Source organism: Spea bombifrons, chromosome 12, assembly GCF_027358695.1.
Source record: "Spea bombifrons isolate aSpeBom1 chromosome 12, aSpeBom1.2.pri, whole genome shotgun sequence".
NCBI lineage: Eukaryota > Metazoa > Chordata > Amphibia > Anura > Pelobatidae > Spea > Spea bombifrons.
In genome coordinates this window covers 22,308,315-22,596,672 of record NC_071098.1, presented here as the reverse complement: position 1 = coordinate 22,596,672, position 288,358 = coordinate 22,308,315, and the positions used below count along the sequence as shown (strand labels likewise).

The window sequence follows — 288,358 nt, the reverse complement described above, 5'->3', positions numbered from 1 at the left end:
GGAAGACGTACTTATAACCGAATGTTTTTTAGCTGAAAGGGCTTATTGCTGTGTAATAACAGTAGAATTGGCTCAAAGATGTTAGGGCAATATGCCAGTAAGATTGCCTCTAGGGATTGAAACTGGTTATCAATAAATTATATGTATTTTAGTTTGAAGGTAAGTGGGCGTTTTGCTGTTACTTTAGCTTTAAAAGACTGTTAAAGCCGTGATTGAGCTCTTATGAAAACAATGAGATCACATACTGTGTTAGTTAGTGACCAAAGTCTGTCTTATTACAGAGACATACAGTACATCCATACACATATTATTATTATTTATTGTTTTATATAGCGCCATCAAATTCTGTAGCGCTGTACAATGGGTGTACACAGTAAGTACAAATGTCTGTGTATAAAGTGCCTGTATATAGGTGTAGCATTCCTCTGTATAAGGTCTTATGTGCCTCTATATATGATTATAGCATCTGATGTAGAGCAAGGAGAAGTATAAAGCAGAAGTAACTATCCGGTATAGGGCAGCATGGTTATTATGTGGGAGAGGTGGAGGTCATTCCGGTACTATAGGGCGTGAAGGTGTTTGTATAAGGAGAAAGTAAGGCCACATTGTGAAAGTGTACATTTTTCAATTTAGAATTTTACCATCTGGTCATCCTGCCTCCATGTCTTATTTGGGAAACTTCAAACCATATATTTTTGAAAACTAGGACACCCCAGGGTATTTCAAATTTTAACCATTTCCACATACTAATTCTACCACCAGCCTTTTCTAATTCTAACCAAATTGTACTTCAGGTATATGAAAAAAAAATACCCCAATATGTGTTTATCAACATCTCCTGAAGATGAATAGGTTTTTTGGGTTGTTTGGGGGGATGTTATATGGGGGGCATAAGGCTTTTCTGGAGCTATGAATGAGAAAAATGTTTTTGTTTTTATTTCCTTTTATTTGCCAACCAGCCCCCCCAGTTATGCACATCTGCCCCCAGGCTTGCCATTCTGCCCCCAGAAATGCCTTATAATCCCCCAATATGCCACTCTGCCCCCCTGATATGCCTTATACCCTTCTATATGCCACTCTGCCTCCAGAAATGGATTGTAACCCCCTATATGCTACTCTGTCCCATGATATGCCTTTTAACCCCATATATGCCATATCGAGGATATACGGTATTTGGGTGTCGCTGTGGCAGAGCCTGTCCTGGTGTGTATTTGGGTGTCGGTGTGGCACAGCCTGTCCTGGAGTGCGTTTGGGTGTGTCGGTGTGGTAGAGCCTCTCTTGGTGTGTGTGTTTGGGTGTGTCGGTGTGGTAGAGCCTGTCCTGGTGTGTGTGTGTGTGTTTGGGTGTGTCGGTGTGGTAGAGCCTGGCCTGGTGTGTGTGGGGGTGTATCGGTGTGGCAGAGCCTGTCCTGGTGTGTGTGTCTGGGTGTCGGTGTGGCAGAGCCTGTCCTGGTGTGTGTGTCTGGGTGTCGGTGTGGCAGAGGCTGTCCTGGTGTGTGTGTCTGGGTGTGGGTGTGTGCACTGTACTTACTGTAGTATTAAATTGATTTATTTAATGTTTCCTTATCCAGAGATAAAATGCCCTCCTGAATTTGTAGTCACTACAGAGGACAAAACTTTCTAGGCCCAGAAATCAGTGAGAGGAAAAGTAAAGGTATTGTGTTATTTACTCTTATTTTAATCTGCATATTTTATCACAAAGGATTAATAGAAACTTGAATGGTGGTTGGGATCCTCAGAGTGGAAACCCAATTTAGCTGTAAGAACTGATTTCATTATTCCCGTTGGTTTCACAGGCCTTCCCCCTTAAAAGAGGACCTTTTACATAAATATACTGGCAGACCACTTTGCACCATGAATTTTGTGCATTTAAAAAATATATATAATAATGTATCTGGGATGAGGTTTTTATTGGATGATACAGTTGTGGTGGTATTCTTACAGTTTCTTACAAGAATAGGGAACTTTTTCATCAAAAAATGTTTGCAATAGCAAATGTTTTGATTCCATTATGTCTAATGTATTTCATTTATTAGGGTCTTTTAACACTTTTGCTTTCTGGCATTTTAATACAAATAATGTGATAAAAAGAATGTTTTATAGTTATTTGTATGGCAAATAGTGTGACTCGGGTATGTATAAGGGGTGCGTGTGGGTACAAGAACTCGACCGTGAGATAAACTATGTGGGGATGGTCTCCAAATGTTTCCAGGGCTGCTTTTCATCCCCAGTCCGCCCCTGCTGATGGTGATATCACTGCATAATTATTTTTTAATGTCACCACATTTTTTATATTTTACTAATCCCAGTTACATGGTTGAATGCCGTTGTTGTATTAAACCTGCAGGGGTTCTCTCCAGACCCTCTTGGAAACTTGTTTATTTTTTAAATGGGCGCTGCCGTCTTGGGAAAGGAAAAAAAATTCTCGCAATGACGCTTGTGACTGCTCTCCGGAGGGGTCACAGTGTGCCCTGGGGTGGGTTTTTGGTGGCGCTGAATGACTCGCTATCATTGATGGCCTGCTAAGCTCTTTAAAATCAGACCCCAGCTGCCATATTGTATATGGCTGATGTTGACGCACCAAGGAGGGGCCACATGTCATCGGTTGTTGACTGACCGTTTTTCCGTGACGTGTCTGGCACATCGTTGGCAGTTAGAAGAGCATAATGTATATTTGTTATGTATGTGTTAACTGCCCCATTTAAATTATACAGCACTGCATAATTTGTTGGTGCTTAATACATAAAAGTTAATAATATGTACGGTAAATCTGTGGGCTGAGGTATAGCGCAGCTCGCTGTCTCTCTCTATAGTGCCATTTGTACAATGCCCCCACACAATTGCCGGGCTCAGGCTGCTTTTCACTCGCTTTTCTGTTGTATCTGTGTGCCTTCCAGTCCCCCAGACCACACTCAACTCAGGCCAGTCTCTGTCAGTGGGGACGGAAGCCTCTCTTGCCGTGAGTCTTCTCGTCCCTTTCAGGACGCCTTACATTAGTCCTGCCCCTCACTTGGCTCCGCCTCATGTCACTCACTTAGGCACTTATATATATATATATATATACACACACATACAGGCATACCCTGCATTTTCACTTTAAGGACGCTCACGAGTAAGGACATAGTTGAACCACAACCATTCCCCTGTTTATGTGCGCTCACATTACAAAAACATAACAGCATGACGCCAGCAAGTCAGTTAGTCTTTCGAGTGTCTTTTGTGCGTCTTTTGAGTATTTCACGTTTTGTTGCGGTACATGGGCGCAAGTAGTTAGGTATTTCGTCCTATGCTAACAAGTAAATGTAGGAATGGATTGCCAGAGACATAGCTCACCTAGGGCACTATAAACCCTTGTGCTGTCCATGAACGTCTTTGGAATTATTCCCTATATACTGATGGCCTTCCTCGAGCACTCAGATAATGTTTTTTTTTTTTTTACTTACAGACCTCCGGAAAGGAAGAGGGAGAGAGAGTACATGCATTAGCACTTTCAAGTAATTACTTGGAACTTTTAATAGTGAGAAATTGAAAGCATAAGACTTATTTAACTCCTTCATTGCATCATATTCTAGCAATGAGTAGGTTAAGTTACGCTATGGGATGAAGGCAATTATACTCACCCCTCCCCCACTTTGTCAAACACCGGCAAAGCCAAGAACAACATCTGCTGTTTAAATCAAAGCACATTCCTTCTCATTGGGCCAACCAACCATCTTAACTGTCTCACTTGTCATATAATGCATGTCTGCCTTGCCTGTCTGTGAAGAAGTGCCCACAATAAAAAGGGACAAGCCGTGGTGATGGAACCAGGTTTTGACTTCCTTATAGTATTAAAGCAAAAGAGCTGAATTCAACAAGTGTAAACATGTGGGCTTCCCACTATTCTTAGAAATAACACATATCAACTGTGCAAATTAAATCAAGATCCTCTTGTCTTTACATATTTGGAATTTTTGTACTTTTTCAAGATGTCTCTTTAAACTGATGTTAAGTGATTGAAAAGCCTAACATCTGCAGCAATTTAGTGTTCTAACAAACATTATGTGAAAATCCAAGATGAGGAAAATATTCATATGGCACAAGTGCAGAAAAAAAGAACTGTAGGTCCTTAACGTTTCTTACAGTATAACATTTTATTGTATTTATTAAATCCAGAATGAATTTAGCTTCTTGCTGCTTGTTACTTACATGAAATGAGAATAAACTTGGGATAAATTTAATAAATTATTAGCGATGTTATTAGAATGCAGTATACCATACCTTGCAATTATCCCTGCTTATGACATCACATACCCAGGGTGGGGTACCTTGAGTTCCCCTTTTTGTCCTGGAGCTTCTATCCATTTATGAGTTTGTGTAATGCGTAAACAGGGCAAATCCTATTTCTATGTTCTAAAAGGAGCCAGGAAAGCATACCTTCCAGCATTTCAGGCGTCCAAATTGGGATACCTGTGTTGGCGAGTGTGGCAAGAGGGGAGAAGGGGCACCACAACTGGCCAAAACAAGCCACAGAAGTGGGCAGGATGCATAGCCATCTGGGGACACTAGCATCACAAGGAGGCAATGTGGGAACTGCAATGGAGGTCTGTGGTGCATTAAACATAGATTTCGATGGCAGATAAGAACCATTTGGCCCACTGAGTCTGTACTTTTTCCTGATGTAAAGACTCAGGGTCCATTATTGTTAAAGCTCCTTGGGTCAGTCAGGGGAGATCAGAAAATTTCTCCAACCGCCTATACACCCCAACAAGCAAAAGTGGGGCTGTCCCCTGAAAAAAAGTGACTCTTGGGAGGTTAAGGATAGAAATGCCTTGTGCAAGAACAAAGCCTTTAGATGTGGGGTGGTCTTTTGCTGTCCTGATATGAGGATGGAGGATGTTCCAGATTTGCGCACCTAGTATGGCCTGCAGCATGTAGTGGGCATGGCTAACCCCAGTTAGACTTGAGTGGACAGGGAGTAAGTGGTAGTGGATGGGTAGTGAGTACAATAAAATCCACTCTTCTGCCCAGAGATTGATGAAATGTGGCAAATTCCTAGATATGGCCATCACTGTATTACAGCCCTCTACACAGGGCTATCTTTAAAGTAAGACAACAGAAAGAGTTGACCCTGGTCCACAGCAGCTTTCCTCCAGGTCCTTGAAGTTTTGTTTTTTACAGAACTACACAGTGCACCTGCAAAGAACACTGTCCTCACTGTAAGGGAGGGAACACAGTGGGTCAAAGTGGGCTGCTGGCTACAGGAAGGACTGGGGTTGGGTGCTAGGGGAGGCTTTCCCAGGGCGCCATTGTCATGAAAGACAGCCCTAGTCCCGTAGGCTTATAAGTCACACAAATGTCAATATAAACCTCATAACATGTGTTTAGCAATTAACTTGTGTATTTTTTTTATAAATACCTCACTCAAATCATTAGCTTAACATACAGAATAACAAATGCATATTAAAAAAGTCTTAGCAAAACCTTGCCTTAACCCACTTAACTGTGCTTAACCTACCCCAAGCCGCCTCCCGATTATTTCCCCATAAATTTCAAACCAATTTTTAAAAGACGTAATAGTTTCCAGTAGATGTGTGATTGCACACACAGCCGCTGATGTTCACAGTACACAATATATTCTGTAATTGTGCTAAGGACTAACTTTATGTAGAAAATACATATGCCAACCCCTTCACACCTTTGGCGCACCTGCTTTTGGTCACTAAAACTCGGATAATTCTCATCAGTATGCTGGCTGACAGTGATTGGTGTTGAAGTGAAAAGTGCCACAATCTTTTTCTTTGTTTGAAAACATAAGAAAAACATTTTAAACCAATAAAGGTTTTATTATTATTTTTTTTAAATCTTTTTATTTTACTTTTTTATTGGGGGAATTAGTTTTTTAGGGGGATGCAAACCTCTTGATTATACTTTGGAGAATGTTTCACCCAGAGTATCCATGTGAAGTATGCGTATGAGTTTTTTTTTTTTCGCCCTCAAAGATTTCGGTTTGTTTTGCTGGTGAGATGAGTGATAACCGATCAGCTTGCGCTAGTCTAGTTAGGATTGTTGGGGGACTAACAAGACCCCACCGCCCTGTGATTTCAATGGGAGTGCTCTTCTGCCACTGACTGGCTGCTCCAATCAGCCAATCAGTGGGGTGAAACATCAGATCACGGAGGAAGCATATCAAAGGGTTTGAAAATTGTTTGGTGTGGCTGTCTGGAACATAAGTCTGTACCTGTAAAAAACAAGTGATTGTCCACTTTTTACTCAATAATACCAGAATGTTTTAAGTTTTATGTCCCCTAAGTAAAGCTCGTATGAAACTTTTTTTGTCCACTAGATGGAGCTCTAGGTTTAACTTCTAGACTAACTCACACAAGAGTATGAAAGCAAATACCTCATCTAAAAAGAACACGGTAAAGTAACAGCATGCGGGAAAACCACAAGATGGCCTTCTGCAGTACAACACACTCCTGCATGTTTCCAAATATGATTGTCTAAATGAGTCATTTTCTTCTGTTAACAAACGTATTCCAGTTCCCAAAGCAGGACTGTTTTCTACAAATGTGCCCATGGTTTTAAATCAGGAAAACTGTTTGTGGCAGAGCCTGCTTTAATGTTCTTGGACCCGCACCAATTCTGTGCTTTAAGGCCCTCAGTTATGAGCTTTTTAGAGAAAAACAGATTGCAAATCTTCAGGTGTGCCCCAAAGAGCTTGCTATCTTAAAACATTAATTCTTTTTTTTTTTTTTTTTTTTTTTTTTTTTAGACATGACCTCCCGGTGAACTTCTGCAAAAATGGCAGTTGCTGAAGGTCACAGAAGGTTATCTTTGGGCAAAATGGTGGAGCTTCGGGGCACACCCTCTCCCTGATTCTCCCTCCAATCAAGGGAAAGGATGTCAACAGAAGGTCAACCATTTTTGCAGCGGTTCATCAGGAGGTCATGTTCGCAGGGATGTGGACAAAGAAAAAAGACAGAAGACAGAAGAACAAGGAGGTGTTAGAGAGTAAGAGAAACTGTGAGACATGGAAAGGGGTGTTAGAGTGAATGACAATAAGAGTGTGAGAGAATGTGAATGAGCGTGTGAGAGTGAATGAGGCCACAACATTCAAATGAAAATTCTAAACTTTTTGCTCAGTTTTCATTTGTTTTTTGAGGATTTTGCCTCACTTTTAGAGATTTGTACAAATTGACGAAATATGCCAATTAAGACAAATTTGCAATCCGTACAAATCCAAATGCACACGTCTACTAAAAGGCTAGATTTCCACTTGGTTTTTTTTTGCTAAAAACGCCCATAAAAACGCCAATAGCGCCACCTGGCGTTTTTTTAGTGAAAAACGGCTGCAGCCAGATGTTAGCTGTTCTTCAATAGGAAATCGCAAAATGCGATTTTTCCACTTGGCGTTTTTCTGTTTGGCGTTTTTTCAGTCCTCTTTGGCGTTTTTCTGCTTTTTTGGGCTCTGTGGCAGTTTTTCAAAATTGCAGCATGTTCACACTCTGGCGTTTTTTGCAAGAAATCTTGGCGTTTTTCTCCAATAGAAGTCTATGGGAGAGAAAAAACGCCATGAAAAAGCCATGTGGGTTTATTGCCTTGGCTTTTTTTCCACAGTTACAATGCAGAGGATGGACCCAGTATCTGTGTGTCCTACGAGAAATAGGCTGAAAACAAACAGTTTCACACAAAACAAAGTCCTGGACTGGTTCATATTGAATTTTACACCATTTGGAACAAACATGCCATTACAAACAAACATACCCAACGCATCAACTGGATCCTGCGTGCCAAAAGCAACAGCAAACAATTTGCACCATCATTTGGGGCCAATCTTCCCAGAGGAGCAGACATTTGGAATAAAGCATGCCTTACAAACCACAGAAAAGAGACAAAAGGGTCTACCAAGTAAATGACATCAGGAGAGGGCAGATACTTGCCATTTATCCTAATCCCTTTTAGCTGGGTGAAACTTCTAACGTGTAAAGGCTGGAAAAACTGCCTAAGGTCAAAAAAAGCAATTTCAAAGAAAGGCTAAAACGCCAGAAAAAACTCCAGAAAAAACGCCAAAACGCAGGTAAATGCAGTGGCGGTTTTCTTGGCGTTTTTCCTCAAGAAAAAAAACGCAGGACAAAAACCCAAGTGGAAACCTAGCCTAATGGAGATGGCATTTTATGAAGACTTTCATTTAATACACCTGTTTGCAAAAGGTGTGGCTGAAACACTTAAGTCAGTAGTCTGGAGGAGTGTCCTCTAGACTTGCACCGCAAGCAGAATCAATTTGGACAAAAGTTTTCTGATTTTTCAGTTGGAGGGGTATTTCCAAAGGGGGAGGCCCATGTCACATTTTGGACAAGAGATCCAGATTCAGTTATACTTTGCAGAACCACCAGCAACAGCAATACTAAACCAATGGATACACACATCCAGTAGCTTGCTATGGGACTGAAATTTGGACCACTTTGTCAGGGTTTCGGCCTACCTGTACTGGCTTTCCTCCTCATGGCTCTCTGTTTGTTAGGCCGCACCCCCTTCCTCCTACAACTTTTGTGTCCAAGTTAACTTAAACCCTACTCAGGAACAGTATTTAACTATAACACGCTGTGTGCATACACTAGTAATTTGGCTGTTTCTAGTGTGAGGAAAAAACTATTCCGGCCTCTCTGAGTACTTCCACAAAGGTGCGTCCCTTTGCAGAAGTGCTCCGGAAGGCCTGGTTAAGGCTAGGTTTCCACTTGGGTTTTTGTCCTGCGTTTTTTTCTTGATGAAAAACGCCAGGAAAAACGCCAAGAAAACTGCCACTGCATTTACCTGCGTTTTGGCGTTTTTTCTGGAGTTTTTTCTGGCGTTTTAGCCTCTGTGGAAATTGCTTTTTTTGACCTTAGGCAGTTTTTCCAGCCTTTACAAGTTAGAAGTTTCACCCAGCTAAAAGGGATTAGGATAAATGGCAAGTATCTGCCCTCTCCTGATGTCATTTACTTGGTAGACCCTTTTGTCTCTTTTCTGTGGTTTGTAAGGCATGCTTTATTTCGAATGTCTGCTCCTCTAGGAAGATTGGCCCCAAATGATGGTGCAAATTGTAGGCATGCAGGATCCAGTTGATGCGTCGGTATGTTTGTTTGTAATGGCATGTTTGTTCCAAATGGTGTAAAATTCAATATGAACCAGTCCAGGACTTTGTTTTGTGTGAAACTGTTTGTTTTCAGCCTATTTCTCGTAGGACACACAGATACTGGGTCCATCCTCTGCATTGTAACTGTGGAAAAAACGCCATAAAAAACGCCAAGACAATAAACCCACATGGCTTTTTCATGGCGTTTTTTCTCTCCCATAGACTTCTATTGGAGAAAAACACCAAGATTTCCTTGCAAAAAACGCCAGTGTCAACATGCTGCGATTTTGAAAAACTGCCACAGAGCCCAAAAAAGCAGAAAAACACCAAAGAGGACTGAAAAAACGCCAGACAGAAAAACGCCAAGTGGAAATGGCATTTTGCGATTTCCTATTGAAGAACAGCTAACATCTGGCTGCAGCGTTTTTTCACTAAAAAAAACGCCAGGTGGCGCTATTGGCGTTTTTATGGGCGTTTTTAGCAAAAAAAAAAACAAGTGGAAACCTAGCCTTACAGAGCTGATATTGGTAGAGGTGGACAAAGACAGAAGAACTAGAAGGGGCAAGGGAATATGTGGCGTGACTGAAAAGGAGACAGGGACACGGAAGCGGTTGGGGAGAAGGTAGCAAGTTATAGAGAAAGAGTGTGAGAGAGTGAGGGAGAGAGCATGAGTGAGAGTGTAGTGTGAGAGAAAAAGCATAGAAATGCAAGCAAAAATGCAATTATTTTACATTTGTACACATTAACAAAATTTGCATGGTTCAAGATGCACAAATCTATTACCCTGTATATTCTTCTAGGCTTAAAATAGTCAAGCCCATTAAAGGCATTCTATTGAATTTTATAGCACAAAATCTGCGGGTAGTGAATTACACATTTATTGTTATATATTTTTCACTGCGTTAAGTGAAAATTCCTTTCTTGAAGCCTGAATGGATGGCCTCATTGTACGGTCCTGTTAATGAACAGGTCATCAGAGAGCAGCAGGTATTGTTCCCATATGCATTTGTATAATTATATCATATCCCCTCAAATACATATTTTTCCTTGTATAAATAAACTCTATTTTTTATTTTAGCCAAGATGTTCCATTCCTCTTATTAACTTTGAAGCATGCCCCCACACTTGCCACCCACAGGTGCCAAGACTTGGACTGTATATTCAAGGTGGGGTTCGTTAATTTATACACGAGACAGGGGCGGGTTGGCCTAAGGATGTGGTGAAGGAGTGAGGATGTTTAAGTGTGTGCTAGGGTGAGTGTGTATGTGTAAGCTGGCATCAATGTGAGCGTATATGAAGAGAGGTTCAGCTTGCCAGTATGCAAGTGGAGGTGACAGGTACAGTTGTGGACAATGAACAAATCTCCATATTCAAATAAAGGGAATAGATTTGTGAATTGACTTGTACCATGCCTCATTCAGTAGAAGCAGATACAGGAGTAGCAAATTGATCTAACATCAATTAAAAAAGGCATGCATTGGTTTACATGCAGTGAAATGTACTGGAGTCCATTGAAATATACTATACTATAATGAGTATTTTGCTATAGATCAGGGCTGGAGTGTTCCATTAAAACTAAACTTCCTGGTCGTGTATCTGTATGCCCATATGGCCCCCTGTTTTATCACATAAGCCAATACACATACCTTCCAACAGTCCTGGTTTCACAGGACATTTTTTAACCCCTTAATGACAAAGCCCGTACATGTACGGGATCAATGCATTCTTTTCAATGGGTTTAGGGACCGCCCATTGTCCTTAAGGGGTTAAGATTTGATAGCTGCCCTACTGTCTCACTTTTCCATCTCTGTCTCTTGCCACACAACCAACACAGGGGGTCCTCTGTAACTTAAGTGGTACCAGAAAAATATCATGTCTGCATTTTCATCTACACATCTGCTAATTAATAAATCAGCACAACATAATATATAGATGCACTGCATGATCCCTTCTTAAATATGCATCCTACAATTCTGCAAATGATGTATTTTTGTGTAAACATAAAACTCTCGTAAGGAGCGAAGCTGAATTGAAACTCCCTGTTTAACCGCTAGAGAGTGAATGTGCTCATCGTGTTAATATATACACTTAATAGAGAGCAGTCTGTTTTAAGACCTAGTCCACAGGTAGTGGCAATATATCAGACCCTAACTACCTGACCACAGAACTCTCTTCCACTCTATTTAGAAATATTTTTGATTATTTCATCTGTTTATACACAAAAGCTATCAGTTCTCTAGTGTGTATTTTTTCACCATTAGCGCACTGACAATATCAGTATCTGTATTCATTCTTTTGAAAGCTTTCTGTAACCTTCAAGGGACGGCTCTCTATCATGTGGTTTTGTTTGCATAAATAAGTTCTCCGGATAATACTATTTTATGACAGCATTGTTTGCTGAAGAGGTTTTATTCTTCCTTAATGCTGCAGCTTTAATTAAATATACAATAAACACCAGGTGACTGCGCTTATTTCAAATCCAATCAGTGTAAATAAACGGATACAACCTAAAGAAGTTGTAGAGAGATGTCTCAAGGGAAATATCTGGATCTCATATGAAAAATACAAAAAAAAAAAGCACAAAAATAGTGTAATATGTAAAAACTTAGAAGAAAATGAAAAGGACCGTTGGACTTCCCAAGCCCATATATTGCACATGTGCAACCAGGGCGCTTTCTCTCCTCCAAAATGTAACCCTTTCAGGTCAGCAAATAATAAGGGTTAGGGATCGTAGTACAGATTAGAATAAAAAGTCTCCACAGTCTTTTCGATTCAAACTCATGGAGTCCCGCATCCTGTTGAAATTAAATTTACAGCTGTGTATTTGGAGTGTATTTTTACAATAGATCACGTTTTTATCGATTTATTACCACTTTTTGCGCACCTGAATATACCTTTTTGAACATATAGATGATTAAAAGTTTTCTTATGTTTCTTTTAATGCATGTTTTTTATGAAATGAGTCTGCATGGGGCCTCGTGAATAAGATTTTTTGTCTAAAAATAGATTGTATTGGCATAAATAAAATACCACATTGCATTGGCTACAGGGTGATGCAGAATTCCCCAAATGCCTTTGCTCACCACCGTTCAGCTTGACCATGGATGGTTGGTGCTCCCTTTATTTCAAATGCCACTTTTCGGCCACTGGTTGGCTGCTTAAATTAATTATTGGACCACAGAAAAGATAAGGCAATTTTTTTTTTACAAAAAAACATTTTAAAGAATACATAATAAAGTACTAACAACATACTTCTTCTTTGGACTTTAAACTGAGCTTGATGGGTTTGCAATTCAGTCTGTCCACCTGAATAGACTAGCATGTGTTTATGGGTAGTTATGTCTTCAGTGTTTGTGTGTATGTCACATCAAGTAAAAAAAAAAAGAGTACATTTCACTTTTTTCATGTTTAAAATATTTTTTTTTATATTTTTGGTTTGCAAAGCTCGCATATTGTCCTCTTGTTCAAATTAGTTTATTTTTAGGGAATTGCTTAGCAGCTGCTAACCGGGGCTAATATGCAGCTGCCTCTTACAGGAGCAGATGTTCTTATGATTTTTTTTCCTGGAATTTCTCTTAATTAATTCCTATATAACACCACATACCAAAAGGATTATGGTGGGTTTCCAAGATATGTAGCAGCGCAAAAATCTGTATTTAGGTATAATCTATAAATCTGTCCTTGGAACAACAACTTATCTAGGATAGTCATGAATATTTCATGTACCGGTATGTTTTTTAAATACAAATAATCAGTATTTCACAAAAAAGTGAAGTACATTGACATGAAATAAACCCTATAAAAAAAAGGTTGTGGTCAGCGATGTACTTAAGCTGGGTGCCTCGTGCCTCATGTTCCCTTTTCTCGCACTGTGTGTCCCCTCTGCAAAATGTTGAGAGCATCCTCTTAAGGTTGCACAGCATGGGGAAAAGCACTGATCTAGGTAGTGTAATTGGGCTAGTTACATTATGCCGTGACCCACCAAAGACCCTGATTGCCACTGGTAATAAGGGACATGGGCTGCTGCTCCTTTGGATCTGCTGATTTATCCCATCAAGATAGAAATGAAAATACCCTGGTATTATTTTATGGATACAATTGAACACAGCGCTAGTGATGTTCAGTCCAAGTGATAGAAATAAAAATGAACAAACCAATATAATTTAGACATAAAGTCTAGAGTTCCTCAGTTAACCCAGTGATTTTAAGTGATTGCTCTGATCTATTCCAAACATGGGTCGTCAAAAAAGCATACAGAACACTGTGAGAGCCTTCGCAATCATTAGTCATGGCAGGAATATTTTCATACCAACCAAACCGTAGGGGCAGTCAAATATGGCAAAATCTCCAGCCTATTCTCTTTTATGGGGAGAGAGCCCATCACCTTCAGTCTCTCCGCATGGGATAAATACCTGTACGTGGACACGTGCCCATTGTAGAAGCTTTCAGTACTAGACAGGGATCAGCATGGGTGGCTACGCAGCCCCATATGCAAAAACTGTGATGTACTGTGTGTTCTGACACTTTTTTATCAGAACCAGCATCAACTTTTTCAGCAGTTTGAGCTACAGAAGCTCATCTGTTGGATTTGACTACACGGGCCAGCCTTTGCCCAACCCCCCCAACATGTAGCCTTGGCCGCTCATAACCCTGTCGCCGGTTCACCGCTTTTCCTTCCTTGGACCACTTTTGATAGGTACTGACCACTGTAGACTGGGAACCCCCCCCACAGTGCCCCCAGTGCTATCCCGCCTTGGGATTTTTAATGTTCTAAATTCATCATTTTAGATTTATCAATATGTAAAATACCTATGTATCATCTGCAAAATTACACACCATACAAGACCTTCTGCAACATTATCAACAAAAACATTAAGAAGTACAGGTCCCAACATGAATCCCTGAGGTACCCCACTAGCAGCTAGTCAAATTATAGGAGAAGACTCTTATCTTGGAAAAGGGGGGTAGCACAAAGTACGACTAAATCATTGTACCACTCATATTTTTAATGATTTTCGGCCTTTTTTGCATAAACCTATGTTGTGTTTGCAATTGTTTGATATCCATGACAGCAGAATATTTTTTAAGAAAAGATCAAAAGATTAAACAATACAGTACAGACAAATTTTCACAGCCTCATATTTACCAAGGGTGCCAATATTTGTGGAGGACACTGTACATACACAGACCCTACCATACACACTAACACAAACACTCACAGATGTATAATAACACACACAAAGACACTTGCACATATAGACCCTCACAGTAACACACGCACGCACAGACATTACATTACTATGCAGCATTACATGACCACTGTAAACCCTGCCTTCACTTCTATTTGGAAATATGACCAGCCAGAGGGTTTCCGAGGCATAAAGAGGTAAGTCTGGTACTCTTTATTCTGGGATTATCCTGACCTAACAGGGACATGTGCCAACCCTACTAGCAACTGGCACCCAGACATGCAAACAGATGTAGGTGATGGAACAGACAACATTCTATCCCATCATCTTGGTCACCAGGGACCACTGTTTTCAGGAAGACATAGAATGTGCTTTGCTTAAAGAGGTTAAACATCCCTAGTCTATCCTACAAACATTACTTATTTATCCATTTAAAACAAATGTTAATATAAGAATAGAGTAAAATTAATACAATAATTGATTCATCTTATATCATAAAGGCATGGTCAATCTCAGTTTTACATTTCAGGCACCAGTATGAACATTCCCTTTGAGGTCCAGAGAACATTTTAGTGAATGAACCAGTTTAGTGAGATGTCCCAGGTAGGTTCACATGCACACATAACACAAGTTTCTCACTCATTGATGTAATACCTTCCCCCTGGCAACTCTTCTCAAGACTGACTCAGGTGAAAACCATGTCTATGCTATTAGTCTGTCAGACTTTAACCTAATAATGAAGTGAAAAAACACGCCATTATTTTTCTGTGATAACGATATACCGCTTTACACGTAAACAGAACGTTACTTAATACCTCCCAATTTTACGACACTGTCCTGCTGTCCTAGGGCTTCGCTCTGTCCAGCTTTTGGGGCAGTAGGGGTCATGAACAAGGTAGGTAGATCCTCTGACCTCCCTCGAATGGCCCAGTGTGCTATAAAATCAATGAATTTTCCTCCTTGCGACACTCTGAAGCGAGACACGACAAGGTATCTTGTCAGGTAAGGTGGGCAGGTGGCCCCTCACTACCTTTTGCCACACACCCCAATACAGGTGTCCTAATCATAAACCCCCAGAATGTTGGGGGTATGTTATTTAAAGTATATAATTTTATTATGGAACCAGAAAATTATATTTATTTAGGACTAAAACATATACATTTTTTTTTTTAAAAACAAATAGACCACACATCAGATTTTTGAAAATGAACTGAATATGCATGTCAGTCTTTACAGTACATTATGCAGAGAAACCACTGTGTAAGGCTGTGCCCATTCCCTGGCTTACAATGTGTCAGCTTTTTCCAGGGTTGTTTGTACTTGGTATGGGATAATATTTGTCTTCCATTGTTGTATAAAGCTAACTCCTCAGATAAACAGATTCCTCCCATTGCTCTCTGATTTAGCACCATTTTCTCTTTGCTTCTAGCTAGAGCTAATCTAGGTTGAATAAAAAAAACTTTGCTTCCTTAAAGTAAAGCAACACAGGTAGCTATGTAATATATTCTAAATGGGGTTGCATCAAGATTATTTTTAATATCACTCAGCTGAAGAGTGGATGTGACATGATTCTGTTTTTGACATGATTCTGTTTTTAAAAGACATTGACCTAGAGGTTAAAATTATGACATCCTTTAGTTTTATAAGTGTTTTGTAAATGCTCAGACAGTATTAAAATCTCACAACCATGAAAGATTAACTCTGGTGCTTTGCTGAGGTGCATTATCTGGATCTGTCCAACACTTAGTGGCTGTCCTTAAAGGGACAATCCAGTGCCCCATATAGAATCGACAATGAAGACAATTTAACAAACGTAGGATGTACTATGAAGAAAACCCATCCAGAGGATCCCTTTATAGATGATCTATCCAGACCATGCTGGAACCTCTGATGACCTTCACTGCAGGCTGATCACTGGTATGGTGATCAGCAGTGCAGGGCTATAGAGCACTTCTTGCTCAAAACGTATGAAAATATGTTAAACAAAACTATTTACCGTATGTGCGCGATTATAAGATGACCCTGATTATAAGACGACCCCCCCAAAATCTGAATATTAATTTAGGAAAAAAAGAAAAAGCCTGAATATAAGACGACCCTATAGGAAAAAAAGTTCTACTAGTAAATGTTAATTCACGTAAACTATGTAAACTATTTTTTTTAATAAAAGCTATGATTGAGAAAACATTTTTTTTTGTTTTTATTTCCTTTTATTTTCCAACCTGCCCCCCAGTTATGCACATCTGCCCCCAGGCTTGCCACTCTGCCCCAGAAATGCCTTATACCTCCTATATGCCACTGTGCTCCATGATATGCCTTTTAACCCTCTATATACCACTGTGCCCCATGATATGCCTTTTGACCCCCTATGTGCCAATCTGCCTCCAGAAATGCCTTACACCCCTTCCATCATCCATCCCATTTATTATGGCTTAGCCAGAATACAAGTAAAAAATAAGCAATATGGTTATAAAAGGCCTAATAAAACGGAAATTGCAGAGAAAATATTACATTCTAGGGCATTTGTCTAAATTCACTCCACTCAATGTCATGAAATAGATGACCTGGACCTGACTACTTTGTCTTTAAGGGGCATGAGTTTATTTTCAGATATAATGTCCCAAAATAAATGTCCGCCCTTTTTACATGAAGAATTTAACCTTTAGACCCTTAAAGAGGTTTTCCTACATAAGAATAAAAAAAATTTCTGATCACGAAAAGATTCATTAGCAATCATCTATCAGTAACCTTGTTGATACATAAAAATAAAAGACAAATCTCTAGAATACTTAAAATATTAAATGATTTGGAAATATATCCCACAAAACACTGTTTCTTTCAAAATGGGAAAATACTTTAGGTTACTCGCTATCCCTAGATGAACTTTTAGTCGGTATAATACCATATCATTGAGGTAATAAATACCATAATAATACCATAGCCAGAGGTAATAAATCATATTGAATATCAATATAAAATGGATTTTTTTTTGCTTCTACTAGCCAAATAAAGACTTATTGTATCTGTTGACCCTGGACAAACAATTTAAGCCAAAGTTTCCTCTTACCTTAGTCCCCAAATGGGAAGGTTCTTCTCCGACCTCTGCCTCCATGGTTTTTTGTCACTTTGTATGTGTGCTGGTATGCATGTTTAACTGATTTGCACTTAATAAAAACCTTAGAAAAGAGATAATAGTACCAACTAAAATAAAATTATAAATATAAATAAAAACATATTAGGTATGAATTTTGAAATTTATATAATGTTTTTTGAAGAATGTATTAAGTATTATACTTTTTTTATATAATAAGTTTTTATTGGAGAGTTTTGATGTATATCAAACTCTGTTACAGAATAAAGAAATGTGTTGGTTAATGACAAAGATATTACAAGGTCAAGGGAACACCGAGACCATTTCATTCTATGAGACCTGGATACTCCGTTTACATAATAATGCCAAAAATACAACACAACATAAATATTGAATATTTCAAGATAATCAGTTGCGAAGATAAAAGGAACAAAATTATAAGAAAGCGTAAAAGAAAACCAAAGGAAAAATTAAAGTATAACAAAAACAACCATTATGGTGAAAGTTGTGTATGTTTTCAGATATTTATGGATTGATCCTAAACATGAGTATGGATAAATTATACATTTATATATATATATCTTTATTAAAATATTTTCCTTTTTTAATTCTGAATTTTTTATAATGTTTTGTCGAATGTTCTTTTGTATTATGTAGTATACATTTACTTATATATATTTATATATGTATTGACTTAAACATTTATTTTTTCCCCCATACCTAATAATGACTTTTTCCTTTCTCTCTCTTTTTTTTGTACATTATCCATTGCTTGTATAAATTAAACAAAAAAGAAGGCCCTATTTGTCCTCAAAAACAGAATATAAATTACCGTATTTGCTCGATTATAAGACGACCCTGATTATAAGACGACCCCCCAAAATCTGAATATTAACTTAGGAAAAAAAGAAAAAGCCTGAATATAAGACGACCCCAAAGGAAAAAAGTTTTACCAGTAAATGTTAATTCATGTAAACTATTTTTTTTAATAAAAGCTATGATTGAGAAAAATATTTTTTTTGTTTTTATTTCTTGTATTTTCCAACCTGTCCCCCAGTTACGCACATCTGCCCCCAGGCATGCCACCCCAATATGGCACTGTGGCCCATGATATGCCTTTTAACCCTCTATATGCCACTGTGCCCCATGGTATGCCTTTTGACCCCTATGTGCCACTCTGCCTCCAGAAATGCCTTATACCCCTATATCCCATTCTGACATTTAGGGGGTTAAAATGCATATTATGGGGCAGAGTGGCATATAGGGAGGTAAAAGGCATTTCAGGAGGCAGAGTGGCATTAAGGGAGTTAAAAGGCATTGTATAGAGCACTCTGCCTCCAGAAATGCCTTATACCCCTATATGCCACTCTGGCATTTAGGGGGTTAAAAGGCATATTATGGGGCAGAATGGCATATAGGGCGGTATAAGGCATTTCAGGAGGCAGAGTGCTCTATTAAATGCCCCCTTAACGCCACTCCAGAAATGCCCTATGCCCCCATTTAACACACACACACCCTATACCCCCATTTAACTAACACACACACACACACACACACTCTCTCTCTATACTTTCCCCGGCTGTCAGAGGTCAGAGTTCCCCGCGGGGAACTCTGGTCTCTGACAGTCGGGGAAGGTCTACGCGACGGACGCAGACAACCCCCGCTGCTAGCCACACCTCCTTCTGGCTGCAGCGGACGTTGCAAGGTATAATTAAGATCTTAAATAACTGCTTTCCCATATCCTTCCTTACAGCTAAGGTACTAGCAACCAGGTTGCAGTTAGTCATCATCCACCCTTACAGGAGCCATGGAATTCCAGGTCAAAAAATACAAACAAATGAAGTCCTTGCCAGGGACTCAATCCATTACATCAAAGACTGCAAAGTCCAGGCTCTCACTCTCAGTCTTGGCCAAAAAAAACTTTCATGTTGGCCTTTTGTTGTCTGAAATGTGAAATTTGGTTAGTGAGGACAGAGAAAAGGCAGATATTTTAAATATTTTTTTCTAGTGTTTACACCAAGGGAACCCCTGCTGGCTGATTTTATGGAACCCTTGTAACATATGATTGCATGGCACAGGTACAAATGTGTTTAAGCAATAAAAGACAGTTAAGGTGAACAAGGGTACTTAACGAGTTGAAGGGTTGCTAAAAGCATACTTTAAAAAAATAAATTTTGAAACAGAATATAATTAGTAGAAGTCGGCATGGTTTTGTGAAAGACAGGTCTTGTCAAACCAACTTAATAGCATTCTATAAAGAAATTGGTAAAAAATATAGATTTCAGTGTGGCCGTAGATTTGATCTCTTTGGACTTTGCTAAGGCATTTAATACGGGTCCACATAAAAGGTTACTGTTCAAATTGTCAGAAATCGGCAAATGTATGTACAAAGAACAAGAGGTCATCCTCTGAGACTGGAAGAGCAATGTTTTTGTAGGCAACAAAGGAAAGGATTCTTTATAGTAGGGACAATGAAGGTATGGAATTCACTGTCAATAGAGGTGGTTCTATAAAAAATAATGGATGCCCTCAAAAAGCAGAATATACAGGGCTATAAATGATAGCATAAACATTAATAGTTTAGAGTTTATTGATCAAAGGAAAAATCTGATTGGAGTCAAGAAGGAATTTTTCCTTTTTTTCTGCCTTTGTTTGGATCAAAACCTATGTTACTATGTGTTTTCCCCACCGGTTTATTGATATGGCCCTGCATAGTTTTGGCTTAGGGGAAATTTATTGATCTCACCTTGATCTAATTTACCAAGTCATTTAAAACCTGGTATTGCTCAACTACTGAAAAACTGACTCGTTGTTGGGGGGTCAGACAAGGATGTCCTCTTTCACTTCTTTTCACAAAAATAAGCACATATATACTGTGTTAATCCGACCCTTCATGCCGAGATAGGTGATAATTGAAACCCATATTATTTGTTATTTTCATGTCTGTTTTGCGAATAAATGCCCTGGAACAAGCAACTTTCTTTAGGGAAACTCAATAGTGCCTATATGAATTATGCATTTTGGTCTCTGCAAGCATTACGTTAACATTGTTGTCGTTGATTACATGTTACATTGAAACATATGGGACATTTAATAAGGTAATTAAGGTGTATTGCTTATCTTTCGGTTTTATGGACATTTCTGAACTTTATACTTCTATGACAGCACTTACTGTGCCTCCGCATTAAAACTGCATCTGTTAGCACCATGTAAATAACAATTTGCATATACAAATATACATATGTTCTGAAAGCGACAGAGTTTTATCCTGAAGGATATTTGAGTTAGACTAGCCCACTATGATTGAAATCAAAATGTTCAGCAAACAGCAATGCAAAAAAATAAGTAAAGTACAATGGTTTGTAGGGGGTTAAGTGAATCCAGCCATCTCGTAACAATAATATAAGAATATTCAGTGTTTTTCTATAAATTTGTACTGCACGGCAGCTATGTTTAAATTCTATAAAATATTTAACATTTTTGGTCATGAATTGGAATATTCTGATAATAACATTTTAGTGCCAACAGAGAGACGTATATCCTACAGCAACATTGTGTCATACTTGTTAATGTGTGTAATTTTACTCAGATAAATCGATCCTGTGAGGTAAATTCTTAAATGAGCAATTTTCTAATTCCAACAGAGTTTAGGGAGTGGACAAAAATGGTGTTAAACCTGTTTCGGTTCGCACACTTGTGGTACTGATTAAGCAGGCTTTACCACAACTGATTTACTAGACTGTGAGGAGATTGAGACATATATTCCTTTTTTTAAGTTAAAACAACTGGGGGGGGGTGTTTAAAGAAATTTCTGTTCAGAAGTGTAATATTTTTTCTAAATGCATATTGGACTCCATCTTGTTAGAGGCCCCAATTCAGTTTTTTTAAACTTTATTTGGTAAGACAATCTAATTTTTACATTTATTTTAGCTCAAGAGGATGTAGCTTCCCCAAACTGACTTGCTTTAGCAAACTTGATAATGCTAACAGTATGGTTAGGGGGGGAAATGCAAACATTTCAGAGTAAGTAAAAATTAAAAGAGAAAAGCATGTAAAACATATTGGGTCATATGCAAGATGAACTCAAAAATCTATTAAAAGAAGTGGCCCTTTAAAGCGCCCCGATAACAGATTATCTTGCATATTTTATATGTTCGAATTTTAAATTAATCGTCAAGTCATCAGGACTCTTCAATAGTACATAGAGCTTTGTGGCCCTTTTAACACGTTTCGTTATTCTATATTTTCATTACCAATTCAGGAGGGTAAGGGGGTAATTTTCCGTTAATGGATGGAGTGAAATCTGGGCCTCCAAGACCTGGTTCTTTTGCGGCAGCACCAATGTAAGTATTATGTGATCACCTACATTAATTTCCACTGCTGGTCAGGTAAATATGCCACAGTCCTGTCCTACAAAACTACCGGGATAAGAGAGAGGCTCAAAGCGGAACAACGTATTTAAAGGTTCTGATGTCAAGCTGTGCTTTGTACCTGACCCAGATCACATTGTTATATTTCCGCTTCAAGATATCCTCACACAATTGGCTTTCGCAGAATCACAAACCATCTACATAGCAAACACCTATATGATGTTAAGAGAAAAGCAACACATCATTCTATGGTGAAAAATTCTATAATTCCATAATTTGTAATAGTGCTTTATGGAAAAGAATGAGGGTATCAGCAGAATTGCTGAAGGTCAGAACTTTGGAATGTTCTAATGAAGAGTTAGTTAGCTTTGCTGTTTAGGTATGTGGAACCTGAAAAATGTGGCCAGACCAATTCTTCATGTACCCCTGGGCCATATTGCAATAAACAACCTTGTTCAACACACTTTGTAACCTTACCAATGCTTTCCTTATGCTTACAAAAACTGAGATATACATCAAGCGTAGACATAATGTTATACAACTAATTTATTTCCTTGTGCATTCTAAAAGATCTCCATCTAAAAGAGAGTAAAACTAGACCATGATCTGTGAATTAGCCTGGATATCCGTAATTCATTGACTACTTCTTGTTTTACTGTACTATAAAGCTTTCTGGTAAAACTGCATGCATACACGCATAAGACTGTATCTTCACCCCTGTAATGTCTTCACTTTATATATGTTCACTGCAAAGTTGTTCTTCAGTGAAAGGTTTATTGGAGTATGCATTTATTGTTTGTATCCTACAGGAACCATTTGTTGACTATTTTATTGACGGAGAATTCTACATTGCCCCAACCCTGGGGTTTTAAAGTTTAATGATGGCTCTATGTACAGTTTTGCATATACATATATATAGCTCCACAATTATAGAGGGGATCAAACTGGCAGCCTTTATCTGACTTTGCCAAATAACCTGTATTGTTCTTTGTAACTTGATATGAAACTTGATTCCTACATTATGCCCTGCACTAGTCATCCATGACTGCTATCTGCAACTGTCATAGCAAATAATGCCGTAGCATTGACAACCGGCCATTTATAAAAGCGTTTAATGTGTTTCTTTTTCTATAAACCATTAGCAAACTGTGTGACTTAAGCCAAATATGTGAACATACTTTGTTTCCTGCGTTGCATTCATGTACGTCTTGTATATATATAGTTGTATAGCGGTTTGTGTTTTTATCATACATCTGACATACTCGATGTAATTCATAAGGCACCGTAATTAAATTAATTAAAGCTGGTACCGCTGGCACTTTTAATCGGTGGTTTGTGAAACTAAAAATCCCTTTTTGTTTTCCATGGCAAAGCTTATCCTGTTAAAGTTCCTGGTGGTTTATCATCTCCTGCTTGCAAATAAGTCAACTGATCTGTATAAGTTGAGAGCGTTTCCTGGTTGCCAGAGGTACGCTGCATGACCTGCTCTGGTGTGTCTTGTGTGTCTGGCATTATGACAGGAAGAACAAAGGGAAGGATAATACAGCAGGTGGAGAGAAGCAAGTCGGAGAAAGCCAGCCTCTGGGAACAGCCCAGCAACCTTTCTCACCTGCTTTCTTAGTTAGGGATATACACATTTCATGCTTGCGCGATGAAAATGGGACAGTGGGTCGCAGGGGCTTTGCGACAGTAAGTATTTCCTATTGTAGACTTGACAGCTATTTTTGTTGGAACTGTTTAAAGGAAGACATCAACAGAACAGAGAAAAAGGACACAAAGGGATTGCGATGACATGGAAGGTGATCCTTACTATGCAATTACAAATTTGGGATTTACAAGATCCAAATGTGGACGATCCTGAAAGCTGATTCTGCATTTACCGAGGTCTAATTTTTTACATTTGTACCACCCAGCGCACAAAACACTTTTTATTGTAGATCCTGAAAGCTGCTTAAACAATGAAGAGGACGCTTTAACAGGTATTACCTTGCATTACGAAGCAATTATAATCATGCCTTACTTGCAGCAGGCATCATACACTACTAATGTAATTTCACTTTCATGTAAAGAATGCTCTTCTGCACCTAAAGTTGATAAAAGAACTAAGTCCATACCTAAAACTTTTATTATCTAACATAACATTATTTAACGTATGATTTAGTATATAAAATTGAGTCCTAAATGGGTGTTTAACACCAAAGATAGTGTTGAACAATCATCTAACAGTGTTAAAATTATGTTATAAGCTGTGTACAGAGTGTCTGCTTTAATCCAGATCAGTGTTCATGTTATTCATTTCATAGTTTCTTGTAATTTTTTTTATTCGGCTAGCATTTTATGTTTAATGTGCTTTGACCATTGTTAATTATTCGTGAAAAGCATTACATGGATATTATCTGCCACAAGAAGTCACAGTGAATTGGCATTTTCAAGAAACATAATTATTATAGTGCTCAGACGTTTGGTTGTATGTTACTTCTTTGATAGTTTAGGCTCCCAAAAAAGCCAGCTGTTTTAATGTTATGAATCTCACCCAGGTAAATAAACCAATAAAAAAGCAAGTCTGACGCTTGCTTCTTAAACTGTAAAAGGGAAAAGCATAACATGGAACACCCTGTAAGCAGAGCACACCATGGCTGCATTTGGAGTGTTAACTAATATAGAAATTTCCCTCAAGCAAAATGGGGTAAAATGGGCCGTTGCAGCCATACAGTGCCAGAAAACTTTTTTTCCAAAAGTTTCCAAATGTTTGAGAAAGCATCTCATACTTTGCAAGTTGCACGCTGCTTTTTAAGAACAGCCTAGACTGTCTGCTTGCAGGCAGTAAATAAGCAAATGGCAGTAGTTCACTGCTCCTGCAGTAAGCACTATGATTCTTACTACAGGCACTTGACTGCATGTAATAACTGAGTATCCCCTTTAAATGAAAGTTTCTTCCTTCTTACAAATACATGGATAGATACATTTGTCTCTTTCCCTTCCCTCACGTTCCTTGGCTTGCATGCCATACTCACTGTCATCCCAATTGCATGTGCAGAAAACGCTCCCATTGATTTCAATTGGAGGGCTTTGCTGCCCCTTGTTGGCATTTAACGGTCCCTTTGAGGCATGTTAAGAAATATGACGGACAGGTACATGAGGCGTGTCTCAGTAGATATTGATTGTTTGCTGGAAATTCCAAAAAGGGAATAAAAACATCTGTGGCTTCTATCAAGAAACCAAAAGTTATTTCAAAAGCTTACAATCAGGCACAGCCATCTATATTCAAGGTACGATAGATACCTCGACATGAAGCCCTGAAGAGCAGTTTACTGAGGCCTCAAACATTTGGTGTTAACACCACAAACCCTCATAATGTTACTGCACTCTGGTTAGTCTAGTGGATTATAGGAGTTATCGGTGCCATTGGCGCATGACCAGTAAAGGTACAACATGGATCACACATCTGTACTCTGATTGTTGTATGTTGTAGAGCTTAAAGAGAAAATCCAGACATCATATATATGGACTTATGATGGCTCAGTGTCACCCTCTAATTATCATTCTTTGCAAGATGGCTGAACAAAACGAAATTTTTTGACAACCCAAAGTATTTTGCTAGGGTTATTTTAACACTTTTTATTGAACCACTTTAGCTCCGCATTTGTCAAAAAAATGTAACAAACACATTGCGGTATTTTCTTGAGTAGTACAAGTACTGAAACAACTTATGATTTGTAATCACCTACAGCAAATGATTACAGCAATACTCTGCATGCATGTGTGTGGCATATTTTTCGAACATTTTGGGGCCTCACATGCTGTGGAACATGCAAGATTTTAGTTTTCAAACTTGGAATTTTGACAGATCACTTTACTGGGCCTACAGTAGAGGTCCAATCTTTCAGGTTTCCCTAAAAGCACACCCCCTGAAGATTTCACCCACCTAGGTAGCCTTTTGCAACCACAAATCTAACAAGGAGTGTGACTATTTCGCTCTAACTTTTCAACTTTCAGTCATGCTTTGGGATAAATGCATTGGGTCCCACAAATCATGAGAGTTTTACAGTTAAACAACGAAAGTGCACCTCATGCTTTCAAGGGTAAAACTACCTCTAACCATCAAGATAACACCCAAAAACTATATGTTCCCTGAAAGATACCCCATTAACTTTTCTAGATGGCGCACCACAAGACAGAAATTTGGGATAGGTGAAGAAAAACAGAAAGAAAACAGAAAAACTGTTCTCCTTAGGGGACCACCATAACTACAAATCTAACAGGAACACAGGATCTTGAGGTTTATTCTTCTACATATTCACATTTCTTTCACGTATCACGATGAATATCGGGATTTCCTTTTTTTCTTGAACACATGGCATAGTTTTTGCTGTTCACAAGCAATAACCCCTAAAATGCCCTGATCGTTTCAAAGACTCAATCACGGCATTAAAGGCGTTAATGCTGCACAATCTCTCTCATGGAAGCTGCCTGGGAAGCGATTGCTGGTAAACTGGCGATCACAGTGTTAAGCCTGTATGATCTCTCTTGTAGGACATGGGATTATTTGTTACAAATGATGTACCAAGTATACCACTGGCCCTATACGGATGTTTTCTCATGACATACCTGGTATGCCTTGTGTTAATTGGCATACCTGGGAACTCTCCGGGTTTGCCTGGAGATTGCCGGGTGAAGCACTGCTTCTCCAGTTCTCCTGGTCAAGACCCAAATCCTCCCGGTCGCGGGAGCGGGGTCTTGACACGCCACGCTGCCCACCCATTTTCCCTTTAAACGGGCGACAGGTGGAACTCCCGCTGACATCAGTGGGCAGTCCTGGCCGCGTCCCGCAAAGGAAGGCTCTGGGTAGCCGGAGCCCAGAAGTTCCCAGGTATGTTCATTGGTGAGGCTGTGCAGGACATTAAACTTACTCTTTAACACATATAGTGTATGTATATGGTACATAGCACGCATAAAAGAGCTACATTGCCCAGTACGTGGCATGCTACAAATATTTCCTGAGAAAATACTTCTGTAGTGTAGTGGTGGCTGCTGATCAGCTCCTGAGGCAACCGGCAACCATCTTATATCCTCTAGGCAGAAATCTTGTGAGTTTAACAGTACATGTTAGACCGGAAAGGAGTAATGCTGCACGTTTACTGTAAAAAGCACTGGCTTCCTTGTACTTTCGGTAAATGCAGACCAACCATAGACCAATCAATACATTCTCTAACAATAAAGAAGTAAAATAACAGCCACATCGCTGCCTTTAGGCAATAATATGGCTGCATACTACCATGGTAAGAGCACTGGAAAAAAAAAAATAAAAACGCACTTGGACGCTGATCTTTTGTGAAGTCAGTTTGCCGGCATGGTGAGGAAAAAAGCTTTATCCCTAAAAAATGTAAAATAGTTGTGCGCCAGAGGTGCAAAAAGGTTGGCATAGTTGTGGGTATATGTATTTTTAACCTAGAGTTTGTCTCTTTTTCTATATGCAAACTCTCTGCTATATTGCATACTTGCCATCTTTTGCTCCAGGTGTACCGGGACATAAAGGTGGTGGAGCCTAAAGGAGGCGGTGATATGTGGAGCTGCATGACTCCACCTTCTTTAAGCTCCACCCTCTTCAGGCCCGAGTTTCTGGAGTGTTTAGGCTGTGTGTCTCTCAGACATACACAGCTTAAACACAATGCTGCCTGTGCACAGTGTAACGCGTGGTACATTGGCGGTATTTTTATGACCTGAATTTGACGGAACAGGACCCCAAAAATGACTTTCCTGGCAAATTTGGGACTGTTGGTAGGTATAATCGCATATTCTGTGACATTCATGGGCTGCATGTGTAATCTGCGAGTATGTGCAACCCCACCTATTAAATAAATATAGGGGGTGGGAGCTCTTAAGAAACTGATTAATCTTAAGTACTTTTAATATTTCACTTATGACCTACCTAGCCTTTTAATGTAGTTCTCAAATGTGGTATAGGTCATCATCATGCCTGGGAAATTTATGACTCCGGCTACCAGGAGCTCCCCTTGTGGGATGCAGGCAGGAAGCCGCGCTTAGGTCAGTGAGTGGTCTGACTGACATTGTGGGTGGTCCCACTGACCTCGGTGGGCAGTTGTACTGAGGGAAATGGGTGGGGAGTGGGGCGTGTCATAATGCCACTCTTGTGACCCGGAGTTTTCTGGTGGTGACCCGGAAATCTGGAGTAGGACCTGGAGAGTTCCCAGGTGTGGTCATCATATGGTATAGAAAGTTTACGGAGAGAAAGTATTTTTTATTGTTGTAAAAAAAATGTTTGTTAAAAAGCTAACCTATGTTTTCTCCATTTTAGTGATCAATTTACAACACTCTATACATTAAACGTGAAGAAAACACATGTGAATAAACATACTTTTTCATAATAAATTTTCATTAGTGACAATTGTATAAAATATGGCTAATTCTCAGCTACAATGCTTGGAAGAAGATCAGGAGTTTGTTGACCTGACCGAGGGAAACCCTGATTTTTATTACTCTGAAAAACAAAGGACAGCCTTAGAAACACTGCTATCTTCTGGTGCACAAGCTTTCCAAAACTGTATCAAAGAGGAAGGAATTCGCCATTTTTTGTCTAAAGAAGAAATAATTTCAATTGAGAGTTCTGCTACTGATTCTGAGTTGGGGAAGATAGAACTGGAGGATGATTCGGAACTTGATGATGATGGAAGCATTAGTTATTGGCCAGGAAAATCTGATGTGCCAACACCTATGCTGGATCTTGGTTGGCCTGAAGGAGGCAACTGGAAGGGGATAACACGGGCAGAAGTATACACTCATCCTCCTTCTAATAATGCTCCACATATCAAGGTGATTATGCGGAGGACTATACAGAATGCAACTAAGGTACGTTTTTAGTTTGGTTTTCTTCATAATGTTTGTAAAGTGCAGTGATGTAACACAATGCATGGGCTTTTTGGTATGAAAAGATGTTGGCCTCCTACAATAGATGCATTTTTTTTTGTTTTGTATTGCACAATTGTAGCTTCCATTATTCATACTGTCAGATTGAATGGATTTAAGGCACGGGTTCTGGCTGATTAATAGTGTTATTCAAAACACTATACTACACCTTACAGAATTTTAAAGCAGAAAAGCACTGCTTAAATAAAAACTTCAGTGTTGAACTGGGCTTTCATTACGTAAGAAAGTGTATTGCGCAGATCTACCAGATTGGGTTAGATGTATCAGACCATATGAGTACATGTAGATCGTGTAGGCAATAGGCAGTGGGTAATGTCTTTTTGTGTCAATTGTTATTTTTTAATGTAGCTATTTATTTAAAATGATGTATAAAAATGATAACACTCTGCATTTTAATGATCACTGAATGTCAAAAAAACATTACACAAAGCAACTCATTGTGTAGGGTCGTGTTTGGTATGGAACAGGGTTTCCACACTGCTTTCCTAAAGGTACAAAACAGTCAGTGTTGACATAATTCTTGTTGTAAATTACCACGCCACCTGGTCCAAAATAAGTTACCAATGTAGAATCCTTCATGATCTCATGCTTACATCTACCCGTAAGCTGAGCTTAGCATGTATCGCTCAATAATGTTTGCTGTCGCCCATGACACATTACTCCACTATGCCATGGACCTTAACCAGTAAAAAGAGGTTGCTTAATGGTGATCCACCCAACAATCATCCATACCAGATAGATCCATTGCTAAGTATACACAGCCATGGCAGCCCCTATGCCCATATGCACACAGCCAAGATGGATAAAAGGTCAAAGATGATATATAATACTCAAGATAAACCTTCTCGCAGGCATTTACATTTAAAAAAAAAAACAAGCATTTTTAAATTAATGTCCAAGCCTACACAAGGTACCTTTTCTGGGTTTACAAATAGAAAATGTGTGTTAGGTATATCCACTGACACATATATAATGGTTATATATCACAGGCAGGGCAGGTCCCAGGATCTGCAGGGATCAATATCAAGATAAATTGTGGGGCTATTGATTTTTCATAAAATAAGTATAGAAATAGACAAGTGATTCAAATATTTGTTTTCCTATTAAAGCAAGCAAACAGATATATAAATTATCAAACACACACCAGTGGTATTTAAGAGGGTGGCACTTCCTCAAGCTGCAACTCTACCCAACTAATACCTTAAGCTCAAATAAACATAATTTTTTTTTAAAAATGCATATATTTTTTCAATACATTTAACTTTTGGGCTATTTAGAAAGGAGCACAATTAGTGACTAATTATTTTGAGTACTGGATCACTTATTTGACAACAATTTAGTTATTGTTGTAAATAATATAAATGTTCTGGAAATAAGGGCATAGTCGCCTTTTCCATTGTATAGATGTTTACCAGGACTGAATGTGATACGTGTGGCTGACATGTGATGGATGTATGAGTTGTTATCATTTGACTTGTGTATTGTGTGCATTAGTCTGAAAGTGGTATGTGTGTTTAAAAACATAAACACACATACCATAAATACATGAACACACATCCCACATAATATATAAGGTATATGCTTGCTAGAAACTCATTTACCTATGTAAATGACCTACTGTTTTTTTCTTTTAAACATGCCTATGAACCAATTGTCCAGACATCTCATGTACATTTGTGGTTCTAAAGGTTGTGTGATCAGTACACGCCATAGGTTCCCTTGTATTAGGTGATTCCATAAATCTTAAGAAACCCTTATGGATGTACGGGATGGACGCATCCCTACCGCTACACGGGAGAGCAGGCTGTCTGTAACAGCTGCTGGCACGAGTGCCGGAAAACTGTTGCTGTTCTAAATGCCCGATCCTGCGATCGGCCATTCCCTTCCGGGTCGCATCACTGCTGATGTCACCCAGAAGGTCATCGGAGGACAGGATATCGCCTGCAGGGTCTGTCTAGACCAGGGGCGTCCAACATGCGGCCTGCGGGCCAAATGCGGCCCATGAGACCTCGAGGTGCGGCCGCATTTGTTTTGGTCCAGAATTTTCATTTTGGTGCATCCCTAGAATAAATAGAAGTATTTCATGTTTAATTATCCTGAATTTGCAGTCACAAACCTTTCTAGGCCCAGAAATCAGTGAGAGGAAGAGTAAAGGTTTTGTGTAATTTACTTTATTTTAATCTGCATATTTTATTAAAGGCCATATTTTCTCACAGTGAAAAATGAGTGCGGCCCTCGCACGTATACAATTCTGATGAAGTGGCCCACTGCAGAAAAAACTTGGACACCCCTGGTCTAGACCAATAAAGTGAGCTACGTGATGTCATTGTGACATCACTGGCATTAATAACATGTTCAAGAGGTCCCTAAGAGGACTTCTAACCATACTGCATACATAACAGTGCACATTTGTTTTTAAAAAAAATACAATACAAAATTTTTTTAATAATTAATAAAAAATATAATAATAATAAAAAAAAACATACATCCCATTGCCCTAAAACAACATCTGAAAGTTATAACCATCCTGCCCCCTATAGGGTACTATATGTAAAGGAAGGCTATAGCCCTTTAGAAAGAAAAAAACTAAGGATGTGGGGTATTTCCATAACCAGGAGATGAAGCTAAACAATTTTGGCCGGTGCTCTCTGCCGTAACATATACCATGTGCAAAAAAAATCTAAGCAACACAGAAGTGTTGGTGGAAAAAAAGCACAGGAAATATTTTCTGCGGCCCCTTTTGACAGTGATTGGTGGCCAAATAGCTGCATGAAGAATGGCCAAATACCCCTGATACATTAGTAGTGGGTATTTTTGATTTGGCTAAAATTAATGTTCAAATCCCATCATACCTAATGTAAACATTGTACGGCTTTCTAAATAATGTAGACTTTATAGTATGTTCCCTAGGAAAAGCTGGGAAAGCTTGATAAACTTGGAGGGGATTTTCCATCACTTTACCTAATTTTGTGAGGATTCTGAGGGGAAAATATATAAAAGTTTTTTTTATATTTTATATTTGTTTCTTTTCTATTTTTCGCTAGCTTTTACTAAATTTCTCATCCTACATTTTCAGCTAATTATGTAACTATGGTATCAAAAGAAAGCCCTCTCTCTCCTTGAAAAAGCAATATACAGTTTACATGGTTACACTATTCTCAGGAAAGGGGAAAAGTCGCTAAACCGACATACAGGGCCGGCCCTACAATGGAGCCGACTGGGGCACTTTAGAAGGGGCGGCACTTTGCCACCCCAAGCGTTTTTTTTTTTGTTTGTTTTGAAGCGGAGGAGAGAGAGGGGCGCCGAGTGGTTTTCGCTTACCCGCTCGGCGCCTCTCTCTCTTTCCTCTGCAGCGAGTCTCCCTGCTCGGTCTCGGTGCTGGCTTGTAATGATGAGCACCGGAGGCGGCGTTAAGTCTTCAGCCGGCCCTGCCGACATACCGCAAAAAGAAAAGGTGCCCAGTATCATGTTTACAATATATTCCACCCATTCAAGTGGATAGGTCATGATGATTTCTATATGACTTTATGAATTACTAAAATATAATGTGAACCATTTTAAGTACATAATGAGAAGACACTTATAACTGTCCTGAACCACATTGTGGGAAATCTTGATCTTAGATTGTCGTTTTTTCATGTTACAACCTCTTACTGAACCTGTTCCCGTGCCTTCCAGGTTATTGCTGTTGTCATGGATGTATTTACAGATCCAGATATTTTCCTTGACTTACACGAAGCAGCCACAAGACGTATGATTCCAGTTTACATAGTCCTAAATTTCCATCATCTACCTTCTTTTCTGCAAATGGCAGAAACTCTTGGAATCAATGTTCGATACATGGAGGTGCGTATGCTAAAAACATCAAACTGTACTTAATTATATTTGTTCACTAAGTTAACTTAGATATAATAACAGGAAACTATAATCCTTTATGTCAATTCATGTTTACATTAATAGCTGCATATATGCTAAGACTAATTTACGTAATTAATCAAATAGAATATCATATATAAATAGATGTGTAATTTGAACATCACATTGTAGGAAATACAGTATCTCACAAAAGTGAGTACACTTTTCATGTGACAAGACTGAAGAAATGACACTACAATGTAAAGTAGTGAGGGTAGAGCCTGTAGAACAGGAGTGTACTCACTTTTGTGAGGTACTGTTCATTAAGTATAGATCATGCAACTGGTTTGCCAATGCCTTGATTTTACCTGAACGTTTTTCCTTTCACATAAACTATGACAACTTTTCTAAAAATTCGGAAAAGGGGTTATACTAAAACCATATCTCGCAACACATGGTAAAATGTTTTAGGGGTGCTATGACAAATTAAAAATACGCTGGGTAAGATATTTAGAAAGTTAACATATTTTATTTGCATATTTTCTGTTGTATATAAACACATTTAGGGGATTTAGAACATGGTTTGGTTATATACACATACTTAGCTTTCAGTGCTTCCAAAAAGAGGGGCGTCATTGGAGGGAAGAAGTACATGTGGAATAGGGCTTCAAAGAGTGAGTGTACCTCCTAAAGAAAGATCCTTGGGCTATATGAGTAATGACTGTTAGGGACCACTTGGTACAACCCACATCATCTCAGTTTGAGCTAACCCATGCACCCTGATAGAAATGGAGAGTTCCCCTTTCTACAACTTCTCTATAATATGTGTATTAAAATAAAGTCGCTGTCCATTTAGTTTGATATGAAAAAATGTAATCTGTTACTTTCCCTATTCTTGTATCATTTTGTTATGTGGCAACCCCCATAGCCTCATCAAGCCAGAGAATAATACCTCCAAAATAAATACTGTATATACTTGAAGATAAGCCGATATTCAAAATTTCAAGCAAAATAACATTAACAAGTGCAAGCTGCCACACCACTACTGCGGAGTCACACAACGTTACATGACGTCACTTGACCCTCTTTGATGCAGCCATAGTATGCGTAGATAAGCTGAACACAATTTTAGGTGTATTTTTAACTTAGAATTCTCTTTACGGTGAACTCCAATTCCTCCACCCCAAAAAGGAGGACACCAGGCAAGACAATGTGTGTTGTAGGTATTGTATATGCACGTTCCCTCATAATATAGGGGGACATAGTCACATGTTTCTTCCTTACTGATGTCTCGTATCCTAAGGGTATTTTGCTTCAAATGGGCCAGGCTTAGGACATTGGTGACTTTAATGCCCTAGGAATTTCTCCCACCCTACACTACACATAAGGTTGGGGAAAGAGTGTACTTGTCTGCCCATCAAAATTTTCACTTATAAAAGAAACACTGCTTGTTTACTTACCTCTTGAGAGACTCCTTACACCACTGATTCTGTAAATTATCTTGGTCAATAAGGAGCATTAGGTCATTGTGCTTATGCACACTTAACATCCTATATGAAATGTATCTGATGTATTGGTTCAGAACACAATGCCTCCCATCCATGCTTTTGAACATAGAATGCTGCGTGACATGCTAGGGTGTTGACATAAGTAATGGTGACTGTTAGAATATTCTTTGTCTTGAATATCTAAGCTTCTCCAGTGATCAAACAGCAATCAAGACCACAGCTTCTATGTCTTATTAATCAGGTTTATTCGATAACAAATTATCAATTCATACAATACCAATGCTGGAACAAATGTTGATAAAAGGTACTGTAGGCTAAGTATCTTGGTGAGATGAAGATGAGAGCGTGGAAAGAGACCTTATCCTTGTCGTCATGCCAATTTATACCCCTTTACATTTGGTTAGGGTATACGTAAAGGAATCCTATTGGAACAGTAATATGATACACCGGCATTCCACAGAAGACCCTCTAAACTACGTCGCTTAATTGATACCATATGTTCCTAGCACTCAAGTTGCATTCAGGCCTAAAATGTGCAGAACAAAATAAAAGTATAAAAAATGATTTCTTACAGTGACGTATTATAAACTATCTGCATAGTATTTCTCTTAGAAACACTATGCAGACTAGGCAGAGAGTAACAAATGGTTGTCCCTTTTAGGAAAAAAACTTGTTCATTAGTGGCCTATACATGTACAGCATGCAGGCAGACCTGGACAGGCGTTCTGGCACACAAATGCCCAGTGGGCCAGTGCCCAGTAGGGCCACATTCTTACCAATACAGACTGCATACAGTATGTGTTTCTGCATGAGTATGAAAGCATAATGTGCAGCCACGAATACCCAGCAGGCAGCCATACATACGTCATTTGGAGGCTGCTGGCTTTAAAGTGCCAGGGCAGCCTATTCAACCCCAGTCCAGGCCTGGAGTTAGGTGTAATTTCTCACATTAGTAGGGCAACAGGTGTGGCTGTTTACCACTAAAAAAACTATACTAGGAAGGAAAAACTATTTAAAATCTCTTAATAATTAGTAAACAAAAAAGAGGCAGAATATGTTTAGATGCCAAGTTCACTTTAAGCTACATACCTTGACAATGTCTTTGCTGCTTACAAACACTGCTTTGTATCTAAAACACAATAAAAAGACCTGTTTGACCGGGCTAGACTTTTGTTTCTCAAGCACAACTGAATGCCTTCCAAATATAAAGACCCATTGTTTTAAAATAAATTTGCACACTATAGCCTTGATAATAGTTTTGCCTTGCTGGCCTCCCCTTTCTCTAAGAGTGTCTCACTTACATTTAAGTACTTTAATTTATATAATTTAACGCATACCACAACTAGTTTCTTACATACATTTTGTTTAATTCTACCATTTGAACCCACATTACCCTGTCATTCAGTGAACATATACAAGCATTAATTCTCAGCTTTATTTTGGGTCTCTACCCATGCTCTTATTTTAAAAGTATTTATATAATCATTTCATCACCATTTTCAGTAAACATATTTACAGTTCTTATAGCGTATTTCCATATTGATTTTTATCAACATTATTTTAAAGGTATTGTTACATGACTCAGGTCTGACAAACATATAAAAAATAGATGAAATCCTGAAGGGGTCAAATACTTTTTCACTGCAATGTACAGTCATGTGAAAAATAAAGTACACCTTCTTTGAATGATGTGGTTTTACATGGCAGGACATGGTCCTTAGCAGGTCTACACTGTGCCATGATTTATTTAACAAAAATAAAGCCAAAATGGAGAAGCCATGTGTGAAAAACTAAGTACACTTAGACTCTACAGGCCTTAGTGAGCATGTTAAATGTTAAAGTTCATGACAGTACATAAAAAGACTGAACAAGTAAAGTTTGTTTGAAAGGATTACCAGTAGAAAGCCTCCAATCTTGAAAAAGAACAGGGAAGCACGGCAAAAGTTGAACAAACCACAAGACTTCTGGAACAATGTCCTTTGGACAGACAGACCACAGTGGAGATGTTTGGCCATAATGCACAGCGCCATGTTTGGTGAAAACCAAACACAGCATATTAACAAAAATAGCTCATACCAACTGTCAAGCACAGTGGTGGAGGGGTAATGATGTGGGCTTGTTTTGCAGCCACATGACCTGGGAACCTTGCAGTCATTGAGTTGACCATGAACTCCTCTGTATAAAAAAGTATTCTAGAGTCAAAGAGGAGGCCATCTGTCCGACAGCTAAAGCTTGGGAGAAATTGGGTCATGCAACAAGACAATGATACCAAGCACACCAGCAAATCTACAACAGAATGGCTAAAAATGAAAAGAATCAAGGTGTTGAAATGGCCCAGTTAAAGTACAGAGCTCAACACGATTGACATGCTGTGGTGAGACCTTAAGAGAGCTAAGCATAAAAAATGCCTGCAAACCATAATGAACTGAAGCAACGTTGTAAAGAAGAGTGAGACAAAATTCCTCCACGACGATGTGAGAGACTGATAAAGTCATATAGAAAATAATTATTTCAAGTTATTGGTGTTTAATGTTGGTTCTACAAGCTGTCAAATCACACAAGGCTTCTCTATTTTGGCTTCATTATTGTTGAATAAATCATGACACAGTGTAATATGTCATGTATTGTTGTTCATCTGAGGTTGTATTTTAGACCTGCTTAGGAGCAGATGATTGTTATTATGTCTTGTTATGTAAAACCATAGCATTCAAAGAGGGTGTACTTTCTTTTTCACACAACTGTTTGAAAAACATACAATGTATGTTAAAGTGTATGTGTGTGTGTTAGTATGAATGTGTATTTGTGCGTTAGCATGAGTCTATTAGAGTGTGTAGCATGAGTGTGTGTAACTATGTGTTAGTTTGGGAGTGTGTATAAATACGTGTTCCAATGTGTATGTTAGTTACTAGGGGGTCAAGGCTTTACATTCCCCCCTGGGCCAAAATATGCCAGCCCTCCCCTGAGGGTAGACAGTTAAGTATTCCAAAACATATTTAAGTGTTAATGCTGGAATTAAATGTTAAAAAGTTTACAAATATGTGTTATAAATGTTGCACATCCTTGATGTCAGGATAAAAAAGTAAAGAATACTACAATTATTATTTTTTTTTAAATTTTCCTATAGAACATGCGTGTAAGAGTAATTTCAGGATGCACCTTCAACACCCGACATTTGAGACAAGTAACAGGAAAGCTAAAAGAAAAATTCCTTTTAGTAGATGGTGAATCTGTAATCACAGGAACATACAGGTATGTACATTCTGTTTATTCCGTAAGAGAGTGGTATATAGGTACACAATATAATTATTTATTAAGGCCTGCACTAACTAACATTTAAAAATGTTTCTATAATGACGATTGAATATTTGGATTGTAACACAGAAGATATAGACATTCATGAAAAAGAATATGATTTGAATGGGAGATGTTCAAATTTTAATGCAGTTTATTAATACCAACAACTCTACATAGTTTTTAATTTTACTTTATTTATAAACTTGTGGATAGATGTAAAATAAACTGATACCCTGTGATATTTCTTAATTATTGGCATTTTAAAAGGAAAAATATTTTTCCCTAAGCATAAAAATAGTTTTATGGAAATTTTGTTCCAAAAGACCTCCATTTTCCACAAAATAGAGACTGCCATCATTGTCAGCCATGTGATATTATCATTTACCTCCCATGATCAAACATCAAACTAAAACGATTCTTTATGGGAATGCTAATCTAATTTGTTCCTCTATAGACTTTCATTAGTCACAGTGTCCGATCGAGTGACTAACAATGAGCCATTGCATAAGGTGTCAGGCTGTATGTCTAGTAGATTGGGCTAAGATAAAATAGCGAGAACACATTTAAATCGCTAAAATGCAGCTTCTGGAAAACATTCGGCAAACACTACACCTGTTGTAAAAAAGCACAATATTTTGAGAATTTATTTTTAATCTCATACTAGTAATAAAAGAATGGTGGGAGTTCAACTTTAATTAAAAGAAATGCTGCAGAAATAAAATACTATATGTGAAACCGAATAGAAATTATGTTGACTGTACTAATAGATTGTGTATAGAAATGAGACATTATGTTGTTACTGAAATACACAATAAGAACTTATGAAAGAAAGGTTGTCTCCAACAGGCAAAGCGAAAGAGAAAAGAAAGAAAAAGTACACCCCTGCTAATTAAATTAATACATAAATAAATACGGTAAATAAATAATAAATGATTAGGAATGCAGCCCTGCTTTGTGTCCACCGTGTGAGCGGCCCACAATAAGAAGAGAGAGTAACAAAGTTTTTTTTACTGGTAATAAAAAGAAAAGATTTGTAATCCTTATCTCATTTTTATATCATAGACGCTTAACTTGGAAGCCCACACCATCCGGTAACTTTATTTCTGCATGTATAGTGTAGTACCTTCTAAGTAGGTCATAGCCCTACACTGATAATTAAAAAAGCCACCATTGGCAAAGCATAAAAACAAAGACACTTTCTCACATTTAATCTTTGAGATAGGGTCTAAGCCTTACTTGAAGCATAAACCTGTAGGCTTTAGTACAATCACCTAAAATACCTAAAAATGCTAATTAAATGATTGCCATTTTTTATAGCACTCCCTTCTTTTTTTTTAGTTTCACATGGAGTGACGCACGACTGGAAAGAAACCTTATCACACTGTTAACAGGAGAAATAACTGACACATTTGATAATGAATTCCGAACTCTTTTTGCCGCTTCACGCCCTCTACAAAGATATGATTTTGCCAACAAAGATGTTAACAGCAGATCACCAGTTCCTTCACTGGCAGTAACTGTGCCCAAGGAGCCCGAAATGGTCAACCACAATTGTCAACCCGTATCAGAAATAGCAGAGATTAATGCAAATGGGTTCTCCTCACCTAAAAAGTTTAACACCAGTGGGATGTTACAACCAACAGATATTCTCTCGGCCCCTTACAAGAGCCCATTAGTTGGGGTTCCGTTATCTAAGAGTGTTAATAAGATAACAGAACGGCGCACAGTAGTACCAGTAATCGAGAAGAACGTGGGCACAAACTCAGAGGTTAACAACGTAACAGGTGCTCCTCCGTTTTCTTCAAATATCACCACAAAAACTGTGAATTTGCCTGACTACACTATCAGGCACCGCCTGGCCGCCTGTCGTAACTTTGAAGGAACTTCGGTAAATGTACGAAATGGACAAGAGTCACATAGTGCTTTAAGTGATATTCTAAAGAATGTACAACGTTCCAGATTGTCTGTTGCCAAAACAACCGGGGGGAGGCCGAGCAAGTCCCTATGGGATCTTAGTCAGCTGTCTCAATTGTCTGGCTGCAGCGGAGAGCATAATCCAAGACAAAACCCACTGGAGCTTGGGGAGGAATCAAAGGTGAGTGAAATTCACCAATGTTTCAGAAGAGCCATACTTCTTTACAGCTGAAATAGTTTATACATTTAGTCATTACAAAAGCTCTAGATTCTGTTTAATCAACTGAATTTGTGTTAGAAAAGAATATTTTGTCTAGCTTTTCTTCTATTTCTGTTAGTTTGTATAAGAAAACGTGAGTTTATGTTAATTGTATATTTTACCTTCTCTGGTGTTATAATGAATTGTTGGAGTTTTGAGATGAAAGCTATGATTTCTACTCCATGCACTTTATAAATACATTTTTAGATAGTTATGACTAACTAACATAGCAGCCGTTACTATACACACAGACTCCATACGAGCCTCGCACAAACAAAATATTATATATACACAATAAACACACATTATACATCCCATACATTTACTTTAGGCCTTCCTATTGCCTTCCCCGGAATCTCAAAGAGGGTTCAGCCTACTAGTTGTATAACCCAACAGCCTGCAGCTCTGATGCATTACTCCCAAATCTCCTGACAGTAGACTTTACTTTAGTGAATAGACGAGTTGCTGAGTTTTATCCAACACAGTGGAGTTAACATACTCAAACCTTTATAAATAGACCCCATACCCTATGTTGACTGTTTAAAAATAACTTTTACCATGCATGGAGCATAAAGGAGCTGGCAGTGTTTCAGATGAGCTCCACTGTTGGCTGGGGGGAAAGTTTAACATTTTAAACAAGAGAAGGTGACCAACTTAGTTAAACATAACGTCAACAGTGAGCTTCAAGAAAGCCCAGGGCAAATTGGTGCAGTATTTAGCGCCACAAAACAAAGAAAAAAAGATCAGTTCTAATATGGTATCCCATTCACCACTTAAAGAAAACAAAGACTGTACTCCAAATGTTAAGATCTCAAAAAGGATATCAAATATCTCACTAAGAAATTTAACAGTCAGATAAGAGAGCTGGGAGAGCACTCTGAGAGAGCAGAACAAAAAATAAACAAAGTAATAGAATCCCACAGGAACTTGTTGGAATGAACAAGATGGAGTCCGATTTACTGTTCGACAGGATCCATCGGCTACCGAGGCCACAAAACCTTGTGAGGGAGGCACGTAGGGACATCTTTATGAATATGGACTAGTTCCACATAAAGGATGAACTACTGTGGGCCAGCAGAACCTCAGAACCCTTCCCAATCTGGTCCACAGCGGCTATACCAGCACGCCCACTTAAACAGCAGGGTCTCGAAGGCTGAACAGATGCGTCCCTGGAAGAAATCCCCTGACGAAAATGTAGTGAACACTATATATTTATTTTCTTTTTTTGCTATTAGGCAGTCTTAGAATCTTTTACAGGTGAGGCAGATCAATAGATTAGAGTCCTTCATTTTCTGTCGGCTGCTGGCTAGTCCCGTTGAATTTTTCATTTGGACTAGATGTGATACAGACTTGCAGTCTATAGAGGAGGAGTTTTATCACATTGTGCTTTTTTAATGACAACAATATTAAAAGTTAAGTTTTAATGGCAGGATTCCAGGTCTGGTGTGTGGGTGTAGTTAATATTCGGGTTTGATTACCTTGGAGAATCCTTCAACTATCTGGATTAATTTGGAGCCTTTCCTATACTGTTTTTTTGAGTTCCTGGAAGAAAGATAAACTCGTGGAGAAGCAGGAGGTCTGCAACAACAGCTAGCTTGATCAATTCTCACACAGGGAGTGAGTTTCGTTTGGAAGCCTAGAGCATTTCAGCTAGAGATCACTGACCAAGTCCATAGCCATAAAAAAAAAACCTCTGTGACGTTCTAGCTCCATAAGTATGAACTTGCGCTCTGTTTGAAACTGTTTTGTTTTAGCTAAGGGCTGATTTGGCTTAAAAAGACTGTTAATTAGCAGAACTGTGTTATAACAATTGTCTGGGTTTTTTTTTTCATTTTTAATACGTTAGGTCAATACTAGGTACTCATTGGTCATATCAGGGAAAGCTATACACTGTTGAGGATAAAATCCCCCTGGTGGCAGGAGAGATATTATAGATGAGCAATGGTCCGATTAAACACTTGATTAAACACCACACTGAGCTTTATGGCAATACAAATGAAGCCCTGCATGTTTAATCAAGGCTTTCACTTTATAGGATTTCTTGAGTGAGAGGGTCCCTCAAGTCCGGTGTTCTTTAAACTGTTTGGTTATGAGATAAGAGCGATTCTGTTGTTTACCATAAGGTAGCATGATAAGCAGTCAGGTTGTTTGTCTGGTAGATTAGGCAAAGATAACACATTCACATGACATATGTGCTACTAAAAACATGATCCTATGTGAAAACTAGAAATGTTTTAACCTCTTAATGATCATGGAATTTAACGCTCTAAAGTTTTAGCATTTTTATTTAAAAATGTTCTCAATTTTTTAATTTATTCACTGTTTGTTGACTATTGACGCCTGGTAAGAAGTCACTTATGTAGGAAAATTAGGTATTTTGCAAAAGTAAAGCTTTTTAATTTTGACTTGCCAGCTATGACAATGGAAATATTAAACACACAAGTCACAATATCTTACGGCTGCTTCAGTAATGATAAGAGAATCAAACCTCAAAATATGCATATTATCTAGGTTCATAAGTAAGTTCTCTACTAAAGAAGCAAAATGTTTGTTTTAAATAGTTTAATAGCAGTTTGTTCTATTCAGTACTATCTATCCCCTTAGGTGAAACGGAAATCTTGTGACAAACAATTATTGGCTGTAGAAATTTTATTATTATATACTCAGTATGGCAAGAATGCAGTCTTGTGAGTACTTTAAATGCATTCTTCAAAAATATTCATGAAAGAGAAAAACTAAACCACTTACCTTGGTGGAAGCTGCAGCTCCAGAGCTGCAGAAGAATACCACCTCTGTGGTCTGATGATTCAAACCATTTATTGGCTGCACAAAGCAGACAATCAGTGCCAAGAAAGAGCTTCCATTGAAACCAATGGGAGTCCTTTCTGCTCACGATGGGAACTGTGACGTTCACCGAGCCAGCGTTGGAGCTTACTGGCAGTAAATAAACCATGTGTTAAGAGATGTGTTTACTCAAATGTGTCTCCTACATCCCAAATAGTGGGGAGATAGAAAAGAAGCAAATTCATATGGGTGGATTCTCCACAATCCCTACATTATATGCAAGGGGGGCACCATGTACACTTAAAAGGACTATTTAGCTATCCGTTGTATTAAAGTGCACTCACTTAACTTGTCACAAAATGTACAGAGTTTAATTTGGTAAAAATGAAAAATGAATTATATGGTGACCAGATCTAGCGACGGCAATGCTTAGTCACTCAATCAGTCTATAAGTCTCTATACAGGAATTCTGACCAACAGTCATCTTTTCATGTTGTTTTACAGTGTGTGTCGTTTCCTCCCTTGTATAATATTTTCTCCACCTTATTTCAATATTTACTCTTCAGGCCCAGGTGATTTGTTAGCATTCCTGTGTAACTCACAGATGGGGTTTAATCTGACCCGCAGAGCACCTAGGGTGACAAGCTTGGGTTACAAAGAAGTTTAGGATTCTCACAATTTAACTCTTTGGTGGCCCCAGGTTTTAGGGGTTTTAAAAGGACAAACGATACACATGAAAATACTTACAAAGTAAAAGAAAGTAAAAGAAAGGCCACTGGCTTCCATGTAGAGAGGGAACAGGAGATATCCAGGCCAGCATATTAGGGAAGTTCTCAGGTAAAAGAAAAAATGTCGGTGCGCTAAGCTAGTCACAGGCTCAAATAATACAAATGTGTAATACGAGGCCTACCAAACAGGTGTAAGCATTCTGCAAGAAACAGTGTATTGGCTGTACAATGTATGCAAGAAACAAAAACTGTCTGCGCTTCTTACCCTAATAAAGTTGGCAACAAATATATAAACATAATATAAATGAGAGGTTTTGGTTATATGAATTGGCCAAAGCATAATTAAGCTCACCCGCCACGTCAAGGCACACTCTCAATAGGGTGAGAACCTACTCTCACCTCCTACATAGTGGACACACAAAGCAGTTTATACTGCTACCAAAACCTTATTAATGTGTTGGGGGAGGTGCAATTAAACAAGTTCTCAGGTATGATAATATACTTTACCAGTCAACAATTATAACCATAATGGTCCAATAAGCAGCCAAAATCATGTGTTGGGCTTGGGTTTACTGTGCTTGAACATTATATAGCTATAGTAAGACAATAGCAATGGATCTGTTGGCACCCCTTTAATCATAAAGTTTATTTAAAACAAAGAAGGTTTGCAGAATTGTTATCTCTAGAGTTTACAGGAAAAATACTTGTCTTACCGGTTCATACCGGCCGCCTTGCCCCTGCATTGGGGTAGGCATAAAGCTGTACAGAATCCAAGACAAGACCAAGGTGCGAGTAAGAACGGAGTCCTTAAATCAGGAAAAATGTGCAGACCAGATGGCTCCTATCTTTCAAAAAGATTTCATGATGAAGGGGTGCCAACACATCTATGGCTTTTCTGTTTAATGCCAGTTGAATATGATTTTTGTACATAATATATATAATTTCTTCGGCAGTTTTGAAGGCTGTAGTTGTCATAGCAGTAACAGCAATTGGACCCCTTTTGCCTCATGGGTAATGTGCCCCTCATCACAAAATCTCATTTTTCGAGTGCATATTGCTGGGGCAGCTGTAGTTGTTTTAGGTGGTTTAGACAAAAAAAGGCTATGTGGGGGCATCTAAAATGTAAAGATTGGGTCTAAATAAAGATCAGAATATTGACTAACACAAAAAAACATTATTATGAGGACTGTGCCTAATCTAAGAAGTAAATAGGTTCAACATATGTTTTAGCGAATGCATTTTAAGACTGTTATTGTATCTTGTTAACATATGGTGTATGGTATAAAATACAAAGTCCACTCTTGCACAGATGCGTCATTCTTATCTTCTGCTTTACCTCCTGGAGAGAGGTGGGAGAAAATAAGTTTTGGCCGAGAGAATTGTGAGCCTGCAGTTCTATTTTCTTTAGTTGTTTAGCAAGTTTATATATACGTTTTGCAAGAGGGAGATATATAATACAATTGGTGATATATAAACAGCAGATAGGAACCTTTCGTCCCATCTGGTCTGCCCATTTTGATGTAGAGCCACAGACATCCAGAATTAGTGTTTGGTTTTGTCTTATATTCAGAATAGCCATGTGCTTATCCCATGCATGTTTACATTCCCTCGGTGTATTAGCCTCTACCACTTCTAATGGGAGGCTGTTCCATTTATTTTCCACCCTCTCATAAAGAAAACTTCCTTACATTACAATACATCTTAATCTCTGAGTCCCTACTACATTTTCTATGTTCCTGCACAAAAAAAGTATTGTGTCCAAAAACAAGTGGTATTATTAACCCCTTAACGCCCAATGACGGCCCAGGCACATCAGACACAAAAGGTCAGGTAACAAGGCATTCAGCAACACCGAACACTCACCCCAGGATGCACTGTGAACGCTCCGGAGAGTGCTAACAACTGCCACTGCAAGTGAGTTTGCCACTTGCAAGATGGAGGTGTGTCCTTGAAAAAAATAAAGTTGGGAAAGTTCGCTAGAGGGTCTCCAGACCCTCTTGAGAACTCTGGCTCCACTTGCAGGTTGAATACAGGTACTGCATTCAACCATGCAAGTCAATGGAGCTCAGCTTTCTAATCACAGTGTGATTAGTAAAATATTTAAACAAAAATAATAAAAAAATATTGGGGGGAAAAGCTAAAAAAAAAAAAAAAAAAAAAGTGGTAATATTTAAAAATAATTATGCATCAGAGGAACCATCCAGTTCCAGCAAAATGTAAAAAAAAGTCCAAAAAGAATAATAATTAAAAAAAAACATTATTATGAACAAGTGCTTCAATTAGCACTGTATCTTCCCAAAAATCTTGACATGGAAAGAGTTAAAGTAAAAGCATTTCAAATACCCAAGAAGTGTCTAATTTAAAAAAAAAATGAATGGTTTGACAGACAAGCCCATGCATGGGTGGTATCACTGTACCCGGGAGATGTTGATGAACATATGGGGTTGCTGTTTGATAGTGACGCATACCTGGAGCTATAAATTTATACCTGATATACAATTTGTGTGAAAAAAATACAAATACAATTACTACCACACACTTTGGTAAATGCTGTTGGTAGAATCTCATAAATGGAAAGGGTTAAAACACCAGTATTTGAAATACATTGAGGTGTCTCGATGAATCCTAGTGCCATGTAAGCGACGCACATGGACCCTGCGAATCAAAACGTGATTAATCAGATCAGACCTTTTTTCATTGCTCCGTGGTCCAGTTCTTATGCTCACGTGCCCATCGCAGGCACTTTCGGCAGTGTACAGGGGTCAGCATCGGCACACTGACTGGTCTGGTCCCCATACGCAACAAACTGTGATGCACTATGTGTTCTGACATCTTTCTATCAGAACCAGCATTAACGTTTTCAGCAATTTGAGCTACAGTAGCTCATCTGTTTGACCACACGGGCCAGCCTTTGCTCCCACGTGCATCAATGAGCCTAGACAGCCCATGACCCTGTCACCGGTTCACTGCTTTTCCCTCCACGGAAACCTCACAAGCGCAGGGCCGGACTGGCCTACCGGGGCCGGCCAAGCAGCACTGGGGCCGCACAGATGTCTGTGGAGCTTGCACACTGTTCAAGGAAACGCTTTTTTCCCCACACAGGTTCCTGCTTCTCCTACGCAGGAAACCACAGTGTGTGGCGGCTGTCAAGCTGCATAGACATCAACGAGGCGCCAGTGTTGCTCGGCCGGACCGTAAAATCTACAGGTGAGGTAAGGGAGTGCGGAAGATAGAATGGGTGAATGAATGAGTGAGTAAATAAGTGAATGACTGTGTAAGTGTCTAGGGGCAGAAATGGCACAGGCAGGCAGTTTAAGGGGCAGAGATTGCACCGACAAGCTGCTTGTGATGCAAAGATGGCACAGACAAGCTGTTTGGGTGCAAATGTGACACTGTGGGACATGTTACTTGTGAAGTTGGGGTGCCCCTGTGGTTTCTAGCGTATGGGCAAATGAGCTCAACCACGCAAAATAATATATGGGCCTAACGTTCAAATAGTTACAGGGCTGCTTTTCCTTCCCAATCTGGCCCTGCACAAGAGCTACAGTTTTGGAGATGCTCTGACCCAGTTTTCTAGCCATCACAATTTGGCCCTTGTGAAAGTCACTCAGATCCTTAGGCTTGACCATTTTTCCTGCTTCTAACACATCAACTTTGAGGACAAAATGTTTATCTCCTGCCTAATATATCCCACCCACTAACAGGTGCCATGGTAACACTAGGGTTGGGCTGGCTGTTTATTTATAGTGGTAAATTAGTGAGCTGACTTCCAAGAAACAGTATATTATGTACAGCCAACTTTGTACAGAAAAAGACATTTAGAAAGTTGGTCCCTTCCAACGATGAACCGATCTGTAAACTCACAGTTTACTGAAGAGATGTGAGTGTTTCATATCTGTGTAACTTGTCTTGCAACTGCTTTACACTGGTGAATAGGACAGTAGTAAGTTTTCTTACAAAACGGTTTTAAGATTAACAAACACCAGTCTAAATAATTTACACTATACATTTGTTTTGTGACCAGCAACAAAGTTACTTAGACTATAATACCTACAGGGAAAATACCTCCTTTCTTAATGTATATATACCTATTGTACCCTGATCATAATGTTTGTTTAACTACTATACTATACTACTAAGATTTCCCTCTCTTTACCAACAGAAACCTAGGTGGACTTCTCAAGATACTCCTGCAATGTTATTGATGAGACATAGAGCTTTTCCTACTGATGATGCTAGAATCCGTGAGCCTTCTAACCCCCATCCGTCAGGATTTAAGCCATCAGCTATAATCTCGCCTATAAGACTGCAAGGACAATTGGTACATGGCATGACTTCTACGGCTTTGCCGAGACCTTGGGTCAATCCATCAAGACATATAAGACCACACTACTATTAACCTTTGTCCCCTGGTAACAGACGATACTTTTCTCTGCCTACTAGGGGCCCTTTTTTATCATTGACATATTGCATTTATTGCTGTTGTGTTCAAATGTAATGCAAAGTGTTTAACATGTTTTATTTTGTATGATATTTTCATTTAAGAGCAGATAAGTACATTTACTAAGTTTTAATTTCCTTAAAAAAATGACAAATCAATGTGAAATACTGTATTTTTATGGCAAGTTTCGTGCACTTTTGTTAATGTATCAAAATCCCATTTCAAAGCGCCTTTTCTGTACAGTATTACTGACAGTTGAAATATTGGTCAACATTACGAAAATTTAATAATTGTATACTTTTATCTTTTAAATAAAAATGGCAAAACAGTCTATTGCAATGTTACTGCGAGCTATACAGAAATGCAAGTATTTTAATACTGAAATGTTTGCTAATAATTACGTTTTTTGTATATAAACTGGAAATTATATCACTATATTTCTGTTTTCAATGGACTTATTGCAGTCGTGAAAGATAGGACTACTAGGTATTATGTGACTTCAACTTAATTACCTCCGTTTAAAGATCCTACTACTATAAAAGAATATGTCACAAGGGATTTGTTCAAATTCCAGATCCTTTCCTGGAGTGAAGTGAATTTTAAGCGGTGTATGTGAGAAAAGTTGGGAATAAGTGCCAAGCCAAGGTAGTTAATGCCTAGCTAACATTAAAGTATCCCTCTGATGTCATGATGCCTTCTTGAAAATAGGCTGCCTTGGATATAATATTAGAGAATGTACAGTACAGATTGTTGTTAGTTAAGTAGAAATCAGCAGAGGTGTCAACTACTCTTAAAAATGGCACCCTTAAGGAATTAATTCTCAGGAAGAAGAAATGGGATCTGCATAGTGAAATAGCTTGGCCATCCCATTCGACTTCAATTCAGGGAAGCTACTAAAGAAACCCAGTAAAAAGTGACCATTAGGGTTCTTATATGTGGTCCCCACCTTGAACTATTTTTCTTGCACATGAAAATAGAGGCCCAATAGGCTGAGAAGTCTTCAGGAGCTTTTACTGTTTTTTCCTCTCTTCCTTTCTTCATAATCCCCTGCCTTTACCTACTAACCCCATCCCAGCACCACCCTTGCCTTGTAGGCCTTGAACCTCTTATCCTGTGCCATACCCCCTCCTTTATCTTTTGTATTTTCTTTATATATTGCTGCCTATATGGAGTGGCATGAAGTTAGCCAACCAGAGGAGTCCTCTATATGTCTTCTTCCCAAGTGAAAATGGCCAATGGGCCTATCAAACTAGTGTAGTAGAAAAGTTTACTTAGAAATATGGCCCCAAGCCCGCTCCTCTAAAATGCAGTACAACTTCCTGTGACCAAAGCAATCAAAGACTGGAGCCAACGTGGTGTAAGTCTCCCTCGTCACCACTACTTGGGATGGGTGGAAGAAAACCTCTTGCTACAGAGGCATGGTTAGCAGGTTTCACTGTTTGAGAAGCTTTGCAGAAAGCTATTGCTACCTCCTTTTTAAAATAAAGATGACAACTGGAATGAAGTTGAGGCACTACAAAAGGTAAACAACAAGTGTATTGGGCTGCAAATATGTTGGTTAATTTGTGTGTTCAGACACCAATGCAGGCCACACATCTGTGTGGCTATGGAAAGTATATAAAGTGGACTGTAGGTGCAAGAGATCCAGGCAACATTTTGAACAAGATACATCTCACAGAAAAACCAACAAGGCCATCAATGGTCACCCTATATTAGCTCTTCTTTATGCGCCTGCTTCACCTGCACGTGTTTTTCTTTGAACGCGAGGAAATCTCTAGGCAGTTATCAAAATCTCACCCATTTGTTAATGCCATGGTGAAAGTGTGGACTACTAACGTAGTTGACAATATACTTTCCTCCTACCCTTCACATATGCTAACATTGTTTTCTAATCTGGACTTCTCCATAGTAATGGAGGACTGCACGGTAGACTTCCTCCAGCTCCTATTGTGTGTTAGTATTAGTACAACCCTTAAAAAAAATGTTACTCATGGGCACTCCCACTGGGTTTGTACACTTAACATAATTTTAGATCAGAAATTATAGAACCCCGTTATCAAGGAAACAAAGTAGCATGAGATCATGCATGAGATTTTGAACAGTTATGTTTGCAAGGATCCCATGCTAAGGGAGGAGTCTCACCAATTTACCAACTACTCTTGGTAAATGTCTTTGCAACTACTCTTGGTAAATGTCTTTGCAATGCCTCCCTCCTTCATGGATAAAGGGCACGAGATGATGGGACAGTCTCTCTCGGAGCATCATTAGATGAAGATGTGTCGCTCTCCCATGTGTTCAATAGCTTCTAAAATTCACCTGTAAGATGTTGACTTTATGGCACTAGAACCTCTTGGGGGGGGGGGATGATTTCAATTTTTTGATCTGGACACCTACCTCCAAGCCTGGTATTGTTCCTAAATACAGCCTTTTGGAAACAGGTCTATCAGACACTTTTTTTTGTAGCTTGTTTTTAGTTCTTTTAACTAGAGCGACCCTCTTGATGATGACATCATGTAGGTCCCTTTAAATGTGTGTATGTTGTAATTTTTTTAATATTTAAACTTTGTTTCCCCCTCGTCTGAAATTCTTTCCCTGCTGATCATGGTAAATAAGGATATTTTTCACCTTTTCATGATGAATAAGCGGAACCTAAATCTTTTGCTAAAAAAACACCTTCTGATAAACAAAGAATTTACTGACTCTTCCTTGTTATGCCATGCACTTCCTTGGTGACATTTAGCTTTATTCTCTTTGAAGCACCTCTGATCTGATCAGTGCAGAGGGACCCTTGGGTACAGTTCTACTCACAAGAGTATCATTTATAAACACATGCACATTACATATAGTTTTTCTTATTTTCTAAACACTTTTTACACACAAAGAACCCGTATTTTTATCATATGAAAGGAAATGAAATCACATTGAATGCTGCTTATTTAATAATGTTCTGTTGAATGGACTGCCACCTTGTGGTTTCAAATGCTACATTTACTACGTGTAAAGAAAAGCATCATGTATACGCATCAGGGTGGAAAAGGCATTGTTCGTCACTAAACTGTTCTTGGGTGGTTGGGAGAAGTTGCTGTTGAAGGATGTGTTGGTATCATTCTTTATTCATGGCTGTGTTCTTAGGCAAAATTGTGAGTGAGCCCACTCCCTTGGTTGAGAAGCACCCTACATATGAAGGGTCTCAGGATGCTTTACTGTTGGCATGACACAGGACTGATAGTAGCCCTCACCTTGTCGTCTCCGGAAAAGCTTTTTTCAGGATGCCCCAAACAATCAGAAATGGGATTCATCAGAGAAAATGACTTTACCCCAGTCCTCAGCAGTCCAATCGCTGTACCTTTTGCAGAATATCAGTCCAAAGGTCTTTGCCTCACTGTGAGTGTAGATGCACTCGCATCTGCCTGCTGCCATTCCTGAGCAAAGCTCTGCTCTGGTGGCGCCCAGATCCCGCAGCTAAATCAACTTTAGGAGATGGTCCTGGCACTTGCTGGACTTTCTTGGGCACCCTGACGCATTCTTTACAACAATTGAACCTCTCTCCTTGAAGTTTTTGATGATCCAATAAATGGTTAATTGAGATGTAATCCTACTAGCAGCAATATCCTTGTCTGTGAAGCCCTTTTTTTGTGCAAAGCAATATTGACAGCACGTGTTTCCTTGCAGGCAACCATGGTTAACAGAGGAAGAACAATAATGTCAAGCACCACCCTCCTTTTAAAGCTTCCAGTCTGTTATTCTAACTCAATCAGCATAAAAGAGTGATCTCCTTTTAGCCACGACTGTAGTCTATAGAAACACTTTACGTAATAATTAAAGCCAGGGCCATTGCTTGTGCTGAACCCAAAGCTCTTGTGGTCTAATCCAGTGATGCCGGACACATTAAGGCCTAATGCTTCTTGGGGTACTAATCATTAATACTACAAGCCTAAAGTGAAAATAAAGGGTTAGCTTGGAGAATCAGCATTACGTCAATTAAAGAATGTCCACTTAATAATGTCTTAAATATAAGATCACCACCACAAATGTAAACATGTAACCCAGGAAGGACAGAAAGTGATCTGATCATGCAATTCTTTCAATATACTGCAAACTGGGCTTGTCTCCACATGGTATCACTAGCAATCCTGAGCTATCCTGGATACCACCTATTTTTTTCAAGTAGACAAATAACCTGGCCATTTAAAATCATGATGTACAAGTTTACCAATATAAAGACAGTAGCCAGTCTAGGCCTCCCATATTATTAAAGTTTTAAACAAAATGTCAAATGTAAGGTATCATCATAATACTTTATTAAAGTTTGCACTGCCATATCACTGCTAACTGGCGCTCCTCTGTCTTGGGCTCATCACCTGTCACATACCCAACAACCCTATTCTAGACTCTTGGATGACCTTTTGTCATGCTATCGGTGCCCTGTATGATGACCCCCACAAAGGGTCACTGCAGAGGCCACTATGAGATCACTACGACAAGGGTGTAGTCCTTTGGGGGATTATGTATCAGATTTCCGGAGGGAGACAGAATGGAATGAACCTGCCTTATGTGACCAATTCTGCTTGGGCCTTTCCAATTTATTGAAGGATGAGCTGGCTCAGACCTCCATTCCTGACTCGCTGGATGATCTGATTGTTCTGGTAACCCAGATAGATCGGAGACTCCAGGAGAGATGTATGGAACAAACCACCAACCTTCCTCTTCGTTTAGTCTGTACACGACACCCTTCTATACTTGTTTCATCTACATAGACATACATACACATACCTCCCAATAGTCTCTCCTTATGTGGGACAGCACTGATTTTTGCTTAGTGTCCTGCATAGCTGTCCCACAGTCTTGCTTTTGGTGGCAGTGGGAAGCATGGGGCAGCTGGGGAGATATTTTGATCTCCCCTAACTGGCCTAGTACAGTTGGAAAATCAATAGAGGTCTTTGCTATTGCAGCACCCACGTGCCTCCCTTGTGATAATAACCTTGCAGGTTGCCTATCTGGGTAAACCACTCTGCCCATTTCTATGGCTGGCATCACCCACTTACTGCCTCTTGTCATTCCAAGACAGGTATTCCTGATTTTGCACACCTGAAATGTTGGGGGGCAGAGCTATACTGGAGATAAGGAGTCTTTAAGGCTGTCAGCCACCTAATGACGTATGTGGGATTACTAGCTAGATAAGCCACACATTTTTATGTTTGCGTAGCATGTCACCCAGGTGGCCGCACACTGCAGCACCCAATCTCTCCATTGCATCCAGGCTGAGGTTCTAGCAAGTGGCTACATACTGACGTAAACATCGCTGGTGATCTTCGGATCACTCAGTTTGACTCACAGGATTTACTATTTCCCAGTCCCTCCCTGCAGTCACGCTGATGATTGGCCCCGCCTCTTTCATTAGAGTCAATTAACCCTCCTGCCTGCCTACTCTAGTGATGTCACTGAAGGCAGAGAGTCGTTCAGAGAATCCTTCAGAGATTCGAATCCTTCAGAGATTCGAATCTTACAGAGAATGAATCAGAGAATATCACTGACGCCATACTTTTATAAATAAATACATTAATAATCTTCACTGCCCCCAGGATTTAGATTCCCCTTAGTTTGCCCCCTTTACCTCGAACTGCACCTTAAGTTAACGTTATTAAATTAACCCTCAGTCCTCAGCATTAAATTAACTCTAAAGACCCCATTCATAACTGACCCTAAATTAACCCTAAAGACCCCATTAACCATAACTGCCCCTGGTTTGAATGAATGCTATTGCTAACATAACACTTTTGCTTAGATGCTTTGGTTGTCTAGTACCATTCCCAGTTACACATATATGAAATAAACAGATGATTATAGTATTTCATTTGGATAATAAACATATTTGTGATACTTAGAATATAATACCACAAAGCAATTGGTGTGTGAGTGTCAGGGTCCATTCAGGCTGCGGAGCTGCTTCTCGCTACAGTTCCCCTGTCTCACTACAGTTCCCCCTTTGCTGTAATCCATTCCGGGATTTCCTTATGCTCTGTCCTGTACTTCTGACACTGTGTTCCAGTCCTGCTCTTTGCTTCAGCTCTGTTTCCTTTATAAGGTGTGCCCCACCCGTTTGTCCACAACAAAGCAGAACTTGGAGATATCCCGCAGGCACCCTGAAGCAGGCATGATACATAGCTCTACTGTGATAGGTTCACACCTTTCCTCCCATGTAATGTCTTAAAAAGAGGTTATTCTCCACCCTAAGTGATAAGTTACCAAATTTCAATTTTATACATGTGGATAGGTCTCACATTCAATAGATGAAATCGTGAGCACAATTATAAGAAAGGACTGAGAATTCAAAATAGTAATTATTTATTTAAAAATAATAAAAATTACAGAAATCCAAAATTAAAACAGAGTATAAGATAGAATGCCTGTTAAAGCTTATATGCATAAAAAATTAAAATAAACATACCAGTCAGTCTCGATATGAAGTCTAGCTTCAGTCTCTCGGTCTGCCCCAGAGTATAAACAAAGGTCTACATATATATAAGATTTTGTAACTAGACCTGCGTATCGCTACCTCAAAAAGAGTACTAACGGTCATAAAAAACTCAGGAGTGAATCAGGAGAGGAAAATCACCAAGGCCAAGCTGTTGATCATTTTTACAGAATAGCCAAAACATTCTAATCTTAAAACATTACAAAAATCTTATGTAACAGAAACTACTAGTACTGCGTAGTTAAATCCTTAACCTTAACTTCTACTGAGACCTGTAACAGTCATTAACCTTAACTTCTACTGAGGCCTGTAACACTACAGACGAGTGTGCAGGATGCTGCAGGCTGGGAGTATGGGAGCTAAGCAGAGTAACAGCTGAAACATAGCAAGCAAGGGGAACAGAGCGAGCAAGGGACAGGAAGACCGAGCAAGAAACATAGCCAGACAAGACATACATAATACAGGACACAACAAAAGCCAGGGAACAAGGACCACAAGGGATGGAGGGAGGAGCCGGGATCCTTGGACGCTTCTCGTTTAAGCAAGAACAGGACATCTTAACTGGGACATGGGGAGAGGAACCGAAATCCTCAGATGATTAAGGGAAAATAGGACAAAGGTACATAAGAGATAGACAAACATGAAAACAGGAACTAGCTTAGGACTATGTGATAACAATTGGAGATTCCGTCACATCATATGGCCATAGTATGCTTAACCCACGTCAAAGTACTCCAATATTCGGTGGGTCCAAACACTAAACCCTGCCTACTGAATGACTAATAAACTGAAACTTAACATTGAATCTAAACACAGAACAAAGAAGGACATACCTGTAGACTGCTGACAAACATAACAAATGGGTGGGGCACACCTTATAAAGGAAACAGAGCTGAAGCCAAGAGCAGGACTGGAACACAGTGTCAGAAGTACAGGACAGAGCATAAGGAAATCCAGGAATGGATTACAGCAAGAGGGGAACTGTAGTGAGACAGGGGAACTGTAGTGAGAAGCAGCTCCGCAGCCTGAATGGACCCTGACAGTGAGCTAGGTTTTGTTAGTCACCAATGTTGTTGTAATGTTACAGTAACTATACCATCTAATACTCCATTCCTTCCTACATTCCAGTGAGTGATTTTAATAAAAATGGACTATTGTATCCCCTTGCGTCTTTCATGACTTGACAACATCACATAACTTCCTTGACAGAAAATGCTGATAATGTGCAAGCTTCTTGTTGTTTTTTCACAAGTACTTTTCAGTACTTTTGCTAGGTTCTAAAAACAATTTAGTGTAAAGCACAATAATAATTGTGAAATCCACAGTGTATCAATATTTTTAGATACCCTTTATGAGCTAAAATGTGTCACGGTTGGCTGTGAGCCAGGGAACAGGTTGGTCCCTATTGGCAGGAAACAAACACACACGAAAGTCCAGGCGAGGTAATAACTGGAAGATCCAAAAGGCAATGCAAGGGTCAAGGCAGGCTGCAAGAATCACTGGTTGAAATCACTGAAGAAGGTCTGGTACATGGGTAGTCAAAAGAGCACACAACGCTTGGGTATAGGATGAACTCCAGGTGATACCTGGTCAAAGGTATCTGGGAGATCAGGGCTTTTATACATTTGAATTTGGCACCAAAATGACGTCATCTGCAAGGAGTCGATGCGTCTCCATGGCAACCTCTGTGCTCTTTTCTCTCCCTGCCAGCCTCCATCGGCAGCAGAGGGGGCACGCTGCCATGGAGACCCTGCTCGCTTCTGTGTCAGAGGAGACACTGCGATGCATCCGCTCGTTGCTGGATCCCGGGAGCGGGTAATAGGTTCATAACAAAATGAAAGCATAAGTCCTATAAATGTGTACCCAGCTGCTTTTTTACTTACCTACGTGCTTGCCTACACATCCCAGGGATCCCTGCCTATCTAGCACCGCTGGAAAAGGGGGCACTGAAACATACCGCCTATAGATTGCAGACATTAGTACCTGTCTCACAGTTCTCCCTCTGCTTCTCAGTTTCCCACTTATAGCTGTACCTCTCTCACAGCCCCCATAGCATTTCCTCCCTCTTACCCCATGCAAGCCTTTATCTTCAGTGCAGCACTCTGTGAAATAATATTTCTCCCTCTTCCCACAAGTGGAAAAAAGTTTTCTTTTCAGTTACTTAAATGAAAAACACCAAAAATAAATAAAAAATAAACAATGAAGTGAACTAGGTGATGTCATTGTGACATCACTGGCATACAATATTCAAGAGGTCCTTAGAAGAGTCTCTGTCCTTACTGCACCGATAACAGTACAAAAATTAAACCCATTAAGCCATAACTATTAGAATTACTACCTATAGGGTACTATGTAAGCGATGTGGCTCTCTATAACATTTGACCACTGTCAAAAGTTTTTGTTTTTTTGAAAATTAGATGATATGATCAAAAATAGTATCTGAGGAACCCTTCTTGTCCTGAAAAAAAAACAATATAAAACTTGTGTGGGTACATTTTATAGGAGCTAAACATGTACACCACAAAAGTGTTAACAGCCTTGGTCACGAAGGAACAGCCTGATCCTCTAATGCTGCAGACCTGTTAAAATCTTTGGAGGTGTGATCAGCACAGGGGTGATTAGTAATTCATAAATATTAATACATATGTGTACATATTTGCTCGATTACAAGACAAGGTTTTTTTCAGAGCAAACGCTCTGAAAAATAACCATCGTCTTATATTCAAGGTCGTCTTCTAATCAGAGCTCAAACAGAGGTCTGGCTAAAAGACTAAGATCCAGATCCCCTGCAGAGCTGCAGGGGACCTGAATCCTCCTTTCTGGCAGCCAGGGGAGGTCTGTGCGATGCGCTGCTGCCGGGCTTCTTTGGAGCGCTGTCACATGACCTTCCGGTGCTCATTCATAGAACCCCCGGCATAGAAGTGCCGGCAGCAGCAGCGGAGGTTGTCTCCACCACCACTACACACGAAGCAAGGGGAGAAGTCTAGGGAAGCACTGGCAAGTTGGGGGAGGGGTAAGAGTGGCATATGGGGGTGTATAAGGGCTTTCTGGAGGCAGACTGGCAAATAGGGGGTCAAGAGGCATATCTGGTGGCAGAGTGGCATATAGGGGGTATAAGGCATTTCTGGGGGGCAGAGTTGCATATAAGGGGGTAAAAGGCATATCTGGGGGGCAGATGTGCATAACTGGGGGCAGGTTGGCAAATAAAAGGAAATAAAAACAAAAAATGCATTTTTCTCAATCATAGTTTTTATTCAATATGAATAAATAGTTTACATGTGAATTAATATTTAACAGTAAAACTGTTTTCTCATAGGTTAGTCTTATATTCAGGCTTTTTCTTTTTTTCCTAAATTAATATTAAAATTCATCTTATAATCAGGGTCATCTTATAATCAAACAAATACGATAATAAATATGTGTACAACTAAAGGGACACTTAATGTAATGATACTGATGTGAGTAGGTTTTGGAGTCCAGCAGCCAGAAGTAAAAACTCTTTACCCAGGTGGTTGAGCCCCTGAGCTTTGAGTGGCAATCCGGTCTTTGGTCTTCAGGCTGTCCAGAATCGATAACAGGTAAGTAGAGATCAGTAGCCTGCTTGACTACAATAATCTGGCTTTGATATAGTGACAGGAAAATCGATTTATATTACCTTCATCTTTCCCAAATGTTTTTCTGTGTCACAAAATATGACAATATTCTTTGTGAGTTTGCCAAGATGGCTCCTCGTCCTTTGCAGAGATACCTGTTGTGAAGTCCTCCCTTGTTTGTTGGTGGTTTTTAACTTTTTGACATGGCTTCAAACCTGAAAGCCTTTGTTGCTCGTGACCAATCTGGATTTGAGAGTCATAGTTTTGATGTGTTTTTGAAGATGAGGTTCCTGTTTCTTCGGATGTATTATCAGCGTACGCATTAGCTCCTTTCTGTTGTGACTTTGCCGTTGATATTGCTGATTCTTCAGACTGGTTATGGATGCCACAACTGCCCATTTTCTGGTTTACCTTTGAACATGCAACTTCTGTTTGTTTGTTAACGTTCTGTTGTGAAACTGAAGCTAGAGTCTCTGTTTGCTTAGGTTGTTGTGCCAACACTGTTTGTGGATTTGTCTGTACTTCAGGCATTAAGGCATTTTGATGTTCCAGAGGTAACTGGTACATCAGTAAGTAGCCCTGTGATGTTTGTAGAAAACGTGATAAGGGCCCCTTCTGTAATAATTGCAAAGGATAGGATTGTGTCTGTACAAGAATGGGTTCAGATGCTTTCAGCTGTGATTGTGACAAGTGTTCTGGTTGTCTAGCAGTATCACTGTGATTGGGATTATGTGCTTTTTGTAGTGACTGTGATAGATGTTCAGTTTGACCAGAATCCAGACAGTTTGTGTGAACATCTTGAGACAGTGATGATTGAGGTTCTTGATGTTTTAAAGACTCCTTTTGAGTGGAGTCAAGTACTTTTTCCTCCAGTTGAAACAATAGGTATTCTTCTGCATTTTTATTATTGGAATATATAATTTTCCGGTCTGATTGTGTTGAAAATGCTGTTTTTTCCATAAAAGGTTTTGATGATGAGGCTTTATAAAGATCTAATTCTGTTTGCAGGTCTGTCTTGTTTATGTGTTGTCCTGTTTCAGATACTTTCCGTGGCAGTTTTGAAGAATATTTTTGTGATTCTTGCATCTTCTCAGCTTGAGGTTCAGTTTGGACAGGTCTGATGATTTCCTCAGATTGTTCGACATGCGACATATGGCGAGTATCAGAGACAGTAGGCCATTCCTCCTTGCCTAGTTGGGCAACTCCAGCTTGATAGTTTTCTGGAGACATGGTATTACATTTTAAGAGGTTTTTCTTCATAACCTTTGAAGAAGGATTAGCAAAATTACTGAAACATGATGACTGTGCTGATGCTAGAACAGTAACACTGTTAGTGTTTTCTGCAACAAATTGCTTGTTTTCTGCACCAAACTCTTTCATTACTCTACTGCTTTGTCCATCTGGTGACACCACTTGACTTTTTTTGGATGAAAAAGACAGATTGTCTGGTTGAGAATTAGAGGGTTGAATTGAAGGATTGTCCTCATGTATCAAAAATGGAAAATCTAAAGAATATATAAGAGATTTAATAATTATTATTGGCTCCACTTTGTAAGGATCTCAAAGTAAGCTGCACATTTAATTTAAAATGTAGCTCAGAATTATTAGGTGGGCTACAAAATATGCTAAATAACGATACATAACAAATATTCCACAGTATATACCATCATATACACACACCAAATAACTTTAAAATGAAAGAGTGATTTAACAGCGAATTCTGGTAAAAAAAAACCTGTGTAGCTTCGATATTGCAAATAGCAAAAAAGCTCTGGTATTAAGGGAAGCAAAAAGCCTTGGTCATAAAGAGGGCTAATGCATATGATCACTGAATGTTACCTTATATACAGTGGATATAAAAAGTCTACACACCCCTGTTAAAATGCCAGGTTCTTGTGATGCTAAAGAATGGGACAAAGATAAATAATGTCACCTTTAATGTGACCCATAACGCGGACAATTCAATTACAAAACAAACTGAAATCTTTGAGGGGGAAAAAAAATACTTAAAATAACCTGGTTGCATAAGTGTGCACACCCTCTTATAACTGGGGCTGTGGCGGTGTTCTGAATTAACGAATCGTAATCAAAATCATGTTAAATAGAAGTCATTACATACCTGCCATCATTTAAATTAATCACAAATAAAGTTCAGGATTTGCCTGACATTTGCTTAGTTGCATCTCAGAGCAAAAGCCATGGTCCACAGAGAGCTTCCAAAGCATCAGAGGGATCTCATTGTTGGAAGATACCAGGAGAAGCGTACAAAAGAATTTCCAAAGCATTAGATACACCATGGAAAACAGCAAAGACAGTCATCATCAAGTGGAGACAATATGGCACAACAGAGACATTACCGTATTTGCTCGATTATAAGACGACCCTGATTATAAGACGACCCCCCAAAATAAAAATATTAATTTAGGAAAAAAACAAAAAGCCTGAATATAAGACTACCCTATAGGAAAAAAAAGTTTTACCAGTAAATATTAATTCATGTAAACTAATTTTCATATTTAATAAAAGCTATGATTGAGAAAAATATATTTTTTATTTCCTTTTATTTGCCAACCTGCCCCCCCAGTTATGCACATCTGCCCCCAGACTTGCCACTCTGCCCCCAGAAATGCCTTATACCCCCCTATTTGCCACTCTGCCCCATGATGTGCCTTTTAACCCTCTATATGCCACTCTGCCTCCAGAAATGTCTTATACCCTCCTATATGCCACTGTGCCCCACGATATGCCTTTTAACCTCCTATATGCCCCTCTGCCCCATGATATGCCTTATACCCCTATATGCCACTCTGGCATATAGGGGGTTAAAAGGCATATCATGGGGCTGAGTGGCATATAGGGGGTTAAAATGCATTTCTGGAGATATATATATATATACTGCTAACAGCAGTCACACTCCTATCAAGCCAAGGCAGCCAGTACATGCTGGAACCTGGGGATGATAGAAGTGTGATTACAGCCTCCCTATGCCATGCTACCACCCCCACCCCCCTTACACATCCATGCTATCACACACACACTCATTCACAAACATTTAAATACTCATTCATTCCATTAATCACACATACACACAGACGCTCAAACCCTCCACCCCCCCCCCTTACCTGAACTGCAGATCTCCCACTTGCTGACTTCTGCAGGGGCCCGGCAACTGTGCGAGCAACTTCTCTGGCCCCGCTCCCAGAGGAAGGAGGGGGGAGGTAGATTATGTGAGGACTTTGCTAGCTTCCTGATCTCCTGCTGCTAATAGCACAGACGCTGCTCGCGACCAAAGCCCGGTAAGCAGCAAGGCCCCAGCAGAATGAGGTCTGATTAGAAGACGACCTCGATTATAAGACGAGGGGTATTTTTCAGAGCATTTGCTCTGGAAAAAACCTTGTCTTATAATCGAGCAAATACGGTACTAAGAACTGGGCGTTCCTCCAAAATTGATGAAAAGACGAGAAGAAAACTGGTCAGGGAGGCTTACAATGAATGGGCTGTGGGGTAGCGTGGCAAGATGGAAGCCTTTTTTAAAAAAGAAAAACATCCAAGCCCGGCTGAAGTTTGCAAAAACAAACATCAAGTTCCCCAAAAGCACGTGGGAAAACATTCAGTGAGAGTGGATTCCTTTATGTGGATTAGTAAATGTGTGAGAGTGATGGGTGTTATGCTGTAGCTTGTTCCATTGCCAATGTCTTGTTCATTATATATTTATGGGAGTTATGCTCTAATGTACATCATAACTCCCATCACTATATAATATGCCAGACATTATATAGGCCTACACCACCTCAATGTTTGGCTTAGTATATAGTGATAGGGGTTATGCTGCATTATTGTCAATGTCTGGCTCGATGTATAGTGATAGGGATTACGCTGTATCACCGTCAGTGTTTGCCTCAGTATATAGTGATAGGTGTTATGCTGTACCCCTGTATGTGTGTGTGTGGGGGGGTGCCACATACTCTAGGTACGCCCCTGGTCCTTGCAATCTGACATATTTGGAGCTCTTTTCCAAAGAAGAGTGGGCAAATATTGCCACGTCAAGATGTGCCATGCTAATAGACTCCTACCCAAAAAGAGTGATTGCTGTAATAAAATCAAAAGGTGATTCAACACAGTATTAGTTTAAGGGTGTGCACACTTATGCAACAAGGTTATTGTGAGGTTTTATTTTTGTTTTTTCCCACTCAAAGATTTCAGTTTGTTTTGCAATTGAATTGTTCACGTTATAGGTCACATTAAAGGTGTAAAAAGTTCTGACATGATTTATCTTTGTCTCACTCTTTATCATCACAAGAACCTGGCATTTTAACAGGGGTGTGTAGACTTTTTATATCCACTGTATGCATAAAGGATTCATTAGAATGTATTTGTTCAGGTTTCACACCACCTAGTTTTTTGCCTTTTAGTATTTCTCCTACTTAGATATTCACTGTCAGCCAGCTCCAGCAGTGACTAGCACAAGATTTCCAGAAGGTCTAATACCCCAGCAACATTTTCCACCCAACACATCTCCTGCTTGCCAGAGCACATACACACTATACTCACCACCAGCCACAACATGTGTGCAGAAAGCAGCCAATCAGTGACAAGAAAGCTGGACCATGGAGAAGGTGGTGTGGTGCAGCTTCTCCTGAAGATAAGTATTTTTACCATATGGGTTAAAGAATGCATATTGAAGTACTTACAAGGGTCTTTGCTGGGGCTGTATGGGAAGCTAGAATGTTCCTTTAACGTCTCCTTCCACTTTGTACTCTTCTTTATTTTTTATTTTGGAAATTAGCTACCCCCATTATCCACTTTTTTCTTATCTTCTCCTTTTTCCTTACTCTGCTATTGACATGCAATAAATTATAACACCATTTTTCTCAGATATCGTGCCACAGGTGGCTCTGTACATTCATACCTGGGGCCTAGCAAGAGACAGAACTAGATCTTTGGCTGTGACATAGACCTATATTCCCTCTTCCCCAAGGGCTAAGACTTTGTGTCCCTGATAGAAAAAAAACACCAGTGGCTGCTGCAGACACCCTTTCTTATAACAATCCACACATGCACTAAAACCAGGAATGATACCGCTTTACCCTGGTTCTTATACGGCCAACTTATACGGTTTCTTCTCCATTCTAAATATCTTTGGGCTCCATCTCCTATGACTTTTCATTTCTAAAGTTATATATCTCTATATTGCTAAGTGTGATCATTTATCAAGCATCCAACACAATTTACATTCTTGTTCTAATCTTTGATTTTGAAGCCATGTTCTTAAAACTTAAAATCACCATGGATAAAACTATTTTTAGGTCTGTTACTTAGCCTGTGTTTGACATTTTTGTATAGAAAAAAAATATGTGCCATGTAAATTGAGTTGCATAGGAGGAGATTATGGTGGAATACCAGCCATTTTTATATTTGCTTATTTCACTCCTTGCATTTAAATGTACAAAATCTCATGATGGCACAGTAGAATGTGAAGCCTGTTGTATGTTATATTTTTCAGGATGTGCAAAAATATGATACATACTGTTTGTGGTGGCGGAAATTGGAAATAATAACATTTGTACTCCTAGACCTCGAATTACGACCACATCCTTCATCTCCATCAAGAGCTGTTTCACTGTAGAAAAGCCATTGGAACAAATTGGCTCTCCAAACTTAAAAAGGTAGCATTTTTGCAAATTAAAAATCGATATTCCATTTGCATGAACTTGCAAAATATCCTTTATGTTTTCTTTTACTGCTGGATTTACCAGTCCATCCTGAGGTTCAGTTGTGCGACAGGCAGGATTGGTCCGGTTATGATGTGCCATTGGCAATGTTGGTTTTGTATTGCACACAAGGTTGGTTTCTTGTCTGGTGTTGCACGGGGTTCCTTTTTGTGGTTTTTGTATTCCTACACAGGCTTGTGCATATGATGCGTACTTGTGGAGGTTTGAGTTGCAAATTTGTGCTGCATTTAAACTATCTTGTATACTTTGAGGTTTTTGTTCAATGCCCTTAGAACGGTTCATTGATGCATGCTGCAAATTGCCTGCCATTTTTTCAGGCGTCTTTTCTACTGTGCTACGTTGTATTTGACTTGGTTTTGAGGGGAGTGTGTTGGTTTCAGGGATTGCTGGAGATTCAATTATTGTGGCTTGCCCACTTGTGGAGTTTGTTTTTGATCCTTGTCCCTGGCTTCTTGCAGATATGGTGACTTCTGCAGTCTTAACGCAATTCGTCAAAGAATTAAGCTTGCCATTGGAATTGTTGATTTGGCTCATAGTGATCGTTTTTTTAGTTTGTTTATTTTTATGTGCAAACTTCTTCAAAATGCACACCATACCTCCTTGTGAGCCACCTTTTAATTTAATATCTGGTATTTTCTCCAACATACTCCTCACATTTCCATAACCATGACTCTGGCTACAGGTTTCTAAATCCATTTTATATTCTTTTTTAAAGAGCTTTTTTAAAGTTGTACATTTTAGACCAGTTACATATTTCTCCAGAATCGCAGGAATGATTTTCATAACATTTGGAATATTTGTGACACTGCATGTGTTTCTTGATGGCATTATATCATTTTTATCACAGGATTTTATAGTCTGTAATTTAGATTTTTCAGAATTACTCTTCTTTTGATTTTCTGCAGAACATTTGTTTTCATTCACCTGATCAACAGCCTCGGTATGTGTTGTTCCTTTTTCGTCAAGAACTTCTAAAGGTTTTTTATGGCTACGCTTATCTCCAGTGGTTGGTGAAGAACACACAAGCTTATCTGCCACCGATACTGGTGGAGGAACTTTGTTGTTCTCTGTTTCGCTGGTCACAGGGAGAACTATGAAAATAAAAATAAAACCATAGGTTTTTATTGCTGATATTGCTGTGTATGTTAACCCCTTCAATCCCAAGGGTTTTTGGTACCTCAAAGCCCAGAGCAATTTTGCCATTTTTGGGGTATGTCGGTTTAGCGATGATTCTCTTTTCCTGTGAATAGTGTACCCATATAAACTATATATCGATTTTTCAAGGAGAGATAGAGCTTTCGTTTGATACCATAGTTGGATGATTAGCTGGAAATTTAGAATGAGAAATTTAGTAAAAACTAGCGAAGATTAGAAAATTAAACTATTTTTTTTTTACATTTTCCCTCTGAATCCTCACAAAATTAGGTAAAGTGATGGAAAATCTCCTCCAAGTTTATCAATTCAGGTGTCCTGATTTCAGAAATACCTAATTTATATAGATTTTCCAGACTTTCCCAGCACCAGGGAGCGTTCTATTAGGTGTACAATTTTGTATAATTTTTATGCCTATGGCTTAACGGGTTTGGGGGTTGTGAACGGGGGCAGGAGGGTTATACTGGCTAGATGTTATGCTAGGGCAATGGGAAGTAAGGTTTTTTAATAATTTTTTTATTATCTTTTTTTATATATTTTTTTTGATTTTAATTTTTTTACATTTTTTTTTATTTTTTATATATTATTTTTACACAGTAATGGTTAGAGGTCCTCCTAGGGACCTCCTGAACATGCCAGTGATGTCACAATGACATCACAGCCCACATTATAATTTTTTTTTTATTATTTATATTAATATTTTAATGATTTATTTAATATTATTTTTAAATGACTAACAGTTTTTTTTTTTTCTGCTTTTCTCTTACAGGACGGGAGGGGGAGTGAGAGAGATGGTCTCTCACTCCCCTCCCCGCGATCCCCCTGCACCGATCACACTGTGATCTCTATGCAGGTCCTCACAGACCTGCATAGAAATCGCAGCGTCTCTGTGCCTCATCGGAGGCCTCCGATGACCTTCCGGGTTACGTCAGCAGTGACGTAACCCGGAAGGGAATGCCCGATCGCGCGTTTGCAACTGCGCGATCGGGCACTTTCAACCGTAACAGCTTACCGGCTTTCATGCTGGAAGCTGTTACGGCAGATCGGGCAGCAGAAAGCCGGCAATGCCGGCTTCTGCTGCCAGGGGGGAGTCCAGGCTGTCAAACGACAGCCTGGTCTCCCGTGCAGCGGCAGGGATGTGTCCCTGACGCTGCACGAAAGGCTGGACGTACCGGGATGTCCATAGGGGTTTCTTTGTGGGCGTTTTTTGGACGTCCCGGTACGTCTATAGGGGAACTAAGGGGTTAAAAAAAATAAAATAAAAAAAATTGTCAAAAATGTATATACACATCCCAAATAAGCTGTATACTGTTAATGTACAATGTAGGTCAGTATGGTGCTAGACAAATATCATAAGCCATTATGCACAGTATTATAAAATTTACTTCTGATTGTTTTCAGTGATATCTTGTATGGATTTCTATGGATTGATACCTTTTTATGCGTAAAACATCCTAGGAAGCCACTAAATACTTTCTAAAACTTATACCTTGTCATCAGCACTATTATTGACCACAGGTGCACTTTAATGGGGATTATGTGAAAGAGCTACAAACCACTGCTTGCCACGTGTGTTTTCACACTGTATTGTTGTTGGGTTTTTTTTAGCCCAAAACAATGAAGTTTTAGTAAAATAAACTTTCAAAAATTGGCATTTCAATCAACACTGAGTAGGTTTTGGAATAAAACAGCAAGCTGTATAAATAGCAACTGAAAGTGGGAATCATGTGTAACACACGCTTTTGAGTAGAAATCTCAAATATATAAATATATATAAAATATATACATTTTATCTATAGAAAGGCTGTGGTTTGCTCCTGAAACATTTTCATGATTATTGGCAAAAGCTTAATTAATTACACCATCCCCATGAACATGTTTGCATCCTTGGGGTCATGACTCAGTCTTGGGTCACAAGATGTCCATCACTCGATTGTGGCAGGCCCCTCAGTCTACCCTCGCTATACAAAGCCTGATGTCACATTCTGGTACATCAGGAGAGCTGTTTGAGGGATCTGCTTACAGGTAAGTGAGGGAACTTGACTTGAGCTTTTCTTTCACAAAGTTCTGAGGGTGGTATACTTGGTTTTTAGAGTGGACAGTGGAGGTATACCTCTTACAATAGCATTAAACACTGTACGTTACTGGCTTCCTTGGAAGGGTTTACTCCTTGGACCAAATGTTAAGAGCCCTTCCTTATGAAAAGGGTCATGAGCATATGTGATATTACTGCGGTGGGTCACAGAAAAAAACGTTTAAAGAACACTTTAGCTAGCTTATCCTATCTTACCTGGTGTGTTTGCAGAAGAAAGGTTGGAAGACTTCTGAGATTTATTTTCCTGAGGGGTGCTGTTGCCACTGATGAATATGATCTTGTGTTCAGAAGGTGAGATACATTTTATCAAACACTCACTGGATGCGTCTATCACTTGAAATAAATCCTTTACATCATCCAGCAGAGTTTTTAAGGATTTATAGCCATAGTTAGAAAGTTTAAATTGATACCCATGAATCTGATGGAAAAGTCCAGCAAATTCCCCAGTAGAAACACCTTCGGGCTTTTCTAGTACAACAACAAGGATTTCAGATTTCAAAATGTGATCCATGTCTCACCTGCATATATGAAGAAAAAAATTATTTTATTTAAACATTATATTTTTTGAACCGAAAGTGCTCATTAAACATAGGGTATAGCGGCTGTAAATTAGTGACAAGTAAAATTGAAACTATTATTGAATAATTCACATCAAGATTGATTAACACAAAATTGAGCTTTTAAATGTTAATTTTATTTATAGAAGGTAAAGGGTTAATCAAAACCTGTATCACCTATTTGAAAGGTAACTGCCCCTCAAACTTGATAACCGATTGTGCTACCCTTGCAACAAATGCAATCCAACATTTGCGATAACTGGCCATGAGCCTTTTACATCACTGTGGAGGAATATACCGTATTGGTCCGATTATAATCGGGGTTTAGCGCAGGGACATGCAATTCCGGGTGTCGGGACTTTTTTTTTATTATTTATTTAGCCCTGCTGCGGGCAAGTAGCAGGATTAGGATCCAGACAAGCCAGCAATTCCGCCATGGCTTCTATAATGCAAGGCCGGCGTGGAAGTACCAGCCAGCAGCAGCGGAAGTTGTCTGAGTGCACCCAGGGCCGGCCTTAGGGGTGTGCGACCTGTGCGACCGCCCAGGGCGCCATGGTTGCAGGGGCGCCTGACCGGGACTTAGATTAAAGCATCGTTTTTTTTTTTTAAACTTTATTTAACATCATTGGACTATACCGGCGCTCAACATGAAATGCCGGCAGAGCGAGAAGACGGATGCCTCCCGCTCTTACCGCAGGACTCCGGCAACAAGGTAAGTGGGGGGGGGGTAGTTTGAAGGGGCAGAGGGGAGGGGTAGTCTGAGGGGGGGTAGTTTGAAGGGGCAGAGGGGAGGGGTAGTTTGAGGGGGGGGTAGTTTAAAGGGGCAGAGAGGGCGGGTGGTTTGAAGGGGCAGAGAGGGGGGGTAGTGAGGGGGGGCGCCAGAGGAGTAGTCCGCACAGGGCGCCACAACGCCTAAGGCCGGCTCTGAGTGCACCGCACAGCTGCTCACCGGCTGCCAGAGAAGAGGATCCTCCGCTGCACCGCAGAGGTTATCTATGCAACATTGTGCAGACGTCCACCACCATAACTAATGAATTAAGGGAGGGGGGCTTAAAATGGCTATTGGTTTTCTATATTTCTCTTTGTATATGACCTATGCTGACTAGCTGCATAATAGATACCAAAAATGTTAAAATACATGTATTCTGTTGATTAGGTAAATACTGTTTTACCATTCCACTATTGGTCTCGGTCTGTCTGATATATTCAAACTAACTACCCCTATAGAAAAAAACTAAACTTAAAAAAAAAGAATAGGGACCCTGATTGGTTACAACTTACGTAACCTTTAACGTATAAAGCTAAAAACACCTATAACACGCGTGAAATCATCTCCAACTAAAAACAGTCAGCTTAATAAAAACATAAAATATGCGCACTTGCTAAAGCGCCCACTATTCCCTATTTTAAAGTTCACTCCAAATGTAGCACTTTGTCGCTCAGTTACCCCAAGTTACCTGGATAAATACGTATCCAAATGAAAGCAAAACATCCAAAAATGAAGATTAACAGGATGTCCTTATTATGGAGCGAGTGTTATGTTTAGCATTCACTAAAACAAATAAAAGGAATAAGCAGCTGTACAACATGTAACATGTTTGCAAATAGAATAATTCAAACAAAAACACAACTGTAAAAAAGTGAAATATAAACTTATACCTACCATGTGTCTCACATCACAGCCCATGGAAACAAAGATCTAATTCTGAAGTAGAACTTTAGACTGGCAGACTGCTGCCAGCTTCTCTTCAGGGCGTAGAATAAAACGCTGTTTTGAGTTTCGATTTGCTGATCTGTCGTCATTTTCCCTTTCAGCCAATCAGAGACGTGCTGGTTTAGGGCACGCCGCTTCGTCATACAGCAGTGCGAGTTCCGGGAGTAAACGAAACCACTCCGTTCGGAAACTGTGTGTTTTCTAAGCCAGGAGAAGGCGGGGTCACGGAACGCTACTCCCAGATAACAGTACGAGCTGCACGAAGCAGTGTCTGTCTATTTATGTTTGTTAGTGTCTGTCTATGTTTGTTAGTGTCTCTCTGGATATGTAAGCTTGCCTGGGTACGCTAGTGCCTGCTTTAGTATGCATTTGTGTCTATGTGTCTGCCTGGGTATGTTAGTGTGTGTCTGCCTAGGTATGTTAGTGTGTGTCTGCCTAGGTATGTTAGTGTGTGTCTGCCTAGGTATGTTAGTGTGTGTCTGCCTGGGTATGTTAGTGTGTGTCTGCCTAGGTATGTTAGTGTGTGTCTGCCATGGTATGTTAGTGGGTGTCTGCCATGGTATGTTAGTGGGTGTCTGCCATGGTATGTTAGTGGGTGTCTGCCATGGTATGTTAGTGGGTGTCTGCCATGGTATGTTAGTGGGTGTCTGGGCATGATAGCTTTTAATCGAATTAAGTTGAACCTTACTAAAAACTGCCGAATCAGTTTTTGAATCTAGAAAATGAAAGACAGAACATATTTTATTTTTGTTATCTGATTTATTATTGTCCCATCAGATCAAAAAAAAAATGTATTGCATGTTTTTATATTAGAGTTTGTGCATAGTGCATTCTGCTTTTCATTGCTAGTAGACTGCAATGTACTTTTGAAACAAAGAAATATCAGGTTATATTACTAAAATAGAGCCATCCGCAAGCAAAATCTATAGTACTATTTTTCTAGTAAGCCTTGCAGTCATGTAATTTGTTACAATTACACATAATTATTAATTACATAATAATTACTAATAATAATTAGTTATTACACATGTAGTTTGCATGAAATAGTAAAATAAATGTGAATGTTTATATATATTTAATTTCTATAATACCAACTTTTAATATCACTGTAAATTCATTGTGCATTGATCATGAATGTATAAGCACGTAACGGCATGCCTCTATCTAGAAGAAAAGTTTTGACAAACTGAAACGGCTTAAAAAGTTTTTTTTAAAAGTATTATTTCAATCAGTTGTTATCCCAAGGAAATTTCACGCAAAGGTCTTGCATTTTCTCTTTGTAGACTTGATCAAAATACTCGCTCTGAGCCACAGTGAAATGGTTCTTCCAATCTCCAGTGACTCCTGTAAAGATACAAAAGCAATCATATGGCATTGTAAATGGAGCCAAGGAGCATACAATTGTGCTAGTTTGTTTCCAAAAAGTGGTTAGAAGATTTTTAACCCCTTAAGGACAACGAGCGGTCCCTAAACCCATTGAAAACAATGCATTTTGAGCCCGTACATGTACCGGCTTTGTCATTAAGGGGTTAAAGAAGCTCTCACCTTTTCTCAAAAATGGACTCTTTTCTTGATCCATGTATGTGCTAGATAACATAGTGAAATTAGCCATGTTGTTTTTCTTCATAGTATTGAATGTGACATTTTCGACAATGGAGTCGATAACCGCATCATCAAACGACTTTCCTAGGAATTTAGAGATCCTTATAACGCTGCCCCTCAAATCCTATAGCAACAAGAAGCAGTCTGATTATATGCATACGCCAGTGTAATGTAATTAGCAATATTCGTTAGCCAGGGCTAGCACAGAGACTGGCAAAAAAAAATAATAAAAAAAAATGTATGTGTTCATTGAAGAAATGCATGTGTATTATTTTATTTACCCTCTGAAGATCTTCATAGGTGTTAAAGAAGAAGTTATCTTTCCCTGTCATCTCCATCCATCCCCTAACATGGTCAAACCATGAACCATATGGCACTGTAAAATAGAAAAAAACTGTAAATAAAGAAAATAAATATTATATTCAATGCACTTTATTGAGGATTACTTACATTTGCCTGTTATAAACTGTTTAAAAAGGGCGTCAAAACTTTCTGGATCCTCGTAGAAAACACTCATTTTTGCAAAATAATAAAGTGAGACTAGAACATCTTTCGGGTTCCTGGCTGTATAGATAACCTAAAATATATTCACAATATGAATAAAATATTTCAGTACATGATCTACTAATAATAGAGGACATTGTACACGTGTTTTAAGATATACAGGCTGCATACTGATGGATTAACTAGTGATTTCTGCCCTGTGAGGGAGCACTGAAGCAGAAGTCTGTAGGAACTGACCAATTGCTCCTACAACGGGAATCAAGAAGCCAGAAAAGGTGAGGAGGACAGGTAAGAAATGGGGAGAAAGGCGAGAGAGGATAGTGAGAAAGAAGAGAGATAATGTGAAAGGGGAGAGAGGATAGTGAGAAAGAAGAGAGATAAGGCGAAGGGGGAAATAATGAGAAAGGCGAGAGATGGGGAGAAAGGGAAGAGATGACAATGTGAAGAGGGGGTAGTGAGATGGAAGAAATATAAGGAGAATGGGAGAGTTAATATGAGAGGCTATATGGGAGAAATGGGAGAGGATGAAAAGGAGAGAGATAATGAAAAAAGGGGGACATCATGAGAAAGGTGAATGTGTGTGTTTTGAAAGTTTGTATATCAGGGCAAGTGTGGGTGAGGGCAAGTAAATGTGTGACTGGGAGGGCAAGTGTAAGCCAGGATGTTTGTGGGTAAGGGCAAGCATGAATGTGTGTGTATGTATATTTGTGTGGATGGGGAGGCTTGTGTTTGTGTGTATTTTGACTATCCTTTCCACATTGCTATTTTTGGGCCTAAAGGGAATAGACGGATTCATTCACTGACACCCCCCTTACACATGCTCAGTCTAACACAGTAAATTGACTCCCTAGCAAGATTACCAAGGGACATTTGCATTTGCATATATGGATCAAGGAGTTCTTGAACAGAAGCAGATGGGAAGTGGATACTGAGATACTGAGATTCTGGAGACCAACAATGCAAACTTGCATAAGAGAGAGTCACAAAAGCCATTGCCAATGCTCCGATGTTACTTGCCAATGTGCACAGGAATGATAAATTAAAAAAATCTTTTTTTTGCCTTCAAGTATATCCTGTTGCATTGAATCTTCCGTAATGATGGCTTACCAAATTTTATACCTCCGCTGAACATTTTCCACCCTTTTATGTCTACGCTGTGCACACCTTCCAAGCCTTTAATGTTTTGAAGGTCTGACTGGCCAGCAGTTTAAGGTTACGTGTAATTTTAACTAGGACTTTCGTTATATTTCTGAAGGGCATTTGGATGGTGTTACAACATTTTTAATCTTTTGAGCTGTAGCAGTGGTTTTCTTACCTTAGCTTTTGAACCAAAGAATGATTTGCAAAAAAGGTGTTTTGCCAAATGGCTGGTGATAAGCCGTTGCTGGCTCTGGTTTTCCTGCAATTTTTCAGCCACATCTGGGGATTCTAACCAAGGTATCCTGTCCCAGTTGGGAACAGTATTGCACCATGTTGGGTCTCCATTGGTATGTATGATGCTTAAAATTTCTGTGACCCAGGTGGTACCTAGAAATCCATTTTGTATAATTACTACATGATTATACATACATTTAAAATAATGGAAATGTGTGAAACACTGTCATCCTTCATTGATATATCTTTCAAACCTACTAACTGAACACTCAAGATACTTTAAAATGGCCACTGAAATGCCTTTGACAGTAATTTCAATAAATTATTAACTGCACTGCCTGTCTTGGTAAAAGTAGACAGAACCAGAGGAATATTTCATGATTTCCGCATGTAAAATTGTAATAATCAAGTTTAGTTACCTGATTTAGGATAAGTAATATTGAATATATCGTCGTCCCGAATCAGGAATTCATTTTCCAGAAAGTTGAGGTCCTTCAGGGTAGTGGAGAGTTGTGGGAAAAGTGTTCCTTTGTACTTGATGTATTCAGACATCTCAACGAAAAGATTAAAAAGAAAAAAAATACATCTATATGTATATTAAAAAAAACATTCTGTTATCTTAAAATAACTATGTAATAATATAGTTAGGTGTTCAAATATAAAGAGGATTGTGCTCTCTTGCAGCAACCCAGCAGCCATATTTGTGGTTTGTAAGCTCTAAGAGTTCTCTCTGTGCCATTAGAATGATAAACATACCTGGGAACTTGTGTGCTTGTGTGGCGCTTCTCGCCATAATAAAGTTGGCAACAAATACATAAACATCATATAAATGAGAGGTTTTGGTTATATGAATTGGCCAAAGCATAATTAAGCTCACCCGCCACGTCAAGGCACACTCTCAATAGGGTGAGAACCTACTCTCACCTCCTACATAGTGGGCACACAAAGCAGTTTATACTGCTACCAAAACCTTATTAATGTGTTGGGGGAGGTTTTCATGTTTGAAATTGGTAACGCTCCAGCTTGTTCCGTGTAATGTCCAGAAAACCAAATAAACCTATGCATGTGAGGAATTTCTGTAATCTGAAGATGTGGCTGAACACGTTTGGATTTTTCTTGCCATAACATACCTTGAGCAAAATACCCTAAGCAACAGAGAGAGGAGAAAATTATTTATATGGCCAACCTTGGCAGTGATTGGTGGCCAAGGAGCTGCATAAAAATTACCCAAATGCTCTTGATGAGATATTCTGGGTTGTCTTCTTTACAGAAATATATACTTTTGTGGGTATTTTGTGGTTTCTTTGTTCAACATTAAAGTTGCAATCTCATCATACCAAATGTAAAAATCCATCAGTTTTTAAACCATAATGTACAACATGTGCCTTATAACCAGTGGTGGGATTCAGCCGGTTCGCGCGAACCGTTTCTTAATTACCCTATTATAGGCCGCACTTTCCCGTTGTGCAGCCTATAATTGGGTTTAAGATCCAGATCCCCCATGGCGCTGCAGGGGACTTGGATCCTCCTTTCCGTCACCAGCAGACATCTGTGCGATGCAGACAACCCCGCTGCTGCCGGCGGCTCCGCCCACCCTCCTCACTGAACGGAGCTGTCACTGCCCACGAAGGTCACTGATTCGCCAGCTAACTCAATTCTATTTTGGATCAATGGGGACGGCTTCTTAAAATGCCACCCCTGTCGATTCGAAATAGAAGTGAGTCAGCCGGCGCCGCTCAATAACTTTCGTGGGCGGCACCAGCGCTGCTCAATTACCTTTGTGGGCGGTGCCAGCCCTGTTCAGTGAGGAGGGTGGGTGGAGCCGCCGGCGGCAGCAGTAGGGGATGTCTCTGTGTGTGAGAGAGACTGCCTGAGTCTCTGTGTGTGAGAGAGACTGCCTGAGTCTCTGTGTGTGAGAGAGACTGCCTGAGTCTCTGTGTGTGTGTGAGAGAGAGACTGCCTGAGTCTCTGTGTGTGTGAGAGAGAGACTGCCTGAGTCTCTGTGTGAGAGAGAGAGACTGCCTGAGTCTCTGTGTGTGAGAGAGAGAGACTGCCTGAGTCTCTGTGTGAGAGAGAGAGACTGCCTGAGTCTCTGTGTGAGAGAGAGAGACTGCCTGAGTCTCTGTGTGAGAGAGACTGCCTGAGTCTCTGTGTGAGAGAGAGAGACTGCCTGAGTCTCTGTGTGCGTGTGTGAGAGAGACTGCCTGAGTCTCTGTGTGCATGTGTGAGAGAGAGAGCCTGCCTGAGTCTCTGTGTGTGAGAGAGACTGCCTGAGTCTCTGTGTGTGAGAGAGACTGCCTGAGTCTCTGTGTGTGAGAGAGACTGCCTGAGTCTCTGTGTGAGAGATAGACTGCCTGAGTCTCTGTGTGCGTGTGAGAGAGACTGCCGAGTCTATGTGTGCATGTGTGAGAGAGAGACTACCTGAGTCTGTGTGAGTGTGTGAGAGACCGCCTGAGTGCGTGTGTGAGAGACTGCCTGAGTCTGTGTGTGAGAGAGACTGCCTGAGTGTGTGTGAGAGACTGCCTGATTCTCTGTGTGAGAGAGACTGCCTGATTCTCTGTGTGAGAGAGACTGCCTGATTCTCTGTGTGAGAGAGACTGCCTGATTCTCTGTGTGAGAGAGACTGCCTGAGTCTGTGTGTGAGAGAGACTGCCTGAGTCTGTGTGTGAGAGAGACTGCCTGAGTCTGTGTGTGAGAGAGACTGCCTGAGTCTGTGTGTGAGAGAGACTGCCTGAGTCTGTGTGTGAGAGAGACTGCCTGAGTCTGTGTGTGAGAGAGACTGCCTGAGTCTGTGTGTGAGAGAGACTGCCTGAGTCTGTGTGTGTGAGAGAGACTGCCTGAGTCTGTGTGTTTTTATTTTTTAGTACAAAATCTCGGAAGTGGTACTAAAAAAATTGAATCCCACCACTGCTTATAACTGATGAAAACTGCTGTCTTGATTTCTGAAATCAAGACACCTGAATTGATAAATTTTGAGGGTATTTTCTATCAGTTTGACTAATTTTGAAGGCTTCAGAGGGTAAAATATTTTTTCCTATTTTATATAGTTTTTGGTAAATTTCATCTTTTTTGCTAATCATGTAACAATGGTATTAAAATAAAGCTCTGTCTCTTTCTTCACATGAAAGGAGAATAATGGCTGAATGGACATATGGCAAAATAGCTCTGGGACTGAGGGGGTTGATGTTATAAAAGATATAAACTATAAAGACATGATGCATGAATTTAACTAATATATAAAGGGCTCGATTCTACAATATCATAATATACAGTGAAGAATGCAATTAAGGAATATTTTGGTGAAAAAAGCTAATTCTCACATATAGCCACAAGATGGCAGCAGTACATGTAGAGCAAGGGTGTCCAACTTGCGGCCCTCCAGCTGCAGGACTACATAATGCTCTTTCAGCTAAGGGGCTGGCAGAGAAGTATGGGAGATGTAGTCCTGCAGCAGCTGGAGGGCCGCAGGTTGGACATCCTTGATGTAGAGGAATACCTATCACACACATATAATCATTGGATTATTTTGTATAGAGTACCACTGGGTAAACATTTTTAGGTCACAAGTGTCAATATTTTATGTACCAGCATAAATAGCATACAAAAAATTGGACATATTAATGGTAAAATATGTTGCAACAACATCTGCCATGCTACAGAGACAACTCTGTGTCAGAAATTTTAGGAAATCTTTTAAAGCTCTCTCCCTTAGCTATTCTGTTCCCCACCACCTAGTCACTATTAGTTGAACAAATATTGAAAATTGTGTTTACTGGTGTTTGAATTGTTCGGAAGCCGCCACTTTTTGTCTGCTGACATGATGGCGTACCCAACACATTGCATGTGTTGTGATGTCATAAGAGGTTATGTGGCATATATCCTCAGGCTTTAGACATATATGACATGGGAACAAGGTTAACCCAGGGTAGAACCACTTTTTTAACACTCATTTCCTTGCAGCCATTCCAATCTATCTGACTGGGAGTGCCAAATGTGTCCTGGAAATCTTGCTCGAGCCAGAGGTAGAGCTGGTTGGAGGTCATTGCCTTGTGTCGTTAATCAGGTAAATAATAGTTGGCTAGCTCAGAGAGGTAAAAGCAACAAATTACCCTAATCCCCTCTGAATGACCCTTTATTTTTCCTACTGCGCGTGCTGGCCCAGCACAACATTTTTGGGTTTCATAGCAGTCCCCTACCTGCACCTTCTTACTTATCTCAGGATCCCATAAAGTAAAGTAGGCCTGCCCTCAGATGACAACTCAGAATAAACTGAAGGCAGGAGATTTGAAGGAGACAAGCCAGGTAAGAACCAAAGGACAATATCATGGCCGAATTAGAATCCAGAAACCAGGCAGAACAAGCCGGGTCAACAGTGACAGAAGTCCGGAACGAAGAAGCTTTGTCAAAGGGCAAGCTGGGTCACAACTGGGTTAATCAGCATCAAGCAGGAGCAATAACATGGACTACGCCAACCAAGGTACTGAAAGAATGAAAGTTCTGAGCTAATATAGGCAGCCTGAAGTGAAAACGAGGTAACTGGGGTCATCAGAGGTCATCTATGCATGTCATATATGTGCGTCATTCATTCATGCACAAGTAGTAGGGATCACGTCACTGGTGCATCTGAAAGGCTGCGAGGTAGCGGGTTTGGAGCTGGTGCACTCTACCTCAGAAGATTCGTAGCGGGCAGAGGAGGTTTCTAGAGCAGGTCCCACTGCAGTTATCATCGGAGGGGGGCCGGACTGGCGTGGGACGATTATGCCAGTAAGTCCTGACACTAGGTCCTTTTGCTCATCTGATGATCTTCACCTGTCCTCTGCTCTGATTTCTACCTCTCAAGCACGCATACAAAGTTCAATAACGTATCTATATTTACACAAAAATATACATGTATTGGATATTAAATATTTTTTTTTCTTACATTGGACTTTACCATAAAGATATGTTGACGCTACAAACATTAAAGCTAAAATGGCATACTTAGGTAGAGTAAGGCTCAACGGGGTCCACAGCTGCTTTCCCTCGTTAAATTAGGACGCCAATCTAAAAGAAGAAAAATGGCAAGGTTTTGTGGTAGAAATTTGTAACAACATTACGAATTGCATAGTCAGAGTGTGTGTAAAGAAACCATACAGAGTACAACCAAAACATCATGTATACTATTAAGTTGTACAGAAGTAATGAGGTTTTGATTGATACATCATACTTAAATTATAATGTAATAACTTTAGAAATACCCCTACAATCTCAGATGCCGTATACAATCATGTATAACACACATAGCATACATAGTTTACAACAAATGTTGCAAGAAAATCTGAGATATAGGCGGTTATTTGGAACAGCTTAAAGTCTCACCCATTGTAGAAGTGCATTTAAATAGATTTTTCATTTCAAATAACTATTGTACCTTTAGCAGACCTGAATGGTACTGGCAACTGAGAAGGTTTTTCACATTTTTCACAATACCCTTTCTTTGCAAAAAGCTGCTTCATTTTAGAAATGGTTAAAAAAAATGTCTCCAGCTCCTGGTTTCCCAATGGTCATAATCTTTTACCTTGCATGTACTGTGACGTAAGGGCCAGCCATGTGATTGTATGTCACAGTACTTATGTTAAAGATTTGTAACGCGTTTTATAAAATTATATATATATATATAAAGAGAAAGTTTGTTTAGATAAAGCCCTGAATGCTCTAAACATAGTACATATCACTAAACTTTTTTTTAAAATATTCCTTTACTGTTTTATAAAATTAATATTAAGATATAGACACATTTTGCTCTACTAATAAATATGTCAAGAGTATTCCTTTAAGGAGACCTAATTCAGTAATTCATAAGAATCGTTAGTGTGGTATACGTTGGTGGTGTGGGTTATATTTAATGTTTCTTTTTGTTTATTGGTTCATTGTTATATTTAGTAATCAGCCAATTGGCAGGGTCTACTTTTTCGCTGCCTGAACCAAGGCTTTTTTTATACATGTGGTATATCAATCTGCTACCACTAGTGGTCACCCTCCGCCCTCTGGAGCACTCAGAACTCATTACTAGGATCAGGTGTGCCTTATTACCGGAGTTGAGCCCTAATCATTACATCCAGCTGCGCCTTGTTTCCGGGATTGAATCCTGGCTACTTCATCCAGCTCTGCCCTTCAGCCTGAGCCTTTGTATTGAAGTCTGTGGACCATTCTGCTGTGGCTCTGCACCTGTACCATTCCTGGTTACCTGCTTTGTGTCCTTATCAAGTGGGCTCCCTGCCTTTCGTGCCCTTCCAAGTGGGCTCCCTGCCTTTTGTGCCCTTCCAAGTGGGCTCCCTGCCTTTCGTGCCCTTCCAAGTGGGCTCCCTGCCTTTCTTGCCCTTCCAAGTGGGCTCCCTGCCTTTCGCGCCCTTCCAAGTGGGCTCCCTGCCTTTCGCGCCCTTCCAAGTGGGCTCCCTGCCTTTCGCGCCCTTCCAAGTGGGCTCCCTGCCTTTCGTGCCCTTCCAAGTGGGCTCCCTGCCTTTCGCGCCCTTCCAAGTGGGCTCCCTGCCTTTCGCGCCCTTCCAAGTGGGCTCCCTGCCTTTCGTGCCCTTCCAAGTGGTCTCCTGCCAAAAGACTTATTACCGGTATTTCTTTATCCTGCCATACGTCCGGTTTCTTTCTAACAGACTGTATAACCCTTATTTGCTTGTCCTGTCATAATAAAATACATTGCATTACCTAGATTTCTGCTTGTGGTGTCTTTGTTTGTATAATCATGCACCGTGGGTTGCAGACTGAACCCCATGTATCCCCTGCACATGGGCTCCTATCCGACCTGATTACTCGAGTCCTGACACCAATGTTATTTTTCTAAATTGAATACGAGAATCTAAATAGCCATTCATTTTCATATGTTTTTCTCAAGTGATAAGAGGAAGCAAAGATTATAGATAGAGCTGAGAGACAATTCTCAGGAATAACAAGAACAGTTGGAAAAGGTTTGAAAAATGTGCAAAAATGCAAAGCAAAGCAACTACAGAGCAACTACAGAGCAACTACAGAGATATATAGCAGACATACATTCAAACATGTATAGCGTTATAGTTGGCATACATAAAGTGGGAATAAGATAATTACAGAACAACTCTGTGGAAATGAAAACAAATGGGAAGACAAACATGGAGAAACGTAGAATGGAGGGATAGCTTCTTAAAAAAAGTGCTTGGTGACAAAGAGAAAAGAACTGGAGGAAGAGCAGGATACTTAACAACAGTGAGATATAAGGAATATGTTTTTATTAAAACATGCTTTAGGAAACTTTATACACACTTTTACTGTATACATTTTATGATGATATAAAATCATATAATGAAACAACATGATAGGTGTCATAGTTCATATAAAAGAAGAAGCCATTAACAAAACATTCTATAATTGCAGCACAAACAATGTAGTGGTTACTAGTTCTAGGCAATCTCTTTTCTATAGCCTTACAGAATTCACATTCACAAAATGCTTCCGTAAAACTCTATGAGCTGACAAGCAACACAGCTATTCCTGAAAACTAAAAGTTGATGAATAACTTATGGTTTTATGAGTTACAAAATAATTTCTTTAGCACGTACCAGTTTGATAGATGTCCTTAAATGCCTTTATGTGATCTTTGCTTCCAGCTCACTGCCTGGATCTTGCTTAAATGCCCAGGGAAAGGGAAGTACAGTGGTTTTGTTGTATTGCATATTAAGCCACCGCATAGTAAACAAGAATCTCAGTTAACATTTCAAGCTTTCATTAACTTTTGTGTTTTCCCAAACTTAGGGCATTCCAAAATAGCAGAAGTCTAGCGTTTTTTTTTTCCTGCCTAACATATGTGTCTGTGCTTGAGTATGGAAAATAATATTTTCTGCCTCCCCCAACCAGTGGTTACATACACATATTTTAAAGCTATTGACCTAGTGTACAAAAGAGCCAGAAATTATTTTTTTAAGCAAATCAATAAGTTGTGGTGACATGCAATAGCCACTTTATTGGGTACACCTGTTCAACTACTTGTTAACACAAATAGCTAACATGGCAGCAACTCAATGCGTTTAGGGATGTAGACGTGGTCAAGACAACTTGCTGAAGTTCATACCAAGCATCAGAATGGTGAAGAAACAGGGATTTAAGGGACTTTGAACGTGGTATGGTTGTTGGTGCCAGACGGGCTGGTCTGAGTATTTCAGAAACTGCTGATCTCCTGGGATTTTCATGCACAACCATCTATAGGGTTTACGGAGAATGCCTGTATGAAAATGCCTTGTTGATGTCAGAAGAGAATGGGCAAACTGATTCTAGATGACAGAAAGGCAACAGCAACTCAAATAACCACCAGATATGCAGAATACCATCTCTGAACGTACAACACGTCGAACCTAAAAGCAGATCGGCTACAACAGTAGAATACCACACTGGGTGCCACTCCTGTCAGCTAAGAACAAGAAACTGAGGCTACAATTCACACAGGCTCGCTAAAATTGGACAATGGAAGACTGGAAGAAAGTTGCCTGGTCTGATGAGTCTCGATTCCGGCGGCGTCATTCAGATGGCAGAGTCAGCCTTTGGTGTTAATAACATGAAAGCATGGATCCATCCTGCCTCGCATCAATGGTTCAGGACTGGTGGTGGTGGTGGTGTAATGGTGTGGGGGACATTTTCTTGGCACACTATGGGCCCCTTAGTAGCAATTGAGCATCGTTTAAACGCAACAGCCTACCTGAGTGATGTTGCTGACCATGTCCACAGTGTACCCATCTTCTGATGGCTACTTCCAGGAGGATGTCACCATGTCACAAAGCTCACATCATCTCAAACTAGTTTCTTGAACATGACAATGAGTTCCCTGTACTCCAATGTCCTCCACAGTCACCAGATCTTAATGCAACAGAGCACCTTTGGGATGTGGTGGAATGAGAGATTGGCATCATAGATGTGCAGCAAATCTGTAGCAACTGTTTGATGCCATCATGTCCATATGAGCCAAAATCTCCAGCACCTTTTAGAAAGTATGCCACGAAGGATGAAGGCAGTTCTGAAGACAAAAGGGGGTCTTTCTGGCTCCTGCTACCTGGAGCCCCCATTGTAGGCTGTGGATAGGGGGTTCCCCTGACGTTGGTGGACACACAACATTGTTAGGGGAGAAGGGGCGGGGAGTGGTGTGTGCTGCAACACCACTCCCACGACCCAGAGCTTCCCCGTAGTGACCCGGAAAAGCGGGTATGGTCAATAACAACCACCAACATTTTTTCTCTTTTCATTATGAAAACAATTGCGATAATAGACAGCCGCATGTTTATTTTGGGTATGTGTTCTAGCTTTTTATCCTAGTCAAAACAATAAGAAAACACTGACTCCATTTCACATTGCCTTGTGGTAAACAGTAGAATGTTTTAGTCTTAACTGAGAGGGGGCGAGGACTTTAATGTTTTCATATCTTCTTCCAACAGTTGTTTTCTTCTTTCTCATTTGGAGCACCCACTCAAACTATATATTGGTTTTTTTTTTGCTCTTCAAGATTATTAAAGCTTTCTTTTAACCACTTAAATATTTTGAAAATAAATGAAAAGTTAATATAGGCTATTTCGCTAAGGTCTATCTAGTACTTTTCATACAGCCTTTTCCCTGCTAGCCTAAGCATGTGGCAAAAATAAAACTGCATTTTTCACATTTTTCTGTCACTGATCACATGACTGGTTTTTCTTTTTATTTTATACTGATAGGCATACATTAAGCATGGGGTCTGCTTTAAACAGTAGTTTTTAGATGGCTCCTTTAAATGTAAGCCCAAAGTATTTCCTGCTGTGATAACCATTACAACTACCAAAGAATTACTAGCAATCCAGCCCCACATTACTTGACTACTTGCTTACCGTCACAGGACAAAAACCTCTTTCTAGACACGTTTCCTTCCAGTGATGCTTTAAAAGTAACCCCCCACCCAATGCATTCATTGCAAATCCGTTTTTTTTTGCAAAATGGAACACATGCCAACACGCCTTAGGCTGTATGATCCAATTTAAAGAATCAGGATTTTATTTTGTTAACACTGTGATGCTGTACAGACCCCGGGAGGTGTTTTGTTGTGTTTTTATGCACAGATCTTATGCAAATTACATTTTTGGGTCCATGAGATGGAGCATTTGTGGAGCAGGGTGGGTTGAATGTCCAACTCCAGTATTGTAGCAGACGTAGTATTGTAGGATCCAGTCCAGGATACAGCCTACATCAGGCACAGGTGCTGGGCATTAACCCCCCCGGAGCCCGACAATCAGAAAGACTGTGGAAGGGAGAGTAATTTCCACTGTGTGCCGAGGGCAATGAAAAAGATCCCCCAACCAAGTGTGGCAAACCTGCTGTGTACTGGGAGAGGTTTCCAGAGCCTGGTTTAGCTGGTTCTGGTGGGAAGTCAATGAGTAGCTGGGTCGGCGAGAGAAGCCAGTTTGACCTAGGCTTCATTTTTATGATTTTGCTTTGTGGTTGGTGCACCAGCAAATAAATCACAGGTTGCTACAAATTGGTGTTCTTGAGCTTCGTTGCCCTAGAGGACTGTGTTTTAAGTCCCTAAAACTGGCATTTATGGCCGTCATACTCCAGGGCTTGTCACAATACACAACCTTTACACCTCCCCTACCAATATCATGTTACTTATTGAGAAATTTTAAATCCATGCGATTCATGGAATTAAGGAAAACCGTTTAATTGTGTGTTCCTAATTGTCGGGTAGTATGTACAGTTACTACGTGTGGTTATGCTACTACTGATAACCCTCATGTAGCATATTTGCTTGACCATGGTTACTGAGGTTTGGCTCAGAGACATTATTTCCGAGAAGCAGTAATATTTAATGACATGTTTATTCTGTCTGTGTGTTTTTGCCTATTACGCACATTTTTTAAACAAAGCTAAATATATAACATAATGCTGTACTTTTGTTATTCTGCAATGGGTGTTTTATATATCTAACTGAATACCAGTGGTGTGTGCTTTTTGAGGTTGTGTTAGCTTTTAAGATATAGGTTTTCATTTGCCAAGGAAGATTGATAAACAAATCAGTGGGCTTTTAACCCATTCCTGGCAACACCTCATTTTTAGCTTGCTAGTAGCATCCTGTGGAAAATAAATAGCAGCAGAAAGTATATATTTTTTTTTTTTTACCAGATGCGACTCTGGACAAAGAATATGCAATATTGTAAGACTAAAGAAACAGGTGTGCGTATTGGATTTCCAAACATTATGCTCAATGATTGCCAAAAAATATACTGCTTTAACTGGGAAAGAATACTGGTTTTGGGTGGGCTGTCAACAAAAAAACACAACAAAAGTTATCTGGAAACACGCAAACATTTACCTTGAATCTTGGTGTTTTCTACAAATCACAAGGTTATAGAGGAATGTGGAATGATCTACTGATCAGGAAACAGCAGGAGCCTCTAATTCTGCAATCCCGATTACAGTGAGCGTGATAAGCATGCCTGGGAACTCTCAGGGTTAATGTGCAGATTCTCAGCGCCACCCTGTCTAGAGCTTTCTCCTCCCTATTCTACACTGCTGTAATTCTCAATTAGTACTTTTAATAGATGTATATTATGTGTGCTTTAAAGCAGGTGACCCAATTAAGTGTATCTTTAAATAATGTCACAGCCGTTTGGTTAGTAGTAGTAAAGGGTTAATATTTCAAGTGCCTCATGGTCCGCTCATTTAGAAAGTTTCCAAGTATTGACCAAGTTAGGTAATAAGATTGTTTGGATCAGCTCACAGCTGAAATCTCCCCATTCATACAGAACAAGTGAGGGTGTAATATTTCATCCCTGGGTCATAACAATACGTCCTTGGTCCTAAATGGGTTAAATGCAGTGAATAATAATGGCATTCATGCAATGCCAGACTGGGTAATTTGGAGCTCTAATCTTCCAGCTGAATTTAGAAGCTGGGAAGGGGTGTTGCCACATGGGGGAGGAATAGTTTGCTTTTCATGTAGTTGTAGCTTTTAGATTTTAAAACAGACAGGAAGTATGCCAAATACCCTCCCAAAACAAAACCATACGCCAGGGCCGTCCAACCTGCGGCCCTCCAGCTGCTGCAGGACTACATCTCCCACAATTCTCTTTCAGCTAAGGGGCTGGCTGAGTAGTATGGGAGATGTAGTTCTGCAGCAGCTGGAGGGCCGCAGGTTGGACGCCCCTGCCATACGCTCACACACTCGAACAAAGCTAAACCTATAGTGTTTTACTTGCCTATCTCTATGGGTTAAATATACATTTTTGATAGCGTTACGCTCGCTCCACAAATGTTTAGTATATGTTTTCACCTGTTTACCCTTACTCCAGTGGGAAGGGGGGCATAGATCTCCCTAATGGTTTTTATTCTTCCCACCTCCCCAGCATTGGGTCTGAGGCTTTTTTAAATTTTTGAAATTATATTAACTATAACCTTCTCACATGTCTGAGCAAAGGGTGAGAATGAGAGAGCATTCCATGATTATTTTATTACCACCCCCACCTTCTCCAGCATACTATAAATGGGGTTAGGGAATAGGGAGGCAATGTTTTAATACTTTTATTCAGTATTAGTTAATATGCATGTTGTTTTGTAACATGATGCTGGTCTGTATTGCAAGAGGCATTAGTAGCAGGAAGAGGGAGGTGGAGCTGGTTCTGAAACTTTACAGATCTCTGGTATGACCTCATCTAGAATATTGTGTACAATTCTTGAGACCTTAATCTCGAGAAGGGTTTTGTCGTTTTGGAGAGAATTCAGGGGACGGCTACTAAACTGGTTAATGGTTTGCTGGACGAAAATTATCGGGAAAAAGTCAAGGATCTTATTGTCTATAACTGCTGTTGAGACAAAGAAAAAACTGTAGGGGATTATGTGTTAACAACATTAAATTACCACTTTGGAGGACATCAGTTAGGACTGTTGGGAGGTATCCTTTCACAGAGTAACATTAGGCTCCCTCACAAGTTAAGATCCCAATATCAATGGCCACATGACAAGGAAGGGACAGGCACAAAGGAAGCCACGACTACAGAAGCCAAAGTACAACACACAGAACTACTGGCAAAGCTGATAAAAGAGTAAGGGCTTAGTCATATCTGGTGACCATGATATGTTGAGCTTGCCACCACATCAAGCTAGACCACTGTAGGCAACTCTTAACACCAATCCTGACTAAAAACACCATTCTAACGCTACGTCTGAACTAAAGCAGGTTGACAGACACAACCCAGAGAAGCTGGATGGGGGCAGGTTAAATACCAGAGGGTCATGCAGGGAAACAGAACATGGAAAAAGAGAAGCAAAAAATGCAGGTAAATGCATGCAAGCTACTGCAGCATACAACGTTGCAACAACTCAAGCCTGAAGATACTTAATGGAACAGTCTAATGACCATGACACCACCTCTAAAGAAGAATGCATATTAAGTGCACAGTGAGTGCTAAAGTATGTATTGTTCAAAAATGAAAAGAAAGAAAGGCACTTGCATGAGTTAGAATTTGTAACCCTGTTGCAGCAATTACCCTCTTCTGCCGCTTGGGTTGAAGAAGCCAATCATTGTAATCTTGCCACGCATATGTATGGCAGTCTGAACAGTGCTGGAGCTGATTGGCGGTAAGTATATCACATTCAGAATACCTCTATGCTTTTGAAAAATGGACACCATAAAAATATTAGGGGACCATACAGGTGTAATATGCACTAAAGTTCATATGATGGCTGGTTTGTCCCTTTGAAGGGGTACTACCAGCAAACTAAGCTCTGGTTTAATTCATATGATAGTGGTGGTGCTGCTTCTACAACAAAATCGTTCAAGGCTACCAACTTATTGTGTTGTGAACGCAATACACAGCATGATGTATTCAGATATTTCATAACCTATTATTTCTGAAACACTTCCATTTTATTGTTTATTTACTTGCATTTTTAACTTTTTTCAATTCATAGGTAAAGACTATTTTAAGACTTGTGTATTCTTATTACATGTGTGCCTTAAAAGGACAGTTAAAAAAGTATACATATTACCTGTTGCTGCAGCTACCCTCCACTTCCTCGGTCCAACTCTTCATGCCACTGTTTGGCTGCTGAAAGCCTGATGTCAAGCCTGATGCAGGGCAGAGCACCCGCCGCTCCAACACTTACCTTGACACATGCTGTCCTCTATTCTGAACATTGGGATATGACATCATATCTGGGACTCTGCCTCTTATAGATTTATGGCACTGGTTAAGATTGTCATGGAGGCTGGGCTCAGTCCTCCATGGTGTAACTGGGCAGGTTTCAAGGAAGATCTGTCACTTAAAGTACAAAAAATGGCCTGGACCCCCAGGGGGGAAATGTGCACCAAATCCTGGTCTGTCTTAACTGCCTTGCATAACACACAGCATTAGGCACTTTTAAGAGATGCTATTGTTTATGCTAAAAATGTACAACTGTTTTTTTTCTGCATTATTGCAGCTTTCCCCATTTTTTATTTCAAATTGTAATTTACATTAATACTTACAATAATTTATAAAAAAAAAACAATTAAGGAACATATTGCACGTATTCTACTGCCAGTGCTTGTTTATGTGATTGATTTTATACACTTGTTAGTAATGAATGTGGCTGAAACACCTAAACTAATTAATTAGGAGGGGTGTCCACGTACTATGGTCATATAATGTATTTATGTATGTATGGATCCCCCAAAACAGAGGTTTACCAAATTACCCATTAGCATTAAAGACAAAACTGTTCAATGCTGCTTGTATATCATCAAAAACATTAACTTTCTGTTCTTGAGGGGATAAATGAACATACAAAAATACAGTACAGTATATGCATACAGTAACTTGAGTATAAACTCAACTCTTCTCGCTTGCTGATCTGTTTATTTTCATTTACTGCTTTTCCCAATACTTACTTTTGTTTTTGAATTGAAGAAGGACTTTGCAAACATATGAAAAGGTAGATGTGAGGTGATTATCCTCGGACGCGTTAAGGCATCAGTTTGTTCTTTACTGTTTACTGTTTCATACCATGGTGATCTCATATAAACTGGCACTTGGTTACTCAAAGAAATGTCTCCTTTGAACATAAATTAATATTGTTACTGTATTTTTTTGTCCAATTTTGGTGTGTTAACCACACTTTTATTAAAAGTAAGTAACACACCACAATTGGACAAAAAAAATATGACTTGGCATGATATGAGTGTGATTGCTAACATCAATCACACTCCTTTTATACCCAGGCAACCAGAAAATGCTGGAACCTAGGCATGATGGGACTGTGATTGCTACTAGCAATCACACTCCTAGCATGCCAAGTCAGCCAGTACATGCTGGTACAGGGTGGCTGTATGTGCAGACCCCATACTGCTGGCAGCATCAATACACAAGGGGGGCAGCTAGCCAGGTTTCAGCATGTACTGGCTGACTTGGCATGATAGGAGTGTGATTGCTAACAGCACTTACACATCCATGCTATCACATCACACACACACATTAATTCATTCAGTCATTCATTCATTCCCAAATTCATTCCTTCAATGGAAAAAGGACAACTGGTGTGGCGCTGAGAAGAGGTGATGCAGAGGTTTGTTTGCTTGACAGCGAGGGAAAGCGAAAGATGATAACACTGAAGAATGCGTTGTACATACCTTCATATCCCCGAGACATCTTCTCTGTAGATACAGCAACAAACAGCTTTAAGTCACTGCTAAATAAGAGAGGCATAAGACATGAAACCTCAGCACCTTACTCACCCCACCAAAATGGGACTGCTGAGAGAAATTGGAGAACGCTATTTGAAATGGCAAGATGTCTGTTAGTTGAGAGTGAATTACCAAAAGAATTATGGACATATGCAGTAATGACTGCCGCTCATATCCGAAACAGGTGTTTTAACAACCGTTTAGTACAAACTCTAAATTACCTTTTAACGGGCAGAAAACCTAATCTTTCTAAGATGAGAGTTTTTGGGTCAGAGTGTTTTGCATACAGGTATGACAGAAAGAAACTAGACTCAAAATGTGAGAGAGAAATTTTCATCGGCTATGACAAGAACAGTCCTTCTTACCTAGTGTTTTACCCAGACGCTGGAAAGGTCCTTAAACACAGACTTGTGAAGTTTATCACAAAGAGAGTTTTTGAAAGAGAGACTCAAACTGACCTGTTACATGATGATGAGGAATGCCATAGGGAGAACTATGTGTAGCAGACCCCGTCTGAATGATGGCCAAAACTTTACTGATGATTTTTAAAAGCTTTATTGTAAACTTTCCTTTAACTCCAAAAATTCACCGTAAGAGCTAAACAAAATACAAATAATATGCATTAATGACTTATCCCTAAATTATCTATCTTTTGCATATTACTAGTACAAAGTAAAAAATATACAGACCTTATGCCTTTTCAGGGGTTTGCTAAACAACCTTGTATATGAGGATGGACTCTGATAACTCTTGTTGATATGCTGGCTCTCTTGTATTACAGTTATGACCAGTATGACTGTTATGACCAGTATATCCCAAGACCATTTCCTTCTGAGTAACAGTCCTACCCCAAACACATTCCCCCTGCAACATGGACAGTGTAAACCCTATCCACATTTAAAACTGGCAAAAACTATGAGAATATGAATACAAATTATAACATAAATTACAGAGTTAAGTCTGTTACACTCCCACCAAATTATACATGTTTTCCAAACATGAGTAATTTCCACTTAATAACACATTAATAACTATAATAAATTATAGTGAAGTCCTTTAGAACATTCAGTCATTCAGCTTCCAATAATAAGATCAACTTCTGTGCTGGTCTCTCTACTGCTGAGATCTTGTTTATCCGTTCTCCTTTCTTGCTTAGTGTTTTATCACCAAGTGCTATTGTGGCCGTCCTTACTAGTCCATCTGGGCTGATTATGGTGTCTATAATCCGTCCAAGTCTCCATTCATTTCTTGGCAAATTATCATCTGCATCCATGACCACATCACCAATTTGAAAATTCCTCTTGGAAGCATGCCAACACTGCCTAGTAGCGATGTTGAGAAGATACTCCTTTTTCCATCTGCTCCAAAACTGTTCAGTAAGATACTGTACTCGTCTCCATCTCTTTTTCCCATATAAATCTTCTCTTGTGAATTCTCCTGGTGGTGGAAGGGCTGTGGTGGATTTCATGGTAATCAGATGGTTAGGTGTAAGTGGTTCTAAGCTCTTGGGGTCATTTAGGTTGTCCACTGTAAGGGGGCGACTATTGACTATAGCAATGGCTTCATAAAACAAAGTGCGTAGTAAAGCATCATTGAGTCTGCCCGATGAGAGGGAAACTGTAGCATTAAGAACACTCCGTACAGTTTTGATTTGACGCTCCCATACACCACCTGCATGACTGGAATGAGGGACATTCATAACAAAATCACACTGTTTATCTGCAAGAAAAGCAGTGAGCCTTTTTGAGTCAAGCTCCTGTAATGCTAAGTTAAGTTCATTCTTTGCGCCGATGAAATTGGAACCTTGGTCACATCTGATCTGCCGTACTGTGCCTCGAATTGCAATAAAGCAGCGTAAACTGTTGATAAAAGCATCCGTGGACATATCTTCTAGCATTTCTATATGAATGGCTCTTGAACAAAAGCAAGTTAGAAGCAGACCATACCTTTTGTGCTGTTTCCTTCCTTCTTTAGTCATGAAAGGACCAAAGCAATCCATACCGCAATACACAAACGGTGGAGAAGGCTCCACACGTTCTTTGGGGAGATCACTCATCCTCTGGCCTTCAACAGATTTTCTCCGTCTTCTACAGGTTACACAGTTGCGAATGTAAGATCTGACAGCTCTGTTTATTCCAGGTATCCAATATCCGCTAGATCTGATTTCATTCATTGTGAATCCTTTTCCTTGATGCTTTACACTTTCGTGATAGTGTGCAATTATCAACCTTGTTATATGATGATCTTTAGGAAGAATCAGTGGGTGCTTGAATGAGTGAATGCACAACGAGTGGTTTAATCTCCCTCCCACCTTGATTATACCATCTGTATCTAAGAAGGAGTCCAGGTGATGAAGTTTATTATGACCTGGAAGTTGTTTTCCTTGACTCAGAACATCTATTTCTTTCTGATATATTTGTTTCTGCACACCCTTCAAAATCAAGCGTTTTGCATCATCTTGCTCACTTACGGATGCAGGTGAATGGGTTTTATCTTTCTTAATCCGTCTCTGAAGGCGTGCAATGGCCTTGACAGCCTTAGACCAAGATGAAAATTTGGACAAATGGTCTACAAGATCTTTACTTTCTATGGTCTTTGTTTGTAATGTCTGAATTTTTCTTACTTCTGGGTCTCCTACTGTAAGTTCCAATACAACATTTGAGGTTGGTATTTCCTTTTTCCATAAGAATGTGGGACCAGAGAACCAGTTAGATGAGAGTAACTCATTTGTTATTCTTCCTCTAGAAGCATTGTCTGCTGGGTTTTCATCCTCATTTGCTGTTTCTACATCACCTCTTTCAATTATGTCCTTCATGTAAGCAATATAGTCCGTCTTGTATTTTTCATTTTTACAGAACTTCTTGTGCAACTGATTAAGTCTGACTTTAACAAGTTCTCTGTTGTCAGGTAAGTATGGACATTGTTCAAACGGAAGGGGCATTTCATGTCCTTCAGCATTTTTCTTTATGCTGCCCTTCAGTTTGTCTAGGCACGCAATAACATCTTGCGAGATTGTCTGGTCATCTGCTGTGACGTCCTTAAAGTCGGACTCTAGTATACGGATTGCATTCACAGGTGTCAAAGCTGGTATCTCCTTTGTGGTTAATCTGTGACAAAGACTGACTGCTGATGATACGTTGATGCGTGGTGTGGAGCAGCCCACAATACTCCATCCTAAATCTGTCAGAATAGCATAAGGTTCATCTTCTTTACCTAGTATGACTTGCCTGGGAGCTAGCACTCTAGGGCAGTTGTAGCCGATCAGTAAACCTACTTCGCAATTGAGAAGAGGTGGCATTTCGTTCGTAATTACCTTCAAGTGAGCCCAGTTATTTGCTGTTTCTTGCGTTGGTATGTGATCATGATTAATAGGAATACACTCCTTTGTGTATACTGGAGGAAGATTGATATACACTGAGGAATTGTACCCTCTTACACGAAGATTAGACACTCTTTTACTTTTGATGACCATATTGTCTTCTATCATGGTGGTAAGTTTAAGTTTTATTGGGTGAGTATCTACTTGAAGTACGTTACTTATTTCTTCGTCAATAAAAGTACTGTCACTCTGAGTGTCTAACAAAGCATAGACAAGCTTTTCATCGGATGGATTTTTAACAGACGACACCCATACAGGTACTATCATAGATGTCATGACTGAATGACTTGTGCTTGTGATGGTAAGTGACATGGCATTAGTAGTTTCACCATTCTGTACATGCGCATTGCTTACCATGGACAGTGATTGTTTCCTATCTTCGTTAGCCTCATAGCTGTAATCGTGAAGGCATGTGGGATGACGTAACTTGCATACGTCACATGTGTGGCGACGACGACATTCTTTGGCGCAGTGACCTGGTTTTATACAACCATAACAAAGTTTATTATCTTTGACATATGCTCTTCTGTCTTTCAGAGACTTTTGCATGAATTCTGGGCACTTACAAAGTGGATGATTGTCATCTTGACACAACATGCATGGTGTTTTTAATTGTCCCTTTGCTTTTGTCTGTTTATCATTGTTTAAAGCTGTTTGAGTTTTAAAGACAGTTGCTTTGTTTCTTTTGGTTTCCTTTTGAGACTCACGTAAATGCAGAGCTTGAAAGGAAGTAATAGGATTACACATAATCTCTGCTTCCGTTGACATGAATTTTACAAAGTCTTTAAAGGTTGGAAATTCTTTGCTATCCATAAGGGATATTGTGACCTGGCGGTTCCACCTGGAGGCTGCCCAGTCAGGAAGTTTCTGTACCAGCTTTTGGTTCTCTTCACAGTCATTTAATATTTCCAGGCCTTTAACATGAGGTATGGCTTGCAGACAGGCATTTAAGAAGTCTGAAAATGCTCTCAGACCTTCTGCATCTTTGGACTGTATTCTAGGCCACTTTGATAGCTTCTCCCGGAATGCTCTTTGAATGATAAAGGGCTGCCCGTATCTTTGGTTAAGCTTGTTCCAAGCATCTTTGTAGGATTCCTCATCATTTCTATAAAAGGTGCCTTCAAGACATCTGTGTGCTGAGCCACTCACGTACCTTTTCAAATAATAAAGTTTGTCAGCTGCAGAGATGCCCTTTCTATCTATAAGTGACATAAATGAGGCTTTCCAGTTCACAAACTGAATTGGGTCTCCGTTGAAGACTGTAGGTTCAGGTGTGGGTAACCTGTTGATGGCAATGCTGTCCTGAACTGCTTGAGCAAGGAGAGCCAATTCACTGAGATTTGTTGACTGAACAACATTGTATTGTGGATGTGTTGTAGAAGAGATTTCGTTTCTCTCACTTTCATGTTCATTTTGTATCAAGTTCAATTGACCTTTCGCTTCTTGTTTTATTACTTCATCATATGATTTTACTCTGGCACGTGCAACTTCCAAGTCCTTTTCTAACTGCAGCCGTTCTAATTCAAACTTTTGAATTTCTAGTTCTTTTTTGAGTTGCTCTTCTAGAGTTTTTATTTTCTCCCTTTGCTGTCTTTCTGAATGCATCATCTTGTATGCAGCCTCTTTTGCAGCAAGCTCTGCCACAGCATCTGCTCTTTTGCTTGTTGCACCAGAAGATTTAGAATAGCTGCTGACACTTGCTTGTGAAGCATTAGAATCGTATATAGAGCGAACATAGCTATGAGCTGAAAGTTCACGTAGACGGCTCCTTTCCCTTTCTGCATCAAACTCATCATCTGCCATGGTTAATCTTTCTAACACAATTTTGACAATGTCATTGGTCACAGCTTCACATGCATCAACTTTACGTCTTAAATCAGACACAGGTGTTATATGTTCCCTTATTTCACTAAAGATTTTCATAATACAGTTCATTTTATTTTCCAGAGAATCAGCAATTTCAGTGAGCTGCTTATCAGATATGTTTGATTTTAACTCATGTCTCGCCTTACGAACATCTATTTTCCATTGTTCATACAAAGTATTTAGCCTTTTTTCTTTCTTACAACATTCATCTTTCTGGTAAGCAAGCATTTTTTCTGTAATAATATGTGGACGTTCTGACCGTCTAGGTAGTTCTTCCCTTTCTTGTACATAACACTGTAGTTCAGATATATTTTTATCTTTAAGTTTCACTGCTCCCTTCATATTATTTTCCCTTTTACCTTCTATTTCTGTATGAGACAGGCTTTCATATTCTTGATATTCAGTGTCCATCTCCATAGTGAACTCTTTTACAATGTCCTAGCACCTTAGACCATCATGCTGATTCCAATATGCTGCAGTCCCTTAAGCAACCATGTGCAGCAGGTATTTGAACCAACGAAGGTGAAGCTCTTACTGTAGCAGACCCCGTCTGAATGATGGCCAAAACTTTACTGATGATTTTTAAAAGCTTTATTGTAAACTTTCCTTTAACTCCAAAAATTCACCGTAAGAGCTAAACAAAATACAAATAATATGCATTAATGACTTATCCCTAAATTATCTATCTTTTGCATATTACTAGTACAAAGTAAAAAATATACAGACCTTATGCCTTTTCAGGGGTTTGCTAAACAACCTTGTATATGAGGATGGACTCTGATAACTCTTGTTGATATGCTGGCTCTCTTGTATTACAGTTATGACCAGTATGACTGTTATGACCAGTATATCCCAAGACCATTTCCTTCTGAGTAACAGTCCTACCCCAAACACATTCCCCCTGCAACATGGACAGTGTAAACCCTATCCACATTTAAAACTGGCAAAAACTATGAGAATATGAATACAACAAATTATAACATAAATGACAGAGTTAAGTCTGTTACACTATGTACCCTCTATACCAAAGATTAATCAAACTGAAACTGAGTGTCCAAACTCAATTCAAATTTCTGAAAAATAAGCTTTGAAGAGCAAGGACAATGGTCAAGCAGGGAATGACCATAGTACACGTTATCCTAAAAGAGACAGAAAAACTCCTCAGTATTTGGAGGACTATGTTTCAGAAGTGGAATGTGATGATCAAATACTAACAAACATTGATTATTGCTACAAGGTGTTTGATGTACCACAAAACTTTAAAGAAGCTATAAGCTCACCTCAGTCACAGAATTGGCTTAATGCTATGACAGAGGAAATTGATTCATTGAAAGAAAATGACACCTTCACATTGACAACTTTACCAGTAGGTATATGTTCAGTGGGGGGACGATGGGTGTATGCTGTGAAAAACAATGTTGACGGATTAGAAACATACAAAGCCAGATATGTTGCTAAAGGTTATTGTCAAGTAAAGGGAATTGATTACAAGAAAGAAAGAAAAAAAAAAAGGATTAAACACTTGAGAGCAAGTGAGGGTGTTGAGATATAATCTGAAAGTGCTCTCACAGTGCTATAGCCTATTTGATACAATTGTATGGTTAAGATAAGTATAAATAAAGTTTTTGTTGTTATCTCCTCCTTCCTCCTGAACAGGAAGAGAAGCAGTTAATATGTTTCCAATAAAAGACACAGAAGGAAGAGGCACCTGTGTGTTTTGCCTCCATCTTTATCTATATATATATAAATTTCGTATATACCCGGTTATCCTATCCTAATAATTCAAATGGCAACAGGGCCAGTTAGATTTTGTTTTGTATAAAATGGTTATCTGTCCATGGTCAGTGCAAGTCTGGGCACCTGTTCTTAAAAAAGGACATTATGGAGCTTGCAAAATTGCCAAGACAGACTACAAAATCAGTAAAGTATGTGAAAGGCTAGACAAGCTAAAAAAAGGTGTAATGGGAGGGAGAGAACAACACTGGCTCTCTGATTACCTGTTCTTTATAGGACTATACAAAGAAAGAAGGTCATCCATTCAGACTTGAAGAAAGGAAGTTTTAGCTAAATGGGTTCTTTACAGTAAGAACGATATAGATGTGGATTCACTACCCACAGATTTTAGCAAAAATGAATATAAAGGGTATAATTGGTTATAAAGACAGGATTGGTTACAGCTTGTTGATCCAATTCAAAAACAGATTGCAATGTTGTAGACACAATGGAATGTTTTCAACTTTTTTAAATGGAAATGTCTTCAATGTGGGAGTTTGTGGGGATAAACAGCAAGGTTAAACTTAAATTGTTACATCCACATACAGCATAGCAATGGGTATAGGGCTAGTAAATGAGCATTGTTAAGTGCAAAAAAATCAGCCATGGGAAGGTCTGTGTAAGACCTTAGTAAGACTTTTGAAAAACCAATCATTTGCCTACTAATGTCAGCTAGAAAAGTACAGGTAGCCCCACTGCATAAACATAACCTCAAAGAATAACCAGCACACAGTGAATTAAGTTAAATTGTAAAACAAACAGTGAGCCGCACATGTGTGTGTAAATTATTACATCAACAATGGTCTGTAAAAAAAGAAACAAAAAGCCCCAAACAGGCAACTAGTGCAATATATCCCAATGTTCTGTGTAATCACAATACATAAGTATACCACTCACTTATAGTATAGCTCCTATAAATTAGGTGCAAGGTTTTATAGCCCAAGATAAATCTTCAATTCTTGTAGGGATTGATTGACCGTAAAAACATCTGCCTCCAACCCTCCAGTCTCTCATAAAAATACTTTTAGTCCCCTGCACATTAGATATTGACGTCACAAAGTTGAGTACAGTGGCTGAAAAGTCCAAAAAGGGAGTGTCATTTTATATAGCAATCTTACAGACAACAAATGAGTCCAATCTTGATGACTCAAATCCACCTTAACATCAAGAAAGTAGTTAAGACATAATTGACATTATTGCCTTAAGCTTAAAATTAATATTCAACCCAAGGGGGGGTCACGGTTTTCAAATGATATATCTAGAAAGCCTCCTTTGCTGAAGCCTTCTGGATTTACCCTCCCACCCTCACCCCAAGAGCTTGGGATCGCTTCAATTCCCACATATATAATTTTATTGTCCTCACCAACTGGACAATTCTTACATTTTCAAAAATGAAAAGAAAGAAAAGCACTTGCATGAGCTAGAATTTGTAACCCTGTTGCAGAAATTGCCCTCTTCTGCCGCTTGGGTTTAAGAAGCCAATCAGTGCTGTCATTGTCATCTTGCCACACATATGTATGGCAGTCTGAACAGTGCTGGAGCTGATTGGCGGTAAGTATATCACAGTCATGGCTGGGCTCAGTCCTCCATGGTGTAACTCGCCAGGTTTCAAGGGAGATCTCCCTTTCTCCTCTGTTTCTAACAATATAACTTGGAATATGTTTGCCAAGGTACATAAGAGATAAAATTAAGAAGCACTTTAGATTTGGAAATGGCAATTGGAATTGGGTTTTTATTGACTGTATGTCATTACTGTGGATAAGATATATCAAATAAAAACAGTAGCAAATGTCAGAACATGGAAAGAAAAGATACATTCCTATTCTAGATCATTGTATCAATTTCAAAGATGTGTCCTGGAAAATTATTTCTACAGAATTGGACACAAGCATTGTCAAGTGACAATGTGTAAGTCCCATGATCCTTCTGCTACTAAGACAGTGTTGATTCAAGACCACTGGCCTGTCTATCTAATTTAAGTCTTATGGGTTCTTCTAGTTGGGTTATCCCAATCCCATACCCTGTGTCACTTATAAAAAAATCCCAAGAACACTGCCATCACTGTTGGGAAATGTGACCATTATGACCATTCACTGTAATTATTTGATATTTGCTATTTTAAACTCAATGTAAAATGAGGGGCTTTTAGATAAAATACTAGGATTAGAATGATCTTATGTTGTTGTTAATAGTGCTGAACACAGTGTGGTTGATCATGATTACCTTTATGCTATGTCACCATCATCATGAGAAAACTTGTGATGAGAGGGATTGAAAATTTAGAACACTCTTGAGCTGGGTTATTTTCATCTGTTTTATCAGAAACAAAACACACCCAGAGGGGGATTTGTCACAGTTTTTATATAGTTTATATTAATTTAGGTATCAAGATTACATATGTTTTATTAATATTAATATTGATTTAATTTTACTATACCGTTTAGTCCTATAATACATATATTTTCACATTTCATTTTTCAGTGTATTGATTATGCAGATAAGAATGTATTCAAATGATTAACATACTATGAGGTTTATTTGCTTTTTTTCTATCACTTGTTCAAGGTAACATTACTCAAAATATTATTCTAGAACTTAGAATTCTCTATTTCCAAGGCTAGGCCTGATAATTACCGAGCAACACTTATGTCAGGCATTCCTTGTTCTGCTAAATATGTGGTTATTTATCAAAATAATAATGGTATCATCATGTATGTTAGAGTGTCCCTAAGTGGTCAAGTGTGACTACTTTATTAATATATTGGTACTGGACAAGAAGAATAAGAGGAATAATCAGTTAATCAGATAACTCTTGGAATATCCTATGATGAGTGCTGGTTAATAATATCCCTCCACAACAAGAAGGGAGCCAGGTTGGCCACAAAGCAATTTATGATCAATAACCCGTAGTGATGGGAAGTTCGGATCATTAAAGTGAATCGGATCATTTCGACTCATTCATTGAAATGATCCCATTCATGATTCAGAGTTACTGTTTCCCAGTCCCTCCCTGCAGTCACACTAATGATTGGCCCCGCCCCTTTCATTACAGTCAATTAACCCTCCTGCCTGCCTACTCTAGTGATGTCACTGAAGGCAGAGAATCGTTCAAAGATCCGAATCTAACAGGGATCCGAATCTTACAGGGAATATCACTGATACCATACTTTTATAAATAAATACATTAATAATCTTCACTGCCCCCAGGATTTAGATTCCCCTTAGTTTGCCCCCTTTACCTCTAACTGCACCTTAAGTTAACTTTACTAAATTAATTAACCCTCCGTCATCACCCCATTAACCATAACTGCCCCTAAATTAACCCTAAAGACCCCATTAACCATAACTGCCCCTACATTAACCCTAAAGACCCCATTATCCGATTCATCCAGATCACTGAAAAGAATCGGATCAAATGAACGATTCGTTCATGATCCGGACATCACTAATAACCCGTAGTAGTGTATCAGAGTGATGTCAGAGCAATTCCTATATTTAATTGTACTTTTGTACTGTTCATATAACTATTTTTTGCATTCATTTGACTGTCAATGCTGATGCTAACATTGATTATTTTCTGGTTTTTATATACAGTATCTCACAAAAGTGAGTACACCCCTAACATTTTTGTAAATATTGTATTCATCTTTTCATGAGGAAATTACACTCTGGTACAATGTAAAGTAGTGAGTGTACAGCCTGTATAACAGTGTAAATTTGCTGTTGCCTTAAAAATAACTCAACACGCAGCCATTAATGTCTAAACCTTGGCAACAAAAGTGAGTACAGCCCTAGGTGGAAATGTCAGAATGTGAGTCTGCAGTCGGCCTGGCAAGGTTGCGTATCTTTTTTATTTTTTTTTAGGAAAAAAATATTGCAGTTGGTAAGGTATGTCTCAATACAAGGTCATTGCTATTTGGTGAACAAGTAGGCATCCCTGATTGTTGACCTATACATATTGTGATCCTGCACCCACACAGGGTACCAAACAGCACGGTCCTCTAGGGTATTAACGCCACATCTCAATTAGGTAATCACCCACGATTTATTTGTAGTCCACGTATGAAGATATTTACAGGATTACATAGAACACAAATTCTCTACAAACAAAAGCCTAGCTCGTCTGAGCGCTTACTAACATATAACTCCCCTCACTACACAGGGTCTAAAACTAAACAAAACGTAATCCCACCAACCTTTTTGATAGTCTCTCTTGTGCAAAGCAAGCCCTGCTGCTTCCAAACAAAACTCTCTCTCTTCTGTCCAACAGGTCAGGTTATATTGCAGCCAGTGCTGCTAATTACCTGCAGCTGACCAGTGCATTGGAGTCAGCTTAAACTCCTGGCCTGGATCCTGGGTCAGTCCAGGTGCATGTAAACTGCGGGGCGGAGCACCAGCCTGCCCTATATGTCATAGAAAACCCTGCAAAATCGAGGGGGAATGTATACCCCTTCCACAACAACACCCCGCACCTTGTTACAATAGTCATTCCCTCTTAACTCAAATAAGTCACGCATTAACATTTCACTCTCCGATAAAGTCCTATTTTTTGCTTACAATGACATATTAATCTAGGTGAATGGATATGGTTTATCTTATAAAGTCCCTAAAAGTGCTGGACAAGAAGTCACTTACTATGATTAACATCGTAAAAAAAAAAAACTTCAAAATAAAGGTTCTATGGAACATGATTTGATGGATAAATTAATCCAATCTGGTAAAACACTTAGTAAGGAAAAGGGAAATGTTAAACAAAATGTGAGTGAGGAGGCTGGAGATGGGAAGAAGAAGCCACAGGAGCTTTACAGGTCGAGGCTTTTTAGGATAAAGAGGGAGGTTGCAGCTGCTGAGGTTACAACTTGCAAGAATTGGAGAGAAGTATAGAGGCTCCAGGGAATGGGGAGAAGGAAAGAAGCTGTGGCAAACAAAGTAGGAAGACAAACTAGCTTATTAATTTGTCACTTAAAGTACAAAAATTGGCCTGGACCCCCAGGGGGCGAAATGTGCACCAAATCCTGTCTGTCTTGACTGCCTTGCATAACACACAGCATTAGGTACTTTTAAGAGATGCTATTGTTTATGCTAAAAATGTACAACTGTTATTTCTGCATTACTGCAGTTTTCCCCATTTTTTATTCCAAAATGTAATTTACAATAATATTTTTTAAAAAAAACAATTAAGGAACATATTGCACTTTTTTAATGAACATGAATTGACAACTCCAAATAATGGAACTTGTGTGTTTTTATTTACAAACATTTGCTTTTCCTAAGGTAGACAACATTTCAAATCAAATGATATAAAGGGATATTCTTGGAAATATTGGAAATATTTCAGTTTTCTTCCCAAAAAAACGTAAAATTGAAATCTTTCATATTCTCTTGATAAACACTATCAAAATATTCACTTTGGGCTACAGTAAAATGATTCTTCCAGTCTCCAGAGACTCCTGCAAACAGAAAAAGAAGCAAAGGGTTATCTATGCTAACACTAGCAAAACAATGCATAGATCAAATGACAGCTCTCTTGCTCGTGCCTCAAACTCACAAAATTTAGCAAAAACACACCATGGAATAATTAAAGGTGTTCTAAAAAAACATTTAATTAGTGATAAAAGTGTGCATTGCATCCTCCACTGACTTTAAGTAACCACTTGGGTTCCTGAGGGATTTAAAAGTGGACATAGGGCAGTAAAAAGCCACAGCCCCTCCTAGCCACCACCGATAAGGCTATAGCTCTGGCAGACACAGATACTGATTCAATGGCAGCATCACAAATAGAATCAACTGCAGCACGGATATTAGCTACATTTCTAGTCACCTCCTCCAGCTGGAATTTAGAACCTAAACCAGAGCTTGACAGCATGAATCACAGAGGCTGCCGCCATGGACAGTCTAAAGATAGCATCTTTACAGTCTATGGGATCAGAGCCATACATCCTCAAGAAGGAGAGCTGTCCATCTAATAGCTTTGGCCACAGCTGGGTCAACCTCTCCTGACTCTGGAAAGGTCTTACACAAGGCATAGCTTGTTTGGATTTAAATGAGGCCTTCCTGGGGCAAGGCCACAACCTAAAGGCCGTCTCCTACCAGACCGCTGAAGAGCTCCAGCCTCAGAGGACCGAAAATACCTGATGACGCAGCAAGAGACGACCCAGCTGCACTGTACAACAACCCCTCCTATGGGCTCTGTAGCATGTCAATCCTCAAAAGGAGCTAGAGAGAGCGTCCCACAACCTGCCTCAAGGATTTATATTTTTATTATGAAGCTGTTCATGCCAAACTGGCTCAGGTGGCAGCTCTACTTGTGAATACTTACATTGGTCATGTGAAGTGAAACATGAAGGGAAATCTAGGATAGCCTGAACTAAGCCAGAAAGACAGGGCTCTTTTCACTGTTATATGTATTAAAATATATTAACATTTATGTTTTGAAGCTGTGTTACAGATCTCACAATTTTATCATAGTGTTATAAGATCATAAATACCTTTACGAAGAAAACATCCTTTTGAATGGTCTATTATATCATCAGGCATCATAGTCCAGTTGGACATCTTGTTCTCCTTCATAGATTTGAATGTCGAATGTTTCACAACTAGGTCAATAGCTTCATCATCTAATTCTTGTCCTAAAAACTTAGATATTTTCACCACACAACCTCGGAGGTCCTGATGGTAAAGCAAATATTTTTTGTTATGTTTTCGACTATTTCTATAATTTTCAAATATAGTTCTACGGTAGTTTTGGATGTTGCCAGTGGCAAAGGGGGAAACACATCTTAAGTCAGTCAGTGGGAATTGGCAGTTTTTGTCCACTTCAGCACTCATTGCTGCTTTAATAAGAACTTATCATTATTCATAAATAGTAAACTATAGGTATGCATGATCTAAAGATGAAAATGTTCAGCAGGTATTTAAAAAGCAGACCTGAAATAAAATATATGACTGGCATTGTAAATGTAAACTTTAGTTACATATGAAGGGAGCCAACAAAACAGACAGACGTATAAGGTGTTGATTTACTAAAGTACGTGAGTGGACTTGAACAAACTAGATATTACTAGTTTATGATAACATTACCCAAAATGCTCAGTCTGAAGGAAAGTAAATTCTGTTTTTGTGGTAACCTTATTTTTCAGATTTTACACATGCACATTTCAACAGGACTAGAAATAGAGTTAGAATGTTTGGGTCATTTTTGTTTAATCAAACACCTGTTTTTCTCATACCTGAAGAAGTTCCTCATATGTGATAAAGAAGAAGCGATCATCATCTTTCATTTGCAACCATCCTTTAACATGATCGAACCAAGAGCCATATACAGCTGTCAGGAGAGTAAAAACCAAGCCAAACTGAATGACTGTAGCTCTGTTTTAATATACTGCACACTGACCCAAGTTTTAGAATATTAATCTACCATTGCATACCCTCCAAGTATCACTCGTCAGGGACAGTCCCTCCTTTGGCTATATATACCCCTGCTCCTCTTCCGTATCCTAATGTCCTTATTTTTTATTATCTCAAAATGTTTGGTGGATACGAGCTGGTGTTCTACAGGTCTAAAACTCAACAATAATGTCTTTAGAAATAGAAAATGTGTTTATAAATGAAATTGTGTAGGTAAACTGTGTACTCACTCCCTACTACTACTACTTAGATTCTAAGCTCTAAGGAGTTCTTACCTAATCTATTTATATGTATTGTACCTCAATCTAAATGTCTGTATTACTTTTGTACTTTCTATATGACTGAATCTTGTTGAACCTACCGTTCAATAGGCAGTAAAATGGAAAATGTCTTTTTTAATAGTACATCAGACAAAATAAATCCAATACTCATAATAATCTTGTTTTTTGCAGTGCAAAATTACTTTACAGCGTATCCTACTGTCACATGCGTTTTAGAGAATTAGACGTAGGAGAATGCAACCCAAAATTTCCTTTTGGGCTGGTATTACAATTTAGATATTTTTCTATTTCTATACAGTTAACAATATAACCAGTGATTTAAACTTAGTGTTTAAACTAGTTAATATTCCTGTGTGTGGTTTCAAAGTAGGGGAAATGTTAGAACAAAAGGGTCATAGTCTAAAACTATAGATTGTAAGGAAGTTTTAATTTACTGGGTGGTAGATATATGGAACAGCCTCCCATCAGAAGTGGTAGATGCTAATACAGAAAGAAAATTTAAACATGTATGGTCCAGGCATAAAGCTATCCTGAATCTATGACAAGATCAAGGACCTGACATCTGGAAAAACGGGTGGACTAGATGGACCGAATGGTTCCTATCTACCATCCAATTCTGTGTTTTTCTTTAACCCAGTAAATTTGTAAAGGAGATTATATATAACTGACCATTTCCATGCAAAAAGTCTTCTAAACACTTCTGGAAACTTTCAGGGTCTTTAAAGGCACGAAGTATCTTGGCAAAATGATAATTAGACACGGATATATCCTTAGGGTTTCTCATTGTGTAGATGACCTGAATAAATGTAAACACATACTGTTAGAGCAATAATTATATAGTACTACTATCAATAATATTTTTATTGAATAAAATATTAATATATTCTGGACAAAATGGAGACATACACAAACAGCTGATGTGTGAAATACCATTTGCACTTCTCCTGCACCCTAGTCTATTTGTCAAAAATATACACTATATGGACAAAGTATTGGGACACCTGACCATTACACCAACAGGTACTTTTAGGATATTGCATTCTAATTATATAGAAAGAATTATGAAGTTGGTTCGTCACAGCTTCCACTCTTCTGGGAAGGCTTTCCCCATTCATCCAGTAGATGTTAGACGAGAAGGGCTGGATCGCAATCGCTGCTCCAGTTCATCCCAAAGGTGTTCGATGGGGTTGAGGTCAGGGCTCTGTGCGGCTGGTCAAGTTCTTCCACACCAAACTTATCCAATCATGTCTTTATGGGCCTTGCTTTCTGCACTGGAGCACAGTCATGCTGGAATAGAAAAGGGCCTTCCCTCAAACTGTTCCCGCAAAGTTGGAAGCATTGCATTGTCCAAAATGTCTTGATATGCTGAAGGAGACCTACCGAGACATTTTAGAAAATGCTCTGCCTTCCGTGTTTGAGAAAGCATTGTCACTACTGTAATAAGATGCATACTGTGTATATAGTATTATTATTGCACATATCTATGTAACTTTAATATCTAGTGAACTTTGAGAACAATGCCTATATTATGAGTGCAAGGTATGAAACTTCATGATATGGAGTGAGGTACCTGGAAGAGCATGTGGGCCAGCTCAATTTTTGGGGAGAACTTCTATATAGAGTCCAGGCTAGGTTTTTGTATTTTTCCTGGCTCCTGGGAATGATGGAATTAGGCTTACCTGTGACTATTTACTAGGGAGCTATTTCTAGGGAGACTGTGCTTCAGCCCTTAGCATGTATATGAATGCTGAAGGGAAAGCTGACATTTAGTTTTAATAAGGTGCTTTGAAGAACCTTTGTCATCTGTTACATGCTGGAAGTTACAGCTTGTGCAGCTGGAAAACTCATCTACATTTCTGGTGATTACTGTGTTGCCCTGAATGACTGTGCAGTGCCAGATATCCCAGATAAACATATATCAGCTGGGACAATACTTTTAGGATGAATTAAGACCACAGAAAACAATAACGTTTTGCATGAAGACATAGGCATGTATTATCTGTTGAAATATACAACACTATATGACCAAAAGTATGCGGACACCTGTCCATCATACCAGTGTGAGCTTGTTGGACATCCCAATTAAAAACCATGGGCATCAATATAGAGTTGGTCTTTCAACCAGTCTGCATTCCTATGCATCTCAAAAGTGTTCAGTGGGGTTAAGGACAGGGCTCTGTGCGGACCACTTGAGTTCCTCCACACCAAACTTGTAAAGCCATATATTTATGGACCTTGCTTTGTGCAAAGGTGCACAGCCATTCTGGAACAGGAAAGGTCATTCCCCAAATTAAGTTAGAAACATATGAATGTCACTAAAATGTCTTTATATGCCCAAACCCTGAAAAGCATCCCCAGACCATTATCACTCCAACACCAAACTCCTGTGGACACTAGGCATTACAGGCTGTAGTTGTCAGCCAAACCCAATATCATCATTCTTCAGACTTCTAGATAGTGATTGATCACTCCAAAGAACACATTTTCACTATTCAAGTGTCCGGCGGTGGTGTGCTTTACACGACTCTAGCCGACGCGTGTGCAGTTGCTCAGCCATAGACACCTATTTCATGAAGCTCCCAACGCACAGGGCTTGTGCTGATGTTGCTTTCAGAGGCATAGTGAGTGATGATACAGAGGACAGGTGATTTTTACGTGCTACGGGCATTCTGTGCTTTGCGACTCCTTTCTGTGAATGTCGTTGATATACTGATTCACTTCCGCTGCACAACAATAGCAATTGCAGTGGACCAGGGCACATTTGGCAGGGCAGAAATATTACAAACTGATTTATGGCAATAGTAGCATCCTATGACAATGTCACATTTAAAGTCACTGAGCTCTTCAGTATGACCTATTCTACTGCCAGTGCTTGTCTATGGAGACAGTTGCCTATGTGCTAGATTTTATACACTTGTTATCAATGAATGTGGCTGAAACACCTAAACTAATTAATTAGGAGGGGTGTCCACATACTATGGTCATATAATGTATTTATGTATGTATGGATCCCCCAAAACAGAGGTTTACCAAATTACCCATTAGCATTAAAGACAAAAATGTTCAATGCTGCTTGTATATCATCAAAAATATTAACTTTCTGTTCTTGAGGGGATGAATGAGAGAACATACAAAAATACAGTACAGTATACGCATACAGTAACTTGAGTATAAACTCAATTCTTCTCGCTTGCTGGTCTGTTTATTTTCATTTACAGCTTTTCCCAATACTTACTTTTGCTTTTGAATTGAAGAAGGATTTTGCAAACATATGAAAAGGTAGATGTGAGGAGATTATCCTCGGACGCGTTAAGGCATCAATTTGTTCTTTACTGTTTACTGTTTCATACCATGGTGATCTCATATAAACTGGCACTTGGTTACTCAAAGAAATGTCTCCTTTGTACTTGATCAAATTCAAAATCTCTATCATCCAGTTAGTACCTGTAGGAGAGAGAAAGTTGCATTAGTTACAGGTCTAAATCATCTATAGATTAGAGGCAGGGGTTGCTGGTGAGCTGAAGTTTACTGATTTTATGCATTATAAAAGTTTGTCCCTGGTCCCTACTTCCCCTTGCAGAAGATTCCCACCGAAGCCGTTAGGAAAATTTAACCTTATCCATGTTACACTGTATTACCTATAGATATTTAAGAGTATTACCTGATTTTGGATAGGTTACATTAAAAATATCATCATCAAATACTGTGAATCCATTTTCGGCATAGTCGAGATATTCTTCAGAGTGTATATCTTTCGCGAATTGTATTCCTTTATATGTAAATAGATCTGATGCCATTATCTAAGAGAGAAATTGAAGACATCAATATAAATAGTGATATACAGACTATGCATTGACTTCCATAGAACCTTTCGTGTTTACTACCAAAAAATATCCAAGATTAGAAAAAGCTAAGAAAGAAATTACCTAAACTTTATAATACATAGCCTGTGTGCCATTTTTTTTACCTGCTTTTACACAGTGGACACAAACAGTTTTAAATTACTTTTTCTACCCTCCCAGCATGCCCTACAAAAGCACACATTGTAAGTATTAAGGTAGGGTGGCTAGTAGGGCTACAACAACTAATCGATAATAGATAATGAAAATCGTTGCCAACTAATTTCATTATCGATTAGTTTAATCGATTTTATCAAATATAAGAGCAAAAATTGGACAAAAAAAATCAATAACAACATTATATATTTATGTATAGATACACACATTAATTTACTCATTCACAAACATTCATTCATTCATTCATATACTCATTCATTCACAGATACTCATCCATTCCCTTAATCACGCGTACTTGCTCATACATATATGAATTCTAAGCACTCAGATAAGTAGTACTTCTCTTCTTCCTTTCATGTAATGAAAATAGTTTTGTTTTAAATTTTTAAACACGATGTGCTGCTAGGTTGGACAATAAATATTTTATCAGGCAACAAACAATTCTGTACCCCTTTTTTGTAATTAGTATTACTGGTAATCAACAATGAAAACTGTGTAGTGAAAGACTGTAGAAGTAACCTGTGAAGCTGGAGTTATGGGTGCATACATTGCACCAATACTTCCTTTTTTGTACAAAATTTAGTTTAATGTTATACCTGCATATTATACCGGGGTGCATAATATACCAGAGAGTTTATGGTACTAAGAAAAATTAATACTTTTCATTTATTTTGAGTAACTTACTTCTCTTGCTTGTATTCAACTAATCAAGTCTAGTGACATGTGAGTAAATTAATAAGGTTTGCGATATTAGCTTTATATTTACCTGTCTACTACATGATGCTTATTTGGATGACAATCTATTTCTTATGGTACATTTGAAACACTGTATACCTTAAGGAGCCAGAACATTCAATAGCTTCAAAATCTATTGATTTAATAATACATTATAATATATCATTATATATATATATATATATATATATATATATATATCCATAGAAAAAATAAGAGCACTTGCAGGACTTCATATTAAAGTGCAAACATATTTATTAGTTTAGGTCATATCGGTCATAGACGTTTCGGTCTCCTACACTGAGCCTTCATCAGGACATACCATACAAAAAAATGTTAACATAAAATGCCAATTTATAAAAAAAAAAACACCATCCCAGAAGTGGATAAACACACCCACAATTAAATAAATAGGTACACCTATGTGGATAGGCACACCTATATGCAGGGAACATTAAAAACACATAGGAGCCCATAAGAGTTAGCATTTTGCAAAAAATAATCTCAAAAAAACATAATCGGAAGACAATGACCTCTGTCAAGGCTCACATAAGAGGAAAAAAATATAAATGTTCAATTATTATGCTAACATGGGTTCTAGAAATGATTTAAATGAATTGGACTCATTCAGTCCAAAAGGTTGTTTTGGTATTGAGGGTCTTAATCCAGTACGTTTCACGCTGTAGTAATAATCTTGCCCTGTCATCACCTCTGCGAAGGGGGAAACATGGTCAATTGCAATAAAGTGGAGGGTGTTCAGGGTGGAAACTTTGAAAATGAAGCAACGTATTGCGATCTGTTGGCTTTCTAAATAGTGAACAGTGTAAGCGACCCCCACTTAAAGACAGAGTAAGGTAAAGGAAGCTCACAGCACAGGTGAATGAAGCACATTCAAATATGAAATAGCATCAATAATGCCAGATCATGACAATATGGTCAATATATCTGGCGTACAAACAGAGATTGTTTTCAAATGGTTCAAGGATGTGTCTTTTTTCATAGTCATACGTAAAGCAGTTGGCATATGCTGGCGCCATAGCTGCGCCCATAGACGTTCCGCTCAATTGTTCAAAGAATTTGTTCTCAGATCGAAAATAGTTGAGTTTTAGGCACATCGCCAGCATTTCCAGTATAAATTCCACAAGCTTGTGACGTCGCACGTAATTAGCCAAATATTATCTTGGGGTAAATCCACAGAATTAATCTTATCGATCAGGTGACCGCTGTCCCTTAAATATGTACTTAGGGATTGTACTGAAGATTGAAGATGATGATCAACCCATTTGCCAATTGGTTCTAATATACCTCCACAAGCAGATACAATTGGTCTTGCTGGAGGGTTTTTTAGGCCTTACTCCTCTGACATCCCTTTTGGCCTGACACATTTTCTGTGACCTGGTTTTCTGGTGCCCCCTGGACTGGAGGGTGTCCTAAAAAACTTTGTGTTGCATTAACACTGGTATTATTATATAAGGAGGCATCCGTCTCAGATCCAGAGTCAGCCGAGCTGGCATCAATGGTATGTTGATAGGGCTTCTTAATTTTATTAAGGGAAGACAGACCTGACCTTAAGAGAAAGGATGAGGGGTCATAGATCCGCCATACAAACGGAATTTAGGGACCTTAAGACCGATAAACCGGTCGCAAAACATTTTCTGGAGCTTGGACATCAGTTGTGTATGCTCCGCTTTATTGCAATTGACCATGTTTAAAGGGGGGCTTCACAGAGGTGGTGACTACAGCGTGAAACGTACTTAAAGTCCCTCAGTACTAATCAACCTTTTGGACTGAATGAGTCCAATTGATTTAAATTATTTCTAGAAGCCCGCTAGTTGTATAGGTCCTCCATGTTATAGCTTTCCTCTAGTATTCGGTTACACATCCTTTTCTTTATAGTATTGGGACCCATGAAAGCATAACAATTGAAAATTGATACTTTTTTCCTCTTATGTGAGCCTTGACAGAGGTCATTGTCTTCCGATTAACTAATTTAAAAGTATATATTTTTTTTTTGAGATTATTTTTTGCAAAAAAGCTAACGTTTAAGGCAGGGGCGTAACTAGAAACCTCAAGGCCCCGGTGCGAGAATCTGTTAATGCCCCCCCCGAAACCAATCTATCCCTTTCTCACGATCTACCCTCTCCCTCCCTAGCCCCCGTTCTCACGATCTACCCTCTCCCTCCCTACCCCCCCTTCTCACGATCTACCCTCTCCCCCCTTCTCATGATCTACCCTCTCCCTCCCTACCCCCTTCTCACGATCTACCCACTCCCTCCCTGCCCCCTTCTCACGATCTACCCTCTCCCTCCCTACCCCCCTTCTCACGATCTACCCACTCCCTCCCTACCCCCCCTTCTCACGATCTACCGCCTCCCTCCCTACCCCCCTTCTCGCGATCTACCCACTCCCTCCCCACCCCCCTTCTCACAATCTACCCACTCCCTCCCTACCCCCCCTTCTCACGATCTACCCACTTCCTCCCTACCCCCCCTGACGATCTACCCACTCCCTCCCTACCCCCCCTTCTCACGATCTACCCACTCCCTCCCTACCCCCCTTCTCACGATCTACCCACTCCCTCCCCTTGGGCCCCCCTGACTGGCAGAACTCCAGGGCCCGGTCGCAGTCGCGACCCCTGCAACCCTGGTAGTTCCGCCACTGGTTTAAGGGCTCCTTCTATGTCTTAATATCTATTTACATAGGTGTCCCTATTCGCTTAATTGTGGATGTTTAAAAATAGATGTGTCTTGCGATTATTACTTGCATTATTATTATTTGCAAGCAAGTAAACCTTTATAGGTTCCTTCTGTGTTAATTATTCTTTTTACATAAGTGTACTTATCCACACAGGATAAAAAATAGATTTTTTTTGCAGGAAAATGATTCCTTCATATACAGTAGGTGTGCCTATCAACATAGGTGGACCTACTCATTTAGCTGTGGGTGTATTTATCCACTCTGAAGGCCAGAAGTAGCAAAAAATTTGTGGGGCTAGCAGTAGCAGTGGTCTAGGCTAGTGGGCTAATAGTTGTGTGGATACTTAGAACAATTAAGATAAAGTAGGTATTATGTTTGCAAATCTCATTAAATTATCTAGCGTTGCTGTTAAATCAAATACATTAGAGATTATTCACTAAAGGTAAATTTGGTAGGGGTGATTGCCACAGAGTTGTGTTTACGCTCCCTGGCCTTACTACACATTACGAAGAGCCAACTCCAGTGAGCCTTAATTTTGTCTTTTGGATTCTGTGTATACATTTTGTATGGCAGTAGTTTGAATAGCAAAGGTGCTAGCACTACTAGCCGAGGCATTTATATCAGAAAACGGAACAGAACTACAATACATCCAACTTCCAGAGATATGTTGCAAACTGCTTATAATAGTTACTAAACCTCAGATATATACATACCTGGGGATGCTGCAAGTTTGCCCTCGATTCTCCAGGTGAATAAAAATGTTTGCCTTGCTCTAGCTAAAACTATGCTTGAAGTGTTACAATCCTGTAATTTATTAGCTTGAGAACTGGCTTGAACTATCCTTGTTCGATTTGTGAGCTGGCATTGCCCAGGATTACACAAATCAGCATAGACTATGACCTGTCATCTACTTCTTATCACAGTTACTACAGGTTTAATGATTTAATTAATACTATAGATCTCAATTAACATGAAGCTACTAAGTGTATTTGGGAAAGTACCGTATTTGCTCGATTATAAGACGAGGTTTTTTCCAGAGCAAATGCTCTGAAAAATACCCCTCATCTTATAATCGAGGTCGTCTTCTAATCAGACCTCATTCTGCTGGGGCCAGGCTGCTTACCGGGCTTTGGTCGCGAGCAGCATCTATGCTATTAGCAGCAGGAGAACGGAAAGCTAGCACAGTCCTCACATAACTCTGCCTCCCCCCTCCTTCCTCTGGGGGCGGGGCCAGAGAAGTTGCTCGCACAGCCGGGCCCCTGCAGAAGTCTTCGAGTGAGAGATCTGCAGTTCAGGTAAGGGGGTGGGGGAGGGTTTTTGTGATTAATGTGTGAAGTATGTGTGATTAATGGAATGAATGAGTATTTAAATGTTTGTGAATGAGTGTGTGTGTGATAGCATGGATGTGTAAGGGGGGTGGTGGTGGTAGCATGGCATAGGGAGGCTGTAATCACACTACTATCATCCCCATGTTCCAGCATGTACTGGCTGCCTTGGCTTGATAGGAGTGTGATTGCTGTTCGCAGAGATATATATATATATATATATATATATATATATATACCTCCAGAAATGCATTTTAACCCCCTATATGCCTCTCAGCCCCATGATATGCCTTTTAACCCCCTATATGCCAGAGTGGCATATCATGGGGCAGAGGGGCATATAGGGGCTTAAAAGGCATATCATGGGGCACATTGGCATATAGGAGGGTATAAGACATTTCTGGAGGCAGAGTGGCATATAGAGGGTTAAAAGGCACATCATGGGGCAGAGTGGCAAATAGGGGGGTATAAGGCATTTCTGGGGGCAGAGTGGCAAGCCTGGGGGCAGATGTGCATAACTGGGGGGGGCAGGTTGGCAAATAAAAGGAAATAAAAAATATATTTTTCTCAATCATAGCTCTTATTAAATATGAAAATTAGTTTACATGAATTAATATTTACTAGTAAAACTTTTTTCCTATAGGGTTGTCTTATATTCAGGCTTTTTGTTTTTTTCCTGAATTAATATTTTGATTTTGGGGGGGTCGTCTTATAATCGAGCAAATACGGTAATATATAAAGAAGACTTCTTCTAAAGTAATCCAAGCAGTAAGATGATTTGGATTTATAAATATCTCTTAAACACTACATGAAAAATATAATTCACCTATGTCAACATTATTCAATGTCAGTCAGCAGCTGCAAAGGGCCAGTTAGATTTTGTTTTGTATAAAAGGGTTATCTGTCCATGGTAAGACCCCGACTTGAATATGCAGTGAAAGTCTGGGCACCTGTTCTTAAAAAGGACATTATGGAGCTTGAAAAATTGCCAAAACAGGCTACAAAATCATGTGAAAGGCTAAATTCAGACTTGAAGAAAGGGAGTTTCTGCTAAATGGGCTCTTTACAGTAAGAACGATATAGATGTGGAATTCACTACCCACAGATTTTAGCAAAAATGAATATAAAGGATATAATTGGTTATAAAGACAGGATTGGTTACAGCTTGTTGATCCAATTTAAAAACAAATTGCAATGTTGTAGACACAATGGAATTTTTTCAAGTTTTTTTAAATGGAAATGTCTTCAATGTGGGAGTTTGTGGGGATAAACAGCAAGGTTAAACTTAAATTGCTATGTCACATCCACATACAGCATAGCAATGGAGATAGGGCTAGTAAACAAGCATTAAGTGCAAAAAAATCAGCCGTGGGAAGGTTTGTGTAAGACCTTTGAAAAACAGATAATTTGCCTACTAATTTCATGCCTTAAATCTTCAAAAAAGGAAAACAATAGGGAATGAGCAAAATCAACAGAACCTCAAAATCTATTTAAAATATATGTCCACATTAACTGGCAGCTAGAAAAGTACAGGTAGCCCCACTGCATAAACAAAACCTCAAAGAATAACCAGATGAATAATATCTGTAAAAAAAAAGAAACAAAAAGCCCCAAACAGGCAACTAGTGCAATATATCCAAATGTTCCTTGTTATTACAATACATAAGCGTAAGTATACCACTCAGTTGTATAGCTCCTATAAATTAGGTGCAAGGTTTTATAGGCCAAAGGGAGGCACCGCCACCAAAGATAAATCTTCAATTCTTGTAGGGATTGATTAACCGTAAAAACATCTGCCTCCAGTCTCTCATAAAAATACTTTAATCCCCTGCACATTAGATATTGACGTCACAAAGTTGAGTGCAGTGGCTGAGAAAATCCAAAAAGGGAGTGTCATTTTATATAGCAATCTTACAGACTACGAATGAGTCCAATCTTGATGACTCAAATCCACCTTAACATCAAGAAAGTAGTTAGGGCATAATTTACATTATTGCCTTAAACTCAAAATTTATATTCAACCCAAGGGGGGGGGGTCAAGGTTGTCAAATGATAGCCTTCTGGATTTACCCTCTCACCCTAACCCCAAGAGCTTGGGATCACTTCAATTACTATATATATAATTTTATTGCCTGCACCAACTGGACAATTCTTATACTGTTGGGGAAAGGTACGTTTCTCACATTCTTTATCAATCAGGCCAAAATGCTCTAAAATTCTAATCTTAAAAGGGCTCTTGGTCTGCACCATATATTGTACTGCAGGGCCACATTCAATATGATAAATGAAAAAAGGAGTGTAGCAATTAAGAAACATCTCTGTCTTGTAAGTTTTCCCTATGATAAAATCAAAAACTCTCTTAAATCTCACAGGCTTTACAATATCTATATTTGTAGAAGCCCTTTGCTTTTTCTCGCAGCCAATTTGAGCCATCTGTTTCTCAATAGGTCTATTATTAGTTGGGGCTAGTTGGGTCTTCAAATTCACAGTAGGCTTATTCAGCACTATTTTTCCTAAAATCTCATCCCTGCTATTAGACTTGTGCATTTGGATTCCTAAAAACTTGCTGTTTTTTAACGAAAATTACCTGATTCGTGAATTTGTAACTCCGGTAATGAGTGATCCCTAGTGGAATCGCCGAAAATGAATTTTGTCCATTCGTTGACACATGTAGCCGCCATTACAGTAAACGATAAATTACTTGATCCCCTGCTGATTTTGTATGTTTGCCCAATAACAAAGACATGATCAGTCTATAATACAAAGAACATAAGAACAAAAAAATCCAGGAAAAAGCATTTCAAATAAGTTATAAATTGATTTGCATTTTTACTCAGTGAAATAAGTATTTGACCCCTTTGCAAAACATGACTTAGTACTTGGTGGCAAAACCCTTGCTGGCAATCACAGAGGTCAGATGTTTCTTGTAGTTGGCCACCAGGTTTGCACACATCTCAGGAGGGATTTTGGCTCCCTCCACAGATTTTCTATCGGATTAAGGTCTGGAGACTGGCTAGGCCACTCCAGGACCTTAATGTGCGTCTTTTTAAACCACTCCTTTGTTGCTTTGGTTATTGTCATGCTGGAATACCCATCCAAGACCCATTTCAGTGCCCTGGCTGAGGGAAGGAGGTTCTCACCCAAGATTTGACAGTACATGGCCCCTTTGATGCAGTGAAGTTGTCCTGTCCCCTTAGCAGAAAAACGCCCCCAAAGCATAATGTTTCCACCTCCATGTTTCACGGTGGGGATGGCATTCCTCCTCCAAACACGGCGAGTTGATGTCAAATAGCTCAATTTTGGTCTCATCTGACCACAACACTTTCACCCAGTTCTCCTCTGAATCATTTAGATGTTCGTTGGCAAACTTTAGACGAGCCTGTACACGTGCTTTCTTGAGCAGGGGGACCTTGCGGGTGCAGCAAGATTTCAGTCCTTCCATGGCATAGTGTGTTACCTTTTCTTGGTGACTATGGTCCCAGCTGCATTGAGATCATTGACAAGGTCCTCCAGTGTAGTTCTAAACTGATTCCTTACCGTTCTCATGATCATTGAAACTCCACGAGGTGAGATCTTGCATGGAGCCGCAGACCGAGGGAGATTGACAGTTGTTTTATGTTTCCTCCATTTGCGAATAATCGCACCAACAGTTGTCACCTTCTCACCAAGATGCTTTGCGATGGTCTTGTAGCCCATTCCAGCCTTGTGTAGGTCTACAATCTTGTCCCTGACATCCTTGGACAGCTCTTTGGTCTTTGCCATGGTGGAGAGTTTGGTATCTGATTGGTTCTGTGGACAGGTGTCTCTTATACAGGTAACGAGCTGAGATAAGGAGCACTCCCTTTAAGAATCAGCAGGGGATCAAATTATTTTTTCCTTCACTGTACAAGTTGTTTTGGGGCCATTACATGTTGTTTTGGTGCCATTAGAAGCTGTTTTTGTGCTCCTTGATGAGGTAAAGTGGGAGAGATTGTGTGTACATATCAATAACTGATAGGTAGAAGTAGCCAAAAAACAAGAGGTGGCCTCATTGATGGTTATGCCTGTGATTGATGGGTCCAACAACCTCTGAGAGTTTCCCCCCATATAATTTAGATATACCATTTACAGAGACTCCATCAGACATATTTATTTTAGGGCAAAATCTCTAGTTTTTGGTCAAACACAAAATTAGGAATTTGACTGTGCGTGCAGACAATGGGGTTTAGTGGATTAAGACGATTGCCCATTTAAGATACTAGCAAAACCTGTAATTTATGGACAACAAAAAATATTTTGTATTATCTTTCTATCTTATCATATATTAATCTCTATCTTCATTGATAAATATTGGTGAAAAAACTAGGCATTCTGCTAGGCTTGCGCACAGTGACTGTTTGTAATAAATATAAGTCAACTATTAATCTCCATGGACAACAGCTGGCTCCCAACACAATGGGATTCCTCTTGAGTAAACCAGTTTCAAGGAATTACACTAGTGGCGAAACCCAAATGTCCAGGAACTCACAATACATCAAAGAGCTATCTCTCTACCAGGTGGGAACAATAAACAGGAGATACAATCTACAATCTCCTACAACAAAAGGACTGCAGGAGATAGTATCTGGGCTGGAGACAAGCATGTGTTTGTCCTACAACAAAAGGCCAGAGACCCACCCTGAATTTGCCCTGAGAACCATCAACTTCACTGTGGGGGCAACCTAACTTCTTGGACAAGAGCGGTCTCTACAGGCAGCTGGTGCAGGTACAAGATTGTGCCTTCCTAAGGATGAGTGGACACAAACTAAGAAGATGATTGGCTGGGACTGTTTGGGCATGGTGGCTATAAAGGTGTGAGCAACAAAGACAGAGAGAGAGAACCAGAAAGAAGGAAAAGGAGAGAACCAGAAAGAAAGAAGGAAGGATAACATCAAGGTGACAGGGACACCCCATCCTTACATGCACACATAGTCATTAGCATAGTGTAGTTAGAGTCATAGAGCCTTGTATTTCAGACGCTTCTCTATATACTCATATATATGTATTTGTTATGTTAATAAACCCATTGTTTTAAGCCACTGGTGTAAGTGGAGTTTCATACGACGAGGAATCTGTAGTAGTTAAAGGAAAGCCAGACGGGTGAAGGTTATATATCCCGGGATTCAAAGGGGCTTTTCTACACTGTTAAAAGCAGTTTTTTACAAATATATATTTCTATCATATCATATATTATTCTTCATTGATAGATAAATATTGGTGACAAAACCAGGCATTATAATATATATATATATATATATATATATATATATATATATTTGGGGAAATTCAGTCTTGCTCCATGGGCTGTATGTGCCTATCACCTGCCAATGCCTGCCTGCCCAGATGCAGTGCCCCACTGCTGCTGCTCCAATCACCTTCCTTACTCCATAGGATTAATTCTTAGTTTTTCTAATATGGGGTGTGCCAAACTGTTACAATTTTTGGAGAAATTGAATCACGTAGCATGCTGCTGGATGTGTGTATTCATTGGTGCAGTGCTGCTATTAGTGGGGAATTTCAGGCCAAAATCGTCCCTTCTGGGACGACAGCCATGCCGACCAATTTGATACAGTGTGCGGCGTATGGTCTGAGCACTGACAGTCTGACCTCCCACCTCTTCAACCTCTGCAGCAATGCTGGCAGCACTCATACATCTATTTCCCAAAGACAACCTCTGGATATGATGCTGAGCATGTGCACTCAGCTTCTTTGGTCAACCATGGCGAAGCCTGTTCTGAGTGGAACCTGTCCTGCGAAACCGCTGTATAGTCTTGCCCACCATGCTGCAGCTCAGTTTCAGGGTCCTGGCAATCTTCTTGTGGTCTAGGCCATCTTTATGTAGAGCAACAATTTTTTTTCTTCAGATCCTCAGAGAGTTCTTTGCCATGAGTTGCCATGTTGAACTTCCAGTGACCAGTATGAGAGAGTCTGAGAGCGATAACACCACATTTAACACACCTGCTCCCCATTCACACCTGAGACCTTGTAACATTAACGAGTCACATGACACCGGGGAGGGGAAATGGCTAACTGCGCCCAATTTGGACATATCCACTTAGGGGTGTATTCACTTTTGTTGCCAAGGTTTAGACATTAATGGCTGTGTGTTGAGTTATTTTGATGGGAAAACCAAATGTACACTGTTATACAGGCTGTACACTCACTACTGTACATTGTAGCAGAGTGTCATTTCTTCAGTGTTGTCACATGAAAAGATATAATAAAATATTTACAAAACTGTGAGGGGTGTACTCACTTTTGTGAGATACTGTGTATATATATATATATATATATATATATATATATATATATATATATATATATATATATATATACACACACACAAATGAGCTGAATCAGTGGGGCTGCATTGCATTTTAACTAAAATGAGACTCTCAATTAATAATCAATAAATACACAAAACAAAACCAATCATTTAGCTAACAAAGGCAATGTGTAACCTGCAGGAAGGGAGAGTCAGAATAGGTATCCAAAAAAATCTGTGTGTTCTAAAAAGCAAAGGAAAAATCAGGGAAATCATGCTGCTCTGCTACCTCATAAACAGCAGTACTAACTAGTTGAAAGGAAGATACAAAAAACATTAAAAAAATGTCTAAACAAACTGTACCCCTCCCAAAAAGTACATTGCTGTACTCAAGATAAACCCTTTTTCAGCTGCATTTATCCTACAAAGGAAATCCCAAATTAAAGCACAAAAGGGTACTTTTGAAAGTGCCTAGGTTTTCTGCATTACAGAAATCTATGTATTTGCAGGGCAATTTTCAGTTTTAGGGCAGTAGTCCAGTATACATTTGAAAATTATAGAAACTCTTAGTTCGAAAACAGTGTTCCACATGTTATGTTTGTCTAAAATATAGCAATTACCATTTTTCATCATTTCTCACATCTTGGATATATTCGGGGTTGTTTTTTTTCTTGAAATTGAGCTAGATATTTACCGTTATTACCATTAAAATGTGTTATTTTTTTCCACGCTTAATTATAGCAAAAGTGCTGAAAATTCATCCTCCAAGAAATAAGATATACTATTCATCCGTTTAAAAAAATGAAATGAAAGCTGTATTGATAAAACAAACATTTAGCACTGAAATTATAAACTGATTAAAAAGACTCACCTTGAAGTAAAGTTCTTCAGACAAGTTTATTGTGAGTTTCTGTTGCTAGTTAATAATTATGTATTGGTTTGTGCCGAGTTTTCTTTTCCTTAGCAATAGTTATCAGTTGGTGAATACGTATCTATCCCTTATTGGTACGTTCACAAAAAGTGCAAAGAGCATACAGTTCTGTAAAGAGAATTTGTAAGAAAAGATTACCTCCCTCACACGAATCTCTTACACAAAGCAAACATAAGCTCCCTGGCCCTTTGCCAGGAATGCAGTGAATATTCAAGGGAGTATTTAGATGGCTTAAAAAGGCTCTGTAATCCTATCGAAAATATAAAAATGTTTTATTATTCAAAAAATATGGATTGAATAACAGCATGACAGAGTAGGGGTTTAGAAATAATGTAGGATGGCTGAGAGAGAGGCAGAAAAGGGAAAATTTAAACAAAAGGGAAAGGGAAAACCTTTGCGTATGAAAACAGAGGTACAGTGGCAGGATTGAGAATAAAAGAAAATGAGCGTAATTATAACATTTTTACAGATGAAAAGCAAAAAAAAAAGTTTCTGGTGGTGTTTTTGTCCCAAAGTTAGTTTCTTGAAAGAATGGTCAGGAGTGTAGGAAGGGTATAGAAAGTAGTGGCACATCTAGGACTTTCTCTCATGTATCCTCCACAGGAAGGAGTTGTGAACTGCAGTCCACTCATCTGTAGGTAAAGGAGGTATACCTAAAGGATAACAGGTTCTGAAGGTCTGGAGTGACTTGCACCATAATAGACCAAGTGCTTCTTCTCGTGCAGTAAATTATTGTAAAATGGTGGCAAACCTTAAAGTACAACCTGCCTTACAGTTGTGTGAAAAAGAAAGTACACCCTCTTTGAATTCTATGGTTTTTACATATCAGGACATAATAACAATCATCTGTTCCTTAGAAAGTCTAAACATTAGGTAAATACAAACTCAGAAGGACAACAATATATGACAAAATGGAGAAGCCTTGTCTGAAAAACTAAGTATATAGGAAGATGCTAAGTAGCAGACAGGTGCTGCTAATCCAATGCCCTTGATTAATTGATCATGAGCAAGTGTGCCCATCTCTATAAAATAAAAAAAATGAGGTTTGCAGTTGGCACTCACAAATTGCAATAAATCAACATGAAAAAACTACAAAAAAACTTTGTAGTTAGTCATGGTGCGTGGACTCCTTAAAACATCCATATAAAGCATGACAGAAGAAAACACATGGTCTCCCTCAGCAAGGCTGACGCTGATGTATGAAGCCATCCATTGCCTACTATAATGGGCGCATGGAAAGCTGCCTCAGGCGATGAGTCGTCAGGAAAGTGAAGGCCAACAGCTGTGGTCTTCAACCTTTTTTGAATTGTTGTATAGAGGCATAAATTGTTGAAAATTAAAACACAAATAAAAAAATAACTGAAATAAGATCCTGATGCAATAAGTGTAACGTACTAAAATTAACTGCCTGCACATCTTTTGAAATCCCAAAAAGTAAATGTTCCAAAAATCACAGCTTTTTAAAAACATTTATAAAGAGAAAATATCAGCGGGCTGACGTCAGTGGGCAGTCCTGGCTGCGTCCCGCAAGGGAAGGCTCCGGGGAGCCAGAGCCCAGAAGTTCCCAGGTATGCTTAGTAATGCAAGATTTTTATATCTAGAAGACGTTCAACCCAATTTTCGCATGTTACTGCTTAGCAAAACAAAAAAGGTTTCATCAGTGTTGTAGTGTAGCCCTGGCACTAGAACTCCTCCAGTTGCCATGGTGATGAACTATGCACCACAGAGTTCTAGATATAGCAGACTGACTGTCCTTCATCAGCCAGTATTATGAACATCTGTGTAAGCCAATCACTTGGGATTTTTGGAAAGGAAAGGGCGGGTCAAGGCATCCATCTTAGAGATTGAGGACCTGACGAAAAGGAGCCAGGAGTGATGTTCTGTACAGATACCTGGAGAATCTAAGCCATTCTTACTGCATATCTGTGCCCCAGAGATTAAACATCTGAAGCGCACTGGGGCAGAAAAAGCTAAGTTTAGTCAAGCATGAATTAGCGGTTGTTGGAGTTGAATCCAGCCTCAACACTTGGTAAAAAAAAGTACCTACTCTCTTCAAAAGAACAGACCCTGGGACGTGTGAGTTGTTACCAGCTTCTTCCATAAAGTTTTGGTGTCATCCTAACCTGTTATACCAAGATAATACCATCTACTACATTGAAGGGCCCCACCTAAGTGCATCACCGTTTCCCTGGGGAATCTGGGGCTGGGTTACTGCAAATTGGACACAAGCTACACTTTTGTGAAAAAAAGGTTTCTACTGTGCCTTGTTTTTCTTCTTTTGTTATTGTAAAGTTACTTTCTTAGTGGGTAATATATCTGAAAGCTTTAGATATCCCAGGTAAGTGGAGGCACTGCGTCATTAGATCCCCAATCTCTCAACAATTTGCAGAAGCTCAGGATTACCTGCTATCACTAATATGGAGGTAACCAAGCTGGAGACTAACCCTGCACCCAGGTTAGTCCAAAAAAGTTACATAAGTAATATACAATTCCTTGATTTTACTTCATAAGAAAGACATCAGCTGAAAGTTCAATAGAACATGCATAATTATAGTAAAGGCATTCTATACATTTTGCAGCCTTTTGCAGTAATGAATTGAATCTTTATTGTTTTTAACTTTTGGTGAAAATTCCTTTCCTTGGGTCTCAATAGATGACCTGTTGATCTTTAATCTCCTATTAATGAAGTGTCACTATCTTTTTTATTTCCTGAACTTTCATTTAAGCTACACTGATTTTAGTTTGCTTCTTTTATATTTGTTCAATCGTGCCTACTTACTGTATTTCATACCTCCCAAGAGTATTAATTTAAGGCACTGCCCCAGGTAGCTGCCTCACTGTCCCACTTTTGTGATCAATGGGGAGTACGGGCTGTTAGGAAGATGCTCTGATCTTTTCTGACTGGCCCAAGAAGGTGAAAAATCAATGTTCCAGTACATTTTTGTTTGCTTTTTTGAAAAACTGTTTTGTTACCATTCATAAATTTATATGAACATATCTCACATAATAAAATCTGTTGGCTTTTTTTAATTTACATTTATTGCAATTGACAATTACTTTTTTTCTTATTTATTTATAGCTTTACAGCAAATTCCATAGCAATAGTGCAATAACATAACAGTGGCAATGTACAGTTTGACCATAAGATTAGCACAGTTGATACATAATTGAAAAGTATCTAAGTATCAGAGAACATCATTTTTCTTCCCAAACAAAACTGAAGTCGAAATCTTTTAGTTTTTCTTGATAAATGTTATCAAAATATTCACTTTGGGCTACAGTGAAATGATTCTTCCAGTCTCCAGAGACTCCTGCAAACAGAGAAACAAGTAAAATAATCAGTGAAGTAAGCATGAACTAGACAGTTAAAGAACAATAGTGGCAACAAAATTCACAAAATTGCCTTTTCTAAACTTACGTAGTAACGCAAAGTTTATAGAAATTAGTAAATTAAATATTTGCAAATTCAGAGCCCTTTGATCTTGTTAATGTTCTCATGATTTAGATGGGTTTTTTTTAATACATTACTGCCTAGTTCATTAGAGCAGGATTTATTTTGGAAGCATAAAGAGCCATTAAGTCTGCTTATAAGGTTAAGTTATTGAATGTAGCTGTTTAAAAGTCACCGAGGTTTATGCATTACAAGATAGTTGGTGATTTCAGCTTGCAAGGTCATGCAAGGGGTGGCAAAACTGGGCTCTGCTTCCCTTATATGTTAATACTGTTACATTTTAATCACTCCATACTAGAGCCCTGCGCGGGACTGCTTTTTGAATCCCGCTCCCGCCCGCTCCCACTGTTTTGAATCCTGCTCCCGCAACGTCTCTTCTCTTGCTCCGCCCAGGAACACGGCGGAGTCACAGGAAGTGACATCACATCACGTGACTCCGCCTTGTTCATGGGCGGAGCAAGATAGGAGACACTGTAATGGAGCAGTGAGAAGGCACCCTTGCAGGACTGCGCGGGATTACCGGGACCCGCAGGTACAGTGCCTGACCGCCCGCTCCCGCCCGCAGCCCCAGAAGCCCCGCCTCCCAATGCAGTCCTCTACTCCATACCCCTGGAACCAACTAAGAGTGAGTTTGGAGGGCTCTATACCCCCCAAATTAATTTTTATTACCCTAATTTTTTTACCTTTATGTCACAACACATGTGATGGGGAAAGACAGTGGTACCCTTATTTGTTTCTTTTTATGTATTTGTTTTTAATTTGAAAAAATCAAGCTGCTTGTGTTGATTTCAGTTTATGCCACTTAGCAAATACCAGTTGTTAATGTGGAATATCTGACTTGGATGCACGCACATTTTAGTGCGTAGACCATCCCATGATGTAAACTTAAGTATATAAATATATAAATTAAATGTATTATTATAAGATTACCCTCCGAATTGTATCAAGCTGGCATCAAATTCATGTTCATTAAAATGTATTGCTTTGCTATTCATATAATAATAATAATAATATAATTATTTGTTTCCTGGTGAATCACCATATAAAAAAAACATTTTTTTTAGGAGCTCTAGGTACAAAAGCATTGCAGGATTTCCCACAAGACCAAAGGAAATTCTTTAATTTCTGCATAGTGTTGTAATAGCTGGCATACTGATCTTCCCCATCTAAACCGAAACATGAAAGGAAATCTAACAAAGCCTTGAAGCTCAGGTACAGATCACTACCCACTTTTCCAAAGTGTTTCAGTACTGCTATAAATTTTATAGTATGATAAATACCCTTGCGCAAGAAGGAACCTTTAGAATGGTCAAGTACATCTTTAGGTATCATAGACCAGTTGGACATCTTGTTTTCCTTCATGGATTTGAAGGTAGAATGTTCCACAACTAAGTCGATAGCTTCATCGTCTAATTCCTTTCCTAGAAACTCACAGATTCTCACCACACTACCTCTGAGGTCCTGAAAATGAAGCAAATCCTTGAGAGTCTACTTATATAGAATGAAAAGGAGAGGGAGAATACAAAGACAATATACAATATACTGTAATATATATATATATATATATAAACATTTTTTGGGAAATAGAGCCAGGCAAGAAAATTGCCTATATTCAAAAATAGGCAGAACATGGCCATCTTCTTCTGGCATATCAGTTTCTACAGATATAGCATAAGCTTTGTGGAGTCATAAGATGCCCATGGTGTTTCAGAAAAAGTCATGTATTGTGAGCTGAAATCCACATCAGCACTTGTCTTTGCTTCTACGGGAGCTACAGAGGCAGATCAGAGGTGTTGACGTCTGTGGCCACCAGCTGGATACACCTGGGAGCAGACTATGTGAGCATAAAAACTTATAATATGGCTCATATCTAGCTTTCAGCCCCACTTACATTGTTTGGAGTGCCAGGGCCACTAGGCTTCCATATTCCTGCCCTGGTTACAATGTATCTGTTTTATTGTATCCCATTTGCTGACAGTGAGGAGGGTGTCTGGTATGTGCAATCCCAGGTCTGCATTAACATAATCATTGCAACTGTCACTACAAGACCATGCTATGGTAATGTTGCAGAGGTGCTGGCCTCCCCCTGGCCTAGTCAGTCTAGGCCACTTTCAGGACCTCATAAGTCTCTTCCTCAGATGGAATCTGAAGACGAGAACACTGAAGTTTTGAAAGCTTATCGGACTGATGAGAGGTATGACAAATTACAAATCAATTTTCTTTTTGTCCAACACCCATTTTCCTAATTAACCTGTAAGTGTGAACAGTATATAGTCACCCAAAACAGATTTGACCCTCATCAGAATTACAAATCGTGCTACAAATAAGTAAAAGGTATTGGCTTAGTAAGAAATATACGCAAGATGGGTTATCCTTGGCCCTAAACAAGGTAAATTGCGATCAATAATTGTCATTTTCACTACTTTTACCTGAAGTAGTTCTTCATATGTAATAAAGAAGAAGCGATTATCATCCTTCATTTGCAGCCATCCTTTGACATGATCAAACCAAGAGCCATATAAAGCTATTGAGAGAGTAAAAACAAAGTGAAGTATAAACTGTAGTGTATGACTTAATCATCACAATGGTATAATATCAAATATGTTAATAAAACCTGTAAGTAAGTAAGTGGTATCTACTCTCCCTCCTGGTCTATCATTTTAGTTTATTCTGAATTAAACCCAAGCAGTTTAAGATTTTAACATTTTTAAAAATTAAAATGTCCTTTGTTTAACCTGGTTCTCATTAATCTTCAACCTACCAATAGCATGTTTACTGTCTTTTAGTTACTGAATATTTTCCCATTCATTTCTGTGACATTAAAAAGTATAACCAGGTAGAGTAGAACCAGTGGTGGGGTAACAAACAGCAATTTTGTTACAAACAATAACAACAATATATTAAAATATACTGATGCAAAGCAGAAATAATCACTTAGTTAAAGAAAAATCTGTAATGTGTCCATTCAGTGACATAAAGTACACAGTGATTGAGGTTTACTGATTAAGTTGAGTGGTTAGTTGTGGTTAGTTGAGTTAAGGGTTAACTCAAATTGGTCCACATTCCCTTGTATGCGAACTTTACATTTTGTGAGTTTGAAAAAATAATAAATAAAATACAAGGAAAGAAAGACAAACAAGAGTTCAGAGAACCCCCTATTATCTATGGAGGGGTCAATGAACCCCTTCTCTTTCCTTACCCTGTGCGCAGTGGGGCAGGGGGTTAATTTAATAAACCTGGGGGGGTATATTACCCAAATATATGTCCCCTCACCCCCACTACCTGCTCAGAGGCATAAGGGTTTAAAATGTTTTGGTAGCTGGAAATTAATTTCTGACTCACACTTGTAACTCACGGGCAAATCACAGGATAATAGATCTTTGCTTGCTATTTTTTTACATAAATAATTCTATTTCTATGCACTTAATATAGGCAATGATTTACCAGTTTGGTTACTTGGAATGTTTACAGTGAATAAATGTTCCTCGATATATTTTAACCTTGTATAAATTGTAGAGAACAATACCGATAACTGACCATTTCCTTGCAAGAAGTCTTCTAAGTACTTCTGGAAGCTTTCTGGATCTTCATAGTAATTGACTATCTTGGTATAATGGTAATTAGACACAAATACATCCTTGGGGTTCCTCATTGTGTAGATGATCTGAAATATTATACCATCATAGAGTTAGAGCAATAAGGTGTATATACCGTTTTACTCAATAAAGCATTGAGACATATTTTCTTGTTTTGTAGATGGAGATAATGCATGTATATGGTTATATAGGGAATACTGTTTGCCCAAGCTTAAAATGTTTTACTACCAGTGGATTAGTGTTAAATCAGAAAAGGGTAAGGTCTGAGGAAAGCCGCAAATTATCAATAGTAAGAGAAAATCATCGAGTGATTTCAAATATCTCTCAAATGTTTTCTCACTACTATGATATAATATATTGGAACTAAATTATATATAAAAAAAAATCTGTGGTCAAAATATATTGCATCTGTATTTCTCTAATATCAACACCCAGTGAATTTTGGCCAATAGTATGTGTTGAAGATGAGCGAATATAAGTTGTCCTATAAAACATAAAGGTTTTGCGTGATACCAAGGGTATTTATTATCTGCCCCAACTTTAAAATGCAACTTTGTATGTATGTGGACACAAAAAATCTTAGTGTTCATCAAAATCGAGGGCAGTCTTCCTGCATCCCTATAAAAATTGTACATACAGTAGTTGGGGTATAAATTCCAAAGTGGAGTGACTTAAGTGACCACCAGGGCTTAATACTACTTAATAAGTACTTTTGTCCCAGAATGTTCATTTCCCCACCGTTATATAAAATATAAAATAACAAAAATCTGAAGCTCCAGGAGCTAAAGTCACAAGGGCTGGTTATACTGAAGAACAGTTTGAATGCCTGAATAGATAGCCCTTCTTCCCGACTGCCATGTGATCAGCTGCTCTTGGGGAAAAAAATAACATACCTGAAAACAGTAATGAAAATGAAAATTAAAAAATATAAAAAAATTATACAGAACCCAACGTGATCACCATGATATCATAAAAGGTACTATATGGTTACAAATCAGATTCCTCTATAGAGACCACTCTATAAAGGCCCCTTTATCCAGTGAAAAAAGAAGTGAGGAAAGGAAGATCATTTAAACAGCCAAACACATTGTGCCCCTTTTACTAGATATCTCAAACAATCATTAAAATGCTGTATTATGTAAGGGAAGATTATGTAGGGTATTACTGTGCTTATTTGATGTTGATGAGCACATACATTGCTGTTTTTAAGTTATGGCACCTAAAATGTATAATGTTACTCTATATTTAATATATTATTTATACTATATAGATAAATATATATATATATATACACACACACACACTTACTGTGGCCATTTGGCACCAGAATACTGGGGTCAGTGTGTGGATATGTATACTATAGAGCTGACAACAGGACAGACTCTGCCACACAAACACCCAAACACACACACCAGGACATGCTCTGCCACACCGACACCCAAACACACACACCAGGACATGCTCTGCCACCCACATCCGGACAGGCTAAGCTGCCCCAGCTTCCCCTCGAGTCTACAGGCCAGAGGCTTTAACTTTAGGAGGGCGTCGGAGGTGGTCATGGGGCCGAATCTGCCACGTTGAATCACACAGCTCTGACGTTCAACCAGTCCCCAGTCTGACTGGCCCACCGGGAAGTCTCTTGGTTTCCCGGTGGCCCAGTCCGACCCTGACTGGGTCTATTTTCGGGTAGGGGCCTGGAGCTACATTAATCCACAAGCATGTTTGCTGCCAAAAGGGCACTTTTTACTGCGGGGGGGAGAGGGGCAGAATTTTTCCATCCCTCCCGTGGGCACTGGATTAGAAGAAGTAGCTTCTCTCAAATATCTATATTTAAGTTACTGCTGTGTTTGTTCACAATACTTACTTTTGCTTTTGATTTGAAGAAGGACTTTGCAAACATATGAAAAGGTAGATGTGAGGAGATTATCCTAGGACTTGTTAAGGCATCAATTTGTTCTTTACCGCTTACTGTTTCATACCATGGTGATCTCATATAAATTGGCACTTGGTTACTCAAAGATATGTCTCCTTTGTTCCGGATCAAATTCAAAATCTCTATCATCCAGTTAGTACCTGTAGGAAAGGTTAAACCTTATTTGTTAAAGTATTAAGTTGCAGATCTAAAGGGTTAGCTAGAATCAGAGTTTGGCAGGTATATGTATGCATTTGTTAGTAAATTCTTTACCTGATTTTGGATAAGTTACATTGAAAACATCATCATCAAATACTGTGAACTTGTTTTCTGCATAGTCGAGAGATTCTTCAGAGTGTACATTTTTTGCAAATTGTACTCCTCTATATGTGAATTGATCGGATGCCATTATCTAGCGAACAAATAAAAAAAATATTATAAACAGTTAGAATCTTCTATGTTTAATACAATATGTTATGTTATCTTATACCCCTCCTAAAATTGGATACTGGGGTGTTTTTGCACATAATCAACCTCTGAGTCTACAGAGTCTAAAGAAACAATACTTATATTTTTCGTTTCTGTGTTCTGTCTTTTTTTCTCAATTTCCCAATTGGAAGGAAAATCACAAACAAGTATTGTTTCTTTATTATATATTTTTTATACATATTGTTTGTACCACATTATATTATACATAATCACTTTATATTTTGCCCTCTAAAATTGGCATAAATATATTTGCGCAACACCATCGAATTTTTATCCAGTAAAGAAGCTCTACGTCTTATTTGTATGAGTTCCCCCATCTAACGTTGGATTGCCACATGGAATGACATAGCAACATCTATACACACTGCTGCACCCCAAGCAGAATCCAGTTCTTTGGAGAAGCTATGGGATAGTGTTTAACTTCCCCAACTGTTTCCTTTGTCTGTGTATGGCATTCAGCAAAGGCAACTGCCTGGGGAGACTGAATTGGGAGGGCGCAGGTTAGCGGTGAATTATTGTGGCAGCCTTTGGGAAGTATTACTTCACATAAAAGTCACAATAATAGTTAGAAAAATCAATATGGTAAAGCAGAAAATGTTTCTAAATTACTGTAAACTGTTAAAACATATAGAAATATATTGTGTATAATGCAATTTTAATGGTGAAAAAATGGGTAAGGGGCACCAAAGAGTATTCTTGCCATTTGGTTTAAGACCAGTCCTACTTCTCGGTCAAAGAATCTAATCAAGTGCATGAGACCTCTGAGGTCAAGATTGGTTCAATGGGAGATTGTTCTATAATTATATGCCAAAGAATTAAAAACTCCAATTTATACCGACAGGGTTTTGAATTTTGGCTATATATCTTTAAAACACAGTAAAATCATGCCATACTGACAGTATAAATGTGTATGAGATTTATTGTTTTATATAGCGCCATCAAATTCCGTAGCGCTGTACAATGGGTAGACAGGACATAACAAGTAGTATGTAACATAACAAATTGACTTACAGAGACAACAGGTGAGGAGGGCCCTGCTCAACCAAGCTTACAATCTATATTCTGTGCAAAGGTATCAATGCAATGGGAGATTTGTTCATTACTCTTACTTAATGGAAAGGTAGCACATGCAATAGGACTGACATTTATAGCTCAATTATTTCTCCATACTGAAAATTCAAGTTGTCAGTCGAGTTAAAGGTTAACTGAACTAACCAGTCTGGAGTGAGTTTGCATGCCTTTGCTTGCTAACACTAGCAAAACAACTCTTATGTACAGTGCACAAGATGTTTGCAAGTACTTGAGAGTATCAGGTGAGGACATGAGACTTGAAAAAAAACTATATATATATATATATATTTATATAGAGAGAGAGAGAGAGACTGCATTATAGTTTATAAAAATATGATTCTGTTGTTTAGAGCTGAAACTTGCTAAGCATTGTAATGTTTAACCCACATGCATACAGATAAAGACCCTTAAAAGAGAGAGAGGGGGAGGGAGATATAGAGCGATAGATATTGCATTATAGTTTTAGGGGTCATGACATTCATTTTTTTTATATAATTTTTTAAAATATTACACTATGTACTGCATTGCAACTGCTAAAAAATAAGCACTTATAATAGTCTAATTACTTCCAAATATAACCAATACTGATGTAATTTAGGTATACAATTCATACAATTCATGCTCCTAAAAAATAAAATAATGCATTCAGCGCTGAAAATGAAAATCCAGTTGCCATGGAAATTAAAAAATAAAGAATAATAAAGAAAGGCTCACCTTGAAATGGATGTGTAAGAATATCACTCTCACTGTAAGCTGTGATACTAGGCAGATCTAAGCTTCTTGGCTGTATGTCAGGAATGCAGTGAGTATTCTATTCGGATATTTGGAATTGAATTGCATACAGTACTTATTACGCAAGAGGACACATTAAATAACATACAACAATGTAGTTAGAGACCAGTCAAAGTTAGAAATATTAAAAGACGCCTCAGAGATTCAGGACAAAAAAAAATAAATTAAAAGGCATAAGAATGTGTGAAGTATGGACTGAAAGGTACAAGGGACAAATGTAAAGTTACAGTAGAGAAAATATAAGAAAGTAAGAATAATCAAAATAAGAAAAATGCCACAGGAGAAAATCAAAATAGTATCCGACAGTGCCTTGACTGACAAGCCCTAAAGATACCTATGAGATAAAATAGACAGGTGTGTAAGAAGTGGATAGGAAGGAGCGTCTTCTCTGGCATTTATTCTTCTGCGCCCTCCCCAAGGCTCATAAAGTAAGTTGACCTTTTCAGGAAGGTACTGTGAGCTGTAGTTCACTCACCTGCCCCAGATCCCAGAGGCTGAGCTAGAACGTGTACTTACAGATAAAGAAAGAGCACTGAATGATAACTGAGCATGATTGCTGAGGACCTCCAGTAGCTTGCATCCTGATACACCCAGCGCCTATGGTGGCTCTACTGTGGCTGTAGTACATGGAGACATAGCATGTGACATGTGTTTGATATGTTAACGATGCAGTTCAATAACTTAAGTTACCTGACACCATAGCATATTTTTTTTCTAAACTACACACGTTTTATGCGGCTACTGGCGGAGACTTCACCATTAACGCCTCCTTTACAGTCTGTGTGCCACATGATGCCAGGGTGATGGAATATGATGTCATATCTTAACACTGTCCAACAGCAGATGGTACATAGGACTGAAGAAAGTGTTAGCAGAGGGCTTTGCTAGTGGATGTGAAGACCTCCTCCTCAAGACTGTTGAGGGGCCCCAAGAGACATCTACTGTGGGCCCATGAAGAAGCGGGTGCCGTGAGACACCCAGGAAGATCACGTAATATGCATTAAATGTCCCCCGCTGGGCGCCTCATGGCACCTGCTTCACTGTGCCACCGCAAGAAAGCATAGGGTGCCAGATTCACAATGGCAGAACATAGGCAGAGGGGTGGCAGATTTCCACAAAGTGTTCTACCAGGGTCAGTATGTTTACTGTAGTAGTGCCAGATTCAGTGTGTATGCATGCATAGTGTTAGAGTGTGTATTTTATGTACACTCACTGGCTACTTTATTAGGTACATCGGTTCAATTGCTTGTTAACAGAAATAGCTAATCAGCCAATCATATGGCAGCAACTCAATACATTTAGGCATGTAGACGTGGCCAAGAAGGTCAAACCGAGCATCAATTCTAGCGTTTACAGAAAATGGTCCCAAAAAAAGACAAAATGTCCAATGAGCGGTAGTTGTATGGACAAAAATGCCTTGTTGATGTCAGAGGTCAGAGGAGAATGGGCAGACTGGTTTGAGATGACAGAAAGGCAACAATAACTAAAATAACCACTTTTTACAGCCAAGGTATTCAGAATACCATCTCTGAACGCACAACACCTCGAACCTTGAAACAGATGGCATGCAGCAGCAGAAGACCCCACCGGGTGCCACTCCTGTCAACTAAGAACTGAAAACTGAGGCTACAATTTGCACAGGCTCACCAAAATTGGAAGAACGTTGCCCTGTCTGAGTCTCGATTCCAGCTGCGACATTCAGATGGCAGGGTCAGAATTTGGCATAAACAACATGAAAGCATGGATCCATCCTGCCTTGTATCAATGGTCCAGGCTGGTGGTGGTGGTGTAATGGTGTGGGGGACACTTTCTTGTCACCCTTTTGACTCCTTAGTACCAACTGAGCATTGTTTAAACACGACAGCCCACCTGAGTATTGCTGCTGACCATGTCCATCCCTTTATAACCACAGTGTACCCACCTTCCGATGGCTACTTACAGCAGGAAAATGCACCATGTGATGATGTAATGCTGGCAACAACATTGTAGCCCATTCTCTGGGACAGGCAGTTCCGTATTTAGCCTGGCAGCTACACTTCTTTGGTAAATCTTCTTTAGATTCAGTCTAAACTATTCATATGTAAACATAAACCATAGAAAACATCGAAAAATTTAAAGGACCACCAGAATACCCCAAACTAGAAACTTCTCTGGCAACCGATAAGGAGTCAAATAAACTATGGAAAACATGTTAACTGTTAAATAATGTTAATATAATTTTATTCTGTAGAGATTGACATAGTTTACAGTAGTTTTAATAGAATGCAAGGATCAACAGAGTTCATCAAGATTAGAAATTGTGTTGTTATTTCCAATAATTTAAACCAACTATCAAGGCCTTTCACATACTTTTTCTTACCTTATCAGTGTATCATTTTACATTACTCGACTACACAGCTATCAATGATTACAGTAATCCTGAAAAAGAGTTAAACATAAAAACAACATTGAAGTAATAAACATTTATTTGCAATAAAAGAGTGACAGTAATTGGTATGCAGTTCATTTTTGATCATAGGGAGCTGCCACTTTTAGAGATTATGAAAGGAGAGACCAGGGCTGGACTGGAGATCATGGGATGATCCTGACACGTTAAGGTCAATTGCTGCCTGATGACATTAGCGCAGCCAACGGCTGAATATATGCGTGGCCACTACATTTTTTGTACACGTTTGGCTACACATTGCAGCACCGGATCTGCCGCTGTGGAGTTGTTTGCCAACAGACCAGATGACCAGTACAGACCTGGGAGACACTCAGAAACATGTTATCAGGAATCAGATCCTTAATCTTTTTTGCCGTCATTTATCCATAGGTCATATACTTCACTCTGATTAAACAAGGCTCTTAGGTGGGTTAAAAACCATTTAAAAACAGAAGCAACATTGAACTTACATAATTTGTATGATGGGAAAACAATGTTTTTCTTTACAGATCACAATTAGAAGTTTTGATGAAATGACCTTGACATGGTTGGATGAGTTTGGTGTGGAAAAACTTGGGATGAACTGGATTGGAGAAACATCAGTGCCTGACCTCACGCATGCTCTACTGGATGAATGGTCAAAAGTTCCCACATAAATACTCCAAAGTCTTGTGGAAAGCCTTCCCAGAAGAGTGAAAGCTGTTATTGCTGCAAAGGTTTACCAACTAAATATTAATGTCTATGTATTTTAGCACACTTAGTAATGTAGAAAAAGTGCCATGAGTAGCGGTGTGGTCATGTGGTCGGAATGGAGAGGCTTAAACGCCCTTGGTAAGGTTTATTTTGGCTTGACTGCACGTGTAGTGGGCTTGGCATCTTGTACATTGTCCAAATTTAGTTTAGTCAAGTCTACTGGACGTTAGATGGACAATTTGATGCACTGCACACCTCATTGAATAACTTTAATAAAAGGGTTTTCTATGGCTTCATTGTAGCATTTTGTGTGTATTTTGACCATCAAATTACAGTGATGTTTGAGGTTTAGTCATGCTTACAGTGTTTAGTCAGGTCATGGAATCGATCTCTGTGTAAAAATGAAATATGCCCACACTTATACAAAATGGCAAACCTGCTTTTGAAGATTTCAACTCCCTCCATTCATCAGTATTCTGGCAAAAAAAATAACAACCCTTTTTTGTTTAAAAACTTAAATATATTTTAATAAATGAATGTGTATTTTTTTCAGTTTTAGAGGAGGACACTTGTGACTTCACAATCCCTGATCCCTGCATTGTAGCAAGGATCAGGCTTTTGTGAGATCAGATTAGAGTTAGTTTTTTATGTATAAACAAGCTGCTTGATCTATTGATCTCAATCCTTTTCCTTAAGGGCAGACAGCTGCTTTCCTTGTTAATGGAAGTTTTGTGTGTAAGATAGACCGGAGGGGGTGTGGTGGCTGGTGGTCTGCTTAGGATCTGCGTGTAGAGATTGTGTAGCATGGACCCTATAGTGCCAGCTCTGTACCATGTATGTAACTGGCAATCCAAGGGTTAAGGGGAGGCAAGGGGTCATAAAAAGTTGGCAGAAGAAAAGAAACTGTGGTTAACAGAGGAGAAGAAAATATGGTCCAAATATGATCCAGGGGTGAGAGACGAAGTTTAGGCGCTGCAGGAAGTGAGTAAGAATGGAAAACGCAGCAGGTGATCGAGGAGAAAGAAAGCACCAGGGAATGGGCAGAAGGGAAGAGCCTGCAGGGGAGGTATATGTGCCCACTGATAATGCTAGAAGAAGAAACATATGCACAGCTACAAATGAATATTTATATGTCATTTTCCAAGTTTCGTCCTGGAAAAACAACATAAAACTTTGTTAAAGAACATTAACTTGGATGTAGTACCTGCATCACACACACTTTACCAAATATTAACCCATGTGTCCTTCCACAGATTTGCTCATTGTAACAGATGCTTGACCCCTGTTTTAGGAAAGTATTGGGACTGCAATTTTACATTGACTTGTAGGGGTTAAGTTGTAATATTTTGTGCATTTACCCTTGTTTCCTTTTGTATTTGTTTTAATGTCTCACCGTCTAGTCTGATTTTATGTTACTTCCCTAATCCTTTTACTACTGTTGTATATTGGCCCTTTTTGTTTGTATGATGAGATGTATCTGGTATTGTTGTTTGTATAAACGACTGTCATTATATTTTCATGTTTTAATCTGTTCCTGTTTCCTGTTGTGAGTCAGACCCCCCCCCCTTGGAATGTGGTAATATAAACCATGCCCAGTCCCAATAAAGTGTGTTGTGTCATGACTGGTGGTATGGTTCTGTGGGAGACCTTTTTTTTTCCCTGGAGGAACACAGTTATACTATGTGGGACATGCCACATAGATGGTCCAAACTACCACCTGGGACACTGACAGAGTCAGGATGGTTGCCAAATATGTCCAGTACTACTATAAAAACAACATGCTTCATAGTAATGTTTTTTAACAATACATTTAAAATTAACTGATAACATTTTAAATGATAAAGTGACCTGAAAGGTGCAAAGTACACTCAAGTTTAAACATCAACGATCTTTATTAGTTAGCTATTATAACAGCTTACAGGAACACTGAAACACTGAGTTCTTCCAATAGAGTACTAAATTACCAGATTTTGCTAATTAATGATGTAAGGTCATGATTTATAAAGACACAAAGGCAAACATTATGCATTACTCTTTTCTTTAATTTAACAGCAGCAAAGAACATAAAGAGTTAATACAAATCAGAACAAAGAACCAATAATATGCCTATAACATTCCCCTCCCCTCCATATAAAATAGGCTGAAATCCAAAGCTTCTCCTCTGCTGTCTGTAAAAGGCCTTCAAGCAGAAAATAGCTCCAAAAACATCTCAACAACCGGCATAGCGACCAAACCAACTGAAAGAGCAGGAATGGGTAAGGAACCAACTCTCAATTCGACAACCTGCATCCTCAAACTGCAATAGAGGAGAAACAGATACATGGTAATACAGATATGTAATACGCATGTATACTCCAACTATACTTGAGAAAGGTAATCGCCTAAACAGGGTAGGGTAACATAAAACAGGTATATATGTCGGAAAAGTATATGTTGGGTGGGAATAATGTTCGCCTCTGTGTCTTTATAAATCATGAATTAGCAACATCAGAAGATCTCTCTATTTTAAAGTGTTGGTAACAAACAAAAGCATTTAGAGGTCATAAATGTATTACCAGCCTCACCCCGCTTCCCTTCTTGGGGATGAGGAATAAGTTGCTGAGGAACCCGATGAGTGAAATGGAATGGGAATAATTGCGCCTTTCCTGAATAGAGATTGGACTTCCCGGGAGACCTCCGAGAAGCGTATGCACTGGGGTAAAACTAGCTGATAAGGAGGACAGAGAAAATCTATTCTATACCCAGAGACTGTTTGAACCACCCATGCATCTGATGTTAGTGCTTCCCATACCGTATAAAACTGGCTGAGTCTGCCTCCCACATTTACTAGGCAAGAAGGCGTAAATAGATTCAGACTTACCATAGGGTCTTCTAGGCCGGTAGGAACCTCTGACACCCCTGCATTGCCTGGGACGTCCTCTTTGGGGAAATAAGGTCAAAGGTGGGGATCTGACCTCTTGGAAAGACGTTCTTTATATTTCGGGGTCTTGGGATCCCATGTAAGGGCTTCTGGACAGATGGCCCCTGGTTCTGCCAGCCTCACTGAAAAGGTTTAAGACCTTTCAGATGTCGGTCTGGGCTTTGTTAAGGGCCGTGAAGATAGTAACATAGGTACCGAGTTCTTTGACAAAACCGTCCCCAAAGAGAAGGCCTTTTGCCTGTGGACCAGGATCAGAGCTATATTGACCAATTTGGTATCTAATTTTAGAAGAATGGCTTTACACTATTCTGTGGCATTGCTGATAAGGCATACTGCCCTCCACACCCCCTCAGAGCCATGAGATCGATAGGGGATTCGTCCACTAAGGCAGTTTCCACCATATCAAGGATCTTGGTCGCAGGATGTTCAAGATCATATCCTGACAATTGCGTAGGGAGAAATCAAGGCCCTTCTTGGCCTTCCACCCTGACTTGCCTAAATATTGGGCCAGTTTAGGATCGACCTCTGGAGTCGCACATGCGTCACCGGGTACAGTGGGCCGTGGACATTCTGCCTTCATTTTATTTCTAGTTGCCTTGTCTAGGGGTTTACTCACACGTTGGGTGATGTACTGCGCTACATGCTCCGAGGGGCACCATGCGGAGGATCTCGGCTGTAAGGGTGTAACTGTAGGAGCTGTCAGCTCATGTTCACTAGATTCGGGAACAGACCCTGAGTCAGGATATTCATCCTCTGACTCATCGGACACCTCGTCCTGTGCCGAATCAGAGTCAGCCATTATCTCGAGGGCCTTAGCCCTCTTCCAATTTCTCACACTACATTATACCCTACGGTAGTAGAAACACTGTGGTGCATTATGCATCGCATTAGTCACTTTTATAATTTTCCCCATAAGTATTGATTGGGAACATGCTTTAGAATAGATGCTACCAAAATTCCCACTAAAACAAATGGAAAACCGGAATATGCCAGGCAGCAACCACAACATTCTCATTTGCATTTTTTGTTTTTTATTACTATTCGGAAATTCATGTGAATAAATCACACCCATTTCTATAAATGAATTGCTACAACTCCAAATAACATATTATGTTTGTTTTTATTTTACATACAATTACCTTTTCTAACGTAGACCATTTATTTTTCAAAGTGTTGACAGAAGGTGTAATTCTTACATATAAAGTGGTCATATAACATAATGTACAACTTGAAAACTCATTCTTCATCATCATTTTTCTTCCCAAAAAAACTTAAAGTCTAAATCTTTCATTTTCTCTTGATAAATGTTATCAAAAAGTTCACTCTGGGCCACTGTAAAATGATTCTTCCAGTCTCCCGAGACACCTGCAAATAAAATTAGAAGCAAAATAAACAAGATTTATTTGTGGTAGGCGGAAGGAAAAAATGAAATCAACAAGAACAAAATAGCATTGCCTTTTTGGTTATTTCACAGAAACTAGTGTTGGGGGAATGAAGAAGCTCTCTATTTGTTGAAGATTTTCACTATTGAAAGATGGATTTTTATGTTACCAGAAACTCTGTTAGATAATTTCATTATTCGTATAAACTAACCCACAGGATTTCCCACAAGAGTAATGGAAGCTGTTTAATTTGTATGTATAATCCTGATAGAATGACTAATCTAGGTCACATGAAGTAAAGCATGCAAAGAAATCCAGCAAAACCTGCTCTATAAAAGAAATTTGAGGCTCTTCTACCTAGCTATATGATAGCCATGTGCTTAGTTAGAAAAATAAAGTTTCAAGCAACTCTGCAGATGACTATCCAGTTTTATCATAATTTCAGTTTAATTAAACTTTTATCAGATGATAAATACCCTTGCGCATAATGGAACCTTTAGAATGGTCAAGAATTTCAGTAGGAACCGTAGTCCAGTTGGACATCTTGTTTTCCTTCATGGATTTGAAGGTAGAATGCTCCACAACTAAGTCGATAGCTTCATCTTCTAATTCTTGTCCTAGAAACTTACAGATTCTCACCACACTACCTCTGAGGTCCTGAAAAGAAGCAAATCATTTTTGTTGTGTTATAGACTATTTATATAATGTTGAAATATTGTTCCACCGTATTTTTTTACTCAGGTTTTATTCAACAAGCAAAAAGTGACTGTATGAAAGAGTGGGAATGTAATGAGTTTAATATATTATATAATTTCTTTTTACAGATATACAAATTTTAACATATCTATAAACACGCAGAAAGATTACATGACCTTTGATCAAATTAGAATGCATTTCAGGAAATGTCATGTGCTGTGTGACGTTAGTGGACTTAAAGTAACAGTTTCCACAAACTTTACCAGTCCCTGTGGCTTTCTTGAGAGTTACATTGGAAGCTGGTAAAAAACTTTAAGTGAAAGTTTCTTAGAAAGTAAGCACCCCCAATGTCGGTGGGACCGCCCACCGACGTCAGCAGGACCGCCCGCTGATGTCAGTGTGCAGTCCTGGCCACGTCCCGCAAGGGAAGGCTCCGGGTAGCCGGAGCCTAGGGTCCCGATCACTATTACAGATGGTGCTGAGTTATGAAGGACACACTGCAAATTCTTTTCAGAATTTCACGCAAGCAACTATATTTCACATGTCATTTACATATAAAAAGAAAACATCCAGCTCTTTAAATGTGTAGGTTTTTTTTTGTTTTTTTTTTACCTGAAGTAGTTCTTCATATGTAATAAAGAAGAAGCGATTATCATCCTTCATTTGCAACCATCCTTTGACATGATCAAACCAAGAGCCATAGATTACTGTTGGGAGAACAAAAGCAGAGCCAAACTAATTATATATGTATATATCCAGTTTATATTCAGCTACATCCTGACTTATCCTGGGAGGGATGTGAGATTTTTACATTTTTCATCTTGTTTTTTGCTGCCCTCATTGAAAATATAATAATAATACATATAGATTACTATAGATTCTCTTGGAGACTTTGTAGACTCTAGGGATCACTTCTATAAATGACCCTTAAGTCTGTAATGTTGGATTTGAGCAGCGAGTGTTAGAATAGAGGACATTCTATCCTGTCCTCAATGATGAAGCATCACTGTTTTAGATGACAGCATAGAAGGTTTTTTTAATGTATCAATGAGATTAACATAATTCCCATTAATTTCCCCACTACTGATACTAGATGTTATGGTTTCTATTTCCTGAGCTCTTCCCTGTTGCATTTTCTGAGATGATACCCCAGCTTTAAAAGTATATCCAAGCAGAGTAGGACAGTGGGCTAGTTGACTAGTGATGAACCAGCGGAAGGAGCAAAGGATCACTAATGAATCTCTTGTCACTCTGTAAATAAAAAGTTATGTAATGTAAAAGAAGCTGGGAACCTCATTAGCTTCACAACATTTCCTAGAATTTAAAGGGACACTTTAATACACATGGCAGTTGCGTGGTCCCTTTTAACGTTTGCATTGTCCGTGCAAGTACATTTGCCCCTCCATCTCTAGCTAACTGCACTGCAGGGGATATGTTTGGCCAAACACATCTCAATACACATGATATACAGTACTCATCAGCGCTAGCTCAGCGAACTCTACAGGTGGGTGTCTGTGCTACTATTGATAGTCAGACCATGGAGGATTTTTAAAATACGCATTATTCTATAGTGGATGTTAAACTGTCCCTTTAATGCAAACTGTGCATCTCATAACATGATATAGTGGTAAAATTGTGCCAGTTCAAAATTGTTCAGGCTATGTATGTGAGAATGGATGTCTATGAATAAGTGTGTTTACATATGTGTGCCAGAGTGTATGTTAGAGGGAGGGATGGACAAGAGGCAAAGAATGCACAGACTGTTTAGGGGCAATGATGGCACAGACAAGCTGTTTGAAGGCAATGATGGCACAGATCAGCTGTTTGAAGGCAAAGATGGCACAGATAATCTGTTTGGAGGCAAAGGTGGCACTGTGGAACATGTTGCTTGCTTCTTTCTCCCCAAACAGTGCCTCTCGTTTAACAGTGAATGTGAGGCATTTGTCTATAACAGAAGTCTGCACAATTTCAGCCGGGGAGGTAGAAGAAGGCTGTTTGTCAACCTAGAACCTAGAAGATTGCTTTAGGCAATAGCCCTTAAACTGCCACTGTGTGGTAGATTGACTGAGCTGACATAGAAGATGGCACTCCAGGGACTAAAATTTATTTATGCATAGCATAAGTTAACATAACGGGATGCTAGGACCATCCCATCATCGCCAGCCCGCAACCCATTAATGTCTGGATCAAACAGATTTGTTTTACACAACTTAATCCAATTTTAACAGTTTCCATGCTTTAAATGATATAGTGAGGGATTCGGATGTTAACATTGGATTAATATACTTGTATTTTACCTATTATTGAACTTTATAAAATAAAATACAAATGACTGACCATTTCCTTGCAAAAAGTCTTCTAAGTACATCTGGAAGCTTTCAGGGTCTTTATAGAAGCTGACTATCTTGTTGAAATGGTAATTAGACACTAAGACATCCTTAGGGTTCCTCATGGTGTAGATGACCTGAAATATTATAAAAGTTAGATATGCATTTGATACTTTTATTAATATTTCTATTTAATAAACCTTAACATATTTGCTTGATTTGGACAAAATGGAGTAAAATCAAATGATGACACAGGGAATACTGTTTGTCTGAGCATACAAAGACTTGCTACTAGACTTGGACCCGGCCAACTCTTCGTGTTCGTCTTCGCGGGGAAGAAAATCTTTGTATTACACAAATATTTGCCCATTCCTGTGTTCAGTTCAGGTGAATATTCCTGTACATTCTTCGTGTTTGTTTTTTTCTTCTTTTTGTTTCCGTTTTTTCTTCAGAATTTTAATACAATTTTAAAGGTCCGTACTAGCCTGGGGAGACTCCCTGCTCCAGGAGTTAAAGGCTTGTATGTGGGACCAATAGAGTCACTCGTACAGTCCTTTTACTCCTGATGGTGAATTTTCGCCTGTAGTAAAAGGTCTGTATGAGCGACCAATGATGCCAGAGGAGGCCCTTGCAGGCGACCAATAGACCTCACACGGACCTTTAACTCTTCGCATAAACCTACAGATTTCTGCTCCCGTTAACCCCTGCGATGCTGCGTAGATAAGGTAGGCTAGATGGGGAAGGGGCCAGGGAGATTAGTAGATTACCGAAGATGAACACGAAGATTCTTCATGTTGTGTGTCTTTGTGTACGTTTTGCTGCCACCATGTTCGTTTCTATGGTATTCTGGCTTAACAAGGAAAACGCACCCTTCGGGTTCGTTTTCATGTTCGCACAGCACAAGTCAGACTGGTCTTCTAGTTCCACCAACGTTATAAAGCAAACCAACAGGTGAGAAGAAGAATGAAGGTGAATGCTTTTCAATGAGCTATGTGCAGCAGATAGAAAGGTTATAATGATAAGGTATAACATGTTTTTGTATGCTGATTCTACCATATACCCTACTGTACTTCATTAATATCATTTGGGGTTTCTTTTATGTGCTCTTCTCACTTATGGAGCATACATTCAAAGTCGTTGTTTGACATTATACGTTAGTCTATCCCAAGGCAGATTTTACTACTGAACACAAGATGCATCTGAACAACCTCTTTTCCCCAGTGATTTACTTTAAGACACTGACAGTCTCCTGTATGTCAGGGTGTGATGACGATCGGTCTCATCCCAATACTCACTTTTGCTTTTGATTCAAAGAAGGCTTTTGAAAATATTTGATATGGTAGATGGGAAGATAGTATCCTAGGATGCTCTAGGACTTCAATCTGTTCTTTACTGCTTACTGCTTCATACCATGGTGATCTCATATAAATTGGCACTTGGTTACTCAAAGAAATGTCTCCTTTGTACTTGATCAAATTCAATATCTCTATCATCCAGTTTGTACCTGTAGGAAAGGTAAAACACTATTTATTAAAGTATTAAGTTGCATTGTAGGTGTATGTATTCATTTGCAGTTAGATGTATTTGCTAGAGCATTACATTTGTAGATCTCAGGTGTCAGAAGTTTGCAGCTGAACATTTTAGCTCACTAGTTTCATCTAGCATTATGAAAGGCCACCTTTGGTAATTTTCTCCTGCAATATGGGCAAAACTGGCAGTGATAAATACAATGTTAATATAAGCTGATCTCTTGGATATTGCAACACTAATTATGCATTTTTTGCAGAAACTTCTGAGGACTGGCCCTTAATGATGTGTAGCTGATTAGTTCACAAGTTTAAATCAACTGTACAGTTAATTTAGTGAACAATCCTCTTAAAGAATATTCCAACTGAAACAGATTTAATCAATTAATCAACACTGATATTACATGATATTACCTTAGAATGTATTACCTGATTTTGGATAAGTTACATTGAAAATATCATCATCAAATACCGTGAACTTGTTTTCTGCATTGTCGAGAGATTCTTCAGAGTGTACATGTTTTGCAAACTGTACTCCTTTATAGAAAAAGTGATCTGCCATTTTCTACAGAGGAATAAAAAAAAAATTACCAGTAAATTATTAAATATGCATTTTTTTACTTAGAAGCCTCCATGTTGCATATCATTAAATCAGGCTCTGAATCCCTACGACAGTCTACAGCCGCACTATTTTTCTTTTATTTTGGATTAAATGTACACATGTTGTGTGGTAATAGGGGTAGCAGCAGTACTAGCACTGCTAGCCAAGGCTCTATATTACAGATATGTAACGTAACAAAACTATAATACATTAACCAAGCTGACAGATATATACGGTATGTCTACAGTACAAATTGCTTGTAGTGGTTTCTGAAACTAAGTTATATTTGCTGTGAATGTATTATGAACTCATTGAACTACAACTTTTGCTTTTCTTTTTGGTTACTTATATTTTATATACAGAAATGCACTTTTCTTGTGTTATTTAAAACATTTATTTCTATAGCTCTTAAGAACTGGTATTTATTCTGAATTTTATTAAAGACAGGAGGGAAATATTTGCATAACTTTTTTTTACTACAAAATCTCCAGCAGCAAAGATAAAAAGTTAAAAACAGAACACAAAATAACCAATCAGGAACAGAATAGAGTCCATAAATAACTCATTGGAACCTCCAACTTCCTCTTCTTTGCTGCTAGCCTACAGGTTAGCACCCTCCATACTAGATCACCCACTATTATTAACATTACAGTCCATGTGTGAGCCTGGTTCGTCACACACTTAAGCGCATGTACCTCTTTGCTATGCAGAGGTTAATGCCAGTCATCTCCAGTGCAGGCTCACTGCATGCCACAGGGGGACCTAACGAGACCCCTGTGCGAATGAACCGAAAGCATTTCCTACCACTGATTGCCCTTTTGAAACAGCCAATTGTTTGCCCAAATGGTTGGCCCAATAAGGAGGAAGGAAGCATATAAAAGAATGCATGTTAACCCCTTAAGGATGGAGGACGTAATACTACATCTCCGGAAAACAGGATGTAATACAAAATCCTCTGCCATGTTAACCAAGACTGAGACTGCTGGTGCTAGTGCTCCAAAGTCCAGCAGACCAGCAACAGCCAATGAGAGCCCTTCTCCAGCAATGTGCTTTTTGAACAATCGCATCATGAGTATGACAAGATCAGAAGGGAAAGTACTGCTGCTGGCTGCCTAGAAGTCCAACATCAAGCTCTGTGTCGTGTATGCTGCCACAGTAGTGTGCATCCAGTTCATTGTATGACCGTGCCTTATTTTATGTGTTTACGGTTTCGTTTTTGTATTTAACCTGCTACATCCTGTTCCTCTATTTGTTTTCTATGTGCTTCAGGTAAGCACCTTGGTTCTGTTTTCCCTGTTTTAATTTAAGTGTTTTTTTTTTTGTTATTTTAAAGTTAGTGTTAGAACTTGCTGCATGTGATGATTTGTGAAGCATTGTGCACCCAGAGAGAGAACAGCGATTTAGTATTCTTTTTGTGATTTTGTGATAAATTCATATAAACTTGGCTATTATAGATTGTTCAGCAGCCTTTGCTTAACCCTTAGGGTTTTTTTTTTATGAATTCATTATTTAGGATTACTTAGTTATATTTGAATGGGTGCATAAGTTTAGGGTTTTTTTTATTGTGTTTAGCTTTGGTTATCAAATGGCTAAGATGTACATTTTGGACAAGGCATGCGCCATTTGGGCACCTGAGTCATATGCCACGGACGCATCAGGTGGCACGGGTGAGGAGTGGCTGGCCCTGTCAGGGCAAATCATTGTAATCCCCATGTTTTTTGCCAACCCTGGAATCAGGGCCTATGTGGCAGAATTTACCCTCATTCAGTTAATGCTGGTATTTATGGGGGACTAATCTGTACGCTTTCCAGTTCCAAGAATATAACCCAGGAAAACATTAGCCCTGGAATTAAACTGATACTATTAAGATAAGATAGTTATGGCCACTAACCATGTTTACGAGCATTGTAAAAAAAAGCCCACCATCAAATCTAACTGTGGGTTCAACTTCACTTCTAAAAATGGGTCTCTTCACCAGAATGTTCTAGATTGTATGAAAATTGCTGATGCTGCGGATAGTACAGGCTAACTCTCTGCCTTGTCTAGCAAGAAATAAGGATGTTTATTGAGCCCTCACATTCTTTAGAGTCAACAAAACTGTACAATTAAGACCCGACCCTTTTAAGATAAGGTATAGATTTCCAGAAATGTTTAGAGCTTGCATGTAACCTGCACGTTCTCTTCGTGAATACATTTCTTCCTGTTTAACCCCTTAATGATAAAGCCCGTACATGTACGGGCTCAAAATGCATTGTTTTCAAAGGGTTTAGGAACGGCCCATTGTCCTTAAGGGGTTAGTCAAAGGTTCACTCATCTTCTGTTGCATTTTATTATGGAATAGGGAGTTTTGCAAACAACTGCATGGAGAATGTAGTATTTTCCACTCCATTGTTTGCAAAGATCACAAGCAGGGACAGATACTTAAACCTGTTAAGATGTATGCACTTTCAGAATAACACAAAGCGCTAGCCAGCCCATCATTCCGATTTTAATAAGTTATTTGAAATTCATCCCCTTTGGTGAAATGTATGCATTCTTTCACATATCCACTCAAAAAAGCCCGGTGAAACTGCAAATGTATTTTAAACACCAACTTGGAAAGGTGCTGGTGTGGGATCAGCTGAACGGAAAATGTCCATATGCCTTCAAGGAGTGTTGCTAATAATAATAATTAAGAAATTTACTAAAATACTGCAATGTGTTAAATATTTTAAAATGTACTGCAATATTTGGTACAGATTGGTGGTATAAGATTGGACTAGAAACTGCTATAATGCCTCAAAATCTTTGTGTTGTCAAATTTCTTAAATCTTCAGCAGTTTTGTTTTTCTTTAGTATCCAACTCTCACTATATCATTTTTAGGATATATATATATATATATATATATATATATATATATATATATATATATATATACATATACATACATGCATATATTATTTACACTGGCTACGAAAACATTTTATAGGTAAAATTCGTATAATTTGTGTAAGTTTAATAAGAGGCAAGTAAGTTATAACTGAAAACAAGTAACCCTTAAGTCCTTAAGTGTAAAAATAAAAAAACATCCGTAGTCCTTAAGGGGTTAACGTACTAGCAAAGTACTTTAATATCCATTCTTTGTGAGGTCATCTGGGATATTAAATTGTCTTTTTGATGTTGGTAAAAAAAGACACATTTAATATTACACTTTATGCCATACTGAACATACTTCACAATAGTATGGAATCAGCTGTATAATTTATATTTTTTACATTAAAAATTGCATCTATAATGCTCTTGTATTTCATTCATACTAAATAAGACAATTCATTCATGCTCCTTAAAAATTGATGCTGTATTGATTAAAACATTTAGCACTGACATTAAAAAGCCATGGGGCGCACAAATAAAAAACAGAAGAATACGAAAGATACAGTACTCACCTTGAAGTAAAGTTCCTTTCTGGCCAGAAAACTTTATGCGAGTTTCAATGGATTGTTGATAAATATGTATTACTTTGTGCTAGTTCTTTTTTCTTTGCAATACTTTTCAACTGGTGAGAATGTGAATATGCTTTTTTTGGATTGCTCTCTTAAACAAAATGCAAATCGCGCATAAAGATTCTGTAAAATGGATGTGTACGACTATTACCCTCTCGAAAAACTAGAAGCTCCCTGACTGAATGCCAGGAATGCATTAAGAATTCTATGGGAAATGGGAAATCTAGGGAGCTAATAAGGCCCTGTGATCCAATCACACACTGTAAAATCCCTCTATTATGCAAGAGGGCAGATTAAATGACTTAGCATTGTGAAGTCAAAGGACAGGGGTCAGGGTTAGAAAGATTGTAGAATGAGTGAGAGAAGCAGCACTTAGAAACAGAGATACAGTTGCAAGAGAGAGAATCTAAGAAGCTGAAAATAATCAGAATGTGAAAATGTTCACGTGAAAAACAGAGAAAGTTTTACGTGGCGACAAGCTCGAGTTACATGAGCAGAGAGGAGAGTGGAAGGAATTGAGCATCTGGCACTTCCCTTTGACGTTCCTTTGACGAGGGCTGATGAAATGACATGCAGCTCTGCTCTACGTTTCAGACAGGAAGGTGCTGCTGTGCGCTCCAGTTTACTCCCTGTCCCAAATCCCATAACTAAGTAGTCACACGGTGACAACAATAAATATGTGCAATATGTTCTTGTAAGTGTTTAGGAATGTATTCCTTTATTTTGTCTGTGAGGGTACTGTGCCATTGTGTCCTGTCTTTCTGTCGCTAGAGATCGTGAAATAAAGATCTCATTGAGTTCATGAGAAGAGCCTGATTTCAGTGTATCCTCTTGTGAGTGTGTATATTACACAGATTTATTATTTGTGTTATATGCACAGACTACACTATTGTGTTTTTTTTCTCCAATTGCGCAAGCGCATAACTCATAACTCATAACGTCAGAAGCTGAACCAAAACTGCTCCTTGACTGGTAAGGTGAGATTCCTGGTTTTCCTCCTGATATACACAGGGCCCCATGGTGGCTATTTTGTTGCAGCTTGAAAGGGGCATAACTGTTCAAATGTAAAATGGTGTTTATGCCTAAATAAGAGTCGATAAAAAGGTTTTGTACCGTGTTAGCCGTTGAGAAAACAGGAGAAAAATATAGTTAAAATGATACCATTTATTGGCTGAGAGTTTAATTGCGAGCTTTCAAGACCAAGTTGTTAGGTCCCTTCCTCAGGCATTAATTTGTGTTACAAGGAAGTACAACCTGTCTTTGGTATGATAACAAGTTAATTAAATAACTTTAGTTACCTCATATTGTAACATAAAAACTACTTCTAAACCACCTTGTGTGTAATAGACATGTGGTGATATCTGTGCTAAGGTACGTTACTTAAGAATCATGCAGAAAAAGCAGCCAATTTTCTGGACATCCAGACGTATAGCCCAAGTACATTGCAGGTAACCCTGTCCACTTTTTTGACTGACTATAAACAGTGACACTGGCAGTGTGCTGGTCTACCATGGTAGCTGTCCAGCTCCCCTTCTAATGGGACTTGTGAGCAGCACTTGCGGAGTCAGGTCCCCAATTCAGGTGTTGTTCTCAGTACAATCCTGGCAGCAGCCAGTTTCGACCTTGCAAGGGTGAGCTTTACCGCTCTTGTGTTAGCTGTTCATATGGTTGTCACCTAAATAAAACCAAAAACAAGGTCTCCAGAATACACCAAAATGAAACCCTTGCGCTTAAAGATATAAAATAGCTGCCAATAAGGCATATGGACTGACATAAACAGTAAAAAAATATTACATTCTAGGATCAGCATGTGTTATTTTAAACATGTAAACTGCATACCTGGGAACTGGTTTGACCCTGAGATTGCCTACAGGAGCGGGGTCTTGACACGCCCCGCTCCCCGCCAACTTTTCCTTCAAATGGGGGTGTTTCCCGCTGCTGTCAGTTGGAACACCCCCTACATCACATGTTCGCCCGCTGTTGTCAGTGTGCAGTCCTGGCCATGTCCTGCAAGGGAAGGCTCCAGGTAGCCGGAGCCCAGAAGTTCCCAGGTGTGGTAAACTGTTCTTGAAAATGTGTGCTATAGAGATATAGGTACTTTGTAAATGACAGTTCACATATTTTTTCATGGTATGCAAGGATCAATGTAGTTCATCAAGATAAGAAAATATGCCACGAACTACCTTTACTCATGATGTGGGAACATGTCCTTAACCCCTTAGGAACCAGGCTGTTTTTTTACCTTTTGTACCCTTTGGGACCAAGGCTGTTTTAACACTCTTGCGGTGCTCGTGTTTAGATGTAATTTTCTCCTCATTTAGTGTACCCACCAGGGCCGGCCCAAGACACAATGCCGCCTGGGGCGAACTTTAAAATGCCAACCCCCGCTGACGCCATTATCTACCCTCCCTCCCTATTATCTACCCTATTCCCTCCCCATTGTACTTACCTTTAAACAGTCCTGTGGTGAGTCTCCCTGCTCTGCCACGGTGCCGGCTTGTTATGTTGAGCGCCAGAAATTGACGTCATTACAGCCGGCACCGAGACCGAGCTAGAGGGCTCGCAGAGGAGAGAGAGGGGCGCCGAGCCGGCACTGACAACTTGGTAAGCGAAAACCACTCGGCGCCCCTCTCTGTCCTCCGCTTCGATAAAGAAAAAGCGCCGCACACAAGTTAAATATTGTTTTTTTTCCAGGACAAGAAGGGCTTTCTTCAGATACCGTTTTTTTGATCATATCTAATTTCCTATAAAAAAAAACAATAAAATATGATAACAAATTGAAAAAAAACTACACTTTTCTCACTTTTATTTGAAAAATCTTTTACTCATCCAAAAAAAGCTAATGAAAAAAACTGCTAAATAGATTCTACTATTTGTCCTAAGTTTAGAAATACCTAATGGTTTTATGTTTTTTTGCTTTTTTCTACAAGTTATTGGGCAATAAGTACAAGTAGCGTTTTGCTATTTCAAAACCATTTTTTCCCAAAGCTGGTCATTCAGCCCCATGTGCTATTTTGGTCATCTTTGAAGCTGGTGAATTCAATTTATCCCATCAAACCACACTAAGACACTCCAGGGTATTTCAAATGCTGTTATTTTAACCTTTTCCATGCACTAATTCTACCACCAATCTTTGTCAAACTTTGTGGTAGTAATTTATTTTGTGTTTCAGGTATTGCGCTTCAGGTATGGATTTACAGCTCCTGGTATGTCTCTTTCAAGCAAGACCCCAATATGTGTTCAGCAACATCTCCCGAGTACAGTGATACCCCCCATGTATGGGTTTGTCGGGTTGTTTTGGAGGTAAAACACCACATTTAGGAAATGCGCATTTTTTAACTTGGAACTTTTACATCTGGTCCTACTGCTCCCATATCCTAATAGGGTCATCTTTGAAGCCGGCTAATTCAATTTTCCCCATCAAACCATATATTTTTTAAAACAAGACACCCCAAGATATTTCAAATGCTAGTATTTTAACCCTTTCCATGCATGATATTCTACCACAAGCCTTTGCCAAAGTTTGTGGTAGTAATTTTTTTTGTATTTTTTTTCACACACAAATTGTACTTCAGGTATAAATTTATAGCTCCAGGTATACGTCACTATCAAACAACACCCCAATGTGTGTTCAGCAACATCTCTCAGGAACAGTGATACCGCTGATGGGTTTGTCTGGTGTTTGGGGGATAAAAGGCCACATTTGGGAAGTGCGCTCCCCCCCCCCATTTTGGTCAGGGGGGGTAAGCCTTCCAATGTAGATATTGCAGTGTCACATCAGTGATGAAGTAGCTTAATTAGGGTTTTTTGCCTTCTTTTGGAACAAGAGAAGGAAGGTTAGGTAGAAGGGTTGAATTTGAGAGGAAGAAATGTCAAAGGCAGATAGCCAAGTCAGTTACAGTGAGAAGGTACAGGGAACTAGAGGTTAAATTATTTTGTATTGCTGTTTACTACACACAGAACGGGCATTCCAGACAGCAAAAGTTGAAAGGAGGGCACGAGCGGTGGCAGGGTATGTGCAAAAGGTTGTTATGGTTTCTGGAGGTTTAACCTTCAGAGGGAAAAGAAGGGATTATGACGGGAGGCTCTGGATTTAAGGAGATCTCCCCAGATTCTAGGATCAGAAAAAGAAAGAGCAAATGAAGATAGGAGTGGTTATTGTAGGGGCAGGAAGATTACCATTTGCAAGAAGAGGTGGGGGGAGATGTCCTTGTTATAAGAAAAGGAGAGAAGAAAGAAGTGAGGGAGTGATGGCACCTCAGAACTGATGTGTGAAACGCACCAGGCGATTTTACTTGTTCTATACGTGCCTATATACCATTCATAGAGAATGATGAGGACAGGTGTGAGAAAAATTGAAAGGTCTAGAGGTTCATAAACAGACATAGACAACAGGTTATTAGGAAGGTGTTCAGAGAATTAAGTGTAGGTGTTTTCCCCTTTATAGTCTTCTGGTATGCTGTTTAAGTCCTTCGGAGCAGAGGTATCGGTTCAGCACTATATAGGGGTCTGTCATCTGCAGCATGCATGGTTTCTATTTGTCCGAGGATCTAAATTATTAGAATTAAGCAATCGAGCCGAGCTAAAACATGCAGCAATAATAACAGTTCTCCGGGGGCTGAGCTTCCATACAATTGCAGCAGACTGAGCTGATTTCTGAAAGGTTCCAGAAGGATCTCCAATAGCAAGGTCAGGAAAATTCATGGATTGAAACATAGTACATTTTTAATCAGGTAACAAGTAAAGATCAAACATAATAAAAGAGTGTAGTCCAAACTCGTGTACGTCAATCCAAATCAATATTACACTACAAGCAGGGAAAGCTACAGGCAAACAGACTGAAAGGTTCTGAATGTGGTTTATAAATAGTTAGCATAACAGATAGAAATGTGTCTGACATTGTGGTCATGAATGCAAACTACAATCATCTGTGTGTATGTATCCATTTTATTTGCAAACTATGCATCTGAACATTAGACGTGTGCAAATGGGCCACAATTATTTGTTTTTGGACAACTAATTCCGCTATTAAATATAACCATATTCCACCTTCCCTGGAAACCAACAGTAATCTACAATACCTAAAAAGAAGAATGCAAGCTAACAAATAAATTCTAACGGAACCCTTACGAAAAATTACTGCAGTTTTTTCTGAAGTAATACTGCAGTTTTTTGGACATGAAAAAACTGCAATACTGTACTTTTACTGCAGTATTACTGCACATTTACTGCAGTATTACTGCACATTTACTGCACTTTTTTTTATATTGCAAACCTACAGTTGTACTTCAAAGTACTGTAGCTTTATTGCATTTGCACTTCAGTACAAAAATAACTGCAGTACAACTGCAGTACAGTGAAGTACAAATGCAGTAAAACTGCAGTAAATGTGTAGTAATACTGCAGTAAAAGTGCAGTATTGCAGTTTTTTCATGTCCAAAAAACTGCAGTATTACTTCAGAAAAACTGCAGTATTTTTTTTGTAAGGGAAATACATTCCGTACGGGAAAGACTAGTGTTGGACACAAGCTAATCACTGGTTTTTCTTTTGTATATTTAGCCTTTTATTGAACAATTTCCCCTGTTTTATACACATCATGGAATTCATGCTTCTGTTAGAATCTACTAATTTATTGCGTGGACGACCTAGTCTCACTAAAAAGCATGTATTTGTACAGTATGATATTTAGATATATAGTTATGATATTTAGAATGATTTAAATTGTTAGATCTTTCAGCATTCAGTGGTTTACAACTATGAGCAACAGTTGGATCTATTCACTAAACAGTGAGTGCTAATGAGTTGGAAAAACATGAGTTTGCAGCAGCAAATTTGCACAATATGGGCAAAAAAGTGTAATTCACAAACTGAAAGCCAATGTCACTTACACTTGCCAAAAATAAATAATTTCACATTTTTTTCCTGGAGAATGTATGCAAGCGATTTTAAAAAGCAGACAACAGTAAGCTCGGAGGGGTATGGGTTAAATATGGCCAAATAGCCCGTGATGAGGAAGTAAAGAGAAAAAAATATTGTTTGCCATAATAATTGAAACCCTCATTTGGAGATATGATAGGGACAGCTAAGATGAATATAACAAAAACAGGACCAAGCCAGACTGAAGAAATCTGGAAGGAACTTTATCAACAATGTGTAGGGTCTGGAAGAGAACCTGGGAAGACCAACAACAGCCAATCACTGTTCCATCTGCAGATGTTATATAAGAATTTAAGTGGTCAGTCAAGAGTTAATTTGGTTGAACCAATTCAACTTGTATATTGACTGATATTTTGCGAGGTGCAAGAGGGCAAGTTTTTTTAAATTATAACTCATGTACATATGCCAACAACTCAAAGAAATTAAGTAATTAAAAAAAAAGTAGGCAACAATTGTCCACCATCTTCCCCCACTGCAGTAGGGTAGAGGGTAATTAACTAACCTTTGGGTAAATAGATCCCACCTATACCAATCTTACCCACCATCCTGGGTTAAAACTATACAAATACCCCATGGGAAGCATGGAGATCATCTCAGACATTACTTAAACAACAGGTAGTGGGCTGACACCCCCTATGCATAAGTTGGGCACCAAGAAGGAAGACCAATACAATTCCTTTAAGCTTACTTGACAATGCTTCCATTAAAGAAATTATATTTGTCATGCATATGTAGCAAAAGACATAAAAATATGTAAATGTTGTTATAAATAGAGCATACATCTTTAAGTGTTGGAAGATTTTTACAGTGAAAGGCCAGTCCAATTTTCATAGTAACAACATGTACTATAATTTGTGGTACCAGCGTGGTGTCCATTATTGATGCACAGTGATTGCACCTTCTTGCCACAGTTCTATTTTACTCAGAAAATTCATTACTTGGACTTGGAGTTTCTATTTATGGACTTTATAATGTATTCCTTTAGAATACAGAAAACATTTCACCAGATATATAAAGAGTGTAATATGGCATGAGTTATATGTCAGCCTAAACGAAAATTATGGATCATTCTTTACTGAAAGTACTGATTCACCTACTGGTGTAGAGTTGCGTCCTATGGGCAATATTGGTACAGCACCATGCACCAATGCCTCATGAGTGGGATTAAGTATTTGGTAACATAGTTTTCAAAATTTAAGAAATAATAAAGGGGTTAATGGTGGTGACCTTCCGACAAGGGAAATTATAGCATAAACTCAATACCCTTATGGATATGTTAATGGTTAACAGAGGTACATGGTACAGTTTTAAGTATGTTAATAAACTTGAGTGTCACCATGTAGTATTTATTTAAGAAAGTCACGTGGCATCTCACAATCTAAATAATTATCTGTCTCTTGTCCTTGTTACTGGTGGCTAAACTAGGGTCAAGGATGCAGAGCCTAACCACTTCTGGGTAAATCCAAGTTTAAATTTAGAAAAAAATAGTTTTGGAAAATTACCTGCCAAAAGTGGTCTAGTGAAGTCAATGGCTCGGCGGGTCAGGGCTGTTTCGGAGGCAAAAAGGTGACCAACACAATATTAGGCAGGTGGTCATATTTTTATGGCTAATTAGTATATGTTCTAAGAAAAAAATACTTGCACTACTTAACTATCATCAGTCTAATCTTATTCATGACTTAATAATTTAGCATGTTTACGGTTTCAAAATATAGCACTTTCCATATCCACAAATATAAGACTATACAAGGCCAACCACCCTGCACTGTAAGTAAGCTATATACCCACTAAATGTTTGTGTGTATTGAAACAAAGTCCAAAGTCCAGGAGTGATGTTAAATGGTGGAGCTTCCGGTGACATCTTCTTATTTAACTGGATGTTTTGTTAGGATACACGGTATCATGATCATCTCTGCCAGAAAGCTTGAAACAGGCCGTGGTTGGATTTTCCAGCAGGACAATCATCCAAAACATACATCCAAATCCATGATCAAACAAAGTGTCCAGGCTGGGTTTTCTATTATGCCGTGCCCTGATGCCACAGGCAAACTGTTCACATATCACCATGTGTTTATATTGTCTACACGTTGTACACTCTATGTAAATATCCCCTATAATCCTTCCCTATCCCCCTCTCCTAATATTATGGCCATCCCTATCCCTTGTATATCTCGTTATCTCCTCCATACCATACTTTTCCAAACAGGTATAAAAACCTATGTCTTGTGAGACAGCGGTACAAGTTTTAACTCCAACATATGTGCAAAACATTCAGATCTCATACTCTATTCTCTTAATATTGCAAATCAAGTATGAATGCACAGATCACCCATGAATGTAACGAATAAACAGGTTTCATGACAGCTTTCCAAATGTAACACTATTGGGGGAATTTCATTTGTTTTTCAACTATTGAAGACTTCAAAGAAAAAACGGAACTGAATTGTACAAAGTACATATAGTTTTAAATGTTAACCAATGTTTACCAGTTAACTATTAAAACAGCTAACAAAGACAATGGAAGACTGGGCTCTGCTAATAAAGTGCTGCCAATATGATGCAATTCATGTGGTTTGTCTTGACATATTTATGCACAATAACTAATAACAAACTGTGAATGTTCGTAATGCAAGTGTTCATGCTATGATCCTGATCCTGAAACCTAAGGGAATGCTAGCGCTTTTTAAAGTAGATTTTCTTCCAAGTTTTAAGACATACTGTATAACCACGTAAAGCCACATCAAGATTATGGTCTTGCCACTGTTTGTATTTCTCTGAGTTTTTAGCCAAATTAATTGTTGAATTAGATTGAAGATCTGCATTATTTTCTGTTCCTTTATATCACTAAATATCTATATGCTTCTAGCGCTGTCTTCTTTTTAACACAATCCTTGTCATTATAGTTTTCCCCCAATAGGTGGAACTGTTTTCTCAAGACTAGCGGCTCTAATACTTTCCATTATTGGTAACAGGACACTCCCTCCCTCTATCAGTCCTTTACCATTTTTTCATATTAAGCTGGAAATTACCACTTTCCCCTTCTATTCTACTTCTATATCCACAATTGTCACTATATATAATTTTTTTGGGATTTAATTGTGTTTGTAGTTTAACACTGGGAAAGTTAAAGTCATATTAGCGCCGTATCCTATGTTTATTTCATTGGTAACTTTAATAAGAGTGATCTGAGTAGAATGTTAAAAGAGGAATCCAGATTGAAGAGTGTCAACCTTTAACCCCTTCAACCCCTTTAACTGGGCAGTTTTTAAAAATGTGTTCCCTGTTCAAACATTTTTGCGGTGTTTATGTTTAGCTATAAATTTTCTTCTTACTCATTTACTGTACCCAAGCAAATTTTATATTGTTTGTTTCAGTACAAGAAAGGATTTCTCTAGGTACCATTATTTTAATCATATAACATATTATAGAAAATAATCAAATGTGTTTGAAAATTGAAAAAAAAAAATATTTGAAGGATCTTTAATCTACAAAACGAATGAAGTATGAGTGATTAATATTTTTTTTCAAGTTATACAATAATTACAAGCAAGATATTGCTATTTTAAAATAGATATTTTAAAAAAATTCAAAATTAGCAATAGTGACATTGTAACACTAATCCCTGAATCATCCCCACATGTACATAGTTTTCAAAAGCAGACAACCCAGGGTACTAAACTTGCAGCCATTTTACCACCAATCTTTGCAAAAGTAAAATATTTTTGGTAATATTTTCACACAGATTACAATTCAGGAATACATTTACAGTGAATTTAAAGGGTTACTAAGAAACAACACTCCTAGTGTTACAAATATGTGTTCACCAGCTTTTGAAGATACCACTCATTTTCAATATGGAATTTTGATATCAGATCCTGCGCAGTGAAGACTTGTTTCTATCGACTTGACCATGCAGCTCATTTTTGAGTATTGTCGTATTGTGCTCCTTAAAACAACCACAGTGTCTTTTTCCCGAGCAGCCTGTATATTGCTTTTGAGGTTACCTGAAACAATTCTTTTCTGCTCCCCATGCCTCAGTATCTAGCCTGCTCAGTGCATCCGTGTGAGAGCTAACAAACTCATTGACTATTTATACATAGGCACTAATTGCAATGTAAAAAGCCACAGGTGTGGAAAACTAACCTTGAATTGCCATTTTAACCTGTGTTTGTCACATTGTGTGTCTGTAACAAGACCAAACATTCAAGGTTAGGTCATTCTCTGAGACTGGAAGAGCGAAGATTTCATAGACAACAAAGGAAGGAGTTCTTTATTGTAAGGACATTAAGGGTATGCAAAAGGTTCACTGCAAAGAGAGGTGTATACGATGGATACCCTCAAAAGAGTGGATATTTTTTGTTAGACAAGCAGAACATAGAGATATAAATGAAAGAATAAACATTAATATTTTAATTTGCCTTTTGGAGTCAAGAAGAAATGTGTTTCCCTCTAAGTGGCAACATTCACAAAAAAAATTTCATTGTATAGGTTTTTTTTTTACAAAAAGCAAAAACTGTCTGCGCTTCTTTCCCTAATAAAGTTGGCAACAAATATATAAACATAATATAAATGAGAGGTTTTGGTTATATGAATTGGCCAAAGCATAATTAAGCTCACCCGCCACGTCAAGGCACACTCTCAATAGGGTGAGAACCTACTCTCACCTCCTACATAGTGGGCACACAAAGCAGTTTATACTGCTACCAAAACCTTATTAATGTGTTGGGGGAGGTGCAATTAAACCTCCTCCCTATTAACCCCTGGACAGCAAGCTGCAACCAGACTAATGAGGAGCCAACAACCTCAAATATGTGCAAACAGGGAAAAGAAAAAGAGTCGGTGCGCTAAGCTAGTCACAGGCTCAAATAATATAAATGTGTAACACAAGGCCTACCAAACAGGTGTAAGCATGCTGCAAAAACAGTGTATAGGTTTTTTTTTACCTTCTTTTTGATCCAAGCAGGAAGGCTAGGCAGAAGGGTTGAATTTGATTGACATAGGCCTTTTTTCAGCCCAAAGTACCTTGTTGAAGCGTAATGTTGTGAAACTGCTGGTTAAGTAACAACATCTTGCACCAAACTATTTTCTGCACATTCCATATTCCCAACCGAAACAACACATGCAAATCTAGCCAGGTACCACTGATAGAAAAAAGGTGGAACGTATAGCAGTGGCCATTTTTATTTGAATTTTTACCATTACTATTAATAAACTTTATGTAAAAAATATAAAACAAAATTCTTTAAGAAAATGACCACACCTTTAAATCCTGTAAGATTTTTTTTATTTTACATAAAAGTATGCTTTTTATAAGTAGAGTAATTTAAACCAAAGCAATGTCATATGTATATGTATATATATATATGTATTGTGGCAGGATGACTCGATCAAAACAAGAAACTCCAAAACACCAGCAGAATAAAAGCAAGATGCGGTTTATTGCAGCTTTGTATAGTCCACAGTGTTGCACTTCATAGTGTAAATAAACAAAAACAAATCCTTTTTTACAAAGTCTGAGGGCCTCTGGCTTAACTGCCTCTCTCCCTGTTTCCAGACACCTAATGCCTCTAACGGCCGCCCTTTAAGCACCTGAGTGCAGGTTAATTGGCTCCACCTTGCTGACCTCCAGCAATTAACCCTCCCCATGCTGGGAATAATGAGCGTTCCAATCTGCCACTTATGTAGACAGACTCCATTACTTTGCCACAGTATATATATATATATATATAGATATATATCTATATATATAGATATATATATATATATATATATATATATCTATATATATAGATATATATATCTATATATATAGATATATATCTATATATATATATATATATATATATATGTATATATATATATATATATATAATTATACAACATGTAGCTATGTTAGTCCAGTGGTATAATTGTTTTAAAAAATTACAATATAGAATAATAGCTTTTTGACTTGGAGCAAGGTAGACCAATAAAAATGTATTATTCTATATTCTGATGTTTTTTTTAATTTACACATAAATAAAATATACATATATCTCTTTGGACTGTATAGACACATAACATAAGTAACATAACATAATATAAGTATTATTTTTGAACATTTTTAAAAACAAGAGAAAACATTAGGAAAGTGGAAAATAAAAGAGAATGAAATGAAAAGCATATCTATCAAAGGCATCAGTAGCATCATTTTTTTTTTATTTTTTTTTGATATTTTATTGTTTTCAAAATTTTATGACATTACAACACATATAACAAACATATCAGGCACATAGGATTAAGTCATAATATTCAAGGTGATTACAATCTTATCCTTATTATATTTTGTCAAAATCCTATCATTCATACATTATACATTATACGGCAGATTGAACTAAGGGCAGATGTATTAGCCCTGATGTAACAGGGATTAGGAAAGAAAGAAGGTATATATATTTGTTAAATCTTAATTGTCAAGGATTACAATATCTGAAGTTGAAAGAACGATTTCTCGCCACGGTGTCCAAATTTCGTCATATTTTTGTATGTTCTTATATAAGCTATAGAAATGTTTCTCCATTTTGTGTTGGTATTCAATTTGGTTCATTATTTGCGACCAAGTTGGAGAATCCTCCGACTTCCAATTGCGTGCTAAACAGATTTTTGCAGCCGCAAAAATGTTGATTACTAAATTTAAGTTAGATTTGTTTTTCAAAGGTATATCGATATGGAATAAAAAGGATTGAGAAGATAAACTCCATTGTTGTGAAAACATCCTATTATAGAGATTTGTGATTTCAGATTTTAATAAATTAAATTTTTCACATTGCCACCATATATGGGCTGCTGTGCCTGGCAATTGTTTACACCTCCAGCATATATTGGAGTTAGTGGTTGAGATTTTGTGTAAGGTTGTAGGTACGTAATACCATCTATGTATTAACTTAAAATATTGTTCATGTAAATTAATACAGTGAATTGCCTTCCTTAAACTGTTCCAAGCAGAGTGCCATACTTCTGCCGCATATGAGATATCTAAGTCCATTTCCCATTTTTGAATAGTAGTAGGTTTATCTATAATAGTTGAGTATTGTAGCAAAGTCCCCATTTTAGAAATTATTTTTTGTTTAGGATGTTTCTCTAAAAATGTATCCGGAATGGTTGGTAAGTGCCAGGTCTTAGCTTTAATAAAGTTTACAATTTTTAAATATGAGAGAAACTCTTTATTTGGGAGAAAAAATTTTGTTTAAAGTTCTGAAAAAGATTTTAATCCTGAAGGAGACCAAATGTCTTCAATTTTATTAATTCCCTGTAAATGCCAAGTTGTAAAATCAATATCTTTAATAAAAAATATCAACGAGGCAATAGGTGTGTGAGATGAACTCGAATCATTAGATATAATTTTTTTTTTTTAATCTTAAACATATTATTCAGAACATTTATTATTAATGGGTTAGCAACATCCAAATCTTTTATATTTTCAAAATTAAGCCAATAATATTGGAATAAGTCCTGATTACCACACCTCCAACTTTCATATTTATGCCAAGGAAGGTCAGAATCACGTTTTGAATCCCAAGCTATGAAATGGCCAAACATACAAATTTCATATAAAGATCGTAAATTAGGAAATTTAAGTCCGGACTGTGATAGGTTTCTATTTAAGATGGAACGTGATACTCTTGGTTTTTTATTTAACCACACAAAGGAAAGAAACAATTTTTCAAATTGATTTAAAGTTCTTAAAGGAACTAAAAGTGGAATGGATCTAAACAAATAAATTATTCTGGGTATAACATAAGATTTTAATATATTTAATCTTCCAAACCAGGATATTTCTAATTTTTGGCATATCGATAATTGAATTTTCAATTCCTCTAGGAGATTGTTATAATTATTTTCTATTAGATCTGAAAGATTATTATAAATTTTAATTCCTAGATAATTTATGTATGGGCATACTTCGAAGAATGGAATCTCATTTTTCAGATTTTGTATTTGAGAAGTATTCATATTAAAGTTAATAATTTGTGTCTTATGTATATTGAGACTGTAATTAGAGTATAGACTATATTCTTTTATACATTTTATCAGTTCTGGAATTGAGGTCTCAGGTGACGTGAGACTAAGAAGAATATCATCCGCATATAATGCGGTTTTATGGTCTAATGGGCCGGTTGTTATTCCTCTAATTTTATTTGATTGTCGGATAATTACTGCTAGAGGTTCGATGGATAAAATATAAAGCAAGGGGGCTAACGGGCATCCTTGCCTCGTACCATTCCTAATATAAAAATAGTTAGAGTCCAAATTAGCTCCTGAAATTTTAGCTTGGGGGTTTGTGTATTAGGCTAGTGTGTTGAGAAGAAAGTTTCCATCCAGACCAAAGGCTTTTAATGTTCCTTGTAAAAAGGACCAGTTAACCCGGTCAAAAGCCTTTTCGGCATCAAGGGCTATTAATGTAGCAGTTGATTTAGAATTTTGGAGTTCGTAAATAAGGTTCAAAATTCTTCGCGTGTTGTCTTGCCCATTTCTCCCTTTAAGAAAGCCCGTTTGGTCTGGGTGCACTAAGTCTTGCATTACCTCTTTCAATCTTTCAGCTAAAATTTTAGAAAACATTTTTATGTCTAAATTTATTAATGAGATGGGGCGATAGTTTGTAACTTTGGTTAGATCTTTATCTGGTTTGGGAATATGAGTTATGATGGCTTGTAGCATTTCATCTGGAAACTTTTTATTATTTGGTATCTCTGTAAATACTTTAAGTAGAAGTGGGGAAATGACAAAATCCAAAAGCTGATAAAAAGGGGCAGAGAACCCATCAGGACCAGGAGCTTTAGATTTAGGTAAGTTTCTTATCGTATTTCTTATTTCTGAAAGTTGTATAGGCAAATTTAATTTTGCCAATTTCGTCGTGGAAAGTTTTGGTAAGTTTAACCCCTCCAAAAAAGTATTTATCTGTAAATTGTTTTTAGTTATGTCTGGGAGATTATATAAAGATAAATAATAAGACCGAAATGCTTCTCCAATTTGTTTAGGAGTCAAGTATAATTTATTGTTTAACACAATTTTACTAATTCTATTCCTTTGTGTTCGATTTTTAAGCTTATTAGACAAATTTTTACTAGTTTTATTACTCCTATAATACCATTCTTGTTTGAGTCTAAGTAAAGATCTACTAGTTTTCTCAATTAAGTTTTTTTTAATCTTATCTTGGACTGCACTGATCTCTTCAAAAAGCAAATTCGATGGATTTAATTTGTTTTTAACTTCTAATTTTGCCAAGTCAATATACAAGTCTGAGAGGGTTGATCCCCTAGATTTTTTCACCTGTGCACCTTGTTTTATGAAGAGACCTCTCATGAAGCTTTTAAATGAGCACCATAAAGTTGAATCAGAGGTTTCTCCATTATCATTAATTTCTATATATTCCTTCGCTATAGTAATGCACTTTTCTCTAAAAATTGAAGATAGTAGTAATGATTCATTCAGTCTCCAGTTTGATCTTATTCTTGGTTGTTCTATATTTTTAATTTCTATAATAACTGGAGCATGATCCGACCAGGTTGTGCCCTCTGTGTATTATCGCCCCCAGCCATCCGAGGCCCTCCTCCATCCACCACCCAAATCTCTCTGCATCCATACCCTCCGGAAAGAGAGGGTTGAACAATATTGGCGTTAAGTGGGACACCTGACCCTTGAGAGAAAACTTGTATCTGGATTTCTGCCACAAAGAGTAGGACGCCATAATGGTGGATAAAGCTATCGTGGCAGGTAGCTTGGTTTGTTCTGTCCACAAACATAGTTGAAGCTGGTGGTGGGAAATACAGCTACGTTCGATGTCGACTCAAGGCAAAACTCCATCTGGTAAAGACCAGGCTTCCAATTGCGAAAGCCTAGCAGAGAGGTAGTAAAGGCGTAGACACGGAAGCCATAGGGCCCTCTGTCATTCAATATGAAATGTTTACATCAGATCCTGCGCAGTGAAGACTTGTTTCTATCAACTCGACCATGCAGCTCATTTTTGAGTATTGTCATATTGTGCTCCTTAAAAAAAAACCACTGTCTTTTTCCCAAGCAGCCTGTATTTCATCTGAGGTTACCTGTAGATTTTTCTTCGTATCCCGAACAGTTCTTGTGGCAGTTGTGGCTGAAATCTCTCTGTACACCTGACTTTGGCTTGGGATCAAGAGATCCCCAAATTTACAACTTCTTTATAAGTGATCGAACAGTACTGACTGGCATTTTCAAGGCTTTGGATATCTTTTTATATCCTTTTCCAGCTTCATAAAGCTCCATTACCTTGTTACAAAGATCTTTTGACAGTTCTTTTTTGCTCCCCATGGCTCAGTTGCTCAGTGCATCCGTGTGAGAGCTAACAAACTCATTGACTATTTATACACAGGCACTAATTGCAATGTAAAAAGCCACAGGAATGGGAAACTAACCTGTAACAAGATCAACCATTTGAGGGTATGTAAACAATTGATCAGGGCTGTTTGGGTGATACCTGTTATCACTATGATTTAAAAAGGAGCCAAGCAACTATGTGATAATAAATGGCTTCATATGATCACTAGCCTTTTTTGCATGATCAGTCATATTTTCAAAGTCAATGCCAACGTTTCACAATTTCTGTCAGGGTATGCAGACTTTTGAGCGCAACCGTAAGACCTCACCTTAAATATGTGGTGTAATTTTGGGTATCAGTCCTTAAAAATCGACAATATGGAAATTGAGAAAGTGCAAAGGAGGGCTACAACATTAACAAGGATATGAAAATATCTTAGCTATTCAGAGAGACTAAAGAAGTTGCATCTATATGCGCTAGAAAAACGGCATCTTAGAGGGGATATTATAACACTGTCCAAATATGTGCAAGAACAAGATACAGAGTTCTCCTGTGAACAGAAACTCTCATTAACAGAAATGTACAAAGAACAAGATGTCACCCTCTGAGACTGGAAGAGCGGAGATTTTATAGACGACAAAGGAAGGAGTTCTTTATTGTAAGGACATTAAGGGTATGGGGTTCACAGCAAAGAGAGGTGGTTTTATCAAATACGATGGATACCCTCAAAAGGGGTCTGGATATTTTTGTTAGACAAGCAGAACATAGAGTTATAAATGATGGAATAAACATTAATATTTTAATGCTTTTCGATCCATGGAGAAATGAATTTGCCTTTTGGAGTCAAGAAGGAATGTGGCAACATTCACAAATTAGCTTCATTGTATTGTTTTTTTTTACATTCTTTTTGATCAAAGCAGGAAGGCTAGGCAGAAGGGTTGAATTTGATTGACATAGGCCTTTTTTCAGCCCAAAGTACCTTGTTGAAGCGTAATATTGTGAAACTGCTGGTTAAGTAACAACATCTTGCACCAAACTATTTTCTGCACATTCCATATTCCCAACCGAAACAAAACATGCAAATCTAGCCAGGTACCACTGATAGAAAAAAGGTGGGGGGGCGTGGCTGGCCTGGCGAGGAAGATGGCTGCCTGATTCGTTTTCTCCGCGCCACCCGTCCTAATATTTGCAGACACACCGGTGTAATCCGCAATGGGCCGCACTAAAAAGGGTCCTCCGGAACCGACTACCCCGGCGACTAGCGGCAGACCCCAATCCGCGTCCTTGAAGGACTTTTTCGCTGCTCCTTTGCCCCTGCAGACCCAGCCGGGAGATCCCGACATGGCGCAGACTCCCGCGTGCTTTCGGGCCTCGGAGGACGGTGCTCCCTCGCTGCCCGTGCCAAGTTCCTCGGGACCGCCTTCGCCTGATTGGCGCCGACTTTTTTCCTCCCTACCCACCAAGGACGACTTCAGTCTCCTCATGGCAGAGGTGAAGCAGACGGTCCGGGCCGAAGTAGCGGCATTACGGGCCGAAGTTACCCGCCTCGACGAGAGGGTCTCTGGTGTGGACGCCAGGACCAGTGATGTCGAACGCCAGCTCTCGGCCCACTGCCGCTCCTGTTCCCACCAGCTGGCTGATGTGTTCTACCACCTCGAGGACCTTGATAACCGGGGACGGCGGTCCAATATCAGGGTCCGGGGCCTTCCTGAAGGTGAGCGACCCGAGGACCTTAGGGAGATCCTGGACAGACTTTTCTCCATGATATTGGAGCGACCTGCCGACCCAGAGAGGAAGCCTATAACTTTTGACCGCGCACATAGGGCCCTACGCTCCAACGGCGGCCCGGGAGATCCCCCTAGGGACATAATTTGTTGCCTCCACAGCTACTCCTTGAAGGAGGAGATCATGCTGAAGGCCCGTGCCCGTCGTTTTTGGACCTTTGAGGGCCACGAGGTTTCCCTCTACCAGGACCTTTCCCACTACACGCTGCTGGCCAGGAGGGCCTTACGTCCGGTGACCGCTGCGCTCCAGGAGAGGAAGATCGTCTACCGTTGGGGCTACCCATTCGCCCTGGTCGCCCGTCGGGGCTCGCTCACGGCTACCATCCGCAGGCCTGCGGATGTTCGTCCCTTCCTGTTGGAACTGGGCCTGCCGCCGCTTGAGGTCCCCGACTGGACCGCCCGGGACGTGGATCCTCGACAGCGCCGCGGCAGATCGACGCAACGCGGACCCCCCCGGGTCAGACCCCTTCGACGGGCTGCGGGAGACGGTGATCGCGACCGGCAACCGAGGGAGTGATTGATGCCGGCCCTGCGCCGGTGGCGAACCCGCGGAGACTCGGTTGTATCCTTCCCTGGTTGCGTACACCGCTCCGACGGCGGGGACTATCGCTCTACGCGGACTCTCGTTTGTGCCTAACCGCAGGGTACCCGCGGTTCCTCTGCGCCTTCATGTTGGGTTTTGTTTTATTTTTTGTTACTCTACTTTTGTTTTTTCGCCGTGTTTTTGGGGCTGGTGGGGGGTTCTTGCGCCCTGCCTGTATTTTGTGTTTATGGGGCCCCTACGTCAGTCTGCGGCCATTTGCGGCTTTTGGCGCCTGTTGCTCGGGTCCCACATGTGGACCGTGCGCACTCTCACACATGCTTTCCCATTCACACCTGTTCTTGCTCACATTGCCTGGTACCTCATGTACCACATGCGCGCTCTTGCACACGTGCGCATTGATCGTCGTACGGTTACACTAAAATTTTTTTTTTTTTTTTTTTTGTTTTTTGTTTGGTGAACGGCCACTCAGCAGCGGCTGACACTTTACAGGTATGCTGGCATGATGACACTATGGTGTACTTTTGTGATATTATCAGTTCCACATGAGTAGTGAGGGTGTGGCACATAAAACACATTTGCTATTTCACGATGGCTGCGACAATGGCTGCTGGGTGTGTCTCTCACTGCATGTACGCACGTACCGTATGCATTATTACACTCTGTACCAGTTACTTTTCATTTTTTATTACACTCTGTACCAGTTGCTTTTCATTTTTTTTTTTTTTTTTTTTCCCGGTTTGCGTCACCACACTCCCTGCTAGATGCCATGACTATTGCTATGGGGCGACTCTGGTTTGCTCGGCGGCGGATGATACCCTATGGCCGTGCTGCTATGATGTCATTATGCTGAACACCTCGGGGCCACTAGCATCACTGCTGTTATTCCTCTGTATTTTTATTTTCCGTAGTTTTATTTTTATTTGTGATATTATACGTTGCGCAAGAGTCAACAGGGTGTGACATATAACAACCATATGCTCCTACACGATGGATGTGTCGGTGACTACTGAGTGTACATTGTTCTACTCTATGTCTTAAATGTGTGCTCTCTAATGTATTGCGTTGCCCGATCTTTGTTGTTTTGGTGTTGTCTGTTTTGGGCGGGTGGCGGGGCGTCTTTTGGTTTCGTGACATCTGGTTCCTCACGGAGCCTTTGCTGCTCTTTTCGTCTCCTCGCCCGCTTGGTTCTCTTCCCCACGGGGCTTGGTGTCATATCCCGTTTCCTGGGGACCCCGCTCGCCTCCCTCGGGGGGTTGGAGTCTACCTGGTACTTGACACATTTCCCCACATACTACCTCTCTCCCATACCTTCCCCCTTCCCGTCCTAGTCCTCCTTCTCGCCGCCCACTCCCTCTCCGTCCTTCACCCCCTCCCTCTACCCCCCGCGGTTTTGAGACACTGCTTTATACGGCGGCTCCCATGGCTTTCCGCCCGGCTCCGCTGACCATCTATTCTGTTAACGCACAGGGTCTCAATCTACCCGAAAAACGGTCCAGGGCTCTGAGAGAATTTAAGGCACATGATGCCTCTGTGGTGCTGCTTCAGGAGACGCACTTTCGGGAGGGGCAGGCCCCTAGCCTTAAGAATTCCCACTACCCTTTGAGATATTTTAGTAACAATCCAGAGTCTAAGACTAAGGGGACGGCTATACTATTTTCTAGCAGGGTCCCGTTTGTTGTTAAAGATACTCTCCTTGACCCCTCGGGCCGTTTCACCTTCGTTAAGGGCTATATTTCAGAGGCTCTCTACACTTTTGCCAGTGTGTATCTCCCCAATCGATCTCAACATTTGGCCCTCCGGTCTATCGCGGCCTCGCTCTCCACCTTCGGAGAGGGCCTTGTGATTCTGGGAGGGGATTTAAATGTTCCCCTTCACCCGGAGGCTGATACCTCCTCTGGCTCTAGCTGTGTCCCAGGTAACCAGCTGCGTTCGGTTCGCAAAATCCTAGCTGAGCAGCACCTGATTGACTGTTGGCGTTCTCTGTACCCGACTGCCCGGGACTTCACTTTCTATTCCTCACCTCACGCTTGCTACTCACGACTGGACTACATATTTCTCTCTCAGACTTACCTCGACTTGCTGCAGACGGCCGTGATCCTGCCGATGACCTGGACCGACCATTCTCCTGTTTCTATTACGCTCGACTCTCCGTTGTGTAGGGCTAGGGAGTGGACGTGGCGACTTAATGACTCTTTCTTACTGGACGAGGCTCTTGTTTCTCAGACGGAGACGGAACTGCAGCGGTATTTTCTGGATAATGCTACGCAGGGGGTGTCCCCTCTGGTGGTGTGGGAGGCTCACAAGTGCGTGCTGCGGGGTTTTTTCATACAACAGGGTGCGCGGAGGAAGAGGGCGCGCGCGCTGGAGATTGATCGGCTCACTGCGCGTATTCAGCATCTGGAATCCGTGCATAAAGACACCCTGGACGAGGGGACTCACACGGAACTGACCTCCTTAAGGGGTCAGTTGTCGGATATTCTTAACTCTAGGTTTCGCCGGGCTTCCCTGTATAGCCAGAGGTTTTTCAGCGAACACGGCAACAAATGTGGTAAGCTGTTGGCCAAGATGATTAACCCCCTTAAGCGCAACGCGCACGTTCATCGGGTTCGGACGCCTGCGGGGGATTTGTCCCCCTACCCCTCTAAGATTGTGGACGCGTTTCATGCCTACTATTCCTCCCTTTATGGCTTGTCTCAGGCTTCGGATGATCGTGCCTGTCACGATAAGCGGGTCCGTATTGATCGTTATCTGGCGGCCCACGGTGTGCGCAAGCTTACCCGCGAACAGGCGGATTCCATCGAGGAGCCGTTCTCGGCCGCGGAGCTTTCCGCGGCTCTGAAGGCTACGCAGCGGGGTAAGTGTCCGGGCCCGGACGGTTTGCCCTTGGGGTACTACCATACCTTCTCGAAGCACCTTTTCCCTCACCTGCTTGCTGCCCTCAATGCCATACGTGAGGGACTTCAGTTCCCTTCCCAGTCGTTGGCGGCTACGATCACGGTTATTCCGAAGGAAGGCAAGGATCCTGGTTTGTGTCAGAGCTACCGGCCCATCTCGCTCCTCAATGCCGATTTAAAGCTTTTTGCCAAGATGTTGGCGCTGCGCTTGGCTCGCTTCCTCCCGCTGCTGATCCACCCCGATCAAGCAGGTTTTATCCCTCGACGTGAGGCGCGGGATAACACGATTAGGCTTCTCTCCGTGATCCACAAGGCACGGGTGGAGGCACGCCAAATTTTATTTCTGTCGACCGACGCGGAGAAGGCCTTCGATAGGGTGGACTGGGTGTTTTTGGAGGCTACCTTGGTGCATCTAGGTCTGGGTCCCTCTATGTTGGCTTGGATTAGGGCTCTCTATTCTTCGCCATCTGCTCGCATTCGGGTTAACGGGGCTCTCTCCCCCCCTATAGCGATACGGAACGGAACTAGGCAGGGGTGCCCCCTTTCCCCGATGCTCTTTGCGTTGTCTCTGGAGCCTTTCCTGGAGGCTGTCCGCTCTGACCCGAACATATTGGGGTTGCAGGAGGGTGGTAGGCATCACAAGGTTGCGGCGTACGTGGATGACCTCCTGTTTATCGTTGACCGCCCCGGTGTTACGCTTCCGAATATTCTTGAGGCATTTCGCCTCTACGGCGAGCTGTCTAACCTCAAAATAAATTATTCGAAATCTGAGATTTTGAATATTACCCTGCCCCCTAGTTTGGCGGCTGCGCTCATGCCCAGCTTCCCCTTCAAGTGGTGCCCCGAGAAGCTGCAGTATTTGGGGATCTGGCTGACTGCTGACCCCGCTCGTCTTTACCATGCCAACTTTGCGCCTCTGCTCGCCGTCCTGTCGGGGGATCTGCGGCGGTGGATGCCGCTGTTCCTCTCCTGGATGGGCCGGGTGAATGTTGTTAAGATGAACCTTTTGCCCCGGGTGTTGTACCTGTTCCAAACGCTGCCCATCCGGATACCTCGGGAGTTTTTCCAGGTTCTTCGGTCCCTGGTGTCTAAGTTTGTCTGGGGTAATAAGAGCCCTCGACAGCGGTTCTCCCAGCTTACGAGACCTAAATCTGCGGGTGGTCTTGCCTTACCTGACTTTCAGGGGTACTACCGGGCTGCCCACTTGTTTCGCGTCTTGACGCTGCTAAAAGTCTCATCCCACTTCATTGGAAACAACCTCGCCCTCCCTCTCGCCGCGACTGGGTGGCGAAGGTGGAGGAGATCAGGCGGATTGAGGATCTCTCCGCCTCGACCCCGAAACTTAGGGAGGCTTATACGGCCACATGGTTCTACTGGTTGTCCTCTGTTGTGGGGCGGGATGCGTAGTTGCCCTGCTCTGCCCTTTTGATCTGTGTATTCCATTTTTGCCACTGGTCTTGTTTTTTTTTTTTTTTTTTTTTCGTTTTCATACCGCAAATTGCCGCCTGCTGTTGGTCGGCTTATATACTGGTTTTGTGTATGGATCTGTGTTTCTGTACATCATTGTCTCATGCCGGGGTGCCCTGTTTCCCCCGTCTCCCTTCCCTCCCTCTTTTTCCTTTCTGTATCCCTACCCCCTCCCTAATATATGTTTGGAAAATTGAATAAAGCTTGATTTTGAAAAAAAAAAAAGAAAAAAGGTGGAACGTATAGCAGTGGCCATTTTTATTTGATATTTTACCGTTACTATTAATACATTTTATGTAAAAAAAAATTCTTTAAGAAAATGACCACACCTTTAAATCCTGTAAGATTTTTTTTTATTTTACATAAAGTATGCTCCTTACAAGTAGAGTAATTGAAACCAAAGCAATGTTATTTGTATATATATATATATATATATATATATATATATATATATATATATACAACATGTAGCTATGTTAGTCCAGTGGTATAATTGTTGAGTATTGCAATATAGAAAAATACGTGGAGTGAGGTAGACCAATAAAAATGTATTATTCTATATTCTGATTTTTTTAAGTTTACACATATATAAAATATACGTATATCTCTTTGGACTGTATAGACACATACATATGTGTGTGTAACATAACATAACATAAGTATTGGTTATTTTTTAACTATTTGAAAACATTTTAGAACAAAAACAAGAGAAAACATTAGGAAATTGGAAAATAAAAGAGAATGAAATGAAAAGCATATCTATCAAAGGCATCAGTAGCATCATTTATAAAATACAAACATGCTTGCTGAAATTGAAAATGGGAAATAAATAGCAAATTCTGGAGTTGGTAAATGAGGTATTGAAGATCGGAAGGCAGAAAAGTAAAATCTTTTTTGCCTCTGTCTGTACAAATGAAGATCCAAAGCCTGCAGGATTGGAAATGAGTGCTACAAACCACTTGTAACACACATAAGTTTGTCTGACACTGGAAAAAATAATGAAACTGTTAAATAAAGATAAAATAAAGGCCCAGGACCAAACGGTACACTGTACATGTGTGGTTACTTAGGGAACTTGGCTTAGAAAGACTGTTACTTTTGATCTTTGATGGTTCTTTGTGATATGTCATGCCAAAAATAGTACCAATATTCCAAAAAGTTTTCAAAATCTCAACCAGGCAAGCTTGACATCTGTGGTAGAGAAATTTTCCAAAAGATTGTAAATGGGCAATATTCAAGGATACATTGTGTCCAATCATAATGGTCAAAGTGGTTTTATGAGTAACGTAATTGCATTCTATGAAGATGTGGGCAAAAATATAGAGCTGAGTGTTTTGGCAGATGTTGAAAAATATTTAATCCTCCTTGGTCAACGGTGTAGTTGAAATGTATGTCAATGTTACTATAATTGAAGGATTTACTTCAGTTTTCTTCCCAAAAAAATTTAAAGTTAAAATCTCTCATTTTCTCTTGATAAATCTTATCAAAATATTCACTTTGGGCTACAGTGAAGTGATTCTTCCAGTCTCCGGAGACTCCTGCAAAAAGAAAATTAAGAAAAATACTTTAAAAAGTTGAAAAACACAATTAGAGGAAATGGCAAAAGGTAAACTGCTACAGTTGTGGGTAACGCAAACGTGATGAGGTGCTGATCGACAAATGCACCATTAGTTGAGAAATTCCTATGCTGCATGAGTGCTCATTTATCATAAAATATGCTCGGCCTTGGGCCCTAGCTATTACTTTGACATTAGTGAACACTGTAAATATAAGCAGAACTGTTTTGGAACCAAATAATTCCACTTAGACGCCATTTAGGAGTTAAGTATCGAATATAGCTTTTAACATCTAAAACACGCCTATAATGTCATTTCTACGGAATATTTAACCATCAACATCAGATTCGGATGATTAATTGCTCCAATACATTACATCAAATTGTTTTTATTATACTATAGCATTACCATTGCTAATATGAAAATAAGCTTAATTTAGATGTAATGGCCACTTGCAATAATTATGATGTAATGGCAAAAAATATTATGATGTAATGGCAAAGGTATTAAAATGGTACACAATAAAAAAAAAGAATAAGAATAATAAAAGGTTATAATGTTCAAATGCGCAACAACATATTTTATGTAACTTTTTAAATTATATTAATTATTGTAAGTTCAGTATCCTACATTATTTCAAGCCAACGTAAAATTCAAGTTGATGAAAATCTGTATTAACAGGACATTACCCTTTTTGTCTAAAAGAAATCAAAATATTGTGTATGCATGCTTGGTTAAATACTGGTAGAGCATGTTTTTTTGACATTTTAAATATTTTGACATTTTTAGCTTAGTTTTTTTTAATAATTTTATGTAATAATAGATACCTTTGCGCATAAAAGAACCTTTAGAATGGTCCATGACATCATCAGGCATCGTAGTCCAGTTGGACATCTTGTTCTCCTTCATTGATTTGAATGTCGAATGTTTCACAACTAAGTCGATAGCTTCATCATCTAACTCTTGTCCTAAAAACTTACAGATTCTCACCACACAACCTCGAAGGTCCTGGACATGAGAAAAAAAGTCCCCACATCATGTTAAGTATTACTTATATAATGATGAAATATTGTTAATGTCTCAATATTTTTCTACTGAATTTGGAAATGATCTACCTTGAAAAGGGGCAGGCTGTAGAGGATGTAAATGTAATGCAGATGACCAGGGAATTATTTATATGGTACTTCGCAACAAACAGTCATTGTACATGGGGCATGTTTCTTTGATAACATGAATAATCTTGACATTGTTAATAAATAATCAACTAATTATTTACATGATCTAAATAATAAAATGTTCAACAGGAAGGTATATGTTTAAAGTAATTGAGTAGAGCTTTCTGAAAAGTGGTATATTAAAATATGTTTGTTTACATGGACTAACTTGCCAGCTGAACTGAAACACAGTTAAGGAATTCCAAACTGCATAAGAAATACAAGACTCCCCTCACATGGTATATTCTGTCCAAGAGAAGCTTCTGAACCTCAGCACAATGAAACACAACACCGCCTCTACCCTTCTAGCAGAAAACACTGAGAGTACGAAGCCCAGAAGGAACCAACCAAAGCATAATGTCCTCTCTTTCGTATGCAATTAAGGCTTTCCATTTATGTCCATTTTCTTACTTTAGTCTCACCTTCCATTTCTTAGTTCACTTCCCATTCATCCCATCTCTCATTTTATTATACTGTTTTTTTATATGTTGCTGTCCCCCTCTCTCTTTAGCTAAAACAAGGAGCATTGCTATGCAAATAATAAACATAAGTCTAGGGTGGCACCGAGGCGGGGGAAAGAATTGGAGGGTGGTCACACGGCATTGGCCAGAAGGTTCCAGCCCTCCCCTGTTAGTAGTGTAGTATATGTGTAAACAATGTTTGTATATGAAACAAACCAGATTTCCCATGAGTCCATCAGCATACAGACAGCAATGCATGTAGATTAAGGTATTGACTTGGAATCCCAGTAAACGTATTACACAAAAATTTGCACATACCTGTAATGTAATTTAGAAAGTATTCCTAAAATTACAATAATAACTATAATTATTGTATACAACATTTATATTTCAAGAGAAAGAAGAAAACCCCAAATGCTTTTCATTTGTTTCTTACCTGAAGAAGTTCCTCATATGTGATAAAGAAGAAGCGATCATCATCTTTCATTTGCAACCATCCTTTAACATGATCGAACCAAGAGCCATATATAACTGCAATAAATAAAAGTAAAACCAAACTGAATATTTGGTTTGCCGCTCGGACATTTTGTTATACAGTAAAACATCAAAAGTAAACCCTTTTCTTTCTCTCTTATATTCTGCTTAATATTCATCAAAATGTTCATAAACTGCATTTTATTCATTGTTGCTTTGTGTTCAAGCAATAGAGCAGAATTAGTAAATCTTCAAGTTGTTCTGTAAGTGTTAGCGTGTGAGGGCATGCATCTTAACTTGACTTGCCAGTCATCATCTTAGTGAATCAACCCAAAAAGAATCATTTGATATAGAGAATTTCAAATAGCCAAAGAGAGACTGTTTCAGTTGCTAGGGCGACAGGACCAATATAAGCCATTTTTCTAACTGGCGCAAGTTTATTGCTAACCATGTAAGGCATGGATAACAAGAAGGGGGAATTTTTTTCTTTCAATATTTAAGAAATATTTCGTAACTAATTCGTAACTGGAGAGAAACATTTAATTTTAGACAAAAATTAAATTTTATCAGAACCATTTCTGTTTTAATGCATTTTATAAAAAAAAAGGTAATGATTCATTTTTTTATGACAAAGTGTTAACAATGAATTATTTTCCGGTAATTTTGTGGTGTAACATAGTAAACTTTGTAAGCAGCGATACATATAACTGACCGTTTCCTTGCAGAAATTCTTCTAGGCAGCTTTGGAGACTTTCAGGTTGTTTAAACAAACTGATTATTTTGGCAAAATGGTAATTCGATACAAAGATATCCTTGGGATTCCTCATTGTGTAGATAACCTGAAAGAATAACATTAGAGCACTAAAGCATATATACTATAGCAAAAATACAGAATCTTTCTACTGTCCTAATCTGAAGGCTTGTGTTATCATATCAGCTGGATGCCCACCCTGGTTACTTTGTTGTCTGTTGTTTTGTATCTTATATTTATTACCTGGTATGATCCTGGATATGGATAATGACTTTGTCTCTGACCATCAAGTTCCAGCACCAACTTTGGATACGGCCTTGTAAACCCAGTGTTGAGCCCGATATGTAGGTCCCTGCTTGGCCACCTTTAGTAACAGGGCTCAAGCACTCACTACCACTCAACCCCCAATGCTGACATCTCATTTGCTAGTATTCATCCAACTTTTCACACTGATGTAGCCAGCAAATGGAATGAAGATTATATATTGTTATTAATTAGGTTATATGTCTATTTTAATCAAAATGTAGATCACGGAACATTATTCAATATAAATAATGCAAAGTAATAAAGTTCAGTGGCGTTCCACTCAGCCCAGAGCAGCAAAGTCATAAACATGACATTCACATAGGGCTGTGTGTATAATGCTAAGAAACTCAGTACGTATTCAATACAAATATACCTGCAGTATCCATATTAGTCATAGAAAGGCACTTTCACTTAAATCACAATGGAAAATGTCATACAAAAATGATGGAATCAGCAACATAGCAAGTTCTTTAAATCAGTAAAGTTGTTTTAATGTAAATATAGCATATAACAGTCAGTGGCCACAACGTCACCTATTTCAAAGTCCCTCTCCCGTTACCATGAAGAGTTTATTTTATTTGCTCATTTCACTTATGAATTATAAGTAAATAGCTTGAATTCAGGTAAGTGAATTAGGGATGAAGGGCAAGATAATCTGTTTTTGATTCAGGTTTTGAAACCGAGAAGGTATCACCGCATTTTATGTATGTGCTAGATGCAGTACTGTGTTGGTGTGGTTTGTAATGTACATGTTTTCTCCTGTTTACTGTATAATTAAGATATTAATTATTAGTATTATCAATAAGATATACATCTTAGTGTCTTTTCCCAATACTTACTTTTGCTTTTGAGTTGAAGAACGATTTTGCAAAAATTTGGATTGGTAGATGTGAGGAGATTATCCTAGGACGCGTTAGGGTTTGAATTTGCTCGTTACTGCCTATTGATTCATACCATGGTGATCTCATATAAATTGGCACTTGGTTACTCAAAGTAATGTCTCCTTTGTTCTTGATCAAATTCAATATCTCTATCATCCAGTTAGTACCTGTAAAAAAGGGATAAGCTTATTTATTTAGCACTACCACATTTTCAGTTGTAATGCATTCCCTAATGCATTTGTTTATCAATGAAGACCAGCGTTTGCAGGCGATTTGAACATCCTTGAAAATGACTCCTTACCTGCCTGCCCAGTCCCCTCTTTTGTCTAAGTCACCCGACGACGGACCAAGTCGCTTTTTGGAACATAACATCTTTGGACCCTGAGCTCTCCATTGGTACTGTGATTGATGCTGCTCCCTAGGGATCACCCCGAAATAGTGACTCTTTGTCGGGTGAGCATTGCTGGCCATAGAACTGTATGGAGGTGCCTGGTAGTGATGGAATTTTACTCCTCATCTAAATATGTTTATGAGTATAAATATCTGTCCTCTTCCCAATCAGTTCCTGTTTTCACCTCAGCAATAGTTCTATCTGATGATTGAGGTGGGCTGCTATGGCAACGTATTGTCCTTTTCAGGACAATATTAACATTGTGTAGCTAAGCCCCGGCTAGCCACAGTGCCAGCACGGCTCCATTGTATTTGTGGTCCTGCTTCGTCCAGCGCTGAAGGGGTTATGCACTGGTGTCTCGGTAGAAGAAAGTACGATTTGGTGGGTGTCCCCAGTCGGGGTACAGATCATCCCGCCACAGTGATAAACCTCTTGGAGAAGATTCCCAGTAAAGCTAGTTTTGTCAGGTCATAGGTTAAATAGCATTACCTGATTTAGGATATGTTATATTAAAAATATCATCATCCAATACTGGGAAGACATTTTCTGCAAAATCAATAGACTCTTCAGAGTGTGATTTTTTTGGAAACGGTACTCCTTTATATCTGAAATTATCTGCTGCCAGCATCTAGAGAAAAAGGGGGGAAAAAATTACAAAAAGTGATATGCACTATATGATTATTCTTGATTTGTAATATCATAAAACAGCTGTATTTAAACAATATGCCACATTTGATCAACGTATACATCACAAAAGCTGCACAGCAAATGAGATTAATACCTTAATACTGTTAACTATTAACACTGTGGTATTTACTAATCAGTATCTATTGACTGTGTAAGGCAAGTGTGCAGGGTCAGTAAATGAGCATTAGTAGATATAGTGCAACATTGCCTCTGCATCAACAATGAAACCAGCTGCAGAGATGATTGCTTTCTAAGGTATCTGAAAATATATAACTTATGTATGTACATGATACTGTAACACTTCACCTTTAACCCTTTAATAAAAAAATTACCTTTTTAAATTTAAAAAATGTAAAAAGACAAGGAAAATGAAAACTCTGGGTCCCACCATTCACTTTATTACATATGATAGCTGAGAGGTACTTTTAATTTTGTGTAGCGTCCACCTTAACCCCTTAATGACAAACCCCGTACATGTACGGGCTCAAAATGCATTGTTTTCAATGGGTTTAGGGACCGCCCATTGTCCTTAAGGGGTTAAAAATGCATTGGGTGCTTAAGGGGGTTTGGCTGCTCTCATGGCGCATTTTGTTGTGAAATTAACCCCTTAATGACAAGATTGTTTCTTACTCATAGTATATTGTGGGACAATGGCTCTTTTTTAATTTTTCAGCTTAATTTTTGCTGTTTAGTTGTGATTTTCTTCTTTCTCATTTCATGCTCCCACACATATTATATATTGGTTTTATCAGGACAAACAGGGCTTTCTTTAGATACCATTCATTTTATCATATCTAATTTACTATACAAAATTATAAAATATGGTCATTTTTTGTTAAAAAATTACCTTTTCTCACTTTTTTTTAAAACAAACTTTTACTCATCTGCAAACACTAATGGAAAAACCTGCTAAATAGATTATACTACTTGTCCTGAGTTTAGAAATACCCAATGTTTTTATGGGTTTTTTTTGCTTTTTTCTGCACGTTATGGGGCACTAAGTACAGGTAGCGTTTTGCTATTTCAAAACCAATTTTTCCCCAAGCTGGTAATTCTTCCCCCCATGTGCTATTTCAGGTATCTTTGAAGCCGGCCAATGAAATTGACCCCATCAAACCATATATTTTTGAAAACTAGACACCCCAAGGTATTTCAAATGCTGGTATTTTAACCTTTTCCATGTACTAGTTCTACCATCAGCCTTTGTCAAACTTTATGGTAGTAAAAAAAATTTGTATTTTTTTCACACACATTGTACTCCAGGTATAAACACCCCAATATGTGTTCAGCAACATCTCCTGAGCGCAGTAATACCCCACAGCATGGGTTTGTTAGGTCGTTTGGGGACTAAAATGCCCTTTTTGAGAGGTGTGCATTTTTCAAATTGGAATTTTGACATGTCAAAAAGTCTGCCCACATCTTCTATCTTTGAAGCCGGCCAATACAATTTGCCCCATCAAACCAAATATTTTTGAAAACTAGACACCCCAAGGTATTTGAAATGCTGGTATTTTAACCCTTTCCATGCACTAATTTTACCACCAGCCTTTGTCAAACTATCGGGGTAGGGGGGGTTGTGTTGCCACATGCCTCGATATCGAGGCATGTCAGCAACACCGTTTATGCTTAGGAAGCAATTCCGATCGCTTCCTAAGCTGTTTTTCTTTGATGATCCGTGCGGCGGCGGCCATTTTTCTTGCGGGGAGGGCTTTCCTCCCAGGATCCACTGTCAGCCTCACTTGTGATCGCGGCGATGCAGCTGTATATGTACAGGCTTTGTCATTATCACGTTCCACTGCAAGCCCGTACATGTACGGGCTTTGTCGTTAAGGGGTTAAGTAAAATAGTTGTTTATTGATTATGTGCATTAAGTCATTAGCTTTTAGTCAGTTGCATTGAATTGCTCCAAAAAACTTGTGTACAGAATGACTGTTCTGTACTTTCTGAACACTAATAAATTTAGTTAGGCCCATTGGATTGAGGTCAATGTTGCTTTTATTTACAAAACTGTTATTGGTGTGTAGTCTAATGTAACCTTTCACTCAACCTAACATCGTGACGCTGTTTTGAGAGAATGTACTTCCTTTTTACATTTGCAAAATTTTCCAAAATTCCTGGGATGGTTTCGTAGAATGGACCACATACAATATTGTATCATGGGGCCGATCAACTATTATTGATTGAATAAATGTACGTGTACCCCATTTAGTGCCAGGGACGGGGCATATTTTTCCTGCAAGGGGCTAGGCCAATTTTCAAAGCTTTGCTGTAGTTACAGTTAGGTGACAATCCTATAAACAAAAAACAAAAACTGCGCTTCTTACCCTATATATAAACATAATATAAATGAGAGGTTTTGGTTATATGAATTGGCCAAAGCATAATTAAGCTCACCCGCCACGTCAAGGCCCACTCTCAATAGGGTGAGAACCTACTCTCACCTCCTACATAGTGGGCACACAAAGCAGTTTATACTGCTACCAAAACCTTATTAATGTGTTGGGGGAGGTGCAATTAAACACATTACACATTTGTATTATTTGAGCCTGTGACTAGCTTAGCGCACCCACATTTTTTCTTTTCCCTGTTTGCACATATTTGAGACAATCCTATAAACAACTTTCACTTTAACTAGGGAAAACTATACATTGTTTATTCTGATAAGTTAAAGTATTCATAGACACCTGGTTTAGTGTAAAGCAACTATGCAAAAATGCTATTTTCCCCATATTCCTAAAAATTCCAAACAAAATAGAAAAACTAACTTAAACTAAGTCATTTTCTCAAAAGCCAATAGATGGTGGTAAAATCTGCTGGTTGGTACATGTCAGATTGCTCCCCTTGCTGACTACAGAGCCCTGCTTGCTGATCACATTGCAATCAGCACAAACATATCAGTAGAAGGAGAGGAAGAAAAAAAATATCTTTAAAAAAATACATAAGGCAAATAAAAGAGATAATGGCATTTTAAAAAAAATGTTTGGGAGCCCAGTGTCGCCCCAACATCACAGGTACAGAAAATGTATGAGAGATCCTCAAAGAAATCTTGGGCCTGCACTGGGAACAGTATTAAAAACAAACAAAAAATAATAATAAAAGAAATCAAATTAAAAGCCTAATTGTAAAAAAGCGCCCCTAACCACTTCCACTGGTATGGGAAAGGGCAATCATGCTTTTACAAACAAATAGTAAAAATTACAACACATAACCTGGTCCTTTGGTTATGAAAACCCCCAGGTTAATAGTGAACATGTAGCTTTCCTCTTTAAGAGGAGTCATACTGTTAATGCGCAGACATATGGATTATAGCATAAAAGTAAGGCACAAAGCTACTGCTATGCTGAATATGAATTATATGGATTTATTTATTACCACATTATTGAAACACTTTCATAGGAATGGTTTCTTATGCAAACATATATTTTAACTTTCATCCCAAAGTTTGTTACATAAATGCAAGTATGTTATTGTTGGAAACATATCGGTGTGTCGGTTCATAGATATTAGCTGCAAAAACAAAATAAATGTAATATTTTGTAATATGTAATATAGTGTCATGTAATAATAAAGAGATATCTTTATTATAAAGAGATATCTACATCACATTGGTTCAGCTGTCGGACACACTAACCTCATTTAGATAGTAGTGCATATTTTCAACATACGGTAATTTAACATTTAAAAACTTTATAATTGTCCCCCAGCTTAGTCACACCAATTAAAATATACTATCCTTGCTTTTGAAACATGAAATGAATGCTATATTGAATACATTAGACTGAGCCCTGGAATTATAATTACAAGTGGCCCATAAACAATTAACTGAAGTAGACTTACCTTGAAGCAACGTTTTATTGGTATTCTTTTAAAGAAGAAAGTAAAGGATATATGACTGTTGTACAAACTTGACGTGTAGATCTATCCGTGACTATTTGAATTTATTTGGGAGCTAAGGCTGAGTGATCCAATGACATACAGTAGAAAAATCACTCTATGATGCAAGAGGACAGATTAAGTGAATCCGAGTGATAGCCACTGGGGTAAAGGTTAGAGGGTTATCTTTATCTGTATATTTTTTTGCTTGCTAGGTTCAAATTCAGATTTGTCATTCTATAATTAAGGGAACTTCTGGAGTAAAAATGGAAATAAACTCGAAGTGATTTTAATATACTTATCTGACCCAGTTTGACAAAGTCAAAACAGAAATAATTAAAGTCTGGGTTTATATTATAATATTGCCATAACCATAATTTTTAGATGGTATGAACAAAACGTTTTTTCTTAGGTATAGTATAATATTGTGGAATGAATGCTTTTCTCTGCACAAACCGTCCTTTTTTAATTTTTTTTTGTTTTTTTCTTTATTTTGAAGAAAATTGGTACATAAGCGAACAGCAGAGAGGCAGATATCAGATATTTGTCTCACTTTTATTGACAATCAGATGGATTATATTGGCCGAAGAGATCGCCCAGATCCCCTCTCTCCCTACCCTCACCACTGGAGTGATTAGAAGATCTTTGTTTAAAATTTGTGTCCAGGGAATATGACCTTTCATCGCTAGCAACCAAAAGACAGTTATATGCGTACGATTTGCACATAACGCAGATGCCAGGTAGTCAAAAATTAGCAGGCAAAATTATATTGTCTACTTGCCTAGTGCCATTTGAGCCAAGAAACAAATATAAAATAACAATAAACAAACTTACGCATAACTGTTTCTCTACTTCTCTAGAGATGAGTTTCCTCCTCCTGGGTGTTCCGAATGTCCCTCTAGGGTGCCGCTGGGCGCTCAAACAGAAAAGCCACTGTGAAAAGTCAACAGTCCCACCATAGCCCTCAACTTCGGCTTGCCGTGTTTATTTGCCATTTCATAATATTTGTTGTATTTTATTGTTAAGGACACTGACCATTCTCTTAAAAAAGAACCCTCTTAATAATGTTCAGGTCCATCTTAGAAGACCAAAAAATGGAATTTGCATACTGATATTTCTTGGATTTACTCCACAAAAGAGCAAAAACATGAGATAATGATGGTTTGGCGCAGTAGAGAATGCACTGGTAATTTAAGCATAGAAAATAAAAGTAAGTACAAAAGTAAATATCACATGCACGGGAGTGAAGATTTGCTACCTTAAAATATACATTCATATTCTGGGGTGCTGCTGAAATGACCAATATGTACATACACTATATGATAAAAAGTATGTTTGGTCGTATAGTGTAACTTACCCTAACTCTATGGAGAAAAATTAGGTCACGGCCATTACTGTCATAACCATGTAAGTATCACTCAGAATCTGTTTCTGTCAAATCTATCACAACATGCCACCGTGGTAATTTTACAGTGGAGACAGACAGGAGTAAGCATTATAATGCTACACTTTCTTAAAATGTCAGTCTACCGTAGAAATCATCATGCTTAGGTATTACTGGCAAACATAATATCTTCCAGATACATTTTAATGCACCTTCACTGTTATAAAAAATGCTATATTACTTTAAAACCATAAAAAATAGCAGTAATTCAAGAACAGGGAATACATAAACAATGTAAAATATTCCACTGTAGGACCATCAAATAAGTACCGGTATATTATTAAAAAAAGGTGCTGAACAGTTTTAACACAGCTTTCTAGCTTTCGTGATTATTGTACTTTTAGGTAACAAGTCCACTTCGGTATCAGGTATTTTTTTTCAGAGCACAAAAGGATCAACTAACAAGATAAGAAATTGTGTTTTCAGTTATTTTCAGTGATTGCATTACACAACCTTTGCATTGCTGACAGTATGGCCCTTAACATACATTTTTTTTATCTGTTGATACTGCTTTGTGACCAAAATATCAATGATTTCCTACATGACAGTTTAGTGCAAAAGTGACATTGAAGATACTAAACATTATCTGCTATAAAAATAACTAGTAATCAGCACCTAATGGATTTCTGCTCATACAATAATTAAGTCATCGATTTTAAAGTGGATACGTATTATACTTTTACATATAGTATTGACCGGCATGGGGGGACAGGGACCCATTGGGTTCACGTTACATTACATTTATTGAAGTATTTATTTGCTGTATATTTATATATATTTTGAGTTTCCCTCTGTTTTCTTGGTTATATTTTATATTTATATATATTCGTTATATATTTTGTCTCCTGCTTCATATTTTATTATTGTCTATTCGATGTTTATTCCCTTTGTGCTGCCCTTTCTCTGGGCTTGCCTTCCCCGGCCCCGGTGTCCCCCCCTTTCCCTTTATTCCAAAACCTCCTCGGTTCTCCTTTTTTCCCTTACCTCTTCCTCTGGTGGTGTTCTCTGGTGTTGGCTGCTGGCTTTTAGCTTGCCTTTTCCTTCGTTTTTGTCTCCTGTCGTTGCCGCGAGGCGGCCTTTTGGCAGGGCGGTGAGGTCTTGCATTGCGAGCCCTCGCTACCATCTTGGTTTTCCCTCGTTTTTTCATCGCGGCGGCCATCTTGATGTTTTGTCTGTTAGATTTCTGCAGCTACCGGCGGCCATCTTTGTTGAGGCGCCAGAATCTAGCACTTTCTAGGGGATTTTGCCGTCATAGTATTTAGTGTTCTCGAGCTGTTGGCGGTTTTTCTTCACATTCTCTCATTGGATATCTCTGTTTTTCGTTTTTTTCTAGGTTATCATTACTGGCTTCTGGCAGGCTGAGCCCCTGTTCTTTTTACTGAGGTGAGCCCTCTGTGCTTACCCTCACTTTTTCTGTGCTTGGGAGCTGTTACACAGGCTGAGTCCCTGTTTATACCTGCAGATTCTCAAGCCTTTGCCTAAAGAGGTGCGCAATAAACTCCGGGCGGAATGCCCTCGCCCTTGTATTCCTGATAAGGTGGCGCTCACCCCGGAATTTGACCCCAACGTTCTTGCCCTGTTGTCCGCTAACAAGCGTGACCCCAGGAAAGGCCTGGAGCAAAGCCTTAAGTCTGCCCAGGATAAGCTCCTGGATTTGGTGGGCCCTGTAACCCAGATTCTGTCCCTGGCTGACAGAGCTTTCCTTCAGGCATCTCCCCTGGACCCCAAGCTTATCCGGGACTGGGCCCTCCGGTCGGTTTGCCTCCTGGGCAACGCCAATGTCGCTATAGCCACAGAACGACGCAAGGCGGCCCTTCTTCGCATGGACTCTCATCTGGTAGAATTGGGCTCCAAAGACCTAGGTGCGGCCGCCAATGATCTTCTTTTTGGGGACGCCTTTGTGAAGGAACTCAACCGTCACGTCTACCTCATGACTTTGTGGAATAAAGCCAAGCTCTCCATGCGGAAAGTGTTCCAGGCCGGATCTCGTTTTTCCGCCAGGGCTGGACGACTGCGGGGCAGGGTCGCCAGCCGCTCTGCCTACCAAGGCTCCAGAAACTTCCAACAACTCCAACCATCTTACCGAGGTGCCTTCCACCAGCGATCGTTCCTGCCGAGAGGAGGAAGCAGAGGCAGAGGTTCCACTGGCTTTCCCAGAGGACGCTCCGGTTTCGGTAAGTCCAGTTGTTTCCTGTCTTTCTTTCCCTCCACAGGTTGCTGGCAGGATCTCCCGTTTTTTCCACAACTGGGTGCGGATTACGCCAGACCCCTGGGTCCTCCAAGTGGTACGCTATAAGCTACTCATTGCCAGAAGATATAAGACAAGGGAAATATCTGAACTTGCAGACCTGGTGGGCCAACTGGAGAAAAAATGTTCACCTACCTTTTCAGACAAAAAAAGCCTGTGCTACCTCCTGTCACCCACATGGGCCGATGCTGACAATTTTTATGTATCACTGATCTAAGTGAACACTGATACATTTAAATTAACACAGTAAAGATTTGTTAAAGTTACCCACTTTTGATGTGCTCAGTAAAATAGGCCTGATTCCCAATCAGAATGAAATGACAGAGCTGCAGCTTCTCTGGCACACTCTCACGAAGCAGCAGTAGAGAGAAGAGGGGGTATTATTCTTATATAAGGAGAGAGAGCAGTCAGTGCTCTGTGAGTGTATTGAGCTGGAGATAGGATTATATCTTGACCTGTGTGCATAAATACATAGATAAATAGATAGATAATATTGATTGGCCTATATAGTCTAGCTATTTGAATAATTTTCTACTTAATAATTATTTAATTAGTACTTGTGTACTTCAAATGCCTAGGACAGTTAGGTACTTATCCATCTTTGAGTTTGCTGTAGTGGTGGGGGAAAATGTATTGTAATATTGGAAAAAGCATCATTGTATAATACTGAAGGGAAGACTATGTTTATTTGTTTCGTGTAAAATTCTGAAATATGTGAAATATATTTGTCAAGTTTCTTCTCAGAAAAAAATCATATTGAGATCTTTCATCTTCTTTTCATAAACACTGTCAAAGTATTCACTTTGAGCAACAGTAAAATGGTTCTTCCAGTCTCCAATAACACCTGAAACACAATGCAAATTACATTAATAAAGGCAATAATAGCTTGCATATAGTAATAATGTCACTTAATTCACCATGTACCGGTATTCTAATTTCTCATGTAATAACCATGCTTGTACCATTTCGGGCACATATTAGCAGGCCCGAAGTGACCATTGGGCACACAGGTCAAATGCTCAGTGGGGTTGTGAACAACAGCATTTCAACCTTGCCATTCCACGCACCTGGCTTATCCAGGAAAAAGCCACATGCTCCAGTAGTCATATGTCCAACATTTATTTTTGGGTACTGCTTTCAGGGACAATTTTACTGTGCTAGTCGGGGATTGTATAGCACCATATATTGCTATCCTCAGTGTAAACGTAACATCTCCCCCTTGGTTCTTCTTACAATCTCCCATCCCATGGTTATGGCCATTCGTAACTTCTTTATTTCAGCTTATCATTTTCAGTGCCCATTACCTTCTTATTCTCACTTTTTTTGAAAAACATTCCCAGTAATTGTCCTTAGTATACTCATCCATGCCCAGTTTCTCTGTCTCATTCCTACATATCAGAGCCTCTCTGCCTTTTAAGGTTTACCTTTTGTTCTTCTTATATACAAGTCATAAGAGTTTTAACTTTGCTGCAGCATGTGCTACTTTTTTACTTAGTGCCAGTGCACTGGATATTGTTCCACATATCTACTACACCCTTAGTAAAGTAAATTGTCCTTACATTTAGTAAGACTTTACAACATTAAATAAAAGTACAAATCTCAAGGGTCAAATTTCTTCTGCTGGGAGGCTGTTTCTCATATCCACCACCCCCTTGATAAAGTAAATCTTCCTTACATTAAGTAATACTTTATTACTTTAAATAAAAATATAAATCTTAGAGGTTCTGTGGACCACAAGCTTCTTCTGCTGGGAGGTTGCTCCACATAACTAAAGATTAACTAAGACTACAATAAATTAAGGATTCTGTGGAGGTTAGGCTTCTGCTGCTGGGATGCTGTATCACAACTCCACCATCCCCTCAGTATAATGAACATTCCTTACATTAACTAAGATTTTATTAAATTAAGTAAAAGTAAAAATCTCTGGGGGAGCATAATTAATATGCGAATGACAATTAACCATTTTGGTGCCTGTGGGGAAAGCTGTGCATAAATTTGCCTCTACAAACAATCAAGGATTTTTCCTGTCTTTTTTTCTTTCTGCAGAAGGGCACTTTCCCACATACTAACCCCCACTCTCAGAGATCAGAGGAGACCAGAAAATGGCTGAAGAAGGTGAGAAGATGGGAAGCAGATACATATATATATAACATGCACATTTATTTTGTCTGGCGATAAAGTATATTTAATACCTTTGCGCATAAATGTTCCTTTTGTGTGGTCCATGAAGTTCTGTGGCATGATACTGTAGTTTGACATTTTGTTTTCTTTCATTACTTGAAAAGAAGAATGTTTCACTACTGCGTCAATAAGTGCATCATCATACTCCTTTCCCAGGAACTTACAAATTTTCTCTACGCTGCCTCTGAGATCCTAGGAAAAGTCAATGAAATTATTTTTAGAAATTACATTTCAAGAGTGGTCCTAACACATGGTTACACACAGGGCCAGTCCTAGGGATTCCCACACCCTGTGCTTCAGGTGGCCACTCCTGTGTATGCACTTGCTTCTTAACTTAAGAAATAAGGGCCACGCCAAGGTGGGTGCATGGCGGTGCATAGCACCTAGGCATCAGGGAGTGAAGTAGAGAGAGGGGCTCCCACCTTGTGGCAGCCATGACTGGGGGAGAGTGAGGTCTCACTGATCCGTCACAGGTGCCTGTGCTAGATGTTGAGTATTGGACTACAAAGTCATATCCCGTCACTCAGACGGAACAGTTAGACAGAGCCCTTGTGCTCCCACCATACCACTTTAGCAAGGTAAGTGATTATGAAGAGAGGGGGAAATATAGTAAGGGGTTAGGCCTGCCTACCGAGAATTGATAGGTTAGTTAGCACAAGATGGACCAGAATGCAAGCTGTGTCACTAACTCTCCCAGTTTCCCCAGAGCCTGTCTCCCACCCTGAGGAGGACCAGGGCACAGGTAACACTCCAGAGCCTGTTCATACATGTTTGGGGGCTGGGGGGGTGCAGCAGCAGGTGAAGCCACCTCCCTGAAATGACTTATCGCAGGGGAAGATGTCTGACTAAACCCAATTATTAAAACAGCACTTCCAGCTCCATGCTGTGCTCTGATGCTGTGTCCAAAATATGAGGCATGTAAATGGAAGAGTCCATATAACCATTGGTAAGGAATCAAAAAGTGGCATGTTATGTGACTTTGTATTAGACATTTTCATATTGGCATAACTATAGTTTATTATGTTTGTGAAGAAATCTCAGTGAATCTTTTCTATTTGGTACATTATATGATATAATAATAATGCAGAACAATTTCCAGCGGTTTACAATATGGTGCATGTAGAATGCATATAAAATGAGCATATGGATTATGGGTTATCTTGACCTGTTAAGCGCTAGGTTCATTATAAATTCCATAAGATGATATTGCAAAGTTTTAATTTGTTTTAATGCTAATTTGCACATATAAGTATATGCTCCCAATAAAATATTAAAAATTGTAACTACAATTTAAAGTATAAGCAGAAATAAAATATTCACTGTATATGGACATATTAAAAAAACAAAATTTAATTTTTTTCTCTTTAATGATTTCTTCATGTTACCTGCTGCAGTTCCTCGTATGTGATAGTGAAAAAGTTGCTGTTGTCTTTCATTTGCATCCATCCTTTGATATGATCAAACCAAGAGCCATACAAAACTGGAATAATGCAACAAAATATGTTTCACTATTTTTTATACAAAAAATAAACAAGTAAACTAGGAGATACCTCATGGCTCCCCTGCAGCTTATAACATGATGACCAGGGCCAGACTGGCCCACCGGGATACTGGGAAATTTCCCGGTGGGCCAGCAGACCAACTTTCAAAACAGCCACTCATCGTCTGCGAGCGGGATTGAAAGCGGCAGCCGGGCCGCCTTCTTCGGCCGCCAGCGCCTAATGAAGTTACAGGGGCCAGCGTGCACGCACCGCACTGCACCACCCAACGGCCGTGCTTCAGCGTTTTGTCCCACGTCTTAAAAGAGGTGGGACAAAGAGCTGAGGCATGTCCATTGGGGGGGCGCGGTGCATGCACGCCGGCCCCTTTAACTTCATGAATGCCGGCCTCCACCTGCTGCCCTCACCGGACACCAGGGAGTCAGAAGCAGTGGTAAGTCGGTGGGGGGGTGTTCAATGGGGGGCATAAGGATTTTCTGGAGGCAGAGTGCCCTATGATATTACTTTTAACCCCCGTTATGCCACTCTGCCTCTAGAAATGCCTTTTAACCCCCTATATGCCACTCTGCCTATGAGGGAAGGAGGTATGTTTTAGAAGTGGTAGCATGTTGAAAAATGCACATATTGCCACTCGAGTGTGGTAGATTACTGAGGAGGTGGTAGATAAATGGAACAGCCTCCCAGCAAAAGTGGTAGAGGCTAATACAGTGAGGCAATTGAATTGTGTATGGGATAGGCATAAAGCTATCATGAATCTAAGGCAAGACCAAGGTTAAATGCTATGCTTCTATAAATAGTTAAATAGTTACAGGGATAAAGTAGATTTTAAGCAAGGGAATGGGGGACTGAAGAAAGAAGTAGTAGCTAATGCAGAGTTATATCAGAAAACTCATAAAAGCCAGGCATCTTTACTTCTGGTAAACCACCCACCCCTCAAGATAAATAATCAGTCCTCTGGGAACCAGGGGCCGGATTCAGACCCTCCAACAAAATGTACATATATATATATATATATGCAACAAAGGTAAGTGGTAATTTCATATACTTTGCTGTATTTGTAATAGTCTTACCACAGAACCATACACATGTTTTGCACAAAGGGCTTAGTCATAAGCTTAATTATCAGATCCAAAATCAACATTTAAATACATTTACAATTAGATAACTAATGAGGGCTTTAGAGTATCTGTGTAGATATGTGCAAATCGGATCACGTAAAGATAAGTGGATAAATAAATGAACAAGTGAAATTAAAACTCTCTAAAAGAAAGTTAATAAAAAAAAAGGTAATTTACATCACTGCTAAAACAAAAGATACTTAAGGATTATGTAAATTATTCTATATACCGCTATGTTATCTTTTTTTTGAGAGCATGAGGAGCAGAGCTCAATATATAGGTCGTACCCAGTGCTGTAACGACAGGGGTCGCAGCTGGCGGCAGGCTATTTTATTTATTTTTTTAACTGTTAAAGGAAAGATTCCTGTTTCAATTAGTGGAGATGCCAACTAGAAAGGACAGCTGTCTGGATCTGGCACTAACAGTGTAGAGATTTGTCAAATATTCAAGGAAGCATTCGGGGAATGGTGACCATAGCATTGCACTTGAGATTATTTCACAAAAGCAAACTAGAATCAGGTCCTGACTGGTAATAAAAAGCAGCCCTGGAAATATTTGGACACCAGACCCATATATTTTATTGTGTGGTCAAGCTCGTGTGCCTACATGTCACATAAGGGGTGTACCTACAAACCAGCCCAGTGATAAGAATGGCCCCCAAACAGCTTGTCTGTGCCATCTGTCCCCCCAAACAGCATGCCTGTGTCATCTTTGCCCTCAGGGAGCTTTTCAGTGCCCCAAACAGCTTGTCTGTGCCATGTTCGCCCTCAGTTTGTCTGTGACCCCAAATAGCCTGCCTGTACATCTCTGCACCTAAACAGCCTACCTACCTGTGCCATCTATGCCCCTAAACAGCCTGCCTGTGCCACCTCTGTGCCTATGCAGCTTGCCTGTGCCACCACTATGCCTAAACAACCTGCCTGTGCAATCTCTGCCCCTAAGCAGACTACCTGTTCCTCATCTTCCCCTTAAACAGCCTGCTTGTGCCACCTTGTGCGGCCTTTACAGCTTGTCTGTGCCACTTCTGCCCCTAAACACTTATACATTCATTCATTCACTCACTCATTTACTCACTTACTCATTCACCCTCTAGCACCCGCTTACCTCACCTGCAGACTTCTCTGGCCCAGACGGCTTCCTGGCTTCCCCTGGGCAAGATGAGAGCGTTTCATCGTACAGTGTGTCAACGCTACAGTAGTAAGCTGCGGTCCCTTGTTAAGCTGCATAGATATCAGTGCTGCCCCAGTGCCAACTGGGAAATTCCTAGTTTACCAGTAGGCCTGTCTGACTAGAAAAGGCTCCACCACAATGTTGGATTTTAGGAAGGCCAAAAAGAAAAGTTATTTCCTTCTAAGGGAGAACAGATTTAGAATTGCTAAAATTTGTTTTAAGAACTCACCATTTCCTTGTAAAAAATCTTCAACGAATTCTTGAAAGTTTCTAGGATCCTTGTACAGGCAGAGTATTTTGGCAAAATGGTACAAAGATACAAGAATATCTTTTGGGTTTCTCATTACATAGATGATCTGAAATATTAACACAGTCAGTTTAAATTAGAAGGGTGGTGGTTATACATGCTATTTGATGTCATTATTTGTATTCAACATTATTCAGGAAAAAGTTTATTTAAGCACTCTGATCCTGATGTGTAGCTAGGACTCTTGCCACCTGGGCAGGGTCAGAGGTCCAGTCCAACACTGATGTCACAGCTGTGTGGTAGCTACTGCCTAGTCTTGAACAATGATATTCACTGGATATATATGGCATCTGGATGGTATCCAAACCCAATCTCAAGGAAACATGAATGTAATCTTTGAAAGGATGACTATAATATCTGAAAGTAAAAAAGAGCAGACATTCTAGAAGACTTAACGAAGAATTTGTTGACTCAGGAAAATATTTAAATGGATAGGGATAAACCGAGCAGTTTATGACAATCCTAGCCAAGTCCTGATTAATATAATTGTTTTGTAAATATACTTCCATGAGACAGAAGATAACTCTGGGTGACTATGACTGAAGTAATCTACCACAATAATGCAGCTACGTGAGTTGTACCGTTTACTCATTGTACAAGACTGTGGAATATAATTGTGCATAAACAATAATAATAAAAAAATAATAGCGAAAGTCTATTTTTCTGCAAACTTAGATTATATTAACAGTCTCATGCAGTGGAATAGTTGCTTTACATATAACATTCAACTTATGAATCATATTTATTACATTATTACACAGTCGTAAATACAGGGCAGTGAAAAATGATTTGCCCCTTCTCGATTTCTTCTTTTTTTGCATACTTGCCACACTTAAATGTTTCAGATCATCAAAATAATTTTAATTTAAACCTGAGTAAACACAAAATAATAATGATGATTTCATGTATAGACCTGGGCGACTTGCCATAATCGATGGAACCGTGAATTCTGCTCTCTACCAGAAAATCTTGAAAGAGAGTGTCTGGCCATCAGTTTGTGAAATAAAGCTCATGTGGAGTCGGGTTATGCAGCAGGGCAATAATCCAAAGCACACAAGCAAGTCCACCTCTGAATGGCTCAAAAGAAACGAAATTAAGATTTTGGAGTGGCCTAATCAAATTCCTGACTTGAATCTGATTTGAGATGCTGTGGCATGTCCTTAAAAAGGCAGTTCATGCCCCAGAACCCTCCAGTATGGCTAAATTAGAAGAATTCTGCCAAGAAGAATGGGACAAAGTTCATCCACATCAATGTAGAAGACTCATTGTCAGTTATCGCAAAAATTTGATTGCAGTTATTACCGCCAAGGATGGGACAACCAGCAAATAGGTCTAGGTGGGCAATTACTTTTTGACATGGGTGATATAGTTTTTGATTAACTTTTTACCTTCAATGAATTATTTCACTTGGACTGTAATGTTTTGGAATGTTTCTTATGGAAGTCTGGGCATATACCTCTTTCTTGCATTTAAGGAAATGATGTTGGGCCTAAATATGTCTGCCTTCCTCTTAAGTGCTGCATTGATTTATCAACCATTGATCTAGCTGTTAGGGGTTTGTTTTGGGGAAGTCCTATGAGAAAAAAAATGAAAATAGTTTGTTCCTTTTGCATAAAATACAGTGACAGCTACAATAATGTCAAGTTGGGTGATTAATACCGAGTAATTATATTGTTAATCACGGCTGTAACAGAAAGAGTCAAGAGTTTTCCACGGAAAGAGTTTTCCACAGTTACCATATAGTTACTTACATTTCCATACATGATCACTATTAAAATTAGTTATTTATTAGTTTAGTATTGACCATTTGTGCATTTATCTTACTTTCTTCAGAACATTGAACTACACTGCAACCATAATACTGCATGCAGTCAAATATTTGCCATTTGATGACTGGTAAGTACTTACTTTAGCTTTTGAAGTAAAAAATGACTTTGCAAAAATGTGGAATGGAAGATGGGATGTAAGTACCCTAGGAGAAGTCACATCTTTGATTTGTGATTGGCCTTCTTTAGTTTCATACCATGGAGACCTAAGCCAGATTGGTACATTCCTGCACCATGAGGGGTCTCCTCCTTGCTTGAGAAGACTTAAAATCTCTATCATCCAGTTAGTTCCTATGCAAGACAAAAGCAGGCATATATTTAAATATTTTCTCTTATAGAGGGGACACTTGGGTGATATGAACATGTCAGACAATTTACAAGGAATACCATACCAGATTTAGGATAGGTGACAATGTACACATCGTCATCTAAGACCTGAAATTCATTTTCTGCAAAGTTGAGAACGTCTTCTGAGTATGAGCCTGGAGAAAATCTCACTCCTTTATATAGGAAATAGTCAAATGACATTTTTACCTAGGAAGTAATAAAAATATTTGTGTTGAGTAAAGCTAAGCTCTACAGATCATCCGGACCCTATCAACCCATCCAAACGGTTCTCTTCTATTGTTTCATTTCCTCCTCAACCACGGACTAGATTCTAAGCTCACAAGACCGGGGCCATCTTCTCCTTTTGAACCAGTTATTGTGTGTTTAAATTCAATTTATTTGTCTGATTGTAACAGTGCGATGGAATCTGCTGGCGCTATATAAATAAATGTAATGTGATTGTATACCCTTTAATCATACCTGGGAACTTGTGGGCTCCAGCCACCCAGAGCCTACCCTTGCAGGACACGGCCAGGACTGCCCACTAATGACATTTAAAGGGGAAATGAGTGGAAAGTGGGGAGTGTCAGGACCCCGCTCCCGTGACCTCGAAGATTTGGGTGTTGATCTGGAGAACCTATGCATAGGGCAGCTTAGCGTTCCCTTTAAATTAAATCAGTACCATAGCTATGTAGAGTAGATGTCTGCAGGAAATTTCCAGCTAAAGCACTTTCTACGGTGGATCTTGATACAAGGGTTCCTAGGGTTATAAAATGTTCATGCTGATGACATTATGACATTGGGTGCTGGAATTTCTTGGGCCTGTTTTTATTCCCAGTCTTGACTTGCACATGGGAATGATCGGCCTGCCCTGCATTAGCATGAAGAGAGGACAGAAATATACATATTGTACCTTTATATATTGAAAGAAAAATCTAACCTACTTTAAAAGTATATTTAAATTTTCTTGGAACTGTTACCTTTACAATATCTGTTCTAATTACCAATGACTTTAAAGGAAGGCAGTTTGTTTTATGTATAAAAAAGGGAGAAAAGAAGACACACCTTTACTGAAGTTTCATATTCCTCGAGAGTCAGTAGTGAGCCTACTTTGCAGCTGCCAAAGGTTACTATAATGTGCTGTGTCAGGGGGGCTGGGCTTAGTGAACTTCTTTACAGGGATTTCCGTACTGGGAATTCTCTCCTTCCATTCAAGGTTATTTCGACCCTCCCATAAGTAAACAAAAAGCTTTCTGGAGATGCAAAAGAAGCACCTTTAAAATGACTAACTAATGGTTAGGATGTTTAAAACATTTTTACTTTGATTAAGAAGGCTGGAATGTGCATTAATATTCTCTGTGTTATGTAGTGTATGTGTGTGTGTGTGTGTGTGTGTGTGTGTGTGTGTGTGTGTGTGTGTGTGTGTGTGTGTGTGTGTGTGTATGTGTGTATGTGAGCATCCACTTGTATGTGAAAGAATGGGGAAGAGTAGATCAGCATTTCTACTATACCAGCCCAAAATTGTATAGACCACCACATTTTTTGTTGAGGGAGGTTACTTTAGAGTTCCTTGTCCGGATCTCTGATTTGGTTTGGAGCTGCTACGAGTCTTCACAATAAAACCTTTGCATGAACTGTAATAACTTAAACACTTAACTTGTGTAAACAATTTGCAGGCAAGTGAAGTGCTGGCAACAGTATTTCCCAGGTATTAGTCACATAAGGTGAAAAAGAGATTTACCAACTTTCAGGTTCACTTTCCTTGGAAACCTGACAGCAGCTTATATCATGTGTAGGTCTACCCACCAATAACCTGTTATATTGTCCCTGTATGTATTTGTATAATTTTACCAATCATATTCTCAAAATCAGATGAAAATGTGCACTTCAAGGGGACTTCTAGGAAAGGTGAAAGAAAAGTGAGAGAGCTGCGGGCTTAAGTTTTATAAGCTCTGTAGGTTCCTTTTAGCTTTATGAGGTTGTACAGACTACACGTTGGAATTAGTGGGAAAATTGTATGAGACCTTTTTCATCTTTTGCTAAATGGTAACCACCATCCACTGCTAAACCATTGTAATCACTGTTTTGTATTGACTGCTGAGTGCAAAGCCAGCCTGATCAGCAGGTGGCAGTATAAGGAAACTATGTCTACTATTATGTTATTTTGTCATATTTTATTTATCTTGCGCTAATATCTCTGGTTCGTTGCATCCATTTTGTCTGTGCAGTCAATCTTAATGTTCCAATTTTCTAAAGTAGTGTAACTAGATGTTATATCAGTCATAACAATGCCTCTCATATAAGTATGAATTTTTATAAATTTTTTACTTATTTCATTTCTGATTGTCCTTTGCATGAATTTTTATTGAATGTATTTTTTTTTCCATTTATAATATTTGTGGTCTAAAAAACAATACAAAACAAGGGGGATGGAAAAAAGTGCTAGACAGGACTTTCTAAAGGTAATTCTTTTTAAAACTTTTTAAAATTTCATAAAATAGAGCAGCAGCCCACTTGCCAAGGTTTCCTCTTCTTGGCTTGATTGATAGAAATTTACAAAGAGGGTAGTAGTAGAAAAAAGTAGGACAATGGTGTAGTATGTTTATATTCCAGGTATATATAAAATAAGATAAAAATGTGGTACTCATAATTTTGATTAAAATCATGGCTAAGAGCAGTTTGAAGGTTGCTCTTTCCTACAGGCGTATGTGGTATGATCCCCACCAAGGATATTGGAAGAGCAGGTGTCCTTCTTGATAAAAAAAGAAAATGGTCCCAGGAGCAATGTAAAAAGGTTATTTATACTTTACAGAATAAAAAAGTCTAAAATAGTATAAAACAACACACTACGCGTTTCGCCTTTCGCTTTTTCAAAGCGTTAAAAAACACTTTTTTTAACGCTAACATGGTCAGACTATAATATGGTTATCCTAGAATTAAAAAGACGACAAACAAATTGCACAAGACAATCATGGACATTAAATTGTTTATTGACAGATTCAGGGAGGATGAAATTTCTGGCAGGGAGAATTGCAAATGTCAGGTTTCGGATCCCATACAAGGCTTTGATGAAATTTGGCTCTGGAAACAAAAAGGAAAACAGGTATCGGATTTATATAGATTTCTAGAACTAACAAGCTAGCAAGAAAAGGGAAACAAGATAAAAGAAGTGAAAGAAACAAATAATGATTTATTAACTTGTGAAACTAATAAAAAGTTGGAATGCATTGGAAGTTGGAATTTCATCTGACATAATGCAAGATGGTTTAAGAAGGCCAGGTGCTGTTCCCATTTAAGTCACTCCTAGCTTGGAGCTTCCAAAAAGGATCATTCACTATCCGAGTTATCTTGAAGACTTTGAGTATTGACTAACTTCAAAGCCAGACTGGTCAGCAGCTGGCAGCATATTGATACTGTGTCTGCTACGTTATTTTCTCATTTATCCATCTTGTGTTGGTATCAGGGGTGTAATTGGAAACCACAGGACCCCGTTGGGAAAATTGCCCTGGGGAACCCCAACTTTACCAAACAGCTTATCTGTGCCATTGCCCATTCACTACATTCTGGCACACACATGTAAACACATTTACACAAATTTACACATGCTAACACATACTCCCTCTCAGATCACTTACACACAAACACTTATATACATACATGCTCACACACAAGCACTAACACAGACATTCATGCTCATCCACATTTATGCAGACATCAATGCTCAGACACACATATACATAGACATCCATGCTCTCATACACTAATGTATGTGTATTTACCGCAGGGTCCTGTGATGTAAGGTGGCTGTGCTGCATTCCTGTCTCCCCGTACCAGGTTGGAAGGGCCCTATCTGTACAGTTTTGAACGGACACAAGGAGACCAGAACAAGTGGTCACAAGGGTCGCCCAGGCCCCCTAAAGGGACAAGCCCCATCGCAGTTGCGACCCCTGTAGTTACACCACTGGTTGGTATCTCTGGTTCTTAGGAAAAAAGAAAGAGAATTTCCTGTTTCTGTTTTGCAACTATTTTGTCTGTGTAGTCATTCTCTTATACTAAATATATACTAAAATTACCTTTATCTGGATGAATATTCTACAAGATTTATGGCTTTAATTAAATATTTTCCTGATACCTGTACTTTTTATGTAATACACAAAAAAATGTCCCCTGTGGATCCTGATGGCACTTTGTTGCATCCTTGTTGCACTTTGCTTTCCTGTTTTCTTATTGGTGTTGTAATCTAGAGTATTTAGGTGTGGTGTTATGATAAATGAGGCTCTCTTTCTATATGTTGTAATTTTGATTACAATTTTTTTTTTAGCAAATCTTGTGTACTGCTATATAGATATATAAAACCTACATTACTTGTATACAACTGGTGGTGGCACTATTAACTCGTTTTTCAAGCAGTTCTGGTGGTTATTGTTTCATGTATTAATTGCAAATCAAAAATGGAGTATATAGTTGTCAAAAATGTACTTGAGCTGTGTAGGTGACACTTTTCCTATATTATTATCATTGTTATTATTATTTACAAGGGAAGTCACCAAAGTTAAGGTAATTTCAGATAAAACAGCTACTTGTGAATGCTCATATTAAAATTGCACATACATTGCAAGTTATATTTTCTATCGTTAGTACTTAAGAAAGGAAGGAGACATTGGACCAAAAACAGCAAAATAAAGTACAACACCCAAACCTAATATTTATTAAAATTGTTCTGCTTATAACTTATGAGGGTTTTTCAAAGTGTTTTAAAGCTCGTCCCAGACAAATTTCATATTAAAGCCTTCCATTTTCTCCTTGTAAAGTTTGTCAACATTTTCTTTTTGGGCTTCTGTTAAACATTTTCGCCAGTCTCCACTAATTCCTGAAAAAAAGAAGAAAAATGTGTCTGTATTGTATAGCTATAAACAAATAAGAAAAAACTACTACAATATATAACACTCCCGGCAGAGCTGAGGTGTAATCACAAGGACTTGATAACACCAGACACGTGTTCATGCAATTAAATGCAATGTATTATGTCAGATGTTATCAAAAGAGTTCACTTTGCTTAGTTTAGTGCAACAAGTGTTGGGGAAACCCGTTTTTAACATCAGCCAAGGCCCACAATCAAGAATACAGAATGGCTGGACATGAATACGCATTAGCATTCACTCTTGTTTTTCTTCTAGAACTCCTTCACAGCCGGTACTTACAATATTATATGCAAAGCTAGAGAACATTTCTCAAATATATCACTGCTGATCGTATAATCTTCAACCATATTTAATAATTAGAACTGTATAACTGTACAACAAGTCCTCGCTATTTGCGTGCTCCATTCTAGATGGAATAAAGGGCTCCAAGCTTATTGCACTTGTGTTGGCGAGTATGCAAAGAAGGCTGTGCTGAGTGATAAAGTACATATGTTATATATTGTGTTTGAGTGTGGATGATTGAATGCGTAGTGATAGTTGCAATGTAACCACAAAAAACCCCCCAGAAAACAGTAACAGTAATAAAAATCTATGAATTCAACGATCATTTGTTTTCTGTTTTCTTTGTTTTTTTATGTGAATATTGAGTTACGCTGTTTTTCTTTTACGATCTGCAAATTACCACAGCAAGATCTTCATTGACAGAGCTGTTTAAACATCAGAGCATTGCATTGCTTTTAAAATTGTAAAATTGTAAATAGAGAGCACTATTTGTTAATTTGGTAATACATGCTCCTTTCACTCTTTATATATATATTTTTTTTTAAAGTAGATAGGGGTGTTTCTACTTGGTTAAGTGAGCTGTATTTAATTACCCACACCTAATTTTCTTCTGTAGTGCCTGATCACCCCTTTTCACTTACTTACTCAATGTGTAAAATACATTTATAAAACGTATTGTATAATAAATACTCTGGTTTTACAGAAAGGGTACTTCAAATTTTAAGTTGATAAGTAGCAAGGGTGTAGGTTGAGCCGGGTCCCGCAGAAACATAACCTCCTTTTTTCTGTAGTATCAATGGTTCTATAATAACAAATTCTGTATTCAGTTTTCAAGGAACCTAACCCATGCAAACAGCAATGATTGTGTTACCCAATTACAATGGAATCTAGCAGTCAGAATGAATGCTTATCTACTGTATTTACTGCTGCTCCACATTACCCTTTCTCAGGAAATTACTGTTCTTGTCAATGAAGAATTCTGGAGCTTGGCTGTGATTGGACATGCTGTTGTCTTTCATCATCTTAAAGCTGGAATGTTCCACTACTAAGTCTAGAGCTTCTTCGTCCAACTCCTTCCCAAGGAACTTACAGATTTTCATTACTGTGCCTCTATGATCCTAAAATGTATAGACAGCATTTCACTTCAACACATGGAGATATTATGGAGATATTATGATATTATTATGATACACTATATGACCAAACGTATGTGGACATCCCTCCTAATTATTGATTTTAGGTCTTTCAACCACACCAATTGATAAAATCTATATAAAATCAAGAACATGGACAGCCATCTACATACACAAACAATGGCAGTAGAATGGGTAGTAGACAGAAGAGCTCAGTGACTTTAAATGTGGTGCTGTCATAGGATGCCAGCTTTGCCAAAATTAAGTCAGTTCATGAAATTTCTGCCCTGCAGTTTTCCAATTATGTACAGGGAATGTAGCTAGCATTTAAAAGATTAATGTCTATACATGTGTGCTGCCACAAGTAAAGTCATCAAGTGGCATTTTTAAAATGAAACACCACTCAATTTGCTCAAGGGAAATACTGTTTGCTGATTACCTTTTTCAACTCTTCAAAAGTGATAAACAAAAAATTATTTCTGTCTTTCATCTGCATCCAGCCCTTGATGTGATCAAACCAGGAACCAAATGGCACTGAAAGGAGTACACATAAATAAATTATAGGCAGGTGAGCCCCAGTAAGTTATTGCCTTGACATTTTCTAAGAAAACCACTGTTTTGAAGCTGATGAACTAGCCCTTGGCGCTGTCAGATACCAGACTCGCCTTAAGCTGCATGCATTGAGCTGGACGACTTGAAAGAAAGTCTATGAGTGCTAAAACCAAAATCCTTAAGGAGAAAGTATTATAAGTTGGCTCGCTTCTGGCTCGCACTCATTCACTGTGCCAGGCCAAGCTAGTCATTCTGCTCAAGCCAATACTGGGCCTCTCAGCTATACAGCGTGATAAGTTCAAAAATATCTTGCAATTCAGCTAGTTAGCTTTGAAAAACAGAAGGCATAAACACATTTCGCACACATGCTAGATCAACCAGTAGCATATTAAAAAAAGATTACCAGAACTAAATTCTAGGCATGATTTTAAGTTTGTGGGTGGAAGGATTTAACTTCTGCACTGCCCTAGGCCCGACCTAGCGCAGCATCCCCAGCCACCCCCTCGTCGTCGGAGTCTACATAGGTGATCAGGACCCCCAGTATCTTTCTGCTCAATGAGCCAGTTACAGGGGAGATATATGCTATCTTCAACCGGCCCATTTATACTATAGCACTGTATATACACTATATACCCTTTAAGACACGGATCCCCTGCATAAAACGCGTCCTATTTTGCTTTCATAGTTAAAGGTGGAGTGCAGTGGGGCTACATTCTCTGTCCGCCGATTATGTATTTGATTAATTTTAAATTTGAAGTAGACATTTCAGTGACATGGATTATACCTCTTTTATGTAGATGATTAAAAAAGAAAAATATAGATGTTTGTAATTGAGCACTGGGCACATAAATGAGCTTGATTTTTAGACCAGAACAAAATATTGCCAAGAACATGCTTGTCAAGTAAAAAATGTTAAAAGCTACAAATTACCTAATAAAATAATTAATAATTTCAGCTCCATACATACCTGTGCCATTCAGAAAGTCCTCGATTAGTTCATCAAAGCTATGAGGTGTTTTAATCACTGTGGACATAAGAGCAAAATTGTAGAGGGACACCAGTACATCTTTGGGATTCCGTGCTGTGTATATGATCTGCAGGCAAAAGAGAAATTTACATTTAAATAATATTGGAAATATTTTATATACCCATGTTCCCATTTGTTTTTTGCAAACAACTTTTCCACAGAATTGGCCAAAGGCGGTGCAATTTTAAAACAACCCTTCCAGTTTACCAAACCACAAAGGAGTAGAGATTTGTGCCTCTTTCAGAAGAGATCTCCATCATGTTCTCCTTTGCCATCTTTACTAAAAGTGCAGCAATTCACAAGGGGTCTACATCTTGTCAGTCTAAGCTGGAGTACATCCTTGCATGGTATCACAAAAACAGTGATGGAGAATGGCCATCTTTCTTATAGAGCGAACAACGTTTTATACTACAAAAACAAAGTCTTTTTTTTGTATATTCAAATATGTTGTATCGTCTTATAAAAATAATAATATTTTTTTTTAAAAAAACAGTGATGGAGAGTGCTGTCCTAGGAGTGGTCTGAAAGATCAGATCTGAGCCAGCTTCTGGCTTGGGTACTTCCTATTCTTAGCCCTACCTTGCATAACCTTGTAGAGGGTGGTCTTCAATCGTAATCAGAGGTGTAAGCATTGACATCTGAGCTATTTCTAGCACAGATCTAGAATAGTTATGTCCTCTTGTGATGCAGTGTGCCCCATACATCTGCCTCAGAGGGCACAAAATCAACATCTCTTATATAGGTGGCCCTTGCAGACCCTAGGATTGGGACTAATTACTACTATTACTACTGGTATAAAAATTGATCAAATCTCTTCATATATTTATTGAAATGAACATACATACCACTATCCCATAATAGCAAGTTAAATGTTTTGCCTTCTGCTTCTAAGAATAAATATAAAGGGGTTGTGTCGCCTCCCGTTAAGGTCTGCTTGCACCGTGTCACAATCCAGCAATTCATAAAAGAAGGGTTACATGGTCGGCACTCTCTCAAAGCTTTTGCTCCTTTGTCTAGTGATCATCACAATTAGGATGGAAATGTAAACACATTTTGTGTGCAGCAGATGCTGTGTGCATGCTGGTTATCATTATATACTGAGGCAGACATTGATGGTGGTACAGCATAACACCTACCACTATATACTGAGGCAGACATTGACGGTGGTACAGCATTAAACCTAACACTATATACTGAGGCAGACATTGACGGTGGTACAGCGTAATCCCTATTACTATACATTGAGCCAGACACTGATAATAGTGCAGCATAACTCCTATCACTACTACTATATACTAAGCCAAACATTGATGTGGTGTAGGCCTACCACTTCATTGTCTGGCTTAGGGATGTACCGAAACGAAAATTCTGGACTGAAACCGAAAATGCAGCATTTACCTGTCTGAAACCAAATATGACCCCACACCTTAAAAAAAATATCTTATATAAGTAAGTAACACAGCAAAATAGGACAAAAAAAAAACAATAACAATATTAATATATATATATATATATATATATATAAATAAATGTGTATATAATTGTTAACAGCAATCACACTCCTATCATGCCCAGGCATACCCAGATTCCAGCATGTACTAGCTGACTTGGCATGATAAGAGTGTGATTGCTGTTAGCAATCAATAATAATTGTTATTATTATTGTTCACATGTGAACTCAGCACTGGAGGCATAGAATCAGACATACAAATCCCGTATTTGCAGGTATACAATAATAATGTATGGAAACATAGCAAGAGATAAAACTACAGGCATAGATGATAGGTTGCACAACCCAAAGCCAGCTCTGGCATCCACACTGCCCACATAGAACCTGACCAGCACCCAGATTACACACATAGGATTTACCATCTTTGTCCCCAAACAGCCCAGCTCAAGTCAACTTTGTCCCCAAACAGCCCGGCCTGTGCCATCTTTGTCCCATAAACACCCTGCCTGTGTCATCTTGGTCCCCAAGGCTCAAACATCCTGCTTGTGCCATCTTTGCCTTTCCACAAATCAATTATATATCTATCATACACACAAACACTTTAACAGTCACTCAATAATTCACACTGTCATTCACATAATTAATTCACACAATCATTTATTCTCTCTCATTCACACATATTTACACATTCATTAATGCATTAACTCATTCATTATCCCCCTCATTCAGACAATTCATCCACACATTCATTCATTCTCTCACTATCTACCTTCCCCCTTTTCTACCCCTTCTCACTATCTACCCCCTCTCCCTCCCTTCTCACTATCTACCCCCTCCCTTCTCACTATCTATCCCCCTCCCTTCTCACTATCGATCCCCTCCCTTCTCACTATCTACCCCCTCCCTCTCCTCTATCACCCACCTCTAACTAGCTACCCCCCTCTCCCTCCCTTCTCACTATATACCCCCTCCCTTCTCACTATCTACCCCCCTCCACCTCCCTTCTCACTATCTACACCCTCCACCTCCCTTCTCACTATCTACCCCCTCTCCTCTATCTACCCCCTCCCTCCCTTCTCACTATCTACCCCCCTCTGCCTCCTTTCTCGCTATCTACCCCCTCCCTTCTCACTGTCTACCCCCTCCCTTCTCACTATCTACCCTCCCCCTTTGTAGTTAAAGGTTTTGGAATTACCATCCAGAAGTCCTGCGGTGGGAGCACGGCGCCTCCGTCTTCCTGCTCTGCCGCTGCTTCCTGCTCTGCCGCTGCGCTGCTTCACTGCTGAGCGCCGAAATATGACGTCATATTTCGGCGCTCAGCATGACATGCCGGCACCGCAACGGAGTTAGAGGCCTCGCGAAGGAGACTGAGGGGCGCCGAGCGGCTGCTAGGTGCCCCTCTCTCTCTCCTCCATGTAAAAAAAAAAAAAAGTGACAAGGCTGCCAGGGATCCGGGACATGTGGTCACCCTAGCCCGTGGCACCCCCCTGACGAGCGGCACCCGGGGTGGACCGCCCCCCGCCCCCTGCTAGGTACGCTACTGATTCTACACTCTTACATTATCCACTTAGGGAGAGTTCACTTCAATTTAACTCCAGACAATGACTAAAGTTGCTTTGTGGCAGAGTGCATTCTTCTGCTGAAAGAGGCCAAATGCCATCAGGGAATACCATGTTTATGAAAGGGTGTACATGGTCTGTAACAATGCTTAGGTAGGTGGTACGTATCAAATCAACATCCACATGAATGGCAGGACCCAAGGTTTCCCAGCAGAACATTGCCGAAAGCATCACACTGCCTCCGATGGCTTGCCTTCTTCCCATAGTGCATCCTGGTGCCATGTGTTCTCCAGGAAAGCGGCGCACGTGTACCAGGCCATCCACGTGATGTAAAATAAAACGTGATTCATAAGACCAGACTGCCTTCTTCCATTGCTCAGTGGTCCAGTTCTTATGCTCATGTGCCCATTGTAGGAGCTTTTGGCAGTGGACAGGGGTCAGCATGGGCACCCTGAATGGACTGCGTCAACGCAGCCCCATACTCAACAAACTGCGATGCACTTCATGTTCTGATACCATTCTATCCTGTCAGTGGTCATAATGTTATGGCGTATCGGTGTATATGATTTAAGCTAACATGTATAAAGCAAGTGCAATATATAGTATATTTCCTTATTGCAATAAGGAAGTATGTTTAACATGGATGGTAATATTATCTATATAAAGTTGTAGGTGGATGTTCAAATTATGAAAACCGTTAATATTAAACATAATGTAATGATAGTTCCAATAATACCAAATTGTAAATCCAGAAATATTCTTACCTTTGCTTTGGAAGTAAAAAAAGATTTTGGAAAAAACTGAATGGGTAAATGAGAGGAGAAATAACGAGGGGATGTTTGATGATCAGCAAATTGGCCAGCATAACCACTAATCTCAAGCCAGGGTATTCTTTCCCAGTTAGGTACTTTTTGGCACCAAGATGGGTCGCCATTGGAACGTATAAGGCTCAGGATCTCTACCATCCAATGGGTTCCTTCGAACAAAATGAAAAGAACACAGTAATACAAAGAACTATTGGATGCAAATGGATGCATTACCAGAAGCGTGCAGGTGTCATTCAAATAATTCAATAATCTAATCCAAATCTACAACCTGCATTTCTGGCATACATTTTTTTACCTTGATTCTTATTGGTGTAAAATGAAACAAATGTAGATGTTAAATCAAGGTACAATGTTAAAAACACTGTTACATTTCATACTCAAAGAAGTTAGGCCCATCATATGCACACTTATTTTCAAATAGGACTGTGGCAGAACCGGGGGTGAGAATACCATGTGTAAAAATAAAGAAAGTTTGGGATTATCATAGATTTGTCTGGAATTAAAACTAAAAATGGTGCTTTCTCCCCATCAAGTTTTTAGAAAAACACCAAGCACACAATAATTGTGTAAACGATATTAGATAAAGAGTCCGACATAATGAATCCACTGAACTAGTATATGAACATATGCAACAGTTAAAGGGAATATATGTATAGGTATCTATGTTTTTGTATTTCTAGTGCATGGTATTTGTACGTGCTTATCTCTATGTGTATTTGCCTGTTTCATAATGTATATGAGGTGAGAAGAAATATTATGTTTACGAGAACCCACTCGTCTGCATCCAAGTCTCTCCTTATCTAGATGGAGGGCTACTCACTAGTTTCTATCAGTTTCCAACTTTATAAGCATATGTTTCAAGATGGCAGGTTCCAGCAGCTGCTGTCAGCTACTTAGACTTTCCCTTTCATCAATTACTCGTGAAAAATAAACCCTTACTTCCATGATTTACAAGTAAATGCTATTATAATTATTATTAGTATTAGTATTAACATATGATAGAATATAACATAATATAATATAAAGCCAGGTTAACATTTTTTCTACATGACTCTTGGGTAAACCATAACCAGAGAAAGGACTAAGGCTGTTTTTTCTTAATACTTTTACTTAAGCACTTTTGTTATTTTGCAATTAATCATAATTTTATCCCATTTTATTTTGTTTAAGCACACAAATTACATGTTTTTTCCCCCTCAGGACAATTAGCCTTTATTTGGCAACCATTCATAAATATATAAACCATTATTTAGCATAAAATCTACAAAATGGGGGAAATTATGAAGAAATGCAAAATTTTTCCACAGTTTCACCTATAAAAACTATACATAGCTAATGGGAATGAGAACAAAACAACCCAAAATATGTTTAGGTATTTGTCTTGATTTTGGAAACACCTCCTGAGATACAGGAGCATGCCACAGTTAAATGGGTCAATGCTACACAATTGCTCTTATGCACTGGGGGGGGTCAGGGCTGGTCCCTTCACTTTGTCCCTGGGTGGTCACGGCTTTATTCCTGAAGCTGCTTCTGAAAATGTGCAGGGTTAATTGGGAGGGGTCTGGGGAGGCTCAATTTCCAGACAGCAACTTTATTAAGCAATTAATTCTATACTGTTAGTTTATGCATCACATGTACTGTAGGGTCACTGGCGTAACTACAGGGGTCCCAGTGGTCTCTCTAGGGGGCCTGGTGCGACCCCTCCAACTCCATCATCCTGTCTCCTCATACCATTTAAAATTGTTTAGAAAGGGCCCTTCCGACCTGGACTGCACCAATCCAGGTTGGAAGGGCCCTTTCTAAACTATTTTGGAGAGAAGGGAGGGCCAAGGCTCCACTCCACAGTTTACTTCCAGGAGGTAAGGAATCCAGTCCGGGTGTTCTGGATCTCCCAGGTGGGTCATCACCTGTTGGCAATGAGCAGCAGGAGGCAGCTTCAAAGTTTCCTGTGAGGGATTCAGTAGGGGGGATCCAAGCAGTGTGTAAGACTGCATTTATCTCCACAAGCGTTTACAGGAATATTTCTTGAGAAGAAAAGGTCTGTGCTACATTTTGTTTTTGTTGGCAGAGGGTGAGCCGTCCAACTAGAGTCAGCTTGAATTGTTAGTTCTCAGAGAGCAAGGCTTTTCTTTTGTTTGTTTTGCATTTATGTTGTGTTTGCCAGACCTTTTAATAAAAAGGACTATAACTTCTACAGCAATACAACTTTGTGTGGTATTTCCATCCCTAAAACTGTGTGGTTATATGATCTCAGCTCACAATGTGTAATTGTGTTAGTAAGGATGTGTAATTGTGTTAGTGTGTGTGAGCATGGATGTGTCATTGTGTGTATGTGTGAGCATGGATGTGACATTGTGTGTGTGAGCATGGATGTGTAAGTTGGATGGAGTGTATGTTAGTGAGTATGAAGTGTGTGTAGTTTGTGTTTTTTCATGTGTTTTATGTTGTATTATAGAAATTATTAAGTATTTTGAACATGTTAAAAGATCTAGGCATAGGCCAGATTTTCACTTTACTCTAATGTTCAAGCAAGATCAATCATAGCCTTAATGACAAACCTACACCATTACCGCAAGAATTGATGAGGTAGACATGCCATCCATAATTTCTGCATAATAAAACATGTGCTATATTAAAAACACTTGTGTCCAGGACTCTAGTGAAAGGCTTAAATGGCACGCAAACACACAGAAATACATATGGGAGTGCGAACAAACGCTCTTGCCACAGTCCGTGTTATGTAATAAAGAACAAAATAAAGAACAAAGAAAGCATTAAAGAATATTGCTTTTAAGCCTCCTTAACCTTTTCATCTAATATACTTTGAAGTATGGCATTGTGAATAGAAGGGAGTGCCCATTTAGTAATAAAACTTAGGCTAATATTAAAAGGGTGGATTTTGAAAATGCTTAGCTTCACCTTTTAAGTCAGGAAATAAAAGTATAACATCTTAATCTTTGATGTTTCTATGTTATATTCCCATATTAGTAATGTTTTAATTTTATTCTGGACAGTCCAGGATAAAATAATTAATGTTTTCCATTTACCATGAAAGAACAAATTATTTTTATTATTTATTGTTTTATATAGCACAACCATATTCCGCAGCACTGTAAAATGGCTAAACAGGATATAAGAAGTTAGTATATAACATAATCAACAACATTCTGACAAACAAATGTACTATCTAGACATTATTTATCTTCAGCCAGTCCTATAAAAAGATTTTGAGAAAAAGAACTTTAAATATGACCAAGCATACTGTAAAGAAGAACAACATATATGGCTAACTGTAAGATCGAGAGGCACAGCAATTGTTTTTTTTTCAATTGATTTTGTTAAACTCAGAACCCAATCTAAAGTCTAATTTATTAAAATGTTGCAAAAAATTGAAAGATAAATGTGAATTAATTTTGTAAAACCTATTATAGATTGATCTACACAAATTATGACCCACTGGTATAACGTGCTGTCACGTGACGCTGTCACACGGTAGATTGAAAAACTTTTTTTTTAATATAAAAGTATTTTTTCATTATATTTACAACTGGCTCAAAGTGTAAGTATATTAATAAAAATGAATGGCAATGAAGATGTTCGCAATCTGTTATTGAAATAATACAAAAAAAACACAAATAAATATTTCCTAATTACAAAATTTTTTTTTTTTGCTACATATTGTTATATTATAATAAATTATATTTATGTCCATACCTGATTTAGGGAAAGTAACATTGAAGACATCATCATCACGAACCTGAAAGTCATTTTCAAGGAAATGTAATCGCTCTTCAGAATAAAGCATTGACGCAAAATTAATCCCCTTGTACTGGAAATACTGTGTTTCCATTATGTTGGCAAGAATTCGCAACCCGTAATTTATCACTGTAGAATGTAGTCCTGTTTTCAACCTGTTACTCGCATCTGTGAACCGATGGGTTGATTTAGATGTATTAAGATATTAGTATGCACAGATAATAGGGCAGGCAAAGAGTGCTTCTTCTTTTAGCAGAAGTTAAATTCCATGGAATGGATTGGGGAATATAAACTTCTATCTACAATGGAGATGAGAGTTAAAAACATTAAGTGAGGCAAGCCACGGCAGGTGTTTCTTTATTTAAAGGCAGGGCATGCCTTTAGGCTAAGGCAGTGCGGATTACCTGCAAGCGCAGTTATTCAAAGTAAATATAAGTATATATATATATATATATATACACCTCCTTAGACTTTGTAGTGTGTTCATTCTCTCTCAGGGGCCAAGGGCATCCTGTTCCATTTTTAGGGTGTCCTGTCACTGCACATCCATATACTTCACTGCTACTCTTTCAGCCATAGCTGTGCAGCAGTTCTGCTAGTTTCCATGTGCTGGTAGAGAGGGGGGAGAGAGAGGGGGGGGAGCTCATTTCATGGAGCTGCTTCACTGAGCTACTCGTTTGCTTCACGTGCTGAGGGGGGTTTAGTTAAAAGTTACTTGTTTGCTCCACGAGCAAGGGGGAAGGGGTTTCGTTTGGTCAAGCTACTCGTTTACTTCATGTGTGGGAGGGGATGGATTTCATTTAGTGGAGCTACTCGCTTCCTTCAAGTGTGGGTGGGTAATGGGGGTTTCGTTTGGTCGAGCTACTCATTTACACCATGTGCAGGGGTCGTTTTGTTGAGCTACTTGTTTGCTTCACGTGGTGGGGGGGTTTCATTTGGTCGAGCTACTCATATACCATGATGTATTTTGAAAAGTTTCAATGAGCCTTTTGATGAATGGCTTTGTCTAACATTCTTACATAGGGTCCCCAGAGCTGAAAACAATTCTAAGTTTCAAGTTCATAAGCTTTAGTACACTCCATCCAGTCCATAGAGAAAGAATAAAATAATTTAGACCTAAAAAGCACCATAGGTGGTGGTTTGGGGTTCAGCCAATGATGAAATATAGATATTTCATAGATGTGGCCAGTGTGATTAACAATGTATGGTTGTTGTGGCAAAATCCCAATCTTTCCTCTATTAACATATCTATATACTTTCCTCCAGAAGGTTTTAACACTAGGGCATGCCCACAACCCATGAGGAAGGTCTGGATTGGGTTGCATGCATTGGGGACAGTTGTTGGTATCGGGTAAGTTAGCTTTGACTTGTCTGTGCGGCATCCAATATGTGTTGTGGGCTAAATTATAAGCTATTTCTGTATAAACCGAAGACCATGGTCCACTATGATCCACCAAGGAATCTAAAGCAACATTTAAGTTATAACTCAAAACCATACTGGTTAAAAGATATTTCAGACATTTTTCCATATAACTGACTAAAAAGGAGAGTATTATATATATTGACCAAAAGAGTCCTATACCCAAATATGTAATCATGTGTCTCCCCTCTGGGTCAGGAACTATGGAATAGGTGGTATATCAAAGCCTTTTGCTAAGTAATACAGATACCCTCCTAGATTCATGGGGAGCTGATATACATTCCCAAGAATCATTGAGAGTGTTATTTCCCCCCTTGTGTCCAGTTTGAATACCACATGGGGGTGATGTTTATGTAAATATAATGTTTTCTTACAAAGTTTTAAAAGGGAGTTTAGACCTGGCACATTCCAAGAGAGAATATTAAGGGATTTCATTGGGAAATTAATGTTGGAGGTGGTGGGAGTAAAGAGTGTGCCAGCTACATAGAGCAGAGATTGACATAATCAAAGGAGCTCTCTTTGTGTACCAGCTCTCAGCCAATTGGGAGAAGTATGAAAAATAAAATAAGATACCTAAATAAAGTGCTATCTGCTTCAGCATACTTCCTTACCATTCTCTGAGTGGTCTACTGCTTCGTTGGGCTGCCATTACTCCTAGGTGCTTCCACTTTACCATATTACCACTGACAGTAAACTGGGGAAAATCTATCAGGGCAGAAATTTCACAAACTGACATGTGACATCCTTTGACAGTACCACACCGCTGAGCTCTACAGTACAACCTATTCTACTGCCAGTGTTTATCTATGGAGGTGGCTGCCTATAAAATAAAAAATGAAATGTTTAGGACAGACTGGCGCTAAAATGGTTTAATCAAAAGTGGTAAATGCCCCTCGTAAAATACTTTGGGATGTCAACTTAAAAAAAAAGGATATACTTTTGTTTAGCAGTTTTTCCTTTTCTGGCCTCTATTGGGGGGGCAACTCCCAGTATACCAATTTTTTAAAAAATCTTGTGTAAATACAGCGATGCGCGTCATTCATATTTAACCCTGTAAGTGCCAAAATAAATGAAAATACCAAGCACATGAGGTGTTTCCAAAAACAGGACAAATAGCTAAATACACTTTTTTTCCCATTTGCACTATATATATATGGTTTTTTTTAGGTGAAGCTGTGAAAACTTTTCCCTTTTTTCCAAAATTTTCCCCACATTTTTAGATATATTTTATACTAAATGATGGTTTATATATATATATATATATATATATATATATATATATATATATATATATATATATAATTATTCTTTAAAAAAAAAAAAAGCCCTACTTGTGCTGGAAAAAAACAATATAAATGAGTTAGTGGGCAATCAGAGTTGAATAAAGTCATAGCAAAAGCACAAACTGCTCTGGCCATTCAGTGCAAACATGGTTTAAAAAAAAAAAAAAAGGGTCCTGAAGGGGTTCATCTCGGTCTGTGTATGTTCATCATGTTGTCTTAGTTTGAGTTGCTACCACCTTGTGGATGTGCCTGGAATTGCACCGCACAATTGTTAACTAGTTTACTCCTTTAGGTTTCAACTTTCAAGTTACTAACTTGTCCTTTCAGTCCAGATTCTAGAATGACACAAATGCAACTTTCAAAGTAAAAGCTTAACTGTCCTAATATAGCGTTTCTAGGGACAAAAATGAATTTTACCAGATCCCTTTAATAATAATAAAATGCACCTTTCAGTGGTTGTTAGTTAACTTCTGGGGGGGGGGGTTGGGTTCTGTTAAAAGAGGTATTTTTCCAGAGATAAAAGCCTTTTTCCGTATGTCTTATCAGCTTTCCTTAATGCATTATAGTTTACAGTCTCTTACCTATCAAGCTACCTGTTCTTATTTCTTTTATGTGATATTTTTATCTATAAATAAATATGTATACCTATTGCATATATAAATACACACACACCGATAAAACACGGACATCCTAGCCAGCCGACTGACTGGATACAGACTTTGCTAAGAGTTCTACGCAATACGCAGACCATGACATCGGTGCCCACACAGCTACTTGTTGCCGCCATTTTTTGTATTGGCAAGCGTCTCAAAATAGGGCAGGTTCATATCTGCCATGTTGCATCGAAAAGGAGGCTGACCCTTTTCTTCCTGTTTCCTGTCCGTAGCGCGTCTGCAGTTTGTTGATCGTCACTTTTGATAAACAAACTTGTTTAATATTCAGACGTCATGGAGGCAGGAGGCGAAGACAAGATTACAGACTATTTAACCCTTCTTTCCCCCCAGGTAACTTGTGCAGCGCCGACAGCATTCATGGTGCAGGAGGCTATAGGTGGCAATTTCTGATTGTATATAATACAGATTTCCGATAGAATCTGGTATTATTATCAGTCCCAATAATGCTCTTCAGTTTTTAGTAACTTTCTTGAACAAGTCTGAGAAAAGATGCCAAAGTGGCTAAAATTCTTCAATAGTTATTTTTCCCCCAAGTTTGCAATACAAATCTCTTTTGTGCTTCCATTGCCTTAAGTTTGTATTCACTATTATTAATAGTACTATTACTATTATTAATAGTATGTATTTAAGGCAAGAATTAACTAAAAAAAAGATAATTGGCCCCGGCAAAGGGCTCTTTTGTTTCTGATATTATTTTACATAGCGCCATCATATTCTGTAGCGATGTACAATGGCTAGACAGGACATAACAAGTAGTATTTCTATTAAGTAAGTAAATATTGCTTTGTTAGGTGTCCATATGTAGCATTTCTGTAGTATTGTGGAAATCTGTTCTTTTTTTTCTATGTTTTAACATCTGTTAAGGACGCTGAACAGTCCAGTGTTGCTGTTTTTGATCTGGGACTCGAACAAGAAGATCAAGAAGAAAACCAGACCTCGAAAAGACTGCCTTCCAAGGTTTCGAAAAAAAGAAATGACATAAGAGCCACCAAGAACAAGGGACGGCTTTACAGCCAGCCGATGCAAACTGAAGCAGGTGACGTGTGATTTTATAATGTGTGTGTGTGTATATATATATATATCTATCTGTGGATATATAACGGGTAGATCTCCAACTGTTGTGGAAGTAAAATTCCCATTATTCTCAGGGGTTAAAGGGTTTTCAGCGTAAATGTGCAAACTTCCAGGGTCACGCAGTCTGGAGCATTGAAGATATAGTAATATCTATACCTTCTAAAAAGCATTTTTGTTTTATTATAATATATTATTAACCATATCATTGCCAACATTAGTGGACCACTGGAATCGAATCTCCGTGATAAACTATTACAGGGTTTAGAATTTGAAATCCTCTGTGGTCTCATGGTGTTTGGCACTGCAGGAAAGCGCTACCATTGAAATCTCACAGGAGCACTTTCTGCGCATGCACACAGTGGTCTCAACAGATCCCAGCCCACAGTGTTTTCCCGAGCCAGAACTAGTGCTGGCTGGCGATGAGTATATCGCGTGTAATAGAAACCTAAAAATGTTAAGGTGCCGCACATATCATATACATCAGAGAACACGTGAAGGCTGGAGTGTCTCTTTAACATCAAATATCATTTTTTTTAATATTAGAAGATTGAGGTTGCACTGGGCACCGTTCCTCTCCTTTGGCAGCGTTAACCCGTTACAGCCTGGGTTAGTGCCGACCTCTGGGGAATCCCGGCAGCTCCCATTATCTCACAGGTGATATTTATTCTATTGACACGCTAACAGGTTTCCACCGCCAAGTACTTAATAGATCCCACTTCCTATCTATTGTTAATAAATCACTAGATTGTGTTAGAATCCTTTTCATTAAATTTGTGATCGATTATCACGAAAGATACTTTTAATTAGTATTTGCTCATTTTGAGTAGTTATTTACATTATCCCAGTATAGGGTTTTATGGAACTTATTATTAAATGCTATTTTTGGCTTTACATATCTTTTATGAAGATCCCCACACCAAAAACAATGCTTACATTTTGACATTAAGATTGGCTTCGCATTTACTTGATCACATGTATGTTTAAAGCTCGGCAAAATAATTTGGCATCGGAGACCTCATGGAGGATTAATAGAAAGGAGGATGCAGAATAAGAGGTCCTTTTAAAAGCATTTTTGTGTCTATGGTGATATGTCTATTGGAAATTATTATTATTATTGTTTTATATAGCACCATCATTCTGTACAATGGGTAGACAGGACAAAAATGTGGTATATAACATAATTTGACTTACAGAAGTGAGGAGGGTATCTATATATAAATATATATCTATATAAATGAATAAGCACACTAAACTATTTAGTAAATTATTCCCCGATCTTTAGAAGCTTCACTGCAATCAAAAGGAACAAACATTACATTGTATTTTTTTTAATTTAGGAAATGCATCGTTTAATTTTTCTTTTTCTTGCTGTCTGAGCATTAATCAAATTTTCATCGTTAACAGAAGTTCAGTCTAGCATCGGAGACCTTGTGTTGGCAGCAGAGTTTATGGAGCAAGTGAATGAAGTAACACAACAAGGACATGACATCATTGATTGTGTTATACATGACCATGGAGATTACGGTGTGCCAGATGATCCTGAGTACTTAAAACAGATTGTAAAGGAGCTGAAAAGGACTTCATATCACCAGACCCAACTTCTCCTCTCACTGCAAGAATCGTTGGACAAAAAGCAGAAGGAATGCCAGGAGCTCCAGGTAACAGTTAACTCGCTAAAATACATACACTATATCAGGGGAGTTCAACCTGCGGCCCTCCAGCTGCTGCAAGACTACATCTCCCATAATGCCGAAGGGGACATACCAAGGCATATTGGACAACGCTATGCTTCCAACTTTGTGGGAACGGTTTGGAGAAGACCCTTTTCTACTCTAGCATGACCCCAGAGCACAAAGCAAGGTCCATAGACACGGTTGGATGAGTTTGGTGTGAAAGAAATTGACCGGCAGCAGAGAGCCCTGACCTCAAACACCTTTGGGTAGTAGTGGATTGCGAGCCTGACCTCACAAACGCTCTACTGGATGAATGGGCAAAATTTCCCACAGAAACACTCCAAAATCTTGTGGAAATAATAAAATAGATGAGATTAACATAACAGAGCATTTTACTGACCTACACGCAAACCTACAATTCTAATATAAAAGCATTCAACAGATGTGCAATTGTGTATGTGTTCTTATGTCATGATTGTATATTGTACTCATGGCCCTGTTCTAAATATTTATAAATGGCTTTTAATCAATTTCGGTGCTTTAAAACAAAATTACGTAAACTAGAGTTCCAAACACCATTTCAGGCAAAATAACTAAGGAGAGTGTCTGCTGTATCAGCCTAATACATACATAATATATGTACATCTTTATGAGCTAATATAAAGGAAAAACCTATTGGCTTTTAACGAGTCTCTTTCATTTTTATATATTCACCCATTCATTCTTTTCTTTTTTCAAAATGAAGGAGAAGTGGGAGAATGAACGGTGGATGCTGTTGGCTGACACGGGTCAACAGATCTCTCAGCTGGAGGCAGAGATTAAGAATTTACATTGTGAAAATGAAATATTGGAAAAGAAAAATAAAGACTTACAGGAGCAGTTGGCACAAAGTTCTGGGACGGTGCTTTATTTAGGCCAGCAGGTAAAGGATCGTGAAAACCAGAGGGAAGAAAAAAGCTTCAGCATGAGCAGCATAAAAAATGAAAGCAAGCTGGTACGGTTTTATACAGGTTTTGAAAGCTACGAGCAACTTGTTGATTTCCTCACCTTCCTTACTGCAGACCAAAAACTATGTGCTGGCAAAATCCGTAAGAGAACAGAAGTTGGACCTCAAAGTGCTCTCAACTTGGAGGATCAGCTGCTTCTTGTTCTCACCCGATTACGCCTAGGCTTATTGCTTCAAGACTTAGCCTTTCGATTCAGAGTATCAGAGTCTACGGTTTCTCGCTACTGGCTAAACTGGACAGAGCTTCTACATGCAAGACTTACCCAGGTAAGAATTCTACTTATTGCAATAAGATCAAAGTAACTCGGGTTTGCTAGTTACAAAGGAGCAAATTGTGTCAAGTATAGTGTTTCACACAAACTTGAAATTTATAGTTACTGTTACAAATCTCTATCCTATTACATTGACATTAAATTTTAGTGCAAATTATAATCTGCTAGAGAAATGGACGCAGAGGCCACTGCCCTACGAGATGCTCCGCATATAGGTATCACAAGGTCGTTGGGCAGCATTTAAAGAATAACTGTGTCCCTTTTTGATGAATGTGGGACAGAGCTAGTTTAAGAAACACAGCCTCACCAAAGAATGAATAATAAGCTTACCTGTTTTTACACGGATTGGCTAAGCAGCCTAACCAATCAGGTTGGAATATATTATAAAGTGCTATGTGCCAGCACTGGAGTGGACATCCACACACATGTACTGCAATCCAAGTATTTGGGGAACTGAGAAAGTGGCAAAGGCAAATCGGGAGGGAGTCTGCAGAATTCCAACAGTTATTTAGGGGAACTCGCATGCTTACCATTAAGCTCTCATATCCAGTTAAGTGTCTGATGTCCTTATAACGCACGTAAGTATGTTGTCATAGCTTGAGGTTGTTTTACTACAAAGTAAGTGTCAGATTTTACAGAGAGGCTGACAATAGTAAGATGCGGAACAAAATACAAAAACAGGGTAAGAGATGAAAAAACAAAGCCATGCATGGATGGGGGGGGCTTTAATAAACACCCTAGTTTAATGCATTAGTTCACTGTAGGATGACACTGCAGCCTGCACAAAGAGTAAGCAGAGTGGAATTACTGAGGATCTAGTAATGTCAAAGCGAAGACCACATGAAGTCTTCCCTTTTGCCTTGTGGTGGCCCGAAAACTAAGACAACACAAAGATGTAAATGTAACCCGTACATGGGAACGTCCCACAGCAGGCTACCCAGAGTTCCCAATTTGCTTTCACTTTTTACACGCTTAAATCTTTTAATTTCTCTAGATTGACACCCTTTGTTTCAGTCTGCGGTACGACTTATTCTCTATGTATATATACAGACTTAAATGCACTCCAATTTTGCTTTCAGATCCCCATTACGTACAGTTCTAGATACCTAGAACTTTTTGAGCCGAAAAGGACAGTGCAGCATCAAGGCCTTACCTGCACTATCATGGACTGTACAGACCTTTTCTTTGAGGTTCAAGCAAAAGACCGCGTAAGACCAGCTTCTTCCCATCCATGCAGAAATCATTACCTAAGACGTGGATATGCTATAGCGTCTCCCAATGGTTTTATTACTTTTGCATCTAGCTTGACTTTTGGAATAGCTACAAAGGTAATGGATGGACAACCACAAGACCTGGCTGGTGGAACACACCCTCCAATAAGGCTACCACCATTTATGCAAAATACACCAATTCAATTAACACACCAACAGCAGGAATGGAGTAGACGGGTTCTCAGCCTTCTAAGCCTCATTGACAAAGTTTTAAACTTCCGCTTTCTAAAGTTTGTGTACCCCCAGAGCATGGAAGCGCAAGTTGATAGAGCATGGACAATTTGTTGTTACTTGGCATGCCTTTTGCATGAGCCGATGGGATTATCCTAAATCTAGACAAGAATGTTGCTTTCTGCAGTCCTACACGTTTTTGCTAAATACATTTTTCTTCTTCTAAAGAATACACACAATTACAATTCCAAGTACTTTCAAATCTGAAAGCCGCAAAATATTCAGGTGACAACCGTGTTCACGTGAAGAATTTGCAACAACGGTCTCTCTTACCATAGTACAGCCAGCTCATTTTTTTTCTGCATAACTTTTTGGCTTTCATAAGCTTCAAAGCTTCACCTCACAATTTCATATGAAGCATGCCAGCTGAGTCTATAAACACATATGTGGCAGCTGGCAGCCTCTTACTGGTTGCTAGGGCATATAGTATAGATCGCCTCATTAACAGGACACCAACACTCCTTACAGACAGTTTAGCTTTCGAGTGTTATGCTTGGAAGGCATGTTTATCTGACTGGGGATACTACATAGCTGGGATGTACTTTTAGTGAATTTAATTCATGGGACAACACGGACCCGAATAAAGGAAGAATTGTTCTTACGTTTATGCAGTAATTCATTCTCATTTCTGTAAGAAGAGCCGGTGTGTTTTTTCAGACCTAAAAACTACCAGAAAAGTTTATCCCTTTGAATAAACCAGGTACACATATGCCCAATAAAAGACGGAGAACTAAAATGCACAAAAATAAAATTACGGTAGGTTAAGGTGAAATGAATTAAGACTTGAAACCCAGTTGAAGACTTGAATTTGTTTTTATTGTGTACAAAGCATAGACAAAAACTCTAGTTCTTGTATCCTCTGCTGGCTCTGCGTCCTCTGGCACGCTCAAATTTTCTGCCCTTGGAGCGAATGTAGGGCCTAAAAATGAAAGTTTGTTTAATATTGACAGTGATAGTCTTCAAAACAGAACTATAAATCGCACCTAATGAGAGCAAAGGCTTATTTGTCTCAGACCCTAACAGGAATTGGATCCATGCTTTCATGTTAACGACCCGAGTTGGTTTATAAAATCAGTATACAATATCATACAACTATGTTATTCATTTTTTTGCTGAAAATGTTTTCCAGAACACTCCCATCCTTTCTGAATATTTGACATCTGTAGCTAGCGCAAGCAAGCACAATACAAGGTATGTGTAAAAGCTATGGAAAGATCACAAAAGATACTTAAAATAAGCACTTGTTGTAAAGTCACCTTGACAGATCTTTTGCATAGCTGCAAAAAGTAAAACAGGCATTTCTTCATAATCCCAAAAAATAACCACATCTGTGGCTAATTATGAACAAAGCTGTAATTTTACCAAGATGGAGAATTGTTTGTAAGAAACAGACAAAAAGATTGATGTAGTCCCCTTTGATCGCTGTATCCCATTTACAAATATTTTACTACTATTGCAGGAGGTTTGGACTATTAGTGTCCCAGCAATTTGAGTACGTTTATATCTGCCTGATCCACTAAAGTCAGCATGCATCACTTTTACTTTCCGAGGGGACCAACATGTCTCCTCAGTTATTTGGTCACCGACAGTCACGGGCCCGGTCGCACTGCAAGCGAAAATGTTTACCCCAACATCTAGCCAACTTACTTGGTATGACTGTGGGGAGTACCGGGTGCCTTGCCAAAGTGTCTGTACACCTCACGTGCCTTACGTGGTCCTAAATGGAAATATTAAAAAAGTGCACGTGTAAGATATAGCTTCTTGGGCCAATTGCCACAAATACAATAATTTACATGTTTTAAACCAAGATCTACTAAAGGACTAAACACGCAAGCCTTGAATCCTATCTGCTGCCAGCATCACACATTCTGATTCAATAGATTTAGATCCATCAAGAATACACACAAACATAATGTATCGCTGAAAGCTCAAACCCCCCCTCCCCCCAAAATTTAGTTAGGTAAGCTGTCAACAAAAGCTTATGTAATTTAACCTACACAGAACAGAGAAGGGTTGGTTTCCTAAAGTATATTTGCTTGGACAAAACCTGTAAATTCCTTCTTTAGTATAAGTGACTGTTTTGTAGATCTATGATCTATGTTAGTCTAGATTCTAAAATCTAGCATAACGGTGATGGTTTTCACCCATATCCAGTGCATTTCAATAACCTCTACAATTTGATGCCAATTGTTTAAAAATCAACTACGATCTTGATAGCCTATTGAGAAATATGCTTTGCAAAATGCAGAATCAATTGTTGAGTAAAACATGCAAACGGTGACCCAAACCACAATTTGTAACTTTTATATGCAATCCAATGGGATAGTCACCTGATAAGAGAACTGTGTTCTGGCCTTTGGGGGCAGCAAGAGCCAGCTGATCAAATGTCATGATCTGTCCTCCAGACTTCAGAATGCGGTCGCGTGCACCACCAGTCACTTTAAGTGCGCAAACCTGTAGCGAAACGGAAAGCTCTCACTTTGTAGAATTGCAAAATTATAATAAAGAATGCCTGCAAAACAGTAACTGAATTCTCCTCAGACACAAGATTAGCAAGTCAAGGCTTCTGGTAACACCTCAGATCTTTCCTGTGGGGTTATAAGGCAATTTTAAGACTGGCCTGTAGGCTGCTTTTTCACGATCAAGGTCTACTTGAAAACAAGGCTACTTCCACATAAACAAATTTGGTTGCCTCAGTGCTCTTTGAAAACTTAATGAAACAAAATATAATGGTTGTGTTCACAGAACTAGTTAATCTATTCGAACTAGCTGCAGCTTGATTTGCATCGTTATAAGGGGTGTGTGAGTAATATATATAAATAATACAACAGCACCTCCTTTAATGATAAACTTTAAAGCAATAAGTAAATGCACACTTAATACATATAGTTACACTATGGCAAAAGCAGCATATTCTGTTCCCCACTATTACAAAGATAACCAGAGTTAGTCAGTCTCAAGGATTTAGTAACTTATAAGGGTTTATGCACTGCCTGAAAATGGACCTGAAGATGATTGCTTCCATAATGTTCACCTTAACCCCTTAAGGACAATGGGCGGTGCCTAAACCCATCAAAAACAATGCATTTTGAGCCCGTACATGTACGGGCTTTGTCATTAAGGGGTTAAGCAGGTTTCTAATACATGATATAGTTTGTTTGTAAACACCAAAATGTTACGTTCAATAAATGAGCGCACATTTGTAGGGCATAGGAAAAGCTCTTAGTTAACTAAATACAATTTAAATGAGAAAACTAGGGATTCACAGCAGAACTAGCAACTCCTAAGCAGGATTTATAAATATATTATATTTTCCCATCGATTCCAGGATATGTGGCATCTACAGTCTGCGTATGGTGCCACTGTGTACTGTTATCATCCACCACTGCCATCAACAGCAGGCACTCAGATCTTAGATCATTGGCTTAACTGTGGAAATGCCATCTGATAAAGGCACCAGTAAGATCGTAAAAACTTAAGATCAGCTCTTAAAACTCCAAAAAACTTTCATAAAACAAAGCAGAGTACATATTCCCGAGTAGTTTTCAGGAAAAAGAAATGCTACAGTAAATGTTTGTTTACCTTAAGCTTTGGGATTTCTTGGATCCTGACATCATCTGTGATGCATCCCACCACCACTGCAATTTTGTTTTCACGTCCAGGCGTCTTCATTTTACGCATCTTTCAAGTTAGAAAAGGTTCAGTTAGAAACATACATCCATGAGCTTGATGTTTAGTTAGACTTCATAGAGCAACATCAGACTCTATAGCACCATTTACAGTAAGAGAAAAATACACAAAGGGACAGCGTCCTGCCCTAAACTGCCTGAATACACATGACGTTTATATGAGGACTGACACATACTGGTAAGGTAGTAGAGGACCCTGCTTTTTTAATTCCTATCTATTTGGTCCCATCTTAAGGTAGACCTGACACTTACATAGCAGTGTTTCACCTGCACATTTACTGGCACAACAAACAGTGGTAGCTACATTTACTAAAGTTAGAGGGACTTTCTTAAACAAAACTGTTTCCTGTTGTACACTACAAATAGCAAAACACAAGTTGCTTTAATCAGGCACATTAACCCCTTAAGGACAATGGGGCAGTCCCTAAACCCATAGAAAACAATGCATTTTGAGCCCGTGCATGTTCGGGCTTTGCCATTAAGGGGTTAACCTCAGTACCGTCTCAGCTGTGCTTTTTGTATACTGCTTATACAATAAACATGTTATTAACTTGACATGACAATTTATAATAAAACAGAGCATCCATTAAGAGGGCAGACCCGAGGCACCAAAAAGCAAACAGTGTTCGTTCAGTTGCCTTTGAGATGTTTCACTGTACACCTCCCGGCAGCCAGTCCCATCCACTACATTCTCCACCGCCAAGATTGAATCTGGAAAAAATGAATTTACTTACCAAGCGGGACACGGAGAGCGGTGGCCTATTTGTGCGGCTCATGAAGAGACGTCTTAGGACAACTTTGTTGAAGTTGGAGTTGGTACGACGGGCCAAGAAACGGTAAAGCTGAAAAGTACGTTAAGAGTTAAGCATAAATTTCAAAGTGCAGAAATTGGGGAAAAGACATGTTGGTTATTACCCAAAACCCCTAGGCACTCTAGGCTGCTTACCTTAACCAGAAGCCTCAGATAGATATCCTGGCTTTTGGGCTCCTTTCGCCGCACCTTGCGGTCCTTGTTGTGGCGGATATCTACTCCCTGCAATAAAACAACAAAAAGACTGTTGCATTATAGGTTTCTGTTAAAACAACAGGAATAAAAAAATAAACATTGCCACAATGGTTACAGAAAGACAAAATATGTGATAACATGCAGTGTGCCATCACATTACCTTCCCAGGTGAGGAACATGGCTTAAAGCGCTATAGATATGTTGCACAAATAAAAGGTTATCAATTGTCTGTATCCTCCTCAAAGTAATCAAAGGTGGGCCACATAACCCATTTAACAACTAAAAATGAAATTCTTGGGCAAAATGCAGTTGGGATCAAGAGTAATGGAACTCCAGTCTAAGAAATATATGCAATCTAGGAGATGCTGACCACACATCAATGATTTAATGTCTGAAGCATGTTCCTGATCAGCAGGACTTCCATTAGCCTGACAGAATTTGACGTCACGACAAAATGTTCACCTATATATTATACGAGCTTCAGAGAGATCCTACAGACAGACATGTGCCAATGAAGATAATGCCCACTCAAGGTTTGCAGGAGGCCAGACTGTCTCAACTTCCCATGAACAGATTCCACCAGGCGCCAAACTACAGCCAGCACAAGACACCTTACACAAATAACGCTTCATGCCAAAAAATACACTTCACTTTTTAGTAAATATGAAGCTCTTATGCACAGGCTTAACCCTTGCCAGAGTGACTCCTTGAATACCATTCATGCGTTTGGCTCACAACAACAGACAAACACTAGGCCATAACAACTAATCAACGGATTCCACTATAATAAAGTTACTTTTACCAGAACACCACAGAAGACATCCTCACGATAAAATACAGCCCTCCGGAGTCACTGCATAATACAGCATCCGAACACCGGGCATGAAGTCTGTCCATCTGCGATAAAACTTTTAACGCAAAAGACAGCATTCCCTTTTTTAGCAAATAACCGCCCAAACACTAAAAACTAACAGCCTAATCAACTGAGAGAAATACCCGGATGAGAGCGATCAGGCCCCACAGCACACAGGAAGAGATACATGTTCTTTTATTAAAGTATCCGATGTTTCAGCCACAATACCCTCCCAGCAAGACGGCCTATAGTGAGCAGATGCCAAGCGTCGCTTAATAATCAAACGTTAGGAAGGGGATTTGCGAGATGGAAAAGGATTAAAATAAACACGAAGCTTCTCACCATGATGGCGGCTGTAGCAGCAGCGGCTTCTCGGGGAGGAAAGGAAGGAGGAGGGGTATTCGCGTTGGCTTATGGGAGCGCACGGGAACAGGAAGTTGTGTTGGAAAGGAACTAGACGCTCTAGCCTCTGCCCTCAGTGGTGTGTGGCGGACTTGTGGAAAGTTAAACGTATGTGAAGTGAAGGCAAAAGGCGGGCTGAGGATAATGGGAGTGTTATAGCTTACCCACACAATACATAGGGTGTCTTCTCTAGGGATTGTTCGTTAAAAGGGTAGGTTTGTGGCATACACTTCAGGAGCTTTTTATTATTATTAATAATAATTATTATTATTAATAATAATAATAATTATTATTATGATTATTGTGCATTGGCATCATAAGGCCTTAGCCCCAAGCTGTCAACGTTTCACATTTAGGTTCAGAACTTAAGGCTGGTCCACAGCGTCCTATCTGTTGGCAGTTATCAAGAGAGTTGCCATTGAAATTCTCCAGTTTCATGAAACATGAATGGCTAGTCAAACTTCAACTTGGCATGTGGCAAGCTGGATGCTTAGTGGTGTGCTGCTCCGTCAGTTGGGCACTCTAAAGACTCTACCCCACGATAAACAGACACTTAATGCAGCACCACTAATGAAGAAAGCCTATTGAAATAGTTTATTGTACATTATTTAGGTGAAAGAAAAAACACACCCTCAGGAGAAGCTGCTGTTCCAGAGCTGCATATTATAGCCTATGGCAGCAGCCCCTCCACATGTGCCTAACTGCCCCTGCCACCACACCGTGCAGTCCCATGGTGTTGTGCGTCCTTAATAGGCATAGTGACATTTACTCAGCAGCAAGGATAGAGGGGGCAGCTGAGGGTGCTTCTCTGGGGTTAACACTCAAAATGAATACATCACTGAGCGTACCTTACCCTCTGTCCGCTTTCTAAAACAGTTTTGGCTTCTGAAAGCACTCGATTACTGCTAGGAATGTGCACAGAGGGGGTCTTATTAGACCCGCTGAAACTGTTGCGCAAGTTAGCACTTCAGCTGGTTGAATAGAAGGTGTGCGTACATTGGCAACAGGAGATGTGTTCAGCCAAATAATCAGCCCTGCAAGGCTGGGAGCTGGTGAGGGGTTCTGACAAATTTGTAAGAGGAGAAGTGGAGTAGTGAAGAAACAAACTATGATAGATAAAAAAGACGCACTTACCAAAACAGCTGGAATATTTAATCTGTCGTCCCATAAATTGACTTTTGGGCAAATTGCAGTCCTAAAAAAGGGTCTCAAATTCGCACCCACCCAACAATTAGATACATTTTAAACATACATTAATCCAAATAACTTTACAAGTTCTCAATATATTTCCATTACTTAATGTTTACTGAAATAACTTGATTATTTGTTTCTTTATTTCTACCTATGTATTGATTTGTTTGCATTTATGTATCAAATGTTTGTCCTTTTGTATCTACCGGTAACATTGTAAAAAACATGATATCCGATGGATTAATGTATTTAGATGGTTTGATTTTTGTTTTCTAGATGCATTTGTGACTTTTTTTGTACAATAGTAGTATATTGCTTACTCTGATGGGCACCAGTAAGTACTGAGGAAGTGCATTAGTGCACACAAAGTGCTTTAGGCAGTCACCTTGCTGAGTGCCGGAATATGTTTTTTTTATTGAAGCTCCAAGTTTCAGTGGCTCTGCTGTAAAAAGGAAAAAAAAAAGGAAAGGTGCTCCAAGTGCCAAAATGTACCACATAGCCACACTGTACACCAGGTCCCTTTCTTCTTCACCTCAGGGACCGCACTTCCAGAATGTCTGCAGATGGGCTGAATTTTCAGAAATCTTCAAAGAAGGGAAGGGACTCATAAGAGGGGACCCAGCTCCACCAAAATGCCAAAGCTCTGGTTTCATGTTTCTGTGCTCGTATTATAAAAAATCACACTTACAAAAATAATAAACACATGCACAGTGCAAAAAATAGTGCAAATTGTCTATAAATACAGAAGCTGAAGCCCCAGCCGTTTAAGCTGGCATGATAAGACTTACATGCACCACACACCAGCCTAGGCATGTTTCTCAAACTAGTGGTATGTCTTCATTTTCATATTTGTTGTTTAACTTTCTCTTTGTATAGTTTTAAGGCACATTTTTAAATGTTATGCTACATATAGACTGATTGTTTTCATTGTGTAGCCAACACCGCTGGAACTTTTGTATACAGCTGTTATGTGTAGCACGTAATTTTGCAGCTCTTAATAAATTGTAAAACTATCTTTTTTTTACATTAGTATACATAGGTGACAACATCATGGAAACCGTCCATGCATATCCACAATATATAAGCAGGCAAGCAGTACAAACATCCATCTATGTATCAGTTTCAATTTTCCCAAATTCTGCAGACAACCCTACATTTCTTTCTAGATCTAGTCTTAAATACTCCAGTACCTGTCATCTCTAGAACATGCCTAATTTTGTAACATGATGCACATAAAATGTCTATATGAACTACAACACAGACACCTACTAGCGACATAGATCCTCTCTAATACTGTGCTTATAATTTTGGTATCTAACTTTTGTGACTTTTGAACCACCTCCTAATCTCAAGCTGCTGTAAATGAATATTATTACTCCTCCTCTAACCTACATGATGGTCCCACCAGACACCAACTGAATAGGGAAAACCTAAATTTTGAGCAATAAATAGTTATTTTGCTTTTTTGGGGAAGGTGTGGCAGAGAAACACACAACACATCTACGGTATTTATGCAATTATTTACAGTACAATAAATTAATATTCTACTAATAATATCCTACTAATAACAAGAAACATAATCATACTATTGATATGTTAACATCAGACTGCTACTAAAAAGGAAATAACAACTGTGGATTTAAAGCAGCACCATACTATTTATCCTTACTGCCTGTTAGTATTTGTGAGTCTGAGAAGGGGACTGTGTGCTGATCAGTTCTGTTCTGTTGGGCTCCTATGTGTGGGATGTCCTGCCGGGCTTACTGGATTGGCATTTGGATGTCCTCCAATCAGAGTCCTTCAAAGTTACCCCTTAAGAATTGTATCACAGCTGGGGCCTTGTATGCGGAGATCAGGGACTGCTGGACATCCTTGTGGCTTAGTCCTGCCTGGACATCCCCCATAGGCAGCCTCTACTGTTCATGCTTCGGGAGAGTCAGTGTTATACCAGGTTCTTGTTGTGAACATACGATTTCCAACTACCAATATCCTGGTTCTTGTTGTCATTGTAACCATTGGTAACTGTCAGTGTCCAGGTGCTGGTTTACTAGTACAGGTTGGAACGGAGGGCAATTTCTTTACACGTAAACATTCTTGTTTAGGTCTGCAAGGCATTGTTCTAGCGCACATTGCTAGCAACCTTTAACCGTTTCAAGGCAGGGATTTTTTTCCATGTTGGCACTAAATGACCAGAACAGTTTGTGTTTTTGCTATGTCTTTATTCAACTGTGATTGCCCGCTAACTCATTCAGTGCACCCACACACATTATATATATTTTTTTCAGAACGAGTAGGGCTTTCTTTTGAATAAATAATTATATATATATATATATATATCATTTAGTATGAAAAATTTCTAAAAATGTGGGGAAATTAGGAAACAAAAGAAAACGTATAAATACTATATATAACCAGTGCAAATGGAAAAAAAAGAACAAAAGTGTATTTAGGCATTTGTCTTGTTTTTGGAAACACCTCATATGCCTGGTATTTTCATTTATTTTGGCACTTACGGGGTTAAATATGAATGATGCGCATCACTTTTTCTAAACAACACTTTTTAAAATTGTGGTATGCTGGGAGTTGCGCCACAATAGCGGCCAGAAAAATAAAAATCCTGTGGGAGTAATGAAAGGGCTCGTGGGGGCTCCTTTTTGCTGTTGCTGGTCTACCTGGGCTTCAGCATCAGCGGCAGCAGTGCCCCGTACAAAGCCAGTATTAACCCCTAAAATGCGGTATTAAAGGGGTTAACGCTGCACTGACGCTCTCATGGAGCGATCAGGCAGCAGGAGAATGCTCTGGCAGGTCCCCAAGCAGGGACTCCAAGTCTGGCAATTCCTATATAATTTTGGTAATCCTTAATAAGCAATATAGCCAAGAAAATTTACATAGGCCTTGTCAGACTTGGGGTACCTCGACGTAATGTCGAGCTAAGCAAAATATGGCCATATAGCGTGACTTAATCCACAATTTGCAAATTCAGTACATCTGTTCTGTACTCCACAATTATCTGTAGGGCTGAAACAACTAATCGATAAAATCGATAATGGAAATCGCTGTCGGAAAATCCTGATGATCATAAGTAGTAAAACAGCAATGCACCTTACCTACATCATCCTCCAATAACACATCAGCTGGAAGTCCATCCTTTACTTCCACAATTGTCTATTTCCCCTTCTCTCCAGTGTAATGCAATTTCTAGTATATATATATATATATATATATATATATATATATATACTCTAGATTGTAAGCTCGTTTGAACAGGGCCCTCCTCACCTGTTGTTTCTGTAAGCCCATTATACAGTGATACGGAATTCGATGGCGCTATATAAAACAATAAATATATATATATCTACTGTAATTGTGTTAAACGATTTTGGTGGTCCTTCGGGTGGAGTTCAACTGTGATTAACAGTTCCAGTGCATGTCATGGGGCAACTGACTTGGAAATGTCTTGGTTGTGAAAAAACAGCCTCTCAAACTTTTTGATCACTGGCCATGTGCAGGCTTCCAAAAAATCTCTGCACTATTCGGTCTGGATTGCTGCCATATGAGTTATTTTGAGGAAGCACTGTAATTTCTATAAGCTTGTCCTTCAGATGAGCAGCTTCTTCTCCAGTAGTTGGTTCCCTTTTTAAAACCCATTCACACACATTAGCAGCTCCAGAACTTGTTCTAAGACTAACAATTGTCTTAATTCCTCTTTGCTTGTTACTAAACTTCCTTTAGTTCTGCAGTCTAAGGCCTGTAAACGTATACTAGCAAATTCCTGATAAAATTTAGTAAATTAATCATCAATATAGCCTTTCGTTTCATCAAAGGTGTCAGTTTTTGAATTTATTCTAAGTGAATGACCCCAACAACATTAGCTTTCTTTTGGTTGGCTTCTTTATCTAGAGGGTGCACAATCATCCTCATCAAGTCCATCTTGTTGGCTGGTGTTAGACCTTCTTCCACCACACTTATTCCCTGTTGACATATCTGTGCAGCTCTATCTCTGCCAGGAGTATTGTTGTCCCACACCATCTCCTCTGGATCAGCGCTTCCATCTCCACCATGAATAGTACAATCCATTGGAGTTAATTTCCCTACCAACTCAGTTTTTCTTATCCCACTGGGATTTGCAGCATTGCCACAGTTACATTTTCATACTGCTCCATGGATAGTGTTATCCCACCTATGTGACATTTTGATAAACGTTTAATAGCTATTGTGTAACAATTTTAATTAATGACACATTGTTACATGGAGCTTAAGTACGGTACATTTATTTCATATATCGATGTAGCAGTTCTTTAAAACGTGATCCAATGTTTCCCCGCTCAATCTCTGTTAATCCTTTAAATGAAATACAGGAGATAACCCGTTCAAAAGAAACTAAAAGTTCCGTTGGATATTATGCTTCAGATTCGTGAAGCTATAAAGTCAATTAAGACCCAGAAAGTCAGAGTTAAACTAAAAAACAATCACAGAAACAAATATGTAAAAGGTTTCAAGCATTTTAGAATCCAGTATCACCTACATAGCTGTCAAACTCCTTAGTGGGAGCACAAGCATACCCCACGTTACCATACACAATGAGGTCCGGAGCATGTATGTAAAATTTAAATTGTACGGCACTGCAATTTTCAGGTCATTTCCACCACAAAACGCGAAACGCTCAAAAGACACACAAAAATCAGACGCTGTCACATGTCTGTTCTTGCGAAGCGAGCGTACGTAAACGGGAATGGTTGCGCTGTTACTATGTCCTTAAAGCGGGGTATGCCTGTAATGCTGTGTGTTTGGGAGTCGGTGTGATAGTTTTGGATATACTGAAAACATATCTTCATGGAAGCTGAAATCTGTGTCAAGGCCAGTACTGTCTACTCAACTTCCTGTCCTGAAGGTCTCTCTCTTTATTCTGCCAATCGTTAACAAAAGGTAAGTGATAACATAATGGGAGGAACATTCAGCATTTCCTGACAAATGTTAAAGTACCTTTCCCTGTACGGTTTTCAATTTGTATCTAAGCAGTCGGAAGGGTTTATTTCTCAGAGTTTTATGAATAAAACAAGCAAACAAAAACACAAAAAGTGCTTTTTTCCCCCCTCTACTGGGGGATTAGAAAACTACAATAACTGGACAGGCTACAATATAAAGAAATTACCCAAAGTGGTTGATCACCTATATTTATAATAACTAAGTATAATGAAATAGAAGAAATACTTGAATTAAAATTGTATCACAACTATTTTAGGTTTTTGCGTTTTTTTTTTCTTCCTTTCTCAAGCAGACAAGGGCCCCAAATGTCTATGGTGAGTGACACTGAAAAGTTCAAATAAAGGTGTTCATATTTTTGTTTATTAATTAGTGACACTTTAAAACCCCATTCTTACTTAAATTTTGAGGGGGCGCAAAAATGTGCAAAGTTTCTCAAGCCACACAGGGGTCACAAACATGTAATTAAGTGTTTTTTGTCTGCACAACAAAATTGTCTAGGCATTTTCTGACAGTGACTCATTCATTCTTGGAATGAAAAGCTAAAAAAAACAAACATCCTTTTTTCAATACTTAGAACACGTTGTTTGCATTACCCTAAACTGCAATAGATTATCTTTTTTCAATTACTCCATATTTGTATTATGAAATTGCCAAATTTGCAAAAAAACATAAAATAGTGACTGTTTAAATATTTGCAGGAGCTATTATACGTAGCCAGGCCAAGCATTTCCCTCATTAAAAAACTAAGGAAACAGGTGTTTCCAGGAAAAGCTTAAGATAACTATAATTTGGAATGAGGTTTCTCTAGGTTGAGAAAATAATACGACAGATATTTCTAACTGGTATGTATGAATAAATATTTTTTCAGTGTTTTTTCCCCAGATTTTTACAAAGTACTATTTCTTAGTATATAGGTCATGAGAAAGTGTTTTTGTAATATGGACTACAACTAGATTTCAAACAAATAAAAACCCCCCAAAAAACCTGTATTTACTAAGGAAGTACAATATTAATGATCAAAGGGCATTGGTCTTCCTGGTAAACTAAATAAGCAGCTAACATTTATATTAATCATCTTTGCAGTTTGAGATCCAGGATAGCCAACAACATAACGAGCGCTTAGGCTATTCAGTAATTCACAGCTTTCCAATAATCAAACGAAAATGTGTGTATCTTGTTATTATATATATATATATTAAAACATTTTAATAAATTAACCTCACATACGATGATCTCTGGCTTTCTCCACTTTAAGTCAAACCTTTATTTAACATGAAAGCATTAAAAGCTGATCAAACGTCTCTCTCAGCATGCTGCCAACTCCCTGAACTAAATTTTCTGGGCTTAACAGATTTGATTTTAAAGACCAATAGATCATTTATACAATTATAAGCTTAGGACATGCATATCTTTTTCATGACCCATCAATGCTTGAGGAACGTGCACCTTCAGAGTTATAAACCATTTTAGAATTAGAAACCATTTTACTCAACTATAGCTCACGGTCTTTGTTTTTCAAACAATGTAATAATTCACAAGTAAAGTTACCCCAGGGAAAAGGTAATCAGTGGCAAAAAATGAAAAAGATTTCCTGCTCTGAACTCCTCTTCCTTTTCTCTGCTCTTAACAATCGCTGTGTAAAACAAATCAGCAGCCGCCAAAGATTTTAAACAACTTAATGCAGGGGAATACTCCGCAAAACCGGCTAACAAAAACATACACGCTTTGCTCCCAATGTTATACACATAATGTGGAGTACATCATGTAATTGGTAAACATCATTCCGTAGGTTTAGGTGCACTAAAATGTACAATCTCAGAAAGACCCACTTTGATAATTTGATGAGGAAATTAAAGTGCAATGAAAAGCGATGCGATATACAAATCTGAATATCAGTACATGAGAATTTTGCAGGCGGTCTAATTTTGTTTTATTTTTTAAGAATTCATTCTCTACCCAACAGATTACTCAAATATTAAAAACCAGAGGAAACACTAACCAAAATGGCCAACTATATGGAAACGAATGATACGATTCCTATACATCAAACTAATTTTTAGAAACTAAATAATTTACTAAACCCTGAGATTTCGAGCTACACATTCAATGCACAACATATTAAAATGTATATAATTTGGGAAAAATAGCCAAACCGTTCTCAAAAAAATTAATAAAAATTAATTCATAGTCTTACATTCTCTCTTTCAAATTATCTTGGTTTCACCAGGTAGAATTTAGTGGCTACGTTTTTCATCCCAGTTAATATTAAAACAATAGCTAGGCATCAAAGTTATAGTATTTATCAGTTTTTTTTTTTTGTTTGTTTTTAAACACAGCTATGCATGTACATTCTTTATGTAGACAGACAATTAAAATATTTACAAATAAAAGGCCCAAGCAGTTCCCTGTTAGGATTTAATAATGAAGATGTAGCTTAAAAACATGTCCAGAAGCATATTTGTTACAGTATGATGGACAACCAAGTATATCTAAGGAAAAGATGGTAGCCTCCAGCACACAGGCACATTTCCCTATATCCCTCAAAAGGTTTAACGTATGCATGTTTATTAAGCTATTGTTCACTAAATTAGTTAGGACTCTAAAGTAACCTGCACTTTTATTCATGTTACACATGTTCAAAAAGGAACACAGTAAGGCATTCTTTACAAGCCAACTAGCAAAAGTGTTAAGCACATGCTTAACAAAATGTTATTACTTTTTAACATACTTCCTCATCCAGTGTTGTACTATTTATTATGTAGTACAGGCATCAACAGCACCGAAGACAACTTGGTATTGCACAACAGAGCCTGGAAGAGCAAAATCTCTAGTATGAGGTCATGTGTACTTTACTAGACCCAGTAATAAGATTGCTTAGTCCGCTATGTATCTGAGCCTGAATAGGCCCGTATTCTACCCGTTCTCCATCAACAGTAATTATTCCCTTACGTGTAAGCGGTTCCAAACGGAAGGCTTGAACAGGGACATGTACAAGGTATGGACATTCCATCTCAATGTGGGTGCCTTTTTCCATTGCCAAGAAAAGGCGAACAAGGGCTGCCCGTGAAATTCCTGCTTTTACAAAGAAGAGGTGGATTAGCCCATCGTTAAAGCAAGAAAATGGTGCAGTAAATAAATCTGCCCCCAAATGACTCTCATACATTGCCAACACCAATACAAAGTCATCTTCAACTGTCACCCACGTCTTTGGTAGTGGTTGTCCTATGGGAGGCAAAAGGTCATCCTTGGGTCCATTTACTTGATAAAATGTCGTAGGTTCCGTTCCCCTGTGTTGTAAGCCTTCTTGGTGTAGTGGGTCCAATACAGAATCAAAGCTGAAGCTGGAGGAGTGCAAAGCTGTTGGGGAGCCTGGTGATGGCGAAGTCTCAAAACTTGGCAGCTCATTGGTATCCAGAGAAGCAGAGCTGCGCTTATACATAACATTGCGTTCTTCACAGAGTCCCATGTCTGAAATGGTACGGTGCAGCTGGGAACGCTGGAATGGAATAAGGCTCCCATTCGCAGCCAAAGTAATACTTCTGCAAATAGGACGGTGAGCATCTAGTACTGGCAAATAAGAAAGGCGGCCTTTATATGTGCGGAGTGAGGCCACCCTTACCATAGTTCCTACTGTAAAACGGGCAGAGCCCATATGGCGGTATTTTTCACTTTCTATGTCCACATCAGAAATAAAACCCCAAGCAACACTTAGAAAGGAGAATGAACGTAATCCAGAGCAAGTTGTTACAGACACCAGGTCCATAGGCAGTATTGTACCCCGGCAGAGCAGTAAAGTACAATTAAGCAGCAGCTCAGACCCCATTGCCTGTTCAAACCTAAGAGAAAGGACAACATGAAAAGTTATGACTAACCTATAAACATGCAAAATGAAAAAAAAAAATGATAAGTTGACAAGTGGTTAATCTTATTGTAAAGACTGGATGCAAGGAGTATATTTTATTTTTTTTATAAGTTATTTCATTTAATGTACATGCATCACTGGATCATAGTTTACCTACTTTCTTTATAAAGTGTTACATGCTGGTTTATTGCTCTTCAGAATGTTTCATATGCTTATACAATTTCTTTCAATTTCCTACAAACTTACACAAAGGAGCCTAGAAGACAGTGGTTAGTTCATCTGTTTTACACTGTACAATAGAAATTGTAATTCAGTGATCTATTTGCAAATATTTGAAAAATGCACTTAGACTTTTTCTTACCCTGCATTGAAATTGATGGCTCCAGCCAAGGCATTTCCGGAGCCACAGGGAAGAATTCCAACTGGCATTTTTATTGCATCCTCCCAATCATGGCGTTCCATCAAACCATTAATAACCTGATAAGAGGTTTATAATTAACTTAAGACGAAAACATATAAGTGCTATAACTGAATATGAGCTGGGGTAATCAACAAGAGCAGTTAGCAGTTCTGTAAACATGCAGTTCTTGTAACTACCATATTAAGAAAAGAGTTTTACTACTAAATAATTAATTCACATGTAAAAAAAAACTATGAAAAATGCATTTTTTTAAAGCTACGATAGTTCATTTGTTTTTTAGAGTTTATTCCTCAGTAATGAAGAACTATAGAAGAATTTGCTACCTAAACTTTACTGGCAGTTTCTAAATTGCTCAGTATAGAAGACGGTGTACAAAAGGTCTTGTTCTCCATGTAGTCATAGAAAAATGAATATTGTTTACATAGATAAGTATTTGTCAGCAAAGCTTGGACGTCTGATAGCTGAAGAGATCATATTTAACTGCTTTAAAACATATTAAGAGTTGGTGGATCAACCCATCAAATATCTGACACCTGCTAATATGCCCCTCACCGTCAAAACAATTTTAAAAAAATACACACGTTGAAATGTATATAAATACTAGTGATGCACCGAAATGAAAATTCTGGACCAAAACCGAAAATTCAGGATTCACTTGGCCGAAACCAAAAATGCCCCCCCGTAACACACCAAAACCGGACAAAAAAAAAAAATGCAATAACAATATTTATATATATATATAATCAACAGCAATCACAATCCTATCATGCCCAGGCATACCCAGTTTCCAGCATGTACTGGCTGACTTAGCATGATAGGAGTGTGATTGTGGTTAATCACATATACCGTATTTATTAATATTTTTTTTTTCTGTCCAATTTTGGTGTGTTACTTTTAATAAAAGTGTGGTTAACACACCAAAATTGGACAACAAAATCAATGTTATAAATATCACACTCCTATCATGCCCAGGCAGCCAGTACATGCTAGAACCTAGGCATGATAGGGGTGTGATTACAGGCTCCCTATGCCATGGCACCCCCCCACACACACACTTACACATCCATGCCAACACACACACACACACTCATTCACTCAGATACTCATTCATTCCCTTAATCACACATACTTGCTCATACACCCTCCCCCACCCCCTTAACTGAACCGCAGATCTCTCACTTGCAGACTTCTGCAGGGACCCCGCTGCTTCCCTCTGTACGAACAACTTCTCTTGCCCTGCCCCAAGCGAAGAAGGAACAGAGCAGAGCCATGTGACCTGCATTCACGTGACTCCGCTGGGTTCCTGCTTTCCTGTACAAGAGACGGTGCTCGAGCAACGCGCTGGTAAGCAGTCTGGCCCCTGCGGAAGACTATTTCCGGCCATTTTTTTTTATTTCGGCACTAACTGCTTTTTATTAAAACAATTAAGAAAATTAATCAAAAACACATTGAAGGTGCAGAATGCAGAGTGTCCGATTATTTCATATTATATGTTCATTAAAATCATATGTTGTTTGCTTGTATAACTGTCAACAACACATATGCAGTCCACAGTACTGACCTATATAGTGAGTAGGACACATGAAACATACCTCATAAAGAAGTCCATCCCCAGAGATGACAACTATACCATCCCACTCCTCCAGATTAATGCTCTGTACCAACTCTCGTGCATGATTTTGTCGCTCTAAAATTTAGAAAACAAAAAAGGCATGCTCGGTTTTCTCAACCTTTTTAATCATTCTTACAGACAGATTTATTGCCAAGATATTACATTTTGCACACCTGTTTGAATAAGATTATAACTGATATCTGCTTCTGTGATCATAGGCAGGATATGCGAGTGGCACTGTTGGAAAGCATTGCCTCGTCCACCACATGGATTCAGCAGCAACATTAATCGTCGTGGCCTAGGCAGTATTTCAGGAACCAATTCTGTGCCAGAGAAGTTTAATAAAAACAAAAAAGCGTTAAAAACGTATACATAGCTAAGCATTCATTGAGTATGTTAATTTATATAAATTGCAATCCTAAATTGCAAATTTAAACAGATTGTTTTAAAAATATATACATTATATATTATTTACAATGGTGAGAAAAAGTAAGTGAAGCCTTTGGAATTATAATTTGGATTATATGATCTTCATCTAAAATACAATAATGAACAAAAATAATCTGTTTTAATCAATAACTCACAAAGTTATTTTATTGTTCCTGTCAATATTGAATACATCATTCCAACATTAACAGTGTCAGTTGAAAAAAAGCATGCAAACCCTTAGGCCAGCCACTTTAACAAAACCTGATTGGAGTCAGCAAACCTGGAGTCCAATCAATGAAACAGAATTGGAGAGGTGTTTTAGAAAAATTAAAAAAATAAAGCCACTTAAACATTTTGAGTTTGCTATTCTCAAGATGCATCTGCTGAGGTAAACCATGCCTCACGTAAAAAGAAATCTCAGAAGACCTACAATCAAGAATTGCCGATTTGCATAAAGCTGGAAAGGGTTACACAGTAATCTCAAAGACTTTACCTATATTAATCAGTTCATGGTTATAAATGGAGACAATTTAGTACTCTGGCTACTCTCCCTAGAAATGGGTGACCAGCCACGACGACTACAAAGGCACAAAGTATCCGAAGCCTGGATGCGGACACACTGTATAATATATCTATCTATATCTATCTCATGTAGATAACCCTAGTTTAGGCAAAAAAATTATTTGTTCCCTCACCTGTTTCACCACTAATGGGAATGCCTTGGATAAGGCATTTGATTGCAGTTGCCCACTTCTCTGCAGTAGCTTGATTTTTATTATATTCTGTTGATTCATCAACCCTGAATGTGCGAACAGACCTCTGGCGTGTTCGGCTGGAGCCCATAGTCACTTTCTTTTTTTTTAGCGGGTAGGAGTAGATGGAAAAATAAGCAAATGTGTCTGCAGACCCACGACTTCGTAAAGTATGACAACCAACCATATCAAGAATTGGCAGCACTGTTCGTTGGTCGTCGTCAGGCTTGGGAACCAGCCTCTGGATGTGGAGTCCTGTTTGAGTCAGACTTAGTGCATAGCGAATACCCTTGGATGGATAGACTCCAAATTCTCCATGGAGAAGAGTCTCAGCTGCTTGCCGATTTCCCAGAGACATTTTAGGCCAGTGATATTGCTTTTAAAAGGACAATCAATGAATTTTGAAAAAGTGCATAAATGTGCTATATGGAAAAATAAAAAATGGTCCAGACATTGTATGTAGACTGTTTAAGTATGAATACTCTGAACAACTTGTTGCAAACGGAAGGCACTGTTGAAGTAAAATGCAACTTAACTTGCATCGTTATTTTACTTTCAGCAGTCCGCTTTACATACAGTATCTTGAGATACCGCCTCCGAAAATTCTTCCAGGGTATAACGTCAGCTCAATTTTAACAAGAACATGAAATTATACAGGAAATATAACTTCAAAACCTTCAGCCTTCCAACTCTGTCTTGAAATGTTGATTCTATAACATGCGTAAGCATGCACTTCTCTATTGCGAGCTGAAAAAGAAGAAAAGAAATAGAAAATCATAAGTTAGATGATTTGTCACCCTACCTCAGTCAGGCACCATAAGCATTCAAACCCCTCATCTTTTACCTTGAACTTTAATCACCACCTCAGCCAAACTGATGTTCAAACCCAAAAAGTCAACAACGCTTCACAGACAAGTGAAAAGAAGATCAGAATAGTGTGGGAGATGCCCTGCTTGTCCACTCCTTTTTTTAACTTGTCACAGATTAATTAATTTTTCTACCCTTTTATTTCTTTTCTTCCCATTTTAAATAGTATGCATTGCCATTGGAGCTCTAGTATCATCTCTTCATGTACAGGGACACTTCTGGAAAATTTGACATCAAAGGGCTCCTTGTGCATCCAGCAGTCTGATACCACCATATGCAGCAAGGTTGTCACATGAGGGGGGGGGGGTGTAGTCTGTACAGCTCTACCGGCACCTTGCAGTTTTTTGTGGGGGGGGAGGCTTCTAATACGGGGCCTTGGTGGCTCGTTGTTTTACACATCGAGGCTCTGGAGCAAGCTGGTTGGGGTTTTGTATAAACAGAAAACAAGAAGTTTTTCTTGTAAGAATTTTGGAATTAACTTGATGGTCAGTAAGCAAGTAGGTTGATACTGGGCCCAGGCATTTCTGACGAACACCATACCCTCAATTGAAAGAAGAGTCTCCACGAGTTAAAGTAAGACAGCAGTTACCACCATCTGTTAGGAGATGTCAGTAGGCTTGAAGTAAATCAAGGTAGAACAGAGTGACCACTTATTTGATAAGTGATAGGCAGAACCTGATGATTAAGGCTAAAAAATCCCCACATGATTTCATTTTGATTATAAAAAATTGCAGAGGAACAGGGGTCAGAACTAATAGAAAATATGAGCCCTGCCTTGTAGCAAAGGTCACCACTAATTATAAAAGCAAGGCAGCCAAATGGTCAGAGTGTCTTAACATGATACAGGTGGAGTATCCCTGTTCCCCCACAGCACTTTCAGGGACCGCGGGGAGAAGCTGAACAATGGAGCGGAGAACCGAAAAGTAGGCGGGGAAAGAATCTGTTGACTACAGGAGAGGTCAGACACCTCCTTCCTGTCCCATTTCAACCGTGAATATCCCTTTTCTAAATTTCCTTTAACTGGAAAAAAATGTTTTGATTTCGGATTATTTCAGATGAGGAATACCCAACCTGTAGTGGCATTACATGAGTGCATTAAATTACATGGCCATGCAATCTTTGTCAATCCCCAAAGTAGTACATAAATCCCATCATGATTGTCAATATACTGGGTGGACTTGATGGGATTTGTAATAATAAAGTGCAGAAGGAGGTTTCTCTTTTTCTTGTTTTAGAAGTGTAAAGAAATTGAAGATTTCCATCTACCGTTAGGGGAAGCACCCATTCTGTGATCTACTCCGTTATCACTTTAGGGGGTATTACTCCATTTTGTAACTTGATGGGCAAAAATGATTTATTGTAAACATTACAAAAGTTCTCAAACATACGGTATGTCTTTTTGCAGACATGGTCGAAAGTATGGCAGCTGTAGTTTATTGTTTATAAACGTAAAGTAAAAATCTGAAGGCAAAATATAGCATAGAGGGTACTGTTCTCTCAGCAACCTTAGAAGACAGACTTAAGGAGTAATTGAGGACTTAAAAGGTTAACAAGTAATGAAATAAAAGCATTAAAGAAATCAAACAGGGTATTGGGTTGTTTAGACAGAGTCATTAGTAACACAAAGAGGAAGGTATTTAATCTTCCTCATCTCCTGAAGGATATTGATATTTTGGAGAGAATTAGGAGGAAGGAAAATACTAAGGGACCACGATATGTATAGCTTGGAGGAAAAGCGAGAGCGAGGCGGTAGAGCCGTACTCCTGTCCTTACCCATGGTGAAGGTCACTCATACAGTACAATAAAAGGTACCATCCAGTTCTAAACTTGCAAGTATTTAGCATCTACATTATCAGGACAAAAAACACATATGCAACCGCAGAAATGCGAAGAGGGATGTCACAACATCTGCAGCAAAACTCATTCTGAGAGATAAAAAAAAACAAAAACACTTTCCATAGGATCCTGGGGAAATCTGTTTTATAGCACAAGTTAAGTCCATGTGACGTTAGTATTATCAGTCATATTGAACACGTTATTTATAACTTTGAAACTAGAGAATTGGCAATTTAAAGTATTTATTAGCAAATGGTTCGAGGCGCCACGGTGTACAAAAGCAATATAAAATAACCTTCAGACTTTCTATTGAGCTTACTACAGGACAATCCGCACCTGGAGGCACAAACACACACAAAACACTATACATACAGCAAGCAATAATACATTGAAAAGGGACCAGTATGTGTTCGTAGCTCAATTTAGTGTACAACTACAAATGTTAATATAGTTTGTTCATATTTTTCCCAATGATTTTGGTCAGGTCATTTTGTGGGTTGTACTAATATATACCGGCAATCAGAGAACAAATAGAACCTAAGTTTTGTGCCTATTTTATTTGTCTGACTTTAGGTAATGGGACAAGCACCAAAACTGATCCCAATGAGAGATTATTAGGTCAAGAATGTAAAAATAAAGGTAACATAGCATCTACTACTTCACCGAACCATTGGCCGGCCATGTTAACCAAAAACAAGCACATGGATGCTCCTCAGTGGTTCTGGAACAACATTCTACGGACAGTTAAGTCAAAAATGTCACTTTTTGGTCAACATGGGCCATGGCAAAAAGCAAATACTGCATTCCACAATGAGAATCTCATACCAACAGCCAAAGCATGTTGGTACCAGTGTCATGGTTTGGGGATGCGTTGCTATCAGAGAATCCTACAGGACAAAGCCAGGCCATACATCTTCCAGCTGAAGCACAACTGGATTGTACAGCAAAAAAAGAATATCTACCTCTGCATGGTCGAAGAACAAAATAAAAATTATATTAATAGGATCACACACAAAAAAATATATTGTTTTGTTTCTAGAACAGTTCTAGTTTTTAGAAAATACAATATTTTCAGACAATTCCATATTTGTCATTTGTAACCATTCTAGGTCTGTCTTCTGTAATCTACTTGGACAAACGACCAGACGTGGTTTCAACTCTCGCTCATCCCACTAGCATGTTACTCCAGAGTGAAGGGCTGAGATGGCCCCGAATAATGCATAATTCATTAAGTGTGGATAATGAAGAAATCTCACTGATTAAAATATGTTTTATGCAGGGCCAACCAAGCCCTTCCTTGCAAATGAAGCTCATTGGGGTTGTCTCTTCATAATATATAGTGAAGCGAAGGACCTGAAATAACTCTCCTTTCGGTGAACAGACCCTCCTAATGTATTACTTCTTATGATTCTAAAATAATAGAATGGCTCTGTGTTATTAACCTATCTGGAAACCCTGGCTAATAAAAGGAATGAAACAACACATTAACATTGCCATAAAGAATCAGTTTCAGTGTGGCGAGCAGGGAAAGTCACTCAAAATATCACCTACAATGCCAGTTGTATATTGTATACATTAGGCTAAGACTCAAAGAAAAATTTTATCCTATGGCACTTCTTAGCAAAGTTTTCAAAAGGAACTAGCACTTTTTGCTTAAAAACCCCTATAAATGTCACAAAATAATGTTTTATAATTAAGGAATAAGTCAACAATTCCACTTAAGTACTGGGAAAGATAGCGTAACCAGGTTTTGGATCTAAGTTATTATGATTTTAAATAAATAACTGACTGATGTTGTTCATGAACTAATAACCTCCAGTTCCAAAAATATGAAACAATAAGGAAAATCAAACTGGGGGGCAAATAATGTTTTCACACAATGGCATATACCGGTACTTCCCAAATGCTTGATACATTGGTCACAGGCACATGACTCATAATGTAGAAATCTCTAGCGATACTGCTTGCCTCCGTCAGAAACAAAAGCAGAGATTTGAACCAAAAAAAAAAACAAGACTAATATGAATATATGATTTTAACTTCTGACAAAGGTTGAAAGGTCTCATATATATATATATATATATATATATATATATATATATATATATATACATACAGCTATTGCAATAAGTTCAGAGTACAGGTCAATAGTCCAGCAGTTACAACAGTATCGCACAATGTATCCTGTTTATCCCCAATATTTACCTAAATAATAATACAGATGACAGCATTAAATAACGCAAGGTGGAAGTTTTCCAGAATAGTGTGAAAATGTTACTTACTCTGGAACCTAGCCGAAAAAACTCCACCTCTACCTTATGACATAGATACCTTAGATAACATTGCAATATGTGAACAGATTAATGTGTCGCAGTAATAAGAGATTTATACGGGTCGGTCGGTCGGTCCGCCCGCCTTGTGACAGCTACGGTTTTAAAATAACGACATTAAGTGCAAATATTCTTTACATCTTAAGTCGCAGCCGGATGATGACAACGTGGAGGCAGGATCATCACAATGTCTTACAAACACACAAGGTGCTGTTTACAGTTTTACACAGAATGATAAACATCAAAGCTTTGGTTTAAAAACAACTCATTCATACCCCAACACCTATATTGCTACATTATGGCAAACTCTTAATGGAAACATCCATGCATTACAACAGTGTGGATGGGTATTGTGTGTTGTGTGTTGTGTACTTACCTTGTATGTCAAATTAACAACCCACAGGAGGAGAGTTTTACATGAAGCCCATGAAGTACTCAACATAACAGAGAAGTGGTCGCAACATCATTATTCCTTTAATGGGACTGTAAGGGTTATTACCCTTTTAAACCTACTAAGTCAGCACTGGGGAAAAAGAAACTATCTGGACACGGAATATGCTGCATATTCGGGTGTGTTACGAAATAAATAAAACGACATGGTTCTTATAGGGTGTAGCAGCGACTGCTTTTCTGCCTGCTCGTTGCTCCCGAGGTTTTGACTCAGCTCTGTCTAACAGGAAGTGGTAACAGTTTACAACTCTTTGTAAAGCGCACGGAACGTTCACAACGAACCATGAATTCTAGATTGGCAGGCGTGACAGCCAGTTATTTCTTCGCGGAATTAGTCCTTAAGCCAATCCGGAAGGACTGTTAGGCGTTTGTTTTCGGCGGTTGCCTGGTGCCCTTGCTTTTGTCCCACTGAGTTCGAAACACCAGAGGCGTCGACCCGTTTAGCTAACTGTCTCCTTTTAAGAGGGGTTTTGGGGAAGAACGCTTAGCCCTCTGAGATTTTTGGTTGCAGGGATTGTTTAGAATGTATACTAAGCTGCTCCGTATTGGCAACGTTGATGAAAACTGGGGTCAGCCTACTATTCATCTCTAGGATTTAGAACTCGAAACGTTGGTGTGCAAAAATCTCGACTTAACCCCTTCAGAGCCAGGACATTTTTTACCATGTTTGTACTAAAAGTAGTTATTTTTGTGTTTTTTTTTTCTTTCTATGTCTTTATTCCACTCCCCACTAACTCATTTAGTGGACTCTCACTAATCATATAATGCTTTTCAGAACAAGTAGGGCTTTCTTTTAGTTTTAAAAATATCTAAAAATTAGGGGAACATCATGAAAAATAGTATTTTTTTCCTAGTTTCCCTTTTTAAAAACTACACATTACCACTTCAAATGAAAAAAAATCCACTTCCTTGCACTTTTGGTGGCAAGAAACATCAATCATGGAACAGGTTTGTGAGGTTGTTGAGATTTCTTCAAACTCTCCTTAAACATTGAACTGGGCATTTATACACATCCAGCTCAGACCATCTTGTTGGAGAAGTCTGCCAGCATCGGCCCTTCATAATAAATAGTAGAGCGGGAACTTATCAGCTCCGGCTACCCTTGTGGGATGGGGCCAGCACCGCACGCTGACAGCAGCGAGAAACACCCCCATTTACAGGAAAAAATGGGCGGGGTGTGTCAAGACCCCGCGACCTGAAGGATTCGGGTCTTGACCCGGAGAACCGGAGGAGCAGCGCTCACCTGGCAATCTCCGGGTCAAACCCGGAGACTTCCCAGGTATGCAACTCTCCCTTTGATGAAAAAACCTTAATGACTTGCATTTGACCATTTTAGTGCTGGGGAGGTCAGAATGAAGGAACACTTTTTGTGCTTTTGCAATTGTCTTATTTAGGCGAAGGGGTGTAATTAGAAACCACAGGCCCCTGGTGCCAAATAGTTTGTGAGTGCCATCTTTGCCCCAAGCAGCTTATCAATGCCATCCTAACCATAATATACTCTGCCTGTGCTATCTTTGTCCCCTAACAGCTGGTCTGCACCATCATTGCCCTCAAACAGCTTGTCTGTGCCTTCTTTGCCCCTTGCAACATATACTTTGGCACACATACTTACTCATATTCACTAACACACATGTACACACTCATTCTAACACACACACACCCTCTCACACCACTTATATATACACATTCATGCTCACACTCAAACACATACACATCCATTAATTTGCTATCACAAACACTTGTACACACGCTAACACACACTCCATCTCACACCACTAACACATTCATTCTTACACAGACTTACACATATACATCTATGCTAACACATACACTTACACATTTATGCTCCTGCATACAATGTTTTCACATACAGAGTTATGTTAACGCGCACTTATACATACACAATCATGCTTACGTACACTTAAGACATTCATGCTCCATAGACATTCATGCTCACGTTTACATATACATAGACATTCATGCTTACATACACTTATACATAGACATCCATGCTAACATACACGTATTCAGATACATTCATGCTTGCATACACTTGTACAGACATTCATGCTCGCATACACTGATACATAGACATTCATGCTCACATACACCTTTACATAGAAATCCAGGCCCACATACACATTCAGAGACATTCATGCATACATACACTCATATATAGACATTCATGCTCACATACACTCATACATAGACATTCATGCTCACATACACTTATACATAAAAATCTGTGCTCGCATACATAAAAACATACATACCCCCGTCCTTCCATCAGTAAGTAAGGAGGTACTCCTGCAGCTTTGACACATGGTGTGCGAGCAGCAGAGGTTTCACTGCAGGGCCACGTAACGTTAGGCAACCCCATTGCGTTCCTGTCTTCCCATGCCAGTTCAAAATTGTTTAGAGAGGCTCAGTCCAGGTTGACTGGCCCTTTCTGAACTATATTGAACCAGCAGGAGGAGACGAGAATCAGGGGGCACCACAGTTTACCTGACAACTTTATAAACAGCTTACACTTTACCTAGGGGTTCCTAGGTATTTTTAAAGCATTCATAGTTTAACCCCTTGATGACAATTGCCGGTCTGGGCACGTCACGGAAAATCAAGTCGTTAACGACAAATGACGTTCACACACATGACCGGCACGTCTTTAAACGGGTCCAGAAAGCGATCTACTTTCGCTTTCTGCACCCAAACGGCGTTGCTGTAATGCCTCGACCTCGAGGCATTCCGCAACGCCACGATCGGCACTAGGGACCATCTCTGGCCCCTCCCCGGGGCGTCAACATCCGCCATACATTGTATGGCGGCGGACGCCCGTTTTAAAAGCGTTTAGGAGGCAATCAACGATCACCTCCTAAACTTAAATGGTGTCACTGGAATGCCTCGATCAGGAGGCATCCAGCGACACCAAACACTTACCTCTGGATGGACTGTGACCGCTCTGGGAAAAAAAACAATAAAGACGAAAAAGTTCGCTAGACGGTCTCCAGACCCTCTAGAGAACTCTGGCTCCACTTGCAGGTTGAATACAGGTACTGCATTCAACCATGCAAGTCAATGGAGCCCAGCTTTCTAATCACAGTGTGATTAGTAAAAATAAATTAAAAAATAAAATTAATAATAATTAGAAAAAATAGTAAAAAAAAACCAGTAAAATGTAAAAATAATTTCCCACTGATGTCACTATCAGGGGAACCTTCAAGTTGAAAAAAAATGTAATTTTTTTTTAAAAAAGGCAAAAAAAATAAAATATATATGAGCAAGTCCTAAAATTAGCATATTAGCTTAAAACAATTCTCGCATGGAAAGAGTTAAAATACTGGCATATTAAATGCCCATGGGGTGTCTACTTTTAAAAAATGTATGATTTGATGGGGTAAAATGAATTGGCCGGGTTCAACAATGTCCAAAATAACACGGGGGGAAGGATGGCCACACATCTAATTTCCAATTAGAAAAATGCACACGTACCAAATGTGGCCTTTTAGTTCCCCCAAAAAATGACAAACCCATGCAAACCCAATATGTGTTCAGCAACATCTCCTGAGTACAGTGATAACTGTACTCAGGAGATGTTGCTGAACACATATTGGGGTGTTGTGTGACAGCGGCATAAACCAGGAGCTGTAAATTCATACATAAGTAGGTGTGTGGGGGGAAAATACACACAAAAAATACTACTGCAAAGAGTTAAAATACCAGCATTTAAAATACCCTGGGGTGTCTAGTTTTTAAAAATATATGGTTTTGTTGGGCACACTGAAATGGCCCGGCTCAAAGATGTACCAAATAGGACATGGACAGTTGATCGTCAAACGCCAAAGTTCAACATTGAAAATGCGCATGCCCCAAATGTGGCCCTTTTGCCCTCAAACAGCCAGGCAAAATCATTCATGTGAGGTATCGCTGTACTCAGGAGATGTTGCTAAACACATATTGAGGTGTTTTATGATTGTGACATATACCAGAACCTGTTTATTCATACCTGAAGTAAAATGTGTGTGAAAAAACAAATGCAAAAATAATTACTACCATAAAGTTTGACAAATGCTGATGGTAGAATTAGTGCTTGGAAAGGGTTAAAATACTAGCATTTGGATTACCCTGGGCTGTCTAGTTTTCAAAAATATATGATTTGATGGGGTAAATTGCGTGGGCCGGCTTCAAAGATACCCGAAATGGCACATGGGGGGAAGAATTACCAGATTTGGAAAAAATGGCTTTGAAATAGCAAAACGCTACCTGTACTTATTGCCCCATAATGTGTAGAAAAAAGCAAAAAAAACATAAAAACATTGGGTATTTCTAAACTCAGGACAAATAGTAGAATCTATTTAGCAGGTTTTTTCATTACCTTTTATAGATGAGTAAAAGATTTTTCAACTAAAAGTTAGAAACAGTCATTTTTTTCTTAATTTTTTACCATATTTTATACTTTAATAGTAAATAATATGATACAATCAAAACAATGTCATCTAAAGAAAGCCCTTCTTGTCCTGAAAAAAACAATATCTAATGTGTGTGGGTTCAGTAAACGGGAAAGAAGAAAATTACAGCTAAACACCAGCAGCGCAGAAATGTTAAAACGGCCATTGTCACGAAGGGTACAAAAAGTAAAATCAGCCTTTGTCACGAAGGGGTTAAAGAAGTGAAGATGGTGGTTTAAAAAAGGAAATCTACTATACACACGTCTCTTGCAAAGCAGTTTAAATGTGCTTTTAAATCGTTGGAACTTAACGTAGATCATTTTATATTCTTAAATCATTCCATTTCTTTTTTTGTAAGTTTATTATAATTCACAGAGATTAAAAAAAAAAAAAAATCGTATTTTTGAACAGTAGTGCTAGACTTGACAGAATGGATCCACGTTCCAGAACTGTAATGTTTTGTATTCTTTATTTTCTCATAATTATGTATAGTCTTATTTCGTAGGTTCGTTTCCCAACGTGAAAGCTAATATTTGGTACTTGATACAAATTACAAATTTGAGCGTGTTACTTCAATACCTGTAATGTTTTTTTTGGGTTTATTCACTAAAGGGAAAGATGCAGTCAGTTTCAACTCTGTCATGTCACCAGATTTTTAACTATGCATTATACAGGGTTAGCCAAGCTCTTCTACAGCAGAAGCTCATTAGAGTTGAATATTTGTAATGCAAGATCAAGTAAAGGAATTGAACCATTACCCTCCTGCTAACTCTCCATTTAGTGGAAAAAAAAACTAAAAGCGTCCGTACCTTATTTAAGTAACTCTTGTGCTTCCCTTTGGTTATGCCAAAGCAGCAGGATACTTGATCTAAATATTGCAAAGGTAGTGTTTTTATATGCAATATATTAATATCAAGCCAATGCTTTGCCAGAAGAGGGCAGTTCAAAAATGACTTACAACTTGTGCTAGGAAAATCGAAAGTGTTTTTCAGTTATAGGCATTACTTGGTTATATCAACTTTTATATGCAAGTTCATTTGGATAAAGGTGAAAAATTCCTAAAAGCCGTTACATAATACTACAAGCGCCTAGATCCGCCATGGGCTATTTACCATTCCTTAGTCTTAGAGGGCAAATATTCTTCAGAAGAGAAGTAAACTATAAAACACAAAGCAAATTTGCATATATTCAGTTTTGTTATTTAACTTTTTCTCACAGGCGCAACACTTCAGGCTGGTTCAGGGGAGATAAAGCTCTCGGAAGTGTCTACAGCATACCTTTGTTTCCAAATCATATTGATTATAAAGACAAGTGCTGAGGCCAAGGCATGTTCAGCATGTGTGCATAACTTTTAAAGGTTTTTTGGTTTTTTTTATAACTTGCCTCCTTGTAACGCCATTGAGTCAAGACGTTACCGCTATGTGCCCTTCAATATTGTAATAAATACACGTAACCCATAGAACAGAACCATAGGTTTTTGAAAAGTCAATGATGTCCCCTTGGTGATGATGAACAGCTGACTCTTGCCTTCCTGTTATCTGTAATCACTTAAAAGGAAGAAAAACATTCCTGCAGCTTTCTCATAACATTTAAGTGCAATTCTTTTGGTTGTCCTATATTGTAATGCATTAATTTCTTATAAGATGTGTTCCTTCACCCATTGTGTCCTTTAACCATAATGTTTGTGTGCCCTATATTAAATGTTTTTAAAGCTGTTAATTTTTAATTCATGATTTCATTGCCACATGCCTATTTATGAATTATGCTATCACACTCTTAATATAACTAAATCCTGGTGGTTTAATAATACCCTTGTAAGTCTCAGGAGTGTATAAAAGAGTTGAATCATTTTTATTTTGCACACTTGATGACCACTGAGACCATATGCTTCGAATTACATCAGGGTGCAGTTCTGTTCTGTTATTCTCATTCAAATATAATGCTTAATGAAGAAAAAAGGCATACCGGTAATTACAGAATTGTTGAGGGGGAGCCCCCTCAGATTTTTAACATTTAAGTCTTGTATGTGAAATGTAGATATATTTCTACTAGATTGTGCCGATTATTTAATTAGAGCTATGCAATAAATATTGAATGCCATGCTTTTTAAGTGTTTGGATTTTTTCCAAGGAGAGGGGGATTGCTGGATGCCGAGTTTTTCTGCAGTCAATGTAACTCTTCTTCCATGAACCTTATTTCAGAACAATATAAAGTTTCTTTAAAAAAGGGTTCTATAAAGCAGAGGCGTATCTAGGGTATGGCACCTATGCCTCGTGCCATAGGCGCCATTTGAAAGGGGGGCGCAAGCGAGCGGCTTTTAAACGCCGTTTTTATTTATTTATTTTGATGCGGAGGAGAGAGGCCTCCATGAGGCCTCTACATCCCTCCCGGTGCCGGCATTTCATGCTGAGCGCCGTAATATGACGTCATATTTCGGTGCTCAGCAGTGAAGCAGCGGGCACCAGCGAGCGGCTTTTAAACGCTGTCTTTTTATTTTTTGATGCATCGTTTACAGCGTTTAAAAGCCGCTCGCTGGTGCCCGCTGCTTCACTGCTGAGTTTTTCCCACGCACATTTTACTTCAGGTATGAATTAACAGGTCCTGGTATACGTCACCCTAATATGTGTTCAGGAACATCTCCCGGGTACAGTGATACCCGCATGGCTGTTTGGGGGCAAAAGGGCCACATTTGGGGCATGTGCATTTTTCAATGTTGAACCTTGACATTTGGTGATCCACTGCCCCTCCCCTATTTGGTACATCTTTGAGCCGGGTCATTTCAGTGTGCCCAATAAAACCATATATATTTGAAAACTAGACAACCCAGGATATTTCAAATGCTGGTATTTTAACACTTTGCATGCACACATTTTACCACCAGCAGTTTTCAAAGTTAGTAGTACTAGTATTGTTTTGTGTGTATTTTTCCCCACACACATACTTTAGGTATGAATTTACAGCTCCTGGTATATGCCGCTATCATACAACACCCAATATGTGTTCAACATCTCCTGAGTACAGTGATACCCCAATGCATAGGTTTGTCGGGTTTTTGGGGGCTAAAAGGCCACATTTGGAATGTGAGCATTTTTCAAATTGGAATTAGACATGTGGTCATCCTTTTCCGTGTGTTAATTGGGACATAGTTGAACTCGGCCAATGCAATTTACCCCGTCAAATCATACATTTTTTAAAAGTAGACACCCCATGGACATTTAACATGCCAGTATTTTAACTCTTTCCATCCGAGAATTGTTTTAAGATAAAGTGCAATGGTGGGAATTCCTTTAGCAGTTATTTTATCAACATACCATTTTGACTTCTTGGAGCCAATGTTATAATACCAAATAATTAGACTTGGTTTCATTTTATATTTTATTATATTTCTTTTTTCTTTACAATTGTAAACAGCTTTTAAAAATCTCCATTAAAACAGATTCTGACCAAGAAAAAGAAAATTAAAAAGGTAATGGAAAACAAAATACATACATACCAAGTTGTATTTATTTTCATAATCTCAAGCATATCTGGAATATTGAGTTAAATTCAAAAATACATTTTTAGAACACTATCAAGTTCCGGGGTCTGTGCTCAAAGAACTACAACAGCCAAGCAACGGTGTTTGACACAAAGGAAAAAAGTCTTAGAATACAAAAAGTAGGAAGAAATATAAAGTTACAAAATAAATCAACCATCCACCTATATTATACACCAATATTGTGCAAAACCCGTTTAGTCATATCAGTGGATGAACTTTGACGGAGCCTGCCATACACAACAATGTACCAAAAATATACTTTTCATAGGTTTACTATTGTATGTAAAATCATTGTAGTTTGTACAGCTCAGCATTGGTTAACCACTTACTGTACAGTGCAAGTTAACTACAAATTCGAACAACCCAATGATATTTTTTAGATGCATTTTAAACCATATTTTGGGTAATTCAGGGAACAACATTTTGGCTTTCGAGAATGCCTATGGGCTATATTCACTTAAAACCCAAAGTTTAGGTGCCTGAAGCTCAAGCACTGCACTTGAGTTACATCTAACTGAAGTTGCTTCAAACATGGTAAACATTTTTTCCTGGTTTGGTGTCCTTTGACATAATTGGGAAACATTCCCAGCTGAACATGACCTGAACATTACGTTGAGTTACACTAATCTGGGTACCTCATGGCACCTCAAAAAAAAAGCATTTTTAGGTGGCCCAAACTATTGCACGATTCAAATCTTTAATTTCACTGGATAAATACTTAATGATCATAGTAGGTGTATTTAGAAAAAACGCTTATCCACTATTGATAGGACAGTAAGACACCATTATCCTTTTTTTGGTTAATAATATACCTGTTTTTAGCGTGAGGCATACAGAACATCATAATGATCAATCAACGTCTCTCTAATGCCAGTATATTGAAGACATGGTTTCAGGAAACACATAGATTTAATTAAGTATGCTGTTGAATGTTGAGACACCAGTCCCAAGTCGGGCATTTTCCTAGGTTATGTTGAATAAACCAATTTTTAGAATTGATACACCTAGTTACCAATGTCATCTGCACATAACATACATTTGTGATAGCAGATTACTTTTGAGTTTGCCTCTGCAAATGATTACTGTTAAATAATTACCGTTATTGTTTTTTTTTTGCTTTTTTAAAATATGATTATTTGATACAGCACCAACATATTTCACAGTGCTATGCGATGCGTGATTATGTACTGAAACAGAGAGGATGCGGATGGTTCTGTTCCTTTAAGCTTACAATCTAGATATTTTCAAACGTGTATTGCTTGTAATCTAACATCCCAATCAAAGAAAATTTAGAGCTGATGTAAAGCATTTTCTATACCTGCCTTATTTAATCAACACGTTGGCAAAATAGAAACTAGACAGATTGTAAAAGCTAGTTTACATTAAACATAACTTATTTTCAAATGAAAAATAATGTAACACAGACATATGGAAGACCACAGTTCTGGTTATGAATGGATCTATTCTTCGAGAATATGATACATGGTGTCAATTGTGGGAATCTGAACTGATTTTCAAAAATTGCAACTATCTGGTCAAGTATATCATTTTATTTAACGGTAATCATTAAACCTGTAGGGCATTTGTCATAAATGTATTATCAATTTGAATTCAAATGTCCTCAAAGTAGAGAACACCAGAAGTAGTAGATATCGAAATATACTACTTTACAGGTACCAAAATCCAATAAAATAATATATATATATATAATATACAATAACAATATTTTTTTTTTCATTTGGCAGTCCTCAATGATTCAATATAATATATAATTGCCATTTCTGGTTACACTTTTGATCCATACAAAAATAGAATATTTTTACAATGATATAGCTTTCAATATGGATTTTTGCTTTATTTTTACCCTTAAAATATAGAGTACAAATATCTTAAAAATATATTGTCTTACCTACCAAAGCAGCTGTTATATGCTGTTGTATTATAACATTGATTGGGGTTTTAAATGATGATTGTCATAGTGAACAAATAAATAAATAAATTAAAGCCACCGCACCTTCGAAGACATACACAAACTGTTTACGAACTGTGCAGCTTTTGAAACACTGGTACATAGTGCTTTTCATCATTATTGCAGCACATGCTTGTCTGTCTGTGTCATTTTCCATAGTAATAAAAATAACATTGAGGAGAGAAAAAATATCAACTGCGCATGTCACAATTTGCAAAGGCTTTCAGCATACGTACGTAATGCAATGCAGATAAGACACTGTGCCGAGACTTATTTGTTATGGTGCCTGTTTATCAGCGAATACTAGTCATGTCATTTTAATTTCTTTGTAAAGCTACCCTTTGCTTCTCAATATAAGGGAAATTGCAAAACTATATGACGACGCCATAGCCACAAGAGATGCCATGTCTAAATGTGCCCTCAGGCCAGGCCAATAAGCAAAACACCCTGTTGTCTGCGTAGTAAAAAAGTACAACTACATTCAATAAAATGGGCTTTAAACATAGAAAAAAAGGTCTCTGTATCGTGTTAAGAAATTAAAATGTCCAACTTTTTATTAATTTAAACTTGCACTGCTTAGAATTAATTATTATTGTGGCAGATATCCAATTAGGCCTTCCCAGCTTTCCTAAATTTTGTGAGATACAAAACATGTTAGAAATAGTTTGAAGAGCACAAATGAGCAGCATCGGGGAGTTTAGTTCTAAACTAAACTAAACAGAAGAAAAAATCAACACCAAATAACAGCAGTATGAAATGAAAACCTAGTTTGGCCATATAAGTGTCGAGCCATTTTAAAATTACAACACGATGTATTTATGTTCCCCCGGTTTCCTGATTTGTTCCCTTGAGGAAAATATAGAGCTCTTTTTCTTAACATACGTAAAAATATTAATTGCTTACACGATGTAGGGGTGCATTATTTTTTAAAAAAAGCAGGTTAAACTATCCTGAGAAAATAGAACTGCCTAAAATTGTTTCAGCAATACCCAAAAGTAAAATAAAAATAAAAAAAAAAGATCACCAGGCATGCACTCAACGCGTGTAGAAAATACCAAAACAGAAACCAGATTACGGATTCGAGTTCTTGTTATTGTTATCGTTCTGTAATATTTATGAGAAAACACTAAATGCATTTACTTCCCTGCCCCGCCATCATTTAGCCTTAAATGTAATGGCAACCAATACACCCCCAGCCACTTACATAGGTAGGACAATTGTAGAGTTGTTATCAAGCTTTAAATACCTCCATCATTCTGTTCTCATGTCTACTTTACTGTGAGGCTGGTAGATACGTTGTAAAGCCTTGCAGCAGAAATGGTAGCGGCTAATACATTGAATTTAAATATGCTTATGGCTATCCTAAATTTAAAACCAGAACTTAACTTGACTTAACTTTTTAGTCTTTGCGTAAAAAAACCTGGCAAACTAGACGGGACAAATGGTTCTTATCTGCAGTCAAATTCTTTGTTTCTATATACTTGGTAAGACTGAGCAATGTATTTCCAATAACCCTCAGTGTTTAAAATATATTCCAAAAATGCTGTAAACCACTTTTATAATTGTGTAATTCTAATTTACGAGACACATTTATATAAAGTTAGCCAGCTCGGTGAATGCTTAAATAATGGGGTATATTCTATGTATTTTATTTAGAGGATAACCCCCATAATTTTTTTATCACTAGCATCACATTTAAAATATGCTTTCAAAGTATTGTGCTAGTTTTTGCATAATATCTTTTCAGATAGCTGCATATTAGTAACTTTTAGGTGTTCTAGCTCTAGTTATTTTAGCCCAATCTAATTATCATGTCTCAATCCCAATCCCCCAGACATACTCTACCGGAAGCCAATGGTGGAAAGGATTTCATTGAAGAAAGAACATTACTTTAGAATTGCCATAAGCAGCTCGCTGTCACATGACTGACAACAATGGCATAAGAGAGTTTCAACATGCATGAGTTAAATGAAATATTTGATTTTGGGCGGCATGGTCATTGATGCAAACACATGGATCCATTTGATCTCACATTCAAAAGGAAGATGGCGCATGCAGGGCCCGTTTGTTTAAGTTCTAGTTGGATACACTTGAGAATTCTCATACCTTTCTTTTCAAATTGTTGCATTTTTTTTTAAAAAAAGTTACTGTATTTTTTTTATTGTATGCTCCAATATTGTTACGCCTTGTAACCAAACTTGGTTAACATTGTATGGTTTACAACCTCATTAGAATTCCTATGCCATGCTTAGTCCTTGGGGTAACTTGTTTCTCTCGTTTCCCCTGTAGTGAAATGTGTTACGTCCGCTAGCTCGACTTTCCATCAGACCACTGGCTTTCTGTCAGATTCCTATGACTTTTATTTGCAAAATAAAAGAAATATAAAATACACACTATATACAGTATAAGGTGCTTTGATCAGTTTAATCCTATGGCTTTGCCATTTTCATGCCTGACAATAATACTGATTAAAATCAATACATACATAATATACTTAAAATAACTAATAGAGAGGCCGTTTGTATACTATATGCTTATCAGCACGATGGGATCATTTATTAATATATTATACCTAAAAAATGGTATTGGGTGATATGTTATCCAGTTATTGCAAAGTACATATTCAAAGTTGAATTTTATATAAAAGAGAGATCCTCGTGGTGAGTTTGGCTATAGAGAGTACAGTGGGTTTCTCATTTCCATAAACAACTCTTCTGATACTTCACAAGAAAACTGCTTTATTTTGGGTCCCTCGCCCTTGACCACTCACAACCTTCCAAAGCCTGTGTCAGCACCTGTATTAATAGTCATTCTGCAACCTGCTGAGCAGATGGCAATTCCAACAGCAGGAGGTGTGCAGAAGTGAATGGTGACATCAACCTGGACTACAAATCGGTCATGTGCTAGGGAGCGTTACCGCTTGCCTCCGGATTCAAAATACAGCGTCTGTTCAATGGCCTGCAATAGTTACACCATTACAGATCTGGGATTAGGGCTGAAGGAAATAAGCTAGTAGCTGACTAGTAAGCGGCTCCCTCCCTGGTGGCCCCATACCACCACCAGTGTCGCTCCCTCCCTGGTGGCCCCATACCACCACCAGTGTCGCTCCCTCCCTGGTGGCCCCATACCACCACCAGTGTCGCTCCCTCCTTGGTGGCCCCATACCACCACCAGTGTCGCTCCCTCCCTGGTGGCCCCATACCACCACCAGTGTCGCTCCCTCCCTGGTGGCCCCATACCACCACCTGTGTCGCTCCCTCCCCGGTGGCCCCGTACCGCCATCCGACCTGTAACCTCCTAATGACAACCGTGCTGAAACAAAGCACCAAGATCACAAACTGCTTGAAAAGAGCTAGGTTTTAAGTGCCTCGCTTTATTTAAACAAGCACCTGCTTGTATATCGCCATTCATCCCACCAGTAATTAATGAAACATTATACAATTTTTTATGGTACATCCCATCTTTTTCACTGTATTAAGGTTCATGCATATAAAAATATAAAACATTTCAAAACATAAACGTTTACTGAATAAAACCAATACAATATTTTAATATTTTTTTTTTTATAAAGTGTTAACCCTATAGTGCATTTCTAAAAGTCATCTGTTGTACAAAGGATATGCCAAATGCTTTGAAAATATTTATCTACCAGAACATTTTACCAAATACTCGATGGAACAGTAAAGTTTAGTTTTCTAACTTGTACCTTGAGCCACGGATACATAAAACTGTGAATGGCTCCCTCTTTACAAGAGCAAGAGCATAGATTGATTATTGGATCTGTGCAAATTGCTATTGTTTCAAAAAAAATATATCCAAATACATGTCGTTTCCAAGAGTATGTCTGGAGTTTGCAATAAACTGTGGTCTATAACATCTTTGGGACTAAAAGGAAAGATCAAGTGCAAGAAAAATACATTTGGAGAATACACCACAATATGCTTCAGCAGTAACATCAAAAAGTATTAGGACATTACAAAATATACATATTTAGCTCCAAGGATAATAAAACCCTCATGACCTTTATTGCTAACAAATATATTTTTGGATGATAAATTTATCTATACAGCTATACATCTATATTATATATTTTTAATATAAATTTCTTGTGCTAAATATAACCATAAAAATAAACCAAATACTTTATTTCTGATCAGCTTTTTTTCAATTTTATAAGCAACGCAGGAAAAAGTGCTGAATTTGTCTTGGAGATTGAAAAAAGTTTGCAGCTTACTTAAACGACATTTCAATGGAATATTGATTACATTTACCCCAATTTATGAATTTTATAACAAAATGTTAACGTTTGGGGTTTATTCACTAAAACATTTCAACTTAATATCACAATGCAACACAAAAGCCCAACTTAGGTAAGCTTCTTCTACAACAAAGGTGAGCCATGCACTTAAAATGCTAAATGCTCTCTTAGTTTAGTAAATAGAACCCACTGTTAGTAGACCTTGTCTAGCACAATTCAGATTTAATGCTTCTTTTTATAGTTGGGGGGGTAGTTTTGGCACATTTTGAAACAGCTTGTGAAAAAAAAGTCAATCTGAAACAACACATGCCGGGTAACAGGGGAGGGCTGCCAACATTCAAGCCAAGGGGCAAGTCCAGCCAAGTCACCCATTCATAAAACAGTGCAAGACATCTGCCAGATGTAACCTTCTAGAAGACGCATGGAAAAACTTCAGGTAGTTGCCCAAAATTTCTAAATCGGGCCAGCCCAGAGGGCAATCCCACCCCCCTACCCCTGTCCTGGGAGTTATTAATATACCCACATCGATAAACTGCAGTGTCAGTACATTTCAATATAACCTTGCTTTATTGATTTACATATCAGCCATTTTGTATATAACCTTTATATAGAGTAATCTCACCACAGATGTATATTATAATCAATAAAAAATATCTGTGATTTATGTTTTTCAGTAAAGAAGATCTGTGCTTAGTGTGCAGTATAGTTAAAAATGAGAGCCATTGCTTAAAGCTCTCTCGAACTGATTGTCTTATACACTAGATATTGTTTATTTATCTAGATATTGTGCTCAGCGTTACATTGCTGCCAATTCTTCTTTGCGTCAAAGCTCTTGGAAATGGGTTGTGTTAAAATATCATAAGAATAAGTGCTAAATATACAGCAGTATGCCTGTACCAAAAGACCATTATTCTTCAGCAATGAAAAAACAAACAATAAAAGTGCTAGCATTTTAAAGTGGTATTAATGTCTGTATGATTACTTCAGGGCCACTCCAGCTATCATATGCATGTGATTGCTGAGAGGTTCCTTTAAATTATCATTGTCCTCCCTATTTTCTGCTATTTTCAGGGCAGGGAATGCGTTCAGCTGAACACGCGTGCCAACACGTGATATAAATACCACCAGTCATCTCCAGCTCTGGTTCAACTTGCACATAAGCGCATACTTACAAAGTACTTTAATATGCAAATTATTTTTTGCTAAGGCTTTCTGGGGCATTTTACTGATCCTAGTACGTTCCTAAATAAAAATCACAAGCCGAGAGAAATTCCCTCTATGGTTTTGCCGTTTCCCCATCAGTGATCAAGCGACATCTTGTGACCAATGTACGCACTGCAACAAAGGGAACATTTAAGTCCAGTTCATTTCATTTGCTTCACTGAACCTACAATTCTGTTAGTGGGCATGATTGTATATAGCTGCAGATTAGAAACATCTATAAAATACATCTATATAAAAAAAAGACAAAAAAATCAATAAAGTCTCCTTTGAAAGATTACAAAGAATGCCATATTTTCTGTATGCATTATGAACTAGTGCAAATCACATATGTAACATGCTTATTATTGACTCCCAGGTTAGGTAAATGGTCAAGTTCGAAATTTGATTCTGCCTTATTTCTCCTATCTTAGCTAAAGTTCGTAGCTCAGTTACAGCTAGAGTCCCAAGGTTATCTATTCCCAATTTAGACATGAGGCTGACAATCTTTCATAGGAGGCATGGAAACCAGTTTTACTGATTTAGCTTCCTATTAATGTAATGCTAATTTGATAAGGAAATATCTCCTTATTCTCTGCTAATTGTTTTTCTTTTCAAATTTCCGATCTTGCCTTTTCACCCAACCTATCGCTATTACCCTTACAGAAAATAAGACATAATTGGTGAAACAAATTAAATAGAAATAAAGGCAGAAGCACAGTTGGTGGCTGGCCTAGAACAACTAACTTGAATGAGTTAAGAGGAGAAAGCTACTTGACGGCACACAGGAGAACAGCTGCTGCGGCACCTTTTCATTGATGAGATACTGGCTGGAGATACTACTATAACCAAGTTGTTCTGCGGCAGCATGCTTCTACAAAGAGATATTGAATAGTTCATGTTCCAGAAAGCCTTTTAGACTGAGTCCGCTAATGAACTTGTATCTGGGACACAAGCATTTGCCCTCAAGTCAAAAACCTGCCATCCTCTCCTATCTAATATTATCAGCTGTCAAGCTATTAGGTTTCATGTCCACAATGGTCCTCATGTACCAATTACAGTCGGGATAGAAAGAGCACCAGTTACTTTATGGCTGATAATATTAAGAATTTTTTTTCAGAATCAATCCATGTACATGCAAAACATCACCCCATCTGTATGTACAAAAACCAATGCTAGCGTCCTTTCATTGTGCCTTTTTCTTAATCAATCAGATGTAATAAACCCTTAAAGCTTCCAGTCGGAGACTATGCTAAACCATATGCATAAATAGACAATAGCTTTACTTGTATTTCCGATCCAACTACAATAGATTGGATAACCAAAGTGCATAAGTGGCATCAAAGTTATATTCTGCTTTAGAATACATTAAAATCATTCTGAATTTTTCATTGCTTCGATTAAGGCATTCTGTAAAAGGGTTACGCGAGTGCAGTGTTCTGTATGAGCTTCCCATCTTCTGGCTGCACCAGCACCATCTTCTTGTTAGTCTATGAAGGTACAGCCACAAAATGGAACTGCTGTTATGGCCAAAACCAAACATTTTAACAGGCATTTCAAAAATGTGATAGACCCTTTTACCTTGTTTTTTAAGTTGGATTTCACTGAGCATTTAATATAATACTTTGCAGAAGGGTAGATGATAAAACAGTTAGGCTGCAGTGCGGATGCGTGTGAATGAATGGAAATATGCAATACTCTATATTGTTATTCACAACACCTTTTGTATGTATTTAACATAGTAGTAAATCTCAGCTGTGTGCTAAAGATACACAGCTCCCCAGATGTCACAGATACAAATTGGGAATTCATTGGAGAAATTAGTGTGAGCTAAACCAAGAACAGTGGTTCCAAACCAAATCTTTAATATACACCATCCTTTAAATACCTGCTCCATATGGGATATCTGTTCTTCCTCAAATGTTGGTGTGTATTAGGACTGGGTTAGGAACCAGTGATCTATGTATGGCATCAAGGTTAGCAAACTTGCTCCTCAAACTTAACTACTGGTTTGTCAACAACCGATGGATTGTTTAATAATATAATGATTATTATCCCCAAACTATCCATGGACAATCATGGTGGTGTAAATGTTTGGATTCACAAGGAAGTTTAACATAGGTTAGTATGTAAATATACTAACCTTTTAATCGCCATTTAACTCACAATTATACCCATTTAAAATCATTTTCTAAACCTGCCACCACAAATCACAATCTTGTGATATATTTACGGACATGTTGTTAACCAAACTGCAATACCAAGTTGTATGGCCAGAACATTCTACTAGATATGACTTGGATGTTGTGTAACCACTATGTTTCTGAAACCAGGTGATTGGCCATTATATTGATCTGCTGCTTTACCAACACAATGTCATAGTTCCTAAAAAAAAATGGAACTAGACGTTCATGGAATGGTATCAAGCCATTCACCAAGTGGAAGCCATTGTTCCTCTACCATATTGTGAAGACATCAGTTACAATTCCACACTCATAACTCAAATCTTTTAAAGGCTTTGTCAAACTGCTAGATGATCTCATGACAATTTCCATTTATATTTCTAACAAAATTTCCATTGACCAGTTATTAGAAGCTTTTGTCATCCATTTCCCTACATACCACAGGATTTACAATAAAGAAACACAAGATAAATACAATGCAACTAGGGAGTGTGTAAGGGATACCTGATACCAAGTAATTAGCTTTACATGCTAGCTGGTGTATTGGATAATGCCTGTGTACACATGGCAGGATCAACTGTATTTCTTGTTTTCATTCTTCATCTTGCTTTACTCCCAGGTGATACCCCACATTGTCTATTAGTCAATATAGCACCTTCATCCTTGGGTAAAAGGAGGTCTTGATGGAATGCTAAAATATGGAGCTAGAAAGCAGGGTAAGAAAAGTGTATATTTGCCTGCTTTCTACTGTCCCTCATGCCCGCTAACTCTTGTGCTATTTGTCAGTGAAGGGCCAGTCTCAGGGAAACAAGGGGCTTTGTGGGGGCAGATTTTTGTGAAACTGTGTTAGTTTGTGCAACCATGGGGGACAGCTACACGTTTACAAGGCTCCATGCTGTGACTCGTATTTGGAGAGAATGTTGCGATAGCGGGAGAGTTCTTGACGGATTTTTGCTACCTCTTGACGAAGCACTGCATTCTCTTTTTCAAGAAAGGCAGCCCGCACTGTGATCTGATTCTCTTTCAGGCGACGAGCATCCCGTGACCGTTTGGCCGCTTCATTGTTTTTGTACCTCCGGTTCCAATATTTCTCATCCTAGTGATTATTAAAAAGAAATGTACATTGTAACAAGTCTATTAAGAACTGCAAGGCAAATCTCTCTGCAGATTAACAACAGCATACACAGGTGACAGTCTGTACATGGGTTGTTGTTGTAACCACACAATTACAATTGTTAGGGTAATCTCATTTATATATTCTTTATATTGAGTTCAGTGAAGCAAACACTATCTTTTCCCCAAGAAAAACATCTTGGATTTAATGCTTGTTTAACGTGTAACAGTAAAACAAATTTCTCTTATTCCCTACATCTTCATATTATGAATGAATCAGCAACACGTTTGCCAGTGTATTGCTGTCATATGTCTTTTCCTGAAGATGTATGGAATTAAAGATCAAGAGTAGATTATTGCAGACTAAATAGCATGCTAAAAATGTAGGCGTTTTGCCTACTTCTACATATCTGCATATAGATAAACTACAGCTAACGCCAAATCAAAATGCAGAGCCAAAGGAGAATAACACCATGTCCTCGCTTTACCTTCTGTTCATCTGGCACCTGTATTTTTCTGGCTTTTTTCATAATGGGCTGTGGTTTCAACTCCTCTTCAGAAAATCGATGTTTCCTAGGGTCGAAAGTCTCATGTCCTGGCACACTGGACAAGGCAAGGTCAGCAGGATCTGGGTCAAAGTTCATCATCACTTCCACAGAGTCTGGGTCCACAGGACTTGGACTGTCCCTAGACACAGGAGTCATCTGATCTTAAGTGCAAAAAAACAGCTTGGGTTAGTCAGAGGACACCAGTGAAGAACCAGTAATGCAGTAAAGATTCGGCTTCACACTGAAATACATGTCACGCTTCCATATTAAAAAATCCTATTGCAAAAAATGAGCCTTTCAACAAATATGGCAGTGTATTTGCTAAAAATAAATGAGAATGGAAAGTCCTTTGAAAATGGTATTTGTCAGGATAAACACGTGTATGGCTACAACAGCATCAATTTAACTTAATAATGTATCCATCTATGGTATAAGGGAGCACGACTGACGTAGTTCTAGGAATACAATATGCAAAATATGCACCCCCCCTTCACATTATATCTTTTTTATTTAACTTCATTTACATAAGAATAATTAGATTACTACAAAATATTCAAAATGTTGACCTATGTCCAGTATAATAGCAACTATAACATGTTTCACTGCACATCAACATCTGAAAGACTACAGGGGTTCATTCGCAAAGCCTCGGAGGCCAGAACGGTAAATGATTGCAAAATATGCTTTACCTACACTTTATTCTTACATTTCATCTCTAAATGTACCATTTGTGTGCGTGTTAAATGTTGGTGAGCTAAGGCAGCGTTATATTTGGAAGTGTTGCCTCTAATCGTTTCATGGGCAAGCAGTTTAATTTACTTTCAGCGTATGGAAACCCGCGTTAACCACCAAAGTTATGCATTTGTAAAGTCTACCTCAAAAGCCAGGAAAAAAACAATATGAGAACAAGCTTTCATTTTTAATGTGATAGTATTCATCAAATTATTTATCATCTTCGCAAACTGCCATTAAAGCGATCTGTCGCATTTTGATGAATGTTACACTTTGCAATGCATTGCATTAAGTAAACTTTTATAATGATGTTTACTTATTAAAAACAATATACATATCACTAACTCCTTTTATCTTTTAACATAGGTAGTAGCAACTGTTGGCATTATATAAATCATCATCATCAATAAGTGGTACATTTAACAAAATCTATGGGTAGCTGACATACATATAATTAACGCAATGATGTTAAGGTTTAAAATGTTTTGAGTTGGTTGTGTTATACGAACAGATCATTTAAACGGTGCACAAATAAATACTGAAAATGGAAGGCACTTATTTTTATTTCTCCTGCTCAAAGCGGAAACTCCTACACTAAGTATGCTGAAATGCTTTGCGAGATGATGTTCTTGATGTAAATGTATAGAGATTTCACATAAAAATGGAGAGCATTACACAGTAATCCTGCTAACATTGCGTTGAATGCGGCAAATTGCGCCCCCAGTCATATTGGACAGAGGTTAGAGAAAAGAGAATAATACCAGAATTAAAACATCCCATGCAAAATTTGCCCTTAAGTGGAAACAGTGACTTTTACTTCTCCTTTAATGGACAAAGGGGTTATGAACAAATGGCGCATCCACAATTCTACATATCATTTAAATGAATGTTCCATATGTATGGATTGTCTGCATTCTATAAGATATGAAAGGATCACTCTCGTCTGCAATTTCCATGCATTTCTGTTCCCCGTTAAAGTAGAGCAGTATTCGGAGAGGTTCCTTCTATTGCCGTGTAATCTGCAGACAGGTGATGGCCGTGGCCCTGCACGAGTCTGGGTACAGTAATCAGGTCTCGTGCTCTCGCACAGAGAGGCGGCTGCTGCATCAGCCCTCCCCGCCTCCCTCGCTGGCTTGGCACATGTCAGCTCCTGCAGCTGCTCCCCGTGAGTGGATTTCCCTGGCTGGCCATGTTCTTCTAGAAGGAGGGAGGGGTATATTTGCAATGAGCATGCACATGGAGTTGGAGTGTGAGGTGGCCCCAGGGAAGGGAATGCAAAGGAGGGTGTAAGAGTAAGGAAAAGGAGGGGGGGCAGTGGAGAGAGGACTTTTACAAAGGGAGCCGGCTGAGCGAGACTAATTGATGTGAAATCCTAAATTCCTAGGGGGGAAATGGGAGGGGGTGGGATAGCTGGATGTAGAATCAGATCTGCTGCCAGCCTTCTGCAGAGCGCTGTTGCTAGCTTATCTGGGTAGAACTGTGCCCACATAGGAATGCAATTTGCATCCACCATCATAAGGAAGAATCAAGGATTAGATATGTAGGATGCACAACATAAGAGCAAAAAACCTTCATACTGTCACATTCTGTGCAAAGGCAATCAAAATACTGTAAGTATACACATGAAGAAATACATGGCCAAAACAGATCCATCTACTGAAGTTCTGTTTCCTCTTTGGATAAGCCCCAGAGACTCAGCCGCCGCTAGCACTTCCAACACTACATCGCAGAGATTCTCGAGAAGAAACTGTAGGTAGTCGTGAAGAAATCTGTGGCTGTAGCCAAAGGTCAACTCATGTAGCTTCAAAGAAACTAGGAAAATCAAACAGTTATACTAGCTTTATGAACTGGCACCAATATTCTGGGACTGGGGCTGTTCTTAGGGTCTTAATGAGGTACCAGGAGGTTTAGCGCAATCATAAGCAACTACTACCATCCTAAAATACAGAAAGACAAACCAATCCAAAGTGATTTTTGCCGTTTCACTGATGGCATGAAACCACAGGTGTTATGGGTTCACAACAAGCTGATCAATATATTTTAAATGCGTTTGCACACAGGCATTCCCTAATAAGTGGGAAGTTTGGAACCCCTGGCACACTGGTGATATTTCATACAAAGCGTATGAGGCATCTGATACAAAGATTGGGGAGATGCCAGGGGATTATGTAGCTTTTCTCGGAAAGATATACAACACCCTGGATTTAATGGAAATGTAAACCTTAGTTTAAGTTAATTTTTTTACTTAAAATGCAGTTGTAGTGTTGGAATGCTATAGATTGTTTGCCCGGTAGCTGGTGGTGTATTTTGCCAACATCCACTCTGCCCAGTGAGTAAGCAGTGCGCCAGACAGCCTGATTGCCCAGAAGTATGCTCTGTCCTATTGATTATGCAGCTGCGGGGCTACCATCCCACTCAGCTTTAGTCCTAGACCCACCTAACTCTGCAGGACCATCTTGTCTGCGGAGCACTACCGTATGAGATCAGTTACTGACCTGTGGATACTCTTAGCAAAACAGATCCTAATTTACCAATTTTACCTCTGACTACACAAGTCAAATGGACCTTGCTCGTTAATGATTTCTGCAGTGATTCCAGGACAACTTACTCCTAATAAATGTTTAACTTACAGGCTCTAGACCTTTTTTCAGATTATTTCAGAATGACTTCAGTCAGGTACGGAGACACTACCAATGGGTATACAGGAATAAATACCATCCCATTCCAGTTTTGTTATGAAATCTGTTCATGAATATGCATGAAAACAGGGCTCCGTACAATAACATTATGGCTCAGTGCAGTTCCTGACTAATGATTTGATCATCTGATCATATACAGTATTTGAGAAAGAAATCATTTCCAAGGATACACAAGAGACATCTTACTATTTACTGGAGACAGGAAAGCGGAGGGATTCAGACACAATTTGGCTGAACTTTCTAAAGAGTCCCTCCAGGGGCTTCAAGCTAACCTCTGCAAAATTGACTTGAATCTATGATTTAGCTATGGAAGCTAATATTACTCAAAGCAAGTCTGTAATAAACACAAAAGGTAGAACAAAGGACTGGCGGATTTAAATCACGAAGCTTCGCAGGCAGGCCACAGATGGAAGAATTATAATACCTTCAAGCAGATTGATATACAATAGCTTTGCTAATAAGGTTATTTCACCAAAAGCAATTTAAGAAGCCTAACAAAAAGTAAATACACCTATGTAACTTCCAGTTCTTTTTTGGAATATATAATTTAGTGCTGCAGTATCAGTGGCTTCTTTTTATATGCTACGCTCCATGTATTGGTATTTCAATGGTTACATTGTCACTGGTATACTTTTTTATACCTCTATCTGCACTCATACAGACTGATTATTTCAAATTCCTATAGCAAAGTTTCTCTAAGTAATGCCTAAAGGATGTTTTTATTGCTTAGTATATACACCGAAGAGCCATAACATTATGACCACTGACCAGTGAAGTGAATAATACTGATAATCTTGTTATCATGGCACCTGTCAGTGTGTGGGATATATTAGCCAGCAAGTGAACATTTTGCCCTCAAAGTTTATGTGTTAGAGGCAGGAAAAATGGGCAAGCCTAAGAATCTGAGCGACTTTTACATGGACCAAATTATGATGGCTAGGTGATTGGGTCAGAGCATCTCCAAAACTGCAGAAGTGGTCCAAGGAAGGAAGGAAAAGAGGTGAACCGCTAAAGGGTCATGGGCAGCCAAGGAAAGGTCTTAATCACAGAGACCGACTCCCATCATAGATTGTCCTCAAAACACTAGTCTTACCACACTAAGTTCAGTTAGGGGAAGTGTGACATTGATGGATATCATCAAGACATTAGGAGGTAGTGGGAACTTAATCACACACACTCAAATGAGTGAGTCAAGATTCTTGTGGGACAGCTCTCAGGCAGAGCAAAGGAAGCCTACACAGCCTTTCCTAGAAAGGAAAGACTGGATGGGCTGAATGGTTCTTATCTGCTGTCACTTTCTATGACTATGAGGAGGTTAAGCAAGTCATGCTGGCACAGCATGCCGTTATCACTAAACTCTGGAGGTTAAGAGCTGTGTCAGAGGAGTGGGATGGGCCAGCCGACTGAATCAAGCTTTCTGAGGATGGTGGGACGTGCAATCGACACAGTAGAAGGAATCCAGCTGGTGCTGCTGGAACGGATCTATAACAAATGTTCAGCTGAGGTGCACAAGGATACAAGGAGGTCAAGAACCTTTAAGGTATCCCTGCTTGGCAATGAATTGAAGCCAGTGGAATCCTGCTTTGCGACTGGTGTGAGCTATTGTCAAACTCGACAGACCAACACTAACCCTTGTCCTTCACTGGCAACTGAGAACTGATCCAAGCATAGGCTCTGAGCAAAGTAGAACACACTGTGACAGGCAATGACACTTAGGAAGACAGATCCTGTCTGGGAACTGATAACCAAAGTGCAATCTCCCCATATATCAAGGCTTTCTTAACCTGTACGTTTTCCCCACAAAGGCTGACCACCCTCATGGACCCTGCAAGATTTACATTGGAAGGCTTATTCCAGGGTCTGGAACCTGTGACACCTTTATACTTGGGTGTCCCTGGGCTGTGTTTTGTGAAAATATAATAAATGGATATTAGTACATAAATATTGCACCAAAACTATGAAGAACTGTGCAAAAATATGTATAAACTTATATGAAGAGAAATAAGTCACCATTTTGTCTTACAAAAACAATGAAATAAACTATTCACTACCTGCTATGTGCACTTCTACGCTTTGGATTATTACATTGCAATTAAATGATTAAGTGGCATGTTTAGCATAGTTATGTTGGGCATCAACAAGTAAAATCATAGAAACACAATTTAATGAACACTCGCAACACATCCCAGCAATGTTCCTGTCAGCATCTACACGTTTTCTCGATATCATCTAATTCTCTGAATCTGGCTAGTTTCATAGGTAACTATGCCAAAGTACAACCCAGACACAAATGGAGAATACGGTAACTTAAACTTCAGATAATCCCATGTGAAAACACATTTTAAACTATTTTAACCTGTTTTGCGCCGTGTTATTTAGTATATGCATAAGTGTGCTGTTTGCCCCCAGTGCATTCATGCTGGCTATAGGATTCTCTACTCTACAGAGAAAGCTTCAGAGGACTTTTTTTAGGGCAGTCCAAACTATACGGTGACCAGACCTTCTCTTTATAGGGGAAAATGTATATAATATGACGGCTTTAAAACCCGGTATTTATGAGCATGTTACCATTTGTTATGTCTTTCTTAACATAGTTACATTATGCTGACACTTTTAGGTATCATTTCCAGTAAATGGTGTAGGAGTGTGGAAAAACCACTCTTCTATATCCCCACATTTGTACCTGCAGCGACAACTTAAATCATGGTTGGTGAGTTTTTTTTATTTGCCCCATTGCCTTACAATATTACTATTAGCAATAAGTTGCCATTTAACGTTCTGAAAGAACAAAGCCCTGTATCATTAAAATGGCCTTGCTTTATATATATTGTAGTTAGGGCTGCAACTAACGATTATTTTAATAATCGATTAGTTGGCCGATTATTTTTTCGATTAATCGGATAAAAAATGCAATTTTTTTTAAATTTAAAATAACGTAATAAAAAACGTACAATTTACACTTTCATCTCTTTATTGCAATGGCCTCTCGCTATTCACCTTCTTATTTTACTGACATAATAATAAAAGCTACAAGAACCCAAACACAGTATTTCTTAAACTAGGTTTTAATACAAATAGTTGACAACGATTTTCATTATCGATTACTATCGATTAGTTGTTTCAGCCCTAATTGTAGTTTACTATACTAGTAGTTGCATAAAATGACGCAAATGAGGGCAAACACATAAGCATTCAAGTAAAACTGCACATTTACAAAGAATCCAGATGTGAAAGCGAAGACAAGGAATTTCTATCTGACCTTGTGAGGGATTACATGCTCCTGTAATACTTCAAACTTGTTATGCTGAGCTCTTTTCATCTGACAATCTCTAACTATAGTACACAGATTTTGCCTCTGGAAGTTAAGATGAGAACATGTAGCATAATTACAGATCAAGTCAAATGATCCTGAGAAGTGTGCATTAGGAGAGGGTATAATGCGTTCTGCAATTTAACAAACAATGCAAAAGACAGACATGCCTATGCTTCAGCACTAAGTTCAATCAGTCTATCCAGTGTCATTTTTATCACAGCTTTAGGGTGGTTTTTTTTTTTTTTTAAACTGTTCTAATGATTTTAAACATGAACTTTAGTGGAATTACTACGTTTAACATATAATATGAGCCTGCTTTAGTAAAAACATGATGCAGTAACTACTAGCCACCATTGACACTATTTCTGGGCGAAATATTTGCAGTTACATTATAGCAGGTGTATCTTTCAGAAAGCCTGACACAGAATATATTGCTATAGACTGCTACATGATAATGCAACTGTTACTTGTAAAATGATACATCATAGTAATTAGTTTTTATTATTGCCATACACATTGCAAACACATTATGATCCAAGAAAATAGTTTGACGGGGGTCCTTGGATCTGCACCCATTAAGAAAGAGGTCCTGTGAATGGGAACTTTTAGCATAGCTTAACTTTTAGCTTATTGAAACTACCTCTAGCCCATATTATATGTCTGTCAATCAGTGTAATTGTTTTGGAAATATTCTGTTTATTTTTTTTTCCATGCAAGTACAGTACAGAACCATAATAACAATGCTCTGTCACAAATCACAAAAATTTGGGTCTAGTCACTGAACAACAAGATGCTTGAGAGTTCTCTAATGAGATTTGCCTAAATCCGCCATAGAATTTAACAGCTATGAGGTTGTTACAGATCCCATTAACAGACATCTAATGTTCAGAAAGCAAACCAATGTTGTATATAAAATGCCCACAAGCTATCAAACTGTACAAAAACAGAAAACACCGCGTTCCTCAATCCTCAGAGACATGATGCCAGCCTCTCCCATAACCAGCATTCTCTTGTATTTTGCTTCCTTAACACTTATGGGCTTTGTTCTTGCCAATTCACCCCACATCACCTCTACAAAAGTATACTTTGGCTGTTGACAAAGAAGCAATAGGCATAGAGCCTGGTTGTCAAGTAGGCACATGCATTCAGCCAGGCAGGGGCACATTAATTCCCTGTTCTACATACACTGGCTAAGGATGAACTCGAGGCAGACACACACATTCAAGCACTCTCTTTTTTTCGTTCACACACATACTAGCACACACACACACACGCGGCTGTAAGCCTCTTGCCATCTGTTCCACCCTGCCGTTTGGAGTATAAATGCAGACCGTAACTCAGAGTTGCATCATGACTATGAATGCTGGGGAGGCACGTGGACTAGAAGCAGGCGTCTGCTTAGTTCATCTCACGTTTTAGACACAGGTTCTGGGAGGAGACAAAACAACAGAACAAAAAGCACTCTCTGGTGAATAATGCACCATTATTTAAATACTAATAAAAAACAAAGGAGAAGAGTGATCATTTCTGCAAGGAAACATTGTTGCCTGGAAAGAATATGATTAATGTAGGTGCAGATCCCTGACATAATAACTTAGTGGCCTTAAAGAGAAACCTATAAATACCTATTTATAAAGCAATTGTTGTGAAATACTGCTACCTTACTATAGATCAAGCAAAATTAATCAACGAATATAGCATATTCAAAACAAACAAAAAAAAAGCCAGATATGGGTTGTACAGTGAACCCAGGGATAGGATTTTAAGTAATCCTCTTGGCATACATAATCGATCTATTACAAAGAGACTCATATTCTTATCTGTATGACACAATCCCATCTGTACCTCTGTTACTACAAGAGAATGACGCTCTTGTTAATGTCCCAGCTAAGGGTTTAAGATGTGATCTCTCTGTACATACAGTGGCATTTCTGGCTGGCACAACATGGCAAACCGGTTATGTGTTTGTGGTTGGGACGGGCTTCCTCGTGTTAAACTCAAAATAAGGCACAGACTTGGCCTTTCTTTTTGCTCAATGTGTTTGCCAGGAGAAGAGGAACATACAGTGTTTCCGCCAAACTGTACAACTGGATGCAATTATTAGTAACTCTTTCTGCTCAATACACCCATTATTTTTACCAAATTAAGGATTCCAAATATTTACCCCAAAAACACATTTGTTTGATTAAGTGAAATTCTCCCAGTCTCCCTTTGACTTGCTGAGCATGCCAATGAGAAACCCTCTGCATGAACAACAAGCCACCCCCTTTTTGCACAATGAGTTCTAGCCTGTCTAACAATAGACAACAAATCTGATCCGTGTAACAAAGAGGAAAAGTATTGGTTAAGGCAACTAAATGGCACCTTTGAAAACTTGGGTGTTAATGAAAAATGTATTATACAATCCAGTGACTGTATAATACATTTTTCACTAACACCCAAGTCATCTAGGCACCCTGGCACAGGAACCACTGGATACAAATCCATAAGGTTTCAACAAGCCAATCAGTGACACAAAAAGGGTAGGTGATCTAATTTTTTCTAGGTTTAGTCAATTTGTTTTAACTATGTTGAAAAGTGGAGGAGGAGTTTAAGAGGCTGTCTGGCACATTGGAGAAAACTATAAATATTTTCCTATTTATGGTAACCAGTTAGTTTACACATTATTAATCAGACATCTCTAAACTATGCTACATGCCCACTACGCAATGACATCGATGGAGGTCTGTTTTCTTACAGCACAGACTACCTCAAACTGCAGGTAAGATTACCAGTTGGTCCTGCCGGGCCTCTAACTCTGCCTCTGTCCTCCATCTCTGCCTCTATCCCTTCCCCCACAAACTGTATCTTGATCTGGACACCAAAAAAAGTTGGGGTATGCAATTCCTATAGTTGCCATTAAGGCTACCCCAAAAGGGTTAATACATACAAAATAAACAGTCTTTCACAAGTTCATGCATGTGAACATGAAACTGATATAATTTGTTGTAAGTAATAACTGATTTAAACATGGACATATGTACTCGTGTATGTCCCTGCATCCGTACTATACTGTTGGTTGCAGTAAAACAATTTCTAGAAACGTTTTGCCAAAGTTTAGTTTAAATGCTAAACACAAAATAATAAACTCAATAGTGACATTTGATAATAGCAGCATGAAAATTACAATTTTGTTTTCCATCTCACTTTTAACTAGTACTTCAAAGGATTTGACAAGCAGTTTCAACAAAATGGTAAAAAAAAAAACTTTACAGAGAATTAAAAAAACACATAGGATGGATTTTTCTTTGCCTTTAACTGGATGAATAAAACTATTTTTCAATCAACATGAAAAATATATTTTTCTACCTTATAATCTGTTGAAAATGCATACTCAAGTCTTGGTTCTTTGACATTAAAAAAAAACTTAGTGTTAAATTGACACTGATTTAAAGAAACAAAGAAGCAAAATTTCTTCTAATCTACACATTCCCTATAAAATGTAGTTAGAAGCAATATTTCAGTAAGCAATATTTCAAACTCAATATCAAAAGTATAAATAATAACATTATTGAATGTTATACCTGCTTTGCCACTTGAATGTTCAAATTCACTACCCATCATACTTTGTACCGGAGAGGAGCAGGCAGAGGTAGAAGAGGCGCAGGATGCTGGTCGGCTGAGGTCTACCACTGACTGGTTCGATGGAGGTGGTGTTAGATTAGATGGTGAAAAAGGCTGGTGAGGTGGGCTTGGTGGGAGACCATTCTCCAGCAGAAACTCATCCAGGTCAACATATTCTATTTCATTATATGGCAGGGTACGTTCCCAAAGCAGGGATCCTAGGAAAGCACAGTGAGAGGAGCGCTGACCAGCCATTTCATCTTCTAGTTTTCTCTCCTTGTCCTTCATGATACCTTGAGGATAAGGCACATAGTATAATCAGAAGACAGAAAAATTAAGCCATTATAATACTTTAAGTATTGTTTTAACAGCAGAATCCATTGTAATTTCTTGCAGGTTACCCAACACCTCATACCATACATAATACATTTAGAAACATTACAGCTGCAAAATTTAAAATGTGTGTTTGCATGGCCTTACAGCTAAGACAGATCATATAAACCTTGATTATTAAGCTTCGGAGATATCACTAGAACCCACTAGCAAAGCAGGCATTGCTTGAAAATTGTTTATAATGCAAATAAAAACCACACAAATAGTTTAGAAATTTGTAGTCGTTAACTGGCTCCGGTAATACATCAGGTCCTGCCTTACCCTAGGAACCCCCTGGCCAAGCAGGCACTCATGCAGGATGATTGGAGTTGAAAATCTAACAATATCACAAAAAGCTGAGGTTGCTGCCAAGTACAGATGCAAAACATATAAAAAAAAAAAAACCATAACTAATATACATAAAGTGATTTGTACTTTAAAACAATTTAATGAATTCATAATCCAAGCTATAAACAAGGCCATATGATAAGATTCACATATATACCCACATTTATAGTAACATTCATTCTCACTGATGACATCTGCTTTTCATATCACACATAAACAGGTAAAAGCTACCAATGTCACACTGGATGGTGGTCTACATGCACCAAAATGTTGCACTGGTGAAAGCTTGACAAGGGCTAAAGTATTCAACAATATTTAATTTTAAAATAACTCCTTGAGCCTTCAACAAGACCAACTCATATTTTAAAAATTCAAAAGAGGATGAAATATTCCAGTTTATTCCTAGAATACGGCAGGTTTAGAGTCGTAGCACAGCATAAACGATATCAAATTCCTGACCAAATGGTAATGCAAACCACTCTTAAAAATACTGCAATGAAAACATGGTTTGAGTAATTTTATAGGATAAAAGCTAAAACTTAAGCACTGTGGCATATTATTATATTACTAGCTTTTGTGTCACTCTCCCCCTTTTACCCTTTCCTCTTCTCTTTGGGCAGCACATAACCCCCCTCTCCCTGTCGGACATAACACTATCTGGCAGCCCCACTCATACACATACACAACGCTATCCAGTACTCCAGCACAAGCCCTTACATTGGACCTCTGTCTTAAATCCCACCTAGCCTGACCAGCAATTCCCAAAGTGACAAGCCTTTTTTATATCTATAGAGATGTAAATGAAGTCAACGGCTACAATTATAAGGCCACTTATTTGCATTTGAAATGTTCTTCCCTTTAACACTCGCATCAGTTTATCATATATTAAACAATGTGCAATAGGAATAATTACACTTTGCTGTGTGCAAAAATCTTTGAACACATACAAAATAGCACTGTACTAAATTAGTAAGGGGCATTCAGGTTACCCCCACCCCCAGCGATGTATCTTTCTGAAGCGCTAGCTAATGGTTCATCATAATGCATTCTAACATCACGGGGTTAAGGAATACAACCTTAAGCAAAAACCTCACAATGAACAGTGCGTACATAGTCTATAACCGACTCTAAGCACTTCAACTAGGCCATTATTAGATGAAAAGGGCATTATTTGTAGATTTCCTACTAAATTATAGATAATATGGTATCCCATACCATAGGTATTCTCAAGGTGTTCTTGTTAACAACGCAACATTGTACATATCAGGAACACTCAGATGTTAAGGTGAATATCTACATAAAAATGTTTTATGTATTAGGGGGGGATTATTTTAATTTGCACAGAAACAATGTAATAGAATTTCACATATATTTTGAGTATATTTTAGTATTTCACTGATTGTGATTATGAGGCCTTATTTCTTACATAGAGTAGGTTCAGATGATAAAACATGTGATAAATCCAGTTCAGGGTGAGCGAGCTAGCTGAACTTGGGGAGCCATGAATAAGTCAAGCTGGACTAACTCGCAACAGGACACAAGTCCTTGTGAGCATCTGTATGGATGCTTGTGATGACCATAATTCTTACTGTGTGAAAGAGACAGTGCAAAGATTTTGGGCTTGGGCCAATTGCCATGTTGCCCAGCAGTAAAAAAGGACTGTCAAGGACATTAATTGAATGTATATGTCTAATTTTCAATTTAGGTTTGATGCTGCACAGCAGGAATAATAGACTCCTATTGTTTATTTCAGTTTTGTCCAGAACGTTACATTTCTCTAGGTGTGTCGTCCAATAAATGTCCAATAGAGCCCCACCAATTAAAAATGCATATTAAAGTACCTTGCAGGTACCTTAAGATGCATTCTTTAGTGAAAAAGGAAAATCAATGCTTTCCTTACTAGAAAACCTGCAGCTCCAGAGCTGTTGCAAACCTCAAAGTTCCAACACTGCATGTTGGTGCCTACACCTGGTATGTTTTTTTTCCTGGAAAGTGAAAACAATAACACGCACACAAGCATTAACACACACACGCTCACATGCATCACACAGCTTGTAAGATACAGTTTATTTGGGGAAAATATATTTTTTTTTTGTTGGGGATTAATGCAGCAATTTCTCATATCTTAAGGAAGAAAAGGAAAGTGGCATCTACACGTGGGTTCTATCTGAGAAGCCACCAAACAACTTTATTCTAAATGTAAATAAATATATTTAAACAGGATGGATGCAAGGTATTTGGTGGCTTCTCAGATGGAACCCATGTGCTGCTACCGCCACTGTATCCCCCCTTCTCTCTATTTGTTTCCCTTCTCTTTCCTCATTATCTCTCCCCTATATCGTTCTCTTTATCACTTCATTTTCTTACTACCTATCTTTCCCCTTTTTTTTTTCCATCTCTTACCTTTGCCAACTGCTGTGGTCCTGCATATGACATCATATCCCGGTGCTCAGCATCAATAGCCATCACGCTTTGCGAGGGAACAGTGAAACAGAAGTCTGTATTAACAGACCTTGTGCCGTTTAAAAAAATAACTAGTTGCTCTAGAGCCCCAACATTCAGCCACATCCATACTTCTCACCTGTCTCACTAAGAGGCAATCCAACTGGGTTCCGAGATGTACAGAACCCACTGACACTGCACTCCTGGAAATGACATCACTTCTCAGCAAGCTTCCACCGCATACTCTGCCGCTTGCTTTCCAGCTCGTAACCTACAAGATTTTGGAGAGCTTCTGTGGGAATTTTTGACCATTCATACAGTAGAGCATTTGTAAGGTCAGGCACTAATATTGGATGAGAAGGCCCAGCTCACAATCTCCATTCCAGTTCATCATAAAGGTGACGATGGGGTTGAAGTCAGGGCTCTGTGTGACCAGTCAAGTTCTTCCACATCAAACACATCTAACCTTTATTGACCTTGCTAGTCATGCTAGAAGAGAAAAGGGCCTTACCGAAATTATTCTCACAAAGTTGGAAGAATAGCATTGTCCGAAATGTCTTGGTATACTGAAGCATTAAGATTTCCTTTCACTGGAAGCAAGGGTCCCAACCCCTGAAAAACAGTCCCATACCATATCCCTCCTCCACCAAACTTTACAGTTGGCACAATGCACTCAGGCATCTGCCGAACCCAGACTCGAGACTGTCAAACAGAGAAGCGTGACTTGTCACTCGACAGAACACGTTTCCACTGCTCCAGAGTCCGGTGGCGGCGTGCTTTACACCACTCGATCCGCCGCTTGGCATTGTACTTGGTGATTGGAGGCTTGCACACAGCTGCTCGGCCAAGGCAAAACATTCTGTGAAGCTCTCGCCGCAGTTTTTGTGCTGATATTAACGCCAGTGGAAGTTTGGAACTCTTCAGCTATGGAATCAGCAGAGCGTTGACAACTTTTCCACACCACTTTACGCAGTCTACTGCTTTGTGGCTGTGGTCCTGCTGTTTCTAAACGCTTTCAATGTCCAATAATACCACTTACAGTTGACAGCGGGATATCTAGCAGGGATGGAATTTCACAAACTGACTTAATGCAAAGGTGGCATCCTATCACAGCACCACGCTTGAATTCACTGAGCAAATCAGAACGACCCATTTTATTCACAAATGTTTGTAAATGCAGACTGCATGGCTAAGTTCTTCTTTTAACCCCTTAAGGATAACGAGCGGTCCCTTAACCCATTGAAAACAATGCATTAATGACTTTGTCATTAAGGGGTTAAACACCTCTTGCAATGGGCCCGATTGAAACACTTGAACTAAAGCATTAAGAGGTGTGTCCTCATACAAGACAAGAGTCTACATAACAGTCTTAAGCTAGATGGACAAAGCTTTGAAAGTAATATCAGGAAATCTGACTTTACTGAAAGGGTAGTGGATGCAAGGAATAACCTTCCAGCAGAAGTGGAGATTTAAACAGTAAAGGCAATTGAGAGAGCATGGGATAGGTATATGGCTAAGCTAGACATAAGATAAGGCCAGGGACTAAGGGAAATATTCAGAGGTTGGGCAGACTAGATGGGCCGAATGGCTCTTATTTGCCGACACCTTTTATGTTTCTAACCTAACAATCACTTATTCCTTAGCAGGTCTAATAGACAAATTAAACCTCAGATGTGCAACACCACATGACATATTACACCTTGTCAAGATTTATTCAACAAAAATAAGCCAAAATGGAGAAGCCATGTGTGAAAAACTAAGTACACCCTTACTAATTCCATAGGAATTAAGACACCAAGTAGCAGACAGGTGCTGCTAATCAAATGCCCTTGATTAGTTGATCATCAGCAAGTGTGACCACCTCTATTAAAGCCAAAGTTTTAGCAGTTTGCAGCTGGAGCATTCAGGCGTGTGTTAACACAATGCCAAGAAGGAATGACATTAGCAATGATCTTAGAGAAGCAATTGCTGCTGCCCATCAGTCTGGCCATTCTCAAACAAACTCCATCATTCTACAGTGAGAAAGATTATTAAGACACAGAATACACATGTAAAAAAAATATACAGCACTTGTGTATATGTGGACAGAGGCTCCACTCCCACTAGTGTCTCACCACTAGACAATAAAATCAACAATCATTCATAGAGAGTGCCCTTATTACTGTTTATTGATATATTATGTGCGTGCGTATGCACATGTCGGGGCAGAATAGAAGTTATAAAGAGGATGAAAAATGTAACGAGCAGACAAGATAGAAAAAGAAATCAGCAAGTTCCTTTTACAGAAGGAAAGACTAGGGGAGCAGAGAAGAAAAGGGGAAAAGAGCTTGAGTAAAGCATGAAACCCAGAGAAGAGGCCCAAAGCTCCTTAATACTGAAACCAGAAATCATCGGCATGAAATCTAGCATACGATTGGTAGCACTCTCTCTGAAGTGACTGAAGCAGCAGCCAATCTCCTGTATGCTAGCAAAACATGTTCAAGTAGCATACACGTGATTGATGGCTGCTACTCACGTGAATTTCAATGTCAGCTCAGCTCCCTAGAATGGGAGTTCTGAGAATTGAACAGAGGCAGCAGGGGTAATAGTTATGATACTGAAGAACTGAAATACCTAAAGAATGCTTGCACCCAAATGCACTAGATTCCATGCAGAATAGACTCCAACATACCCTAAATCCGGGAGTCCTCCCTTAAAGCCAAACTAAAGTATACATGGCTCACAGAATCGACGTTTTTAGGCAAGTGGTGTGGTTTTTAGGCCAGGTATGTCCAACCTAGTAAATGGTTTTTTTTTTTACACAATCTCTAAAAAGTTATTATACGGGCATTATAATTTTCTTATGTAGAAAGGAAGAACATACTCCACACCTGGAATTTGTCATTTAAACAAAATAAATAATTGCTTTACCAACTGGAGCGCACAGTTTTTCTGCATATTCTAAACCACCTGTTCCTTAACTCCAAAACAAAAGGAGAAAGCTTGCACTCCAATGTTTCATGGTACTGTCAACCCCCCTGTATACAATTTTTTTCCCATGCATGAATACATTAATGTTCTGAAAGCACAGTAAACACTTGAGAGGCATAACAATCTCTTCCACATGGCCCGTCCTGTCACCACCCCATACTACACGTGCTGCAGTAACTCATCCAGTCAGGTGTCAGCAAGGTAGGACGCAACATTGAACACCAGCTTCTTGCTCACCTGAAATGCACTCTCCCTACACCCTGCCTTCCATGCTTTACAGGCAATGGTCCATGTTATTGTGCAACTCAGCTCTCTAACGCCAAATCCTTGGAGATCTATCTACTAAACATTCACTAAATGTAAAATAGGTACATGTGATTCAGAGAACTCGATATACACGAAGTTCCACTACAGAGCTACGGAAGAGAATATGAGCCAAAGAAACCTCTCCCAAAATAACTATTAAAATTTCATGCATGCTATGTATTTATTGCTCCACAGTCAATTATAAATTATCAAGTTACGTGCAGAATTTAATGCTCATTTTATATCATTTTTGGATTTTGTCAAATAAATGCACGTGAGATCATTTGTAATATTCTATTAAAAAAGTCAGGATGCATAATCTAAAAAAAAATATTTTTCCAGTTCTGCTGAGTCTTCAACAACTAAAAAGTAAAGCAAGAAATAGAGAAATGGGTAATGTATTGGTCTTGGCAACACCCATACTTGACATTTTGATAATTCTTTGAAATCTGCAAACTGATAGTATATATAACCAAAGAGATGTGGGGTGGAAAATGAACTCAGTTTGGAATATATCTCCTGTTTATAGTTCCAGTAGCTGCTGGTAATTGCAAGCCATTAAAATAAGAGTTTGCACCATGGCTGTGCTGCTTCCCTAGTAATATGTTATTTCTGAGATGCACAACCATACCAAGAATGAAGGATCTGGAATCCAAATGATGAAAATTAAAAACAGGGGCAAGGGGCACCTAACAGATTTGATGGACTCGCAACTGTATAAACCTCAAAAGTCAAAATGACAAAGGAGAAGAAATGTTACAAGAAGTCATGATCTAGATGTAAGGTAAAAAACTTTTACATTGCTAACAGAGTGGGAGAGAAATTGAACAGCCTCCCTCCCATCAGAAGTGGGAATATAGTGAGTATGGTATAGGCATAAGGTGATCCTGAATCTAAGACGAGACCAAGGACTGATTAAGATCTGAGTCTTGATATCAGGAAATGCTGGCAGACTAAGATGGGCCAAATTGTTTCTATCTGCTGTCAAATTCGGTTTCTATGACAAATGCCTCTATCACCCAAAAATACTAGTTGATATTATTACATTTTATTTATAAACATGCAGAAGATTTGTAAGTTATGTAACAATAACAGAGTGAAAATTGACAATACAAAACTGACAACGACAACTTAAGACACACTGGTGCATAGTATAAGAAGACCATGTCCGATGAGCTTACAATCTATTATTTAATATGGTCAATAAGATGGATTACACTGCTTCTTGCCACAACACAGGCTGCAAATGATTGAACCCCAATGCCTTTTTATGTTTGATATGCAGAACCTACTAATCCTAAGTGCATGCGATGCTCTGTATATTCTATTTTGGAAGTATGCCAATAGACAAACTAGATCCTAAACATGTCTAGGGTAGCTTTAGACATATACTATAAATGAGATGATTCTATGATGATACAGCAGCAGCAGCAGCAAAAATATGGATGCAATGTGAAAAAGTACACTAGCAGCAGAGGCAAAAATGGTTACAAAATATACAATTGCAGAGCAAAGGTGTAGGAATGAGATCTCTGTAGAATGCATAGAATGCACCTGAATCCTTTATTTAACCATACGAAGCATATAGGATCCCCTGTCATCCCTGCGCAGGAACGAATGACTAGCACACTGCTTTACCACAGCTGTCAGGGCAATTGCTGTACTTACAATTAGAGAGGTCCTTTGCCCTTCGCTCCTGCCCCTTTATGGGGCCTTGCAGCAGGCTCTTCAAGCTCACCATCCCCGCCCCTGGCACCCCAACGGGAGGCGTAGGATGCAGCTGTTGGCCCTGTAGCTTTTCACTGCCAGCCAGCTGGGTTGTTGGCCGAGCCATCTCTTCTGACAGTTTGCACGTCAATACGAAGCAGATGAAGGATGCAACAAGAACCCCCCCAACACGGGAATACCGAGCGCACTGCAACAAGACGTCGTCTTCGTTCTTAAAGATGAATGTACTTGAAATCAATTTTTTCTCAAGAAAAATAAAGTGATTCAATCAAATGAGACACAATGCAATTCAAAAGAGGTCTCCACTTGAGCAAGTGAGCAGAGAACGCTCAAAGCACGGGATACACGGACTTTTTCTTTTTGCTTGGGGGTGAAGGTGGTTTACCCATTTCCTGATCAATGGAAAAATGTTTTGCTTTTTTTCTTATTTTCCTCTGTGGCAGAGAGAAGATAGGAGGAGTCTGCAGCAGCTACATCCATGAAACTGAGACTTCCCGGGCAGCCAATCAGCTGGAAAGCTTGCGTGGGTTTTTTCTTCCTCGTCTCCACAGATATTTATTTATTTATTTCCAGGGACCTTTTATTTTAAGGGCTCGCAGCGCGACTGCCTCAGCCTGCCTGTGTGTGTGTGTGTGTTTGTGTTTTCCAAGTTTCACTGGGATAGTCATGTGGCAGTGACATGGGGAGAGGCAGGTGGACCCTGACCTATTTTTACCCAATCAAACGCCGGTGGGGAGGTTCTTGACCTAGTTATGGCCAATCGGCATCGTGCGAAGGCGTGGCACAGAGGGTTAGGTACACATGGACAGGCATGTGTCACCTGGCCGTGCTCACTGGGACACTGATTAGAGGAGAGAGCTGATTATGTGTATGTAAGCGTGGATGTTTGTTGGTTTTCTTAAAGTGATACCGACTCAGCATGTGATAGGCGGGAAACAGAGTACATGCTCGTGAGGTAAATGCACGAAGAGGTGAGTTATGTGGTAGGAGGCTGCCCGCTTAGTAGCAAGTGGCAACAATTGCGTCTAGGAGCGTGAACACGGGGTGGCTTCTTACAAGGAGAGGGTCATCCGTTCAAATATGTACAGTTTAACTGCAAACAACAAAATTGGTGATAAGGCATCAGAAGCAGATAATAAATGAATTGTAATGTATTTACATAGCACTGCCCCTGCACAGCAGGGCCATTTTGCTATGTCTTTATTCAACATTAAATTAAAATTAATTAAACATTAAAACATTAAATGTATATATTGCTTTGAATATACAAATAGATTTTTTTAAAGTCTTGTTTTACAGATATATACATTAAAGACAGCTAGTATAAATGGGGTGGTGGAAAATCAGCAGAAATGTGGTCTATAGCTTGAGCTGATTTTGAAGCCACCCTATTCTTCTATATTTAATTTTTACTTATTTTAAAGTTTCAGATAACTCACACTTATCCTAACCATATCTAACAAATTCTCCACTTAACCTCTACCACACTCACGGCGCAATATTATTTTACTGGTGGTGCTGGTGGTACCACAGACACAGTGGACAGGATAATTATGATATATGAAAAAATTTCTTTGTAAGCAACATTTGGGGTATAAACTGTTTTAATTGAGAGTACCAAGCAGTAGCACACCTAGGTGCCACTCATCAGGGGCCGTGGAAATGTCTATGCACCGCTGTGGAGCCTGCAGAGTGTGAGAGGAAACTCTTTTCCTGCCCAGGTTCCTGCTTCCCCCGGGTGGATAAATCTGCATGTGAGGTAAGGGGGTGTGGGAGAGCGAATGAATGAGGAAGTGTTTACGGGCAGAAATGGGACAGGCAGGCTATTTAGGGGCAGAATTGGCACAGGCAGGTTGCTAAATAGACAGGCTGTTTTTGGGGCAAAGGTGACTCAGGCAGGCTGTTAAAGGGGTAGCAGTGTTACATGCAGGCTGTTTTAGGGGCAGAGGCCTACCACATCAATGTCTGGCTTAGTGTATAGTGTTGGGAGTCATGCTGTACCACCATCAATGTCTGGCTCAGTATATAGTGATAGGAGTTATGCTGTACCATATCTGTTTGGTAAATGTTATTTATTTAAACTTATTTACTTTATCAGTTAACTATTTTTTCAGATTTCTAGTTTTTTTCCAGTTGACATACAGTTTACATTGATTTTTTGTGGGAGGGTATGCCACGCACAGGATCCGCCCCAGGTGCCAAATACTCTAGGTGCGCCCCTGGTACCAAGCAATCCTAAGAGTATAACGACTTTTCATCTCAACTGCCTTTTCAACTGTAGCTCTAGAAAAACGGACATTTAATTGTCCATGGCTTCATACAGGTTGGGAAAAATATATTCTAACCTTACTTAGAGTCTGACCCCGACCGAGGGTTAATCCTGGTGTAGTGCCAGTAAAATTGGCTCAAAGACATAAGGGTAAATGGCAGTTCTAGATCATTGATTGAGCAAAGTTAGGTCCAGAAATATTTGGACACTGATACAAGTTTTGTTACTTTGGATGTTTACCAAAATAAATTTAAGTTACAGTTAAACATAGGCTGTGTTGCTGACATGCCTCTATATCGAGGTATGTAGCAACACAACCCCCCTACTCCGAAGAGCAACCACAAGTGCCATCCTGTAAATGACGTTGACGTCATTCAAAGGATGGCATTAACAATAGAAAATGAGTTCACAGAGGGTCTATCCAGACTGCATCCAACCATGCAAGGTCAATGGAGCCCAGCTCACTAATGAGTGATTAGTTAAAAATAAATAAATAAAAAAATTAAAAAAAAATTATTGTTCAAAAATGTTTTTAAAAAAAAATATGGTAACATGTAAAAATCCCCACTGTCACCAAAAAAATTAAGCTTTTAATAAGCAAGTCCTAAAATTCTTTATCATGGAAAGCGTTAAAATATTGGCATTACAAATGCCCATAGGGTGTCTCGTATTAAAAAATGCATGAGTTGATGGGGTAAATTTAATTGGCCGGGTGCAAAGATGTCCGAAATATGGGACATGGGGGCAGTAGGATCAGATGTCTAAATGGCATAAAAATACACACCTCACAAAGGCGGCCTTTTACCTCCCAAATAACCCTACAAACCCATGCATGGGGGGTATCACTGCGCTCAGGAGATGTTACTGAACACATATTGGGGTGTTTGACACGGACATATACCAGGAACGATAAATTTATACCTGAAGTTCAACGTGTGAAAAAAATACAAAAAAAAATGTACTACCATAAAGTTTCACAAAGGCTGGTGGTAAAATCAGTGCATGGAAATGGTTAAAATACCAGCATTTCAAATATCTTGGGGTGTCTAGTTTTTAAAAATATATGATTTGATGGGGTAAATTGCATTGGCCGGCTTGAAAGATACCCGAAATGGCACATGGGGGGAAGAATTACCAGATTTGGAAAAAAAGGTTTTGAAATAGCAAAACGCTACCTGTACTTATTGCCCAATAACGTGCAGAAAAAAGCAAAAAAACATTGGATATTTCTAAACTCAGGACAAATAGTAGAATCTATTTAGCAGGTTTTTTCATTCGTTTTTGCAGATTAATAAAAGTTTTTTTGTTTAAAAAGTTAGAAAAAGTAATTTTTTTTACAAAAAATACCCATATTTTATCATTTTTTTTTATAGTAAATTAGATGATATGATAAAATTAATGGTATCTAAAGAAAGCCCTGTTTGTCCTGAAAAAAACAATATATAATATGTGTGGGAGCATGAAATAAGAAAGAAGAAAACCACAGGTAAACAGCAACACTGAAAAATGTTAAAAGATTACTATGAGTAATAACCCCTATTGTCCTTAAGTGGTTAACAATGGACTAACTTCCCGAAGCACCAAATTGATCTAGTGTTCTCCCACCTTTGTTCCACATCTCATTTCTCTCAACTCTCCCATCTGTCTGTCTGATAACAGCCTGCTAACATTTAATCTCAACATACCACACACACCTTCTCTATCCAAGAAACCACCCCAAACCTACTGTAACATCTGTAACCTCAGCTCCCCACAATTTACAGATACACTACAGCCACCCCTCTCAAGTATATCCTCCTCCTGTCCTGACACAGCTACAGCTCAGTATAACCATACACTAGCCTCAGCCCTAGATATGGTTGCCCTTGTAACTGTACACAATCCCCCACGCCATCCACATCAGCCATGGCATTCCACTCAGACACGCCTCCTTCAAATGAGAAAGTCTTGTTCACCTGAAGACTTCATTCACTATAAACTCATGCTCCATTCCTACACATCGGCCCTCTATCTCTCTAAATGTTTATTCTTCACTTTTAACACCCTTCTCAGGCCCACAGCACCTCCCTTGCCCTCCAACTTCTCTGCCAAGAGCTTGCCACCTACTTCAAAAACAAAATTGACACCATCAGGGATAGCATCCTCCCCCATAGTGTCAATCATATAGTACCTCAACCTCCATCCTCACCAGCTACAGCCCAGTTACACCCTTTGGGGTTTCCAAGGTCCTGTTGTCCTCCCACCTCACCACCTGTCCCCTCAACCTTGCACCTTCACATCTCCTACCACCCCTCTCTAGTGTCCTTACCCCAACCCACATCTTTCATCTCTCCTTTTCCTCTGGTGTATTCCCGTCCTCATTCAAACATGCCATCATCTCCCCAATCCTAAAGAAACCTTCCCTTAATCCCACATCCCCATCAACCCACTGTCCAGTTTCACTTCTCCCGCTAGCTTCCTAACCTAAAATCGATTAACACAACATTCAACAGAGCCTGCAGTCACTAAAATTACTAATGACCTCCTCGCAGCTAAAACGAAAGGCCAATTCTCACTGGTTATTCTCTTGGACCTCTCAGCAGCCTTTGACACAGTCGACCATCCCCTCCTCCTACAAACCCTCCATGCTCATGGCATCCGTGACATGGCTCTTTCATGGTTTAAATCCTACCTTTCTTACCATACTTTTAGTGTCTCATTTACTGGACCATGCTTGACTCTGCTCTCTCCTTCATCCCTCACATCCAGTCCATCACCAAATCCTGCTGCCTCCACCTGAGAAACATCTCCCGAGTCTGCCCTTTCATCACACAAGAAACCACCAAGTTACTAATCAACTCCCTTGTGATATCCCCCCTGGATTATTGCAACCTTCACAGCTTCAATCCATTCTCAACACTGCAGCCAGATAAATGTTTCAAAGCGATCACGTGCACGGAATTGAGGGGGAGTGGTTGCTATGGATGGCTGGGGACATCCAGCGGTCAGTAACAGCGGCCCCTCGCGAAGCCATTGTCCATAGAGACGCTGGATCATGCATCATCGATGACGTACCTGGTACGTCCCGGTCTGTGGGTGACACCCAACCAGGAAGTACCAGGTACGTCACCGGTACGGAAGGGGATAATGCAGGGCCATAAGACAATAACGTTGGGGTAGGTAACTACCTCAAACAAAATCTGCCATCAACCTTATGCCAACCCAGCGCTTCACCACATCACCACCACCTGCTACCCTGGACAATACCTAAGGAGTTTCCATGGAATATCCACCACCAGATGCAAAAACACATATGCCCTGCTTATTCGACCATGCTGTCTCTGTGGGGGCTTCAGTGCAAAAAAACATTGTATACTATAAACCCTGACAGAGAAACTTAACCTCTCCAAACCTTTCGGAAAATTTGCTGTGAATTGGAACATTAGAGCATCAGCAGCGACCCCGTAAAGACACCCAAAGGAGTATACTGTAAAACCTTACAGCCTCAAAGCCCCCCACCCTCCTGAAATGACTTAAGCCATCTGATGAGGTATACTTCTCCTCTTGCTCCAGATCCACTGCCTGGATACTCTGGTGCAGTGAACCCCCCAGAAAAAGCTGAAGTCTTGAAAACATAGCTATTCTGATTTAACAGAGGACTCTTAAGGACCTGTCCAACAATTAATGGCTTTGTTGTATCAGGGGCCATTTTTCAGCAGATCCAATCATCGGTTTTGGATTCTTTGCCCCAGCCTAAGACATCCTGTCCTGATCCTCTGCCTGGGTTCCAGTCTTCAGGTCAGGATCTTGGTTCTTCGAGCTCTGAAAAGGACTGGCACCTGGAGGAACCTGAATCTCTGGAAGAGGGGGAGCTCTCTGAAGAAACCTTTTCCTTTTCAGTAAAAGAGGTGGACAAGCTGGTTACTGCAGTGAGGGCTGCTCTAGACCTGGAGGAAGAACAGCAAAAGGGCAACACAGACCGTTTTTCTGGGTTCTTGTAAAAAGCCCAAGGCTTTTCCAGTCCATGAAGCATTGACGTCTGTTATTACTGACCAGCGGAAGGCTCCTAAAAGAAAGCTAACCATCTCCAAAAGAGTCTCAAGGCTGTTCCCTTTCCCAGAAGATTTCTCTGAGCTGTGTTCATCTCCCAAAAGAGTTGCTCCAGCGGCCATGGCCACTAGAAGATCCACTATTCCCGTGGAGGATTCCTCTCATTTTTGGATCCCATGGATAGGAAGGCAGATGGAGCAGCTAGGAGATCTTTTGAAGCTTCAGCAGCTAATTTTAAACCAGGGATAGCGGCGGCTTCAGTGGCCGGGGCTGTTTGCTTGTGGCTCCAGCTGATTGAGGAAGAAATCCTAGGGGTGCAGGAGAAGAAGAGGTTCTCTGGGGCATTTCAGATGTGAAGAGTGCGGATGACTTCTTGTGTCATTCTGCTATGGAATCCATCCTTATGGCTGCTAGGGCCTCTGCCTTATCCGTAGTCTCCATAAGGGCTTTATGGCTCTTGGTTAGCAGACTCAGCCTCAAAGCACCATTTGTTTGTCTCTGAAAAATAGCTATTCAGGAAGGGGTTAGATGTCAGGATTCCAGACCCCAGTCCAGATTTTGGGCTAGGCCCTATGGTTCAAGATTTTGGTCTTTTCGTGATAGAGGCAGACCTTCCTCCTCCAAGAAGGTATGACACCAGAAACATTGTATCTACCAGGCATGGGCCCTTCTTCATATCCGGCAACTACATTGTTTCATCCTGAGGACATGGGATCAACCCATTCCAGCTCTCTCAAGGAAGGTTGCCATTCCAGCCAACAGTCGTCTTTCCCTCAGATGGTGGCTCCAGGTAAAAAGACCGAATTCAAGTCTGGTTTGGACCGAGCCTGTTTGGACAATAGTGTCTAAAGACGTCAGCTTATCCTGTTGGGGGGGGCACGTCGGAGGAAGAATTCAGACAAGGTTTTTGGTCAAACCAAGAACGTCGTCTTCATATCAATGTGCTGGAACTTTTGGCAGTCTGGAAGGCGTTCCTTTCTTGGCAATCCAGGTTACGGGGAAAAGCAGTGAGAGTTCAATTGGTCGCTCTTTTTCAGAAGATCGGGGATTGGGCCGAGTTCCATCTCTCCCACCTTTCGGCCGTGTTCATTCATGGAAAGGAGAACATTGCTGCAGATTTCCTCAGCAGAACATCTGTCATTCAAGGGGAATGGAGCTTGAACACTGCGACATTTCTGCAGCTCACAAGAGACCGGGGTACTCCACAGATCGACCTCATGGCATCGTCAGTCAACAGGAAACTGCCGCTGTTTTATTCCCTGTCATTGGTGGGCCGTCCGTTAGCGCTGGATGCCTTTTCCCAAGCTTGGGACTAAGATTTGGCTTACATCTTTCCCCCTCTTCCTGTCCTCACCAGGGTTCTCCGGAAGATGAAAAGAGACAGATGCCCTGTGATCCTGATAGCTCCCGACTGGCCGGAAAGGATTTGGTACCCAGAGTTAATCCATCTGTCCATAGAGCCTCCAAAGAAGTTGGGGGAACAAGCCGGACCTGCTCCATCAAGGGCTTGTACTCCACCCGAATCCCGCTTACTTCAAGTTGTCAGCATGGCTCCTGAGAGGGAGAAATTAATTCAGGCTGAAACTCTGATGAAGACCCAGAAGCAAGTTACCAACCTCCATTATGAGAAGATCTGCAAGTCCTTCTCCTCCTGGTGTGCTACCAGACAGCTCCAGCAGGATAATGTCTCCATCAGCAACATTCTAGATTTCCTTCAAGCTGGTTTTCATAAAGGTGTGTCTCCAGCCATCCTGAAGGTCCATGTGGCAGCTCTCAGAGCTCTATCAAGTGAACAGTTAGCTGTGCACCCTTGGATCTCTAATTTATGAAAGCCATCTCTGGACTTCGTCCATTCAAGAGGACTCTAGTGCCCTCCTGGGACCTGAATTTAGTTTTATCTAGCCTAACTACTCCTCCTTTTGAGCCCCTTGAAGACATTCCGATCAAGTTTCTCACCTGGAAGTTCTGTTAATAGCTTTAACATGAGCTAGAACAGCCGAGATCCAGTCTCTCTCTGCATTTTAACTCCTTATCTCCAAATCTTTGAGAATAAGGTCATACTCCGTACTCCAGAGTTTCTTCCTAAGGTCATGTCACATTTTCATGTCCATCAAGACATTGTCCTTCCTGTCTTTTGTCCTCAACCTATGAATGAGGAGGAATGCCGGCTCCATTGCTTGGATGTGCGCAGGTGTTTGAACTTTTACCTACAGAAGACTGCTCCATGGAGAAGGTTTTCAAATTTGTTTCCTTCCTTTTCCGGAGCAAGAAAGGGTCTTAGCGTTACAAGGTCCTCTATAGCTACATGGTGGATCTCCGCTATCTCTAAAGCCTACCAAGTTGCTGATAAAGAACCTGCCTCTGGTCTCAAGGCTCATTCCACCTGGGCGGTCACAACATCTTGGGCTGAAGCTGCTGGATTTCCTATTAAGCTAATTTGCAATGCTGCTGTTTGGGAGAGTGTTCATACCAAGCATTATCGTCTGCAGCTGTAGATGATGCCAAGTTCGGTAGAAGAGTCTTGGAGTCTCAATGTAGATTTATAGAACCAAAATGATGGGAGGGCACTGATCAGATGAGGTGGGATTATCTCACCCAAGCGGTGAAAGTTTAAATGTTTGAGGTGGGCCAACCACACTGTTGATTTTCATTGTTGAAATAAATAATATTACTAAATATATATAAAATCCAGGGCTGTAATTTAGATGGGGCAAGGTGCCCCATACCCCAGGGACTAGAAAGGGAAGGGTGTATTTGGGCCACCAATTAAATTTCTCTTCTGGAAGCAAATGTGATGTCAGTGCAGCGCGGGACCTCCGTCACTGATCCACAGCCTTAGTTACAGACTAACTTAACAGTAAGAAGGTTTGAGATAGCAGGAGTATGGATTGGAAAGGCAGTGGTGGTTGTGAGGGGGGTTGTTAACCTGACAGTTATTCTCTGAAGAAGTAGGTGTTACGATATTTTTTGAAGGCAAGTGGAAAATCTAATATATTGGATATGGACATCAGCTTACTCCTTTGAACAGTTTTAAATATTGGTTTCTGATATGTTAAATTGTAGCCTTAATGTGAAGGCTGGAATAATTAAAAATACTTTGAAAGTCCTATTGGGGGGGCATTTGGTCTCCAAACTAACCTACTTATTTTCCATGCTGGAGTACTCACCAACAAAACTTTAACATTTTTACCAATCAAAAATGAAAAGAAAAAAACATCAGAATCAAAACTTCCTTGCAAACAATGCACCTGAAAAAATGTCTGCTGATCCTAAATGTCATAATGTATGATTTAAATAGCATCATTCTTCTTATGTCCAACTATGGTTCATTCATTCATTCATCACTTTGCATATACAACTTGGTTTTCTTTTGTGTCAGTAGCTATATATATATATCCATTAATTCCGTTGCGTAATCGTTAATTTGTATGCTACACCCGGTTTAAATGCTATAGGTATTTTGAAATGTCCAAAAAAACAAGAAACAAAGTTGTGCCCTAATAA

At 39.0% G+C, this 288,358-nt stretch overlaps 13 protein-coding genes and 1 long non-coding RNA gene across 17 annotated transcripts; 3 read left to right on the top strand and 11 right to left on the bottom strand.

Annotated features, from left to right (window-relative positions):
- Positions 1–28,090: 28,090 nt before the first annotated feature.
- FAM83E (family with sequence similarity 83 member E) lies at positions 28,091–47,908 on the top strand. The gene is made up of 5 exons (XM_053451955.1): positions 28,091–28,610; positions 32,367–32,534; positions 37,176–37,300; positions 38,684–39,440; positions 47,193–47,908. The coding sequence occupies exons 1-5, from the start codon at positions 28,161–28,163 to the stop codon at positions 47,427–47,429; spliced, it is 1,737 nt and encodes a 578-aa protein (XP_053307930.1). The 5' UTR covers positions 28,091–28,160; the 3' UTR covers positions 47,430–47,908.
- A 14,340-nt stretch (positions 47,909–62,248) lies between these two features.
- LOC128470061 (uncharacterized) lies at positions 62,249–68,834 on the bottom strand. The gene is made up of 4 exons (XM_053451887.1): positions 68,739–68,834; positions 66,714–67,036; positions 63,067–64,362; positions 62,249–62,375 (listed from the first exon to the last, which is right to left on the bottom strand). The coding sequence occupies exons 2-4, from the start codon at positions 67,027–67,029 to the stop codon at positions 62,368–62,370; spliced, it is 1,620 nt and encodes a 539-aa protein (XP_053307862.1). The 5' UTR covers positions 67,030–67,036; positions 68,739–68,834; the 3' UTR covers positions 62,249–62,367.
- Positions 68,835–69,827: 993 nt separating this feature from the next.
- LOC128470685 (sulfotransferase 2B1-like) lies at positions 69,828–192,184 on the bottom strand. Of its 3 annotated transcripts, XM_053452589.1 has the most exons (8): positions 79,856–79,931; positions 77,250–77,312; positions 72,689–72,821; positions 72,211–72,422; positions 70,842–70,968; positions 70,673–70,767; positions 70,335–70,515; positions 69,828–70,133 (listed from the first exon to the last, which is right to left on the bottom strand). In XM_053452589.1, exons 3-8 carry the CDS (start codon positions 72,819–72,821, stop codon positions 70,018–70,020), a joined length of 864 nt encoding a protein of 287 aa, XP_053308564.1. In that variant the 5' UTR covers positions 77,250–77,312; positions 79,856–79,931; the 3' UTR covers positions 69,828–70,017. The 3 variants fall into 3 exon arrangements, with proteins under 3 accessions (XP_053308564.1, XP_053308566.1, XP_053308565.1); XM_053452591.1 differs by lacking the exons at positions 77,250–77,312; positions 79,856–79,931 and adding an exon at positions 192,172–192,184; XM_053452590.1 differs by lacking the exons at positions 77,250–77,312; positions 79,856–79,931 and adding an exon at positions 73,026–73,031.
- Positions 86,731–119,013, bottom strand: LOC128470688 (sulfotransferase 2B1-like). Its single transcript, XM_053452593.1, has 8 exons — positions 118,597–119,013; positions 106,331–106,469; positions 105,905–106,113; positions 103,339–103,465; positions 102,211–102,305; positions 101,470–101,650; positions 100,135–100,431; positions 86,731–86,764 (listed from the first exon to the last, which is right to left on the bottom strand). Exons 2-7 carry the CDS (start codon positions 106,464–106,466, stop codon positions 100,316–100,318), a joined length of 864 nt encoding a protein of 287 aa, XP_053308568.1. The 5' UTR covers positions 106,467–106,469; positions 118,597–119,013; the 3' UTR covers positions 86,731–86,764; positions 100,135–100,315.
- LOC128470687 (sulfotransferase 2B1-like) lies at positions 121,581–130,024 on the bottom strand. The gene is made up of 7 exons (XM_053452592.1): positions 129,890–130,024; positions 127,889–128,027; positions 127,568–127,776; positions 125,645–125,771; positions 124,537–124,631; positions 123,388–123,568; positions 121,581–121,967 (listed from the first exon to the last, which is right to left on the bottom strand). Exons 2-7 carry the CDS (start codon positions 128,022–128,024, stop codon positions 121,852–121,854), a joined length of 864 nt encoding a protein of 287 aa, XP_053308567.1. The 5' UTR covers positions 128,025–128,027; positions 129,890–130,024; the 3' UTR covers positions 121,581–121,851.
- LOC128470690 (sulfotransferase 2B1-like) lies at positions 137,107–146,393 on the bottom strand. The gene is made up of 7 exons (XM_053452596.1): positions 145,964–146,393; positions 142,366–142,501; positions 141,706–141,914; positions 140,421–140,547; positions 138,696–138,790; positions 137,864–138,044; positions 137,107–137,370 (listed from the first exon to the last, which is right to left on the bottom strand). Exons 2-7 carry the CDS (start codon positions 142,496–142,498, stop codon positions 137,255–137,257), a joined length of 861 nt encoding a protein of 286 aa, XP_053308571.1. The 5' UTR covers positions 142,499–142,501; positions 145,964–146,393; the 3' UTR covers positions 137,107–137,254.
- On the bottom strand, positions 170,103–179,635 carry LOC128470684 (sulfotransferase 2B1-like). Its single transcript, XM_053452588.1, has 7 exons — positions 179,536–179,635; positions 175,501–175,639; positions 174,579–174,787; positions 173,395–173,521; positions 172,645–172,739; positions 171,361–171,541; positions 170,103–170,515 (listed from the first exon to the last, which is right to left on the bottom strand). Exons 2-7 carry the CDS (start codon positions 175,637–175,639, stop codon positions 170,400–170,402), a joined length of 867 nt encoding a protein of 288 aa, XP_053308563.1. The 5' UTR covers positions 179,536–179,635; the 3' UTR covers positions 170,103–170,399.
- Positions 183,926–192,789, bottom strand: LOC128470691 (sulfotransferase 2B1-like). Its single transcript, XM_053452597.1, has 7 exons — positions 192,757–192,789; positions 191,757–191,898; positions 191,447–191,655; positions 189,461–189,587; positions 186,830–186,924; positions 185,456–185,636; positions 183,926–184,107 (listed from the first exon to the last, which is right to left on the bottom strand). Exons 2-7 carry the CDS (start codon positions 191,890–191,892, stop codon positions 184,004–184,006), a joined length of 852 nt encoding a protein of 283 aa, XP_053308572.1. The 5' UTR covers positions 191,893–191,898; positions 192,757–192,789; the 3' UTR covers positions 183,926–184,003.
- Positions 192,790–196,286: 3,497 nt separating this feature from the next.
- Positions 196,287–209,288, bottom strand: LOC128470689 (sulfotransferase 2B1-like). 2 transcript variants are annotated; one of them, XM_053452595.1, is made up of 6 exons: positions 209,193–209,288; positions 203,381–203,592; positions 199,548–199,674; positions 198,468–198,562; positions 197,836–198,013; positions 196,287–196,561 (listed from the first exon to the last, which is right to left on the bottom strand). In XM_053452595.1, the coding sequence occupies exons 1-6, from the start codon at positions 209,218–209,220 to the stop codon at positions 196,446–196,448; spliced, it is 756 nt and encodes a 251-aa protein (XP_053308570.1). In that variant the 5' UTR covers positions 209,221–209,288; the 3' UTR covers positions 196,287–196,445. The 2 variants fall into 2 exon arrangements, with proteins under 2 accessions (XP_053308570.1, XP_053308569.1); XM_053452594.1 differs by lacking the exon at positions 209,193–209,288 and adding an exon at positions 207,158–207,486.
- A 1,439-nt stretch (positions 209,289–210,727) lies between these two features.
- LOC128470044 (uncharacterized) lies at positions 210,728–211,550 on the top strand. Its single transcript, XR_008346012.1, has 2 exons — positions 210,728–210,906; positions 211,441–211,550. It is a non-coding gene; the product is annotated as an uncharacterized LOC128470044 (long non-coding RNA).
- Positions 211,551–211,579: 29 nt separating this feature from the next.
- LOC128470042 (uncharacterized) lies at positions 211,580–216,262 on the top strand. Its single transcript, XM_053451871.1, has 4 exons — positions 211,580–211,612; positions 213,055–213,308; positions 214,069–214,596; positions 215,681–216,262. Exons 1-4 carry the CDS (start codon positions 211,597–211,599, stop codon positions 216,200–216,202), a joined length of 1,320 nt encoding a protein of 439 aa, XP_053307846.1. The 5' UTR covers positions 211,580–211,596; the 3' UTR covers positions 216,203–216,262.
- Positions 216,263–216,897: 635 nt separating this feature from the next.
- On the bottom strand, positions 216,898–222,064 carry RPL18 (ribosomal protein L18). Its single transcript, XM_053452671.1, has 7 exons — positions 221,994–222,064; positions 220,739–220,825; positions 220,527–220,634; positions 219,686–219,784; positions 218,434–218,557; positions 217,751–217,820; positions 216,898–217,022 (listed from the first exon to the last, which is right to left on the bottom strand). The coding sequence occupies exons 1-7, from the start codon at positions 221,994–221,996 to the stop codon at positions 216,947–216,949; spliced, it is 567 nt and encodes a 188-aa protein (XP_053308646.1). The 5' UTR covers positions 221,997–222,064; the 3' UTR covers positions 216,898–216,946.
- Positions 222,065–230,143: 8,079 nt separating this feature from the next.
- On the bottom strand, positions 230,144–240,830 carry SPHK2 (sphingosine kinase 2). The gene is made up of 6 exons (XM_053451936.1): positions 240,716–240,830; positions 235,250–236,053; positions 234,299–234,448; positions 234,106–234,200; positions 232,454–232,569; positions 230,144–232,066 (listed from the first exon to the last, which is right to left on the bottom strand). The coding sequence occupies exons 2-6, from the start codon at positions 235,662–235,664 to the stop codon at positions 231,058–231,060; spliced, it is 1,785 nt and encodes a 594-aa protein (XP_053307911.1). The 5' UTR covers positions 235,665–236,053; positions 240,716–240,830; the 3' UTR covers positions 230,144–231,057.
- A 16,951-nt stretch (positions 240,831–257,781) lies between these two features.
- On the bottom strand, positions 257,782–278,778 carry DBP (D-box binding PAR bZIP transcription factor). The gene is made up of 4 exons (XM_053452152.1): positions 278,497–278,778; positions 270,351–270,683; positions 259,984–260,204; positions 257,782–259,478 (listed from the first exon to the last, which is right to left on the bottom strand). Exons 1-4 carry the CDS (start codon positions 278,660–278,662, stop codon positions 259,263–259,265), a joined length of 936 nt encoding a protein of 311 aa, XP_053308127.1. The 5' UTR covers positions 278,663–278,778; the 3' UTR covers positions 257,782–259,262.
- Between the last annotated feature and the right edge of the window lie 9,580 nt (positions 278,779–288,358).

Bases quoted from the DNA above. Each gene is read 5' to 3' on its own strand.
- SPHK2 (XM_053451936.1), bottom strand. From the start codon at position 235,664: ATGTCTCTGGGAAATCGGCAAGCAGCTGAGACTCTTCTCCATGGAGAA. The intron at 234,201-234,298 runs GTGTGCAAAATG...TCTAAATTTTAG, and splicing joins TTATAATCTTATTCAAACAG to AGCGACAAAATCATGCACGA. The intron at 232,570-234,105 runs GTATGTTTCATG...ACCTCTTATCAG, and splicing joins GGGATGGACTTCTTTATGAG to GTTATTAATGGTTTGATGGA.
- LOC128470042 (XM_053451871.1), top strand. The intron at 213,309-214,068 runs GTAACAGTTAAC...TTCAAAATGAAG, and splicing joins AGGAATGCCAGGAGCTCCAG to GAGAAGTGGGAGAATGAACG. The intron at 214,597-215,680 runs GTAAGAATTCTA...TTTTGCTTTCAG, and splicing joins TACATGCAAGACTTACCCAG to ATCCCCATTACGTACAGTTC.
- LOC128470689 (XM_053452594.1), bottom strand. From the start codon at position 207,293: ATGGAAACACAGTATTTCCAGTACAAGGGGATTAATTTTGCGTCAATG. The intron at 199,675-203,380 runs GTAAGAATATTT...TTTTGCCTGCAG, and splicing joins TTTTTACTTCCAAAGCAAAG to ATCATATACACAGCACGGAA. The intron at 198,014-198,467 runs GTAATCAGCAAA...TATACATTTTAG, and splicing joins CTTTTGAAGAGTTGAAAAAG to GATCATAGAGGCACAGTAAT.
- LOC128470684 (XM_053452588.1), bottom strand. From the start codon at position 175,639: ATGCTGGCAGCAGATAATTTCAGATATAAAGGAGTACCGTTTCCAAAA. The intron at 172,740-173,394 runs GTCAGTTATATG...TATTTATTGCAG, and splicing joins AGAATTTCTGCAAGGAAACG to TTATATATGGCTCTTGGTTC. The intron at 171,542-172,644 runs GTAAGAAACAAA...TCTCATGTCCAG, and splicing joins CATATGAGGAACTTCTTCAG to GACCTTCGAGGTTGTGTGGT.
- LOC128470690 (XM_053452596.1), bottom strand. From the start codon at position 142,498: ATGGCAGATCACTTTTTCTATAAAGGAGTACAGTTTGCAAAACATGTA. The intron at 141,915-142,365 runs GTAATACATTCT...CCTTTCCTACAG, and splicing joins TGTAACTTATCCAAAATCAG to GTACAAACTGGATGATAGAG. The intron at 138,045-138,695 runs GTAAAAAAAAAA...GCTTCTTTTCAG, and splicing joins CATATGAAGAACTACTTCAG to GACCTCAGAGGTAGTGTGGT.
- LOC128470687 (XM_053452592.1), bottom strand. From the start codon at position 128,024: ATGGCATCCGATCAATTCACATATAGAGGAGTACAATTTGCAAAAAAT. The intron at 127,777-127,888 runs GTAAAGAATTTA...CCTTTCCTACAG, and splicing joins TGTAACTTATCCAAAATCAG to GTACTAACTGGATGATAGAG. The intron at 125,772-127,567 runs GTAAGTATTGTG...ATAATATTTCAG, and splicing joins TCTTCAAATCAAAAGCAAAA to ATCATCTACACAATGAGGAA.
- FAM83E (XM_053451955.1), top strand. From the start codon at position 28,161: ATGGCTAATTCTCAGCTACAATGCTTGGAAGAAGATCAGGAGTTTGTT. The intron at 32,535-37,175 runs GTGCGTATGCTA...ATTTTCCTATAG, and splicing joins TCAATGTTCGATACATGGAG to AACATGCGTGTAAGAGTAAT. The intron at 37,301-38,683 runs GTATGTACATTC...CTTTTTTTTTAG, and splicing joins GTAATCACAGGAACATACAG to TTTCACATGGAGTGACGCAC.
- LOC128470691 (XM_053452597.1), bottom strand. From the start codon at position 191,892: ATGTCATTTGACTATTTCCTATATAAAGGAGTGAGATTTTCTCCAGGC. The intron at 186,925-189,460 runs GTGAGTTCTTAA...GCATTATTCCAG, and splicing joins AGATTTTTTACAAGGAAATG to TTTTGTATGGCTCTTGGTTT. The intron at 184,108-185,455 runs GTATTAAATATA...ATTGTGTTTCAG, and splicing joins AGGAACATTTATGCGCAAAG to GTGTTATTGGAGACTGGAAG.
- LOC128470688 (XM_053452593.1), bottom strand. From the start codon at position 106,466: ATGGCATCAGATCTATTTACATATAAAGGAATACAATTCGCGAAAGAT. The intron at 102,306-103,338 runs GTCAGTTATATA...CTCTCCTGACAG, and splicing joins AGACTTTTTGCATGGAAATG to CTGTATATGGCTCTTGGTTC. The intron at 101,651-102,210 runs GTATGAGAAAAA...CTTTACCATCAG, and splicing joins CATATGAGGAACTTCTTCAG to GACCTCCGAGGTTGTGTGGT.
- LOC128470685 (XM_053452591.1), bottom strand. From the start codon at position 72,821: ATGTCTGAATACATCAAGTACAAAGGAACACTTTTCCCACAACTCTCC. The intron at 72,423-72,688 runs GTAACTAAACTT...ATGGATTTCTAG, and splicing joins TATTACTTATCCTAAATCAG to GTACCACCTGGGTCACAGAA. The intron at 70,134-70,334 runs GTGAGAGCTTCT...GTATCTTTACAG, and splicing joins GAGTCCATTTTTGAGAAAAG to GAGTCACTGGAGATTGGAAG.
- LOC128470061 (XM_053451887.1), bottom strand. From the start codon at position 67,029: ATGGATCACATTTTGAAATCTGAAATCCTTGTTGTTGTACTAGAAAAG. The intron at 64,363-66,713 runs GTAAGATAGGAT...TTATTTTCATAG, and splicing joins TTCTTCTGCAAACACACCAG to TTCTCCCTGTGACCAGCGAA.
- RPL18 (XM_053452671.1), bottom strand. The intron at 220,635-220,738 runs GTAAGCAGCCTA...CGTACTTTTCAG, and splicing joins ATCTGAGGCTTCTGGTTAAG to CTTTACCGTTTCTTGGCCCG. The intron at 218,558-219,685 runs GTAAACAAACAT...GTTTCGCTACAG, and splicing joins AAGAAATCCCAAAGCTTAAG to GTTTGCGCACTTAAAGTGAC.
- DBP (XM_053452152.1), bottom strand. From the start codon at position 278,662: ATGGCTCGGCCAACAACCCAGCTGGCTGGCAGTGAAAAGCTACAGGGC. The intron at 260,205-270,350 runs GTATAACATTCA...TTTGCACTTAAG, and splicing joins ACATTCAAGTGGCAAAGCAG to ATCAGATGACTCCTGTGTCT. The intron at 259,479-259,983 runs GTAAAGCGAGGA...AATAATCACTAG, and splicing joins AGGTGCCAGATGAACAGAAG to GATGAGAAATATTGGAACCG.